Source organism: Lissotriton helveticus, chromosome 4_1 (assembly GCF_964261635.1).
Source record: "Lissotriton helveticus chromosome 4_1, aLisHel1.1, whole genome shotgun sequence".
NCBI classification, from domain to species: domain Eukaryota; kingdom Metazoa; phylum Chordata; class Amphibia; order Caudata; family Salamandridae; genus Lissotriton; species Lissotriton helveticus.
Genome location: NC_136063.1, coordinates 882,470,358 through 882,758,715, shown reverse-complemented (window position 1 = coordinate 882,758,715; position 288,358 = coordinate 882,470,358).

Below are 288,358 nucleotides of genomic sequence, written 5' to 3'. Positions count from 1 at the left end.
ACAAATATGTCTTTAATTTTCTTTGGTCTAAGACCTGCGTGCGTGACATAAGTCTTCTTTATGTTTATTGTAAGATCCAGACTATTCATAAAACTGCAATATTTATTTAGAACCTTCTGGAGCTGGAGGGGAGTTCTTGCAAGAATCACTGCGTCATCAATGTATAATAACGCAGGAATTGGGTGACAACAGATTGTTGGTAAATCTTGGCTTCCTTCCAACATTGATACTTCAAGCCCATTGGTATAAAGTGTGAATAACAAGGGGGCCAGAACACACCCTTGTCTGAACCCCCTCTCTAGCCGAAAAGATTCGGTAAGTTCTCCTCCGAGGCCATACCTGACTCTTGCTGTTGCTCCCATATAAAGCTCACGTAAAAAATTCACCAATGGTAAATCTACTCCCATTTCTGCAATAATTGACCACAGTTTTGAATGACTAACGCAGTCAAAAGCTGCGGTCAAATCAACATATACCATATGCAGGTAGCCCCCTTTAGCTTGAACATACATTCCGATAAGGAGTGTTAAATTCAGGCCCTGATCTACTGTGCCCAATCCCTCCTGAAACCCATATTACAGGTCTGAGATTATTTTATGGTCAGCTGTCCACTCCTGGAGTCGCTCTAGAAGGATGCAACCAGCAACCTTTCCGAGTGAGTCCAGGAGTGTGATGGGCCGATAACATGTTGGGATATTTCAGTCGCCCTTTTTAAAAATTGGGACTAAAATTGAAGTGGACCAAGATTCAATTAGTCCAACATTTTCTACAGCTTCGAGCACTCTTGTAAGGATGGGGGACCATAGATCCATTTTATATTTAAAAAGATCCTCTGGGACCCCATCAGGCCTGGTGCTTTCCCTAATTTTGAGGCTTTTAGGGCATTTATTACCTCCTTGTGGGTAAAATCTAATTGTATTGGATATTCCGTTTGTTTCGGGAATAATTCCTTGCCCTCATCATTGGAATGCTCTGTATGTGTATCTGGTTCTTGGCTAAATATTTTAGAGAAGTGGTTCACCCATGTTTTAGCGTCTATAACAACGTCTAGCTTTGGTATGTCACTTGATTCAGTAAGGAAGGGAGATTAATTATTCTCCAAAAGGTAGAACAGTCTTTTATGGAGCAGCTCTTATGGAGCTCGCTCCATAAGCCATTTCTTATTTCTATTTTCCGATTTTTTAAGGCTACAGCATATGCCTTTCTAAGTCTGGTAATCTCTACCTTATCCCGACTATCATTACCTAGGGCGTTTTTTAATTTCGAATAGGCTTTTGTGCATTCTGAATTAAACCAACCCTTTTTAGTATTTCTGTTTATTCATTGTTTTTGGGATAGCTCTTCTTTTATGATTTTAGTGATGACATTATAACTCGACAGTATTTGTTTAGAAGTAGCGGTGGGATCGAGACAAATTTCAATAGAAGACAAGGCATGTTTGACTACTTTAGCAGTTATCAGTTCTTGATCTATATTTCCCCATCTAAATGTAAAGCCATTGAGTCTATCTAGTTTCAGATGCTGCTGATCCAGTAGGCTCAAGTGATTTAGTTCTTCTATATGAGTAGATACACAAATTATGAGGCTGATAGGGAAATGATTGCTTACTGCATTGTTAATTGTCTCAAACTTTTGAATGGTCAAAGCTGTGGTGTATGAAGCAAGAATGAAGTCTATTGTACTTTTTAATCCTCTCCCTTTAAATGTTGGGGAGAAAGCGACAGACGGGGTAACCAACTTGTTTGCGTTGCCTAACTCCATACCAAACATAATCTCGTTCATTCGATTGCCCGCATTCGTATGCATAAAGTGCGTTAGATTGTTTTCTCCCTCGTCCTGAATACCGCAATTATTGGTACCACTCTTGGTACACAGAGCTACATTAAAATCACCGCCCCAAATTAATGCAAACGATTTATTTATATACTTTGTTCGTAGTTCTTGTATTAAAAAGGAAACCTTATTTAAAACATCAATTAAATCAATTGAATTAAAATGATCATAAAAATTCACTAAGAAGTAAATAGACGTCTTATTTACATTAAACATCAACATCTGTTAGTTGCTTTCCATCCTCGATGGGACTACTTCCTCAAAATCCAGAGTATTTGATATATACGTTAATAATCCCCCCTTACGTCTTCCCAAGTTAGATGGTATCGCCTCAGAGAAGTAGGTGTTATATTCCACTAAATGGATTGGGGAGCTAAGCCAAGTCTCTTGGAGACAGACTATATTGTGTTTCCTTACTTGTTCCAACCAAATTTCATTATTACATTTTGAAAGTAGTCCTGCTATGTTCCAAAAAACAATATGAAGATGCAGATCTTTTAATTCAGGCTGTGGACCCGAGGGCTGAGAGGGTAACTACATTTATTTTATTCACTATCTGGTCCATTTTCAGCGCTTCCTCATTCAAGTAACGACCCACCGTTTCTGTTTTTGATGTGGAATCTAAACTAGGAGAGCTACGAATGAGGGAGTTTGGGATTCATTAAAGTTCCCTGTCGCCAATATTGCAGTATGGTTACAGTCCATGCTGTTACTCTCTGATAATAGGTCCCCTTTTATGGTGTCATCCAGGTCCAGTCATTCATTGTCATCTAGCCCTGAAAGAGCATTACATCTATTGTAAATTGGTATGTGTTGTGACTGCCATTGAGGGATAGGGGTCTTTCCCCATTGTATCGGGGTATAGTTATTTCTTCTATGTGGATAGAAGAATCCCAGTGGTAGTATATTTATCCCTATGGCATCAACTGTATGATTTGCTCCTTTTCGCAAGATTTCATTTACCAGTAATGGTGAGCCAAATGTCAATACTACACAGTCTCCTGACAAAACCCTCTCCCGCGATCCCACCCACTGCACTGCACTAAATCCTGGAATAGTTGTCTCTGTAAACCTATCCTATTACCCAACCAGTGAAGTGATTTATTCTTAAGAGACAGCGATGTTTCCTCATTAGGAACTTGACTGATAGGCACATTTCCCAAAACAACAATGTAAGGGGTGGCTTCTGGGGGAAGATCTAGATGGGTATCCGAGGCTGGTGTATCGGGTTGTGAACTGATTGCATGGTAGGTTTGTATGTGAAGGTGCAGAGTGAGAGGTGATTGTGCCTGCGGTATACTGCCCTGTGGAGTTTTTAGAATATTCCTCTTCGTATTAGAATGTGATTTTGGTAAGGAGTGGGCCCTTTTATCTACTGCCTTTTTGGGTTGTTGCTCAGTCTGTGTAGTAAGTCCTACAGCGGATACTGTCCTATTAGGGGAGCTACCTGTTGTGATTAAAGGATATGTTTTTACTGAATGAATAACTGGCAATATGTTAGGGTTATTGTTACTTTTAGGAATTAAATCTAATGCTTTAAGCTTATTGGTTAAAAGATCTTCTATATTTTCCATTCTTGTTGATAGTTGGTCCAGCCTAACCCTAACATATAGATCCAATCTCTCCACCAACGACATCAAATTCTGTAGCTCTGGCTGGCGGTCAGATTGAGATGTAGCTTTCGTTGTTGTTCTAACATTTTGTTTTGGTAGGTTTTTGTGTAGATCTGCATGTTTCTTCCCCTGGGATGTGCATTTCACAGGTTTTTTTTGTTTTAGGTGAAGAATGCACTATGACCGGTGTAATATCTTTCTGGGGATCTTGTTTACCGCCAGATCTTGGCTTTTTCAGCTTCTTTTGAGGAGGTTGTGTGGGGGAATCGTTGCTGATCATTAAGAGCTCGTCAGATTCAGGTTGAATACAACCATTTGATGGATTATCATTGTTTTCCCCAGAATTTGATTGTGTGTTATCTACATAATAGGGCGCCTCCTGACTAAGCCTCGAGGAAGTCCTTTCAATAGATTCCTCCACTGATGAAATCTGCTTATCTAGGGCACCTACCGCACCTGTTAGATAGCTTAATAGAGTTTGCTGGGTATCAGTATTCGGCCTTATGCCACCAGGGCTCAGTAGTTTCCTTTTACCCATTATTAGAGTAAAATAAACTAAATTTCAAGGAGGAAATCAAAAACCATACAAAAAAGGAATCACTAAGGGCTCAATGACAATCAGTAATGAAATTTACCCGATCAAACAAAACCAAGGGACCGGCCCAAGCCCAGCCTTTTCCGGACTGTGACGGGCTAGGACGAGCCCGCGCGCGGCCCACGCCGCAGTAGCCCCACTCGGATTATGTACGATGGTAGGCTCCGCCCCTCCACTACTTTGTCGGGACCGCACTGCCTTCTGGATGTTGTGATACAGAAAAGGGGGTGGTGATGAACAGAGTGTCTGAATTAAGCAGACCACTCTTACCCAGTCCAAAGATCAGGGCTTGATCCATCACCGTTATTTATCTCACTGCCCCATCCCAGCTCAGAACCTGGCTATATGCAAATTAGACTGTCCCTGGCCCAGTGCATCATGGGAACAGGGCAGACCAAACTACCAAGCCAATTCTTCACCAGAAAGGAGACAAGCTACCGGGGACCGGTTTCTGGCATTTCAGCCTCTTCGGCCCGGCTTGCTTGAATCCTGATGGAGCAGTGAGAAAGGGACTCATGTCTGAGTATACCCTGCCACACCTATAGTGGCCAAAAACGATACAGAAAAGGGGGTGGTGATGAACAGAGTGTCTGAATTAAGCAGACCACTCTTACCCAGTCCAAAGATCAGGGCTTGATCCATCACCGTTATTTATCTCACTGCCCCATCCCAGCTCAGAACCTGGCTATATGCAAATTAGACTGTCCCTGGCCCAGTGCATCATGGGAACAGGGCAGACCAAACTACCAAGCCAATTCTTCACCAGAAAGGAGACAAGCTACCGGGGACCGGTTTCTGGCATTTCAGCCTCTTCGGCCCGGCTTGCTTGAATCCTGATGGAGCAGTGAGAAAGGGACTCATGTCTGAGTATACCCTGCCACACCTATAGTGGCCAAAAACGATACAGAAAAGGGGGTGGTGATGAACAGAGTGTCTGAATTAAGCAGACCACTCTTACCCAGTCCAAAGATCAGGGCTTGATCCATCACCGTTATTTATCTCACTGCCCCATCCCAGCTCAGAACCTGGCTATATGCAAATTAGACTGTCCCTGGCCCAGTGCATCATGGGAACAGGGCAGACCAAACTACCAAGCCAATTCTTCACCAGAAAGGTGTTGGATCTAGCCCTGATCTCTTGACTGGGTGAGAGTACTCTGCTTGATTCAGAGACTCTGTCCATCACCACCCCTTGTTGTAAATAATTTTGTCCACCCTAAGCGTGGAAGGGTATACTCAGATGTGAGTCCCTTGCTCATTGCACCATCAGGATTCAAGCAAGCCGGGCCGAAGACGCCTGAAATGGCAGAAACCGGTCCCCGGAAGCTTGTTTCCTTCCCAGTGTAAGAATTGGCTTTTGTAGTCTGGTCTGCCCTGTTCCCATGATGCACTGGGCCAGGGACAGACTAATTTGCATACAGCCAGGTTCTGAAACTGGGATGGTGCAATGAGCTAAAAAACGGTGTTGGATCTAGCCCTGATCTCTTGACTGGGTGAGAGTACTCTGCTTGATTCAGAGACTCTGTCCATCACCACCCCTTGTTGTAAATAATTTTGTCCACCCTAAGCGTGGAAGGGTATACTCAGATGTGAGTCCCTTGCTCATTGCACCATCAGGATTCAAGCAAGCCGGGCCGAAGACGCCTGAAATGGCAGAAACCGGTCCCCGGAAGCTTGTTTCCTTCCCAGTGTAAGAATTGGCTTTTGTAGTCTGGTCTGCCCTGTTCCCATGATGCACTGGGCCAGGGACAGACTAACTTGCATACAGCCAGGTTCTGAAACTGGGATGGTGCAATGAGCTAAAAAACGGTGTTGGATCTAGCCCTGATCTCTTGACTGGGTGAGAGTACTCTGCTTGATTCAGAGACTCTGTCCATCACCACCCCTTGTTGTAAATAATTTTGTCCACCCTAAGCGTGGAAGGGTATACTCAGATGTGAGTCCCTTGCTCATTGCACCATCAGGATTCAAGCAAGCCGGGCCGAAGACGCCTGAAATGGCAGAAACCGGTCCCCGGAAGCTTGTTTCCTTCCCAGTGTAAGAATTGGCTTTTGTAGTCTGGTCTGCCCTGTTCCCATGATGCACTGGGCCAGGGACAGACTAATTTGCATACAGCCAGGTTCTGAAACTGGGATGGTGCAATGAGCTAAAAAACGGTGTTGGATCTAGCCCTGATCTCTTGACTGGGTGAGAGTACTCTGCTTGATTCAGAGACTCTGTCCATCACCACCCCTTGTTGTAAATAATTTTGTCCACCCTAAGCGTGGAAGGGTATACTCAGATGTGAGTCCCTTGCTCATTGCACCATCAGGATTCAAGCAAGCCGGGCCGAAGACGCCTGAAATGGCAGAAACCGGTCCCCGGAAGCTTGTTTCCTTCCCAGTGTAAGAATTGGCTTTTGTAGTCTGGTCTGCCCTGTTCCCATGATGCACTGGGCCAGGGACAGACTAATTTGCATACAGCCAGGTTCTGAAACTGGGATGGTGCAATGAGCTAAAAAACGGTGTTGGATCTAGCCCTGATCTCTTGACTGGGTGAGAGTACTCTGCTTGATTCAGAGACTCTGTCCATCACCACCCCTTGTTGTAAATAATTTTGTCCACCCTAAGCGTGGAAGGGTATACTCAGATGTGAGTCCCTTGCTCATTGCACCATCAGGATTCAAGCAAGCCGGGCCGAAGACGCCTGAAATGGCAGAAACCGGTCCCCGGAAGCTTGTTTCCTTCCCAGTGTAAGAATTGGCTTTTGTAGTCTGGTCTGCCCTGTTCCCATGATGCACTGGGCCAGGGACAGACTAATTTGCATACAGCCAGGTTCTGAAACTGGGATGGTGCAATGAGCTAAAAAACGGTGTTGGATCTAGCCCTGATCTCTTGACTGGGTGAGAGTACTCTGCTTGATTCAGAGACTCTGTCCATCACCACCCCTTGTTGTAAATAATTTTGTCCACCCTAAGCGTGGAAGGGTATACTCAGATGTGAGTCCCTTGCTCATTGCACCATCAGGATTCAAGCAAGCCGGGCCGAAGACGCCTGAAATGGCAGAAACCGGTCCCCGGAAGCTTGTTTCCTTCCCAGTGTAAGAATTGGCTTTTGTAGTCTGGTCTGCCCTGTTCCCATGATGCACTGGGCCAGGGACAGACTAATTTGCATACAGCCAGGTTCTGAAACTGGGATGGTGCAATGAGCTAAAAAACGGTGTTGGATCTAGCCCTGATCTCTTGACTGGGTGAGAGTACTCTGCTTGATTCAGAGACTCTGTCCATCACCACCCCTTGTTGTAAATAATTTTGTCCACCCTAAGCGTGGAAGGGTATACTCAGATGTGAGTCCCTTGCTCATTGCACCATCAGGATTCAAGCAAGCCGGGCCGAAGACGCCTGAAATGGCAGAAACCGGTCCCCGGAAGCTTGTTTCCTTCCCAGTGTAAGAATTGGCTTTTGTAGTCTGGTCTGCCCTGTTCCCATGATGCACTGGGCCAGGGACAGACTAATTTGCATACAGCCAGGTTCTGAAACTGGGATGGTGCAATGAGCTAAAAAACGGTGTTGGATCTAGCCCTGATCTCTTGACTGGGTGAGAGTACTCTGCTTGATTCAGAGACTCTGTCCATCACCACCCCTTGTTGTAAATAATTTTGTCCACCCTAAGCGTGGAAGGGTATACTCAGATGTGAGTCCCTTGCTCATTGCACCATCAGGATTCAAGCAAGCCGGGCCGAAGACGCCTGAAATGGCAGAAACCGGTCCCCGGAAGCTTGTTTCCTTCCCAGTGTAAGAATTGGCTTTTGTAGTCTGGTCCGCCCTGTTCCCATGATGCACTGGGCCAGGGACAGACTAATTTGCATACAGCCAGGTTCTGAAACTGGGATGGTGCAATGAGCTAAAAAACGGTGTTGGATCTAGCCCTGATCTCTTGACTGGGTGAGAGTACTCTGCTTGATTCAGAGACTCTGTCCATCACCACCCCTTGTTGTAAATAATTTTGTCCACCCTAAGCGTGGAAGGGTATACTCAGATGTGAGTCCCTTGCTCATTGCACCATCAGGATTCAAGCAAGCCGGGCCGAAGACGCCTGAAATGGCAGAAACCGGTCCCCGGAAGCTTGTTTCCTTCCCAGTGTAAGAATTGGCTTTTGTAGTCTGGTCTGCCCTGTTCCTATGATGCACTGGGCCAGGGACAGACTAATTTGCATACAGCCAGGTTCTGAAACTGGGATGGTGCAATGAGCTAAAAAACGGTGTTGGATCTAGCCCTGATCTCTTGACTGGGTGAGAGTACTCTGCTTGATTCAGAGACTCTGTCCATCACCACCCCTTGTTGTAAATAATTTTGTCCACCCTAAGCGTGGAAGGGTATACTCAGATGTGAGTCCCTTGCTCATTGCACCATCAGGATTCAAGCAAGCCGGGCCGAAGACGCCTGAAATGGCAGAAACCGGTCCCCGGAAGCTTGTTTCCTTCCCAGTGTAAGAATTGGCTTTTGTAGTCTGGTCTGCCCTGTTCCCATGATGCACTGGGCCAGGGACAGACTAATTTGCATACAGCCAGGTTCTGAAACTGGGATGGTGCAATGAGCTAAAAAACGGTGTTGGATCTAGCCCTGATCTCTTGACTGGGTGAGAGTACTCTGCTTGATTCAGAGACTCTGTCCATCACCACCCCTTGTTGTAAATAATTTTGTCCACCCTAAGCGTGGAAGGGTATACTCAGATGTGAGTCCCTTGCTCATTGCACCATCAGGATTCAAGCAAGCCGGGCCGAAGACGCCTGAAATGGCAGAAACCGGTCCCCGGAAGCTTGTTTCCTTCCCAGTGTAAGAATTGGCTTTTGTAGTCTGGTCTGCCCTGTTCCCATGATGCACTGGGCCAGGGACAGACTAATTTGCATACAGCCAGGTTCTGAAACTGGGATGGTGCAATGAGCTAAAAAACGGTGTTGGATCTAGCCCTGATCTCTTGACTGGGTGAGAGTACTCTGCTTGATTCAGAGACTCTGTCCATCACCACCCCTTGTTGTAAATAATTTTGTCCACCCTAAGCGTGGAAGGGTATACTCAGATGTGAGTCCCTTGCTCATTGCACCATCAGGATTCAAGCAAGCCGGGCCGAAGACGCCTGAAATGGCAGAAACCGGTCCCCGGAAGCTTGTTTCCTTCCCAGTGTAAGAATTGGCTTTTGTAGTCTGGTCTGCCCTGTTCCCATGATGCACTGGGCCAGGGACAGACTAATTTGCATACAGCCAGGTTCTGAAACTGGGATGGTGCAATGAGCTAAAAAACGGTGTTGGATCTAGCCCTGATCTCTTGACTGGGTGAGAGTACTCTGCTTGATTCAGAGACTCTGTCCATCACCACCCCTTGTTGTAAATAATTTTGTCCACCCTAAGCGTGGAAGGGTATACTCAGATGTGAGTCCCTTGCTCATTGCACCATCAGGATTCAAGCAAGCCGGGCCGAAGACGCCTGAAATGGCAGAAACCGGTCCCCGGAAGCTTGTTTCCTTCCCAGTGTAAGAATTGGCTTTTGTAGTCTGGTCTGCCCTGTTCCCATGATGCACTGGGCCAGGGACAGACTAATTTGCATACAGCCAGGTTCTGAAACTGGGATGGTGCAATGAGCTAAAAAACGGTGTTGGATCTAGCCCTGATCTCTTGACTGGGTGAGAGTACTCTGCTTGATTCAGAGACTCTGTCCATCACCACCCCTTGTTGTAAATAATTTTGTCCACCCTAAGCGTGGAAGGGTATACTCAGATGTGAGTCCCTTGCTCATTGCACCATCAGGATTCAAGCAAGCCGGGCCGAAGACGCCTGAAATGGCAGAAACCGGTCCCCGGAAGCTTGTTTCCTTCCCAGTGTAAGAATTGGCTTTTGTAGTCTGATCTGCCCTGTTCCCATGATGCACTGGGCCAGGGACAGACTAATTTGCATACAGCCAGGTTCTGAAACTGGGATGGTGCAATGAGCTAAAAAACGGTGTTGGATCTAGCCCTGATCTCTTGACTGGGTGAGAGTACTCTGCTTGATTCAGAGACTCTGTCCATCACCACCCCTTGTTGTAAATAATTTTGTCCACCCTAAGCGTGGAAGGGTATACTCAGATGTGAGTCCCTTGCTCATTGCACCATCAGGATTCAAGCAAGCCGGGCCGAAGACGCCTGAAATGGCAGAAACCGGTCCCCGGAAGCTTGTTTCCTTCCCAGTGTAAGAATTGGCTTTTGTAGTCTGGTCTGCCCTGTTCCCATGATGCACTGGGCCAGGGACAGACTAATTTGCATACAGCCAGGTTCTGAAACTGGGATGGTGCAATGAGCTAAAAAACGGTGTTGGATCTAGCCCTGATCTCTTGACTGGGTGAGAGTACTCTGCTTGATTCAGAGACTCTGTCCATCACCACCCCTTGTTGTAAATAATTCTGGATGTTGTGGGCGGCAGTACACGGTCAGCGACTTTGGGGAGGAGGGCTGGAGCAGCTGAGGTCCTTTGGCGAGGGCAGCTATTTCCGCGGGTCTGGCAGGGAAAAAACAAAGTCTCCTCCTGATGTGGGCTTCCTGGATAACAGCGATAGTGAGCAGGTATTATGCAAAGTTATTTTTACGGCGTCTCAGTCAAATGTCTGTGACGGCTGTCACAGAGATCCCGGTAATCGTCTGTTTCTCATTTGTAAACCATTAGGACGAGAACAAGTCCCCCCCAGCACAAGCAGTGATATGCCCAATTTGGAGTGCAAAGAAAACCAGTCCCTTCCACCATGATCCACCCTGATCGTATGGAGAAGGGCGTTTTGATTTATGGGAGGCAAAAGGACTTACAGATAATGGGCCCCGCTACATGAGCGTCACCAGGAGCGGGGCTCGCTACCAGCTGAATGTCCCGCCAGTTCACTTCCCGAAGGGTACTTTCAATCAGCCCTGCAGCAGTTTGCACCGTATCGGTTTTGGGCTCGAAAACAAAGGAGGATTACAGTTTCCCCTCCTGCCAAAGTGCATGTTGTGCCCTGAGAGTGGCACTAGGACCCTGAGGCACAGGGTGGGGACAAGGGGACACCGGACACCACATCCGGTCAGGGGAGGGGACCAGGGGTCAGTTGGTAGCAGTACCTTGGAGCGAGAGGTCAGGGGCACTGAGCATGTACCACAAGTCGGAATAAAAGAATACATGAAAAGCCCTACCGTCTCCTGTGTTTCCTGAGGTAAGAAGACACGACATATGGCGACGAAGTGACGAGCCCATCTGCGTGCCCATCGGAAAAAGAGCGATTTTACACCAGGAGCCCACCCTGGATCGCATTGCGAAGAAGACGACTGCCACAAGCGCCGAGAAAGAAGAAAAGCGACGTGGGAGCCCACCCCAACCGTCGCAAGAGAAGACTGATCGCCCGGTAAGCGCCGTGCAGAGCAGCGCGAAGTTTAAAAGAACTGGCCCGAGCTCACGCGAGAGTCTCGGCGGCCATTTTGAGGTCAGGCGCGAGGGCCAATCAGAGAGCAGCATCGCGCGGGCGGCCATCTTGAGGCCAGGCAACACCGCGATTGGCTGCGAAGTCTTGCGAGACTCTCGGCGGCCATCTTGTAGTCAGGCACGGGAGCCAATAGGAAAGCAGGAAACTCGAGCGGCCATTTTAAGGTCAGGAAAGGCCCGAAAAGAGTAAAAAACGCCAATTTTCAAAGGAAAAGGAAAAGAAAAGCACGGGCAAAGACAAGAAATAAGAGAAATAAAGGAAATAAAGCAGCAAGAAGACAGAACCAAAGGGGAAACAACAGAAATTACTGGGAAAGTTGAAGAACGAGAAAACAGACAAGAAAGACAAGTCTTAAATGAAGAATAAAGAAGACATGGCAGACCCAAAGCCAAGTGCGCAATACAGAAGACCACTACCATTCAGCCTTGCTGAACCACAAACAGGAATTAGATGGGAAAAATGGATAAGACGATTTGAAAACTATGCGGAAGCGACGGATGTGACGAAAGCAAAGATGAGAGGGCTATTTGTAAACTTAGTAGGAGATGAAGTGGAGGACCTCATGGTCACTCTGCCGAAAGAAGAGATTGCCACCTATGATCAGCTGAAGATGTGCCTGACGGACAAATTTGATCCGCAGCGAAACGTTGATTTTGAACGATACACCTTCATGATCGCATTCCAACAAGCAGAAGAGTACCTGGATGACTTTGCGACCAGGTTGCGGAAGCTAGTGGCGCACTGCACTTCTGACAAATTTGACAATGAACAGGCAATAAGATTGCGCATCATCGAAGGCTGTCGTGACATTGCATTTCGCACAAGGATCCTAAAGGAACCAATCTCACTAGAAAACATTCTGGCACTAGGAAGGGCCAAAGCGAGGGCGACCGCACATGCCAATGAAATGGAACGAGGCAAAGGACGAGGCACAAAACAGATTCAGCGGATGACGAACAACCGCTCAGGAGGCTGGAGAAAAGACAAAAATGACCTGACGGCGAAAAAGCAGACAGAAGGAACCTGCTACAGGTGCGGACTAGAGTTCCCGCACAGAGGACCATGCCCGGCAGTCCACTATCAGATGAGGCAGTCCCCACACTTCAAAAGAGCAAGCCCCTCACCTAAGGCACGTTAGCGATCCTACCCGGCCCACAACCCGCTCCCTCGCAGCAACCGGACATGCGAAGGGTTACCTGTGGCAGGGATTGTAGGCGTGGGTGAGAGGCTCCTCTGACTCCGGGGCACTTGATCCACGCTGCGTGTGTATGGGGCGAGGCAGCCCCACCCGCCCTCGAGTGCGGCTCTTCCTGCAGCGGCTCTTCCTGCAGCGGCGGCTCCTCGCGGGAGAAGCCAGCAGTTGCTGGACAACACCTACCGGACAACACCTATATCACCAATATTCAATCTCATTCAATCTTAATTCTTACAATCCCAAATTTCACATACAGCATACAGGAGAAAAAAGTTTCGGCCCTGTGGAGGGTCCCAAGAGAGTTGTGGGTAACCAAGTTAAATTGGTTCCAAAAACCACCCAGCTCGTTGGATTTGGCTCCCAGGGACCACTTCTCCAAAAACTGTTATGGTCCATGTGCATTTCAGTGGTATGACCACCTTCCTCAGGACCAAGATGTATAAAACCCAATAAAGAGACATGGGATGTCTGATAAATGAAAACAAATTTGTATCTGTAAGAGTGTTTTATTTTGGGATGTCTAATGTTTTGAAATGCATAAAATGTCTGATGCTCAAAATAAAATGCTATGAAATATGTACAGATAGCTGACATATATTGAGGGTGGCATGGCAGCATAGAACCTTTGTGGTTGTTTGTTAAGTTAAATAGGTCGGCATAGGTGCTTCTTTCCTATTTAAAACAGACATATAACATACAATATTATACCATACCGTGTTTTACTGTACCATACTTTTCCATATCATACTGCGACGTAACAACATAACATAAAATAACATGCATATCATAACATTTTGTTTTTTATTTAATCTATTTTTAAAATCCCCAGATGAATTGGTGGATTAATCAGCACAATCTGAATTAAGAGCAGTGAACCTGGAAGATACTGGTTTCTGCAGCAGGTAGACTGAATTATGTCAGGAGAAAGAGGGACACAGTTGTAACCCCCAATAAGTGGATGTAATTAAATGTGTTTTGAAAAAATACTAAGGTGAGAGAGGGACACACAAGGTGGACAAAGGAGCATTCAGAGAACAATGTGATTGTCCTCGTAATGAGATTGTGGTACATAGAGCATGTCAGTGTAGACACAATCTATGACACTCTTAAGGCAATGTCAACATTGGAATCGTGGTGCATGGTATATGTTTGACTAGAGATATATTTGAAGCTGTATCTATTGGCTGATGCTGGTATACAAGTGCATTCTGCAAATCAGGACAGGAGTGTGTAAGACGTGAGAAGAAGTCTCTGTAACAGAGAGTTACGGTAAGAGATCTCCAGCTGAGTATTGTCGCAGTGGAGAATGAAGTTAGTTGTAATAGATGTGCATTGAAAAAGAGGTGTTCGAACATTATAGCATTAGGATAGTTGTGCATGGTATAGGTAGAAAATGGGGTGCATTCTAGAAAATCTGCCTAGATGAAAGCACCGGGGCATTGATAAATATGGAAAATCATAAGCTATGTGAGAGCTCCATGCAACTCTTTCTATTGGGGTGCAAGTGCATACTGCAGTTCAAGATAGTTGTGCATAGTGAAAGTTCTTGGAATATTTTAGTATTGGGATGCCAGTGCCTGAGAGGACAAGTAGGTAGTGCACTGTGAGATCTCTACACAATACAAATGCATACTGCAGGTCGGTATAGAGCTGCAGGGCAGGATTTAGCACTCTGGCACCTGGTGTGACAATGTTTTTGGCAACCTCCCATTCATGGTGGAGGAGGTGACCACCTCCACCGTGGATGCCCTCACCACCACCTTTTAACAGTGCCCCTCAAGTCTCCATAACCACTCTCTTTCAGATACATTTAATTAGTTATATAGTGCCACTCATACCAGTGTAGGGTGTTGGAGCACTTTACATCACAAACACCTTACACAAGGCAATCATTCATATGTGTGTAAATTGGCAAATAGGAAATGTTACATAAGCCAGAGGACTTCAAGGTATAGGAATGGCATATCACTGGCAGGCCGGATAGTTTGAGTGCTTGGTCTGGAGAAGCACAAATTCAGAACTAAAAATCGAACACCATAGTTTAGTGTTCTCTTTAATAATAAGAATTGATTTCTCTCCAAATAAACCATTTTTGCAACATTAATCTATGCTCTTTGCAGTGTGCATGCAATTCTTTGATGACAGTTAATAATTCATTGTTCTAGATTAGGATTTTAAATTATAAATGCAAGTAACAATAGGATGTCTTTTAGAAACGCAGTAACGCCAGACCTATGTACATTATATGCACTTTGTGATCTGCATGGTACACGTTCTTTGCAGCTGGCATATTTCCCTCTGCACTGCCCTACGATGAGTCAAAACGTCCACTAGACACAACTCGGATCTCTCTCCAGGAAGAACAGTAATCACTGGAGTTATCTTGACATGTTTATTGTTGGCTGGAAATTGCTTGACTCAAGAAACGCGGAAGCAGGTGGTTTAAAAACAAAACAAACTTGCAAACACGGCGCCCCCTGAAGTCAGCACCTGCTGGGGTGACACCGGTCACACCGCCCTAGAACCAGACCTGTAGAGCTGCATTGTGAGAGCTTGAATCATATTTCACTACTTGGAATTCATTTTTATGATGTACATCAGAATGGAGGTGCATTGTGAAAACTCTTTTGATGTCTCATTAATTGGATAATGTCCCATGGCAGTCCAGGCGGGTGGTCCACTTATCACATGCCAGTAGAAACGTGCATCGGAAGAGCTATTCTGTTGCTTGTTATTGGAAGAGAAAGGTATACTGCATTTCGGGATAGTTCTCTATTGTGAGAGCACTGTGAATGCCTGCTTTCTGAGCTAATGGCTCAGGGCAGGTCAAGCAACCGGTGCATTATGGGAGGTTGTTAGATTTCTTTGAGCTCTAATACTATATCTTGTTGAAGGTGAGAAAAGCATCATTGTAAAACTTCTAACATGAGATCGATTGTCAGTGAAAGGCAGTGAGAATGTAGAAATTATTTTTTCCCTACACACAATGTTGCTTTCTCTGAAAAAGGCCACTTGTTCTTTTGCATACTTTCTTAGATTACTGAGGCCTTTTTGGAATACTTGTCTTTCAAAATGCGCACTAATACATAACAAAATGTATTTGTTTGTTTTAGACCTCTATTGTGCCATTACACTCAATCACTGTAAACTCAGTAAATCAGATTGCAATTAACTGTCTGTGCAGCACCTGCAATTGTGTGCATTTACTTAATTTTGCAAAGTGAAAAGTAACTCTGCCTGCTTCTCCTTCCAGTTACAAATGTGAACTGCTTTAACAATGAGGAGGTATGATGCCTATCCGCACAGTATAGAAAATGTGTCTATATATCCTAGTAAATCACTTTTGAAGCTAGAAGTGGAATTGTAGTATATTTTCCTAAGAGGAAAGTCTGAATTACTCTAAGGGTCTGATGTACTATAATTACCTCAAATAGCGGTTGTAAATTGCTTACTGACTTTTGCAAATATAATCTGGTTTTGTGAATGAACTTATGTACTATTTCACAAAATTACCATTTGCGAGAGATCTCAGATCTATGGCCCATATGTACTAACACATTTCCCCATAGGAATGGAATGGGAAAAACCATATGATACATCAGGCCCTATGTCCCTAGTTAATATTCATTAGGCAGGCTGGACTTTGCGACCCACAGTGATTTTCTGTAAACACAGGGATGGTGGACTGCAGGGCACAGTAGGCCAACCACCATCACCATGTCTACATTCCAAAACAGCAGCCAGAGTTTCTTATAGGAAGTGGCATAGCTTTTTTGAAACAAGTGTATCATTTGAGAAAGCTTCGGGAGGGCCAGGTATTTAAAGCTTCCAATGGATCAGGTATTCTCTCTGAAGCTGCTAACCCAATTTCCAATCAAAAAGAGTTCCCAGGGTTGAAAAGGGATCATAGGGGTACAACCTCTTTTTCAGAAACTCCTGCCTAGGATTGCTTGAATCTGATTTCTTGAGCAGGTAGGTTGGGGGATAATGGAAATGATTCTGGATATGATTACTTGAAGTAGCTTAGGAAACTGAATATGCTGCATTCCTAGTTACTTCTAAGGCCGGGTCAGCAGGGGCACACTTGACAGGTTTTGACTGAACTTTTGATGAAATTAATTGGGGTCCGCAGCAAGAAAAGGCAGGCTTGAGGCTATCACAGACGACTGGTGGCCTAGTAAAACTATATAGGAGCTTAACCTCTAGACAACCGGGCTCATTGATAGAGATCTATAAAGTTCAAATCAGGAGCGCCATAATGTATGGGGCGGAACTCTAGGGACACCGCCCTGTAGGTGCACTGGTTAGCTCAGAGAACAACTTTACGAGACAGCTCTTGGGCCTATCACCAAGTACCCCTCTCATCCCCCTATGAATCGATCTTGGGCTTAGACCTATAAATGAGAAAATTTGGCCACGACCCTTGACTTTTTGGCGCAGATTATGGGAGACCACAGAACTAGCAGCTCATCAGTTGGAAGTAAAGGCGATTCTTGGGCTCCCTGGGGTGGGAAAACTATCCTGGTTTGCACATATAAAAGACCTGTGCTTTAGACTAGGATGGACAAACTTATGGACCCATCCCGAAGAAGCATCCCTGACAATCTCACGCCTTGACCTAGTCAATTCCTACAGATCTTTTAGACTGGCTGAACTCCAAGTGGGAATAACATTTGGCAGTCTAACATCTGACTTTCTTAATCTCAAAGATCAGTTTCTATTTGAGGCTTTTCTTGATATGGTCTCCCCACACATGGCAAGGAAACTTTATGCCCAGTTCAGGTGGGGCTGTATGCCAGTACATTCATTTACAAATAAATGGTCCAAAGCCCCCCCAATGGGCTGTCCTGTTTGCGAGAGCCAGGAAGAAACACTTATGCATGTCTTTTTCTTCTGCCCAGGATACAATGCTCCCAGGAGGTACTGGCTTTTACCACTATGCAGGAACATGGAGTTTAGAGAGCTAGAGTTATGCGAACTGCAATGCACCCTCTGTAGGACTTGGCCCTTTTCCCAGAAATTTTTTGTTTTTTATTCCTTTAATTTAGGATGTCCCCCATTGTAACAAAAGTGTATAGACCTTGTGTAGTGGAGATGCCCTGTGTAATGTTAAATTAATGTTATGGTGCAGGTGCCCTCTTCCCCTAACATGGCTGCCACTGACCCCTGCTACTGCAGTGCGGTCTTTGTGGGCGTATTCTAGTGGCCAGGAGCTGGCTAGAACCCTCCAAACAATGTATCAATACTAGCCTGCCAGCCTGCCCATAGCCAGAATTGTGGAACCTCCTAGAACCTCCTGGAACCTTCTGGAACAGGTGAGGTGACACCAACTGCCACGGCCAACTGTCAACTGGGACTAAATAAGGAAAGGGAGGAAAACTTTCCTGTCAGACTGAGGGAGCACAGACCTGGGGGAGAACCTACGCAGGAGCTTTAGGCGGTGGGGGCCTAGACGGGGACCTATGACACTGGTAGAGACAGGGCCTAGGTGCTGCTTATCAAGTGTTGAGGTATCCTGAATTTGCCCCCACTGACCTGGCCCGGCGGAAGGGGAACCCCAGGTCTGCTTGAAGGGAACTGGCTGAGGAGACTTGATATCAACCATCAACTTCAACATTCCCCCCTTCAAGGAACCCAGAGACTGCAATTTACAAGGGCGCAAGAAATATAAAACGCCAAGAAGAAACCAAATCACCACAGGACTTTTGAGAAATCAACCAGGTATTGGCGCTGTAACACTCCCTGCGCTCCCTGACGCCACCTGGGATTCCTTTTTCTGGATTGCCAATGTTGTGTGAACTGTCCTGTGGAACCTGCTGATCTGACTCCAACTAATATAAACTGTCTGCTGGCTAAGCGCTCTTATTCCCTGGCGCTAGCACCCTGCACTACCTGTCCTGAGGAAAGTGCTCCACCTAAGTGAATGCTAAGTGCTATCTCTGCGTAGCACTAGCCTCCTGAACTGCTAGCCTAACTGAATTGCCTGAGGCTCAAGCACTGTAACTGCCTGCAGAAGCGCTAGAACCCTGAAGCGCTATATCTGCCTGAATTGCTAGCCTGCACTGTCTGAACTGTACTGATGCAAATAATCTACCTGTGAAGCGCTATTGCTGAAACTACCAAGCGCTAGCACCCTAGACTACCTGTCCTGCTGGCACTACCTGAACTTCCTTATTTATGGGAATGGCCCAAGAGAAGCGCTGTGCCTGCGATGCGCTGGGGCTGTAACTAACCCTGAGTGCCCAGCGCTGTCATTTGAGGATCTGTGGCTGCCAGGAGCGCTATTGTGGAAACTGCCCAAGCGCTACTACTGTCTGAGCGCTAGCTCCCAGAACTGCTGTGTCCCCTGCGAAGCGCTGTACCAGAGAAGCGCTATCTCCAGGACTGCCATATTCCCTTCCCCTTCAAATGACACCAGAAAGCCATTACCAGCGCTGTTACTGCAAAGCGTTGTGAACCTGAGAGCTCGGCTGCTGCCTGGGGACCCTTGAGGTACTGTGAAGCGCTGTACATCCAGCATCTGTCATTAACTTCAAGAGTTGCATCAGCGAGGCGCTGTGTGCCCAGAACCTGAATTTGCTGCCTGGCGCTGTGTCAGAAGGCTCCCTGAACTGGGGAATAGCCCCATTGGCCCTTCAAGGTCTGGAACTGGGCCAGGCCCCCCCGAAAGACAGCGTGGGGGCCTCAGCTATTAAAAGTTAACCCCTGCCTGGGGTAAAATTGCATGCCAGTTAGTGTAGCCCTATGCATGTTTATGGCTGAGTAATGCAGCGTTTATTCTCTCATGAAATGTTGAGCCTTTTTATGGGGTACTTACCTAATGGAAAGTTTTATACTCCTGCCCCAGTGTTCTAACTTCTACCTACCAACAGGGATACTCTTGAATACTGAAATGTTTTATACCTGCGTCAAGAACTGCAGAGCAAGGAATTGGTTAATTGTGCCTGTCTAATGAAAGGTTTTGTTCCAACCTGAGAATTCCTGCTCATGTGCCATTGTCTTACTGGTTCTTAGGCACAGGGTTTAGATATAATTAATGGAAGGTTGATCCCAGCTTGAGGAGAATGTTATCCTGGGTAAATGAAATGTTTAGTCCTACATAAGGGGCTGTTATTTTTAAGCTGCAGGAGCTAGCAAAACCTTATTACAGGCCCTGCCGATTCGAGGAGCTTGCTGCGCAACATTGCTAATGGGGCCTGGGTTCTAATGACCTGTTTATTCCTGATTAAGGAAATGGTTGCTTCTGCCAATTGAATGGTTTACCCTCAATCGAGGCATTGTTTATTCCTGCGGTTTTGGAAATGTTAATGCTGAGAAATGCAGTGTTAGTGCTCCTAATGAAATGCATAAGGAGTTAAGGCTGTAGTAACTTTGGAATTGCCTTAAGGAAATGCACATATTACAATAGGCCTATTTATTATTGCTTTGAGGGAATGCTCTGCATAGGCCCAATTAAATGTGCAGGTCTGAGTCATGAAATGGTTGATCTATTATTAAATGTTTACTTCTGCTCAGAGAAAGGCTACCCTGATTGAAGGAAATGTTTGTCTTACTTGATGAGATATGTAATTCTGGCCTAATGAAATGTTTTACACTGGCTTCATAGGAAGTTCTACATCTGCTCAATGAGAATGTTCTTTCTGGCCTACAGAAATGTATTGTAGCTTATGAAATATGTAGCCCTAATCTAGGAAACGCTTATTCATACTAGGAGTGATTCCTAAAATGGTTATTCCTGATTAAGGAGTGGGTTATACCTGCACAAGGGGATGTTTATTCCCACAAGGGGATGTAATCCCACTTAGTGCTGCATTTACTGGAAGCCTACAGTTACCTATTCACATGTTTACTGCTGTATAGCAGAACGTTCTTTCTTTCCTGATTGGAACACTGAAATGTACTATTGAAATGTTGGTTCTTGTCAAAATGAGCCGCTCACTCTTGGCTAAGTGCCTGGTTATTTTTCCTGAAATGGTTTAAGGAAATGTTCACCCTTGCTTGGTGAGAAGTGGGTAGAATGCCTGCAGAACCAATGAGATGTAATGTCATTTGGTTGTCTTCTAAATGTTTTCTTACAGGTGCTGGCAAGAAACAAAGCTAAGGTCAGGCCTGTGGTTATCGACACTTAATGTTATCTAATATTCAATATTTATCTGATATTTAATATTTATTCATCTGACTATTTATTACAAAATGTTGTAACACATGTATTTTAAGGGAAAAGCTAATAAGCTAACAATATTGCAATTCTTGATTACCCTGATCCTGCTCTACATAAAAGTTATTTGCTTTTTATACAAGTTCACTGGAGTGGCGTCACTTATTGCGCGCCCATTTTTCTGTCTCAGTGGTTGCGTGTGCTGTATGGTCGCTTTACAGAAAAGCTTTCGGATGCCTACCCGCTCGTGCCATGCTACCCACGGGGAGCTGGTGACCCCAGTTCCAACACCCTCCCATTGTTTTCACTGTGTCCTGCTTCCTAAACTCCATGTTGCTTAGGCATCGCAAGTTTCTAAATCCACCAATGTTAAATGTTCAGTCCGTCATCCATTGCTTTGTTCTTTTTAACAACGAATTCTATGTTTTAAATGTTTTTAAACTTTATCATTAAAAAAAAATTTTCATGAACTTGTATAACCAATTATTAATGGTAATATTTTGCAATGTTTAAAATTATGTGATGTTTGTATTTTATGTCTGCTTTTATGGTCTTTTATAATCGAAATAAAGCTTGGAAATGGAAAATGGAATGGAAATTAATTGAATCTCATTCTGACCTCTGATAACAGAAACCATGGTTCATTATCTTGGTTGAACTGCAGTGAGCACTTCCCCACTCACGCCTTGGCCGATCTATGTTTGGGATGCCGTGTCATGTGCTAGGTGAATTCAGAGGCGTCAGAATGACAGTTGGGCAGTGGCAAATGCAGTGGTCTGTATACCCAACTTTATACCCTTATAAGGTCAGTTAGTATGACAGTTACATTCCACTTCAGAGATATTAAAAAAAAGCCTCACTGGTTCCCTAACTAAACTAGACACCCAATTGTGCTTCAGTCCCTTTTCCCTTCCTCATGCCTCCATTAAAAAGAGCACATAATTCATCAGAATTAAACTCACCCTCCAACTGCTACTCAACCTTGAATAAATCTATCAGACCATCTGGGTTCATGCAGTAGCGCATGTTCTCAGTCTTTCACTCCTGAACACATGGGGTTATCAGTTCTACATCCCAGGTCACATCACAGAGGAGCAACTGTTACTGAAGCATCATCCCCAAAACTCACAGCTCTCGAGATTGCATGGAACCCCGGAGTTGCCTTGCAACTCTAATCTGATGGAGACTTGACATCAGTACTGACCAGAAGCATGTGCAGCACTCAAAGTCCTGAAAATTCACTGCAGTGGAATTAGTACATACACCATGTTTTATCAGGACTGAATCAGCTTTATGGTCAACAGTCATAAAACTCCAATGACTGACTTATTGTGCAGTGGTAATCTAGCAGCCAAAGCATTGCTTGTAAACAGGCAGGAGAGAGGTCGGTCGCTCTGTCGTCCATCCTCTCTAGCTTAGAAGCACACACATCAAGTATCATGTGCAGGAAGAAGATCTACATTTGTTCTTGAAGTAATCTGATTTTTAGGCAAAACTTAGGATGGTCCCTTTATGGGGAATCCACTTTTAGGCTATAGGTACGCCCCTACCCAAGTTGCGTGCTTCATCATTGGGTCATGCTCCTTGTTGGGTGGGGAGTGCAAAACCCAATTTGGTTCCTTGTGGAGCACTTTATTGAGATCTTTGAGCCTATGTTCAGCAGCTGAATAGCTTTTTGAATGTCCCCTTTCTGAAAATATCTTTGTATCCAGAGGGTTTTGTCCAAAGTGAGTCTAGACTAGGCCAAAGATATAAACATTATTTGTTGATCTCCCAAGTCTTTAAGATTTATTAGCAGTATTTGGTGGAATCCATGAAAGGTTAAAAGCAGTAATTGACCTGCGGGCCAGAATAATCGTATAGTTGCTGGAGTGAGTCAACATGTTTTTTTACTTGATGGCAATAAAGGGCTCATGGCATTCATCAGGACAAGTGGGTGTCCCTCATCTAAGAAAAGAATATACCTAAATTATGTAGTGCCAATTCATAACATGTTTTGGTGTTCGTCCTGTAAAACATTGTTTGTCAAGGAACTCACATAAAATTTTGTATGTGGCATAGCCCTAACAGAAGCTTGACAGGGTTCCATGGGGTACGCGGCCTACTCAAGTCTTCATGAAAACATTTTCCAGTTTCTTACAGACCAGTATTTTCGACCTGCATGTTGCTGTCCTCAGCATCCCCGGATTGACACACTTTTGAGGCACTTTTCTTGAATTGCAGTATTTCCTTTACCATGGCTTGACTGGCTGTCAATTAGCATAAGACAGTGAAAGGAATCCATTTTGTTCCCTAGCTGTCCTCTTCCTGTCTTCAAACACTATTAAACTTGTCATCTATGATGACAAATTAGTTTAGGCATGTGTGTATGTATGTATCTATGTATGTATATATGCAATGATATTTGAACAGCGCAAACAAAGTTTTGTAGCACTGCACTTCTGAACAACAGGTGACAGCCCAAGAGTATGACTAAGATCATTTACAATACAGGAGGTAAATTGTAAATACTTCTAGGGAGAGGTAATGCACCTTTAGGAGATGGGTATTTTGCTTCTTTCTGAATGGTAGATGAGTTAGATCCAATCTGATGATGATGGAGATATTGTTCCAGATCCTCCCACATAGATGGAGTAGGCCTGCCTACATTTTTATTCTTTTGCCTCTTTATCTCCGATCCATTGTAAATGTAAATGTAAATGTCATGGTACTTATAGAGCGCACTGTCACCAGATGGTCACCTTGCGGTATTGCCTATGTGGTTTCCTGGCGCTGATACTCATACCGCTGTGGAACCCCTCCTGGCTTTCTCTGTGAAGTGTCCACTCCTGGGCACCCCCAGGGTGAAGCCAGGCATCCTTAGCGCTGTTGGGGCCGGTGTGGAGGCTAAGCAAGCTATTGCCCAGAGTTGCAGCTTGGGGCCCGTGATTAGAATAGGCACCGAGGCGAGAATTAACAGGTCCAAGGAAATTGAGCCCGAGACCCCGCCGAGGCGGGAATCGAACCCTGGTCCCTGGCCAGAACTCTGCATCAGGGTCTGCCGCTCTAACCATTGAGCCACACTCCACCACACTGAGGTCCAGGCTCCTGATGTGATGTTGTTTACATAGAGTGGTTAGGCCCCCAGCCAGGTATGTTGGATTACTGTATATGACATTCTTGTAGATAATGAAACTGGTCCTAGAAGTGATACATATCTGGATAGGATGACTGAAGTTTGTTTGTGTGATGTGGTCGAATCTCTTCAAGCCCTTGATAAGGCATGCCACAGTGTGCATTATTTAGTTCTAGCTTGCCAAAGTGGTGTATGGCAGACCGTCAACAAAGCTTTGTCTCTGTGCAGGTGAGAGAGAACCAGGGCTTATACGTTTGCTCAGAATTTGGTGTGTGAAAGAAGGAGTTTCACAGTCCTGAAAAGGAATAGACTGTGCCAAACTGTCTTTTGCTTCCAGAAATTGTGGTCTTTGAATGTGATAGTTGTGTCAAATATAACTTTAGGTACTTTTGCACTGTCTGTTAGCTGGTTGGTGAAGCAATCAAAGTTCATGTTGGAGAGGCAGCGTTGAGTCTGTAATAGTTTCGGGATGTTGGTAAACAATAGGAATTCAGTCTTAAATATTTTAAATTTTGGGTAGGTATTTAGCATCGAGCTCTTGATTTGCCCTAGGTAAGAAGTGAGTCACTGAATGTCCGTTTTGGTGAAAGTTTGAGGTTGGGGATTGGAATATGTTCTTTAAAAGTATCTAACCCCACTCCTGCTATCAGATTTGGGACAATCCCAACATAAACTCTGAAGCTGAGGCATTAACCCTTCTCATCTGCTCCAGATGGTTCTCCTTCTCCTTCCCCATGGTGTAGTGGAGCTTATCACATGTTAACATTTTCTACTGATCCTTATTCACATATGAAGAATTGTTAGACACTAGGAGCCATAGCCGTACTTTTGGACACTCTCTCTGTAACTTACCAACCAGTAGTTTTGTTAACCCCTGTGTACCAACAACTTTGTGCCAGTTTAATGCAATTACACCACCTGTTCTCACTTGCAGTCATAGTTGGTAAATTTCAATCCTCCCCCTAACTAGTAAATAGATTTAGTGCTGTAGAACTCAACTTTTCTATTTTTCACATGCATGTACAGGCTTTAAAGCTACAATGCCACCAGTTCCCTCAACCACTACTAATGCTGTTAATCGGAATGAGGCACAGTACATGTCTTGGACAAGAGGCGATTTCAATGCAACTGTGCCCAATACTAAGAAGTTAAACCCAGCCCGGGAACAACAGCTAGGGCTGAATTTATGGGCACCAAGTTATTGGGACGATGTGCAATTTCTTAATTCTGGCTCATCACAAGAAACTATGCCAAACACTGCGGGGAAGTTTTTAGCGTGTATTTACTATAACAAAAAAGACTAATTACATATTTTATTGGGAGTAGACGGAAATAAATAACAGTAAAAGTACCCATCAAACATTTGAATTGTATTGTGTCACTTTGTATTGGTGCAGGGAGACCCCCACAGTGGACACTCCAATGCTTTACCCTGATCAGTACCAGGGAAGAGCAATTCTAAGATCACTGTGGTCCAAGTCTATATCTAATTTCAAAATATATAAAAAGCTGTAGAATATTATTTTGATAACCTTGTAGCCCATAGCTGTACTATTCTATATATCACATGTCTATGCTGGCTGGTGGTTTGGCCAATTTAATATAGCCTTATAGCTCGCCGTAGCGGGCTATACCAGCTATTAAAGGCCCGCTTCCGCGTTAAAGGCCCCAGCCAAAGGCGAGAGACTTTAACAAGAGAGCGGGACTTTAATAGCCGGCATAGCCCAACTACAAAGGGCTATATGGCTATCAGAACATTCTGACACTAGAGGACCGAGTGTTCTAACAAATTAAACAAAGGCTTCAGGGAGCCCGAGGGGATTGAAATCCCCTCAGGCTCCGTCAAGCCTTTGTTTACAGCCACAGCTGTGAACAAAGACAATCATTGGAATGTTGGAGTTCGGGGCTTAAACCAGCCATTATAAACCTGTAGCTACTCCATTGTTTTCAACGGAGCCCCCGACATTCCAATGTTCTAATAATTCATATTTTCTTACGCTTTCAATAAGACTGGACCACGAGCTTGTTACCAAGCCTGTTTCCCAGCAAAAATAGTATGCATACCACATGAACATGCATCTGGTTTGATTGTGGTCCATGAAGATTCAGTATTGAGTAAACACGTGAAGGCTATGGTTATGAAACTAGAATAGTTTGCTTGCTCCTGGCAATCTTATGGTATATTCTTTTTAGTTTATTAAATGTCACAATAGCAAAATGCACAGTAAGCCTTAGTCTTGCTTCGATCTATCGGCGGCATTCGACACGGTGGACCATAACATCTTAATCCACCGTGTCGAGTCCGCCGGAGTCTGTGGGGTTGCTCTGTCCTGGATCAAATCCTTTTTAGAGGAGAGATCCCAGGCAGTCAGCATGGGCCCCTTCCGTGCCACTAGCGTCTCATCATCCTGTGGGGTCCCTCAAGGCTCTTCCCTGTCCCCCCTCCTTTTTAATTTGTATCTCCACCCCCTCCTTCACTCTTTAGGCAAGTGGGATATCACCGTGTTTAACTACGCGGATGATCTACAGATTATTTTTCCCCTCACTACTCCCGACGCCGTCAAAAATTTTCAGACAGTTTTAACACACATCCAGCATTGGATGAACCAAAACCAACTTAAGCTCAATCCGAGCAAGACTGAGCTTCTCCTTCCCGGGAGAAGTGCCCCTTTTTGGGGCCCTCAGTACTGGCCTGCTGAGCTCGGAACACCTCCTTCTCCTGCTGGATGTGTAAAAAGCCTTGGGGTCCTGATTGACTCCGGACTCTCTCTCAAGGCACAAGTGAGCGCAGTAACATCCTCCTGTATGTTCCAGCTCTACAGGATACGGAAAATCGCTCACTTCCTGTCGCCTGAAGCCTTGTTGCAAGTTTTAATTGCCCTGGTGATGTCCCGGCTGGACTTCTCCAACTCAATCCTTCAGTTCAGAAAAAAAAACTTAAAACGTGGTTATTTAATCAGTAAACCAGGCTTCTGAACAAACCAATCAGGGAGAGACATCATTGCATATTAGCGCCGAGACGCCTACGGGTAATTGTACGCGCTCTACAAGTGTCATTAAATAAATAAATAAATAAATAAATCTATTACGGTCTCCCTAAATCTCAGCTGGCCAGGTTACAGATTGTGCAAAACCAGGCAGCTCGGCTTGCTTTCAAGATCCCTAAATGGCAGTCGGCTCAACCACTGCTACGTCATCTCCACTGGCTACCAGTCAGTGAAAGAATCACTTTCAAGGTTCACTGCCTGGTCTTCAAAGCCCTCACTGGCCCCTCCCCTGCTTTCCTTAAGTCCCTAATCACCCCCTACTGTCCTTCTCGCACTCTTAGGTCTACCCATCTCCAACTCCTAGTCGTTCCTCGCTTCAATCTTTCTAGATCGGGTGGTCGCAGCTTCTCTTGTCTAGCCCCTAAGCTGTGGAACTCCCTCCCACTTCCACTTAAGTCTTCTTGCTCCCTTCTCTCCTTTAGGAAATCACTAAAAACACTACTCTTCCCTCCCCTTCACTAACTTCTTTCCTCTTTCCCCTTTTTTTTGTTTCCCCTCTTCCTTCTCTAAGTCCGATTAGCGCCAGGAAACTCACGGTGACAGTGCGCTCAATAAATTCATCATAACATAACATAACATAACACTGAGGAATCGGGCAAAAATAGCTTCTTAATATGGTATTAACCCTTTGATTCTCTACTCACAAAGTACATCAAGAGTATGATCCTGAAAATAAGCTACGCTGTGCTACTCTTAAGCACCTAGGGGTTCATTTATGAGCCCCTGCGTCACTTTTGCACCACTGGTACGTCAATTTTTGTGACGCACCAGTGGCGTAAAACATGTGCCATGCTGCCCCTTAATTAGGAAGTGACGCATCTAGGTAGATGCGTCACTTCGTAAACCCCTGCGCTACATTATACCTGCGCCAGGTATAATATATGCAGGGTGGATGTACCCCCGCAAGAAAGGGTCGTAGGAGTGGCGCAGCAAAATCTAAGAGATTATGCTGCGCCACTTCTAGGACGCTAAGGCGTCAAAACCTTACGCCTGCCTCAAGGCAGGTGTATGGGTGACACAGGCCCTTTCACATGGGGTTTGCCCCATGTAAAAGGAACATTTCTGGAGTTGCGTCAGTTATACTGACGTATCTGTTCTTCCTTGCGACATGATGCATCATATTGTAAATATGACGGATCATTGGTGTCGCAAGGAAGGTGCCCTGAGAAGTGGCGCATCACTGCTTTCACGCAGCGATGCACCTCTTCTCGTAAATGAGGCCCCTAGTATCTCTGCTTGTAAGTGTTGTCCAAGCTTTTAGTTATTAAGGTTTGCGTCGGGCTGCTTCATTTTTGTGGCTCTAATCAGACCAAAAATCAGTTTAGCGGTTTACTAATCCACGCAGCGCCACTGGTTTAGTAAATACAAAGTAATGCATCGCAGACCACAGTGCTGCCTTGCATTACTTTATGTCAGGGAGGGGTAGAATGGGTGAAGCATGGATGTCCTTATTCATCCACCCAGGAATTTTGACACAATGCCAGATTTACTAAAATGAGTAAACCTTGGATTGTACAAAAATGCTATGCCTCCCTTAACCATGCGTAACAGATGAAATGTCTTTATTTTTCAGTGTTACTTCCTTTTTTTATGTGTGCTGCATTTTGCAGCACACATAGAAGGAGGACAATGCCTTAAAGAATTGTTTCTTTTAGGAAGGTATTGTGTAGGCACTAGGCAGCAGACAGTGCACCAGTGCTAGGAGGCGGCAGAAATCTTAGTAGATATGGTGCATTTCTGTTGTTTCCCTTTGAAGCAAAGCAGCAACGTTACTTGTTACCCTGCATTGTGTGAAACATTAGTAAACATCCCCCCTAAGTGTCAACAAGCAAAAGTCTACTACAGTGCAACACGTATCTATCTCTCTATCTATCTATCTATCTATCTATCTATCTATCTATCTATCTATCTATCTATCTATCTATCTATCTATCTATCTATCTATCTATCTATCTATCTATCTATCTATGTCTGTCTATCTGTCTGCCTGTCTGTCTGTCTGTCTGTCTATCTACACTCTTTAAAATGTATCTAAAGTATAGTTCCTATTTCCTTTTACTTTTTTAAACAGAAGCTTATTGGTATTTTAAGTAATACAAACATATCACAAATGATTTTGCCAGGATATATATGTAAGAACAAGTAATCACATCTGCATTCAGTAACAATGAATTGCTGTATATCAAAGAAAAAACCCTACTAAGATTAAACAGTAGCTCCTCCCTCTCCTCCCCTATCCCATTATTAATACCCCTGGCTCCTTACCCTATTAATTCAAAAATCACAGAGCTCGGGGCATAGAAAAGAATGATATGACACGCAGTCAGTGCACCTCCCATCTCTGAGGTACTTACGTTAAAAAAATGTTGTTATGTGCTTCCCTCACCAGATATATAATTCATGCCATGTTCTCTAAAACAGTTCAGTAAATGGTCCAAAGCTTAAGCTCTCTCCATTGTCCATTGTTCTGAGCAACACTGTGCTCTTCTGCACCACCCCCTGGTTCAATTCTTCCCTCCATTTCTCATAACTATGGGCCCTAGTGGCTTTCCAGTGCGTGGTAATCTCACGCTTAGCTAAAGCCAGAGCCAGATCTATGAACTCTGTAGTAGTGTTGCATTTTTCAGGTCTGGGGAATCCCCCCGAGAGGCATGCCAGGGGTGCACAGTCAATCAATCTCTGGGTCACCTCATTAACACAAGCCAATACTTCCCACCAGAAATCCTCCAATAGAGAGCAGGACCACAACATATGAAGCATCTCCATTCCTTGCTCTCCGCATCGAGGGCAGGCCATGTTGACAACATGAAAGATCCAAGAAATGTTGCCCAAGGGTTAGATACGCTCTGTGCAGTTAATAAAAGTGAATCAGCTTAAATCTAGCATTTCTAGATTCTAGAAACAGTGTAGGTGCAAACAAGTATCTTATCCCAATCTGCTTTTGCAATTGGAAGTTCTAAGTCTTCTTCTTATTTTTCATGAAGCCCCTCTTAGGGAGTAATAATATCATGCTGTAACGCTTCATAAAGGTACATCACTACCCTAAAGTGGCCCGAAAAGAAATATAGCACCAGGTAAGCACTGTTTTGTAGGGTCTCCCTTATGCCATAACCAAATGAAGATGCACCATCGCAACTACCGCTCAATGTAGTAGAAACTGATCCCTCAGGATTTTCGAAAGTGGTTGAAACATCTTCCAACATTAATAGTTCCCCTTCTGTATAAAGGTCCCTGATTCAGTGTATCCCATAGGCATAACATTCCACAAGGCCCCTCCATCCTTCACTCCTTTTTGTGGTCCACCCTACAAGGGATTGTAGCTGTTGCTTGACTAGGGCTCACAACCCAGCCAATCTTCAACCCAATTTCTCCCAGGCTTATTGCATTCATATATGCATGCCAATTTTCGAGCAGAATGAACAAACCATGCCAAGGTTATCAGAAAATAATACTTTCTTTGCCCCCTTTTTAACTTGTTTTCATCCAACCTATCATTATTCTACTTGACATACCAGCAGAAAACTAAAGATGTAAAAGTCTGCAGAGTTTTCGGAAGATTTTTCAAAGGTCATCATCACTATTTTGGGCCCTCTCCATCCTAAAAACTTCAACTATAGCTTGTCAGAGCTGCAGGAAATCTGGGATCCATAAACTGGGCTTAGCTCAAAAAACAACTTAACATGTACCTCTGCGGAATTTTCGGTGGATTTGCCAAAAGCACGAGCAAATGAACACTCTGTTGCTCCCTTTTAGCCGATTTACTACATAAGGTCCTGAAAGGTATATATTCAAGCAGATGTAAGAGCAGATATTCCAGAGACCTAAAGCAGGCAAGCAAGGATTCAGCTTAGAAAAGTAAGCAGTGGAAGATCCCTCTCTCTTATATTCCAACATATTTCTAATGGGCCAGAGGGCCAAAGATTGGATTTTGTAAAATGATAAGAATTAAATAATTAACAGTTAATCCTATTCCTGAGGTATCATTTACTGGTAAATTCACCAAATTTTCTTTCCAATGAGCCCTGTCCAATTTACCTAATTCTAGCATATTGTTCATAGCAGAGCAATCAAGCAAACTGACTAAGCTCTTCTCAGGAAAGGAGCCATTTGATGAGTGGGCCACTCATAGCAAGTCAATAAGACAAAATCTATAGGTCAGCTTTTTCCTTGTTTTATTGACATTTTGGTAACGATTTATAACGCCTTGGTGTTGTCCTTGCATTGTGCAAGGTAAGGCAAGTACAGCAAAAAGGTTTTAGTAATATTTACAAAGAAACACAAGGGGTGATTTGCGCCACCTTTTGTGGCTTTGTAAAGAAATATAACACAATGTAGTGGTCTGTGCTGCAGTACATCATATTTCAAGATCAGGGGCATTTTGTGGGTGGAGAATGAGTGTTCCCGCTCATCCACGCATGGATTTTGGTCCATTCTGAGATTTTCTAAAGCTAGTAAACCTGGAAATACTAGTAAACCTACTAATGCATGTGTTGTTTGTTGTGCCTAAGCCTCCTTGCTTACTGTTGTTGTTTGACCATGTGTACGGGGGCCATTTTGTGTAAAACACACAAGATGATGGATGGAATGTTGCACAATGGCAAAACATTCACCCCCAGTCACAGATCTGGTTTAATCCATCGTTATTTTGCTCACCAAGCCACCCCAGTTCAGACATGGCCATTAGTCCTGACCCTGTGCCTCATGGGAACAGTCCAGCCCGAACTGCCAAGCTATGTCTTCCCTGGACCGGAATCAAGCATCCTAGGACTGGTTTCTGGCTATCACCCGTCTTCAGCCAGGATAGCTTGACTCCAGTGCCCTAGTGAGCAAGGGACCCACGTCAGGGCATACCCTTCCTATATAGGGTGAACAGCAAAACATACAAGATGATGGACAGAATGTTGCACAATGGGAAACCATTCACCCCAGTCACAGATCTGGGATTAATCCTTCCTTATTTTGCTCACCAGGCCACCCCGTTTAGACATGGCCATATGCAAATCAGACTTGACCCTGTGCCTCATGGGAACAGTCCAGCCCGAACTGCCAAGCCATGTCTTCCCTGGACCAGAATCAAGCATCCTAGGACCAGTTTCTGGCTATCAGCCGTCTTCAGCCAGGATAGCTTGACTCCAGTGGCCTAGTGAGCAAGGGACCCACGTCTGGGCATAACCTTCCCACAGAGGGTGAACAGCAACACACACAAGATGATGGACGGAATGTTGCACAATGGCAAAACATTCACCCCCAGTCACAGATCTGGGTTTAATCCATCCTTATTTTGCTCACCAAGCCATCCCAGTTCAGACATGGCCATATGCAAATCAGTCTTGACCCTGTGCTCACTACGCCACTGGAGTCAAGCTATCCTTGTTGAAGTCGGCTGATAGCAAGAAACCGATCCTAGGATGCTTGATTCCGATGTATGTTGTTATCCTGATTGAAAATTAAATGTTATGGTGATGTGGTGTGACTTTGGAATGGATACACTATTTTTGTTACTTATTTAAGATAATAAGTAACCACACTAAATTATATTCTGTACTATGAATGATTCAAATAGCAAAAATGCTACATTTCACTATAAAATGTTCTTCCTTATTTGCTTTTAAGTGCACAAGAGTCATCACCCACAGTACTGCCAGATAGAAGGCCTATACAAAGTGACGTGATCACTGACAGGAGCCCTCCAGTCTCTTTTTCTTGTGCAGCTAAGTGCCACTACCAACTGACAGATGCAAGATGGCACAAAATTAGGTGCTGCCAAGTAAGTGGTCAATGGTGATGAGAAGAAGAAGCAGATTGCTTCCGCTAGCGTACCATCCTAAACCTTTTTCAGGAGATGTATGGCTGCCGTACTGTCTACCGGTGAGTGAGCTTGGAGCAGCACTCCACATCAAAAGTACCACCAACAACCAAAGCATAAGGCCATGTCTCCCAGCAAGGCAGCCACAGTAATAAAGTTGATGAACAGTGAGTCTGAATTGTTATTATCTCAGCCGCCACCTAGTACCCAGGAAACTGTTCAAAGTGGACGATAGGACATGCAGACAGCAATAGTAGATCTTCCTGAAGTAGGAGCAGAACAGGAGGTTGAGCTTCCTGCTGAGCAAGATGTATCAGTTGTTGAACCATTGGCTTCCAGATCTCCAACAAAAAAAGAAAGGGTACTCCATCATCTTTTCCAAGCCCCCCCCTTTTGTTGATCTGGACATGGATTGGACCCTGGCTGAGTTCGAGATATGCCAGGCGAGACAAGGGGAAATGAACATTCTGGAAATTCCTACAAATATGAAAGGGGATGAGGATAACGAGACAGTCACTGTCATGGAAGCTGGTTCAGAGGACACTCACATTACCCATCCTATTCAACCTACTCCAGGGGGTGTCACACTGGTACCACCACCACTGCCAATTTCCATATTTGTAAAACCTTGCTGGGAACTGCATCCGCCACTACCTCAGTTGAAGTACATGATGCAGAGATGCATTTGGCGACACATCCACATACCTCCAGTTCTTTGTCAGGTATTGGCAGTGGCACACTGAGAAAGTTCTCCCCATTTTGGGACCTCTTTACGATTAGGCAGCTTGAGGATAACGTTGCAATATGCTTAATCTGCCACACAAATTTTTGTCCAGGTAATCCTAGTTAACACTAAGGTAGTGGAGGCCAAAAAACCTATATGAAAAAAAATCATGCAATTCGGTAAGAGGTGCACCTTCAAAAGTGCTCCAAGTGGTAACAAGAGAAGTGAATCAGCTCCAATCATAGTGGGGGTGAAGTGATGAGGAAGAGGAGGATCAAAGCTTTTACGCAAATCAGCCCTGACCCCAGCAGTGTGCCAATATCACCCATTTCAGCATCCTCTAAATGGCACATGAGTCAGATGGAGACACTACCAAATACAGTGACTGTCCCAAGACGCGCATTGACTCTACCACCTCCTGGCTCTCTCTGGAAGTCACCTGTGTCAGTAGCACCACAAAAGGAAAAAAAATCCAAGCTACTATTACAGGCATGTTTAGGCAGGAGGAGCTCTACAAACACCATATTCAGTGGCACGTTTGTACAACGGGAAGCTGGCTAAAATGTTAGTACTGGATCCTCCCTTTTACTTTTGTGGAAGGAGTGGGATTTTTAGAATTTGTGGAGGCCAACTGCCCGAAACGGATGCTTCTCAGCCGGACCTACTTTGCCAGAGTTACTGTTCCAGCAATCCATCACAATGTGCTGCAATTGGTTGGACAGGCTTTGCAGTAGAGTGCTGTTCACACTATGCACCAGTTGAATATTTTAGCATGTGTTATTTATGTATATGTCATAGCACTAGACAATGCTATTACAGTATTATTTTATAATACTATTCTCACTGTACGCATTATACTTTGCATTCTGTCTAACAATTGTAGCAGTTCACCTCTCTTGCATGAGAAAGAACACTGTTCAATAAACCCCTTTTAATGAAATGCCAGTCTCTCTATTTTCTCTGCAACTCTGTAGAAATGAAGCATGCACGATTGACTGAGTAAAATAGTTATCTATTGTTTCCACAACTCTGAAGATATTTGTTCCAGTCCTAGGGAAACACAGTTGTCATGTTTATGTGGTTGTCAGAAACTAATCCCTTCTTGTGTATTCGAGAAAGTTTCTAGTGACCTCTGAGCTAGCTGGCACTCACAATTAAATTTAGTATATTCGATGAAGACATACTGACCTATATTATTTCAATGCGCAGAGCCTATTGGGAATATAGGAACTACACTTCAACATAATGGTGACTGTAAGAGGCCTACTCTGCTCCGTGGACTGGAGAGAGATGCATTGATTTGGGAAATGCTGGTGAGTGTTTGTGCTTGTTCAAAGGTGAAACTCCTCTATCATGTGGTTGTGGTAGTTGAGGCCTGTTGTAACTGGAGGCAGATATTAGATGTCACATGATCATCACCCTCACATGTGGCATGCACTCAGCTAAAGTTATGATGACGGTTGTGAAATGGTCACACCGCTACATGTAGCTACTTTTCAGTGATTGGTTGTAAATTGCTCTCCCTTCTCAGTTAATAGCACATGAGTCATACAATGAATGATTGCAGCAGCCTATGCTCTTGCTCTGTCTCTGTGTCTTGGTACACTGCACATAAAGATGACCTTCTTTCTTTCTCCTTGACTATACAATATTGTTTCTGTTTTGCAATCTACAGACCTTTTCTTCTCCTGCGCAGAATGTGAGATCTCAGTAACACTTGCTTACCTTACCGCACCAGTTCAGCCAGGCACCCTAGACAAACATTGCAAGAAAAATGCAGATGCACCACCCAATTTGGCATTTACAGTATAATTTTTCTATTAGCAATCATCATTTTCAGAACTGTGTGGGTTCACATCTCCTGTATTTTTTAGACATAGATGTCTGAACCTTTAGCTATAAAATAACTTTGGTCTCTGGGGCTAAAAGACTGTTTGCAATACATGTAATTGAACTGCTATTCATGCACTTCCTTCCACAACAGATTTTTTGATGAGGATGTGCTGGTCATCACTCTGATAAATGTTGTTGTTTTGTAGTGTTTGTCTTTTCACACATTTTTCCCAACTCCCCTACCCCATCGATTCATCAAACCCCTAACCACCTTCCCCCTGGCAGTGTGATTTATTGAGGTGCAACTCAATTTACACCATATATGGATAGCACACTTGGTGATGCCGATGTGGTGTAAGTGACCCCCTGCTCACTGCAGGATCTTCTATCACCTGAGTAATAGTCCACACCAGCCCCACTTAGCCACCCGTGCAAAAAAGAAATGCATTATTTAGATATATCATCATGCTCATTATCATTTTTCCAATTTTTTCACATATGGCAAAGTGTCATTCATAGAGCAATCTCTACTTAATGCTCACTTTAGAAAAGATTATGTTTTTATGTTGTCCTTTTCTTCTCATCTAATTGAATCGATGTCATTAGTTGCAACAAATCAAAGTTTGTTCAGTGACAGTATTAGGTATGTACATTTGTATGCTGAACATAAGCTGTATATGAGAAAAATTTACTCGGCACTGTTAATATGATGACTAATGCTAAACATACTTCTTAGTCGTGTAAATGACTTGGATTGATTATTTTCACATGTCTCCTCTCTGCTTGGTTATGTTGAATTGCTGGTACATATCATGTATAGGTACTTAACAGTGGTTCACATTCAGGCCATCTTACCTGTTTATGTGAAACTGTTATGCATGAAATTTAAACTGTTTGTGTAACTAATTACAATACTACACAAATGTATAATCATGATATTGATTTCCTTTTCCCTTTTAGGTTGCTACATTTTTGGCTTACAACTCATTGTATGTAGTAATCCACACTTTTACAATGTATCCATATTTTTACATTCATAATGTATCCAGTGCACTTGGCCCACCATTTGCCATTGAGGAAACCTCCACTCCAGCCCAGGATCAAGCCTCCAGAGATGACTACACTCCTGACAGTCTGCATGAAGAAGAGTGGCCTGATCCATCTGGTCCGCATGCGCAGACGGCTCTAGTGAGTCTCACTTGGCGCACACCTACACCTACACCTACCACCCCAGCTTTTACAACACCTCAGCTCACGGATACCTCCACTTCCTCTGTCGAAAGCAACAACACATCAAGCTTGTGTCCCCCAGTCCTGGTTGCTGTTGAGAAATCACCACCTAAAGTTTAGTCAGGAATCAGTTGGATGGGACACACTATGTCAAGGCCACTGATTAGTGGTGGTAGGGGTTGAAAGATGGAGACTATGGGCCAGTATAGTGAGGCTACCTGGTTGACTTTCACCCAGGCTACCCTCAACCAAGTCTTGGGATCTTTAAATCAGTACCAAAACATGATGGGCCAGATCTTCACAGAGCTCCAGGACATGATGCAGTTGCAGTTTGATTTGCTCTGCATTCTGGCTATCATTTTTGTGTCTTTTGCAGTTGCAGAGGGAGCACAATGTACGTATAGAGAATCTGAACTCCAATTTAGGCTCCCTGACTGGGGTGCTGCAGGACATTAACACCCATATACGCAGGGCTTTTCAAGCACCATCTTTCCCTTTCTGTGACCCAACAATATATGGGCCAACTACATCTGCCTCAACCACAGAAAGGGAGGCCCTGCAACAACAGGAAACGCCAGCACCCACCTCAGTCCCTGCAACCGGGATCCACCAGCCACCCGCAGGAGCACACATTCATTCGGACCACCAGGAGAAGATTGCAAGATGGGCTAAATCAGAACTGCTCAAAGTAGTAAAGGAGGGGGTGGGAGGAGAACGCCTGAAATATAGCAGGCAAGTCTATAAAAGACTTCTGGATCAGGCTAAAATAGAATGGGAAGAAAACCAGTGGGAAGAACTCACAAAGGCCCTAGCACTCCAAAATCAACGGTTGTTTTGGAGGATAGTGAATGGGGGGTCAGGAAATTTACAATCGGCACTGGAGCCAAATATAGCACCTGGGGTTTGGAAGGCCCATTTTCAATCGCTCTATAGCTCTGAACCAGGTGAAGTCCCTGAACCTACAGAGGTGGAGGGGCCGGGCCACCAATGGGAGGCAATAACGTTGGGGGAGGTCACTGCCGCTATTTCGGGCCTGGCTTCTGCAAAGGCGCCAGGTCTGGATAACTTACCGGGGGACCTGTTTAAACAGGAGCCCATGGTCTGGGCACCCTATCTCACGGCCCTTTTTAACAGTGTTCTCGGTGGGATGGAGATCCCTGGTACTTGGCTGGGGGCAGAGGTGGTCCCTATCTTTAAAAAGGGCTCCCCTCTTCTCCCAGCCAACTACAGGCCAATCAGCCTGATTGCTGTACCGCAGAAGCTGTTCGGCAGGGTCTTGCTGAATAGGCTCCAGGACTGGATAGAGGAGGTGGATGCCCTTAGTCCCTACCAGGCGGGGTTTAGGAAGGGGGTATCCACAGTGGACCAGGTTTTTAGACTAAATCTGATATACTGGAAGACAGCAAAGTTCGACGGCGGCAGTTTGTACACAATTTTTGTGGACTTACGGGCCGCTTTCGACCTGGTCCCCAGGGGGAAATTATGGAGCGTCCTGGCTGAGATGGGCGTCCCCCCGGACATCCTGTCAATCTTACAGAGGCTGCATCATGGGAATTATGCCCGAGTGAGGTGCGGGAGGTCTGGGGAGCTTACTGATAGGTTCCCCGTTGACCGAGGGGTAAGACAGGGCTGTGTGCTGGCGCCGACCCTGTTTTGCCTCTTTGTCAACGGGGTAATCGCCCATCTCAACGCCACTGATCATACCGACGCCCCTAAACTAAACGGCCGCAGGATGCCCGCAATCATGTTTGCGGATGACACCCTGCTGCTTTCAAAAACCCCTATGGGTATTCAAAGGATACTTGATTCCTTTTCTGCATTCTGCCTGGATAGAGGGTTAGAAATTAACGCCACTAAAACCAAATATATGGTTTTAAACCCAAGTCACAAATTGCGCCAGAGTCCGTTACTGGGAACCGCGCGGCTTGAGAGAGTGGCCACCTTCGAATACCTGGGTGTAACCCTCAATGAAACTATGACTTGGGGATCCCACCAGAGTAGGGCAAATCTCAAACTCGTGCAAACTACTGGGGGCATTGCACGAATTATGACCGGCTCGACATACCGGCCGTTGGGCGCCTTAGTTCAGATATATAAGGCCCAGGCGAGAGGAGCAATCATGTATGGGGCTGAACTGTGGGGGCACATGCCTTGTCATAGCCTTTCTGTAACAGAAAACAAGTTTATAAGAAGGGTGGCTGCTCTCCCCCCGAGCACTCCGCTTCTTCCACTGAGGCTTGATTTAGGATTACGACCACTAGTTGATGAGATAGGCCTGAGACCCATAGCCTTCTGGCGCAGGCTATGGAGTAGCAACGATCTTACGGATTATCGGGCAGAATTGGCCGAAATACTGAAACACCCCAAGGTGCTTAGTGTCCCCTGGGTTAAAAATATCCAAGCCATCTGCATGGATTTGGGGCTTCCTGATCTATGGACAGACCCGGCTACGGCAGCACCCAATATTTCTAAGAAGTCTCTGTCGAATTTATACTACGAACATAAATTGGCAGGGGCCATAGCTACCCAGCCAGACGGGTCTTTGTCAGCCATGTTCCTGCAAAGCAAGGATACTTTTAAGTTTGAAAAGGTTTTGGACCCTATCTTTCCCTTGCTGGCAAGAAGACTGTATCTCCAGTGGCGGTATGGCACATTACCCCTCCGGTCTTTTACTAGTCGATGGTCGCCGGCTGCCCCCAGCAAGTATTGCCCTGTGTGTGAGGATAGGGAGGAGAACGACCTGCATGTGGTTTTTTTTTGCCCAGCCTATAGGGCAGCTAGGAAGTATTGGCTGCTGCCGTTGATAAAAAACATGGGTGGCAGGGAATATGCACCAATGTACAGGGTTTTAAAAACTGATGTTACTGGCCCAACTGTTTTTGCACTTTCTAAGTTTTTTACTAATGTGTGGTTTACACAGAACCGTCTTTTAAAGAATGTTGGGTAGTGACTGAACTTTTTTTTTTAAATTCACTATAAAGTTGTTTATCCCTGTACTGAACCTATTTTACGTATTCATATTTTAAATGTAACGATGTGTGAATATGTGTTTTTCCTTCTTTGTATTGTGTATCTTTTATGACCAAATGGTCGAAATAAAGATTGGAAATTGAAAAATTGAAATTGATTGCAAGATAACCACCACCAAGTAACACAGAGCCTAATTTCCTCCAGTGTGTGACTAACATTCACTACATGAACTATTTTCTGGAAACGTTTACCTTTTTGATACCAGTTGTATTTTGGACATTGGGCTTCAGACAATTTTGACTCGTCAATAATGATTTCATTCACCATGATTGACTTATCCTTTTTTGGTTTGCGTTTTGGTTTACATCCTGGTTTGGTTTATTTGGTTTTGTTTAGTAAGAGTAAGACTGACAAAGTCAACAGCTGGTGTTGTACTCCTTTTCTGTATTTATTAATTTTTGTCCTGCGATCATACATTATAAAATGTAAACAACCAACTGATTGTTTTTTATGAATGAATTGGAAGTAGGTAATGTTTTGCACATATTTCTACCATGAAAACAAAATACAAAGATCAACAACTCATCAACTAGTAGTTTATTTAATTTGAAAAACATTGGTCTATCTATTTTTTCTTTAACATAAAAAAACAACCATAACACATAACGTCCAGTTCCACAGCTTGCCACCATGGTAGAAGGTGATATACTCAAAACAATCAGATTCAAAATGTAAAATATTATTGAATTATGTTATCAGCTGGAGCCAGATATTCTACCTCACAACAGGAATTGCACAACAATAACACCAGTAGTCATAAATCCTGGCAGTGCTCAATTTGGAGGCCACTGATTCCAATAGGCTGTTACAGTGTCCAGGAGAGCGTCCCAACCTTCTTCAAGTGGTGCGGTAAAAAAAGTTAATTCTACAATGTTGAGCACATCAACATCTTCATACACTTAACACAAAATTGACATTTTGCCAATGTGAAGGGAGATTAGCAAACTTTGGGTTGACTACCACATATTGTTATAGCAAATCAAGCAGCACATATTGGATTGGTGCAAACATTCAACAGAAAACAAGTCTAATGCAATATTACATACTTCCACTCAATCACTGTGCAAGTTATCTCAGTACACTCTATGTATACCTAAAGTCTTTGTGTGTCTTTCACAGAATCAACCCATGTTCCCTTTCTACTTTGTAACTGCAGCGTATAACTACAAATGTCACAACTTTGAAATGCCCAAATGAAGATGACATGGTGAAGAGTCCTAAAACCGAGAAAACAAGAAGGTTCATCAAATTTCAATACAAAATAGACACCTTATTAATGACTATATTTGAGGACACATTTTCTAAGTACAATCAAAGATGAACAATACAATCGAACACAGTAGTCAATGTGTCAAAACATTTATTGACAACCATCTTTGTCCTGGAAGTCACTTTACTTGGCCTTTTAAACAAAAGTCCAGCACCGAGTTTTATCCTTATTACATTAAATGTTGGTTTAACATTTCATAAAATAAAATGCAATGATATACTTACACTCATGTGAAGAAGCGGTCAATGAGAACTTGATTTGCATCAATTCCTTCCTCTTCACCACTATCATCTTAATTTGGCAATTCAACATCCTGATCCAGTGACTCCTCGTGGTCTTCTTCATCTGCAATGTATGGTATGTTCCGTTGCAGGGCAATGTTGTGTAATATGCAGTATGTCATAGCGATTTTGCACACCTTATCCGGTGAATAGAGAATGGCTCCACCAGTCTTGTCTAGATATGAAAATCTGGCATTTTAAACTCCAGAAGCCTGCTCCACTGGTTTTTCCATGAGCTTCATTGAAGTAGACTACCCCTGGAGGTTTGGATTCTTCAGCAGTGTTTAACAACTATGGTTGGTTAGGATAAGCTGAGTTTCTTATATGGGATAAAATTAAAATGTACTTACCAACAAGCCAGGCCCTCTCTAGTCCAAGTTGTGACATTTGCAGGGGTATGCTGTTGTTCTGTAGTACAAAACAATCATGTGTTGAGCCAGGAAAACGTGCACAGATGCTTTTGATGTACAACTCTGGCAAGCAGACAACTTGCACATTGATTGAAAGGAAGTTCTTTTAATTGTGGTACACCTGCTCTCTGGCATGTGGTCGCACTAAGGCAATATGTGTGCTCCAACCACATGTTGTGGGCCGCGGAAGGCATAAAAATCCCTCTTGACTTTGGCAAAATCCTGGTTTGTAGGAAACTGAATGAATGTTGATGAGTCTCTTCATTGAAGAAAGAACTTCTTGTGGCACTCCGCTGAGAGTTGGTTGTGACATTCCACTAGATACTGCCACAGTGCATTGGAAGGATCCTCAGGCCACAAAATGGAGTACTGTAATTATTTCGACTGTTGGTTCATTTTATGGTGGGATTCATATTGTGAGGTAGAAGGTCTGGCTGCAGCTGATGACGTAAATCAAGAATTGTTTGCCTATTCAATCTGAGGTTTTTGATAATATCTCTTTCTTCCATTGTGGCAACGTATGGAAATGGTCGGAGCACTTGAGGCTTTTAACTCTCCCTGGGTTCATCTGTCAGCATAGAAGAAAAAAAAATTGTTGTAAATGTTTGCTGACACATTTTCATTTTAAACTAGGGGTGGCCGAAGATATCTGGTCCAAAGGCGGAGTCCGCAGAGTTTTGACCACTCTGTGTTGAGTTCCAAAAAACTCAGTGAAGTTATGCTGAGTGGAGTTTTTTTCTCACAAGCGGCTTGCCAACATTAACATATTGCTAAGTACTCCAGAGAAAAAATTGTTCACTAAACCTCTCCCGGCAAGATTTCTCAATGCGAGTGACCGCAGCAGGTTGCGGCCGCTCGCATTGAGAAATCTGCCACTCGGGTTGAGGAAGCTGCCGCTTGAGTAGAAGGTCTACTCGACCAGCTGAAAGCAGCATCGCCCTCTGGAGCGAGTGTAGTGCCATTCACACTAATTTTACAGAACAGCAAAGTCCTGGCTCTAAAAATCAGGACAAGCAACGTACCTTAACTGATTCCAGAACTGGCGGAACTCCACAGAGCAGGGGGAGTATCGCCAAATAAAACTCCGCAAACTTCGCCCAGCCTAATTTAAACTACACCTTATATCTAATTTTCAATACATATAAATTTTACAGACATATTTTACGGAACCTTTTTGTGATTAGTATATATACATATATATATATATATATGATGTCAAGTGGAAAGAGAACTATATATTCTTGACACTAGATGTCCAAGCCCTATATACCAGCATTAGGCATAAGGACGGTCTGAATGCCATAAAACATTTCTTGGGAAAAAGACCTATCAACCAATATGAACATACCAAAATGCTGCTGGAGATGGCTGAGTGGTGCCTTACAAATAACACATTCATATTTGATAAACTGTTTTATAAACAAATCCAAGGTTCGGCGATGGGCACTTGCTTCTCCCCCAGCTATGCGAATCGGCATATGGGCTGGTGGGAGGAGCAGGTGCTTATGACACTACATGGAGAAACAATGAACCAAAATGTTGTTATTTATAAGCGCTTTATTGATGACATCTTTATTTTGTGGGAGGGCAGTGAGGAGAGTGCGAAAAGTTTTACTGAACAGCTAAATGAAAATTCGCTGAATCTCAAATTTACATGCAATGCAAACAGGGAGAGTATACAATTTTTGGATGTAGAACTATTTGTAGAGAATGACACCATACAAACACGCACCTACAGGAAGCCTACTGCGGGCAACGCAATCCTCCACGCCAATAGTTTCCACCCGACACCACTCAAAGAGTCTATCCCATACGCAGAATGCCTCAGGATGACACGCAATTGCAGCACCAAAGAAGGGCTATCTGAAGCAAAAACTAATCTCTTTACGAGATTAAAGCACAGGGGATACACTGACAAAACATGTAGAACTGCGGAAGTAAAATGTAGCGCCAGAAACAGACAGGAGTTACTATTCCCTGATATGACAAAATCTGGAACCCGAGCACAGGAAAGGCAACCCCCGAGGTTAATCACGGGCTTCAATCGCCACCAGGCAAACCTTCGAACAATACTCAGAAGGCACTGGCCATTAGTCCGCAATGACGCAATCATAGGCAATAGAATGGGTGATAAACCACTGATATCTTTCAGGAAAGCCCGATCAATGCGTCAACAATTGGTTAACAATGCTCCAGCGATACAAAAACAGAAAAGTTGGTTTCAGTCACAAAAAGGCTTCAAAAAATGTACAAAATGTAAAGCCTGTACTCATGGGAAAAATACAACAAGCGCTATTGTACCCTTTCGCAAGCAGCCCTATTCCATCAGGGAACACTACACATGCAAAACGGAATACGCCGTTTATGTGCTTGTGTGTGTATGTGGCAAACAATATGTAGGGTCGACTATCCACCCAGTGCATGTAAGAATTTTACAACACCTGAGGGCTATCACAAACAAGGACCCAGCCTACCCAGTAGCAAGACATATCCATGAGACACATGGAGGAGACGCCAAAGGTCTGACATATTTTGTCATAGACAGCATCCCAAGAAATGCATGGGGCGGTAACCGCAAGCTTGCGTTACGCCGCCTGGAATCCAGATACATTATCTTACTGAATTCCAAGATTCCCTCAGGGCTGAACGCAGACGAAGCCCTAAGTGTGCACATCTAGAGAAGCCTACCTCTACTTTACCCAAGTACCTTTTAACAACGACCCAGATTGCGCCATCACTGTAAATATTAATTCACGAGCAGTCACATGGAGTCTATACCAGAAAACTACACCAATCACTACATCATTATTCAGTCCCCGTATATTGTTATAAATGATTTACCCACATCACAGGAAGGTTTACTTTAAAAACACAAAGAGAGTTGTTGCGCACTGGCGCGGTATGTAAACTTTCACATGTGTTGGAAAACGGGGTTGTGTGTCTTAAAAAAATAGGAATGTGAACGCTGACAAACACACGCTTCACTTACCAGGTACACGAGGAGGAACTGTGAACACAGTAACATGTTCTGACTCTGCCACTAGGCCAGCAAACCGATTATCGGTGAAACCGAGCCGTTTTGTAGAATTCCATTCTGTAAACCAATCCCGGCCTTGATAGTGACACACCCTCTTCACAAGATACGCCCAAACAGCAATGACGTAACCAGAGTAACATTATGTAGGGTGTAAGGGCTAATAATGTGATATGTGGGTGATGCAATTAATAAAACACGGGACTTATCGACGCAAGCAAAACGAAATAACATAATGATGGCATTTAAGTATTAGGATGTGTTCAAAACCGGAACAGTTCTAAAACATGATGGTAATGATTATTTAACGTAGAAAGTAATATGAATTTTAGTAATTGAAACTTTCGCTAAAGAATGCTGTATTCATGTGATTGGTCACGTATATATGTGGGTGTAACCCAAATCACCATGGTAACAAACCAATGCCAATTAGTGATGTTAATTATGACTCATGTGATTATGTAACATGTGTGTATATATAGCGCTAAATGCAAGGGTCAGATGTTAGTGAGCAAGGCGGGAAGAGCCGCCGAAACGCGTCTGAGCAGAAGCTGATGTAAGAAATAAAAACCCTTGAATTGAGATACACGGAGTCAGCGCCTTCTTTGATGGTGAAGTTTGGTTGGTGTCAATACAAAGGGCTTGAGTCCTGGAAGCCCAACGCTGACCCTCCTCGTTCTGGCAGCACTGTGTCGTAAAGGACAATTCTGTGGTGAAACCTTTGGAGAAGAAAGACACACAGTGCCCCCCTAAGGATCGAAATGCGAAGAGTCCCGAGGAACCTGTGAAAACATCTGAGACTGGCAACCTGGAGATCGACGATCGCTGGAGAGCAGTCGGGGATTTCTGGTAAGCCGTGACTCGATGTGATTAACGGGAACGGGCGCAAGGCAGGGATCTGATGGGAGAGTGAGCCCAAGTGTGGAAGAAACTCAAAACCACACGGGCTGTGTATCTGTACAAGCGTTATAAATTTATTGCAAATCGATCAGCATGGCTGCTGAATGGGAAAAGGGAAGAGAGGAGGCTGCAAAAGACATATTTACTGATACAGACACGGGGAAAGGCGATAAGACCAAACAAAGTGCTCAAACCCAACCCAAAGAAAAAGATGAAACCAAAATACTTTTAAATGAGTTGGAGAAACTACGCAAAAAAGAAGTCGCAAAGTGGTGGGAAGTAAAATCATTATCCAGGTATCTGGATGTAAATAGAATCCCCAGAGGTCTAAGAGTACTAGTAGCACCCACTTATGAAGACCCCGACCCGGAAATGCTGCAAATGTGGGCAGAAAACAGTGCAAAATCGTCAGAAAACATGTTGAAAATACTGATCCAATTTGCAGCAAGCGACAGAGTGAAATTGATCACACGGATTGAGGAGATATTAAAAGAACTAGACTTGAAAGAGAATAAGGAAGAAATTGCAGAGAAAATGAAAGAAATCCAAACAAGACTAGATAAACATGAAGCGGAAATCAAGGAAAGAAAAGCCATCAAATTTCAGAGGGACAGAAATGATTATTTAAACGGAAGGATCTATACCTTCGCGAGAAAGTTCGACCAGATAAGAAAACAACCCCTACAAAAAACACAGAGTAATCAACCCGGGGCTACTGAACAGAGTGAAAATGAGGTGAGCTCTGAGTATGAGACAGATAATGAAAGTAACCAAGGGGCAGAAATGCTTGGACCAGCACCAACTCCGGCACAGGAATTTGCTTTTTTACGCCTACAGCGCCTCAGAACATTGCGTCCAAGAAGTACGTTAAATCAAGGAGAAGGGCCAGGCAAGAGCAATCAGACCCAAAAACAAAAACAACAAGCAGGAGGAGAAAAGACAGGAGGTGGGGGACAACAAGCACAAAAGGAAGAAAAACAAAAGAAAAAACAACAATACAGATACAACAGACGCCGATGATGGATACACACAAAGATAACACAGTCATAAATCTAACAAACATGGAGTTATCTAAAGGGGAACTAGAAATGTTATCATTAGGTTTAACTTTCTGCAGTAACACGAACTTTGATTACACCCAAACAAGGATTGATTTGTTTTTATATGTGAGAAAACTAAAACTGCAAAAATATTTCTACAACGTGAAAATGAGCACCACGGACCCAATGGCCAACAATGACACAACCGAAATGCTAAATGTAGAACACATGGAAGCACTACAAGACCTCATAGACCTAGAAATGGAAAATGAAAATGTAAACGAAGAAATCACACCGAGTGGGGCTGCCCTAAGCTCAGACATTAATATTTGGCAAACAGTGAAAACAGGTTTCAAACCTAAATCAATATTTGTGCCAGTGATGCCGAAAGATGGACTGGATTTGTTCGCAGAGTATGTGATAAAAGACTTAAAAGAACTTTCCATTATGAGCACAAAACAACGCTACAAACAGAATCAAGACCACACAAGAAAATATAATGCACTAATGGAGAAAATAAAAGCCAGGTCGGACATCGTTGTGAGATGGTCCGACAAAGGGGGAAATATAGTTCTCTGGCCGCTTGAAATGTATAACACCGAGGCACTGAGTCAACTACAAGACAGGGAGTGTTATACGAGAATCAGTCCCACTTACCTGGTAGGCATTCAAGAAAGATACCATAACGAACTGTATAAATGGAGAGGAAGAGGCCTACTTAGCAAAAGTGAATTGGAATTTCTAAAAACTGATTATCCTGTTACAGCGCAATTGTATCTGATCCCCAAGATACACAAAAACGACAAAGTGCCACCTGGAAGACCAATAATCTCGGAAATAGGGAGCCTATTCGAAAATACAAGTGTGTTCATCGATCATTTTCTTCAACCTGAGGTCAAAAAATTACCAGCATATATAAAGGACACAGGAGACTTCCTGAGAAAGATATATGATGTCAAGTGGAAAGAGAACTATATATTCTTGACACTAGATGTCCAAGCCCTATATACCAGCATTAGGCATAAGGACGGTCTGAATGCCATAAAACATTTCTTGGGAAAAAGACCTATCAACCAATATGAACATACCAAAATGCTGCTGGAGATGGCTGAGTGGTGCCTTACAAATAACACATTCATATTTGATAAACTGTTTTATAAACAAATCCAAGGTTCGGCGATGGGCACTTGCTTCTCCCCCAGCTATGCGAATCTGCATATCGGCTGGTGGGAGGAGCAGGTGCTTATGACACTACATGGAGAAACAATGAACCAAAATGTTGTTATTTATAAGCGCTTTATTGATGACATCTTTATTTTGTGGGAGGGCAGTGAGGAGAGTGCGAAAAGTTTTACTGAACAGCTAAATGAAAATTCGCTGAATCTCAAATTTACATGCAATGCAAACAGGGAGAGTATACAATTTTTGGATGTAGAACTATTTGTAGAGAATGACACCATACAAACACGCACCTACAGGAAGCCTACTGCGGGCAACGCAATCCTCCACGCCAATAGTTTCCACCCGACACCACTCAAAGAGTCTATCCCATACGCAGAATGCCTCAGGATGACACGCAATTGCAGCACCAAAAAAGGGCTATCTGAAGCAAAAAATAATCTCTTTACGAGATTAAAGCACAGGGGATACACTGACAAAACATGTAGAACTGCGGAAGTAAAATGTAGCGCCAGAAACAGACAGGAGTTACTATTCCCTGATATGACAAAATCTGGAACCCGAGCACAGGAAAGGCAACCCCCGAGGTTAATCACGGGCTTCAATCGCCACCAGGCAAACCTTCGAACAATACTCAGAAGGCACTGGCCATTAGTCCGCAATGACGCAATCATAGGCAATAGAATGGGTGATAAACCACTGATATCTTTCAGGAAAGCCCGATCAATGCGTCAACAATTGGTTAACAATGCTCCAGCGATACAAAAACAGAAAAGTTGGTTTCAGTCACAAAAAGGCTTCAAAAAATGTACAAAATGTAAAGCCTGTACTCATGGGAAAAATACAACAAGCGCTATTGTACCCTTTCGCAAGCAGCCCTATTCCATCAGGGAACACTACACATGCAAAACGGAATACGCCGTTTATGTGCTTGTGTGTGTATGTGGCAAACAATATGTAGGGTCGACTATCCACCCAGTGCATGTAAGAATTTTACAACACCTGAGGGCTATCACAAACAAGGACCCAGCCTACCCAGTAGCAAGACATATCCATGAGACACATGGAGGAGACGCCAAAGGTCTGACATATTTTGTCATAGACAGCATCCCAAGAAATGCAAGGGGCAGTAACCGCAAGCTTGCGTTACGCCGCCTGGAATCCAGATACATTATCTTACTGAATTCCAATATCCCCTCAGGGCTGAACGCAGACGAAGCCCTAAGTGTGCACATCTAGAGAAGCCTACCTCTACTTTACCCAAGTACCTTTTAACAACGACCCAGATTGCGCCATCACTGTAAATATTAATTCACGAGCAGTCACATGGAGTCTATACCAGAAAACTACACCAATCACTACATCATTATTCAGTCCCCGTATATTGTTATAAATGATTTACCCACATCACAGGAAGGTTTACTTTAAAAACACAAAGAGAGTTGTTGCGCACTGGCGCGGTATGTAAACTTTCACATGTGTTGGAAAACGGGGTTGTGTGTCTTAAAAAAATAGGAATGTGAACGCTGACAAACACACGCTTCACTTACCAGGTACACGAGGAGGAACTGTGAACACAGTAACATGTTCTGACTCTGCCACTAGGCCAGCAAACCGATTATCGGTGAAACCGAGCCGTTTTGTAGAATTCCATTCTGTAAACCAATCCCGGCCTTGATAGTGACACACCCTCTTCACAAGATACGCCCAAACAGCAATGACGTAACCAGAGTAACATTATGTAGGGTGTAAGGGCTAATAATGTGATATGTGGGTGATGCAATTAATAAAACACGGGACTTATCGACGCAAGCAAAACGAAATAACATAATGATGGCATTTAAGTATTAGGATGTGTTCAAAACCGGAACAGTTCTAAAACATGATGGTAATGATTATTTAACGTAGAAAGTAATATGAATTTTAGTAATTGATACTTTCGCTAAAGAATGCTGTATTCATGTGATTGGTCACGTATATATGTGGGTGTAACCCAAATCACCATGGTAACAAACCAATGCCAATTAGTGATGTTAATTATGACTCATGTGATTATGTAACATGTGTGTATATATAGCGCTAAATGCAAGGGTCAGATGTTAGTGAGCAAGGCGGGAAGAGCCGCCGAAACGCGTCTGAGCAGAAGCTGATGTAAGAAATAAAAACCCTTGAATTGAGATACACGGAGTCAGCGCCTTCTTTGATGGTGAAGTTTGGTTGGTGTCAATACAAAGGGCTTGAGTCCTGGAAGCCCAACGCTGACCCTCCTCGTTCTGGCAGCACTGTGTCGTAAAGGACAATTCTGTGGTGAAACTTTTGGAGAAGAAAGACACACAGTGCCCCCCTAAGGATCGAAATGCGAAGAGTCCCGAGGAACCTGTGAAAACATCTGAGACTGGCAACCTGGAGATCGACGATCGCTGGAGAGCAGTCGGGGATTTCTGGTAAGCCGTGACTCGATGTGATTAACGGGAACGGGCGCAAGGCAGGGATCTGATGGGAGAGTGAGCCCAAGTGTGGAAGAAACTCAAAACCACACGGGCTGTGTATCTGTACAAGCGTTATAAATTTATTGCAAATCGATCAGCATGGCTGCTGAATGGGAAAAGGGAAGAGAGGAGGCTGCAAAAGACATATTTACTGATACAGACACGGGGAAAGGCGATAAGACCAAACAAAGTGCTCAAACCCAACCCAAAGAAAAAGATGAAACCAAAATACTTTTAAATGAGTTGGAGAAACTACGCAAAAAAGAAGTCGCAAAGTGGTGGGAAGTAAAATCATTATCCAGGTATCTGGATGTAAATAGAATCCCCAGAGGTCTAAGAGTACTAGTAGCACCCACTTATGAAGACCCCGACCCGGAAATGCTGCAAATGTGGGCAGAAAACAGTGCAAAATCGTCAGAAAACATGTTGAAAATACTGATCCAATTTGCAGCAAGCGACAGAGTGAAATTGATCACACGGATTGAGGAGATATTAAAAGAACTAGACTTGAAAGAGAATAAGGAAGAAATTGCAGAGAAAATGAAAGAAATCCAAACAAGACTAGATAAACATGAGGCGGAAATCAAGGAAAGAAAAGCCATCAAATTTCAGAGGGACAGAAATGATTATTTAAACGGAAGGATCTATACCTTCGCGAGAAAGTTCGACCAGATAAGAAAACAACCCCTACAAAAAACACAGAGTAATCAACCCGGGGCTACTGAACAGAGTGAAAATGAGGTGAGCTCTGAGTATGAGACAGATAATGAAAGTAACCAAGGGGCAGAAATGCTTGGACCAGCACCAACTCCGGCACAGGAATTTGCTTTTTTACGCCTACAGCGCCTCAGAACATTGCGTCCAAGAAGTACGTTAAATCAAGGAGAAGGGCCAGGCAAGAGCAATCAGACCCAAAAACAAAAACAACAAGCAGGAGGAGAAAAGACAGGAGGTGGGGGACAACAAGCACAAAAGGAAGAAAAACAAAAGAAAAAACAACAATACAGATACAACAGACGTCGATGATGGATACACACAAAGATAACACAGTCATAAATCTAACAAACATGGAGTTATCTAAAGGGGAACTAGAAATTTTATCATTAGGTTTAACTTTCTGCAGTAACACGAACTTTGATTACACCCAAACAAGGATTGATTTGTTTTTATATGTGAGAAAACTAAAACTGCAAAAATATTTCTACAACGTGAAAATGAACACCACGGACCCAATGGCCAACAATGACACAACCGAAATGCTAAATGTAGAACACATGGAAGCACTACAAGACCTCATAGACCTAGAAATGGAAAATGAAAATGTAAACGAAGAAATCACACCGAGTGGGGCTGCCCTAAGCTCAGACATTAATATTTGGCAAACAGTGAAAACAGGTTTCAAACCTAAATCAATATTTGTGCCAGTGATGCCGAAAGATGGACTGGATTTGTTCGCAGAGTATGTGATAAAAGACTTAAAAGAACTTTCCATTATGAGCACAAAACAACGCTACAAACAGAATCAAGACCACACAAGAAAATATAATGCACTAATGGAGAAAATAAAAGCCAGGTCGGACATCGTTGTGAGATGGTCCGACAAAGGGGGAAATATAGTTCTCTGGCCGCTTGAAATGTATAACACCGAGGCACTGAGTCAACTACAAGACAGGGAGTGTTATACGAGAATCAGTCCCACTTACCTGGTAGGCATTCAAGAAAGATACCATAACGAACTGTATAAATGGAGAGGAAGAGGCCTACTTAGCAAAAGTGAATTGGAATTTCTAAAAACTGATTATCCTGTTACAGCGCAATTGTATCTGATCCCCAAGATACACAAAAACGACAAAGTGCCACCTGGAAGACCAATAATCTCGGAAATAGGGAGCCTATTCGAAAATACAAGTGTGTTCATCGATCATTTTCTTCAACCTGAGGTCAAAAAATTACCAGCATATATAAAGGACACAGGAGACTTCCTGAGAAAGATATATGATGTCAAGTGGAAAGAGAACTATATATTCTTGACACTAGATGTCCAAGCCCTATATACCAGCATTAGGCATAAGGACGGTCTGAATGCCATAAAACATTTCTTGGGAAAAAGACCTATCAACCAATATGAACATACCAAAATGCTGCTGGAGATGGCTGAGTGGTGCCTTACAAATAACACATTCATATTTGATAAACTGTTTTATAAACAAATCCAAGGTTCGGCGATGGGCACTTGCTTCTCCCCCAGCTATGCGAATCTGCATATCGGCTGGTGGGAGGAGCAGGTGCTTATGACACTACATGGAGAAACAATGAACCAAAATGTTGTTATTTATAAGCGCTTTATTGATGACATCTTTATTTTGTGGGAGGGCAGTGAGGAGAGTGCGAAAAGTTTTACTGAACAGCTAAATGAAAATTCGCTGAATCTCAAATTTACATGCAATGCAAACAGGGAGAGTATACAATTTTTGGATGTAGAACTATTTGTAGAGAATGACACCATACAAACACGCACCTACAGGAAGCCTACTGCGGGCAACGCAATCCTCCACGCCAATAGTTTCCACCCGACACTACTCAAAGAGTCTATCCCATACGCAGAATGCCTCAGGATGACACGCAATTGCAGCACCAAAAAAGGGCTATCTGAAGCAAAAAATAATCTCTTTACGAGATTAAAGCACAGGGGATACACTGACAAAACATGTAGAACTGCGGAAGTAAAATGTAGCGCCAGAAACAGACAGGAGTTACTATTCCCTGATATGACAAAATCTGGAACCCGAGCACAGGAAAGGCAACCCCCGAGGTTAATCACGGGCTTCAATCGCCACCAGGCAAACCTTCGAACAATACTCAGAAGGCACTGGCCATTAGTCCGCAATGACGCAATCATAGGCAATAGAATGGGTGATAAACCACTGATATCTTTCAGGAAAGCCCGATCAATGCGTCAACAATTGGTTAACAATGCTCCAGCGATACAAAAACAGAAAAGTTGGTTTCAGTCACAAAAAGGCTTCAAAAAATGTACAAAATGTAAAGCCTGTACTCATGGGAAAAATACAACAAGCGCTATTGTACCCTTTCGCAAGCAGCCCTATTCCATCAGGGAACACTACACATGCAAAACGGAATACGCCGTTTATGTGCTTGTGTGTGTATGTGGCAAACAATATGTAGGGTCGACTATCCACCCAGTGCATGTAAGAATTTTACAACACCTGAGGGCTATCACAAACAAGGACCCAGCCTACCCAGTAGCAAGACATATCCATGAGACACATGGAGGAGACGCCAAAGGTCTGACATATTTTGTCATAGACAGCATCCCAAGAAATGCAAGGGGCGGTAACCGCAAGCTTGCGTTACGCCGCCTGGAATCCAGATACATTATCTTACTGAATTCCAAGATCCCCTCAGGGCTGAACGCAGACGAAGCCCTAAGTGTGCACATCTAGAGAAGCCTACCTCTACTTTACCCAAGTACCTTTTAACAACGACCCAGATTGCGCCATCACTGTAAATATTATTTCACGAGCAGTCACATGGAGTCTATACCAGAAAACTACACCAATCACTACATCATTATTCAGTCCCCGTATATTGTTATAAATGATTTACCCACATCACAGGAAGGTTTACTTTAAAAACACAAAGAGAGTTGTTGCGCACTGGCGCGGTATGTAAACTTTCACATGTTATGGAAAACGGGGTTGTGTGTCTTAAAAAAATAGGAATGTGAACGCTGACAAACACACGCTTCACTTACCAGGTACACGAGGAGGAACTGTGAACACAGTAACATGTTCTGACTCTGCCACTAGGCCAGCAAACCGATTATCGGTGAAACCGAGCCGTTTTGTAGAATTCCATTCTGTAAACCAATCCCGGCCTTGATAGTGACACACCCTCTTCACAAGATACGCCCAAACAGCAATGACGTAACCAGAGTAACATTATGTAGGGTGTAAGGGCTAATAATGTGATATGTGGGTGATGCAATTAATAAAACACGGGACTTATCGACGCAAGCAAAACGAAATAACATAATGATGGCATTTAAGTATTAGGATGTGTTCAAAACCGGAACAGTTCTAAAACATGATGGTAATGATTATTTAACGTAGAAAGTAATATGAATTTTAGTAATTGATACTTTCGCTAAAGAATGCTGTATTCATGTGATTGGTCACGTATATATGTGGGTGTAACCCAAATCACCATGGTAACAAACCAATGCCAATTAGTGATGTTAATTATGACTCATGTGATTATGTAACATGTGTGTATATATAGCGCTAAATGCAAGGGTCAGATGTTAGTGAGCAAGGCGGGAAGAGCCGCCGAAACGCGTCTGAGCAGAAGCTGATGTAAGAAATAAAAACCCTTGAATTGAGATACACGGAGTCAGCGCCTTCTTTGATGGTGAAGTTTGGTTGGTGTCAATACAAAGGGCTTGAGTCCTGGAAGCCCAACGCTGACCCTCCTCGTTCTGGCAGCACTGTGTCGTAAAGGACAATTCTGTGGTGAAACTTTTGGAGAAGAAAGACACACAGTGCCCCCCTAAGGATCGAAATGCGAAGAGTCCCGAGGAACCTGTGAAAACATCTGAGACTGGCAACCTGGAGATCGACGATCGCTGGAGAGCAGTCGGGGATTTCTGGTAAGTCGTGACTCGATGTGATTAACGGGAACGGGCGCAAGGCAGGGATCTGATGGGAGAGTGAGCCCAAGTGTGGAAGAAACTCAAAACCACACGGGCTGTGTATCTATACAAGCGTTATAAATTTATTGCAAATCGATCAGCATGGCTGCTGAATGGGAAAAGGGAAGAGAGGAGGCTGCAAAAGACATATTTACGGATACAGACACGGGGAAAGGCGATAAGACCAAACAAAGTGCTCAAACCCAACCCAAAGAAAAAGATGAAACCAAAATACTTTTAAATGAGTTGGAGAAACTACGCAAAAAAGAAGTCGCAAAGTGGTGGGAAGTAAAATCATTATCCAGGTATCTGGATGTAAATAGAATCCCCAGAGGTCTAAGAGTACTAGTAGCACCCACTTATGAAGACCCCGACCCGGAAATGCTGCAAATGTGGGCAGAAAACAGTGCAAAATCGTCAGAAAACATGTTGAAAATACTGATCCAATTTGCAGCAAGCGACAGAGTGAAATTGATCACACGGATTGAGGAGATATTAAAAGAACTAGACTTGAAAGAGAATAAGGAAGAAATTGCAGAGAAAATGAAAGAAATCCAAACAAGACTAGATAAACATGAGGCGGAAATCAAGGAAAGAAAAGCCATCAAATTTCAGAGGGACAGAAATGATTATTTAAACGGAAGGATCTATACCTTCGCGAGAAAGTTCGACCAGATAAGAAAACAACCCCTACAAAAAACACAGAGTAATCAACCCGGGGCTACTGAACAGAGTGAAAATGAGGTGAGCTCTGAGTATGAGACAGATAATGAAAGTAACCAAGGGGCAGAAATGCTTGGACCAGCACCAACTCCGGCACAGGAATTTGCTTTTTTACGCCTACAGCGCCTCAGAACATTGCGTCCAAGAAGTACGTTAAATCAAGGAGAAGGGCCAGGCAAGAGCAATCAGACCCAAAAACAAAAACAACAAGCAGGAGGAGAAAAGACAGGAGGTGGGGGACAACAAGCACAAAAGGAAGAAAAACAAAAGAAAAAACAACAATACAGATACAACAGACGCCGATGATGGATACACACAAAGATAACACAGTCATAAATCTAACAAACATGGAGTTATCTAAAGGGGAACTAGAAATGTTATCATTAGGTTTAACTTTCTGCAGTAACACGAACTTTGATTACACCCAAACAAGGATTGATTTGTTTTTATATGTGAGAAAACTAAAACTGCAAAAATATTTCTACAACGTGAAAATGAGCACCACGGACCCAATGGCCAACAATGACACAACCGAAATGCTAAATGTAGAACACATGGAAGCACTACAAGACCTCATAGACCTAGAAATGGAAAATGAAAATGTAAACGAAGAAATCACACCGAGTGGGGCTGCCCTAAGCTCAGACATTAATATTTGGCAAACAGTGAAAACAGGTTTCAAACCTAAATCAATATTTGTGCCAGTGATGCCGAAAGATGGACTGGATTTGTTCGCAGAGTATGTGATAAAAGACTTAAAAGAACTTTCCATTATGAGCACAAAACAACGCTACAAACAGAATCAAGACCACACAAGAAAATATAATGCACTAATGGAGAAAATAAAAGCCAGGTCGGACATCGTTGTGAGATGGTCCGACAAAGGGGGAAATATAGTTCTCTGGCCGCTTGAAATGTATAACACCGAGGCACTGAGTCAACTACAAGACAGGGAGTGTTATACGAGAATCAGTCCCACTTACCTGGTAGGCATTCAAGAAAGATACCATAACGAACTGTATAAATGGAGAGGAAGAGGCCTACTTAGCAAAAGTGAATTGGAATTTCTAAAAACTTTCACATGTGTTGGAAAACGGGGTTGTGTGTCTTAAAAAAATAGGAATGTGAACGCTGACAAACACACGCTTCACTTACCAGGTACACGAGGAGGAACTGTGAACACAGTAACATGTTCTGACTCTGCCACTAGGCCAGCAAACCGATTATCGGTGAAACCGAGCCGTTTTGTAGAATTCCATTCTGTAAACCAATCCCGGCCTTGATAGTGACACACCCTCTTCACAAGATACGCCCAAACAGCAATGACGTAACCAGAGTAACATTATGTAGGGTGTAAGGGCTAATAATGTGATATGTGGGTGATGCAATTAATAAAACACGGGACTTATCGACGCAAGCAAAACAAAATAACATAATGATGGCATTTAAGTATTAGGATGTGTTCAAAACCGGAACAGTTCTAAAACATGATGGTAATGATTATTTAACGTAGAAAGTAATATGAATTTTAGTAATTGATACTTTCGCTAAAGAATGCTGTATTCATGTGATTGGTCACGTATATATGTGGGTGTAACCCAAATCACCATGGTAACAAACCAATGCCAATTAGTGATGTTAATTATGACTCATGTGATTATGTAACATGTGTGTATATATAGCGCTAAATGCAAGGGTCAGATGTTAGTGAGCAAGGCGGGAAGAGCCGCCGAAACGCGTCTGAGCAGAAGCTGATGTAAGAAATAAAAACCCTTGAATTGAGATACACGGAGTCAGCGCCTTCTTTGATGGTGAAGTTTGGTTGGTGTCAATATATATATATATATATATATATGAAACAAACAACCACCTCCCACAGAAACTCTATGGAAGAAGGCACGGACTCGAGGTGATTCCAGATCCGGCATCTTTTTATTTATATAGGTCGCCTTCAATCCCAAGCACAAGGAGAGATGCGTTTCAGCCTTTAAGAGGCCTTTGTCAATCTCTATATATATATTTTTGTCCACATTTATTACACGTGTAAATTATCAATGTTTTAAATTAATCAATAATACATTGTTAATGTATTTCTTATATATTCTTAATTTTTTATTTAAAATTTTAATGTAAAAATACCATCAACTGCGGTATAAATACCACCGCATGAATCTTGCTTCAAACCACATTAAGGCAGTACATTACACTTTTGTATAAAAACAAATGAAGAACATTAGCATTTTTGTCATGTAAACAAAATAGCCAATATTTTGAGTGGTGGTGATGCACTTAACCATCACAAACACACTATTCCACAATATAAAATGGCGCCTACCTGACCTTGCCATCAGGACATTTGGAATTAGTAGACCACAGCAGAAGTTAACTGAGTGGAGGGTGCGAAACACCACAATAGAACAAGTCATAGGCTACTGTGTGTGAAAGCAATGTAGGACAACCAATGGAGGTATCCATTGACAATCGCGTAGGGCATGTACATATATGCAGCATGTCAAATAAAGCTCACTTACCTCCTAAAACTGCAGCCAACAAGCCCTCCTCCACTTTTGCTGCTGTTTCTTCCCTCTGGGATCCACAATGCCAGGAAGAATAGATGACAGGGCACCAGCCTTCTCGCCAGAGGAGCTGGAGCTTCTTGCAACTGAGGTTCTTTCCCTATACAGCCAGCTCTATGGCTCACTAGAGGAACAGGTACATGGTTAAAATGTATATGTAAATCTGTCCAACAGTTTTTTGTTTAATACACAGGCTAGAATGTCCCTCTGAGTTCCTGAGTAAAGTGTAGTGATTGAAGAGAAGTGTCATGTATGTTTTACAATACATAAAGCAATGATGGTATGAGTTTTTAAGTACATTATGATTAGAAAACACTACATTAGTATGTGCTGTGTGTTTGGAGCCCTACATTTTATTTGCTGTGTATTATGAGAAATATCTATGTATAGGTATGATTTACATGTGAAATGAAGAAATTTCACATCATGTAAAATACAAAAACCCATTTTATACTACGGTACATCAATATAATCTTTTACGTACACAACTAAAATGATGTTTGCTATGTGTATTATCCTACATATCACTCAGCCTAGATCAGGTGACTCCAACCAGTCATTTAGGAGTTACCAGTCACTCCCAGACTCCTTCAGAGTAGCTCACAGCCTTGAGTCAGTTTTTCAAATGAGCACAAGGTTATATTATCATTTCAAAGTTAAGGAAGCCTGTATTCATGTGATATCATGATCATCAAGCTGCAGATATCAGTGCCGGACATTGAGCAGTGCTCAGTTAGATTTGTGTGCCAGGGTTGGGCTGTGTCACAGAGATGAACAACTGAAGCACTGAGGTATAGAACTATCAAAACAAAATCCTTTCCAACTCAAAATTGGAGTTGTTAACAAAATGATGCTTTTGAATGTTTCTTAATAGAATACTAATAAAATGGAGAGTTATTAATTACATATTTTAAATTTCATAGACTCTCATCATCTGTACACATATATCCCCTTCATACGCACACATGTGCATACATCCACAAAGACCACACTCTCACTGACACACAGGGCAGCCCTTTCATAGTGTATACTTCAAACCATAGTATCTGGCTCTATGGACATTAGGATTCATGTCAATGTAGCTGGATGTGTGAGTGTCTTGTTACAATGCACAAGTTATGTAGCCTTCAGTATGTCACAATGAGAATCACACATGAGAAGTAGCTCTCATTACATTAAAGGTTGGCACCCCCTGGCCTAGTATATATCACTAGCCTGTATTTTTCAATTTAGGAAATTACATGGGCTAACGGTAGTCAACAGGCTACCACAAAAGTCTTCATTATCATTTTACTTTGGCAGATGGTAGAATAAAAAGTAATATGTGGGAACTTTTGAGTAATCCTTGTGTTGAATGTAGTAAAATTGTGTTACATCAATACCGACAAACAACAAGTCACAAAACATTTTTTCCTTTTCTTTCTTATATTCATACAGGTCAGTGCCCAAAGACAAAGAGATATTTAAGGCATCAACAAGAAGGTGCGGTCAATGGGGGTCTACAAGCAGTGCAGCGCCCATTGGCACAAGAGTTTGGAGGACCTTCGATGTTGAATCAAGAAGTCATCAGAATTCCATCTCAGCAAGCAGGCGTAGCACCCTGACACCAATATTGGCCAGCAACTTGCGGTGGCCTATCCGGTCCTTGATGGGCAGTTGAGAGCCCAACAGCAACATCATGGGGGGTAAGTAGTTGTATTGCTTCGCCTTTCAGATAAAACAGAATCTCCCACAAAATCCACTTGCACACAGTGGCTCAAACATGGCAGAGCAGGTAACTTAAAACACAACAATACCTAGAAATGGGTTTTAATTAACAAAATGCAAAGACTCTCTTTTTAGTATAAGGCTTGGTGTTTTATTTATGCAATGCTCTCTAACAGAAAGGCTTTCCCAGATGCCAAATGAACCACATTCAAAGGTATAAAGATATATATACTTTTATGCAAGCAATAATAATACACTTGGTAAATGCAACAGTTAAATGCATTTATATGAAATACAAGCAGCAAATAATATGAGATAACACTTAAGAAAATATACTGGATGTCCTGCAACAGAGATATACACTAATTACAACAAATGATTACTTTGGACGTGCACTCTGACTCATTCTCACATCACAAAGAAAACACCTCAAATGATCAAAGCCACTGGCCACACATCACAATGGCAATAATCAAAACTCAACACTTCACCTGGTGAAAACACTGCATCTTAGCTCACTCCTGACCGGGGGATTAAACAGCGAGGGATAAGAGCCTCAGCAACCAGGGTTCTGCTGTACCGAAATTGACGCGTTCGCCCCCATTTGGATTCCAAAATCCTGGTTTCTAAGTCAACAACCCTCAGCTTTATAATCTTAAAAACACACTAGAAGGTTTGATAGTCTTTACCTCTGCACCAAGGAAACTTACTGGAACGGGCCAGTTTTCAGTAAAGCATTCCACAACAGGAAAAAGTTCTTACGTTCCCTCTACATTCTCGCATGTTCCAGCCTTTATATTATCGAAACTTATGAAAGCCTTCCAGGGTACATTAAACAATCTCTCGCAAAACAATCCTTGAACATAATTAACCCAAACAACTTGCAAGCCGGTCTGTGCACGCAGAAAAAGCTCAAGCAAGGCAGAGCCAGAATTCAGGATGACATGAGGCCATGTCAAAGCCAATAGTAAGAACTTCATATTTCTTCCCAATGTACAACATAGGGCTCATTTGTGCACCACTGCATATAGCATCATATACTTACTCTCTCAATGTACAACATAGTGCACATTTGTGCACCCCTGCTCATAACACTGTACTTCAAAACCAAAAAGTGAATTCCTCACCTCTCTCTCTTGCTTTTAAATGCACATCCCACACGTTCTTTTCTTGGAAAGGATGTTCTACTGTGACAGCTACCACTGTAAGACTGAAAGATTACAAGAAAGAAACCTTTAAGAGAAACAAGGCACATGCAGGATGTCATATATTCAGGCTAGGATAAAATAACACACCAAAGTCAATCAAAATGATGGTAGTCAAAGGTCATAACACGGTGTCAGACCACAAGAGTGCCTCAAGCACTACAGTAGTAGTGTGAGCTCTACATGTTTCATATATAATCTTTTGTTACAGCAACTAATTTAGCCATTACCATAGGATTGACACTTGTCCAATGCAGAAGAAGAATTCTTAAAGGTGTGAGTTGTGCAGAAGGTGTATAATGATGTGCTTTGCATATGAATTTGTGCAAAAAGGATTCCACTTGATTTCTGTTAACTTAAAGGACTGTTCTGAGCAGACACGTGGCTGCCTAAACTACAAATATACATCAGTCTAGTTTTTATTGTGTCAAGTGCGATACTCCTTCACTTTTGTGGACGATGTACTGTTAGCCCTAATACATGTGAAATAGCATAATATGCAATTACAGTAGATGTTCCAATGTCACATTGGTAGTTTGGAATTCTACACAAACAAGATTGAGCATGTGAGCCAAATTACTAGTCACACCAGAATGAATGGCTACAGTTCTGATTCAAAAATATTCCAAATGTATTGAAAATCCCAAATACTGTTATATTATTTATATGTAAAAAGTGACAGATCTGCATGATGTCTTCCTCCATCGCAAATGTGTATGTAAGCCATTCTGTTTTTGGACAAATAATTGTAATAGGCAATTTGTGTAGAAACACAGACAGGAATGTGTAGACATTGGTGACAGAGTAACACATACGCAACACCATTGTCAATGTCCTTTCCTATGTCCAAGTTAAAAATCAATAATGGAGAAAAATTGGATGCTTAAAGGGACATCTGCCGATGGAATATTCCATCCCATATCTGCTGGAACCATATCTGCTGGAACATACCATCTGGAAAACTCATGACTCATTAGGCAAATGTAGGAATGCATCATGGTGTAATGGTGCATGTTGTGTATTATATTTGAATATTTGGTGTAAAAGCTATATGTGAATCAGTGTATGTATTATTTACTATGATGTTGTAACAATTATTGGCTAAAGTGAAAGCCAGCATACTTGTACTTTTTATTGTATATCTTTTATGTTGCAACAGCAACGAAATAAAGATTATTGAATTGAATTGAAAGCCAGCATATTTTGTTAAACAATTTCTCAATGGTAAAATCAAGTCCAAATAACTACAGATTTTTAGGAGTCAAGTGTGTAAAGGTTTTAACTCTGTACTGAAGTGTAATTAGAAATGCATCACAGCCTAAATATTTACTTATGCTGTAAATCTACCTAACAATATTTTTCTTAATTTCTTTAACAGCATAGGTATTTACGTAGTGTGTGATTCAAAGATAAGCTATTTCAGTACAGAATCCCTAAATATTTTTACACTTGAAATATATTTTAGTTACTTGAAGTAAGTGTTACCATTGTGAAATGGTCAAACAAAGGAAATTGTCTTTCAGTTATACAAATATTGCTACCACATTGCAGTATTGGTTGACACACATTGACTCATGTTTTACTCTTTGTGAATGAAAATAATGCAGATTTATGGGCCTTATAAACACACTGTCCAAAGGTATTTTTGGTTTATATTCTTTTTGGTGACATAAGTTCACTATTCTAAAAAACAAAGCCCAACCATTCAGAGGTGTTAAACTGTTCCTGGAAAGAAATAAAAATGGATAATAGACAAGGTCATACATGATATAGGGGCTATAATGGGGAATTGCAAAACTGTCACCAAATGGTATCTAAAAATGTTGCCTACTTGCATGAGCTTATGGTAATGTAGAACCAAAGTGTGTGAGCCTTGACTCAGGTGAAATAGGAAAACTTGGAAACTGTTTTGTGGTCAAAGTTCATGATCAGTTCTGTTTAACAGATTTAATAAAACTATTTTGTATGTCATTTCAGCAATATCAGTAGCAGGTGGAGGAGACATTCACCACATAGGCGGGGTAGCAGCTGGTCACTCTGGTTCAGGTGTTGAGACCATCAGCACCGAGGAACCCAGTGGCATTGAGGGTGAGGGGAGTGCAAAGTAGGCCGCCAGTTCCACAACATCATCTTTGGAGGCCTCCACAAGTAAGCACTCCCTAGTGGTGGCAGACCCAATAGGAACTCTACCAACGGCATCCTTGTACGCTACCCGGAGAACCGTCTCCACTTTCCCTCTTGCAACCCCCCAGTTTGCCTAACCCGCTCCCCTAAAAGGGGTGGCATCTCCTTTGCTGCAGGCACCTCACCTCCTGCCCCAGTTCCCCCCAGCTTCGCTGAATGAGTAGATTATTGACCTCCCACAGAACTCTCTGTAAGCCAGACTGTACTACTGAATGCCATCTTGGGGCTCAGTTGCCATATTCAACAAATGGTAGCATACCTGAAAGGCCTTCACAGGGCTATGTCTGGCATACAGAGGTCTTTTCAAAGTCTTTCTTCCGCACTGACTGTAGCCTCCCATCCATCCCAATCTTATGCCCCACCTACTGCTCCTTCCCCATCCCAATTCCCTATTCCCAGATGTGTACCAAGCACACTCACACCTTTGAATATAGCCACTTCAACAGACACAAGCAGCACACCCACACATAAACACAAACACCCCGAAAAACACAGAAACACACCCAATCCACATGCTCAAACCACACCCACACCCACCAACACTGCCACCACTGGCACACTGACACCGACCACCACACCGACACCCACTACTCCCACAACCAACCACACCACCACACCCACATGCAAAAGCATACCCACAGATACCACACCCACATGTAACACCACATCCACAAGCACGACAACCACACCCAACACCTTAACAGCACACTCATCCACACACACACGCATACATTCGAAGCAACACCCACAAAACACAAATGCCCACACTCACCTGAATAACATACACACAGGATGAAATGCACACCCAAAACAGACACACACACATCACCCACTCCCACTCACTCTACCTCCTAATCCTAACTCCATTCTAACCATCCTACTTGTTTTCCCTGTGAAGATGTCTTATTTGCCCTTGCCATGACCCCTTCCACAGCCCAAACCTACCCCTCCCAAACACCAAGGCACCTCTTCCAAACCTCAAGCCACCTTTTGCCTATTCAGGACCTTCCCACCGAAAGCCAAGCCACCCATCCCAAAGTCAAAACAACCCCTCTCAAACCCTACTTCCAAGAAAAATCATTGAGGTGCCTGCTCTGTCCCCACTAGATGCCCCTTCCTGAGGAGGTTTACCTTGGCAGTGATTTAGGAGCCTATCTTAGTGCCACAGCATAACAGTGCACTGGACATTTTTTATGATTCCTAGAAATGTATCTGACTAAAATGTGAGGTATATATTTTTATTTATCATTATGACAGGAAATACATTTGTATTAATGTCTACTTTGGTAAGTGCATGCACTGGTTAAAATAGTATGTGATGGTCATTTGAATTTAGGTGCCGGCATACATCATGATAATGGACACTTGCACCTAGAAAGAAATGATTACATGTATTTTTTGAAGTATTGCTACAGGTGTGTTTGTTTCACTTTGATTACTGATAAGAATGAACACATATGCATTACACCTTATAAAATAATGGGACAAATCAAAATGGGATACAATACAGGACTTGCACTAGACAAGGGGAAATGGTACATGGATGAATATGTTGAATGATTCAAATTTGGGACTGACACTGATTTTACAGTTAATCAATAAGGTAAAGGTTACACTTTGTCTAGTGCAATCATGTTGCATTGCACATATCCTAATGATGTGTAATGCATATGTTTTTAATTTACAATTTTTTAAATGTATTTAAACACACCAGTATGGTGAATTTCAGTTATTTTGGTTGTTATCTTTTTCTGTGCAAGTGTCCAATTTTTGAAGGCAGCTTGCACCAAATGTATACATACAGTGTGTGCATACAGGTGTGTTTCTTTAAATTTCTTAAATGTCAACATTACACACTTATGCATTGCACATTAGTATGTTATTGCTTGTAAGAGGGATTTAGACATTCATGATTCCAGTGCAAATGTTCATAGACAAGTCAAAAGATAACAGGTAAAAGTATCATCGATTTGGTCCACGACGGTGTTGATTTTGTTCGTCATCAAGCAGCAGAAGCAGGACTTGAAAGATCGGGTCCATGGAGGAAAAGGAAGTGTGAAAGTGAGAAAAGGTGCTTTTCTGCTTTATATCCCTTCCAATCCGCCAAGTCACGTGTGGAGGTTTTAGAACCACAGTCACGTTCGTGGAAAGGCACATCGTGACTGGCCCAGGGAACAAACTTGCTGGCCTTCCTCCGATGGCCGCATTTGCCTATTGCACCGTCAACATAGGTGAACATTCCTGGCAGAGTCTGCGGAACACACATCACATATAAAGCACAGTTGTGCTTTCTGTGGTAAGTAGACAGTGGTGAAAATGATGTACTGCAAAACAGGGAAAGTAGCAGGATATCGATTTTATTTGGCATGTTCATAACAGAGTATCTCATCTGCCAAACTCGAAATCAGGCACTTAACCCCACTTTATTCTCTGGCCTAGCCTTCCACCACAAATTAATTTCAACAAATATCTTCACTTGGCGGTAAGGAAACTTAACTTACTTTACTGCAGGGTAAGTTAAAGGTATTAGGCTGGCTAGGTAGAGGTTTTGCTATAGAATAGTGGGGGTTCACTGATCATCATGTGCTAAGGTGTGACTTAGTCGGTCACTGTATTTGACAAATGTCAAAAGGGAAACATTTGAACAGGCTCTGTTAGGGAAGCCATGAAATATATGTACATAAAACACTTAGCCAGATAAACGTAGCACAAGGCAAGAAGGATTTTTCTATGTTTTTGGTAGGCTGGGACAAAACTTAGGATAGAATTAAGGAGTGAAGTGCTAGTGGGTGACTGTGTGGGCACTGGGAAACGCGCCTTGTTTTTAGTTTGCAAAGCATTGAAATCTTCATAAATGCTGCATTAACTGTAGCAGACGCACATTGCACTGACAACACTACAATGCCAAATTGAATAATGAAGCAGTTAGGTCATGGATAGCAAAATTCCGTGGGCAGGGAGGTGATGAATCATGATGGGTGGGATACATATCTGCCTTGCTTAACATATAAAGTGAGTATACCAATTGGTCAATAAGCAAGCAATGTGACTTCCCACCAACCATCCCTGCCACTGCTGGGACTCCCCCTCCAACAGCCTCCACTGCTGCTTCTGACGCATTGTCGCTGCCCATGATCCCAGCACTGGCAGTCTGTTATTGCAGATTTACACTTACTGGAGCAAATCACAGTAATTGTTTGATTTTCCTTATTAAAGGATGCTATCACCTCTGAGGTTCAAATTAAGACTTAATTATTATTTATCCTTATGAGAAATTGATCATGCAACATGGCTGAAAGAGTCAGTGTGGCTTGTAACCTGTTAACATAATTTATGCTGCAGAATAATCCATGGCCTGGAACGTGGGGCTGGGTTGTTCGTCTTGGAGAAGGATGTATCTTATTTACATATTGCTGGTCCATGTGCTGTGGCATTGTCAACAAAAACCCAGTGGATTTAAGTTGGTCCTCAAGTAATCACTGGTGGTGGAGATTAGTTAACCAGCCCAGCCATCACTGTTTTGCTTTTTTTTAAAGAAAGACAGCCTAAGCACAACAGGTAAATCAAGAATTAGGGGCCCTGTTAATTTTGCCATGAGACACAAGCTTCACCTACAGATGTTAGACAACCTGGCTGAAATTGCTCTGAAACTGCACATATTCCTCTTGAGAATATATCTATTATGATAGTTTGGGTTAGATTGTTTCTATTAGAGCAAAGCCACATATGAATTCCATATCGATAGTCCCTGTCTGGCATGTCATAGGGGGCAAAAGAAGAATGGCTAGCCGGGCCAAACAATCACTTTTCTTTCAAATCCAGAGCTGAATATGTAGGTTGGAGTGAGATTTGGAAATGAAGTGAGAACATGAATATATATCTTGTTTCAGAATTGACTTGGCTTAGTCTGTTTCAGAACCCCAGCTCCACATCAGCAGGCGAAATCCCAGAGGTGGGAAGACATTTAGGTTTGTGCAATTTCCTGTGCATAATCAATGTTATTACGCATGACCTAATTAGAATATTTCAAGGTCTCAAATAGAAAGTATTGGTTTTATAGGCATTCAACTCAATGCAATGCACTGTGTCATCAGCAACCTTAAACCAGGAGGGAACAGGTGACAAATATAGAACTGCTTAATGTAAAGATAGCAATTATTTCTAACTTGAATGTCAGACTTACACTAAATGCCCAATTAAACCTTATTGTGCTTATTTTTTTGTATAAGGACTGCAATTCAATCTTAGGGCAAGTCTTACAGTATTGTTTACTGAGTACCCTGTCCACTGAACTCTCAGTCCACCCTCCTCATTTAGCGGAGAGCAGGCAATAAGGTTTCTGTCAATTAAGTCCTCATTGGCTCCATCAAAAGAAAGCGTCCTCCAACAACCTCCTGGAGTAAGGGATGTCACAGGAGGGAATTACACTACCCACACTTTTTTAGTGTGTACATAGTTATGGCTTTTCTTTCTGTCCATCATCATCAGGTAAAACCTGGTGGTAAGGCACAGTAAAAAATGCAAACATTAACGCTCACACCCTAGTAGGAAACTCCCAGGATGTGGGGTCATTTGTTGAAAATAGTTTAAAAGTTTGGTGAATGGCTGTCAAAACCGACAGCAGTCATCCACCAAATTTTTTGTACCTTGAAACGAACCGTCATTATGCTGACTCCTTTCAAGGTATAGAGACGAATGCTCACAGTCATCTCTAAATTGGATGGATGATAGTCCTCCAGGTTCAGGAGGGACTGTCTTCCACCACTCTGATGGGATGTATGTCATTACCACGCATGCTTTTACAATGCATGCCTTTACCACGCAACTTTTACAATGGCTTGCGTTGGGGGGTGCTGGATAGTGAATAGTTTAATTTACTATTCCAACTCCAGTCCCCGTGGATAGCAGGGAAGGTTTTGGATAGTAAATTAACTATTCCCTATCCTAGAGCGCCCCCCAGCGCAAGTCGTTGTAACGACTTTCGTTGTAAAAGTTACGTGGTAAAGGTACTGCGTTGTAAAAGTTGCGTTGTAAATGCTGTTTACCCTCTGATGGACATAGCACTGTTCGCCAGAGACGACATGATGAACTTAGGGGTATATTAACAAGAACGTGTGATAACTACAGCAAGAGTAGCGTAACTCAACTTTCAACATCGCAGCCTATTGCGGGAAAATAACCCCATGTCAACATGGAATTCACAACAAGGTGGAAGCATGCAAGTGTCACCAGATAACGCGTCAAATGTCTGCGTGAAAATCAACACCACGCTGCAAAAATGCGAAACGCAAATGCCAAAAAACATGCGGTGAGGCCAATCGCTGTACAAAAAACAGAGAAAAGCAGCCACAGGCCTGCAAATCCCACACGTCTAACGGGAAACAGCACTATAAAAGAAAAAAAAAGAAAAAAAGCAATTCAAACTGCGCTGCAACATGGATGCACCCTGAACGAGTGCAGAGGACAAGTCGAACCCCACAAGCTCCACGGAGGTACTGCCAGGAACCCCGTGTTCGGGAAAGAGCAAGGACAAGAGAAAGAGAAAGACGGGGAACAGTCCACTGGAAGACTGGATCATCGTCACAGAGGTGACAGAGCACCATCAACAACTGTTCGGCACCTCCACTGCGGCACTGGCAACCCAAACGGAAATATGGCAGGCCATCGTCACCAACGTCAATGTAGTCGGAGTGTTGAGTAAGTCACTGGAGGAGGTCAAGAGGCGCTAGCATGAAGTGCACAGCCAAACCAAGGAGAAGCTCTCCGCCAACAGGAAGGCAGAAGGGGCGACTGGAGGTGGGAGTCCTGCGACTATGGAGGATATTATTGAGCTGGAGGAAATGGTGGCCACAATCAGAAGTGTTGAGATGCTGGCAGGGATAGGGGGCCTGGGCACAGCACGATATGCCCCGACCTAACAGAAACAGGGTGAGTAATGACCAGGGATGGGCAACGGGGGGAGATGGGCACAATGACACACATGCACAATTATGTGTAGCACACAGCACTCCCCCAATGATCGTGGAACATGTCACCGATAGCCTTGGCACACTGCAGCACACATAGAAATGCCAAGTAGGCCCCCATCCATAATGTGCACAAAGGGGCCCCCTCCATATCACCAATATCACAACCAACCCATGCCCATGTGCTGAATCCAGTAAAGCAGCGGGGTCAGTGAACCACAATGACTATGCACGTAACACTGCATGCCCAATAGCATGCAGCAGCCCAAAAACATGAGATAGCCTATGAATTGGCATGGAGGTAGCCTAGTGCATATCACATCTGTAAAGGAGCAGGTCACACTCTGACATGTCCAGGTGCACACACAACCCATGCCGTACCACACATGCAGCAGACGAACAATGCACAAGGCCACAAAATCTGTCTGAGAGCACATATGACCCAAGTAAAAAAAAATCAGGCCCCAAAAAGCACACAACTCAAAGCCACTCCGCAACAAAGGGAGAAGGCTACATGAAATCAAAGCTTCAGGGGTAACTCCCACACAATGCAGCACACACACAGCAATCACAGAACATCAGCAATGACGACAATGAGGTACAAAGTGCAATGCCAACACCATAGGACACGGCTCACAACAGTTCCCGCACGTGCAGAGTAACTGTCCACTCACATCTGGCATTGTCTGACACTGTGTGATGATAATGAATGGGTACTGCCACACATCCATCATGTGGTTATAACACACATTGACTGCCATCAAATAGCCAGCTCCACCAAAACAGTGACAATGTACATTGGCATGCAGTCTGAATGTAAACAACTGCAAATCTTCAACATACATGTGTAACTCTGTTGACCTGCTTCTCCCCTTTCACAGTGCAGAGGGACGAACAACACCTCCTGCAGGACACACTACACTTCACATCATTGATGATGAAGAGGACAACATGCACATATGTCAAGACATCCTCCATTGCATAATGGGCAGCCTCCGCACACCCTCCCCAGGAGCAGGACAGGCCAGCAGCCCTGAGGTGAGCCCACCACCTGCACCGACCACACAGCAGGAAACACAAACCACCATGGCTGTCTCCCAGCAACCCCAACCAATACATGGAGTTCCTACAAAGTGTGTGGGGTTGCCAGATGGAGTTGGCTGAACAAGTGCGGGTGGGTTTCAAACTTGTGGCAGCCAAACTAGATGCCATACGTGGGTGTCTGAGTCCCATTAGGGACCACGTACAGTCCCTATAGGGCACCTCCTGTATGTACCAGACAGGCACCAGCGATTACCGCACAGAGTAGGCACAGATGCGAAGGTCAATGGAGACTATGGAGCAGATGCATCCTGGAACTATGTATTCCACGGCTGGACACCAGTGAGTTGCATCTGGGAACCTCAATGCCATGCAGTATTTCATCCTGCCATTTCTGCCACTGAGCCACTCCCAGATGACTGCAGCGGGAACATCGACACACAGAGCTCGGACCCCCGATGTGTCCGTGGCACACAGTGATGCTGCCCTATCACCTTTGCAGTCTGTTGTGCCAGTGGCACACAGTGATGCAGCCATCACCCCGCCACACACACTGGACACACCGTACACAGAACCCGTATCAGGGGAGTAAGAAGGGAATGGGAATAACTTTGTGAGGAAGGAGGCAAGTTAAATCATCACCGCCATATGCCCTGTCCCTGCCTAGTTATGACCTATGCATCATGCCCTGGGAAATACCTCCTACTCACCCCCAGAACACTCTGCGACATTCACCCGGACCCCAACACAAATTCCCATTTCATCACTGCTGGCCAATCACACAGCAATGTAGCTGTGGACTGCACTCTCCCACCTAATCACTTTTAAATCCCCAAAGGACTCTGGTTGGCCCACCACTGGACTTTCATGTGATGTGGGCTTGGATGGCCAAGTACAGCTCCTCCTGCGTCAATCACCTGAAAGTGAATAAAACATTCTAAATCACACAGATGTGTCATTACTATGTTCACTCACGTATGGAAGTATGGCTGGATGTAAGGACAATGATTGCACCTGAAGGTATACCCTGGTAGCTGACATATATGCACATGTGTATCCCTGAGACACATGGCAAATTGGATGACTGGGAAGGTGAGTACTAGCTGTGTCCCCATTGACAATCAACAACAATCTCACGTCCTCCAAGTAGGAACATGTCCATGTGTTAAATAGGGCTGTGTGTAGGTGTGACCAAATCGGTAGCAGGAATGGAGTGGTGTCCTACATCACATGTGTCAACAGAACTTCACAATGCATGCATACTTACACACATCTGTGTGGACACATTCTCTAATGATATGACATTGTTCCACATGGTCAGAGGTTGGACACCATACTCACATTGCTGAAGTCACATAAGTGCGCATGTCAGCCAGCACCTATCCAAAAACAATGTCTGGCTCACAGAGGTTGAGCTTGCAAAAGGGGCACACCCCCATTGCACATGTGTCAGTCAGTTCCTCCCTGTGAAGGGAGGATGCTCATTGTGGCATGCAAGTGGACAATCTAATGAACGCACCTCACAGTTAAACACCAGTGGGGTGGCATAGACTTTATTGGCATGTGCGTGTCAATATGGACGAGGCGACGGACACAGCAGGCAGGGACATGCTGAAGACACTTACACGCAGCATGGGTACATGTCGAGGTTCAGAAGATGTTGCGAAAATGGTAAACAATCATCATGCATGGCAACGCCCCACCCCACCTTGCCTTGCTGGATGAGTCATGCATCTGCCCATTGCCCCGTGTGAGTGGGCACGAATCACTGCCTGTGGTATCTGCCTAGTGCTCTGCCACCGGAGTGCGCCGATTGTCTGCTCCGCTGACAGTGATCAGGTGAAAGGGTCTGACATGTTCACATGTTGTGCTAGGTTGCCATGTGTGTGCTCTCCCCCATCAGTGTGTCCCAATTGGCAACATTGCAAAACGGCGATGTATTGCTCCGACCATGGACCTGCATCACCTTGCACAGGTATGTGTACACACCCCTTGTTCCATGCACATGCATCCAGAGTCCGGACGATATCAGACGTGCCACTGTTGTGGAGTGCTATGTGAGCAATTGCCACGATGCAATAAGTTGTTGTGACCTGTGCTGTGTGTAACAATTGGAAGTGGCTGCAGGAACGTAGTTACTCGTCCATGGATGTGAGCGCAGCTTCATGTGTCATGTGTTCCAATAGTACGTAGTTGTGTTCAAGCAACACCAGGGTGAGTCAATCCATCAACAGGTCCAGGCAGGTGTGCTCAGCCCACGCCGTTTCACCAATCCGCCACACAGTCCAATAGTGCCTTGATGTGGTCACTGCACTCGAGGAATTGTGCAATCTCTCATGAACAACTGCCAAAACATACGCACTATATAAGGGTATCCCATGCACCGCTGTCTCTGTTACACTCCTGTTCGTGATCCAACAGGGGGGGGCAGACACAAGTTATAGTCCAATTCATGTACGGTTGTGTTGGATAGTCAGAATTCCATGGGAAACTCGAATGTGCATGTTCTGCAGTGGAACCAGGGCTGGACGCAGGTGACGTAGGCAATGTGGAAGCTGAGCCGGTAACTGATCCGCAGCACTGCCAGTGTCACTGTGCCCAGAAATGCAATATACGTGCATGGTAGTGTGCCACGTGACGGGGGTTGTGCATGTCCCCGATATGGCCTGCCATGGCCTTGGTGTGTCTCCTGGAACCAGCACTCTTCTGAACTGCGGCAATTGTGTGGCGGATATGCCACAAATCTTGAGAATGATTTGAATGTGTGTGCAACGTTGGGCTGAATGGGTTTCTGTTTCCATGAGTGTCAAGGGCATCCCATGCAGGGGTCTCTCAGGCAGGGGCTTCTGTGTGTGGATTGTGGATGAGTTGGATAGTACATTTGCGCAATGCGTGGTGTGGGAGTCATCCACATTTGCCATGGCATCTCTCTTAGGGTGTTACAGGCGCGTTCTGGACCAAGGTCTGAGGAGCACGTGTCCTCCCACCTTCTGCATTGGGGAATGGAGCTTTTATCCCTGTTGTTTCTCTGACTGCTACTTGCGTTTTTGGAATGTGATGTGGCTTTGGCGCTGAGATTGGGACATGGCCTTGGGCTCATGAGGTACGGATGGCGATACACACAATTGTTGGCATGTGGAGGCAGGTGCCCTGTAAGGCCTTGCGCTGCTTGTGCAATCTCACTCCGTTTCTCTCCCTCGCTTTCTCCCTCTCATTCCTTTGTTGGGCTCATGGCACACCTTCTTCTGTGGATTTAGTCTTCCAGGCTGTGTCTTACGGATTGCCCTGTGAGGACCCACTAAGACTCAACCGAATGGCCAATCATGTATGTTGATTTTTCTGCTTGTGCAGCATCAGGCAAAATATTTGATTTGGGATTCGTGGTGTTGGTGTGCAGTTTCTTGGTCTGGGGTTGGGGGTACGCCCAGGGGGGTTGTTGCGGGCCTGGGTGTGGTGTCGGTGGGTGTTGTGGCCCTCTCGGGTGTCTCTGCTGCATGTTCAGTTGCTCTATGGCATCTGTTGCCCTTCAGGTGTGGCTGTGGGCTGGGCTCCCTTTTGTGGTGCATGCTGTGGTCCGACTTTACACCAGGTCATAGAAGGTGTTCATTTCCTGCTGCTAACACTCCTTATCGCGTGTTTTGTGTTTTTATCACTGATCTGGCTGGTCGTTGTGAATGTTGAGGTGTGCTGTTGTCGCAGCTTTTTGCACGGGAAAGCCTACTCTGCATCTCACCAGCGATAGTTGCGGGGGTCCTCTGTGGCGAATTGTTTTGCGGCTGCTATCGCAGGAAAACTGGTGTTGTGGGCTGGTTGCACCAGCTTGTGAATGGGGGGGTACATTCATCACAACTTTGGCTGTGATGAAGTGCTGTTGATTCGGAGATAGCTCCTTTTGAATATGCCCCTTAGTTCTCACTTTTTATCCCACTGATTTGCTCTTGTTTTCATTTGATTGTTCGGCGTTTTGGTGCATTTCTTTTCAAAGACTTACTTTCTACATGCCATTTGATATTAGTTATTTTTACTTACATTACAATCTTTCTCTCTGTTTACTTACAAACTTTAAAACTTTTTTCAAAATAGTTTTGTTACAATAAGATTGCTGTTTTTAAACCGTTTTCTTGGACATACTTTTCATTGTTTACTTTTCAGAGTTTCCAATAAAGTGTGTAATGGGCAAGTTGTTACACGTCTTTAATGAAATTATCTTTAACAGTGTGAAAATATATAAAGCATGTATTTATTAAATAAAAGTTGTTTTCTCATTAATTATTATTTGATTGCGATGTTATTGCCAACGTTACCCCATCACCCATGTGGAGAAAGTTTGCTACAACGGAGAGATTATGCATGCTTTTTATTAGCATTTCAAATACATTTCCTCAAAAACAGTGTGTTATTTGACACCCTCTTCTTAGCCACACATGTAGTGTGCTAATGAGGCAGTGATCTTCCAAGCTCTGCATAGATTACCATTACAAATTACTTGCAGATTTGGTTTTATTTATATATTCATCTATTTGGCTCCTGCCACTGATCAGGCTTGTATTAAGGGGTTATTACTGCACGTTCTGGTACTTGTAATTCAAACAACATTCCGACCACGGGATGGCTTTAGGTTATCAGGAAGGTGGTTAGAGCTGAAAGGTTTTTGCAGTAATGCTCGCTCTGCAATCTTATTCTAAGTAGCAATTTTCCTTTGCATAATCTGTAAATATGTCACCTGAACAATAAGGTGTAGCGCAAAAGGGGTTATGGAGTTGATTAATGTGCAAGTTAAAAGTTTAAGGGTATGTGTTTGGGAGCAGGGCTCGGATTGAATTTTAATGTGTGTTTTAGTTAGTCATACATTTAGGTGACCAATTACTCTTTCCAGTGCAAGACTGCCTCAACCCACATTTTGCAACTACTCGTTTGCAGTGCACACAGCATGCGGTATCAATGATTTTGCAATGCCAATGAACTATCCCTGTGTAAAGTTGTGTGGATGTAAGATAGGCAGCATGATTATACCCCTACTCCCCATTCATAATGCAGAGGTACCACTACACCTCAAGAGATGCACAGGAATATGGTGCAAGAGATTCACAGGGATATACAGGGCGAATCAGTTCTGTAGAGTTAAATTAAATGAGCAGTACAGAGCCAGGCAGCACAATGGGGAAATAGTATAAGGGTTCTTGAGTGGTGCTGCTGCTATTTCATTTAAAGAATTTGTGTAGCATTTGCCTACCCAGAAAAGCATTTGAATGCTTCATGTATCAAAGTAAAAGTTATCCAGGTAGAATATTGATAGGGGTGAGAGAGAAGGGTGGTAAGTGACGCAGTAAGTCAATAAGGTCATGTGTGCGTGGGGGTGTGGCGGACCGGAATACCAAGCGCGGAGGCCGAATATAGTGGGCAATGTTTGATTTATTTCCGTATGGTTGCTCAAAACAGGGTGATTAGCAAGAGTCAATGATCCAGAAATGAAAGGCACAGCTCCACGGGAGGGATCCAGGTCCGGTATCGATGTCAGCGGGCTCTCCGGGTCTTCTACTCTTGGGGATGTCCTCGGAGGTACCGGGAGAAAACAAAGAAAAGAAAGGAGCCGTTAGTCCTGCCGGACTTCTCTCGTCAAATCCCTGTTACCGGCACCGGGAAGTGTGAGGGGTAAGAAGACGATAGTGAGGAGGGGTCGGAAGGGTCAGGATAGGGACGGACACAAGCAGGGTATCGAGAAGCAGTAGGGGTGTAGGGTGGTGGGACGTGAGGATTAAAGGGTTTATTTACAAAGTGGGGGAGTGCTTTACAAATTTTACACAGTGCTCCGAGTGACGACGTGAGCCTAAAGGGTAGTTCAAATATACAGAAAGGAATTATTTACACTGCACCTAATGTGCTATCAGAGGGGTTCCGTGTCACTCACCCGCTCCGCCGCAACTCTCCAAGTTGAGTTGCGGCCGCTCCCCAGCAACCTCCGGTGGACTCCACCAATCTTCGGACCAGTCTTCTTCCTCTTCGGTCGCCGTCTCCTTCGCCTCTCCGGTCGGGGTCTCCTGCCACAAGCTCAATCCGACGTCGGACTGTTTCCTGGTTCCGGCATTTCTAGTGTCCCGGTCACGTGAGGGGGAGGTACTTCCGGGGTCACGTGGTAGTGCTTCCGTGTTTCTGCCGTTCCGGATTGGGTCCTGGAACAGAGGACAGAGGGTTGGACATTTGGTGGGTTGGGTTGCTACTATGGACGCTCTGGCCGGGTTCTCTGTCGTACGGGAAGGACTGCAATATCGTGGTGTGTGACGGGTAGGTGGGGCCGCCGTATCACAGGTCAATTCTGAATTAGCCTGTTAGATCTGTTATCCTTGGAACGGAAATCCCCCAAATGTTTGCCTTCATCCCTCTTGTTTGCTGATTAGTTTTTGTACTCTTCAGGAGTCTGCACAATGTATTACTGCTATCCAGTGCTAAAGTGCATGTCCTCTCTCCCTAACACATGGTAGAAATGACTTACACCTAATTGGCACTTTTAATTTACTTGTCAGTCCATAGTAAATGTAACTACATGCGCCTGAGGTCGGTAAATTAAATGCTACTAGTGGGGCTGCAGCACTCATGTGCCACCAACTATAGTAAACCTTTACAACATCTCTCAGGTCTGCCAATGCAACCTGTAGCTCAGTTTTTAACTGCCAATTCGACCTGGCCAAATAAACCCTTTGCCAGGATTAAACCTTCCTTTTTAGAACATCTGTAACACTTAAGGTAGGCCCAAAAGGACCATAGGGCAGGTTGCATTGAATTTAAAAAGTGGAACATGTGTGTTTAAGTTTTACATGTCCTGGCAGCAGAAAAATCCTAAATTCATTGTTCACTATTGTAAGGCCTACCTTTTCCATTGGATAACATTGGGTAATTTTATTGCATTTAATAAATGTTACATTTTGATTGGGAGCAGGTAAATATGTCATGTTTAGACTAAAATGAATAAAAAGTTAAAATCCTTTTTAATGGTAAAGCTGGCTATTACGTCACAATTCTGGAACTGCCACTTTTGGAAAGTTGGTATTCACGTGTCCTAACCATTTGTGCCTTCTCTCAGTATGGTCAGTTAGCTGATCTCCTATTCTGAGCTACAGTGACACAAGAAGCTTCAGAGGGCTCCCTGCTAATGCCCAGCTGACCTGCTGCAATTCATTCTGCAGATAGGCCTGTCTGAGCCCTGATAACCTCTGCAAGAGTTAATCCCTGATCTTCAAGAGGTACCTTCCCAGGTCCTAGAGCCTTGGGTGGCATCAGAGTTCACTCCCCTTCAAGAAAAGGAGAAATCCTGACATTTTGGGTTACTCATGATGATGGAGTGGCCCACTCACACCGAGTCTCTGCACCCGCAATGACCACTACCACAAAATTCTGGTGAACCAGACTCTTCATGCTACAACGAATGTGCGTGACGACCTGCCAAGCAATATCTGCACTTTACGGTAGAGTAACAACAGTCCGTAGTGACCACTAACACGAAGCTCCAGCCACAACCATCTATGCCATCCAACTGGAACTCTGTGCTACAGCGAAAACCTTCTGGAATGTTTTCCCTTCTACTTGCTGTCTCCTCTACCTCTTCAGCAAAACTAACCTCCTTCCTGTATTGGACATGCACTCCATTACAATCACCCTGAACTTGTGACATTTTACCGGTGTAGCACAACCAGATGACAGCAAGTAGTCCTTTTTTTCTTTAAGGAACTATACTTACCTAAAACTTTTACATTGCATATCTCCGGTTCTACTGATTTGATGTTTTTTCTAGTATCATTTAATTCATAAAAATTTCCTCTGTTTTTCTAAATTGGTTTCGTATTTTTCTTCTGTTTTAATTACAATTTATTGCTGATTGTGTGCCTCAAAAATACTTTATGCTTGGCCTATAAGTGAAGCCTGACTGCTTTGTGACTTTTGTGGTTCACCCTGAGAAGGATTGTGTTTTTTGCTGGAGTGGGGCTTTCATCTACCCTCAACCAAGAAACAGATTGCTTTAAAGGTGCCATTCAGAAGGATTCCATATTAGGGTTGAGCTTTAGGAGCTTATGATAAAAAGAAATGGTGAATCGCAAACCGCTAAAACTGTGCCTTAATATGTAGTAATCAAGAACACAAAAAAGTGATGGATAGAATGATTGAATTAATGTCAGCCACTGATAATTACTCAATGCCTCATCCCAGTCTATAATTGTTTTTCCCACCATTCTAACGGGGATTGGACCTTGCCATATTCAAATTGACATTGGTCCTGCTCAAATAGAAACAGTCCTACCCAAACTGCCAAGCCAGGTTATCTCCGCACCGGAACGCAGGCAACCAAAAATAGATCTTAGCCTATTTGGACCTCTTCAGTTGGGTGCAGCTTAGTTCTAGTCGCACTGTGGAAACCATAGGAAAGAGTGTTCCACTCCTGTCTGGATTCCTTGAAATTCTAAAAAAGGAATTTTTTTTCCAGGAAATGTACCAAGCATAATCACTTGTAAGTATCTTCACACATACATTTACAAAAAAGAATTCATGAAATGAAAGCATGCTTTCATCAAAAATGCTGTTCTGTTGGAATATTAGGGGGCAAATGTATAAGGAAATGGTGCAGTGAAGCGTTGCGGTAGATTTTGCAGCACTGCATCATTCCCAAAAACATTGGGGTGCATCATATTTACAAGAATACGGTGCACCCCAGTATTTTGTCTAGCTCTGGCACTAAAAATAGCTGCCTAATGCCAACAGAGACACCCTCAAACCCTAGTACAAGGGTGCCCGCATTGCAGGGATGATTGTTTAAGAGCAGGAAGGTGTCCCTTCCTGTACATGAACAATCAATAATGGTGATTTGCTACTTCTATATGTGCTGCATTCTGCAGCCCCATAGAAGTTTCAAATCACCATTATTTAATTACTGTTTTTGTGTAGGAAAACACCTTCCTGCACAAAGCAATCACTAGTGTCGTTTTGCTCTTTCAAACAAACAACGTGGACAAGTCCTTGGTAGGTTTTTTGGTCGTAGTTCATGGCCTGTACCTTCTTTGGGGCACAAACAACAAATGGTTGTTTTAAGAAACCCCTCACCCATCTACCGAGTAGGTGGCATGCTTCATCATCGGGCACCACTGGATTACCGAGTGCAATCCAGCTGTGCTTCAACGTCTGAACTACAGCGGAGCGGGTTGTTGTGTGAAGAGTGAAAAAGTGCTATGCGAAGTGAAATGTCTCTAAGAGATGCCCTTGTAAATGTTTTATTGGAAGGGTCCTAGGGCATAGGTAAAAACATTGTCGGGATATGTATGAGGTTTTAAAATGTACCTCTAAATCCCTGTGAAAGTGTAAGACTACTAGTTTAAGCCTTCAGGTGTGCTCAAGAGGCTTTCTTCAGAACCGAATCTAAGTGTGTGGCCAAAAAACGAAATATGAGGCCACTTTAGTGTAGGTATCAGCACACACCCTAAAGTGCGCTGTGAGTGTCCCCAAAGCTATTGTCCCCATAATTAAGCGAGCCCATACTGGAGGCCGCTCTTTTCGTTATCTGGCCTCTTGCCGTTGCAACGAGCTCCCAATTGCTTTGCGATCGTTGTCCAATTTGCTCGCCTTTCGAAAAGATCTGAAGACGTGGCTTTTCACCCAGTAATATTTTTGCCTCCTGCGTAGAGCACTGTGTTATGTACTGACTTTGTCTCTTTGCCAAAGCGCCGGGACACTCTTGTGAGTAGCCGTGCGCTATAGAAGAGCTTTTATAACAGAGTGGTGGGATCTTGTTACTTACAGATCCTGTACGGGGAGTAGCTGTAAAAGAAAAATACACTGCGACATTTCCATTTATATAGACATATCATGCGTGTCTTACTTAAATAGCGCTCCTCCATGCGAAGAGTAGTGGCAAATTGCTAGGAAAACTGTAAAGATGGCATCATGCATGTGACATGGTGAGTGCATGCATGATGGCTATATGAAAAATAACCAAGCGTGGCTACAATGTGCCCGGGTGGTGCATATTTAAATGCAAATCAGCGATAAAGGCACCTCAAGTCTGTTATTATATTATGCGTGTTAAGCAATGGTGGGATATTTGTAAGGTTCAAATGTTTCGCGTTATGGAACATTGGTGAGGATTAAAATTATGTATCTAGTGGTTGCGCGTGATTTTGATCCAGAGAACACATTCAACACAGGAAGACGGACGGGACGCACTGACTCACAACTTGAAAAGCAGCCTCACTTTGACTCTGTTTAAAAAAACCCACATGGATCCCATCGTACAATGCCATACCCAATTCGGTCCCTGAAAAGGAGTGGAAAGCCGAGACCACTGTTGTGGTAATGAAATTCCTCGCATCGCGGTTCCTGTGTATTGAAACTAAACTACAAAAATCCTACACCTTGACAAGGAAAAATATGGAATATCAGAAGACACACCAACTGTAATTCGTGCAATGTGGTTTATCCAATCACATCCCATGTCAATTCAGATACGTGGGCATGGCCAGCCGGAAGATAAATACCAGGATATGCGAAGATAGGCGCAACATCCGATGCAAGCAGAATACCACAAAACTGACCAATCATTTCCTAACTGCAGGACACACGACCAATGACATGACCTGGGTGGTCATTGAACAACTAGACGCACAAACTGGAAACCAGCAAGACCTACTTTTGGAAGAAGAGCAACATCGGTTTTATAGTCTCCTAATTTACACTAAATGCCTCAATGACCATGTTCCATGGAGCACAATACTGAGAAAATAATCACTTTTCAGGTTATACCAGTGATATAGGTGCTAGGTGCTAGTCGATAGGCCTACTTAGATGACAGACTTATCTAAAAGATCCGATATACAAATCATGCCATATTACTCTGCAAGATTTAATCTCCTAATGATACGTCATTAGGAGATTATGATAAGAATTCACAATAATCTTTCTCTAATCACCACTATTTCCTATGGTTGGGATTATGCCTAAAGATTTTTACTAGGGACCTAATGGTATGACAATCACTGCACAGGGGACGTTGGGGCTACAGATCACGTGAGGACGTGAGGACGTGACCACTCCCCCCGTCCTCCTACTATTAACAGTCAGTCAGACAATCCACACAACATGCAAAAAAGCACATTCCTATGAAAACAATAGAGCGATATGCACAACAACGACACTTGGGTATTTCATCAGAGCCAGATATGTCAAAGTTAAAAAAAGTTCCATTAAAATATTATCATTAAAATGTATTCATTGGTTAACATGGGGTGTCTTTTTTTCTGAGCCTTGCAGCAGCAACAAGGAAACAAGCAATATTAAAAATATCCCGGGGATTAATCAGCATTTGCAAATAAAGTAACGCATGTCTGACCTGCAAAAAACCCATTCCTTTCAATATAGGGACTAAAAACTTCATGCGAATATCAATATAAAAATCATAGAACATCATAAAATGTAAAGTATCCTGTGGTGAATATTTATCACATTGACATGGTTCTGCGTCCTCAGGTTTGCACCACCCCGGGAGATCACCCAACGAGAAGTGAATCAAATTAAAACAGAACCTGGTTAAGAGCCAGCGGAGGAATGGCTTGGTCACAATTTTCAAATAAGGTTCAATTAAAATAGTAGTTTTTATCAAAGAGTGTGCCCTAACTAAGGGTTTCTGTAGCTCCTGTTCTTCCCGTTCCATCATCAATAAATTCATATAATTCATTTTGATCCACTTCACGTCTTCCTTCCTGATCCTTTCTGGGACTTCAAAAAATTCTGGCCGCCCTATTTTAGATAACATATGCTTAACATAGGACAGCCACTTAATATTACTAGATTTATTGAGTTTAACACAGTCCCGTAAGATCTGTTTGTTCAGGTTTAATTCTGGGTTGAGCCAGTTTTTTAAGCCAACAAAGCTACGGAGCTGTGCTCAGGATATCAGAGACATAACCCAACCCCAATTCCTGATGTATAGCAAAAGTTAGGGTGGATTAAGGTACAGACAGGAGACTACGTATGTATTTATTTTCAGCTATCTGTACCCCAGCCTGCTGTTTAAATCCCCATATAGATGAACCATAGGCTGCAATAGCCAGACACTTCGATCTATATTTCTTAAGAATGGCCTCTACAGGTCTAGCCCCCAAACGCTGATCAAACCCCAATAGGGCTGAAGTAGATCTAATAACTACATTTTTTTTGAAAATGTGTTGGGGTGTCCAAGAAGATCTTTGTTCAAATAGTACCCCTAAGTATGTAAAAGAGGACACTGTATACACTTCCAACCCATTACAATAAAAAGATTGAGTTTTTCTAACTCTATAACCCGTTGTCATGATATGTGACTTCCCAATGTTCACTACCAGGTCCAAAGACTGTATGTAGGCCCCAAAAGCATCCAAAAGCCGCTGGAGGCCAACCACAGTACTTGCTAAAAGAACAGCATCCTCAGCGTATAGGAGGACCGGAATTGGACAATCTCCTACACGCGGAATATCCAGGCTCGCCCTCACTAAAGACTTGTCCAAGGCATTAATATAAGCCATTCATACCTGCGATCTGATTTGGAAACACTCTACACCAACAGCTGCCGGTCCCCTGCAGGGAGGTAGTGCTGCCGCCATAGACTCTGGGCACTCCCGCGGCCCGTGAAGTATACCGAGGGCGAGGACTGGGGAAGGACTCCATTGCCCAGCGTGCAGAGCGGTGTGCCTGCCATAAATGTCATCGCAAGCTCCAGGAGGTGCATAAGTGCGTGAAAGGGCTCCTGCAGCACAGGAGCTTTTTCTCATTCATACCTGCTATCAGATTTGGAAACACTCACACCAACAGCTGCCGGTCCCCTGCTGGGAGGTAGTGCTGCCGCCATAGCCTCTGGGCACTCCCGTCGCCCGTAAAGTATACCGAGGGCGAGGACCAGGGAAGGACTCCATTGCACAGCGTGACGAGTGGCGCACCTGCCATCAACGTCACCACACGCGCCAGGAGGTGCATAAGTGCCAGCAAGGGATCCCGTAGCATGGGAGCTTTTTCTCATTCATACCTGCCATCAGATTTGGAAACACTCTGCACCAACAGCTGCCCGTCCCCTGCTAGGAGGTAGTGCTACTGCCCTAGCCTCTGGGCACTCCCGCCGCCCGTGAAGTATACCGAGGGCGAGGACTGGGGAAGGACTCCACTGCCAATGTGCCGAGCGGCGCGCAGACATCAACGTCATCGCAAGCACAAGGAGGCGCATAAGTGCCGGCAAGGGCTCCTGCAGCTCCCGGGCTAAGGACGAGCCCATCTGCGCCCGTTGGCGACAGGAGGAGACTGGGCTGGGCCACCCCCTTTGGCTGTGACAAAGGATCTTTGGTAACACATTGGTACATTGGTAAGGAGTACTATCGATTGTATTGATATATATATATATTCACTGAAAAAACCATAGGTTATAGACCATATATAGTTAGGAATTAGCATTTAAAAAACCTTATTTTACTCACACAAAACCATTGAAATTCCATATATAGTTAGTTGTACTAACTATATATCGCGCACCCGCAATCCACTGCTGATCATGTCACATATTACATCATTCATGACATGGTCAGTGACATCACTGATGACATCACTGATGACATCTCAAATGACATCACTGATGACATCACTGATGACATCTCAAATGACATCACTGATGACATCTCAAATGACATCACTGATGACATCTCATTTGACTTTACTGATCACATCACTGATGACATCATTCATGTGATAATACGATGAACCTCTTCAGACTCTAATATAACCTTAGATACAATCAGTGTAAACAGACACTCATAGACTGTCACTCATCCATGGAGTTACTCAGACACTTAGTCAGTCATACAAAGAATCAATCACACCTCCATTTCCTCAACTATACAGTTATACACACCTTACTTATTCAAACATATACTAAAACATATTTACTCACTTATACAATCCTGGATACAAGTTCACAATGATCCATACAGCCACTCACACATTCACTGGCTCTTATGCACAGTTATTTATATATGTCAACTCTCACATGTACTGTATTTTACATATGTACTTACTTTAACATGTAGCACTGAGATATCCATTCACTCACCAATACACTCATGCACACAGTCAACTGCCCATACAGCTGTTTCCACATGCACTTTTGAACCCATACATCTAGTCAATCAACTGCTCACACATCTATGCAGAGAGTCATACACCTCCCAGCCACCCACACACACACTCAGTCTCCCATACAAATGCTTGGGCAACCAATCAATAACTCATATAGTTAATCATATAGCTACTGATCAACACATGCAGCAGTTTACAGAACAACAGACATAATGATGCACAAATTAAGACAGTTTAGTCACTAACCCATGCACTCAGTGAGACACATTTAATCAGTCACTCATACAGTCAGTCATGCCCCTACTAAATCCTTCATCCAGACACTTATACATCCACTCAAGACATATTTTAACTTTACAGAAAAATACAGTCACTGGATGTTGTCATCAGTGATGTCATCAGTGATGTCATTTGAGATGTCATCAGTGATGTCATCAGTGATGTCATTTGAGATGTCATCAGTGATGTCATCAGTGATGTCATTTGAGATGTCATCAGTGATGTCATCAGTGATGTCACTGACCATGTCATGAATGATGTAATATGTGACATGATCAGCAGTGGATTGTGGGTGCGCGATATATAGTTAGTACAACTAACTATATATGGAATTTCAATGGTTTTGTGTGAGTAAAATAAGGTTTTTTAAATGCTAATTCCTAACTATATATGGTCTATAACCTATGGTTTTTTCAGTGAATTTTCAAGGTTTTGTAAATGCTAATTCCTAACTATATATGGTCTATAACCTATGGTTTTTTCAGTGAATTTTCAAGGTTTTGTAAATGCTAATTCCTAACTATATGTGGTCTATAACCTATGGTTTTTTCAGTGAATTTCATTGGTTTTTTAAAAGCTAATATCTATAGCTGTAAAATGTATTCTTCTTTAAATCCAAAAATATATTTTATATGTTTATTAATAAATTTTTTTTAAATATTTTTTTTGTTTCGCTCCCGGTTCGCGAACCGGGAAGCTTCCCGTTAGCTCATCTTGATGCCGCGACCCAGTCCGCGAACCGGTAAACGTTCCGTTAGCGCAACTGCCGCGTTAGAAATCAACATCGTGACGCGTCGCGGAAGCGCGACGTATCACGTTGTTGCGTAATGCGTCTTATGACGCGCTGCGTTAGCGCACCCGGAAGTGCTCCGGTACGCGAACCGAGGCGCGAAGCGCAGCGACCCGGAAGCGATCCGGGGCGCGTTCCGCAGCGCGTAACATAAGCGTGAGAGGTCATGTGACTTGTTAATAAAACTTTTCATTGGTTCATTTAACTTTTGGTTTCATAATCATGTAAGGCTAGGTCAGGTGACCTAAAAATAACACTTTTCATTGGTTTAGAACTATTGTTTTTCCCAAATGATGAAAACCCCTCCTTCTTTCCTCACTCTGACTTTCATCTTTGTGAGAGGAAGACCTTATTTCATACTAGAGCAATGGCTTCAATGGTAGCTTCAGCTGGTGGACCCCCACCACCACCACCACCTCCTCATGGGAAGAGAGGACCACCTCCCCAGGTCATCACCAACACAGAGGAGGAAGAGGAAGAAATAGAGGAAGAGGAGAGAGAAGGACCACAGTTCTTGGAAGAGGTGCCCTGGGTTTCCCATAGGAAAGCCAGTTTCATTTGGCAGTTTTTTTCAATGCCTCCAGGCCAGAAGAAAGTGAATGCGAGGTATGTCACCTGCCTCATTTGCAAAGAAAAATTATCAAGAGGGACTGATAAAAAGTATAGTTATGGGAACTATACTATGCATAGGCACATGAGCAGGTGGCATCCACTCAATTACAGCCGGGCGGAAATACGAGACATGGAACAGAACCCAACAGCAACTCCTGTGGCCAGGTCAACTTCGTTGATTTCTTTGACAGCAGCAGAGGCACGGGAAACCGTGCCAAACATCCAGGATAATTTTGGGCATATGAAGTTTACTTGTCTGCACTGCGGTGCATTGATATCATGTGGCAACATGAGTATCAATTCAATAAACCTAGCTTACAACAATCATAATTGCCCTAACCGCCCCACACAGTAATTTTTTTTTTGCTCCTGTTGAGCCCTTTTCAATGCCTGTTTTTTGTTGTTTCCCCCCCCAAAAAAACCAAAAAAAATATAAAATTGTTCAAAAAACTACAAAAAAAACAAAAAATGTTCAAAAAAATAAAACAAATATATAAAACAACAAAAACATTAAAAAAAAGTTCTTTTCAGAACTACCTCCCCTTTCAAAAAAATTTGCTAGAATATTTAGCACTCTAGCAAGCTCTATTTCTTTTAGTTCGCTCCCATTTCGCTTCCCGGTTCGCGAACCGGGAGCGAACCAAAAAAAGAAAAAAAAAAAAAAAAAAAAGAAGAGTAAGTATAAGGAAAGTAAACAGAGAGTGATGTTAAAAGAAAGACAGCTATAGGGAGTAAACCAGAGATACTGTTCAATAGATATATTTACCGAAGAAAAGACGGAAGAGGGTATAATTGTGGAAAACAAAATAGATAAGGAAGTGAAAGAAAAAAAAGAGAGTAGAACAATAACAAAGAAGAGTTTCTTGGAGAATGTGAGTGAATGTTCAAAATAAGATTAAAACATGGGGAATAACAGAGAGAAAAAATAGAAAACAGAAAACAAAAAATAACAGAAAAAGATTAATTGAAACAGCAAAGAAATGTAAATAACATAGAGCCATATCATCAACATAGGCAATAAAAGTTTTGCAGCTTTTATCGGCAGAAATATGTCACCAAAGCCGCTTTTGCGGCAGAAAACTGCCGCTAAAACCACTTTTGCACCAGTTTTCTGCCAATAAAAACAGCAATAATTTTATTGGCTGTGTTCATAATATGCCCCTTAGTGTGCTTCAACTACACAGAGAAAGCATTATGAACAAGTAGTGAAAAAGTGATCAGTCAAAGACACTAAGAGTAATAGAGACGGAGTGAGTGAACAAGAGTGAGGAACTATGAGAAGAGAGGGACTGAGAAAAGGAGTGGAAGGAGTTGAGTAAGTAGGTAAAAGAGAAAAGAATGAGGAAAGTAGCAAAGGCAGGAAACTGAGGGTTAAAGAAATAAAGCTGTGGAACTAATAGTAGGTGAATGTGATAGAAATGTAACGAAAAGAATACAAAACATTTACCTTATAATTGTCGTTAAATTACTCACTTTTTGTTTTTATACTTTCAATCTGTGAAAGAGAGAACAGACATTTGAAAAATATTAAAACATGTATTTAAAAATTACAAAAGACAAGGGGAAAGATTGAAGGACAAACAGTTTTTCAACAACTTTGACACTGACAGAAGCTTCTGCTTCTCCAGGCCCCCTACACAGTCCTAAAGATATACATTTTAAACTAACAGTATCTTGATGCAGATGAAGTGAGGCCTATCTTAAAACATGGTGCATCTTTTGCACTGCTGTTGTCTCAGAAAAGTGTCGCAAGACACTAACATTTTAAATGATTGCTTCAGGATGCCAATAAGATGTGTCCTATCCAGAGGTTTGTTTGAGGTGAGACCTACTCAGGGTTCCAAATGAAATTTCGAGTTGTTTGAAGAGAACAGAGGACAAAATACATGTGGAGGCCTACCAACGAAGTGATTAATGTCCACTGCACTCTTGAACAAATGTCAGACCTCCTCTGTCTCCAGGAACAGGCCTAAACCTCATCTACACAATGTGGTGTGTAATGTTAGGAAACACAGGTAATATAATTGAAAAACATGGACATTTTTTTGCTCATTCCACAATCATATGACCTGTGTTTCCTTTGCTTAGGTATCTCATTGTGGAAATGTAGTCTATCATATGAAAGACTACGTAGAATATGAGCACTGTATGCAAGAACTTTGACACTTACAGAAGCCTCTCCTTCTCCATCCCTCCTACACAGTTCTAAATGTACATCATAAATGGAAACAGTACAGAATTAATTATACATGTTAAATGGTTTATTTTTGCTGTTCTCAGAATGTATCAAATTTCACTAAAAACAGTGACTTGAAGGTATTCATCATATAACAGCGGGGAAAAAAAAACACAATCAAAATGATTGTGTTTAAAAAACCTATACAACATAACAAATCAGAATTCAGAACTCCTTAAAGTTAACTTACTTTCCATGACGTCAAAGGATGTCCTATGAACAGCTTACACTCTGTTGTGCTGTTATTACTTTCAGCCCGCCACTTTCTGAAAGAAAACCTCCATCGTTTTGAAAAACATGTTACATACAATAAATGACTTCTTGCTCTCTACCACAAGTTTCCACAAGGCCAAATCTTGTCAGAGCCATTTATAACTCTTGGATTTCTTGTAAGCCAATCCCGTCATTTGGCATTTCCGCAACTTTCAGAATTAAAATGTTGAAGATCATTTTCACAATCCTGGACTAGTAATATCTTCCCCTTCTTCCTCAGTCATGTTCTACATTTCCTATGACACTGATACTGCTTACTATGAAGCAGACTTACACTACCTCTATGACTACTACAATTATTTAATTCTCTACATCACTTTTAATCACAAAGCAATGTAAAACAGTAGACAGCATTGCAGACTTACATTCCCTCTACTCTATGTTTTGATTGGCTGCTTCAATTAGCTTATAAAAAGAAATAGTTTTTCTGAACTCATTCAAAGTGCACTTATTTCTCCATGACGTCCAGTCTTATGGTTAGAAGTTATGTCTCTGAACTACACTTATCCTCAAGGCCAAATCGTGTAGGAGCCATTAGAACTTCTTGAAATTCCTCAGAGCACATCCCGAGATTCTTTCCCTAAAATTTTGGTTTTAAAAACACCAGGTAAGAGTTTTTAAGGTCATACGGCAATTTTTTTTTGAAAATTAAAACAGAATCATTGCAGAATGACCAGCCATTTCTAGACTTTAAATAAGCTGTGTAATGTCCTGATGTTATTGAAGGACCGTCATGATATATAATTGCTGCAGTTACAAAAGTCCTTCCTGATATTGACAACTGCGAAGCCACAACATTTTTAATTAAAGTTGTCAATTTTGTTCCATCAGGCCTACATCGTTGGAACATTAAAATGACATACTGGCCATATGTTTGTATAAATAATGTGGACATCATTTCAGATTTACATTGGCTACACTCCATGTTGTGATCAGCTGCTTTTACTAGCTTATTAAAGGAGACTGATTTACTGTCTGGCAAAGTTAAATATATAAATCTTTCTGAGTCTACACTAGTAGTACTTGATACCATACAGTTCTCGCAGTCATGCTGCCATTGATAAGAAAGCCCAAACAGCTGATCTACATCTACACCTTCAGCATGCAATACATCAAGGATATACATTAAAAACTCCTGACAATCTTGCTGAATATTTTGAGAGAATTGTGTTTGGCCTGAACATCTGTCTAACAGATTTCGAATTTCAGACACACTTTCTATGTTTGTTCTATCAGTGCTACATTTTTCTAAGACAGAATTTAACAAACTGCAAAATCTTTGATCAGAATTGACCACAATCTCTTCTTTTACATTTTCTAGAGAAAACAAAACATTAACCACTACATTAGCATAGCAGTTGACACCAGAACTGTTTTCAAATTGAAAACCAACAACATCTTCAACAGAATCCTTTTTGTTTCTGCTTATAATTTCAGGTTCATCGACTTTTCGTCTTTTTGCTACAACCTCCCTAGTATTGGTCACATTTCTTCGTTTCCGGCCTACCACACGTTTCTCAAACAAAGGATATTGAGGCAAATGTGGCGCATACTCTCTTCTTAACCTATTGTATTCCTTAACACAATCTAGATCCGCACAAATGTTTGTGACATCACACTCAATCAAGTACAATCCCGATAAAGTTCTAACTCGTGACAATGCCACATATGCCATACCCTCCTTGAACACAGAACTGCCAATATTCACCAATGCACTGTCTACACTTAAACCTTGCGATTTATGGATTGTCACCGCATATGCCAAGCAAACAGGAAACTGCTTACGGCGAACATATAAGTCTTTTACAAGCAAAAATCTAGCAGAACAACGACCAATTAGCTGTACTTCCTCAATGCCATCAAATTTAATTTTTAAAAATTCAATTCCATCTCTATTTCTGTATTTCACAAAATCAACAACATTACCCATTGATCCATTTACCAGACCTCTTTCAACATGTAAATTCCTTCTTAAAATTATACGGCAGTTCAAGCACACATTCAGAGTCTTTTCAAAACCTGCAGTTTTAGATATACTCTTCTCTAATGAATCCAATTTTGTTTTCAGATTCTCAGACAAAATAATTGTTGATCCCATATGCTCTACTCTGTCAATAGCTTCCAGTTTCACAATCTCTTGCTTTTCTAAATGCAACATTTTGTTGTTGAATTTGGCACATTCTGCAAGAGTTGGCATCAAACATATTCCAGATTTCTTCTCAGTAATTTTCTGAAAAATATTCTCAGGCACAACATCTTGTTCTGGATATAAATTTGACAGTAATCGTGCATGTAAAGCTTCTTTCCCATGCTCGGTCACTTTTCCAATTCTAACATCTTGTAGAATAGTCTTGTAAACTTCATCCTTCGCCTGACGCATATTTTCATGCAGTTCAGCATAATTGAAGTTTAACCATATATTGATGTTGCCAATGCTGCCTAGGCACTTCCTGGTATCTTCATGCGTGAGCATTTTGAACACAGGTTGCCCTTTCACTGGTGTCAGCTGCAGAAGATCTCCGAAAACAATGATGTGTTTGCCACCAAATAACACATCATACTCTGTTTTGAGAACTTCTTGCATTCTCAAATGCACAAAGGCAAGCATGACATTGGAAACCATGCTTACTTCGTCAATGATAAGAAGTTTCATTTTCCTCAAGATTCTTGAAACTTCAAAACAAGCATCTCCAGATAGCTTGTGATATTGTAATTTGTTGTCATGCTCCACTGGCAGCATCAGTAAACGATGTAAAGTAATCCCTTTAATGTTATGTGCTGCCAGTCCAGTTGGAGCGGTGACAACACAAGACAGCGATGACTCTGTCCTTTCCTGCAAATAACATGAAATTACTTTAATAAGGAAACTTTTTCCAGTTCCCGCTTCTCCACTCACGTACAGTCGGACAGGCTTCAACGACGTACATGAGCACTCTTTCTTGTCATGACTTAATCCATGATCAATTTGCATGGTAACTTCGTCATATATTTTCCTCTGCTCAACGTTGAGTTGTCTTTCCAACTCTTCTAAGTTAACCGCATCCTCCTGAGCATGTGCCATGGCTCTTTCCACTTCATTCATAGCAGTGGCAGCTTCATTTTCGATAACAGGTCCTCCTAGTGGATCCTGACTCAATGAAGCAGAACTCTGACTGTCCTGAGAACTGTCTCTGGCAATCTCGGCTGCAATCATTGCTTCCTGCTCAATTTCCGCATTCAACATTTCTAGATATTTGGGAAAAGCAGGACATTCTATGGTCTCCTTGGCGGCATTGAAAGAGTCTTCGTAACAGAGAAAATCTCCAAGCAGTTCCTCTTCTGCACGCCAAGGCTTGAAAAGTTGCAAAAGTGCTAAATAGAAAAACTCCTTTTTTTCAGGAGATTCGCCACTCAATTTTCGATGGTTTACCAAGTGGCATTTTCTTTGCTTGACCAGACATCCCTCACTTCCTATTACAGCATACACTCCTTTCTCAGTATCTTCTTTGATGTTCCTCTTGAATATGTAATTTTGAAGAACCTCATATAAACAAACATTCTCGAGGTGAATGCTTCGATTTGGATAATATGTATCCAACATGTTGGTCTTCAAAATGTCGGTACTGTTTGGCTCCTTTTCCGCCAAATACTCAATTTCCCGCAAAGGTTTGAGAACTCGATTACGCGTTGCAGCAAGACCAAGACTCGCCCAAATGATACTCCTGGACTTGGCATAGAGACTTGCTGAAGACAACCGGTCAGAACATTCGTACGCTCCAATTTCTCGATGCGACGACATCTTCAGACTGAAACTGTACAACTTCTTGCTGAGGCTCTTTTCATGGGAAATGTCCTCCCACATATCCTTCAATTCTGTCTTCTCTTTTTTGGTGATGTAAGACGTCACATACCGAGCCACAGCCATACAGTTATCAGCCACAAACTGTATATCCATGTTAGCATTCCACATGGACAAAATCACCGGGTTGTAGTCGTTGATGTACTTGGACTCTTCGTTCCTCTTCAAATTGTATGTGTTTTTAGGTGATTTCTTCATCACATTATGTCGCAGCGAAGACATCAAACTGTTTACTCTTCCTTTAGAAATCACCGGTCGTGGAAAGCCGAAACGACATTTGGTGTAGAACTTGTCCTTGTTTCGGAATTTACGACGACAGTACTTTCCACATCGATGGCTTTGGAAACGCAGAACTTTTTCTCTTAGGCTTTTCTTCTCCTTTGCGTTTGGAACAGCACACGTAGAATACTCTTGTATAAAACTCATCACTGAGTCTTCTGGATCCGTTCCAAATTTATGTGCATCCTTGATCCACAGCAACATATGTATGTGAGGAGCACCTCTTGCTTGGTACTCCTTTCTCCAGAAGAAATCCAACACCTCTCCAAGAGGTGGATTCTTCTTATTCATGATGAAAGACATCATAGCTTCAAATCTATGATTGAAGTACCTACATACATTGACTGGATCCAAAGAGCACAGTTCTCCGGGTGTCTTGAATTCGATGTTTTCTACGTTAGCATTTGCCTCTCGTAGAAATTCAAGTAAGTCTTCCCAGCCATACTCGGCACAGCTCAGAGTGAGGAACCATGTGGGAGTTCCTAAGTTCCTCAGCATACATTTTAAATCACCATGACGACGGTACCAGTACTCATTAGTACCACGCTGACACGCCATGAGATTAATCAGGTGAGAATCCAAAATACTGTCTTGGACATTGACTTTATCCATAAAGTCACTTGCCGAGATGTTTTGCATGTGTATACCACTTTTCAAGATGTGGTTCACTGCATATGACAGTCCAGACAGATCGCTTTCAAACAGGAGATGAAACAAATAGGGAATGCATTGTCGAAACCTAGCATCTCCTGCATACAATCGCAAAGTCCGGTATTCAGAAGCAGGAATTTGATGAGGTCGCTCATCATATCTTCCTCCCTGACCTGTTGGAAAAAGCTGTGGGAAACACCGAGCTTCCAAACTTTCCTCCCAAACACTAATGGGACTCCCTTTGGCTTGTTTCATTTGAAACAACTCAATAGCATTCCCCATGACTTCCTTGGAATGCAAAGGATGAACACTATAATGTTCATATATTTCTTCACTAGTAGAGGGTTCTACTTTCTCAATTTGACCAGCACACAAATCGCTATCCTCTTCCTCACTTACTTCCTCTTCTGCAACATATACATTCTTATAGTATTTATTATTTTTTTTCAAATACAATGTTGCCTTTTTAACTTTCCTAACATCCACTAAATCTTGCCATATTTTCTTATTCTTTGTCGGAACCCCATTAACTAAGATAACCAGAGGTTCCTCTTCCACTTTTTCTACTCCAATTGTGTTAATGTTTTTCTTCAAATCTAGAGGCAAATAAACAACTCTTCCCTTTAATCCTCTCTGTAAATCTGATGGAGGCAATTTCCCTGTCTTTGGCTCCATTCTTACAATAGCCTGAAAGGGATGGATACTTTGAATCAAAATAGATTCATAAGTATTTAAATCCTTCAATTCAGAAGGAATCTCAACCAATTCCAGATTATTATGAACTGCTCTAGCAGGCATCTGGTTTTGATTTAATTTGCAACAACAATAAGTACACACACGTTGATCCAATCCCAAATCAAAACAATTTTCTGCCATCAAGTATGTTGCGAAATCCTTCCATTCACTATTATTTTCCCTTTCACTTTTTGCATATAAATCCACTAACTTAGTCTGATTCTTATAATAAGTGCGTCGACAACACACACAAGTGAAATTTGGCCTCTCACTTGATTTGACCTGAAATGTCGCAATTTCCCTCTGGAAATTATCTGTACTGGAAACCTGTACACTATCTTCCACATTACCCGCTTCTTCTTGGTCAATTTCAACATTCTCCTCTTTACTTCCAAAGTAACAAAACTCAATTTCTTCACATATATTCTTCACATCTATTTCAGAACCATGCAAAAGAGCAGCGCATAATTGTTTAAGCATAATTGCTGGACTCTTAGCATAATACAACATTCTAACTAATTTCCTCACTTTATTATGATGCACTGCTAGCATCCTGAAATGATGAAAAACACTCTGGCATACTCTCCTGGAAAGACAAGCCAGTGAATGACCATGCAAACCTGTCACTTCTCTCACTCTGCAAGGATCTAATTCTTGCAACAACCTCATTTTCTGCTTCAAACTTTTCTTATTAAATGACCGTACAAAATCACAAAGCAAATTGATGGAATCCTGTCGCACACTGCAAATACTACTACACTTCCAGGTGTACACAGGACCCTTAGCACGTCTTCCTAAAACCTCATTACCTAACACCTCTTCTGCCTCTGTTGTCACAAGTTTTTCTTTTTCAACTGGACAACCATCTTTCACTTCATAAGCACGACCACTGGTGTCAACTGCATGCACCAAATCATTATCCTGGAAATAACTCTCCTCATTAAAAAATGCCTCACAGCTTGAACTATGCATCCATTCTCTAGAAAATACTTCACAAACATTACTACGATTAACTATTCTCTTCCATCTACTATTTCTTTTGAAATCATAAATTGCCTTGTTTAGCTTCCTAATTCTATTGATTATCAAAATAAATAACTTACGTTTAATTTCAAATGCCTGATCAATAACTTTCTCAACTTTTTTTTTTCTCTTATAAAAAAGCACTTTCTGTTGACCTTTCTTAATATTTTTTAACAAATTGCCAATTATCCTGTTGCGGAACATTCGTTTATGAATGTCCCTAAACTGTTGTTTCCTTCTACTATCATGCACAGAGTTATCTCTTGCTCTAGCAGTAACATTTTTGATTGGCCTTTCCTTTCCGTTTGAATTGCTTCTCTTTTTCTGGACTGAAACATTTTCTGTAGTAATATTTTTTTTACTACAAATATTTCTTATGAATGTTTTTGTACTCTTACCCGGTGCTTTCTTGGTGACTTGACGATTTTTTTTTGTAGAGGACTGCTGCTGTAAATGATGGACCTGCTGTCTTTGACGTTTTGTAGCCTTTCTCATTCTCTCCTTAGTTGGCATTCTCAAAATTTGAAATTATCTGCAGTTGAATCTGTGGTAAAATATAATAAAAAATGTTATTAACCACTATTACCAAACAGTAAATCAATAACAGTCAACAAAAACTTAACACACTACTTAACATTTTTACATATAATATTTTTTAGTGCTTTGGCAAATTTAGAATACAGAAATAGCAGAAAAGAAATGGAATTCTTCTTCATTTACCTGTCCTGTTTTATATGTGAATCTGATCTAATTTTATGAGCATATTTTAATATTTTATTGAAGACACTACACATAACCTGTTTTTGAAGGTGTGTTTAATTTAAAATTAAACAGTTTACATTTTTACTTTTCATTTATTGTAAATTTTAAAAATAAATGTTTATAGTTCCATAGGCTCAAGCAGGTCAGCTTCCCACCCTATGTCATATAATTCGGACAAATCTGCATCCTCATCACGTTCTTCTTCATCCTCAGGATTTAAATCATCCAAGGGATCAACATCCACTGATGTTTCAATTACGAGTTCAATGATGAGGTCGAAATCAACTGATTGCTGATTGTCGCTCATGTTGATGTTGTCTTTATCTTCAAAGAAAGATAACAACAATGAGATGTTGCAGAGTAAGAGACAAATCTCAGAGATTATAATAGTAAAATTGTTTAACAAGAGTAACATTTTGCAGCTATTATTTAGCCATGTCCAGCGATGCTGAGCAGGTGAAGCCTATGTCTAATTTTTCAGTGAACAGGACTCATCTCTTCTTAACCTTGGATAAGCCTCACCGACTCTGTGTCCCCTGCACATACTTAAATGTAAAGGGGCAGATTTATGTTAAATGGCACATCCCCAGGCATGCACCAGTTAACGTGCACCACTGCTCTGCCACCCATGGTGTGCCGCATTTACAATCAGATAGGAAAAAGCTGCGTCAAAACCCTGCGCCTGCTTTAAGCAGGCATAGTTCTTGACACAACATTGTGGAGATGGGGCACCCCTGAGCCTTGCTGGAGCTGCATCGCACTTGCGATACAACTCCAGCAATGCGCCACCTTTACGGCACAGATGCGTCACGCATCTGTGCCATTTTTGCCCCATGCTGCGCCGCATTGTAAATGCAGCACACCATGGGTGGCGGAACAGTGGCGCAGGATGACTGGCACATCCCTGGTGATGCGCCAGTCATCATAAATCTATCCCTAAGCTTCTTATCTTGTTAGAGATGAACCGCCATATGTATCATCAAACTATTTTGCATTTCCTAAATAGCGAATTTTAAGGGATAAATAGCGATTCTTTACCATTCCTAATTTGCGATGAGCAAATTGCTAATTGGAAATTACCCATTCATTTCCATGGGCCAGGAGGCCCATAGGAATGAAGGTGCAATTTGTGATTAGCAATTAGCTCATCACAAATTAGGAATTTTTCCAAAGGTGCAGGGGTGTCTCAAGAACACCCTGCTGCACCCCTGAAAAAGAAATTTGGGGGCATATGGCGCACATACATGCCCTAAGGGCATGTATGGGCGTCATATGGCACCTTTTGTTTTTTGGAAAAAAAGCTTTTTGAAAAGAATTAGCAAATTACCACCAACTAGAAGTTGGTGGTAGTTTGCAAATCCTTAATGGCATTTTTTGCATATTTTTTGTTTGATACATTGCATTTAAGGAATCGCAAAATTTGCAAATCCTTCAGTGCATTCGCAAAATAAGTAATAGCAAATTTTGCTATTCCTTATTTTGCATCAAACTTGTTGGATACATACCATTTGTCTAATTAGCATTCGCAAAGGCCGAAATTCGCAGAATTTTGACCTTTCCGAATGGTAATTAGCTTGATACATATGGCCCCAAGTGAGGCCTGTCTTGCAACATGGTGCATCTTTTGCATCACTGCTGCATCGGTTTCATGTGGCACGTTTTTTTTACACCATGACACATCTGCCTAAATGCATCAATTTGTAATTTTGTCGCCTCATAGCAAATCTTTTGCACCACCGCTGCATCACAAAAGTGACGCACAGTGGCGCAAAAGAGGCATACACCTATCATAAATCTGTCCCTAGCATTTTAAATGATTAATTCAGGATGACGATAAGGTGTGGCCTATCCAGAGGTTTGTTTAAGGTGAGGCCTACTCAGGATTGCAGATTAAAGTTACGCTTGATGAAGAATACAGAGGAGATAATACATGTAAAGGCCTACCAATGAAGTAAGTAATGTCCACTTCATTGCGCCAGTCATCATAAATGTATCCCTAAGCTTCTTATCTTGTTACAGATGAACCGCCATATGTATCATCAAACTATTTTGCATTTCCTAAATAGCGAATTTTAAGGAATAAATAGCGATTCTTTACCATTCCTAATTTGCAATGAGCAAATTGCTAATTGCAAATTACACATTCATTTGCATGGGCCAGGAGGCCCATAGGAATGAAGGTGCAATTTGCGATTAGCAATTAGCTCATTGCAAATTAGGAATTTTTCCAAGGGTGCAGGGGTGTCTCAAGAACACCCTGCTGCACCCCTGAAAAAGAAATTTGGGGGCATATGGCGCACATACATGCCCTAAGGGCATGTATGGCCGTCATATGTCACCTTTTGTTTTTTGGAAAAAAAGCTTTTTGAAAAGAATTCGCAAATTACCACCAACTAGAAGTTGGTGGTAATTTGCAAATCCTTAATGGCATTTTTTGTATATTTTTTGTTTGATACATTGCATTTAAGGAATCGCAAAATTTGCAAATCCTTCAATGCAATCGCAAAATAAGGAATAGCAAATTTTGAATTAATGACATTTTAAGTCATTTCCCCATGTACAGTGTTTTCAAATTATGATTTGAAAATCGTTTTTGGGGAAAAGGAATGGTTTGTAAATTTATGACAAGGACATAATGGTGTATGCTTCTTTATAAGGCATTTCAGTGTCTCTGATGTCATTTTTCCCATATTACATTAAAAGACCTTTCCCCGTGGAGCACATTCCTTGTAAATATGCTCCCACCTGTGCATGGTAAATTTAGATTTTGACTGTTTGAGTTACATAGCCATGTTAAAAGTGACCCAAAAAAGTTGCAAAGGCTTAAAAAAAACACTTTCATGTGTCTTAAGGACATTTTAAGTCATTTCCCCGTGAGCAGTGTTTTGTAAGTGGCGCAAAAGAGGCATACACCTATCATAAATCTATCCCTAGCATTTTAAATGATTAATTCAGGATGACGATAAGGTGTGGCCTATCCAGAGGTTTGTTTAAGGTGAGGCCTACTCAGGATTGCAGATTAAAGTTACGCTTGATGAAGAATACAGAGGAGATAATACATGTAAAGGCCTACCAATGAAGTAAGTAATGTCCACTTCATTGCGCCAGTCATCATAAATGTATCCCTAAGCTTCTTATCTTGTTACAGATGAACCGCCATATGTATCATCAAACTATTTTGCATTTCCTAAATAGCGAATTTTAAGGAATAAATAGCGATTCTTTACCATTCCTAATTTGCAATGAGCAAATTGCTAATTGCAAATTACCCATTCATTTCCATGGGCCAGGAGGCCCATAGGAATGAAGGTGCAATTTGCGATTAGCAATTAGCTCATCGCAAATTAGGAATTTTTCCAAGGGTGCAGGGGTGTCTCAAGAACACCCTGCTGCACCCCTCAAATAGAAATTTGGGGGCATATGGCGCACATACATGCCCTAAGGGCATGTATGGGCGTCATATGGCACCTTTTGTTTTTTGGAAAAAAAGCTTTTTGAAAAGAATTCGCAAATTACCACCAACTAGAAGTTGGTGGTAATTTGCAAATCCTTAATGGCATTTTTTGCATATTTTTTGTTTGATACATTGCATTTAAGAAATCACAAAATTTGCAAATCCTTCAGTGCAATCGCAAAATAAAGAATAGCAAATTTTGCTATTCCTTATTTTGCATCAAACTTGTTTGATACATACCATTTGTCTAATTAGCATTCGCAAAGGCCAAAATTCACAGAACTTCGACCTTTGCAAATGCTAATTAGCTTCATACATATGGCCCCAAGTGAGGCCTGTCTTGCAACATGGTGCATCTTTTGCATCACTGCTGCATCAGTTTCATGTGGCACGGTGTTTTTTACACCATGACACATCTGCCTAAATGCATCAATTTGTAATTTTGTCGCCTCATAGCAAATCTTTTGCACCGCCGCTGCATCACAAAAGTGACGCACAGTGGCGCAAAAGAGGCATACACCTATCATAAATCTGTCCCTTGCATTTTAAATGATTAATTCAGGATGACGATAAGGTGTGCCCTATCCAGAGGTTTGTTTAAGGTGAGGCCTACTCAGGATTGCAGATGAAAGTTACGCTTGAAGAAGAATACAGAGGAGATAATACATGTAAAGCTCTACCAATGAAGTAAGTGATGTCCACTTCATTGCGCCAGTCATCATAAATGTATCCCTAAGCTTCTTATCTTGTTAGAGATGAACCGCCATATGTATCATCAAACTATTTTGCATTTCCAAAATAGCGAATTTTAAGGAATAAATAGCGATTCTTTACCATTCCTAATTTGCAATGAGCAAATTGCTAATTGCAAATTACCCATTCATTTCCATGGGCCAGGAGGCCCATAGGAATGAAGGTGCAATTTGCGATTAGCAATTAGCTCATCGCAAATTAGGAATTTTTCCAAAGGTGCAGGGGTGTCTCAAGAACACCCTGCTGCACCCCTGAAAAAGAAATTTGGGGGCATATGGCGCACATAAATTTTAACAACATTCCTTTACGTCAAAAACGATTTTCAAGTCATAATTTGAAAACACTGCACCCGGGGGGAAATGACTTAAAATGTCCTTAAGACACATGAAAGTGTTTTTTTAAAGCCTTTGCAAGTTTTTGGGTCACTTTTAACATGGCTATGTAACTCAAACAGTCAAAATCTAAATTTACCATGCACAGGTGGGACCATATTTACAAGGAATGTGCCCCACGGGGAAAAGTCTTTTAATGTAATATGGGAAAAATGACATCAGAGACACTGAAATGCCTTATAAAGAAGCATACACCATTATATCCTTGTCATAAATTTACAAACCATTCCTTTTCCCCAAAAACGATTTTCAAATCATAATTTGAAAACACTGCACATAGGGAAATGACTTAAAATGTCCTTAAGACACATGAAAGCGTTTTTTGATTGCCTTTCCAGCATGGTTGGGTCACTTTTAACATAGCTATGTAACACAAACATTCAAAATCTAAATTTGCCATGCACAGGTGGGAGCATATTTACAAGGAATGTGCCCCACGGGGAAAGGTCTTTTAATGTAATATGGGAAAAATGACATCAGAGACACTGAAATGCCTTATAAAGAAGCATACACCATTATATCCTTGTCAAAAATTTACAAACCATTCCTTTTCCCCAAAAACGATTTTCAAATCATAATTTGAAAACACTGCACATAGGGAAATGACTTAAAATGTCCTTAAGACACATAAAAGCGTTTTTGATTGCCTTTGCAGCATGGTTGGGTCACTTTTAACATAGCTATGTAACACAATCATTCAAAATCTAAATTTGCCATGCACAGGTGGGAGCATATTTACAAGCAATATGCTCCACAGAGAAAGGTCTTACATTAAAATGGGAAAAATAACATCAGAGACACTCAATTGCCTTATAATGAAGCATACACCATTATGTCCTTGTCATAAATATTATAACCATTCATTTTCCTCAAAAACGATTTTCAAATCATAATTTGAAAAGACTCCACAGCTCCTATGCACAATAACACCCTGTCAGTACTAATACTTCACATTTTCTCCAATTACATTTTCTCAAAGAAACAAAATCTATTTGTAAAACACTTGAGACAAAGCAACATTTGAAGAACACAACTTTCTTCATAATTTTCTCCTTAAAGCACACTATTCTCTATCTAAATTAAAGAAATCTTTTCTCACCTTAGCAAATACTTTGAGTTTCAAAACAGTCTCAGAAACACACCAATTTGTCTTCAGCAGAGCAAAAGGTATGCACTCCAGAGTCTGCAGCTATCAAAAGCACAGAAATGCTGTAATTCTTCACACATATCTCTCATGTCACCCAATCAAAACTCTTCCCTCACTTTTTTTCAAATGAAAACCCTTCCCCCCTCTGCCATTTCATGCCTTTTCTGCATGGCAACCACCTCTTGGAAGACTTCTGGTGTTTGCAAGTTCACACAACAATGTTGCAATTGAACTCTGAACTCTCAGTGCACCTCATATCCAGTGCATTCTTTCATTTAATGATTTTTTCTTGACCACTCAAAATACATCTTTCAAACAACTCATCCATGCACCCTAACTTTCTGTTTTCAGCAATCAAAATCCACCAATCACTGTTACTGCTTCGTTAACACAGAAACTCCACAGTTTTTTTCATTTTAAACTCTTATTTTTTCAACTGCCATTTCATTGCCACACTTCATCTGACTGCAGGAGAACCTTCTCTCACCATGTTTTCTGTCTGGATTGTTGGACATAGTTACATCTATTGGGCTCAGAGGTATGCTGAGAACAGGAATTTACCTAACCTCAATTTACAAGATGTGGAAATTAAGTGGTTTGGCCACAGAGGATTAAAATGTCACCAATTGATACCATTGGTGAAAACCTTTATGCATTTGCCAAAACCTGACCTGTTAATTGTGCACTGTGGAGGTAATGATTTGGGCACTTTGACTGGGGTAGGTCTGGAAATGCTTTTAAAGGACACCTTTGAGCAATTGATGGCACTTTTTCCTCAGACTGCCTTGGTATATTCAAATATATGCCAAAGACAGAAATGGAGGTGGTCAAACCAATTTTGTCCACAAATTGAGAAGTCGAGGAAGCATGTAAACAAATCTGTTTCAGCTTACATGAGAGACCATGGAATGGGCTCCCTGTACAACAATAACTTGCGTTACTACATGCAAGATATCTACAGAGGAGATGGAGTTCACTTCTCAGATGAGGGCAACAGAATTTTCATTCTGAATTTAAGACTGTGCATTGGTACCTACTTATAAGTACCTAAATGTACCATAAACCCAAAAGCTCTTCTCAGAGCTACCCTACATCTGATCACTCACAATTATTATTTTACTCTAACTTTTTTCACTAATTTTCAACAAAGTACGCTCCCTGGGGCGCTTCCCAGTACGCGAACCGGGAGCTAACCTCGCTAAATTTTTAAAAAAATGTTTTTTTTTCCGCACATATGGGCCTCCTCAGCCACCCTCAGAAAACCTAGGGGGTCAAGATAAGTCTACCGTGCCCCCTTCTACCCATTCTGAACATTATTTGCCCTCCATCTTGTATCTTAATTCGACCGAAACACAAAATGGTGGACTCCCGTAACGCTTAAGGTTCGCGAACCGGGGCGCTCACCAGTTCGCGTACCGGGTCGCTCCCTGGGAAGCGCACCATCAAAAAAGGTGGGAAAGTAGTTTACAGAAAAGCGACTGGAGACAATTTCACCAAATATAGATTAGCTCATACTACATACCAATGCCTACCATTTTCACAAATTTGATTGAAATTCCATTTAACCATTTAGCCTGTAGACCTCTCTAAATACCCTGAGGTAAATTACTTCACAAAACACATCTGAAGTGTTGGAATTGACAACCAATTAAAATGTTACTTTCATTTTCTACTTTTTTTACCTGACATTTGATTGGCTATGTACCTGAATATATATAAAGGAAGAGAGAGAAACACAGCCATTTTGACTACTACTTCCTGAACTACATTGCAAGATCATTTTCACTCACAACTTAAACTTCTTTTTAGAAGGTGAGATATTATTTTATAAATTTGAAAACATTTTCAGATAGTTATATACTATCCCTCTGTAAGAGTTAGACATTGAGAAAGGCTTTTTTATTATAATTATGGATTGATTTAGGTTTCTGTGGTATAATTATGAATTTACTTAGGCTTCTTCACAGGCACTTTTTAATAGTACTACTTCACGCCTGAAACCATACAGTGCCCATAGATTACTTCTCTGTTATAAACTCACAAGTACCTGTCTGAACTTAAACCCAACAGTGCCCTATCTCTACTGATATATTTATTTTTTATGCAAATTACAGCAATAAAATGGAAGGTGAGCAGAATGTTTCCTTCGAAATTGTTCTGGAGAACAACACAGAAAAAGATATTGAGGACAATGATGACTCAGATTTCATGGATGAATCACGGGACCATGAATTAGTTCAATGTGTAGAATCTGTGGATCATTTACTTCATTATGATGACGGTCAAATGTGGGAACTTATGTTCACTCAACAAGAGGACATATCGGACAGTCAAATGCTAGACGTTCTATTAAATTTTGAAAAACAATCCGAAAAATAAAATTGTATGTAATATTAAAAAATTGTTTGAGTCTTTAATCATTTTTATATGTAATTCATAAACTAGTTAAATGTTAGAAATGTTATTACATTTTGAAACACAATCACAAAATAAATAATTGCTTAAAAAATAAAAAAATTAAAAAATAATCAACAAAACCAACAATCAATTAACATACAGTATTTGAAAAGTCTATCATTCTTTTTTCCTTATAGTACACTGCCCAGAACGCTTCCCGGTTCGCGAACCGGGCGCTACCCACGCAAAAAAAACCAAAAAAAATATTATTTTTTTTTGCCCCGCGGGGCCCTTTTAAAGCCTCCACATTAAACCTAGGGGGTCAGGGAGGATCTACTATGCCCCCTTATGGTCATTTCCCCCTTTGTTTTGGCCTCCTCTTGTCTCTCGATCCTACCGAGAGACAAGATGGCGGCCGCTCCGGACTGTTTAGAATGTTGACAGACACCGGAGAGCCAATCAGCTTCGCTTCGCGAAGTTCCGTTACGCGTAAAGTCCGCGAACCGGAGTGCTGCCCAGAGCGCGCTTACAGATATATATCTTTTTTTAAACGTTAATTTCTCAAAATCCACTGAAGCACATATATTGAGACCTAGCAAAGGCACATCGGGCTACCAGTCCCTACAATTTTGCCAAGTTTCGTGGAAATCCAATGAGCCGTTCGGGCTAAAAGTGAGGCCAACCGCCCTATGGAAAATTGCATGGGAAAAACACGTTTTGGGACCCCCCTTTTTTCTCGGCCCCCCCTTGACGAACCCCCCCCAAATTTCCAGGGGCTGCTCAGAAACAAAATGTTCCATTTTCCAGAAAATTTCAGCCAATTCCGTCCACAAACGCCAAAGTTATTAGACATAGAATTTTCAAAAATCCCATACAGAAAAAATCCTAACTATATATACCTACTGGCGACCGCCAGTAGGTAATATATATATATATATATATATATATATATATATATATATATATATATATATGATCTTTCCATATAAGTAAGATGGGCAAGAGGAAACAACTACAATCCAAGGGAAAGATTCAACCTGTTAATACACCTATAACCAAATACTAAAAAACAGCAGTGAGAATGATTGATAGTGAAATTGTCCTGGTGAAAGAACAGTTGGCGGCAATGAAAACCGCATTAGATGCCGCTCTAAGGGTACCGGATCTTGAAGTAACTGGGAATGTATAGGAGCTGGAGATAGCACCATAGAGTAACAATGTAAATGAGGTGTTGGTGCCATGTAGAAGGGACAATCCATGTGTTTTAACAGCGTCACTGGAGATATCAGAGTCAACAGATAGTTCAACGCTAATCTCACCACCAGAAAAAAAAGTTAAGCAACTGCCTAGAATGAAGAACAGTATTGATGAAGATATCACGACAAAACCAAGTGCAAAACAGAAAGGTAATGAAAGGGGGAAAATTAGTAGGAACATCAAAAAGAGATACCGCTGCCACTTATAGTCAACATGGGATGTTTAACCTTGAGACATTATTTTAAAAAGTGCATTCAAAATTGGACTGTATTGGACTGTATAGAACGTCGTCTTATGTCAGAAATAAAGCTAGTTCAAAGGGAGGTAACCTCATTAGCTGATTTGGTATCAGGCCTCCTTGTATCCGAAAACTCGAGCAAATCAAGTATAGCGGAGAACTTACAAACTAGGTTAACGAATGGTGGTGGATGTAGAGTCATACAAGAGATTAAACAAGGAAAGTATCCCACTAAGCCTGTTTTAGGGTGCCGTATATCACGTACACAAAGCCAAAAGTCAGCTATAGAAAATAAAACAACGGTGAGTGTAACACAAATAAAATAGGGACAATAAATAGATTTAAGAATTCTGAGAACATCATTGAGAAAACTATAGACAAGCCCCTACATCTTCCACCTCAGGTGACACCCTATGTTATTGTGCTTAAAAATGTCCCTAGGGTACAAAATAAGTTCTTCGAACCATATGGGAAACTAAAGAACCAGGTAATCCACTGGTTAAATGTAAACACGAACATTGACACTACTGTTTAAAGATAATAGAACACCAAAAATTGTAATCGCGGTCCCTCTGCAGGACTGGATTACACACTTTAAGTCAATTTTTAATCCAGGTGCTTGTAAAGTTTCTTTAAACCAAAATGTCTTCCAATCTAATTTGTGTGAAGTTTTTTACACACTCAGGGGCATATGTACAAGCCCCTACCGCCACGGGGACATCACAAAAAGTGACGTTCCTGTGGCGATAGAGGCCTTGCCATATGTACAAGGCAGCGTTAAGCCACTTAATGTGGCTTAGCTTAACGCTGCCTTGTACATAAGGCACCCTTTCACGCTAACTTAGTGTGAAAGGGGCATGCAGTGGGTGTTGTGGTGGGTATTCCACTACAACACCCATTGAATTTGACGCTGCCCCCTTTGTACAAGGATGGCATATATAGGAGGCAGCGCCAAAATCCTGGTCTTAAGTTGGCCAAATGAGGAGAAATTAATTATTTCTCCTTGATTTTGCCTTTTCAATGTGTGCTGCCTTGTGCAGCACACATGGAAAAAGCAAAATGCCACGGTTTGTTTATGTACAGGAAGGCGTCCCTTCTTGTAAATTAACAAACCTTTAAAAAATGCCATTTTGTAACTTTCATGTGTGCTGCACGAAGCACGATTGTTTATGAGCAGGAAGGGACACCTTCCTACACATAACCAATCCTCCCCTGCACACAGACACCCTTGCACTCTGGTACAAGGGTGCCTGCGTTGACGCTTAGGGGGTCATTAGGATGACGGGCGGACTTTGTCCGCCTGCCATCCTGTCGGTATTCGGGACCGGCTGCCATAAGGGCGGGGGTCCCGTGGGGGGTATTAGGATGTGTCCGCCACAGTGGCTGGCACATCCTGTATTTTTAGCATTGTGGCAGGCGGGCCTCTCTGCACCGCCAGCCACAATGCTAAAAATGCATTTCAGCATTTGCATTTTCAAAGCAGCAAGCATGGCGCGGTGCCTTCCGCTTTGTAAATGCAAATGAAGAGGGGTACCAGAGGTACCCCCCTGTGCACCCCCCACCTCTCCTTCACTCTAGGGGCCCGCAGGGGACCCCCATAGTGAAGACCGCATGCCTTTCCGTGGCGGCATCGCCACTGCGGAAAGGCACCTTTAAACAACCATCATAATATGGCTGGCGGTGTCTGATAGACACTGCCACCATATTATTCCTTTTCTGCCCCGGCCGCAAGGTGACTGGGGCGGAAAAGCGGAGGACGGTCTTTCCGTCCGCCGAGGTCCCCCCGCCATACTAATATGGCGGCGGGGAAAACGAGTGTGGATGTCGGGCAGATTGCCCCCGCCAGGCTGGCGGGGGCAATCCCCCTGACATCCTAATGGGCCCCTAAGTTGTTAAACCTAGCGCCATCGCAGGGGGAAAAGCAAGGCTGCACCACATTCTTGTAAATATGGTGCAGCCTTGCGTTTCCGAAGTGGCGGAGCGTGTCATTAAGCCAAGGAGGCTAACGACACACTCTGTCACTTCATTGTACATATCACCCTCAGTTTCCCCTTTTTTCTTTTTAATGAAAATATTACTCGATCTGTTTTAGTTTCTTTTTAAGTTCAATTTACTGTTGTTTACGGTTTAATATAGAACTTTCCTAAAGGAATCTAGGTTATCCAAATTTGTAGTTTCCAAAATAAAAGCCTTTTTCAAAATATGGGGCCTCATTAGGATGACGGGCGGACTTTGTCCGCCCGCCACCCTATCGGTATTCGGGACCGCCTGCCATAAGGGTGGAAGTCCCGTTGGGGGAATTAGGATGTGCCCGCCACAGTGGCGGGCACATCCTTCATTTTTAGCATTGTGGCGGGCGGTGCACTCTGCCCCGCCCGCAACAATGCTAAAAATGCATTTACGCATTTGCATTTGCATATACAAAGCGGCAGGCACCGCGCGGTGCCTGCCGCTTTTTACATGCAAATGAAGGTGGGTACCATAGGTACCCCACCTGTGCACCCCCACCTCGGCCTTCACCTGGAGTCCCACAGGGGCCCCCCAAAGCAAAGACCGCCTGCCTTTCCGCGGAAAGGCACCTATTTGCACGCATCATGATATGGCTGGCGGTGTCCATTGGACACCGCCACCATATTATGCCCTTTCCGCCACGGTCGCAAGGCGACCGGGGCGGAAAAGTGGCGGACGGTCTTTCCGTCCGCTGCGGTCCCGTCTGCCATACTAATATGGCGGGGGGGAATTAAGGAAGCAGTGTCGGGCGGATTGCCTCCGCCAGGCAGGCGGTGGCTACCGCCAGCCTGGCGGAGGTAATCCGCCCACAAAGTAGGAAATGGGGCGACCTCTCACCCCATTACCGGGCGCACAGCGAAAATATGCCATTGTGACAGCAAGTTAATCCAAGTTTATTCAAAGTTTATTGAGTTCATCCAAAGTTTCACACTTTCCAAAGTACATCCGTCGTCACATGAGAAACATCTTACACAAGTCACTATAACCTTAAATGCTGCGAAAATGCCAACGGGCCTTAGTCGGTAGCTGGTAGTGTGCGTAAGTAATCCTCATACGTGTATCCTTGTAACCCAATGCATTTCGGGCCTTAACCTGGCCCTTCATCAGGGGTATTCTACAATTTAAAAAACAATATTTTAGATGCAAAACATCCGCCCGACATTGTAATGGGCCCCTTGGTATCTGAATTCAAGGGTAGACAAAACTCCAAATAGTGGTTCCAATTTTATGGGCGTTAACCCACCATTACATACCATGCAAAAAAATACAGTAACATACCATATAATAGCACACCAAACCATAGTTTACCGTTTCACAAATACATCACACCTATACCATCACTACACACAACTCTACAGCACACCCATACCATATCACACCCAATCACACAATTCAGCTCTGGATCACACAATACTGCACTCAGTTTAGAACGAACGGTGACCTCAATAACAGATGATTTGAAGATGAAGTAGGACAATAGTGATTCTGGCCTGGTAGTTAATAGACTTGCCACTCTCCTTCATCTCATGTATCATCACATTTTGGTTAAAAATGTACAAGAGATTAGACGGAGGGTCCTGGCTTTAAAACTGACGCCTGTTCTTTCTCATTGATGGCTTCCAGGTAATACAACTAGGAACGGATAGGTCAGAACTAACAAGGCTTGATTTAGGGGGGTGTCGCAGGGTTCCTCTCAGTCCCCTGCCCTTTTTAAGCTCTACCTCAGACCGTTAATGGTGATGATGGAAGAGCTGCAGAAAACCACATACATGTATGCAGATGACACACTGCTACTGGTCAGTCTGAAATCCAACTAGACCGCCGCCGGGCTGCAGGAGGACCAGGGCTCTAGAGTCAGTCTGGGGTGGGATGGGCAGGAATTTTCTGAAAAGGAACCCTTCAAAATGAGAGATGTTATTGCTGCGAGCAAAATGTACCCTCTGGGAACCCACTCTCTGGCCTTCTGACCTATATATTTCCCCATGACATTAATGACTGAACTTCGATTCACATAATGTCTCAGAAACTAAAGGTTGCTTCTTTAGTGCATTCTGCAGCTCATGTTTCCCTTCCTTTCTTATCCTCGAAGAATTACTGTGGCAGCTAGATGTGTTCACTTCAGTTTATCATGGCTGCCTAGTAAGGACATGATGTGTTTCCTCTTTCAAAAATAATTTACACTGACTCCTAGTTTATAAACGGATCATATTCAAGGCAGCATTAATGGCATGACAGATTTACAAAAAATGTGGGGCCAGCCTTTCTGAGTAAGAAATGTATAATGTTCTTGTCATTACCCTTAGAATTCAAAATCAGTATCGTTTGCCGACCCTAAAAATTAAAATATGGGTCTAGTGTGCCGAATAGAATAACAGCATTCCTCTTGGTATCCTTCCGTAGTCTGCTATTTTGAAGTTTAGGAAAACACTGAAAACATGCTCTTTCTCTCAGAAGTGCAGGAACATACTGTTGTACTAAATAAATCAAATATGATACCATATGGCAGAACGCCTAGCTGTATAACAGCACATTAAGCTGTCCAACGACATAATATAGCATACTGCATTAGTAAATCTAACACCATATTACTCCATATCTAACTATACCATAATTCATTATCACACCTTGATAAATATCATATAACACCTTAGCATACCTCGTCATACTATCCCGCTAACTATATCATGCCACATAATAGCACACCACACGAAGTCACACCTGTTTATATGGAAGAGCAGGTAAATAGGCGGATAATGCACTCAAACATAATACCCTTCCTGATAGGTAAGAAAGTACCGCAAAACGTGACAACAATATACTGATACCGCTTCTGGAAAACCACCATTCCTACATATCAAAACCCAAGGCTTTCTAATAGAATAAACTGCACTAGCTGCACCAAAGCCACAATCTCGTTCTGCTTGTCACCCCTGAGGGGCTTATTTACAAGCCACTTGCGCCGCCGCTGCATCACTTTTAATATGAGAAAAAGTGACATAGCGCAGAGCAAGGGGCTTGTAAATAAGCCACAGAATCTCAGTATTCAATGCTGTGTCCAGCGTTACAGAAAACTATAAAATGATCACACCAGTGGCATAACTCTACATCCAACCCATTTAATACCACTAAATTCATTACACACACTAATGCCACCCTCTTATGAAAAAATCGCAGTACCATGTCCCATAGGTATGGCTAAAAATTGCTCTTCAATGGCAATTATGAAATGCAATAAAGCCCCATGAAATACATTGCTCCTGTTTTAATGAAATCAACACAGTACCAAAGGCCCTACATATGGCAATATGTTACTTGTTATCTGGCAAAGAACACATTCCACACAGCCTTTTGCGTGGTCTAAATCTAAACTGCCAGGCACACAATAGAGCACCAAGAGCGATTCACTCTCCATTGGCAAAAGGTAATCTCACTAGAACAAAGCCACACACCAGAATCATATTTTCATGCACACAATGCAAAACCAAGCGTCACACAAATGAAATTTCCCACTCCTCAACCCACAAAGAACGTCAAGAACACCAATTCATCCATTCCATTTGTCTGGAATAGGTTTGACAGCCTACCACAGACAATGGTTTGGTTCCCTTTATTATCCAAACCAAGTAATATTTCGCAATGGATGCTAACACAAAAAAATCAATCTCTGATAACTTAGCAATGCAAGCTAACTTCTCCAGGACACAAATTCCATCCAAGCAGGCCATAAAAACGTGGTGACTCACTTGGTGTTCAGCTTAGATAAACGTCCATCTGCAACACCGACAGATGAACCTTCGACAATGATGTTCCTGACAATTATATTGTAACATTTTGTTTATTTATTCTCAAAATGTTGAAAAAAAATGGACCTGTACAAAAATGCTTCGCACCTTTAAACGAATCTGTTTAGTCTACTCGAATTCCCATGGGAAAATGTAGGATTATTAAAATGTTCAAGGGCGACCTGAGTTTTTATTTCAGCTGTGAACTCGCACAGAACATAAACAATATAATTCCTAGCAAGTAAACCGGTTTCTGTGAGGAAAACTCGACTTGGCCTTTGTAGCTCGGCACAAGTAGCAATACCTTTGTCAGAGAAAATTGCACATGGTACATTAACAGCATCAACCAAACAATATTTCAGTTAAGAAATAATAAGCACGTTCAGATTCGCAATGGTACAAAAATAAAGAATACATGATGTAGGAATCATGAGTTATGAAAAAACAAACTAGGATGCTTTTTAATCAAAGGTATTTTTTAAAAGTGTATTTAAAGGCACTAGGCAGAGTCCTTCTGTGTGACTTGGGCCTTCTGTCATTGTGGGTTAACATAAAGCTAGCCTTCTAACACAGGAAAGAAGCTTTTCAGTTCTAGAAATGGAAGGAAGGGTTGGAGACACACTTCCAAAGTTTACCAGCCAGATAGAAATTATTCCAACAAACGGCATCGTCCTTTCCTCTTCTCAGTTCTTTTCAGCTCGACCGCTTAAGAATTGTGTGGAGCGTTTTCTAAAGGTTAAATAAAAATTAAGTTACGCTTAGCGGGAAGAGTCCCGAAAGAAATACAGAAAAATACAGAAAAAGTTAACTGCACAAGAATTCCACATTTTCTTTGCATTCCTTTACTGCACTGTGGACCGGTTCCTGACCCACTACAGTCTTTTACTGTAGGAACACAGCACACTGCCTTGAGCTTCAGGGGCCTCATTTATGAGGCCTTGCGCGATTTTTGCGCTTCCGATGCGTCACTTTTTGTGACGCATCGGCGGCGTAAAACATGCCTCCTGATGCACACTATTTACAAAGTGACGCATCTAAGCAGATGCGTCACTTTGTAAACCCCTGCGCTACATTATACCTGCGTCAGGTATAATGTATGCAGAGGGGGCGTTCACCCGCAAAAAGCCTCGTAATAGTGACGCAGTGAAATCTATGAGATTTCACTGCGTCACTTTTAGGATGCTGTTGCGTCAAAATCTTGCGCCTGCCTCACAGCAGGCGTACCCTTTCACATGGGGCTTTCCCCATGTGAAAGGAAGCATTGCTGGAGTTGCGTCACTTTTGTGACACATTCCAGCAATGCATCACTTTTGCGCTTACAGATACGTCAGAAATACTGACGTATCTGTAACTCCTTGCAACATGATGCGTCATATTATAAATATGACGCACCAATCATGTCGCAGGGAGAGCGCAGTGAAAAGTGACGCATCGCTGTTTTCACGCAGCGATGCGTCACTTTTCATAAATGAGGCCCCAGAGTTTTCTAGACAACAGCTCTGAACCTTGCTTACAAATCTCCATCTCTCCTCCCCAACTCCTTGTGTAGCTGCCGACTCTTGAACCCAGAGGATCAATGAACACTGTGCGGAAGACATAAACTCAAACCATCTGACAATACGTTTTTATAAAGGCCTGAAAGGTACTTCTTCTTACTGAAAAGGAGCATTATAACATAATTTAACTAGCTGATGTGACCTGAAAAGGGGCTACCGTGAAAGGGCAGTCTTTTGTTCAGAAGAAAGTTTGAAGGTACTCAGTTGGCCTGGTCTCTCTAGGGAAAGTCAGGGGCTGTATTACAGAAAGTGCCCCGTGGGTGCAACGGGCAATTTGAATCTGCTTTTAATACCTTGGCAAAGGCTGGGGCCCATTGGTGTGTTGAGCATCTTGTTTTCTGAAGCCGTGGGGGCCCGCTTCATCAGGAAGTGCCACTAATGAGACCGCTTTGAGGGTGCTGACTCATGCGAGTTCTGAAGACATTTGCGAGCTGCTCCCTTCTACGGGGAGCAAAGTATCGACTGGCTTCTGGGGAGATCGATTTAGTGATCGCTGCCTTTCTGCGCATGGTGGCAGGAGCGGGCTGCCGCGTGAGGGCTGTGCCCTTACTATTTTGTGCGAGAGTATGATCACAGGAGAGTGACTCCACGATCATGTTCACTAATGCATATGATTATAAAAACAAAGGGCCTCATTTATGAAAAGTGACCCATCGCTGCGTGAAAACAGCGATGCGTCACTTTTCATTGTGCCCTCCTTGCGACACCAATGATGCGTCATATTTACAGTATGACGCATAATGTCGCAAGGAGTTACAGATATGTCAGTATTTCTGACGTATCTGTAAGCGCAAAAGTGACGCATTGCTGGAGTGTGTCACAAAAGTGACGCAACTCCAGCAATGCGTCCTTTCACATGGGGAAAGCCCCATGTGAAAGGGCTTGCGTCAGTCTTACGCCTGCTGTGAGGCAGGCGCAAGATTTTGACGCTGCGTCACTATTACAAGGCTTTTTGCAGTGGAACGCCCCCTCTACATACATTATACCTGACACAGGTATAATGTAGCGCGGGGGTTTACAAAGTGACGCATCTGCTTAGATGGGTCACTTTGTAAATGTGGTGCAACTAAGCCCATTTTTTACTCCACTGGTGCGTCACTAAAAGTGACGCACCAGCGGCGTAAAAGTGACGCAAGGGCTCATAAATGAGGCCCAGAGAGTGGACCAGTAGGTGTCCTACAATTTTGCCATGCAGGTTGCTTGGTAAAGAGCGTGTAAAGGAACCACATTATCATAGCAGCCAGGGACTCAGGCATTTTTTTTTTCCTCGTTTTGAGTTTCAAAGGCTTTAGTGACCCTTTTCCTAATCGAAGAGCATACAGCAGCTCATGGGCTGCTTTGGTTCTATATATATATATATATACCTCAACGATCCTATATATATTACCTACTGGCGGTTGCCAGTAGGTAGTTATAGTTAGGACCAAGTTTTCATTTGAAGAGCATTTTGTGATTTGCTTATAACTTTGGCGTAGTTTGATGAATCTTTATGAAATTTCCCAAACTAAGGGGTCGATTACGATGGCGGACAGATGGATGACCTGGAGTAGGTGGAAAATGCCTTTTTTCAGTCCGCCTGCCGCGGGCACTCCGTCCGCCATATTAGGACTGTCAAATGTCCGTACGCGGCGGAAAAGCACGCACCGCCGCGGAAGTACACCCGACCCCGCGGCGGACGGAACCAATCCAGAGACTCCGCCATACGGAATGATGTCTTCGACCGTCCTCCAAATCACGATGGCGGAAAACACACATCAAATCGCTGCGGAAAAACAACCTGCCTGAACACGGCGGAAATCACCACAGCGGAGATACAACACATTGCAGAGATACCCACCACAAGCAGATCGCCGTCATGGACCCAGCACTACACGCATTTCCGATACTCTTCATGCTCTACCACCAGCAAGTCATGGCCCATCGCCGACGACGACGCAGGTACGCCAATACACCAATTGCTGTCGGAAGGGGAATACCTGCCAGGGCTGTGACATAGGGAGGGGGAGTGTCATGTTTGAGAAACTGCATTTACGATCGCACCAATATATCAATAATTCAAGTACACAACCAGGAATGACAACGACAAACCACGACACATGATTGACTTGCTTTATTAAACATAATAGGGGTATAATCGTACACTACCGTAGAGCATGGGCACTGGGTAGAACAGGGCAGGTACATCTGAAGCAGCACATGAGGGCACAAAGCAGTATCATAACAGCAACAGGGCAGTGTTTACAACATAGCAGGTACATCAGAGGCAGAACGTGAGAGGGCACAATGCAGTATCATAACAGCAACAGGGCAGTGTGTACAACAGAGCAGGTACATCAGAGGCAGCACATGAGAGGGCACAATGCAGTATCAGAACAGCAACAGGGCAGTGTTTACAACATAGCAGGTACATCAGAGGCAGCACGTGAGAGGGCACAGTGCAGTATCATAACAGCAACAGGGCAGTGTTTACAACAGAGCAGGTACATCAGAGGCAGCACCTGAGAGGGCACAATGCAGTATCAGAATAGCAACAGGGCAGTGTTTACAACAGAGCAGGTACATCAGAGGCAGCAAGTGAGAGGGGCTAAGTGCATCAACAGTCAATGGCAAGGCACTGGTACATCAGAGGCAGCACGTGAGAGGGGCTAAGTGCATCAACAGTCCATGGCAAAGACCATAGCAGGTACATCAGAAGCAGCACATGAGAGGGGCTAAGTGCATCAACAGTCCATGGCAAGGCACAGGTAGATCAGAGGCATCACATGAGAGGGGCTAAGTGCATCAACAGTCCATGGCAAGGCACTGGTACATCAGAGGCAGCACATGAGAGGGGCTAAGTGCATCAACAGTCCATGGCAGAGAACATAGCACGTACATCAGAGGCAGCACATGAGAGGGACTAAGTGCATCAACAGTCCATGGCAAGGCACTGGTACATAAGAGGCAGCACGTGAGAGGGGCTAAGTGCATCAACAGTCCATGGCAAGGCACTGGTACATCAGAGGCAGCACGTGAGAGGGGCCAAGTGCATCAACAGTCCATGGCAAGGCACTGGTACATCAGAGGCAGCACATGAGAGGGCAAAATGCAGTATCAGAACAGCAACAGGGCAGTGTTTACAACAGAGCAGGTACATCTGAGGCAGCACGCGAGAGGGCACAATGCAGTATCAGAACAGCAACAGGGCAGTGTTTACAACAGAGCAGGTACATCAGAGGCAGCACGTGAGAGGGGCTAAGTGCATCAACAGTCCATGGCAAGGCACAGGTACATCAGAGGCAACACATGAGAGGGGCTAAGGGCATCAACAGTCCATGGCAAGGCACTGGTACATCAGAGGCAGCACATGAGAGGGCTAAGTGCATCAACAGTCCATGGCAAGGCACTGGTACATCAGAGGCAGCACATGAGAGGGGCTAAGTGCATCAACAGTCCATGGCAAGGCACAGGTACATCAGAGGCAGCACGTAAGAGGGCCTCAGTGCATCAACAGTCCATGGCAAGGCACTGGTACATCAGAGGCAGCACGTGAGAGGGACTAAGTGCATCAACAGTCCATGGCAAGGCACTGGTACATCAGAGGCAGCACGTGAGAGGGGCTAAGTGCATCAACAGTCCATGGCAGAGAACATAGCAGGTACATCAGAGGCAGCACATGAGAGGGGCTAAGTGCATCAACAGTCCATGGCAAGGCACTGGTACATCTGAGGCAGTACATGAGAGGGGCAAAGTGCATCCACAGTCCATGGCAGAGAACATAGCAGGTACATCAGAGGTAGCACATGAGAGGGGCTAAGTGCATCAACAGTCCATGGCAAGGCACTGGTACATCAGAGGCAGCACATGAGAGGGGCTAAGTGCATCAACAGTCCATGGCAAGGCACAGGTACATCAGAGGCAGCACGTGAGAGGAGCTCAGTGCATCAACAGCCCATGGCTAGGCACTGGTACATCAGAGGCAGCACGTGAGAGGGGCTAAGTGCATCAACAGTCCTTGGCAGAGAACATAGCAGGTACATCAGAGGCAGCACATGAGAGGGGCTAAGTGCATCAACAGTCCATGGCAAGGCACTGGTAAATCACAGGCAGCACATGAGAGGGGCTAAGTGTATCAACAGTCCATGGCAGAGAACATAGCAGGTACATCAGAGGCAGCACATGAGAGGGGCTAAGTGCATCAAGAGTCCATGGCAAGGCAGTGGTACATCAGAGACAGCACTTGAGAGGGGCTAAGTGCATCAACAGTCCATGGCAAGGCACTGGTACATCAGAGGCGGCACGTGAGAGGGGCCAAGTGCATCAACAGTCCATGGCAAGGCACAGGTACATCAGAGGCAGCACATGAGAGGGCACAATGCAGTATCAGAACAGCAACAGGGCAGTGTTTACAACAGAGCAGGTACGTCAGAGGCAGCATGTGAGAGGGGCTAAGTGCATCAACAGTCCATGGCAAGGCACTGGTACATCAGAGGTAGCAAATGAGAGGAGCTAAGTGCATCAACAGTCCATGGCAAGGCACTGGTACATCAGAGGCAGCACATGAGAGGGGCTAAGTGCATCAACAGTCCATGGCAAGGCACTGGTACATCAGAGGCAGCACGTGAGAGGGGCTAAGTGCATCAACAGTCCATGGCAAGGCACTGGTGCATCAGAGGCAACACAAGTACATGGGTCAAGCGCCCCAGCCCAATGACAGTAACAATGCAAGGGTGGTTACAATGGACAATCGAGACACAAAGTTAAATTACATGTGAGTGATGGGAGCTACACCTCACATCACAGAATCTGGTGGACTGCTTTAACTAGTCGCCTCGGACACACTGCCAGCACCAGATACAGGAGTGTGAGACACAGCCACAGCTTCAGTGACTGACACATGAGCCATAGACCCAGACACACTGCCAACACCAGACACAGGAGTGTGAGACACAGCCACAGCTCTAGTGACTGACACATGAGTCATAGACCCAGACACACTGCCAGCACCAGAAACAGGAGTGTGAGACACAGCCACAGATGTAGTGACTGACACATGAGCCACAGACCCAGACATACTGCCAGCACCAGAAACAGGAGTGTGAGACACAGCCACAGCTCTAGTGACTGATACATGAGCCATAGACCCAGACACACTGCCAGCACCAGAAACAGGAGTGTGAGACACAGCCACAGCTCTAGTGACTGACACATGAGCCATAGACCCAGACACATTGCCAGCACCAGAAACAGGAGTGTGAGACACAGCCACAGCTCTAGTGACTGACACATGAGCCATAGACCCAGACACATTGCCAGCACCAGAAACAGGAGTGTGAGACACAGCCACAGCTCTAGTGACTGACACATGAGCCATAGACCCAGACACACTGCCAGGACATGTCCGATGATGAGCCACAGGGCTGTATGGGCCAGGAGGCAGGGTGGCTCTGGGAGCTGGGAACAGCTGTACTGGAGCGACATTGGGGTGGTCAGGTCTCACTGGTGTGTGTCTCTGTATCTTTTTGAAATGTAGGGGCACCCTGGACATGACTGGACTGGTAAGTGTTGTGGCCTCATCAGACATCAAAGAAGGATCATGTGCTTGTGGTGGTCTGCTCTCTGGGGACGTACTGGACCCTGCTTGACATTTGCTGTGGCCCTGCCTTCTGCCCTCTGCATAATGTGTAATGGGGGATGCAACAACAGTGTACTCCTTATTCTGCTTCTGCGGGGTGTGGATGGGAGTTGAGGTATGTGGGGCCTCCACCGCTGACACATGTGTTTTACGTTCCTTCAACAACATCAGCCTCAGGGCAGCCAGGGGTGATGTATGCCTGTCCTTGATGGAGCTCGTGCCCATGGGAGAACCCTTGGCCCTGGGATGTGCCTTAGACGTAGGAGGTGTCCTGTCTCTGGAATGTCCCTGATCCCAGGGCGGTGCCCTGTCCCTGGGAGCAGACTTGTCCATTGTAGTGTACCTGTCCTTTGAAGTGCCCTTGTCCTTGGGAGTGTCCCTGCTCTTGGGAGGTGCCCTTTACTTTGAAGTTGCCTTGTCCTTAGGAGTGTCCCTGCTCTTGGGAGGTGCCCTTTCCTTTGTAGTGTCCTTGTCCTTGGGAGTGTCCCTGCTCTTGGGAGTTGCCCTTTCCTTTGAAGCCTCCTTGTACTTGGGAGTGTCCCTGCTCCTGGGAGGTGCCCTTTCCTTTGAAGCATCCTTGTCCTTGGGAGTGTCCCTGCTCTTGGGAGGTGCCCTTTCCTTTGTAGTGTCTTTGTCCTTGGGAGTGTCCCTGCTCTTGGGAGTTGCCCTTTCCTTTGAAGCGTCCTTGTCCTTGGGAGTCTCCCTGCTCCTGGGATGTGCCCTTTCCTGTGTAGTGTCCTTGTCCTTGGGAGTGTCCCTGCTCTTGGGAGGTGCCCTTTCCTGTGTAGAGTCCTTATCCTTGGGAGTGTCCCTGGCCTTGGGAAGTGTCCTTGTCCTTGGGAGTGTCCCTGGACTTGGGTGGTGCCCTTGCCTTGGGAGTACCTTTTGAGGGGGATGCGTCTGTTACATGTGAATCACTTTACCCCAACACCCCTTGAGGATCCTGTGTGTCAACTCCAGTGTAGCTCATGTTGTGATCGGTGAAAGATTTCCCTGTCCTAGGGGATGGTGGTTGTGCCCTCCGTGCCCTGCCTTGCTGCCTGTGGCTACTTCTAGTACAATACCCCGAAAATGACGCCGGGTCTGAAATTTCACTCTCCCCTGAGACATCTAGTGGTGTGGATGGGGGAACAGAAGCAGCACCCTGTCCATGCGACTGAAGAATGGCTGAAGACACAGAGTTTGCTAATGACTGAACTGTTCTGTGGAGACCAGCAACATCGCCATGCATCCCCTCCATGAATGCTACCACCTGCCCCAACTTCCTATCGTGGTCTTGGAATGCATTGATCATGTTGGTCTGCCCTACACACAGCTGTCGCAGCAGATCAACAGCCTCAGCACAAAGTGTACTTTGTGGCCTAGGGGCAGGGGCAGTGGTGCCTGCGCCGAAGGCAACTCTGCTCCCCCTACTCTGGCGAGCACAAGCAGTACTTGTTGTAGTTGGTGGCAGTGTGGGCCCTGTGTGCTGTGTACCGACTGAAGGTGTTGATTGCCCACTCCCTGTCTGTGACAACAGTGCTGACTCACCACCACTGTCTGAGGATGAGGGCGATGGTGTCTCCACATGTGAGTCCTCAGGGACGGTTCTGTCCCCCTCTCCGGGGCTGCCCCCTTCAGTGTCAGTCTGCATGTGTGTCATCTCGGATCCGGATGCATTGCCACCACTCATCTCCTTCGTCTGTGTGTCAGTGCCCTCGGCCAAAGATGGAAGAGAGGAAAGAGATGTTAACCTAAGTGCCATACTCACGTACTGAAGGTTACAAATTCACACCTTTCCTTACAGTCAATTGACATGTAGCACCCATCCTGCACACGAACCACCCCTACCAGACATCCTCATATCAAAGAACCGGGGGTGCCTGTGAAACATGTACATCTTACAAACAGGGCAAGTGCATGCAGACCACCACACATGTCATGCCATGGGACCACAGACCTCAACGGCATGTCCTGGAACCCTCAACTACAAATCAACTGGTATGTCCACCTAGCGGACATGGGTGCTAACGCTCACTCCGCTAATGGCACCAACATGCAATTGCTGCAAAACATACGCACCACGGATGTCACTACTGTGTCTGAGCACCAATACATGCATGCACTCACAAGTTACAGACACATACAGTCTGCTTACCGCTAGTTTGCTGTTGATCCCCTCTCAGCCGGGCGGACAGGTCAGGATGCGTCACAGCAATTATATGGTGCATTAGAGGGGTCATGGTGCGTCGGGCAAGGCGGCTTGATCTTGGAATAATACCCATTGTCATCTCCGCAACATTCTTGCTGAGCCTGGATATGTCGTCCCAGCGCTTGTGGCAGTGTGTGTGTCGTCTATTGCACACCCCCACTGCCCGTACATCACGTGCTATGGTCCGCCACACGGCCTTGCGAAGGTGCAGCTTGACCTACCATGATGGGAGACAAGAGGGGAACGTCAGTGGACAGTTTGACATTCACAAACATCGTAGAAACATGTATCTTCATGCAGCCATGCTCAGTACAACACATGTGAAGGTCCCACAGCACAATGCCAAGCTTGCAGAATCCAGGAGTCAGTGACCACCTCATGCCCACCAACATGTTACCCACTGCACTTACCACCTCTCCGGGGGCACCGTAGAGCTGTTCATAGTGGCTGAGCACACCGTCCACAAGGACATCCAGCTCCGCTGCGGTGAAGGGACGAGACCGGATCTCTCGCACTCTCTGCATGGCAAGGTCCAGGACTGTGGCACAACAGCAGCAGTTGTGGGATAGCTCAGGAGCAGCAGGTCGAGGTGACGGTCGCAGGCAGCAGTTGTTGGATAGCTCAGGAGCAGCAGGTCGAGGTGACGGTCACAGGCAGCAGTTGTTGGATAGCTCAGGAGCAGCAGGTCGAGGTGACGGTCGCAGGCACTAGTGGCTTGAAGCAGTGAATGTGTGCAGAGGAATTTCACACATATATAGGGCCCTGAGCTCATATCTGTGGCACACGTCTGCAGCAATTGGTTTTCCCTGGATGCATCATTCAAAATGAGCCAATGACTCGCCCTGGTGAGGCGATGCAAGGCTTCCGCTATTTTTGAATGCGCTTACGCGCCCCGCGTAACCTGTTTCTATTGGCTACATGTGCACGGACCGTCATGGTCACACACCGGCAACCGCATGTGCACGCTACCGCGACGGTGCATCATTTGAAAATAATCAGTAACTGGCATCGCTATGGCAATGCACACACTCCGCGGGGGCGTTGCAGGCTAACACATATATTTGAATATGCAATTTGATATTGATGATTACAGGCCTCAGCAAGGCCTGCGAGTGCGAAGGGTTCGCCCTTCTGTGCACGAAGTCCTCAGACTACACAAAGAAATTGGCACGGAAACTGAAAATACAAAGACAAAGTTTAATAAACCTTTAAAGGTGGTACTACAACCCACACAACACTCTACAGCATTGTACAAGGTAGCACAAAGAACATGAATGCATGGTCCCCTTTTATACAGAAAAAGAGAGGGGTTAATAAGTAGGAGGGTTCAACTTAGGACATGATTTACGACCATATAAGGACATCTTCTGAACATAATCGATACAGAGGCGGAGTTAACGGTTCTCTGAGCCCATGGAGATGCACATTCCTGACTAAGCTGATCAAACACAGATGTGGCTTTCACTAAGCATGCGCTAGATGCACAAAGGACTATTTATAGCTTGTTGCTGGGCAAACTCCAAGGGTATCTAGCACAGAGGTAGGACTCGCCTCATGGTGAGCACATGGCAATACGTAGCAAACAAAATGGAGGACAGAGTCTGGCCAAGATAGAGACTTTAGCGGGAAAACGCCGCAAGTAAACCTCAATATCATGTCTTTAGCTAATGCTTAACACTCATTGCTGTTTTATTTACAACAGACGACCCTTTCAGCATTAGCTGAAGACATTCGGTTTTCTAGGGTAATCTAAATACTCATCGTTGATATCGATGCTCATCATGTCTGCTACCTCTTTGGTTATACTTTTCTGGCGGACAGCTTCAATCCGTTTATTAGGGATGCAAGAAGAAATGCAAAGGGAACATATCATTGGACTACATTGAATACATACACAACATGTAAAAATAATTGCAATAATTATACATAAACCCGTAAGTATTTTCCAACCCCATGTGGAGATTAGAGTCCAAAACCAGGATGAGAAGGTCCAAGTTCCGTTCTCAACATGTATATCAGCTGCAATCTTATGTAGTTTATTTATTGCTTTATATACAGAAGGAGTATGATCAGGGATAAACACGCAACAACTACTTCCGATAATCCTACAAGCACCACCTCTATCTGCTAACATAACGTCCAGAACCATTCGGTTCTGCAACGCAACAATTCTGGTAATTTGTAGCTCTTCAGTGAGGTTGCCAAGGGCTGCAGCAGTTTGATTCGTCACAGCTTCTACTACTCTTGTTAATCACCATATCTTCCTACTATTGAGAGCAGCTCCAACAAAGAAAAACAATCCCAAATTAAAATCTATATACTGTTGCAGACTAGTATCTGTCTGGTCCACTTCATCAATGGACAATGTCCGCTTGTATCTATTTACAGTCACATTATTCAGTTGTTTCAAGTCTTTATGATACGAAGCAGGTGCCAAAAAGACAGGTGGCAACAGAAATGCTACATAACACACCCCAGACCATCCAGCTGGTAAACGATAATAACCCCTATTACCACATACAAAGTAGGTATTATGAGAGGCAAGGAATGTGCTATTATTCAAACCATCAATATTCAGTATAACAATACAATCACTAACTCCTACAGGAACATAACCTACACTTTGTACACATAAGTCTGCTTGTGCTTGGGCCACTGAAATCACAAATTTCTCGTTGCCAACAATGTCTCTAGTGTTCGTAAAGATGTAGGGTGTTGATTCATTGTCCGGTCGATATTCTTCCCATTCATATATAGTTTCAATTAGCTTGTGGATAACCTTCCTTATTCTGGTGGCATTCTTTATTCAGTCTAAAAAGCAATCTACCCACTGTAGGTTTTCTTGTAGCAAAAAGCAAAGTGTACCAGGCTCGACAAGAACCATTGTGAGAGAAAGGAAGAGGTATAAACGGTGTTCCTCCCTTCTTCTGATGTGCCGGCATCATCCCACATATCCAACAGTTTGTGGCATTTGTAGCTACGTGGGTATGATGCAGCATCTGGATAAAAGTGTTATTCAAATATGACTGCTTCAACTCTTGATATGGAAGCGTATAAAAGAAATGCTCTTCTGGAGTAGGAGTAGAAACAACATAAAACTCACGGGCAGGAATTTCATCCTCCACAAACCACGTGATTGTAGCAACAACTGCTACAGCAGCAATGAACCCTACAGCACAGAAAATCTTCTTCTTCTCCATTCGAACAAATGCACACAGTATCTTCCTGAAACTAAAGTGTTGTCAGAACTCTTACCCCTAGGTAGCCGCTGTTTTCTTCACCAACGGGCCAAGACGGGTGTCACTACTCTAATGCATGGCTGATCCACCCCCCTTGCCTCATCGGCTCTCCGTTTCACTAACCTAGAGACCGTTCTGACAACTTCACACAACCGCAGGCTCTTTCCTTGGTCGCAAATTATATCTTCTCGTTCCAGAAACTGTCGGGTCCGGGAAGAACTCCTCAATGTCGTCAGGTTCCACAGCACGGCCTTTCTCTGCAGTCAAGAGGTCTCGATGGTCCGTCAGCACAGCAGGCTCCACGAGTCCGGGTTGCACCTTCCGGCAGTGAATGGAATGAATCCAGTTCTTACGATTGGTGACTCGGACAGCCGTTCTCGTGGCAAGTAGAACATGCTCAGGACCACACCACCTCGGCTCCAGACTGCTCGACCTCTCAAATGATTTCACGAGAACAAAGTCCCCAGGCCAAAGATTATGGCCTTCACCTGTGGACCGATCTGGGAGCGCTTCTCGAACCTGTTGGTGAATAGAAACCAAACTGTCAGTTAATTGTGCCAAATAATCATTCATTAAAACACAAGGTACATCATACACTGAGCTTGGTTTGGGCACTCCCCATATGTTCATGGGACACCCAAAAACTATCTCGTATGGGGTAAGACCCGTCCGAGAATGTGGTACTGATCTGATAGACAATAATGCCAAAGGCAAAGCATCTGGCCACGTCAAAGCAGTGGAAGCCTGTATCTTTGCGAGTTTCAGCTTCAAAGTTCCATTGTACTTTTCCACCAGTCCTGCTGACTGCGGGTGGAACACTGCATGAAACTTTTGCTTAATCCCTACTCCTTTTAGGACATACTTGACAACGTCCGCTATAAAATGAGGTCCGTTGTCACTCCACAACAATCTGCAAACACCGTATCAAGGAAAGAATTCCTTCAATAACACATTCGCCGTAGTAAGTGCAGTATTGTCCTTTGTAGGGTATGCTTCAATCCACTTACTGAATGCACAAACCACAACTAGAACATATTTCAGATTATTACAGCGTTCCAGCTGAATATAATCCATCTGCAATACTTCAAAAGGTGCAGTAGGTGTTGCAAATCCTCCTGTTGGAGTTCGTGTCCCTTTTCCTGGATTGTACCTCAAACAGATCATACAGGTCTGTACCACTCTCTTAGCTGTGCTAGCAATCTCTGGATGCTCCCAAACTTGTGCAAGCAATTTCACAATTGCTGAAGCTCCAACATGTGCTAGCCCATGTGCCATCTGAACCATAGGTTGTACAAAGGCTGTGGGTAACTTCCACTTATCCATCTGTTTACTCCTCCAACATCCTTCATCATCCAACTCTCCATCCTTGGACCATTGCTCCCGCTCTTTATCAGAAGCGGTCCTCTGTATTTCTAATACCTCTTTCCTAACATCGTGCCACCTCTCAGCTTGTGACTTCACAACATACATCAAAGTGGCATCAGGCTGCATCGCAGTTTCACGTGCCACTCGATCTGCAAAAGCATTTCCTTCTCCCACTTTGTCTGTCACTTTCTTATGTGCACTACATTTCACTATAGCTATCTTCTTTGGATAGGTCAATGCAGTCAAAAGACTATGTACTAATTCTCCATACATTATCTGTGCTCCATGCGATGTCAAAAAGCCCCTTTCCTTCCAGAGTAGGCCAAAATTGTGCGCTACTCCGAAGGCATAGCGGCTGTCTGTATAAACATTCACGCATAATCCTGCACTAAGCTCACATGCTCGTATCAATGCTATTAGTTCTGCTGCTTGAGCTGATTTCTGCGGTATGCGTGCTGTCTCCACTATTGTACTTAATGTAGTAATTGCATATGCTGCTGAAGTAGTCCCATCTGGTAGCTTCAGGCAAGATCCATCCACCCACAGCTCTCCATCTACGTCTGTAAAGGGCGTATCTCGCAAATCAATACGACCCTTTGTCTGTTCCTCAGTCACAAAGACACAGTCATGTGTCACACGCGCCTCAGGTTGAGTCGCCGGAAATGGCAACAACGTGGCTGGGTTTAATGTTGCACATCTCTTCAGTGTAATATGAGGAGCCAACGTCAGCTCATATCCTGTTAGACGAGCACTGGTTAAATGCTGCGTCTTTGTCTGATTCAAAAGGGCATCAACAGCATGTGGGACCAACACCAATAGCTTATGAGATAACACAATCCCCTCACTCTGGCGTATTGACACAGCTGTTGCTGCAACTGAGCGAAAACATCCAGGCAGCGCTCGCGCAACAGGGTCGAGCACCGCCAAGAAGTATGCACAAGGTAATTGTTTATCACCGTGCATCTGTACTAACACTGATAATGCGCATCCATCTCTCTCATGCACGTACAATGTGAAAAATTTCATGTAATCAGGGGTACCTAACACTGGTGCTGACCAAAGGGCCTGTCGTAATTGCTGAAAAGCATTCTCACACTCATTTGTCCAGGGAAGAGGGACTGGGGTATCCTTTGTCAAAAGCGCTAACAATGGTTTAACTATGTGTGAAAAACCCAAAATCCACTGTCTGCAAAAGGAAGTGAGACCCAAAAATGCTCGAACATCTTTCTGTGTAGAGGGTAGTGGAGTGTCTAAAATTGCTTGAATATGATCTGGCGTGAGTGCACGTCCCTCCTTAGACAAAAGGTGTCCTAAGTAGGTCACCTTTGGTCTACAATATTGCAATTTCTTTTTCGATACTTTGTGATTCTGTGATGCCAAGAAGGCAAGTAGAGACAATGTACCCGTCTCACACTGCTCAGGAGTGTCGGTCGCCAACAAGATGTCATCGACATATTGTATCAGCGCCACACCTTCAGGTAGAGTAAAAGAATCCAATTGTCGTTTCAGCGCTTGGCTATAAATGCTAGGACTCTCAGTATAGCCTTGAGGAACTCTACAAAATCTATACGATCGATTATTCAAAGTGAAGCCAAAAAGATATCGGCTATCAGGATGAATAGGGATCGAAAAGAAAGCGTTCTTCAAGTCTATAACAGAGAACGTAGTTGCAGTTGGTGGAACCAAGGTAAGAAGTGTCGTAATATCAGAAACCACCGGGTATTGAGGGATCACAATTTTATTCACTTCCCGAAGGTCAATGATAAAACGATAGATCCGAGTATCTGTGTCTTTTTTTCAAAATCGGTAAGATAGGGCTGTTACATACATTGTAAGGAACTTCCTCCACTACCCCCACTTTAATGAGATCCTGCACAATCCGGATAAGTGCCTCCTCCCCCTCCTGTGAAATGCGATATTGAGGGAGGCGTGGCAACACGGCTCCCTCCTTTATACTGATATGCACAGGGGGAATGACCATCCGTCATACAGCTGTATCTGAAGTAGCCCATAAAGTAGGAGGTAGGGAGGCCAGCGCAGTATCCTCCTTAACCGTACACACTCTCTCCATTGATGGATAGTTATCATTCAAAATAACACGCACTCCTTCAGGGGAGCAGCGTATTGTCGCTCTAAAATGCTTGCGCATATCTAGACCCACGATGTTATCAGGCGTTTTCGGGGAAAGTAAAAATGGACATGGTGCAACAAACTTATCTACATGAAGTGCAAGAGGTTGTGATAATGGGCTAAGAGAAGGCGTTCCAACGAACCCTATGGATGTAATTGTTAAGCCAGACAGGGGAGCCCTTGGAACCAATTGTTCAGACAAAGCGCTACGAGTAGCTCCTGTATAAACCAAAAACCGATCAGTAGTACCCATTACATGTGCTGTAACATAAGGACCCCTCTGATCTACTCGCACTTCAACTGATTCCTTCCCCCATCCTACGCAATCCTATGCATACTGTGAATCGTGATATTCAGAGCGGTCATGATCAGATATTTGGCATTGATTCCGTTGATCAAAAACATTAGACCCATCTCGTGGTCGTACATTAGACTCAAACCTAGCACGATTGTTTGTATTGCCCAGGGGACCTGAAGAACCCCCTCGGTTTCTGGATGGGCCTTGACCACGCCCTTGCCGCTGCGCACGCATCAAAGGGCAATCTCTAGCCCAATGGCCAAACTGTTTACAATACGCACATTGGTCCTTAGCCACATCCGAACGCACAAAAGAAGACCCATAAGATCCTCGACCGCCCCTATCAGAACCCCTATAGGATGGACCATATACTTGCGCTATCATAACCTTTGTTTTCAAATCTTTGGTTTTCTTCTCTTCATTATCTTTCGCTTCTAATTCCTGACGCTCGTAATACTGAGCCATCGTCAGGAGGGATGCCGGAGTCGAAGTCGTCCAAGAGCTTTCGCTCGCTTTCAAACGAGCTGCCACTCCTGGAAATAAATTGGAAACATATTTGTCAACAAAAAGGTGTCGGCCTGTGTCGTCCGTAAGCGACTGGCCACTAAAATCATGGAAAGTTTCCTCGAATCGCGTAAAGAAATCCGAGACCGATTCATCCACTTTCTGTTTACACGATGCTAACATAGTCCAATCAATCTTTCTAGGGGGAATAATTGTTTTTAATTTAGTCAAAATAGCAGCTGGAAGGTCTAGAATCGTTTGTGGCGGTTTCTGTGCAGGTTTCCTTTCTCTATCCTCATCTTCAATATCCGACCATTTAGCCTTAAAAGTGACAATATCATCTACCCTGCGTACTGACCTCCACATATCAGGGGGTAATATAAGGCCAAAAAATAAATCAATATCAGCTAGCGTCATGGTACAAGAGTTCAGAGCCCCCTCTACTTCTTCATAGAAAGCAGCAGGATTCGTACGAGGATCAGGTAAAGCAGCTTTTAATGCCATAACATCCGCTCTATTCCAAGGAGTATAAACCCAATTATAAATAAAATACCCTTGAGCATCAGGGGAAGATTTGTCTGGACTGGTACCCGCTCCTTTAGGAGGAACATATAAAGGCGCTGCCTCTCGCATGGGTTTAACATGAACTATCTTGCTCTTATCTGAATGAAGAGCAGATGCCCGTTTCCCGCCAGAATCCGAGTGCGCTTGCTCCTCCTCCCTTTTTCTCTGCGCTTCCTCCCGTAATCGAAACACATCCTCCAGCAACGCAAACAATCGTCGGACGGCAACTGGCACCTGAGAAGGAAGGAAAAGACCTTTACGCAATTCTTTAGAATCATGGATCACATCATCAGGTTCAAGAACATCGGAATATTTCCGAAAAAGGGAAATCACGTCGCTAGAAAGAGTCTCAGTGAAATATAATTTCTCCCTATCATGCCATTCTTCAAGAAACTGCATTACATCAGAAAGAGAAACAGTAGCTTTAAGAACTCGATAAACAATCTTTCGAAGGTCAGCCATACGATCGGTTGATAACATGGACCGCGTATCCACCTTGTCAGGGGGCGATCCGGAATCCTCACCTCCCTTCGGGGCGGACGGTCCAGCGTACGGAGGTGGAGAGCGATCTAATAACGAAAAATCATCATCAGGTTTATTAAGGACAGGACAGAGAGGCTGCCGAATAGCATACTGGCCAGATATTTGTAATCTACGATCCTTTTCCTGTTTTCCTCGAATCCTTTGGCTTCACGTTTTTTCAATTCTTGCGCTTTATCACGATCGCTCTTTCGTTGCTCTTTCTCAATCAGCGCTTTCTCACGTTTCTCGCGCTCACGCACTTCTTTCACCCACATACGAGCACACTCGAACATATCTTGTCTCACACGACGCTTACACATACACTGTTCCACATACTCAATGTTCCGCAAATCAAACGATCCATACAATGGCCAACGCAACTCAGGATCCTTCTTGGTATATATTCTCCACAACTTGCTGTACATTATAGGAGAAAGACCAAATTTCACATACATTTCCCTATTCGGCGTCCCCTCCGGGGGAGCCGGCTGCGATTCCTCACGTCTTAACCGGTCACTTCCAAAGCAGCAGCACCACTTACCGAGTGCGCTAAAAACAGGCATGTCGATAATAATTTAAATAAAAAGGCACAGAAAACGTTGCCGCTCAAATTCAAAAGTCAGGAGAAATCTCTCCACATTGCCTGCCTATATGTGTTGCAACACATATATATCACTTCACATTCAAATTCAAATTCAAAAGACTAGTCCTCACATAATCAAATAGTCACAGCAAGCGTATCTTAAAACTGCCTTGCCAAGCCAGACTTCAAAAGCTCGCAGCAAGTACCGTATAACTGTTCTTACCAGTCAAGAGCGGTCAGATTCCAACTGCCAAGTTCCAAATTTGCCCAAACGGCCACTACGCGGCAAACCGACAGAAGAGATCTCAGTCAAAGACCGGCGCCACCCAGATGGTCAGATCAGAAGGGAAGGAAGAAAACCTCAGGATGCCAGGACTAAGACGCCACTGGCAGTGATCACGTCCCTGGCAGAGTTCCAATCCTTCGTCACGACCGATCCTTTGAGCATCCGAGTCGTCGATGAGCCCCATGTGGGGCGCCAATTGATGATTACAGGCCTCGCAAGGCCTGCGAGTGCGAAGGGTTCGCCCTTCTGTGCACGAAGTCCTCAGACTACACAAAGAAATTGGCACGGAAACTGAAAATACAAAGACAAAGTTTAATAAACCTTTAAAGGTGGTACTACAACCCACACAACACTCTACAGCATTGTACAAGGTAGCACAAAGAACATGAACGCATGGTCCCCTTTTATACAGAAAAAGAGAGGGGCTCATAAGTAGGAGGGTTCAACTTAGGACATGATTTACGACCATATAAGGACATCTTCTGAACATAATCAATACAGAGGCGGAGTTAACGGTTCTCGGAGCCCATGAAGATGCACATTCCTGACTAAGCTGATCAAACACAGATGTGGCTTTCACTAAGCATGCACTAGATACACAAAGGACTATTTATAGCCTGTTGCTGGGCAAACTCCAAGGGTAACTAGCACAGAGGTAGGACTCGCCTCATGGCGAGCACATGGCAATACGTAGCAAACAAAATGGAGGACAGAGTCTGGCCAAGATAGAGATTTTAGCGGGAAAACGCCGCAAGTAAACCTCAATATCATGTCTTTAGCTAATGCTTAACACTCATCGCTGTTTTATTTACAACAAAATGGCAGTTGAAACCCCCCCTTACAGTCACATTCATCACCCACCGCCGGTCCTGGCCAGTCACCCACCGCCCATCCTGGCCGGTCACCCACCGCCGGTCGTGGCCGGTCACCCACCGCCAGTCCTGGCCGCTCACCCACTGCCAGTCCTGGCCGGTCACCCACCGCCAGTCCTGGCCGGTCACCCAACACCGGGTGCTGGCGGTGGGTGAGCGGCCTGTGCATTGAGGTCACCATGGCATGGGTGGCCCTGGCCGGTCACCCACTGCCAGTCCTGGCCGGTCACCCACCGCCAGTCCTGGCAGGTCACCCACCGCCAGTCATGGACAGTCACCCACCGCCAGTCATGGACAGTCACCCACCGCCAGTCCTGGCCAGTCCTGGCCAGCACCCGCCGGTCGTGGCGGTCACCCACTGCCAGTCCTGGCCGGTCACCCACCGCCGGGTGCTGGCAGTGGGTGACCGTCCAGGGCCACCCATGCCATGGTGACCTCAATGCACAGGCTGCTCACCCACCACCAGCACCCGACGGTGGGTGACCGGCCAGGACTGGCGGTGGGTGACCAGCCAGGACCGGCGGGCTGCGGTGAGTGCTGCAATGTTACTGTAAGGGGGGGTATCAAATGTCATTTCGAATTGCATTTTCAAATGTATGTGTTTACCTGCACCGCCCCCGCGGAATGCATGCACCGCCATAGCAACGCCAGTGAGTGATTAGTTTCAAATGATGCACCGCCGCAGTAGTGCGCACATGCGTTTTGCGGGGTGTGACCGGGATGGTCTTTGACCACACAGCATATGTCATGCTTAATTGCTGTGTCAACGATCATCTTCTGTGTTGGTGGAAGGCGTCCCCAGATGGCGTATGTACACACACTGCATGTCTCCACACACATGTAATGTTCATAGTTGTACATGTGTGTCAGGACATGTCCGGAATGCTACAAGAATAATGATGTCAAGTCAATGACCTGTGTCCACGTGTGACATTCATGTCCATTTGTTGCATGTGTGCTCATACTGTTGACCTTGCCAGTGGTTGGTTAACAAAGGCTAGTGATGTGCACCCAAGTTGCGTCAGTTGTGCATGGCGACGTGTTGACGTCTTAGTTTTGCGGACACACGTTTCCATTTGTACACATCTACACAGTACATCAAGGGTGTGTACCCACATTTAGAAGCTGTTGTGAGTGTGTGGTTTGTGTGTGCAAGTAACAATGATGGGGGTGTACATGCATTCTGTGTATGCGTGTCTGTTGTTGTGTGCCTATGCATGTCATGTGAGGATGCCCAGTATTGTAGGTGGGGTCATGGGTGCATGAAGACAAGGAGGGTGTGTTCCATGTTCATGTTGTGTGTGCACGTACATGTGTGTCTGTGTGGACGCTTGTCCACATTTGGGCCCTCAGTCATGTGTTGTTGCCAGATATTTCAACATGTGTGCACGTTACATTGGACATGTTTGCACACAGGATGTTGTTTGTGGTTGAACATTGTGTGTGTAGTTAGCTGTATTGCCTTATATATTAGTCACGTCACACATATAATCACTGTCTGCAACATGTATTATTTGCATTGTGTTGGTCAAGATGTGATAGTGTGGCACAGCTATGCGTAGTTGGTCAATTGACATCTTCTACCACCTACTCCCACACAGGAGGGCTCCAAATGTGCATCGACTATACACTGTGCTGGAGGACATGGTTAACGAGGAGGTGATCCACAAATTCCGGCTTGATCAACGTAGATTGCAGGAGATTGTAGCACAATTGTCATCTCATCTGCAGCCACGCAGGACATATCCAGGAGCTATTACACCCACAGCAAAGGTGATGGCGGCACTTCACTTCTTTGCAACTGGCACTTTCCAGTACACAATTGGTCATGCCGGGGGGATGTCCCAATACATGTTCAGCATGGTACTGCGGGATGTTCTGAATGCCATGATGCATTACAAGGATGATTACATCCATTTCCCACGTCCGGCAGAGTTGGCAGCAGTCAAAGGGGACTTCTATGCCATGGCCCAGATACCACACGTAGTGAGTTCCATTGATGGCACACATATTGGTCTCATTCCACCCCAGGCATGTGAACCTGTATATAGGAATCAAAAGCACTACCATTCGATCAACGTGCAAGTGGTGTGCCTGGCTGACAACATCATCTCACATGTGTGTGCCAGATTTCCCGGCTCCGCCCATGACTCACACATCCTGCGGAGCAGCATTATCCCCCAACTGATGGCTAATCTGCATCCAGAACAGGCGTGGCTTGTAGGTGAGTGTGCTGTGAGGATAATTGTGTTGTCAGTGTGCTGTGAGGACAATTTTGTTGTATGTGTGGCATGGTGTTCCCACCAATCCTGGTAATGATATTTGTGTCTGTCATCCCCCCACCTAGGTGACTCTGCGTACCCAAATCGGTCGTAGCTGCTGAGCCCCATACGGAATCCTACTACCACTGGTGAAATGCGTTATAATGAGGCCCATGGGAGGACACGTCGAGTGATAGAACGTACTTTTGGACTGCTGAAGTCTAGGTTTCGCTGCCTTGATAAAACCGGAGGGGCCTTGGCATACTCACCAGGCAAAGTATGCCAAATCGTGATTGCCTGCTGCATGCTCCACAACCTGGCCTTGCGCAACAACATTGAACTGATCATGGACCCTAAAGACCAATAGGTTGCTCCGCCTCCCATCCCACCCATGTCCACTGATGAGGATAGTGGGGAGGAAGAAGGTGTGGACCAGAGGCGTCAGCTCATTGATCGATATTTTCCTTGAATGTGAGTAGCTACCTCTTGTGCAGCTAGACAATGCGTGATGGATGTTTGCTGGTGATATGTGGGTGTGGTGTGTCTATGCTGCCTGTTCTGGTATGTTCTGTTTGCAGATGTGTGTGTGAGATGTTGTACATGCAATGCTCCCTGATGTGTGTCCTGTGATCCACTTAATTGGTGATGAGTGTGGTTTGTGGGATGTTGCAGTACAGTGTGTTGCGATGGGTGTGAATCACTTTCCTGACCTGTGCTTGTTGTTCTCTCATTATCCCTAGGTCACTCCCACAGAGGCATGATTCTCAAGAACATTGATCCCTGCACCTGGTAATGACAATTTATTAGACAAACATGTGATTAAAACATGGAGGTCATACAGCATAGAGTGTTAACGTGGGGTTTATTTACAGGTTGTAGATTGATGTTGGTGCACATTTACAAGTAGGTGTTGGGGGAAGTGAGAGTTGAAGGTCATGGCAGATGAAAACACCATGGGGACACTACATTGTGTGATGTCCACCTAGTCCAACAGAAATGTGCCAATGCTTGGCATTGTGGGGCAGGATAGTTGACAGGGTGAATGGCAGGCTCAAGGAAGGGTGAAGTCAGTGGCGGCCCCTCTTTGAGTGGGTAGATGGTGCACTTACACTGCTCTCAGCTGCATCCAGCCTCGGACGGCCCTTCCGTCTTGGAACCGGAGCGGAGACAGCTGTGGAGGCAGGTTGGTCAGGGTCCACCTCCCTGTCCGTGGCCTCAGGTGATGGTGGCGGTGGTGTTGGTGACCTGTCCCTCTGAGCCCTTGGGTGAGGGGGTGGTGGTGTGGCGCGGGACAACCACTCTCTCCACAGAGCAGTTTGCTGGCCCATGAGGTCCACAATTTGGCCAATGCGAGAGTCGATGGACCGCAACAGCTGGCTGCTCTCTTGCGAGTCTTGGTGGGCCCGATCGGACTGTGCCTGCGACCGCTCATAGGAGGCATTGACTCTGGCAATGGCTTCCAGGGTCTCTGCCCCAGGATGGGGTGGGTCTCCTTCCCGACCTCGCCTAGCAACTACATTCCTGGTTGTGAGCTGTGGCCTCACCTGTGTCCTCTCCTGCCCACTCTCCCTGCTAGCCTGGGATGTCTATGGCCCATCATCGGGCGATGGGTCAGGCAGGGTGGCACAGGCAGGAGTGGTGGTGGTGGTGGTAGCTGCACAGCTCACAATGGCAGGTGTTGGTGTAGTGACACAGGCCAAGGTGGTGGAGGCCGGGATGTCCTGGGAGCCTGATGGCCCTGGGAGTCTGCTTGGGCCAGCATCGTCCTCTGCACCCGAGCTGTCAATGGGATCGTCCCTGGATAGTCCGGCTGTGAGGGGGCGACTGGTGCTGGCTGTTGCTGCTTTCGCCGGTTAAGTTGCGATCACCTGAGGGACAAGATTTTCAAAATTAATGCCGTGGACATGACATGTTTTTGGTAGTAACATTACAAATCACTATGGAATCAGGACATCGTTGTTGTTGTCATCATGTTGTTGTGGTTGACAGTACAGGGCAATATGGTGGCGTGGAGTTGGGACGGCAATACTTGGATATGTGTGGTCCTGTCCTGCTATTGGATGTTCCCCCTGAAAAGATGTCTATCTACCTGTCAGTTTGCTGGAGGAGATGCACTGGTCACCAAATGGTGGGCGGACTCAATCTTTCTCGGGGTGAGACATGGGTGCTGGTCTCTAACACCCCCCACCCACCTCTCTCACACACACCGCCCACCTCTCTAACACCCACCACCCACCACCACCCTCCCTGTAGACATGGGGGCCTGTTGGGAGTTGTAGTGCTGGTCTCTCACACACCCCACCCACCTCTCTCACACACTCCACCCACCTCTCTAACACCCACCACCCTCCCTGTAGACATGGAGGCCTGTTGGGAGTTGTAGTGCGGGTCTCTCACACACCCCAACCACCTCTCTCACACACCACCTACCTCTCTATCACCCACCACCCACCACCACCCTCCCTGTAGACATGGGGGCCTGTTGGGAGTTGTAGTGCTTGTCTTTAACACCCCCCACCCACCACCACCCTCCCTGTAGATATGGGGGCCTGTTGGGATTGTAGTGCTGGTCTTTAACACCCCCCACCCACCACCATCCTCCCTGTAGACATGGGGGCCTCTTGGGAGTTGTGGTGCTGGCTGCTTTGACAACATGCAAGGCTGGGAACATAGGAGGCAATATTTGTGTTTTGTCATGGTGGGTGCATTTGAGCCCAGGACTGCCCATTTGGGTGACTATGTGGCACACATGCATGGATTGGAGCCAGGGAGATGTGTGTTGGCAGTTGTGCAAGGCAGACCATGGCAGTGTGATAGTGGTCATTGGTTTGTACTTACCAGCCTCTAGTCCCTCCTCGATTCCTTCCAGGCTCTCAGGGTGCAATATGCCCAGCACCTTCTCCTCCCATTCTGCAAATGGTATAGGCTCCGGGGGAGTGCCGCCGCCAGTGTGGTGTGCCCGCAGGTGGTTCTTTGCCCTGATGCCTTTCACCCTTGCCTTGAGGTTGTGCCACCGCCTCTGGATCTCGTGTTTGGTGGGTGGCACGTGCCTGATGCATTCACTCTGGTCACTATCCTGTCCCACATGTTGTTTTTGGTTGCCAAGATGGTCTGCTGGACTAGGGTGCCGAAAAGATTTGGTTCGACACGGATGATTTTATCCATCATGACCTTCAACTCACTGTCTGTGAACTTGGGATTTTTCTTTGGTGCCATGGTGTGTGATGTGCAAGGTGTTGGTGGGGTGGGGTGTGGTGTGCAGGTATGTGGTGTGTAGTATTGGTGTTGTGGGGGTTTGTGTGGTGGGTGTGTTTGTGTGCAGGTTGTATGTGTGTTTGTGTGTGCCTGCTGTTATTGGTTTTGTGGCTCTTGGTTGCAGCTATGCTGTGATGCAAAGGACTGTGGTAGTGGGAGGGATTCATTTTATACTCTGTGTGGTGGTGGTGTCCCAATGGTTGTTGGCAATCAGGTGTTCTGTGTGTGTGGTGATTTTGGTGCATTTTTCTGCACTTGGGGTTTGTAGTTGCTGGGGGTGGGTGTTTCAGGTGGTTGGGTGTCCTGTTTAGTGTGTTTTCTATTTACTTCCATCTGCCATTTTGTAAACGGTTTGACGACAGGGATGGTGTTTGTGTGGTCCTTCCGCAGTCATGGTCCGTTTGGCGATGCATTGTTTCCCGGGGCGGTCGAGGACGATGGTGAGTTCCGTTGGAATGGTGGCGTTATCCTAATTGCGCGGCTGGACCCTCCGCAGGTATGGCGGCGGTTGGGCCTGTTCCCGCGGTCTTGTTCGTCTGCGGCGGAGGGTGTTTCTTTGAACCCGTCATCTTACGGCGGTCTTTGGTGTGCTCCGTCCGCCGCGGACGGTGTTTATTATGATCCATCCGCCGCGGTCGGAGTTTCTTGACATAAATATCCTAATCGCAACCGCGGATTCTCCGTGGTGCGGTCGGGAGTGATTTTGCCGCGACCCTGGCTGACGGAACACATTTCCTTCCGTCTTCCTAATAGGCCCCTAATTCTTTGCTCATATCAGCTCCTATGTTAAAAGTTTGCGGGTGATTTGTCAAGGGGGGTCAGAGAAAAAGGGGGTCCCAAACGGGTTTTCTCCATGCAATTTCTATAAGAAACTTTAGACAAGGCTACAGGTCGGACGGGTGAACGGAATTACCCCAAATTTGGCAGGGAGAAGGGTCTTAGTCTAAAAATCACTCTTTTGTTTATTTGCTGTAAATCCATTCAGTAGTTTTTGAGAAATATCGAAATGTACAGATATGGATATTTCGGAAATCTGCCATCCGATTGGCTGAGGCGTTATGAGCACAAGCTTGCTGCTTATTGGATGCGAGCGGTGCAAGTGGTCGCAACTAGGAAGTGTTGGGAGCCATTTTGTGATTCCGGTGAAGGGAGTAAGGGGAAAAAAAGGCAAAAAAAGAAAGAAAGAGGAGGGTAGGAGCACTGTAACCTCTGTGGGGTGTTTAGCGTGTGCTTTACAGGGGGTGCGAAGTGAACTACTCATACATACTGGTCTGAAAGTGCTGGCCTACGGAAATTATGTGAGGTAGTGCCTAAAGTCTGATGCTGCTAAGGTGAGCTGCTGCGGGACTCGGGGATTAAAGCGTGAGCCCAAACTGTGTCTCTTATGCTGTGAAGTCATGTTCCCTGGCTGCTGCACCACACCTGTGGAAGTAGTGTCAGCAGGTGTTTATAGCTACTAGGATGAACTAGTGATCCCTACTGGTCGGAAAGTCCTGGGGTATGGAAAATAAGTGAGGTATTGTCTAGAGTCTCATGCTGCTAAGCTAAGCTGCTGCCGGACTCGGGGATGAAAGTGTGAGTCCAAACTGTGTGTCATATTCTGTGAAGTCCTGTGCTCTGGCCGCTGTGCCACATCTGTCCAAGTAGTGTCAGCATGTAGTTATACCTACTCGGAGGAACTTTTGTTTTGAAATTGTAACTTGTGTTTGGTACTTAGGGGGGTGTTATACTGGGAGCTTGAAGGTAAATTCGCGAGTATCAAATCAATACAGTATTTGTAAAGAGCAAACTACTCACCCCTATGGGTCTGAAGGCCCTCAAGGCCGTCGTGAACATTATGTGAGCTATTAAGTGAGCAATTGCCCAGAGTCACATGGTGCTGAGCTGAGGTGCTGCCGGAGCAGGGGATTAAATTGTGAGCCCTGTGCTCTGAACTCATGTTTTCTGGCTGCTGCAGCACGCCAGTCCAAGAAGTGTCAGCATGTGTGCATACGTAGTAGGAGGAACTTTTGTTTTAAACAGTGTGACGTCTGTAGGGTGATTGGGGGATGCTGCAGAGAGAGTGTGAAGTTCCATTCTGCCGCTTCTAATCAATCCGGTATTTGTAAGGTGCAAACTACTCACTCGTATGGGTCTGCAGGCGCTGGGGGCCGGCATGGAAATTAAGTGAGCTATTGCTCAGAGTTACATGGTGGTATCCTGAGCTGTCGCTAAAGCCGGTGATCAAAGCGATAGGTCTGTGCAGCAAAGTCAGATTGTCTGGCCGCTGCGTCACAGCTGTCTGGAGTTACGGTTACCTGGCCCTAAAATAGAGCCCTTGTGTTCATTAGTTGGAGCTACATGTAGGTGCGGATGCACAACTTCAGGTTATTCAGAAAAACTCTGTTTCCTTGATCTGTGAAGTGTACTCCACCACTTCTTTAGATATCAGCCATATCAAAACGTATGTTGTTGTTATAGATCAACCCCATTCTACGGTCCCTGAGGTATGCAGACACAGCTTTGTTGACATTCTTCCTAGATTTTTCAATCTGAGGACAAAATTGTTTTGACCATTTCCACTTCTGTCTTAGGCATATATTGTAATATACGAAGGCAGTTTGAGGCTAAAGTAACATCAATTGTCCAAAGGTGTCCTTCATAAGCATTTCCAAACCAACTCCAGTCAATGGGCCTAGGTCATTTCCACCACAATGCACAATCATAAGATCAGGGTGTGGAAGATGCAAAGAGGTTTTAATCAAAGGTAGCAATTGGTGCCACTTCAATCCTCACTGTGCAAACCATTTAATGTCCACATTTTGTGAACCTAGGTCTTAGTCAATACATCTGTGTTCTGCATATCTCTTGCACCAGAAAATATAGCTATGTCCTACGATCCACAGTAGCATTTTGAAGGTATGGCTGGAAGGTATGGAAGGATGTCTGAAGCTCATGCACTTCCTTCATAGAATAAGAGATATATTTAAAGATGGGAAACTACTTTTTTTTGCCATAAAAAACAATACCTGATTGGGAGATGAAAAGCATTGTTTTTTAAAAGTATGGTGCACATCCGTTTTGTGGAAAAGCATCTTTGTGATTGGTTAAGAAAAAGCAGTTTCAACGTGGATTACATATCATAGGATAAAATGTGTTCAACTCAACCACACCTGCAACTTGCATTTGGAAGGCACTGTTCGAACTTAAAACTATCGTGAACTTTTAACCTGCACGTGCCGTAAAATGTTCGAGAAAATGTTGCAAAAAAATATTGTTAGGTTTAAAAAAATGGATGAACTTTTAACCTGCACGTGTTGTGGAATGTCCTGGAAAGTGTGTTGATAGAATACATTGCACTTCTGACTTCTATGTGTTGTTGAATATGAAAAAAACAGTTTATATGGAAAATTAAAAAGAAACTAATAGAGAGAAGTTTTGAAACCTAAAAGAATCAAGGCAATATTCTAATTTGTTCTTTTCATGTATTTATGTGTGGAGCAACAAAATTATAGACACAACAGCACCAGGAAGAGGAAGAATGAGGGAGTGTGTGGACAGGGGAGATGGGCACATTGGCACACATGTACAATTAAGTAAAGCACAAGTATAGACAAACAATGGCCAAAATGAAACACACCAACAAGGCGCACAAGTCACACAACCCGCCAACATCACTGCACTGAACGAGCATAAAAGTGAAAACCATGCTGCGTTCATACAGGATGTGTACAAAGGTCGATCGTGGGTGTTGTGGGATGTCTGCGACCATGGTCATCATGGATGAGATGCCCAGCACGTGGCACCTGGGCGGGTTAACTGTGTACTACGTTGCCAAACAGCTGCTCCTCCCTTCCACGAGCCCCCACACTTTTGTACAATGTGCTGTTGTATCCAGGGCACTCATACGGCACACCTTTATAATGCCTATTCGCGCATGTCCTGCTGCATTCCAACCACACCATGGCAGTGTCGTTTGGAGGTGGTGCATGCCACTTTACAACATCAACTGCTGCAACCCTTGTGGCAGGCCACACCAGAGCACAGAGACACACTTACCGCACTTCCTGTACATGGACATGTCCGAGACACCCCGTTCCCCTTGCCGGATAGGCACACCCCTGTGCTGACCTGTGTACGCCGGACCATCACACGCCGGTTGTGCATGCAGGAGGATGCATGCGTAGCTACATGTCCAGGGTCACTGCCAACGCTGAGGCGACAGCACACTGTGATGTTGCGGGGCCCTGTCTATCATGCTAACACAATGACCTTAGGGACACCCTTGCTCAGATGTGGGTTTGGGGGCGTTGGCAGTCCTGGGGTTGTTGCGATGAGTCTTGTGGCCCTCATTGGTATCCCTGTATCATGCTCATTGACTCTATGGCACTTGTGGGTGTTCTGGTGTGGCTCTTGTCTTTGTTCCCTTTCATGCTGAAGGTAGTCGTCCTGCTTAACACCAGCAGAAAGCAGGTGTAAAATTCCTGGTGCTAACGTGGCTTATTGCCCAAAATAATTTCGCACTGCGAACTGGGCAGTGTATCCCGTCAAGATCCAGCACCTGACGCACTATTCCCAATCAATATAAATACAATGAGATTTCTTCATTGATTATGTGTGTACACTGTAAGTGCAGCTACTACCTCAGTGTAATTACCTACAAGATTTTAGTATTTAGAATAAATCGCAAAGGTACACCTTGTGTCTTTTTGCACAGGAACGGCTAGTCTGCATTCCATTATCAACACCATAATGCAAGTAAGTTGAGATAAATCTAACACACTATTCAGAGGTTGGTGCAAACTGCAGACATCACCAGTATTCCAGCGTTAAGTGCCCCAAAATTTAATACCATGGTGGACACCATCAAATAACAGTAATAAGAACAAGAAAGAGTTGCACAGCAGTTAAGAAAACAACCAAAAAGTGAATATTATTTTTTTTCAAACTTTATTTTTTATAAACATATATATATATATAAACAATAAACTATTTTCAAACTTTATTTTTTTATTAACATATATATATATGAACGATAAACGAATAAATAAAATTCAATAAAAATAATACAAAACAACAAGGCGGAACACTCCTGTGGGGACCATGGATATCGACAATAGAGCATGGAAAATAAAGCACAAAATAAGGACGTGTGTAATGCGCATATCAAAGGAGTGAGGCACAGAGAAACAGAGAGGGAAGGAAAGAAAGGGAGTGAGAAAGGGAGAAGGAAGAGAGAGATAGAAGGAAAGGAATGAAGAGAGAGAGATAGAGAGTGAAGAGAGAGAGAGAGAGAGAGAGAGAGAGAGAGAGAGAGAGACACTGCCGCCCCTGTGAATCCATCAGCTAATACTTACCTGGTGCCACCGGAATGTGCAGCAGTGGGCACTCCCGTGCCCGTCTAAACTCTGCGGATCTCAGAGATGTCACTGAGTCCTGAGTCATGAATGGCGGAGACCACATCAGCTTCCCCGCGGATCTCACAGATGTTGCTGAGTGCTGAGTCATGAATGGCAGAGACCACATTATCTTCTCCATGGCCGGGCAGATCTCACACATGTCATTGAGTCCTGAGTCTTCAATGGCGGAGACCACAACAGCTTCTCCGCGGCCCGGCAGATCTCACACATGTTGCTGAGCCATGAGTCATCAATGATGGAGACCACATCAGCTTTTGGTGCAGCTAAGCCTGTGGAACTGAAGTCCGTGCCACGTGGTGGTAGGCCCCTGATGGCCACATGAGCTTCGGGTGGCACTAATCCTGTGCATCTGAAGTTCGCACCAAGGGGATGGTAGGCCCCTGATGGCCATACAGATCAGGGTGCGACTAAACTTCTGCGCAACTTTCCAAGGACTCCTTATTATTGAGACCCTTGGAGCGTCCACCATCCAGTTAGCACCGGCAATAAAGGATGTGACGTTGTCAATCTATTATATTTGCGTGGTCACGTGGCCTGTGATGCATGTGCCGGATGGGTATGGTGTGTGTGCAAACCTGCCCTCAGGGAGTGGCCATGAGATGTTGAGAACTAGACCACTGACCTGCACACCAACAGCGAGTACGCCTGCGACAGGTAGCCTTGTGGGGCCAACGTCGGAACGTAATCGGAGTGGTGTGGCGTATGATGGAACAGGGCAAGGATAACTACAATGACGCTTACGGCTCGTAGTGCTGCGTCTGTGTGTCGAGCGGATGGGCGGTAGCTGTCCCTCTACGAGCTTGGGTGTGAACTGTTCATAACTCACACTACATAAGTATTGAAGAATCATTTTGTGATTCAGTCTGTCAGCTGGCATCTGTCCAAGGAATTTGTGATAACATATCAAAGTTCTTTCTGTGATAGATACCGCTTTGACGCTTCCTCACCCCACATCAGTAGGTAACGTACCCTCTTCCCACATTACCAACATACCTACAACAACCTTCCTGGGCCCAGACGTGTCCCTGTGTGGTTAGACAAAGAAGAATCTTAGTCATGTGAGAAAAAGATACAGTATTTACAGGATCAATTTTTTGCAAAACGAAGCCGGCAATCAATATTTGACTCTTTAAATATGTGGCAGAAAGAAACAAAGCACAGGCGAATTAGGGAGGAGAAGCTATGCAAATTGAAGGGAGGTCAGACCATCACACAGATAGCTATAGCATATGATAAAGAACAGACTGAGAAAAGCATTGACTGTACGAATAGGCAATTTAGGTTACAGGTGGATAAGAGCTATGCAACTCGAACAGAACCTGAGGATGAGATAGAGGATTTATTGGATGTGCGCCCCAGCCTCCTTATGCTCCTCAGCGCATATACCCCGTGGTTCCTCTAACTACAGCCTCAGCCCCAGCTGCCTCGGCACCGGTCGCGTCTACTTTCCCCTCCCCTTTGGGAACTCCTGACGTTTCATCATCTTCGGCACCTGGAATGGATACTATAATAACTGATGCATTTCCATCTCCCGCCATGTCCCCGGTGGTGCTGGATTCCCCAACTCCGGCTTGGCCATCGCTGTCTACAAGTTCTACCCCTACCGTAGCTGGTTCAACCCCTTCTCATGTCCCGGGAACTCTTAGTGCGTGATGATTGTATACTCGAACAGCGGTGGGGTACGATGAAAGACGGCTAGTAGTGGATCAAGTATCTCAGTGGATACAAAACTCCATTCACACTATCAAAGATGTATGGAGTACTCTTAGAGATTATGAGCCAGTTATGCAGCAGTACGCTTTGGAAAGTATGGCCAACCGTTTGATTTCCCTATGGGAACAGTGTTTCTCGGACGGGAGAGCCCCTCAGGTTTTGTATGACATTCTGGATCGAGCACATAAGTTTGAGGTAGGACAGGAAGATGTGTACAGAAATGTTGAGATTCTAATGAGATATAGGGAACGTTTGCATTTGCAATGCCCAAATTGGGACTCTCAGCATCCTATGCGAGAAGTCCATCCTATTTATCATCCTGAGATACTGGAGTTAAGAGATGCCAATGATCAAGTAACTACAGCATGTGTGGAGGTACGATTTCAGGAGCAATGGGTTTATACTCCTTGGAAAAGAAGTGAGGTCCTTTCTCTGAAATCACAACTTCCTTATCCCCGAAATAATCCCACTGCCTATTACAAAGAGCTCACTGAGGCTGCTTTTTCGGCTGTAATGACTCTGGCTGATATAGAGTTATTTTTCGGTTTACTGGTTCCTGTTGATGTGTGGCGCCAGGTGCATGACCAGAATCATGCCACCGAATTAGGGGGGACTTGGGAGGAATTTAAGGATTGGGATCGGGACCGGAAACCTGGCAATAAACCGAAACCGGAGATTCTGGCATTACCAGGTCGGATCATTGGGTACATGCATTCTTTGATCCCGCCCTGAAAGGCACACTGGGATAAATTAGCCGCTTGCAAACAGAAGAAGGACAAGTGTGTTTCCGACTTCTTTACTCGGTTCAAAGGGGTGTTCATCGATTTTAGTGGACAAGACCTGTCAGTGGAAGGTGATATACGACTGTTTGTTAATCATTTTGTGGCTAATCTGTTACCCGAAATTTCTGCAGGGCTGCAAGCTGCAGAGAGTATGTGGACCACTTCTACCCCTTCGGTCATACTAAGCATGGCTCAGTATTATGAGCACAGGGAAAACGAGAGTAAGGACAAGTCAGAAAGGAAAGCAAAGGATCTCAAGACTCGAGTGTTGTTGCAGCAACTAATTAGGGGACGAGGCAGAGATGGAGGCAGCAGGGGGTTCGTCCTGAGGGGGGCGGAAGCAGGACGAGGCGGAGGTCCAGCTGTTGCTTTGGGAGTGAACCAATGTGCTTATTGTAAACAGGAAGGGCATTGGCGAGCTCAGTGTCCTTTGTTACTAGCGCAGAATGGAGCAGTGAGGGGAAGAGGAAGAGGTCGAGGTGGAGTGGATCGGAGTGATATGAGAAGAGAAGAGAATGCACACGGTGAGTCAGGAAGAAATTGCTTTGATAATCAGAGAGGAAGGCAGTATTATAATGAAGACTGCGTGACCGACAGGACAGATGAGTATGTTTATACATAGGAAACCACGGACAGAGTGGGGGCCAGGTGTCCGTACCCGTTGATCAGTGAGGGCCTTATGTCAGGGGGCAATTAATGGGGACTTCTGAACACTTTCTAGTGGACACAGGTACAATGAATAGCTCTATTGCTCGTTCACTGGTCCCAGGGGCTGCTCTGTCCGGGAATAATAACCTTTCAGTAGAATTCTCTGGAATCCCAGACGAGCCCCTCGTTTTGTTCCTTTGTCCGACACCCAGGAGGTTGGAGAAGGGCAAGGAGAAGGAGCATTGGGCACGGAAGGGCCTTTGTAATCAGCACCAGTAATTTCCCAGGATTCTGTTGCCCCTACAGTTGCACGAGAGGTTCATGATTCTCCAATTGCTGCAAATGTATCCCCTTCTGTTTTGTTTACTGATCAGGAAATACCTGGCCATGATCGATACAACCTGCGGCCCAGAAAAAACATGGTACCCCAGGTGAACATGGTAGGAGGCAGGGAGAGAATTGAGCAATAGGGTTTGCTAGAATCTATCAGGGGTACTGAGCGAGACACTAGACTGAACACGTTGAGAGCCTGGAACATTGGATTGCTCTGTTCAGAAAGAAAGACTAAAACGTAAAAAGAAAAGGGGCCCAGGTTGTGGTTTTCTTCCAGAATTGTGTGGAATATAACTCCGGCGTGAGGATTTATTTATTTATTTATTTATTTTATTTATTTTATGCGATTTTTAGAGCGCGCAAATACCCGTGAGGGTGTCTCGGCGCTAGTGATACTGAACTCACTCTTGAACTATGGACAGGGTTAAGATGAAAACAACCAGGTTTTAAGATTCTTTCTGAAATATAGTAGCGAAGGGGCAGTTTTAATATGGAGTGGTAGTGTGTTCCACAGTTTAGCAGTTCCTGTGGTAAAACATCTGTCTCCCCAGTTGGTCCTTCTTGTCCGTGGAACCATCAGTAAGTGGGCTGAAGATGATCGTAAGGTTCTGGCATGTACCAGGGGACGGAGAGCTGTTTTTAAGAACTGTGGGCCAGGGCTATTGATAGCTTTATAGGCTATGCATAGAGCCTTGAATTTGATCCGACTCCGTACGGGGAGCCAGTGTAGCTCTCTGATGTAGGAGGAAGTGGGAGTACATTTGGGGATGGCCAAAAGGATTCTGGCTGCGGCATTTTGTACTGTCTGTAATTTGCTGAGGACCTTTTCTTGGGCATTCAGAAAAAGGTCGTTACAATAATCTGTTCTTGAGAACACCAAGGAGCTGACTAGGGTTTTGCCCGCAGACGGCGGTAGGTATGGCAATAGTTTTTTAATCCTTTTTAGTATATAGAAGGAAGAGGATACCACAGCGTTGGCGTGTTGAGAAAAAGTCATCTTGGTGTCAAAGATTACTCCCAGATTGCGTACCTTGGCTACTGGTTGGGGGGGATTTCCCAGCTGGGATGGCCACCACTGAGGGGACCAGATGGGCTGCAAGTTCCCGAATGTCATCACCTCCGTCTTGTCGGAGTTTAGTTTAAGACAATTTGATGACATCCAGGAACTTATTGCCTTCATTCCCTCCTGGAAGTTGGCTGCGACTAGAATACCATCGTTGTGTACTGATAACACTAGTTGGGTGTCATCTGCATAGGTTGTAAGGGCGATTCCATAAGATTTTATTACCCTCGCTAAGTCCGATACATAGATGTTAAAAAGCATCGGACTTAGCGAGGAGCCCTGTGGTACTCCGCAAGGTAGAGAAAAGGTCTGGGAGGTGTAGTTGCCCATCTTAACTGTCTGGGGGCGGTTGGCCAGGAATGAGGCAAGAAGATCTTTGGCTTTGCCTCTTATTCCTAAAGCCGAGACACGGTCGATCAAGGTGACATGATCGACCGTGTCAAAGGCAGCGGAAAGATCCAAAAGTATAAGAACTGCGGAACCTCCCTTGTCCATCGTAGCTCTTATTTCGTCTGCTGCCTTAAGTAGTGCTGTCTCCGTTCCGTGACCTTGTCGGAAACCGAACTGGATGTCGTCAAGGAGGTTGTTGTCATTAATGAATTTTGAGAGTTGAGTGTTCATTGTTCTCTCGAAAATCTTGGCTGGGAAGGGGAGACAAGCGATAGGCCTGTAGCTGGCCGGAAGGAGAGGATCCAATGTTGGCTTTTTTAAAAGAGGCTTAATAATGGCCTTCTTCCAAACAGATGGATAGATGCCTGTTAAAAACATTGCATTGCAGATTGTTGATAGGGCAGGAGAGATTGCTTCCGAGATGTGATTAAGGATAGCAGGAGGGCAAGGATCGAGGGGGGATCCTGATTTAGTGCGGGACACGAGCTGTTGAATTTGCTGCTGCGTGGTTAATTTGAAACATGAAAAACTCGGGGAGTTGTTGTTGATGGGAGATGCCATAGGGGTTGGGGAGCTGGTGGAGTGGCAAAAGGTCAGAAAAATTGAACTAACCTTATCCTCGAAAAATTTGGCCAAAGAATCAGAAAGAGCTTGTGATCCTTCTAGGCGTGGGGCAGGGGGGTTGGATAGGTGAGTAACTACCTGAAATCGTTGCCCTACCGAGTTTTTTGCCTGGTGGATTTGGGAGGAGTAATAGTGACTTTTTGCTGATATTATGAGTTTTTTGTAAATGGAGAGAGCATTTTTATAAGTCAATTTGTCAGCAGGCCTGTAGCGTCGACGCCACTGCCTTTCCCGATTCCTACAGTACTGTCTCTGAATTCGCACGGGCTCCGTAAACCACTGTGCTGAAGGAATTTTCCTGCTACGGTGAGAAGTTTTAATAGGGGCTAGTTTGTTACAAGCTTTGTTAAGGTTAGTTAGATAATTTAAGGATGCTGAGGTAGGGTCCTGTTCATCCGGAATATGGCTATCTTGCATTATCTCCGCTAAGAGATCCAGGTTGATATGTTTCCAATCTCTGTAGGAGACTAGAGACGACGATGTGGAAGTAGGTTTACTGGGAATGGTTTCAATAGAAAAACAGATGGCTGCGTGGTCCGTCCAGATCAAGGGGGTTACCTGGGTAACAACAATATATGGATTGTTGGTGAACAGACCATCTAAAGTGTGGCCCGCTTGGTGAGTGGGTTCTTTCACCAATTGCAGCAGGCCGACAGCCGCTAAATCGGTCGTTAGCTGTGCTGTATCAGGGTCGTTGATGGATTCCAAGTGAAAATTAAAATCTCCTAATAAGGTAAAGTGTGGGGATCCTGCAGAAACTTCGATCATATTGCCTATGTTGGCAAGAAACTTGGCACGCGACCCGGGAGGGCGGTAGATTAGCATACCCTTAAATGATGCTTTGGCCGAGAGGCCTATAGTGAAGAGAAAAGCCTCATACTCAGGATTTGCCTTGTGTCTCTTTTTGATGAACGATAGGAGCCTGCCTGTAAGGCTCTAGACAGATACAGGAAAGAAGCACCCTCTGGCAGGCTGGACTGCTTCACCCTAGTTTAGTTTTGGACTTTTAGTTAGCATGTACCCTTTTGGTCGTTTTGTTCCTGAAGAGGAACTCCGCCTTGCACCCCGTTATTTGCCTTTATATGTCCCTGTGTTTTCTTCTTGGACCTTGCGTGTAAAAGTAGCTTTCGTAGTCACAGTGGCAATATTATTGATTATATTAATGTGTGTATTTGTGTATTCAGAATTTCGTCATCCTATGCACATCGTATTGGGAACAACTACCTCGCCTCCTGAACACTTCTTTTTTACCCTAGCCCCGCACAAAGAAAGGAATTGTCAGACATTTGCTAAAAATGTATGAAATGCTGCACCAGATGCATAGTGCTACTAACGCAGCAAATTGTTGGGTTTGTGGTCTTCTTCCTTCCGTGATGCACAGGCATGATCTATTCATTTCATTACCTTTATCATATTTGGGAAGTTGTAAGGCCTGATTTAAGTTGTTATCGATGATGTATATGCATTATACAGTAGACACTGCTCGTTATTCTGAGAGAGATTACGAGATGATTTTGGCCTATATAGAAGTATATCAACATTTTGACCCGCAGAGGAATGATGGGAAGGGGGCATTGGATCCAAATGCCTGTATGAACCAATATACTGAACATGAGAATGTCACTTGGCTGCGAAATGAAACACTTGATTTTGTAGAGTTTAATTATTTTCAGCAATTTCAAGACAGTGATGTTACTGATGACAAAGCCATCCCAGTGCCCATTTTGAATAGTACTTCAGCATTTTGTGTCCAGGGAGCAGGACAAATTTCAGTAGGAGACAGTCGGTGTAATTATACTTATCGGCTGTGCAACTTTAGCAGTCCACCATTGTGAACACCTCCAAATGTATATTTTGTTTGTGGCGAAAATGCATACACCTGGCTCCCTCGGGGTTTCTACAGGCCGCTGTTATTTGTCTTTTCTGTATCCACCAGTAAGCATGGGCGTAAAATCCGTTCCGCTCGCAGATTTTGAGGATTTTTGGCAAATTCGCAATCCGCGAACTCTCGCGAACTTACCGAAAATTCGTAAATCCGTGCGAAGCGGATTTTTTGCTTGGTCGCACTTGCCAACTAGAATACTATACAATTTCGCGGGAGTAAACACTTGCGAACACGTAGATGCGGCGGGCAGCGACAATCTCGCAATTGCGAGATTGCAAAATTTGCAATTTCGCACAAGAAATCCACCAGCAGGCAGCATAAACCTTGAAAATTATGATTTTTATCAGAATAACTCCTCAGGTTGACATTTGTCTGCACTTTATTTTGCAAGGAGTCCATTTTGGGGGGAGGGTGGGAGGAAGGAAGTGCTCCACAGTCTCCAACTTCCTGTTCCTGTCCAGCAGGCTCCTCCCAGTGCTTTCTTTGCTGGTCACTTTGATTTGGATCTTGACCTGGAAGGATTACTTTTTGTGGATGTTGCTGGATATTTGGATTTTTGCAAAACTGAAAGCACTCAGCAGATGCAAAAGTTCAATCTTATCATTAGTAACCATTCCCTGTAGTGCCTGGAAGGATTACTTTTTGTGGATGCTGCTGGATATTTGGATTTTTGCAAAACTGAAAGCACTCAGCAGGTGCAAAAGTTCAATCTTATCATTAGTAACCATTCCCTGTAGTGCTTCCTGAGGGGCCCCTTCAGAGTTCAGTTGCCTACTTGCAACTATTCTTTGACCCTGCTCTGACCCTCACAGCAGGCTCAGAGAATAGCTACAAGTATACAACAAAGGTCCTGTTAAAAAAATCACACTGCAACAGAAAGCAATTACAGATAAGGAAGCACCTGCCAGCCTGGAAGTTCAAATTCAGTGACACATTAATCAGCCCCTAATTCATTCATGTCAGTTGAGGCAGGGCAGGTGTGCTTTTTCCCCCATAATCTACGGTGATGAACTAGAGGGTGGAATGGGTGAGCTAGAGGGTGGCATGGGTGAGCCAGAGGGTGGCAGTGGTGAAACAGAGGGTAGCAGTGGTGAAACAGAGGGTGCTGTGATGGACCAGACGTAGAAACAACATGGTCGCGACCGTTGCTACCCGACAAGTAAGTTCGCGTTTGCGAACTGGTAAAAAACCCTCGCGAAATGGCAGAAACACTTGCGAACACAAAAAAAAGGAATCCGCAAAATTCGCGAGAGTTCGCGGATTTTGCGGATTGCAAATCCGTAAATACGCAATTTCGCGGATTGCCAATTCGCAAAATCCGCCCATGCTTATCCACCAGTCTATATAGCCCCCTCTAACTATCATAAGGATCATCAATTAGATGAGCAGGGTCTGTCAGCAGTTCCAAACAAAAGAGAGATCGACACTGCTGAAATAGATCAAACCAATATCCCTGAAAAGCACTTTATTGATAACGCAAAGGGAATATTTCCTATCTGGGGCCCCATCATAACTAGCAAAGAAGTAAGACGTCTGTCTAGGGTAGTCGAGAGGGTAATAAATACCACTGCAGGAATATTGACCAACTTAACTGTGGAGCTTCAAGCTACGAGGCTCGTTTCGCTCCAGAACAGGATGGTTTTAGATGTTATTTTGGCAGATCGAGGAGGAGCATGCCGCGTGATCGACAGTTCCTGCTGGGTATATATCCCTGATTGCGCCCCGTCTGTTCATTTAGCCATCCAAAAGTTACATTGTTTGGCTTCTGAAGTACATGCAGATACTGGTACTTGGTTCTTATCTGGGTGGTTCTGGGGTCTGTTGTCCACTTGGGGATGGAAGATTTTAATGATACTAGCAGGCATATTAGGTGTCATCTTTGCCTGCTGCCTTTGTATGCATTGCGGGCCTGCTTGCTGTGTTGCAAAAATGACATCCTCTGTAACAAGTTCTCTTCCCACTATAGCAAAGGCCCAAATGGTCCAGCAGGAAATAAGGAATATTATGCAAATTGATAAGGGCCTCTTCGAGGACTAGCCTCTTTTAGTTAGCTACATCATGCTAACAGGGTGGTTCTGAGAGATAAAATTAAATTTGTCTATAGTTATAGAGGAATAAGGTATCTTTTCTTAGCATGGTGTATCTATATAAATGTTTATCGACTCTGTCTGTTATGATTCTAAAGGGTTAAGTTAGCTTAGTAACGGCTTTCATTTCTCTCCTACCCTACCATTATGAAACGAGCCGAAAACTGCACAGACGCCATCTTTGCTTTGTCCGCGTCAGGCCTGAGCGGTGGTCACGTGTTATCCTCCAGTAGTCAGTAGGCCTGTTTGTTGAGTTATAGAGAGCAGCTGAATGCACACTATTCTTTCGCTGTCCTGAGACTCAAGGTGGCATCTGGCTTCAGAGGTGATAAGCGCATTCCTGAAGGTGCTGTGCCTGTGCTCTCAGGCACCAGGACAAAAGGGAGTCACCCCTCCTGACCTTCCCCAATAATAGCAGAAGCAGCATTTCGAACTAATCCTGTGTACCATATATGGTCTTTCCATAGAGCCTTAGAGCCAAGCAGTACTTTTCCATGTACGGTGACTTCACATGTGGATCTGAAGGTATATATGCAATGTATTGACTGTAAGCTGGCAGTCTTCTCCGCGTACCTGATGGGTGGGGATGAGAGAGGCTCCTCTATAGAGTATTTTGTATAATAAACGATTGACTTTTCTTCACTGTCGACTGACTGATTATTTGGTAATTTGGTATTGGGGCTATTGGTAGGTATAGCCTTTTATGATATTTTTATGGTACGTCACATGTATATATTTACATTTAAAGAAAAGAACAACAAATAAGACTGAAGGGAGTCTGGTGCTGTGGTCACTGCCACGAAGTTGGGGTCACTGCCATTCAGGACTCAGGACACAGTTATAGATGTGGGATTGGCTTGTGTTAAAGAGGGTTAGTGGGACTTTGTGTCGCTGGCCTTGCATGTGGAAATATACCTCACTGATCGAAGGGAGTGTGGTGCTGTGGTCAGTGCCATGGACTTGGGGTCACTGCCATTCAGGACTCAGGACACAGTTACACATGTAGGATGGGCTTGTTTTGAACAGGGTTAGTGGGAGTACTTGTCAACGGCCTTGCATATGGAAATGTGTCTCAAAATCGTAGGGAGTATGGTGCTCTGGTTGTTGTCATGCACTTGGGGTGACTGCCGTTCATGACTCAGGGCGCAGTTACACATGTGGGATCAGCTTATGTTGAAGAGGGTTAGTGAGACTACGTGTCGCCGGCCTTGCATATGGAAATATGCCTCACTGATTGAAGGGAGGCAGGTGCTGTGGATGCTGCCACGGACTTGGGGTCACTGCCATTCAGGACTCAGGACACAGTTACAGATGTGGGATTGTCTTGTGTTAAATAGGGTTAGTGGCACCAGACGCATTGAGACTGTATGAGCCTGTGATGATGTGTGGAAGGCTGCACTGGGAGAAATGTGTCTTGCCTGCTGGACTGCGTCATGGGGAATCAGGACTCTATCTGAATTGTGAGAGGCGTGCTGACCATAGTGTAGGCCAGATGTAGCGATGAGCAAGGGCCCACAGCCACGTGCATACGTTGTTGGCCCTACAGGCCTGCGTAGTGCAGGTTCAGCGGCATCAAGTGTCGCCGGCCTTCCATATGCAAATATCCCTCACTACTCGACGAGAGTGTGGTGCTGTGATCGCTGTCATGAAGTTCGGGTCACTGTCATTCAGGACTCAGGACACAGTTACACATGTGGGATTGGCTTGTGTTAAAGAGGGTTAGTGAGACTAAGTGTCACCAGCCTTGCATATCGAAATATGCCTTACTGATTGAAGGGAGTGTGGTGCTGTGGTTGGTGCCACGGACTTGGGGTCAGTGCCATTCAGGACTCAGGACACAGTTACACATGTGGGATCGGCTTGTGTTAAAGAGAGTTATTGGCACCACGTGTCGCTGCCATTGCATATGGAAATATGCCTCACTGATCAGAGGGAGTCTGGTGCTGTAGTCGCTGCCACAGACTTGGGGTCACTGCCATTCAGGACACAGTTACACATGTGGGATCGGCTTGTGTTGAACAGAGTTAGTGGCAGCACGTGTCGCCAGCCTTCCATATGGAAACGTGCCTCACTGATCAAAGGGAGTCTGCTGCTGTGGTTGTCTCATGGAATTGGAGTTACTACAATTCAATACTCAGGACACAGTTCACATGTGGGATTGGCTTGTGTTGAAGACGGTTAGTGGCACCATGTGTCGCTGGTCTTCCACAGTGTAGGCCAGAGGCAGCGGTGAGCAAGGGCCCTTAGCCACATGCATGCATAGGTGACCCCACTGGCCTTCGTAGTTCAGGTTCAGTGGCACCACGTGTCGCTGGCCTTCCATATGCAAATATTCCTCACTGATTGAAGGGAGTCTGGTGCTATGGTCGCTGCCACGAAGTTGGGGTCGCTGCCATTCAGGACTCAGGACACATTTACACATGTGGAAACGGCTTGTGTTGAACATGGTTAGTTGGCACCACGTGTTGCCAGTCTTCCAGTGTAGGCCGGAGGCAGCGGTCAGCAAAGGCCCACAGGCACGTGGCATTGACTTGAGCTGCACAGATTGGGAGCATTTGGTCTTCTTAACCCAGTATAGTCTCTTACACAATTTGCGTCACTACTAATCTTGAATTGTAAACCGTGTAACCCCAGAGTAGGATGGAGGCAGCGGTCAGGATGGGTGCACATTCACGTGGCGTTGAGTTGAGCTGCACAGTTAGTGGTACCTGGCGTACTCAGCGTGTGCGCACCCTGTGATGACACGTGGTCCTGGCGGGCCACACTGGAAGCAATGTCTTTTGTCTAATTAATTCTGCCTTGATAAGGCCACATGGAGATGACTTATGGTGCAGTGAGTTAGTAGCACCTGAAGCACACAGCGTGTGTGCAGCCTGCGATGATGCGTGGTCCAGATGGGTCGCACTGAGAGCAATGGCTTTTGTCTAATGAATTCTGCGTTGATAAGGCCACGTGGCGATGACTTACGGTGCAGTGAGTTCGTAGCACCTGAAGCACACAGCGTGTGTGCAGCCTGCGATGATGTGTAGTCCAGACGGGTTGCACTGGGAGCACTGTCATTTGTCTAATTAATTCTGCCTTGATAAGGCCACATGGCGATGACTTATGGTGCAGTGAGTTAGTAGCACCTGAAGCACATAGCATGTGCGCACCCTGCAATGATGCGTGGTCCGGGCGGGTCGCACTGGGAGCAACGTGTCTTGCAAATTGGACTGCATCATATGCAATCGCCACTGCATCTGAATTGTGAGCCCTGCTGTCCGCAGTGTAGATCGAAGGCAGTAGTCGGTACAGACATAAGTCTGCGGTGCTGTGCCGCTGGGTTTGCAGACGGCCTGTGTCGAGGAGGCTGTGGTCAGGGTGGCAGCCACATGGCCGGGTGAGAGCCGCCGCTCTGGCAGTGTCATTGGTCTTCCCACAATAAACCACGGCCAGGGCCTGGCCTATTTATTCATACTAATATGCTGGAGTGGCGTACGTTGGACCAGCCCACTCTGCTTCCACACAAGTTATAGTTAGCTCAACTAACTATAACTGGGGAATTTCTATGGTTTTCTATGAGTGAAATGTCCAAGTAACTATAACATCCCTGAAACCTATGTTTTTTTCAGTGAATTTCCAAGTTTTTTCAAATGCTAATTTTGAACTATAACGTGCCTGAACCTATGTTTTTTTCAGTGAATATATATATACATATATATCCTACTGGCAGTCGCCAGTAGGTAGTTATAGTTAGGAACATGTTTCCACAGGAAAAGGATTTTTTTACTAGGCAATAACGTTGGCATGGCTTTACCACTCTTCATGTAATTTTCCACAAAAAATGTAAAGGTATGTTCTGTGTGTCATGGAATGTTTGGGGCTAATCCATGCAGTGAGGACTGAGAAATTGGGGTGCAAAATAAGGGTGCTTTTGTAATGTTAATACTCATAGGAAGCTTTAGCCACACCTACAGGCAGAACTGCTGAACAGGCTTACACCAAATTTGGCAGGGAGATAGATGCTGGTACATGGAAGTGCATTTTGTTACTTGGTGTAAATGTGTTCAGTAGTTGTTAAAAAATTTAAATTGATAATTATAGTGATGTCTCTGGTCGCAAGATGTTCGCAAAAAAGACGAGCTTGTGCAGGGAAATGCACCACTTTCATTGGCTGCCAACACTTCAATCAGGAAGTGTTGGCAACCATCTTGTGACTCGGTTTCACTGTGTCCCAAAACACAAAAAAGTGAAAATAAAGAAAAGGGGGCAGGGTAGGCATACCCTAACAACTAAGCCATTGTCTTGGGGTTTCCCTGGGATGCTGCATTGCATAAAGGCATCAAAAAAAATTCTGAAATATCATGATATTAGTGAATTAGCGGCAACATTTTGAAAAAAAACTAGTGTGGCTCCCGGGGTCATATAATATATGTAAGAAGGAGAAGGCCAGGGCCCCCTAAATGTCCCAGGGACCACCATCTTCCTGTAGTAACATTAATATATGTGGGGGAGATTCATGGCTCCCTCACAGCCCTGGACCAACACCTCACTGGGGCAAAAATGTAATATAAAAGAATGTGGAGGTGGCTCTATGCCCTTCCCCACAGTCTCGGGACTGTCACCTTTTTGTGGCAGTAATTACTTATATGTGGGGAGGCCGCATGGCTCCCCTGCTTCCCGGAGAACACCACCTCCCTGGGGCACATGCATTCATTATTTTTAATAAAAACAATGTGGTGGGCGCCCCACCTACCCGGGGCTAAAATAAATATGAATGTGTGCCCGCACGCAGCCCTGGGGACCGCCACCCCCCAGGGCCAGTTCCAGCAATGTCCCAGGGTGCCCACCCCCACCGGGGTATTGCTGTTTGCTATGGTATGGCAGGTGCAATGCTTCCGCCATGCCATAGCAAATTCTTTGCTTTCAGCAAGTGGGAAAAAATGCTCTCACCTGCTAAAAGCAGAACAGTTTTTTTTTTTAAAGCAATGCAGCTCCCACAGGAGGAGGGAAGCCAGCAGGGACCACTGGGCTTACAGGCTCCCCCCACGGTCCCCAACATTGGCAGTGGGTGCCCTGGGATGGGACCTGAGCACCCAGCCCCTTCCCTTTTTTTAAATAAAAATAAGTTTATGGGGCAGGCCCTGGGGGTGGGGTCACAGGGAAGGAGGTCACATGGTCCCCTTCCTAAAACACAAAGAAAAAAATTAAGTAAAAAAGCTGGCAACTCGCTGGAGGCCCTGCCCCCTTTCGCCACCACTCTTCAAACATGCCTCTTGGCATGCTGCTGGTTGGGGGATGAAGTCCCCTTGGCTGCTGAGGGTGCTTAGGGGCCAACAAGACCTCCTGTTTCCTGCAGTAGGCCCTACACAGTGGGATTGCTGAGAGGTAATCAAGGCTCGCCCCCTTTCTCCACCACTCTGCAAACACACCTCTCTGCGCAATGCTAGTGGGTAGATGAGGTCCCCTTGCTTCCTGAGGGCCTCAGGACTAAAGTAAACTTCATTGGTCATATGGAGATAACAGGAGGACTAGTTGAACACAAAGGACCCTCAATTGAAAAGGGGACCTCATCTCCCTACCAGTAGTAAGCCAGGAGGAGCATTTGCAAAGTGGTGGAGAAAGGGGGCATGGCCTGCAAACAGATCTCACCAATCTTGCTGTGTTGGACTTACTAGAGGTAACAGGAGGGGTAGCATTCCCCATTTTTTCTCAGCCCCCACTTGATGGATCACCCCGAAAATGTTTGATGCACAACATACCTCACTATGCCACCTTTTGGAGAATTTTGTGAAGATTTGTCAAACGATGGCAACGATATAGGCGAGTCAATGAATGCTTTACTACCTACTGGTGCCCACCAGTAGGTAATCTATATATTTTTGCTTCTTTTTTTTCTGACTATTACAATACTCTATGATTTAAGAGAGTACAATGGATGTGACCCGCCCCCACACTCACCCAGCAGCTGAACTTATTGGGGACTCTATTAAGGAATTCTTGGAAGAGGAGTTGAGATCATCTGTTAAAGAGGCAGGTGAGGCCACACTTGCTAAGAGGAAGAGGGACCCCTCTTTGTAGGTACATTTTTTTCCCTTATCCGAAGAGGTCCACCCTTCTACCTCTAACACCCACAAAAAGGTGCAAAGTTTCCAAGCAGAAGAGACCTCTTGAGAAAGCTGAGACTACTCTTATAATGGTGGTAGCCTAAGCTCTACAATAGATGATGGTGCTTGCAGCAGCACTAGAGGAAAGCGCCACCTTGGCTCGGCACTGGGAAAGGTTATCCATAGAGGCATGATGAGAAAGAGTGACTTAGATCGTTCAAACGAGTTACATGATGGGCAAAAATCATCAATGAAGTTGTTGAATATAAGGATTCAGAGTGGGATGGGTATGTTTTCGATCCTCAGGCAGGCTCAGACTTCTTTGAAAGCCTTCGTGATGGCTTGGATTAGGCATCAACATCTGAGGATGCAAAGGACCACTTTGGGGGTGATATGTTTGCCCCTAATATGATTAAACACCCGCGAAGTGTGAAGTGGTAACCCATGGATCATGTGGCTCAATTTGTAAAATTATGGGACAGGAAACCTGTTGATAAGGATACTCACAATTTATTGAGGGCTGAATGCCCCAGGCCATCCACTGGAGATAAGACCTGTACTACACCCAATCTAGACCCAGAACTCGTTACCTTTTTATTCAAGTTTGGAAAGGACCCCAGGAAGTGGATGGAGAAATACCTGAAGCAATGTCAGGACAAGGTCCTTGATCTGCAGGGACCCTTGGCTCTCATACTATAAATGGCTGAGGAAGCCAGAAGCAAGACTACAGGGTCAACATGGACCTCATGAGAGGCTGGGCAGAGAGTGCTATTTGTATGTTAGGAAATGAAAATGCAGGCCTGATTATGGAGAGGAGAAAATCAGTGCTCATGAGAATGAACCCTAAATTGGCTGACTTGTCCAACATAGAGGACATGGGTGTTCCAAAGGGGCTTCTCTTTGGGTCAGTTTTGTTCAATCCCTGGGGAAAAATGTCTCCAGTTTCACCACCTTTAGTAAGGCTAAGAGCAACATAAGGCGCGTATTTAGCGCAAGGGGTGTTTTTTGAAATGGCTGAAGAGAGTGGACTGGCTGTCAGCTGTAGATCCCCTAGCTTCCAGTGCTACTCCCAATAGCCCAGAAACTATGGGAACTATGGTAGAAACTACCACTCCAACTCAAGTTTCCATTCTCAGAGGGGTAGAAATTAAAGGTTTCTTAGAGAAAGGTCAAAACCTCAAGGTGCAGGATCTCAAGGTCAGCCTAAACTCCACAGTTGATTCTTTCCTTTAAAAAGTTGGAGGAAAAGATCAGGAGACGGGTGGGTGTTGGAGACCATAGCCGGTTTGAGAATAGAGTTCTGAGGAACACCTGTACAAAACAAACAGTCAAGATGGCCTTCAATGCGGAAAAGATGGAACTGATAGATGCAGAGTTTTCCCAGATGTTAGAGAAAGGGGCATTGGTACAGTAGTTGGGTTGGAAGAAGTTGAAGGTCTTCTAGTACAATTTTTCTAGTAAAAAAGAACATAGGTTGGTGTACTGTAATAAATAAGTGTAAGTTAAACACGTTCCTCCTATCCAGACATTTAAAGATGGAAGGAATCCATCTGTTGTGAGACATCTTGCAGGCAAAAGATTGGTTGGTGAAATTGGATTTAAAGGATGCATATGTCATGTTACCCATGGCAAAGGACAGTCAGAAGTATTTACAGTTAAGGGGTAGAAGTGTCTTATTCAAGTTTCATTGTCACCCCTTTGGGCTATTCTCAGTTCTGTGGTGTTTCACCAAAGCGATGTGCCCAGTGGTGGCCCTAATGAGAGAGAGAGTCATCCGATTAATAATCTATTTGGACAACATTTTGCTAATGTCCCAGTACAAGTTAGAATTGCTGAAACATCTTGCTTGGGGTTTATAATAAACGTGGAAGAGTCTGTGATGGTCGCTGCATGGAACATAGAATTCCTAGGTTTTCAGGTGGATACTCTCTTATCCCAACTGATTCTCCTACAGAAGAAGATGGCAAAGATAAGGAAGCTGATAAGGATTGTTGTGGCAAGGGATGTGATCACCTTGAGGAACCCAGCGAGAATCTTAGGACTACTGTTGTTTTCCATTCAGGCCACTTTTTCAGGATATTACATTATGGAGCTCTTCAGAGGTTGAAGACCTTTTGTCTGAGGAAAGGTTTATGGTATGGAGACCCAATTTCCTTGTCAGTAGATGCTCAGGAGGATCTGGAATGGTGGTTGAAAAATTTAGAGACTTTAAATTGTAAAGCCATCTTTGGGAATCTTCTTGAATTGGTTGTAGAGATGGATGCCAGCATCAGTGCAAGGGAGTGCATTTGTACAATTTGGAGACAGGAAGCAGATTGCCCAAGAAGGAACAATCATTACACAAACAGATTGTTTGGAGATGTTAGTGGTTTTGAACACATTAATGAGCTTCTAAGATTTGTTGGCAAAGAGTGTGACTCTGATTCACTTAGACAACTTTACAGTCATTTCATATATAAACCATTTGGGCGGCTTGAGATCGAAAAATTTGGCAGTTTAGCGAAACAAATATGGTTTCTATTAGAATCACAAGACCATTTTGAGAGCTGAATATATTCCAAGTCAGGAAAATGTAAGGGCATGATGCAGCGAAAAAGGTGATCATTCTTTACACGACATATAAACTGCTTCTGACAATGAAACTAGAATGTGCACTTTGCACACGTCTGTTTGGATTTGTAGAAATAGCAGAATTAATAGAATAATACATTTAACATGATAATTAACTGATTACCTTATATTTTAACAAAGTCATTATGAAAGATTGATAAAAAAGGTTTCTATGATGCAGTTGGGGTTTCACTGGTTTACCACCTGAACTGTCTCTACCTAGTTTCTTCATAGGATTTTTCAATTATTCTGGCTAATTCCTGATGTTGCTCAGTTACATCAAATTCTCTTAACTTTCGGTTGATCACCACAGATGCTGCTTCACCTATAATATTAGTTTATATTATTGTTGAGACTTGTTTGAAATCCTTCAGTAATTTCATACCTAGATTTAAAGCAGGCGCTGCCCCGTATTCATTTTGAATCTGTTTCAGGACGTCTGGTATTACCACCAGACAATCTATACCAAAACACAAGGAACACCTTGTATTTTGGTATAGATTGCAGCAAAGACTGTACCCCAAGTGTCGCAGACCCCCAAATGTGGTGCGATACCCATAGGTAAACAGATTGTTAGACTTCTGTGTTTCTCATGAGGGTTAGTATCAGGAAATACTTCCTCGATTTGAGTAATTTTTTGAGCTATCCAGAATGGAATTTGTTCCCGTTTTGCAGGTAATTTACCAATGACCGATTGTATAGTCTGTGGTGTGATTTTGTTTGTGTTCCCATAGTAAGGGGTGTGTTGCAGAATCCTAATTGCCGGTTGGGTTGTAAGAGTCCGCATGACATATTGGACCAATTGTCCATGAATTTTAATTAGCTCCTTTAGTTGAACTAATAGTTCTTCATCTGTCATTTCTTCAATGGCAGGATGTGGTATATAGCTGGTAAATACCTGCCCTGTTGCTCCTGGTCTACCTAGTGGACTGAGCCTGGTTTTGTGATTTATATGATTTAGGGCACCTTTAAACCAGAGCGCATGCTCTTGATATGTTAGCGGAATTTCAACAACCTCGAAAAGAATGTATTCCATTGGAGTTTCATCTTCTTTGTAGAAGTGAAACAATTTAGTTATTGGATTTGCTTCAGGGAAGACTACCCATGAATAGAATACCTCAGCCTGATGATATTCATGTGCCTCTATCACAAAAACTACCCTATCACCTCTTGCCAATAGGCCATTTCTTATAAGGTTTATAGTGATGGCTCTCCTTAGATTTTCTGGAATGCCTATAGCATCATCGTCGGCTTCATTAAAGCCTGTTGCAGCAAGCGCCTGTCCAGCGTTTTCACCTGTAGATCCACCGGCCCCGGGAAGTACTTTGTCGGCCATTTTGTTTAATGAAAGTTTGTAGAGCAAGTTTCAAGAAAACAAAGATACGGTGCACAATATTTTGGAACACTGTATCCTTCAACGTTGAAAAACAAAAAACTAATACATAGGATTTTCATCCTACTCAGCTATGGCGGATATGTTATCCATTTACCCACTCCAGACGTCTATTGGAGTATTTTACCGGAAAAGGAGTCTCTGAAAAAAGCACGACTGAGTTACTTTAGTATCTAGCGTTAAATTAGTGCCTTACTAAATGTTGGGCGCCATGTAGTGTAGTTCCTATATTCCCAATAGGCTCTGCGCATTGGAATAGTATATCCTATAGATTAGACGTACTACTGAGGTCGACTTAGTCTCTATCGAATATAGTAAACTTAATAGTGAGTGCCAGCTAGCTCAGAGGTCACTAGAAACTTTCCCGAATTCACAAGAAGGGATTCGTTTTTGACAACCGCATAAACATGACAACTTTGTTTCCCAAGAATAAGAAATATATCTCTCAGAGTCGTAGAAAGAATATATAAGTATTTCACTCAGTCAATTGTGCATGCTTCGTTTCAACAGAGTTGTAGAGAAATGGATAGACTGGTATTTTCAATAAAAGGTTTATTGAACAGTCTTATTTCTCATAGAAGAAAAGTGAACTGCTACAATCGTTATGCAGACTGCAAAGTATAATGCGTACAACAAGAATAGTATTATAAAATAATACTGTAAAAGCATTGTATGGTTTCCAAGCCATATAAAAATACATACATAAATATACACAATAAAGTACTCAACTGGTGCTTCTAAAATACGCCTACCCCAATGTACCAATCCTATGCCTAGTACGCGGGAAGGAGTAAGTATTGTGTAGCATAGGTTTCGTTTTTCTTTGCAAGAATCTACCAAAGGTTTCTCTAGGTTCTAATCAGCTCCATACCTTAGTTAGAATGAAGGAGGTCTGGTAGCTCAGTCTCGGGACTCGATTTCCCAACACCCTTCAAGGGGAGCTTGTAAACACTGGAGCTGGATTCTTGGCAGGAGAAGGGCAGCCTCTTGATCAGTGCGTCAGCTGGAGAGTCGACTATCTTCTGCACTTGCTGTAGCGAGCTGCGTCGGGCAATTAGATAGTCGAACTGCTCCGAACCACCGTAGTTTGTGATAGCAAGTGAAGGCATAATTATACCTTTAAGGTGTTTAGGAATGCCATAGCTTGACGCAAAGTCGGGCATATGAAAGTCAGGATAGAACCCCTAGGGAATAGTTGTTCTTTGCAAAGTACACGAGTTCTAGGACAAATCAATATTCAAGCAAGGGGAAGTTCCCTAACTGCTTAAGCCGATTTTCCAAGAAATCGTTGTGACGATTGGTACGGGTTAAAGTAGCCATGCCTGTATTTGGGTAGTATGGGCCATGCCTAAATAAGGGATTGATTTCTATGCCTATGTAAGGGCAATGTGAATTGTACCTATAAAGGGCATGAATTGGGAAAATTCACTTGGAGCTCTAAATGCCACAGAACAAGATTGGTCTACACCAGTATGGCATATTTAATTAACCTGTCAGCCCTATGTAAAGTGGTATCTCAGATACCCGGGCCGGTGAAATAAATGCTAAGGGTGGCCTTGCAGCGCTGATTGCGCCACCCACCAAAGTAGTCTTTCAAACCTGTCTCAGGCCTTTGCCATTGCAGGGCCTGTGCGTGCAGTGTTACTGCCGCTGTGACGTGACACCTAAAGTGTGTGCCACGTCTGTGACCCCCCCTTTACTGCATGTCAGTCACCCCTAAGGTGGTCTATAGCTAGCCCAATGGGCATGGTGCATTGTAGGTATTAGGTAGGACATGTACCTTAAGTGCATGCATGTCCTGGTAGTGACAAACAGCCATTTTTGTTTCCCAATGCTGTGAAGCTGCCCTCTCATAGGGATGTATTGGGGATTCCCTGATAAGTGTTTCAGTGTAATTCCTGATATGAGAGGAGCAGCATGGTCAAGTTTGGTATGTTTGGAATAGTAATAATAAATGCTGCACAATGGTGTGTGCAGATTTATTATCACTATTTTAGAAATGCCACTTTTAGAAGTTGGCATTTCTGTGCGCTATGTGTCTGCCTGCCTGATGTGTATTGCATGTCTGGCTCTGGAGTGACAGAGGCTGGTGAGGTATGTGTGGTTCCAGGTAGGGCAGGGCGAGTCAGTGCTAGGCAGAATAGGGGATCTGCATTTGGAGTAGTGGGAATAGTAGTCCGCTGACCCTGAATAGGTTTGTGCCTGCCTGGGTAAATGCTGGCGCTGCCCCCCTGTGGTGGTCTGATGACCGAGCCCCCACCTGACAATGGGAAAGAGGAGCCCTGTAAACAAATTGCTCCAAAAAACCCAGAACCAGTTCAGACTGGTTCCTCCAGCCCTGTGCCAAGGGCAGAACAAAGGAAAATGGGGTATATATGCAGGGGATGTGACCTCATGAAAATGTACTGCTTTGGGGTGCTTGCTGGTACCTGTGTCAGTGCGAAGGACTGCTGGGCAACAGGCGGAACCACCATGGGACCCAGCTGCTGTTTCCTGGGGGTCCTTATGTTCTGGCCTGCCTGTGCCCAGCTCTGCCCCTGAGGATTTTGACTTAAACGTCCTGAGAAGAGAACTCCAAAAGGCGTAAGAAGAGCCCCAGAGATCATGAGGCTAGCAGCGCTGTGGTAGATCAGCATTTGTAGGGAAACCCGGAGTAGGGGATTCCCACCCCTGTGCTGCAAGGACCGGAGATGGAGCCCACCCAGCATTTGTGTATTGTTAAATGGCCGCAGCACCACGAGCGGCGTACCGGAAGGTAGGCAAGCTGCCTGACTGTGAGCAGGGATGGGGAGTTCAGACGTAGCAAAACATGACATGAGGAAGGCGGAACGGGAGCCCACCCCGCTATTGGTGCCTTCGTGAGTGAAGAGGGAGCCCACCCAACATGTGTGGTCCTCTGGAACCAATAGCCTACCCTGCATTGTGCCCCTTTTGGTAGCGGGAGCCTACTCTGCACTTCTGGGAGGGGAGCACCAAAAAAGGAAGTCAGGCAACTGTTGCCTTACTGTGGGCGGGGCTCCCTACGAGGAGGAGAGCCCTGCATGGCGCCTGAGGCTGATTTCCGGGAAGACCACCTCTGGGGTACCAGGCAACTGGAGGCTTCACTCTGGATTAAGCCCCCGCCTCAGAGAGAGGCGAGCCTCACCTGCATCCAGGCCTTGAAGAGAGCGCTGATCAGCCTCCCTTCAGGTGAGAGGCTGTGTGAGAGGAGGGGGTAGTGTGGCTCCATTCCCCCGCAGTAGCAGCCGCCCGAGTGGTAGTGGGCAGCTGACTTGACTAATACATGCCCCGGACCAGATGTGAGGTCCTCCTGCCATTGGGAGCGCTAAGCTGCCGGTTGGTAGCAGTGCCGGCCCCCCCTGCGCATTACGGGCCTGATTTTTGCTGCACCTGCAACATGCGGGCTTTGCATTTTTGTGGAGTCCCACCTGGTCGGCTGGTGGTCATTTGGCCTTTTTGGGGGCATCAAAGTACCGGAGGCCAATTTCCCTAGCTGCCCCGCCGGACAACGAGCAGCTGCAACGTGGGGGACAAGTTTGTTGTAGGAGCCCCAGAGTGAGGCTCTCCAGGCACAGTGGTGCCAAAACCAATTTCCTACAGATGCCCCGCCGGACAGAGGGCAGCTGCAACTAAGGGGGCATTTTACCTTTCCTGATGAGGAAGGGGTGAGTTACACTTCCCCGCCCCCAGCGCACTGCACACCTTGATTGCCCTGACATTTGGGACGAATGTCCTTTGGGCCCCAGTGAAAGGCCAGTTGGCCTGGGGTCATTTTTATGGTGAGGCCTAATGAGATGGTATAATGTGTTTATGCCTAATATGATGATTGCGTAATGTGTTTTTGCTAATATGATGCCTATGAAGTTTAGGGTAATCAATGGAGAGAGCGAGGGTTATGAGGGGCGAGTCCCGTCCCCAGTTATGTAATCAAGAAAACAATGTGGACTGGCCCACTATGTGGAAGTAGTGGAATATTAGTTAATATTCCAGGTCACTTGTGAGTATAGCTTATCAGCTGGGCACAATAAGTTTTGTTTATAAACCCCTCACACACCAACCTGGTTGGTGTCATGCTTCATCATCGGGGTCCAACCAGGCAGCCGAATGCCGCCTGATTATGCTTCAACGCCTGACTACAGCGGAGCAGTTGTGGTGCAATAGTGTGATGTGGATGAAGGTGAGTAGTAAAATGCACCTCTGGGGGTCCTTGCCCAATATTTTATTCATGGCGGCCCAGGGTGTAAGATAAAAGTATGTGATGCAACTACAAGTAGAAAAATTATGACTACTTAGTTGGCTAGGGGTTGGCGGTCTACATGTTTCAGTCCCAGAAGAAAAGTAGGTGGGACTTTCATCAGGACCAGGTAGTAGTGAGTGGCAAAAAGTAGTGCCACGTGTGAAAGATATCCTACACATGCGCTAAGGTGTGTGGAAAAGGGGTAAAAAGATGCAGTTGTTTAACTTACATACACTGTAGGTAAGCGAGAAAAATCTTTGCTAAGGTTTCACCAGCCGGGACGCCGTGGGCACCATACTAGGTTTGCCACAGAGGACTCCTAACTACCAAATCATATACGTGAGAGCCTCTCCCCGCGCCCCGATCTTCTGGACAAGAACCCTTAGCGAAGATTTTTCTTGCTTACCTGCAGTGTATGTAAGTTAAACAACTGCATCTTTTTACCTCTTTTCCACACACCTTAGCGCGTGTGTAGGATATCTTTCACACGTGGCACTACTTTTTGCCACTCACTACTACCTGGTCCTGACGAAAGTCCCGCCTACTTTTCTTCTGGGACTGAAACATGTAGACCGCCAACACCTAGCCAACTAAGTAGTCATAATTTTTCTACTTGTAGTTGCATCACATACTTTTATCTTTCACCCCGGGCGCCACAAATAAAATATTGGGCAAGGACCCCCAGAGGTGCATTTTACTACTCACCTTCATCCACATCACACTATTGCACCACACCTGCTCCGCTGTAGTCAGGCGTTGAAGCACAACCAGGCGGCATTCGGCTGCCTATGAAGTTTATGCATAATGTGTTTATGCTTCTGATGTTTATGCAGAATGTGTTTTATGCCTAAGGTTATATAATGCTGAGGTCATTATTGTACCAGTAGTTACAGGTTGCATTATTTACTACTTGTGACGTGTGTGATTCTGATGCTTCTGATAGTGGCCCGATTGTCCCTGTCATGTGTATATAATCCCCTGTGAATTTTGCCAAGTGCCAGTGGGCACAGAGCATATGTGTGATTATGATTCCTCTTTGGTTTGGAAAATAGAACGGCTAATTTTTATATAACCTTGTGTTGAGTTTCTTTCGTAGTGTGCCTAGTGTGTTGCTGCTGTGTGTGTGTGTGTGTGTTGCGTAAAGGCTTTACACATTGCTTCTGGGATAAGCTTGACTGCTCGTGCCAAGCTACCAAGAGGGTGAGCAGGGGTTATCTTCCACGTGCTCCCTTGCCCTGATTAGAGTGGTGGTTTCTGCCTGGCTTAGGTACAAGCCCTAGCCAACCATAAATCCCATTACTAACAATAATATAATAACTGAATGGGTTTTAAAGGCAGTTCTAAACACATTGTCATACATGGGAGTAGACAGACATGATGCACACAAAGTTGTGGTCCCACTGTCAGTCAGCACTGAGCTAACTTCATCCGTCTCCAGCAGGAGAGACCTTACTGAAACAGAGACCAGAACAGAAAGACATGGCAAGGATAGGCTGTTGGGGGAACAAGGGCACAGCTCAACAAGTGAGTGCGGCAATATACCTAAAGCTAGATGTAGGTAGGCATTTACCGGTCGGTAACGGCCGAATTCGGTCGTTACCGACCGGTAAATGCAATTTGAGATGTAGGGCCCTGTATTTTACAGAATCGGTAAATTTACCGATCGGTAAATTTACAGATTCTGTAAAATACCGAATCGGTATTTTTACCGATTCGGTAAAATTGATATGTAGGTGGGACTCTTCTGAGTCCCACAAGCATTACAGAATCGGTATTTTACCATCAAATTCTATTTGATGGTAAAATACTGATTCCGGTGTGCATGCACATGTGTGCATGCACACCTGTGCCATATGACAGGCAGACCTGCCCTTAGGGCAGGTATGCCTGCCACATGGCACCCGAACCTGTTTTGGGGGTGCTAGAGGGTGTCAAAGTGACACCCCTGCACCCTTGTGAAATTCGGTATTTACCGATTCGGTAAATACCGAATCGGTAATGCCCATTCATTCCTATGGGCTTCAAAGCCCATAGGAATGAATGGGCATTACCGGTCGGTATTTACCAAATCGGTAAATACCGACTTTTACAGATTCGGTAAATCCACATCTGGATTTACCTACATCTCGGTACTTCTATTTTACCGATTCATAAATACCGAATCGGTGAAATTCGGTATTTATGAGTCGGTAAAATAGAATTACCTACATCTGGCCCCAGGTTCCCCTAGTCAATAGCAGCTAGAACCAGCCAAGCTGATAATTGGGCCAGTGCTTTATTTGTATGAATGTTTCGAGGTGCTGGCCACCTGAGCTATTTTTTGGGGCCACAGACCTATTTTTCATTATTAGGCTTTGACTCAGACCAAAAGACAGGAAGGGATGCTGATGGTGAAGGAAAAATATAGGAAAACAGTTACAAAATGGTTTAGCATGGAGGAAAGTGCTGTAAACTGTAAATGTGCATTCTGGGAGTGTGCAGGGCTTGGGAATTGTTTTATATGGATGGTGATAGACTGCTTTATTGTCTCAACAATATAACTTAGGGGTACATTAGGATGTCAGGTGGTGGTGGGGCAGAAAAACGCCTTTTTCTGCCTGCGAGCTGCGGGAAACATGTCAGCCATATTAGTATAGCAAGACATAGGTCAAATCCCGTCCACCGTGGAGCGAAGCGCACCGCCATCAAAGTGCACCCACCACCGCGGCGGTGGGAGCCAATGGAGACTCACCACCATGCGGAATGACATCCGGACGCTCCACAAATTCGGATGGCGCAAACAAGCAGACGCACCGCAGCGGAGACACCGCCCAATCAGAGACGGCGGAAACTCTACAGCGGAGCGCAAGAGCAGAGACCCGGTTCACACCATCCGGTCACGACCGGCATGGACCCAGCTCTACATGTGTATCCGGTGCTGTGCCTGCCACAGCACTATCATCAAATAGGCCTCCGTGGATGCTGCTGCACAAATACAACACACAACACACGGGCTGACACAGGGTACAATTCCACAACAGAGACCCTGCTGGGGGCAACAACACATCCACAAGGGCACCCACACATGACCCATATGCCACCAAGTCACGCCACTGCATCCTGGACACACATCGACCGCGAACTTGCAGAAACGTCCGGGTCCCGGTCATGTCACCACAGCGGTCAACACATGCGCACAATGCAGAAGGCAGGGCCAGTCCAATGCATGGGCAGGGCGCAAACACCCCAGCGACACACCTCCCTCACCACACATTACCACACCCCATGAAGGCACAGGCCAGGTGACTATCCTGTGCACCCCCATGCACAGCAACAAGCACAGCAGCAAGCAAGCACAATCCACACCCTGCACCACACAACAAACAACCAGGAAGACAGCCACTGCAGGAGTGGCTGCACAGGAACACACAACACACAACACCAGTGCCACACACACTGAAAGCTGCAAGTACTTGCTAGTACATACACACACAAACAAAGACACACCCTGGGTGAAGCCACTAACATAACACACAAACAGGGATGCCTGAACAGATGCCTGGACAAAAGCAACACACAAACACTACAGAAACACACACAGAACCCCATCAGAAACAGACATACCCTGTCAGCCAAACTATGGAAAGGCAATGGGAGCACAGACACAACTGGAGTGCACAACCCCATCACTCAGGAATAAAACACACACAACATACCACAAATCACACAAGAAGTGCACCATCTCAGAACTACACTGCCACATGAAACCAACCACAGATGCACATGAAATAAAAATGAACAAACTCTGCGGGACGTCAGGGGATGCACATCAGGCAATGCCAAGGTCACATACACACAGCACTGTATGCACAACAAGCAGTGTGTGCACACCAAGCAGAACAGTCACACACAGACATGACTGACACAACATCAATACACACAACACAAATCAGAACAGCACAAACACAACAGCACACCCAGGAAGAGAAACAATACCACAGCCAACACACATGCATCCAACACAACACAACAGATGCACCACTCTGGGACACAAGAGCAGAACCATCTTAACCAGAGCACTGAGCAGCACACACTGCTGAAGTACACATGAGCTATCCTCACTGATTAATAGTACAAGAACACTACACATAAACCATTGGGGCAATGTCCAGAGTTGAACATTTGTCCTGGCCCAAGAACTGAACCACAAAGCACAGTGTCACAAATGAAGTGATGGGGAGGCAAACACACATGTAAACCAAGGGGACAGCTGATATCAAAGTCAACTCACTTGCATGTCAGTAGTAGACATGGAAGGGGTGTGCCATACACAAATAGAGAGAGTACAGACCCACAATGGGGAGGCATAAGTGGCACACATAGTGGATTGCATTACACCACACACACCATGCCATACAGGAGGACAATAGGCACCATGTGCCTGCAATGCATGAGAAACACAACCAAAATGGCAGTGCGGAGCAGCAGGGCTACACAGTCTACACAACACACTAAAGACACATGGATGATCAAACAAACACAACACTGATGTGCAAGTCACACACTTTGCACACACATAAGTGACTAAAACAACAAGGAAGAGTCAGACAGAACAGCATGGACACACCAACACACTACACAGTGTGCAACAGACAACTCACACATGTGCATACAATCATATCCACAGGGCAGAAAAATCCAAACAACAGGCACACAACTCCTGGGTCACACATGTGTGTCTTTCACAATCCAGGGGCACACACACATCCACACCCCCTGCAAAGTCACACCCTTCACACAGCACACCTCTTGACTACCCAAGAGCACGCATCTCATGTAGGCCATGGGACCAGGACTAAGGGCTAACACAAGATGACTAACAACATACATAGATGGGCACACAAAAATGAATAACACACATAAATCAGGACATTGCCCAACCTGCATGCAAACCTCTGCACAGCATCACACCCTGTTCTGGCAGTGTCCCCCAACCTGACGTGTGAACAATGTAGCCAACAATAGCAAACCACTAAAAGAGAACTGCTTGACAGGTAAAATAGCCATCACAGATAACACTAGTATCAGTGTCTGAATGGACTGAAGACCCTGTCACGCCTGTTTAAAAAAGTGATGCGGTCAAAGAGCTTGGCAATGTTTAAGTGACACATAGAGCATGGGGCACAGGCAACCAAATGCACACATTATTTATCAAAGGGGAGGGAGGTAGAAGTTGAGATCCATTCAGCTTCCAAGCTTAGTATTCAAAAATCATTTGAGGGGAATGGATTACTTGAAACTACGTAGCCAGGGTTTTTCTGGTGCTCGATGACTCTCATAAAAAACCCTCATACACGCAGGTAGATGGCCAGGCTCTATATCTTGGTTCTCCCCCAATATACGTTGCGTTCATGCATCATCATAGGGTCTTTTTTGTCATATGCTATCCTCCACCCGGAGGTAACCATTGATTACGTAGTATTGACCAGATAAATGAAGTGCTCAAAAAAGGGGGATTACAATTCTTTGAATCATCTCAAAGGGAGATTTATTAGAAACAGATGATTCAAGAAAGTTAAAATTCTGTTTTGTAGATGAGGATCTAGTTACTGGATCCACTATACAAATCAGTCGCCATGTTTCAGCCCCACTGTGCCCAGCCGGGTATATGGGGCTTTCTTCAGGACCAAGAAAGAAAGGCAAAACAGTACTTGCATAACTTGTGTAGCACATGGAGGTGGTATTGTGCTGAACTCTCTTATACCTGAGGCCAATAGTACCTGTAAATGGATAAAAATATCGACACAAAAATATATATATAGATATTGAATATCTAACAACCCTTCATGAAGCTATAACATAAATCATGTCTAGAGTCTGCTATTTGAGCTCTTAAATACATGCATCCTAATACGGTGGAGATTTTTGTAATGATAACACTGAGTGTGTAAGTTCTGGTAAATGTCTGTGTATTATGAACATCCCTTTCACTTGTAATGCGGTGTTAATTGCAATATCTAACTATCCACAATGGAAAATCAAGAGTACTTGATACCTAAGTGCATTAGTTTAATTCATGTTCTTTTCTTACCGTGTAGAGGCATTCATGAAAATGCAAAGGTACTAGATTATAGCGCGCATTTGCTTCTTTCACACTTTGGTATTTATAAGTATATAGCGTGCACTTGGTTTTGACTCTTAGTACGCTCTTTGTATGTTCTGTAGAGAGGCTGATTCAAAGAAGATTTCGAATGGTGTCGAAACGCGTAGACGAAAACCATCTGCTCCGTGACATCTCTAAGAATAATTGATGTTCAAATATATTTTTTGAATTTCATGTATTAATCAGAAAGAAAAACTATTTTTAAACATTTATTTTAACATTTTAAGAAAATGTGTTAATGAATATGTTCATGCCAACTTTTAATGACTCAAATTAAATTACTCATGCTATCGTAGTACTTTGTGGTTTTTCTCTTTAATGTATTTGTGCTAGACATTATATTTTGCCTGGGTTTTTATTTTCATTTTAAATTGCTAGAATTATTCTATTCCTTTGGGGAACCAGAGAAAGTTTATCGGTATCCTATGATGAAAAAGAGGAGACCAGGTTAATTACTTATCTTCGTTCTCCTGACGTGCATGGCGTCGTCGTCAATCCTCTCTTACCAGCAGCTCAGAAATTCCTTGCTTGTGCTTGGTCTGCCCCCGGAAGTCAGGGGAGAGTTAGCACCTATCCCTTTTCTATTTTTAGTGTCAGATGACACTAAAGAAAGACTACACCATTCTTAATGTGTCTGTGTGGATCGTCATGTGTTGATATTTTAAAACATAAACGTGAAGGTCTCCATTAGAGAACGTGAAATATAAAAATATGGAGGATATGTAATCACTTACTGTTGGGACATATCAAATCAAAGTTTATTGTTCAGTTAGTTAAAACCATAACAATTTAAAACCAGAATTTCAAAAACAAACAAAGAAACATTGGGAAGGTAAAAAACAAGTCATTGTGGTATAAGAAAAATAACCATACTTCATTTCATCTCTTCTAGTTATTCTAAAATCCATTATTAAAAGAAAAAAAGGAGAGAGAAAGAGAAAAAAAATAAAAATAAAATAAAATAAACGAACAAATTAGAAAGATGTAATAAAAAAATAAATAAAAAAAGAGGGAAAATATAGTACATTAAGTCCAGCCTCCATTAGAGAACGTGAAATATAAAAATATGGAGGATATGTAATCACTTACTGTTGGGACATATTATAAGTGATCTCCGTGAAAAGTGAATTTATATTTTTAGAATTTTTAGAGATGGTGATTTACGTGAAAAAATGAAATCCCTGGCATCTTATTCAAGAGGACTATATTTCCAAATATTGGTTCCGCAATTCATTCTCGTGCATCCTGCATTTTTAAGTGTAATTTGGGAAGGTGTAAAATTTCACATGGTGTGTAGGAAGATGCTCATTTCGATGTTCTATCCACTTCTGGATTTGGTTCATTAATAATTATTACTAGTACTGATTTTACCATGTTTTCACTAGTTGTTTGTTGTCGTTCGAGGTTGGATTCTTGGATTGAAACTCATAAGGACATCTCCATAGCTCTTGTATTCATTTTCTGTTTTTTCATTCTAGAGAATTAGTCCTTTTAAAATATATTGTCTATATCAGTAGAGTTGGTGCCAGGGTACATCATCATTTAATCCTTCACTGCTGGTTTTTAGACGGTCTACCCATCTTTGTTCTATTTCAAACAAAATCCGATCAGCTGTATGGTTCCAAATGCGCACACCAAAAGAACTTTAATCAGCAAGGACACTGACAAAACAGACAACAGGAGTAACTGTCTTTATTCACATATTGCATAGATGTGACAGTAGAACAACAGTAGACAAGAGAAAGGCACAACATGCTGATCATATGCAAGATAATCTGCATAGGCAAACTCAAAACAGGAAGGCCAGTGTCCATGGCACAGGTGAGAGTACAACACAGCTGAGCAAAAGGGCCAGTGTCCAGGGCACAGGTGAGAGTACAACACAGCAGAGCAACAGGGCCAGTGTCCAGGGCACAGGTGAGAGTACAACTCAGCAGAGCACCAGGGCCAGTGTCCATGGCACAGGTGAGAGTACAACACAGCAGAGCAACAGGGCCAGTGTCCAGGGCACAGGAGAGAGTACAACACAGCAGAGCAACAGGGCCAGTGTCCATGGCAAAGGTGAGAGTACAATACAGCAGAGCAACAGGGCCAGTGAGCAGGGCACAGTTGAGAGTACACCACAGCAGGTCAACAGGGCCAGTGTCCAGGGCACAGGTGAGAGTACAACACAGCAGAGCAACAGGGCCAGTGTCCATGGCGTAGGTGAGAGTACAATACAGCAGAGCAACAGGGCCAGAGTCCAGGGCACAGGTGAGAGTGCTACACAGCGGAGCAACAGGGCCAGTGTCCATGGCACAGGTGAGAGTACAACACAGCAGAGCAACAGGGCCAGTATCCATGCCAGGTGGCACAGCAAGTACATGAGAGGCTGCACAGGGGAGACTCCAACACAGCAGAGCAACAGTGCCAGTGTCCAGGGCACAGGTGAGAGTACAACACAGCAGATCAGCAGGGCCAGTTGGCCGGGCAAAGTGCAGAGTCAGGACATGAGAAGCTGCACAGGCAAGGCCAGAACAGCAGTGAATGACAAGGCCAGTGGGCATGGCAAAGTGCAGAGTCTGGACATGAGAAACTGCACAGGCAAGGCCAGAACAGCAGTGAATGACAATGCCAGTGGGCATGGCAAAGTGCAAAGTCAGGACATGAGAAGCCTCACAGGCAAGGCCCGAACATGAAGCTCAGTGGGCATGGCAAAGTGCAGAGTCAGGACACGAGAAGCTGCACAGTGAGTGTGTTTGACTGTATCATACCATGGCCAGCAACACACCCAGGTGGTAAACAATGGGCAGGACTAGCACACCTGTATGAGAGACAGGTGTATGAGGGGGACTACCACTCACTCTTGGCTGTTAGGTGGACTTGGAGCTGACTGTGTGTTGGGGACAGCAGGACCACTTGACTGGGGAGACAGAGGCCCAGGTGATGTAGGGCTATCAGTGGCTTGGCAAGCTGGAAGGCTGTTTGAACCAGTTGGTATAGTGGCACGTGGAGGCGGAGTCATGCAGACCTGTGACACAGTGTGGGTGGGAGAGGTTTGAGGGGTGCCTTTCCACTTCTTGGGAATTCGAAATGGCTTTCCTGTACTGGGGTTATTGGGAACTGGTGTGGGCACAACAGGCATACACATCAACAGAGCCGCTTCAGGTGCAGACACTGGCACTCCCTGAGGGCAGCAGGGGGACAGGTGCAGGCTCAGCGGTGCCAGGTGTGAATCTAACTCATCCCTTCTTACTGACACGGACACGGGCAGCACCAGAGGAAATGGATGGGAGGGTGGGCACTGGCCGCTGTGTGGTAGTAGATGATGCAGAGTCCCCATTCCCTGTGCCAACATGGATGCATCCCCGCTGGCATTAGATGATATTGTACTCTGTGTCTCAGGCAGGGATTCCTCCTGCATACTACGGTCCCCCTCAGATGCACTGGTGAGCTCTGTGTCACTGGGCTCCGGTGCAGCTGGAGTGCTACTCTCGCCACCACTGGTTTCCGGCTCCTGTTCCTCCGTGTCCACTGGCGATTCTGCATGAGAGAGAGATGCAGGGTTGTGTTAGTATCATCAGCAGGACAAAGCAATTCAATCAATGCAGTACATGAGATTACCAAATCAACATGGGGACCAACACACCCTGCAATCACATTGCAGCAACACACTACATAGACGACAACAGTGCCTGTAACCCTGAATATCTGCCATGACTGAGCCATATTAAGGCTGCACAGCACAACACCCTGCCCGTGGATGAAGTCTACCAGACACACAACTTGCTCTGTCCACACCTAGGGACATGATGTGGGGACACTACTTATTATCACTGACAGACCATGAGGGAACAGGAGGGGACAACACACACACCTATTAGGACCTGACAGTCCACAATGGCAAGAAGCCCATAACAAACACCATGTGGTACTCTGGGGCACATAGTTGTCAGATGTGTGGGCCTGAACGTTCATGGTGCATGCAAAGTAGGCATACATGAAGTCACACTCATATAGTGGACACCTCTGTTCACCCCCTAATAGAGTGCCCACACTATCCCAATGCTGAATGACCATGTAGATATTAACACATCTGGCTATGGGAATGAACAGCAGGTAGGATCAGCTTTGTAAGGCCAGTTTGGGCCAATGCATGACACTCGCACCCATCCCAGCAGCCACTCACATGACACAGCACTGCTCCACTCCACGAACATCACATGGGACACTGCAGCCACAGGCCCTGTACACATGCATCTGCTCCCAGCCAAAGTCACCCTCCCCAAATACTCACCCCTGCCTTGCTGCCGATGCTCCTTCAGACATGCATCCAGCTCAGGATGACTCACAGCCAAGATACGGCCCATCAGTGGTGTCATGCTGCGCCGTGCCAAACACCCAGTGCGTGGTAGCAGCCCCAAGGTAATCTCTGCCACGTTCTTTGCCAGCCAGCTGATGTCGACCCACGTCTTGTGGCAGTGGGTGCGTCATCAGTTAGATACCCCCAGGGCTCGCACCTTAGCTGCAATGGCCCTTCACACAGCCTTACGCTGGTGTACCTTGAGCTGCAGGCATGGGAGAAAAGAAGGGGCAATGAATAGTGACACAGTGTCATGTACCAACATCTATCAGTACAGTTGAAGACACAGGTTAATTACCAAATGTAATCTCCATCCACCCCAAACTGGGGTACATCTCACAAGGGCGCTCTGCAAGGGCCAAGCAGATGTGATTGCTTGCATTTATGAGGGCGTACAGGGTCCCTGATAATCTCACACACGTGCAGGATGACTGGACTGAACCCCCTCTGTGGCTTGCACACATCTCCAGTCCTATGCATGTCTGGCCACTACATACATCACATCACATCACATATCGAGCTGTGTCTGTACGTAGAATGACAAAAGCATCCAATGACCGCCTCCGCAGTGGCGGAGCACGCCTTCTGCGATTTTCAAAACTGCATCAAGCCACCACAATCATCGCTCCCATTTGCTGTAGGCAATGCTCTATGGCGGTGATGCACCGCCGGGGCCAGGCGGTAGCTACCGCTAGTAGGGTGGGAGAGCATGCCCACAGCCATCTTCCCATGTCTCCATGCCAATGACCACCGCAGTTGTGTATGGGGTGGTGCTGGTGACACACCGCCGGGGCCAGGCATTAGCTACCGCGAATAGGGTGGTGGAGCATACCCACCGCCATCTTCCCATGTCTCCATGCCTCCATGCCAATGACCACTGCAGATGTGTAAGGGGTGGTGCTGGTGACACACCGCTGGGGCCAGTTGGTAACTACCGCGGATAGGGTGGCATCCAATGGGAATGTCCATCAGGAACTGTTGAAAACGTATACAGTGGCAACATGGTGAAGGGCACATCATCGTCCACACAATGCCATATTGCTATTGATTTCACGGGTGCACACACTTGCCATGGTTGGGTGTGTGTGATGTACATTGGTCTGTAGTCCCTGCCATTTCAATTTTGCATTTGATGGTTGATGGTGCATGACAGTGTTGAAGTGGACTCAACAGTGTGTGCACTAATCAATGTGTTGTGGGTCAGTGATGACCATGACAAGGCTTGTCTCACTGTATGATGTGCTTTTATATCTGCTCATACACACAATTGATAGTTTGCAGACTACTGCGATCATTGTGTTGTGGATGTGTGCCAAGTTTACATGATGCATTGAGGTGTGACAGGTACAGCAGATGAGTATGAGACAGTCGTGTTCATTTTACTACACACATTGGCTGGATGGTACGCTGCAAGGTGTGCATATGTGAAATGTGGTATGTGTGCATTCACATTGACCTATGTGTTGTTTGAGGCACTTGTGTATGGTAAATGGAGAGGTGTGCCCTCTGTGTGGCTCAAACATCCACCCATGTAACCTGGTGTGTCACATATTTCTCAGGGCAGTGTTTGTTTTTCTGTGACATTCTTAACGGGATGTGCTGTGGCCATCTCATGATGGTTGTCATTGACGTGTCCATTTTCATCTCAACTAGGAAGAGGCCTAATCACTTATGTCACTTGACACTGCTGGAGGACATTGAGGATGTTGCAATCATTCACAAATTCCGCCTCGACAGACCCACCCTGAAGACCCTTTGTGATCTGTTGGAGCCCCACCTGCAGCCTCGTCGCCACTACCCAACAGCTTTAACATCAACATACAAAGTGATGGCAGCCCTCCATTTTTTTGCAACTGGTTCCTTCCAGGAAACCGTGGCCGGCGCTGCAGGGATGTCTCAACCTATGTTCAGCCTGGTGCTGAGGGATGTACTTGCAGCCATGATGATCTATAAGGACAGATACATACATTTCCCCAGGGGAGCAGAATTGGCCATTGTGAAGGGAGACTTCTATCCGTTTGGAAACATCCCCCATGTTGTTGGTGCCATTGATTGCATACATGTTGGTGTGGTGCCACCACAGGCGAGTGAGCACATTTTTTGCAATTGAAAATATTATCACTCGATCAATGTGCAGGTAGTGTGCCTGGCAGACATGACCATTTAGAATTTTTGTGCCAGATTCCCTGGCTCGGCCCATGACTCGTACATCCTGAGCAACAGTATTGCCCCCCGTACGATGTCTAATCTGCTTCCAGAGCGTGCTTGGATTGTGGGTGAGTATGCCTAGTAATATGGCATGCTGTGTGTGTGACCTGCTGCCCTCTGCCTGTGCAACATTGCAATGTGTGTTTGTCATTCCTAGGTGACTCTGCATATCCCAGCCGTCCATGGCTGCTGAGCCCACTACTTAATCCCAGGACCCTGGCTGATATGAGGTACAATGAGGCCCATGGCAGGACCCGTCATGTCATTGAGCAGACTTTTGGCCTGCTCAAGTCAAGATTCCGCTGCCTTGACAGGACTGGAGGTGCACTGTCATACTCGCCTGGGAAGGTCTGTAAGCTCATTGTGGCATGCTGCATGCTCCACAACATGAGCAAACACAGTTGATTAGGACCAGGGGAAATTTATAAGACCAAGCTCCGATAGGTTCCCTACAAGCATTAAACAACAAATAAAGCATGGGCGGATTTTGCGGATCCACGATTCGCGGATTTAGCGGATCCACGGATCGTGGATCCGCAAAATCCGCGGATTTAGCGGATTTGCGGATTGGGGGGCGGGGCTTCATCGAGTGTGTGGGCGGGGCCAAACGGACGGGGCTTCCACGCGAGCGCACATGCCTCTTGTGTGTCTAAAAGGTCAGAGACCGATCAGAGCAGCATCACAGCGGATTTTCGATGGTATATTTGGGAAGAAGGCACATCTGCCCAGCCTCCCAACGCTCACGATTTTTTTTGGGCTGATGAATGAGTCACTGCATTTGCGCTTCAACTAGTTCCAGCGGCCAAGTGTGTGTTACTATGCAATCGCGCCGAAGTGCGCAGGGGTCCCTTGAGTGAAATGTCCATCATAGTGGGTAAATGGCGGGAAGACGGTGCACACCTCGAGTGTGTGGGCGGGGCCAAACGGACGGGGCGTCCATGCGAGCATGCCTCTTGTGTGTATAAAAGGGCAGAGACCGATCAGAGCAGCAGATTAATTTTTGGGCTGATGAATGAGTCACTGCATTTGCGCTTCAACTAGTTCCAGCGGCCAAGTGTGTGTTACTATGCAATCGCGCCGAAGTGCGCAGGGGTCCCTTGAGTGAAATGTCCATCATAGTGGGTAAATGGCGGGAAGACGGTGCACACCTCGAGTGTGTGGGCGGGGCCAAACGGACGGGGCGTCCATGCGAGCATGCCACTTGTGTGTATAAAAGGGCAGAGACCGATCAGAGCAGCAGATTAATTTTTGGGCTGATGAATGAGTCACTGAATTTAAGCTTCAACTAGGGCACATGCTTTATTGATATCTGCAAGTGTTTTCTGTTGAGGTTTATTTTTTTGTGCCAGGACCGTCGTGCCCGAATGAACCCTGCCCTTCATATTTATTCAAAAGACACCACCGTTGAAATAATTTACGATGGCGCCGGCAAGCTGCCAGCGCCATCCTGCAATAGTTACCTAATTAGCTTCAACAGGAAGCTCCAACTGTTAAAATAAAGCAGGCGCTCGAGCCCCTGCTGTATCTTATCTATTAGAGCTTCCTGTTGAAGCTAATTAAGTAACTATTGCAGGATGGCGCTGGCAGCTTGCCGGCGCCATCGTTAATTAGGCTCGCTTGAACTTTTGACCGCAAAATCCGCTCCGATCGCGGATTGCGGATTTTCGGCAAATTCGCGAGAGTTCGCGGATCGCGGATTTGCCGAAAATCCGCAAAATCCGCGATCGGAGCGGATTTTGCGCTCATGCTTAATCAGAGGGTCTAGTGACAGAACTGAAGTGTACGCATGATGTGACCTAACAAGGCAACAAAGATAACCTAAACATATGTGTATCTATCTAGGGTCATCCCCACAGTGGTCAGGAAAGGTTGCCCATCAGTCACCACACGGAACCGCCCTTCATCATTTGGGATTCCATCAAGACCACCACTAGGAGAGCCACTAAACTTTCACGGTCGAGGGTCCAGATGTAGAAAGAGGACTCCTCCACCGATCAGATAGGTCGTACTGTGGTCTTGCTACTCAATTTAAGGATCTTAGCACACATAACAAGAGGGGGACTGACGCTGCAGTGCGCAAAAGGTGTGAAAATAATAATAAGATAAGTGTTGCTAAAATTGGATGGGGGGTACTAACAATTTTATTCGGATGCTACCCACTCTTCCAATATTAAAAAGTAGTCAGTGACAGTCACTATAGTATGGACTGCCCAGATGTTTCATAAGGTCGACATGTTTCAGCAATTGGTGACAAGTTTGTCATTGCTTTCTTCAGGACCGTATCTACTGATAGCTACTGCAGAAATAGTGATAATGAAAACAAGAAAGTGCTCAAAATCAAAAACATATACCGAGATCACCTGACATCACTAGGTGTTCATATCGTTTTCTTCACTCTTTCCAAGTTATGTGAATGTACTAAAAAGAGGAATGAAAATATGAAGGTCAACAAAGGTACCCCTTAGGAGAAAACAGCGTGCAATATTCAGTTCGTAATTTATACTATCGTGAGGTATCAATAATGTATTCCAAAAGCACTCAAACACTAAGTGCACGTGTCTTAACATTGGGTCTAATTTAGCAAATACCAATATAGCATATTAAAAATTTCTGACCGTGTGGCTTTTAAAACTTTGTGCCTTATGTTCAAAATCCGTCAGGGTTCCGCTCCCACATACTTGCACAATCTTGTTCGGCCATACCAGCCTAATAGTCCCCTCAGGTCATCAAATCAAGCCAATTTTGTAATTCCTAGAATTCGCTTGACAAAAATGGGAGGCCGCTCTTTTGCCCACTTGGGGCCGAAGATGTGGAATGCTCTTCCGTTGACGCTCAAAACAGAGACCAATCTTCTTGCTTTTCGCAAAAAACTAAAAACTTTTCTGTTTTAGTTGGTCAATGTTTTTTTTTGCTTTTCCTGTTTCAGCAACAACCTATCTTTCTTCTTCAGTCTGTCCCTGGCGCCGGGAAACCCTTTGGGGTAGCTGAGCGCAATACAAATTCAATAAAATAAATAAATAAAATAGCAAAACAAAGAACCATCTTACAATACTTGTAAGAGGTATGGACCTCACCCCACCTGGCCATGGCTCAGGGAATAGGGAAAGCACCGCTCTACAATAGAAAGAGATAAGTACACAGGACTCTGTTAACCTCACTCTATCTATCGATTGTTCGAAAATATCCATTCAGCGCATGTATAACCAAACATTCACTCACTGTCACTCATAAGAATAAACATAGTCATAACTTTCAATGGCAGAAGTCGTACGCTTTTACCAAGTATCAAGTAAGTTAGAAGCTACTTGCCGCGCATGTGACTTAAAGACAAGCGTGTCACTCAAAACCCAAGCATACCGCTGATGAGCAGGTGGTCACATCAGGCCAATTAAGCCCGACAAATTCTTCGCTTACTTGTCCGTCGGTACTCCTAGAATCGGCGTCCGAGCCGATCGGGGAGGTACCGAGGGACGGAAGAACTCGGGATTATAACGCCATGCGTGATTGGTCGAAAACCGGTCACATGGTGCGTTTGTTTTACTGAAGACAGAACCGGGCTACTTCACTTTAAGGTGGGTGACGAGGTACATACCATGTATGGTGTGATTGCTGTGGTCGTGAAGGGCTATATGCGGATGGGACAGACAGGCACATGTAAAGTCACCTGTGTGTGGAAATGTGGTAGTGACATGTCATCTGTGAACATATACGGGACTCTGTTTGTTGACACTTGTTGCACATTGTGTTATCTGCCTGTTGACTCATGTAGATGGTTGGTGTAGTGTACTGTCTGTGATGCCACACTCACACCAGTGACTGTTGTTCTGTTGTGTCTCACTAGGTGCCTTGAAATTATCCATGCCTACATACTGTAAATTTTTTGGATACATTATGGACCTTTTGAACACTTTAAATATTGAACTAAAGACAAAGCTGTGCCAATTGAAGTGTATAAGGTATTTTATTTACATAGTTGACATGTGAGGTGTGTGGGCAGATTTACATGAAGGTGGTGATATAGTAGTGAGTTGACAGTCATGGTAAATGAGATGTAAGAGTAGACACCACATCGATGTGGTGACCCAGTCCAACAGACAGGTGCCATTCACAAGGCAGTATGGGGAAGGATAGTCCAAACAGTCAATGCAGTGGGGAAGAGGGTTGCCATCAGGGCTGGCTCCATGCCTGGTGTTTGGCTGATGCTCTACCTCCAGAGACTCCCAGGCTCTTCTTTGGATGCTCCCTTGATCGCTTGGGCGGTGGGGCCCTGCTGCATGACCAGTGGCATCTGAGGACTCACCCCTCTCTGTGGCCACAGGGGAAGATGGTGCACTGTCATCCTGCAGCACAACAGAGGGGGGTGGAGGTGTTGTTTGGGATGCAGGCCTGTCCCTCAGTAACGCCACTTGCTTGCCCATGAGGTCCACCATTTGTCCCATGCATGTATCAATGGACCTCATCAGCAGGATGAGCTCTCGTAATAGTTCTTCAGACTGGCCACTTTGTCCCTGGACCTGTCCGTAGGCACTGATGACTCTGGTGAAGTAGTCCAGGGATGGTGTACCAACCTCCTGAGGTCTGGGGGTGACCCTGGCCCTCCCAACTGCCCTGCTGCCACGGACCTGTTGCCTCACCACTATGGGTCCACGCACACTCTCCCTGTCATCCACAGTTGTTGGTGTGGGCTGGTCATCCCCTGGGACAGGGAGGGTGCTGCAGGTGGCACTGGTGGTGGTGGTGGTGGCGGTGGTGGCGGTGGTGGCGGCAGTGGAGGCTCAGGCTGTAATTGCAGGGGTCTGCTATGCAGTTGTTGTTGCAGCAGATGTGGTGGTGAGGAGGATGGGGGCCTGGGACCTGGTGCTCCTTGGCACGCCAGATGGGCCGGCCTAAAAATCCTGGAAGTCTACATCCGAGAGTCCATGTACCGGGGGTGGAGACTGGCTCTGCTGGTCGTTGTTGTCATCCTCAGCAGTGAGTTCTTGGTCATCACCTGTGGATTAGATGGGGGATGGTCAGTGTTGTGCACTGTGCAAGAAATCTGTTAGCTGTGTGTCATCCACTGTCAGTACAATACACAATTGACAGTTCATCACAATTTTTTGTAAGTGCAATACTGTGCCTCATTACATGATGCAGAGATACATAAATTACTCGTACATCTCAGGTATCAATGCATTGAATGCAATTGGTGGTGTGTATAGCGATGCAGGCCTCCCTCCCACATACAGGCCTCCCAGAGGTGATGGCTACCTACCTGTTAGTTTGTTTGGTGAACAATTCAATGGCTTCCATGTGCCCCTGGGTGGTGTAGGGCTTCATCTTGCTGGGATGTGGGACAGGGGGCATGCTGGGAGTAGTAGTGCAGGCCTCCCTCCCTCATGCAGGCCCCCCAAGCAAGATTGCTACCTACCTGTAAAGTGAGGGTGAAGAATGCAATGGCTTCCATGTGCTCCTGGGTGATGTGGGGGGAGGGCTTCATCTTGCTGGGGGGTGGGACAGGGGGCATGGTGGGAGTAGTAGTGCAGGCTGACTATACTCATGCTCCCATGGTTATATTGCTGGCTTCATTTAGGGTACATGAGAGTGGGTGTCTGTTGGATCTGTGAGACAGGTTTTTGTGGGTGTGTGGTGCAGATGGATGTGATTTTTCTGGTGTGGTGTGTGTTTTTGGATGTGCAAAACAGTATACATCAGTGTGGTGGTTGACATTTGTTTGTACTTACCAACCTCCACTCCCCCGGATACTCCTGTGAGACTCTCAGGATGCAGTATGGCAAGCACCTTCTCCTCCCATGGTGTGAATGTTTTCTGTGGGATGGGAGGGCCACTGCCAGTCCGGTTAACCTGCTCCCAGTTCTTGCTCCTCCTCTCTTTGACCACCCTCTTGAGATCATGCTACCGCTTCCTGATCTCATTCTTGGATCGCGGGGTGGATCCTACTGCATTGACCCTTTGTACTATACTTTCCCACATTTGAGTCCTTGTGGCTAATAGTGTCTGTTGGACCAGGCTACCAAACAGTTGTGGTTCCGCTCTGACTATCTCATTCACCATGACTGTCAACTCACTCTCTGTGAATTTGGGCATTTTCTGTGATGACATGGTGTGTGGTGTTTGAAGTGTTTGTGGGTACAGGGGTGCGGGTGGTGGGTGTGGTGTTTTTGTGTGAGGTGTGTTATGTGCTGGGGGATTGTTGGTGCTGGCGTGATGGTGGTGGTAGTGGTGTATGTGTTTTGTTCTGTTGCCTCTCCTGTCAGATCTGGTGTATGCCCTTCTCTTCTGGAGTGTTGCAAAGGATTGTGGTCAGTGAAGGGGCTGGTTTTATACACAGCTGTGTGGGTGTGTGCCCATGGGATTGTGCTGTCAGGTGTGTTGTGGGGGTTGTCCTGGGAATTGTATGTTTTCTGTTTGTCATTTTTCCTTCTCATTTGTTTGTGTTTTGTGTATTTGGGGGGCATGGCTACTTTGGTTTGTGCAAGTTTTGGCATTGCGGCAGTGTTTTTGCTTTGGACCGCCATGTTTTTTATGTATCATCCACTGTGGTAGTTATGCTGTGGCTCTTCCGCTGTCTCTCACCTTCACTCCTGTATGCGACCGCGGCGGTCGGAAACAGAGGATTGTACCGCGGAACCATCGGGGATATACTAATTTTCCGTGCGGTGTCTCTGCTATGCTTGCGGTGGGTTGTAGCTTTTCGGCTGCATTTCCGACCACCGAGGTCGGTTTTTGGACGTCACCACCCGCGTCGGGCGGTTTTGGTTAGCCCGCTACCACCCCAGTCGGTCTTTTTTTGGCGTTTGTTCCTAATTTGTCTGCCAGTTTCTCCACGGTTCCGGCGGGCGGTTGTTTCCCACCTCAATGGCAGTTGGGGTGGTTTTCCGCCCGTCACATCCTAATTGGGCCCTTAGTGTGAGGAGAGTGGTTTATTATATGGTGTGGTTGTGCGGCCTCACCATGTAATAAAATCACCAACCGATCTTGGGGTCGCATCAGGCTTGTTTGAAAAACCTTTGCTAAACCCTGAGTAGCTGTGACTTTAAGCATTCAGGCTTTGTCAAAGGCACAAGTGCAAAGATTTTTAAAAAACTAACACAGTCAGAATTCCAACAGCAACTTATACAAATAGGTCTAATTTAAAACAATTGTTTGCCACCACAATGAGAAAAATCCAACTGAGGGTTCAGGAGATATAAATGAATAAACAAATAATAAATCACTGCTTTTCATTCAAATAGTACACACGCATTTGCAGATACCACATTTAGCTGTTACTAAACTTGTGCAGAGTTGTAGACTGATACTCCAGCCTGCTTTGGGCAACTAACTCTAGAAGCGAGCGCATCACAGGGATCAATGAGGCTTAGGTAGGCAGTTATCTTGCAGTCCTTAATCCAGTTTCAGGTTCTCTGGATGCTATAGACTCCAGTGGAGTTGCCCTGATGCAAAAGATACTGTGTGCTGACGGATGATGAGTGTGCTGATCTGGTGACAGCGATCTTCCTTGTGCTAATCCCCTGTCCAAGGTGACAGTGGGGTAGCATTGGTCATAGGGGTCCCTCAAAGTTTAGTTGATGGCCAGCAAAAAAACAGTTGCCACTGGTCTCCAAATGCAGCAAAACCAGAGGTTCCCTTTACCTGGTAATAACTCCCAACTTAGGTGACCATACTGCACTTGATAGCTTGGGTCCAACTTTTGAGGGTTGGGACTCAGTCTCTCAGGCTATACTTCATCCATCATGCAATATTTACTACTGACTCACCAAGACAGGCTTCTTTACATTTTGAGGCCCTGTAGTTGTAACAGTAAGTCAGCCATCTGACTCTCGGAATCACTCCTTCTGTCTGATGCCTGAGACAACTTTTTGTTGAGCAGGACACTACAGGCACATACCTCTCTTTGCTAGCCCAAGTAGCAATAGGTATGGTCCAGGCTCGGTCCTGCGAACATCAGGGCAGTCTTTCTCCAGTCCACTCTTCAGTACATATCTGAGCTTCAAGTCTTGGAGCCAAGGGTGGCACATTTGTTTGCTCAGATTTGCCATTTTGCCATCAAGGGATGCTGTGACTACTAGACAATGGGCAATGGGCTACCAGGTCCCCTCTCGCCTGATGACAGCTTCCTGAAAAGTTTGGCACCTAGCTATGCAACATTGTGCCCTCTCCTAAGCTAGCAGGGCCCCGGTATAGGTGTTTGGAGCTTGGTACCCTAACCTGCTAAAAATTGTTTTCCACCAGTTTTCCTAGTTAGGTTTTATCCAAGGTCTGAGCTGGGATGGCGAAGTGAACTAAAGAATAATGATGGATTCAACCAGATATGTGACCGGGTTGTGAGTGTCTGAAAAGATTCGACACTCCTTCCATCATCTCTTTGTGTTTGCTTTCTTCGCCCTAAGTTGGCAGGGTATGCCCAAGCGTAGGTCCCTTGCTCTCTTTGCCACTGGATTCAAGCTAGCCTGGCTGATGAGAGGTGTTACTAAAAAACCGGTCCCAAGATACTTGTTTCTGGTCCATAGAAGACCCGGCTTGGCAGTTCGGGCTGGACTGTTCCTATGAGGCATGGTGTCAAGACTGATTTGCATATAGCTGGTTCTGAACTTGGGTGGTGAAGTGAGCTAAAGAATGATCATGGATTCAACCCAGATCTGTGACTGGGGGTGAGTGTCTGAAAAGTTTAGGCGCCCCGTCCATCATCTCATTGTGTTTGCTTTGTTCACCCTAAGTTGGCATGACATGCCCAGACATGGGTCCCTTGATTACTATACCACTGATTTAAGCTAGCCTGGCTGATGATGGGTGTTACCCGAAAACCGGTCCCAGGATGCATGTTTCCGTTCCAGGGAAGACCTAGCTTTGCAATTTGGGCTGGACTGTTCCCTTGAGGCACAGTGTCAAAACTGATTTGCATATAGCTGGACCTGTACTGGGGTGGTGAAATGGGCTAAAGAATGATGATGGATTCAACCAGATCGGTGTCTGGGGGAGTGTCTAAAAAGATTCAACGCTCCATTCATCATCTCTTTGTGCTTGATTTGTTGTCCCTAAGATGGCATGGTTTGAATATTTCCGGTCCAGGGAAGACCTAGCTTTGTAATTTGGGCTGGACTGTTCCCTTGAGGGACAGTGTCAAGACTGATTTGCATATAGCTGGACCTGTACTGGGGTGGTGAAAAGGGCTAAAGAATGATGATGGATTCAACCAGATCGGTGTCTGGGGGTGAGTGTCTGAAAAGATTCAACGCTCCGTTCATTATCTCTTTGTGCTTGCTTTGTTGTCCTTAAGATAGCAGTGTTTGCCCAGACTTGGGTCAGTTGCTCACTTTGCCACTGGATTCAAGCTAGCCTGGCTGATGAGGAGTGTTACCCTGAAACCTCTTCCAGGATGTTTGTTTCCAGTCCAGGGAAGACCTGGTTTGGCAGTTCCGGCTGGACTGTTCCCATGAGGCACTGGGTCAAGACTGATTTGCATATAGCTGGATCTGAACTGGTATGAAGTAGTGAGCCAAAGAATGATGATGGATTCACCCCAGATCTGTGACTGGGGGTGAGTGTCTGAAAGGTTTTGATGCTCCGTCCATTATCTCTTTGTGTTTGTTTTCTGTATCCAATACCAACCAGTCTACGAGAACAAAAGAGCAGCCCCTCTAGTATTACAACAATTTGCCCTTCAAAAGCAGCTTCCCCTTTGAAGCTCGCCATTTGGGCTTACACCCTATTTGGTTGTCATACAGGGAGAAGTAACACCTCTTCCAATGGCAGGTAATTCACACTCCCCCTGCCAGCAATCGTAAACGATCACTGGAAAAAGTTTGGCACCAGATGGCAATTTTCAGTTGTCATTTCTTAAGAGTTGCATTAAATTTGATGGATCACTGACATAATATCGACCTCACAAAAATCGAGATACAAAAATATCGAGTCAAAAATATCGAGAGACAAAATATCGACTCCCTATCTTCAAACAGGTAAGTACCAAAATATCGACTCCAAAATATCGACTTACAAAAATATAGACAGTCAAAATATCGATTTTTTTAAATGTTTTAAAATTAAGTTAAAACTAATATAGTAATAAATATATTTAATATAAACTTAGAAATAATTATTAAATAAATGTAGTATTAATAAATAATTAAAAAAATTATATCACCAAAAAGAAAACATATATATATATATATATATATATATATAAAAACATATTATTAAATAAACATATAGAACATTTTTAGCGTATACCTTTACAACGCATACCATTACAACGTAAGTATTGGTAAGTATATAATAATTTTTTTAATATAAATTAATGAAAATTATTATAATATAATTTAATTTTATTTAATTTTATTTAATTAATTTAATTTAAATGTAATTTTACTTTATTTTTACAAAGTACCCCTGTACCCCAAAAACCCAAAACTGACCCTGAACCCTAAAAATACCCCTTTACCCAAAAACTGAAAACTGACCCTGAACCCTACAAATACCCCTTTACCCAAAAACTGAAAACTGACCCTGAACCCTAAAAATACCCCTTTACCCAAAAACTGAAAACTGACCCTGAACCCTAAAAATACCCCTTTACTCAAAAACTGAAAACTGACCCTGAACCCTAAAAATACCCCTTTACTCCAAAAACTGAAAACTGACCCTGAACCCTAAAAATACCCCTTTACCCAAAAACTGAAAACTGACCCTGAACCCTAAAAATACCCCTTTACCCAAAAACTGAAAACTGACCCTGAACCCTAAAAATACCCCTTTACCCAAAAACTGAAAACTGACCCTGAACCCTAAAAATACCCCTTTACTCAAAAACTGAAAACTGACCCTGAACCCTAAATATACCCCTTTACCCCAAAAACTGAAAACTGACCCTGAACCCTAAAAATACCCCTTTACCCCAAAAACTGAAAACTGACCCTGAACCCTAAAAATACCCCTTTACCCAAAAACCCAAAACTGACCCTGAACCCTAAAAATACCCCTTTACCCAAAAACCCAAAACTTAAATTTAATTTCCAAAACCAATTACTTTTATTTACAAAGTAAATTTTATTTAATGGTCAATTATTAATCAATTAACAAATTTAATTAATTAACATATTTAATTAGTATTATTAAATTACTCCCCACCCTATCCCCCTATAAAATTAATTTACTAATTATTATTTATTTATTCTTTAAATATTTATAATTACAAATTATATTTTAAATATTTACCAAATAATAATTAATTAACAATTATTATTAATTTACATATTTAATTAATTACATTTAAATTACTTCCCACCCTATTCCCCTATAAACCCACAACCCGCTACAGAAAATATTTTACGAAAATGTAAATATTGATCAATTAATCAATTATTATTAATTACCAATTATATTTTAATTAATTAACAATTAATAATTAATTAACAATTACTATTATATTACAGATTTAATTAATTATATTTAAATTACTTCCCACCCTATTCCCCTATAAACCCACAACCCGCTACAGAAAATATTTTACGAAAATGTAATTATTGATCAATTAATCAATTATTATTAATTACCAATTATATTTTAATTAATTAACAATTAATAATTAAATAACAATTACTATTATATTACAGATTTAATTAATTATATTTAAATTACTTCCCACCCTATTCCCCTATAAACCCACAACCCGCTACAGATTTATATTACACAATTATTACAAATTATAAAACACTTACCTTATTTTCGATATTTTTGTTGTCTATATTCTATCTAGTCGATATTATGTCTAGTCTATATTTTTGATTCGATATTTTGGCTATTAATATCGATAGTAATCGATATTTTTGTAGTCTATATTATGTCTGGTCGATATTTTGTCTAGTCTATATTTTTACCTCGATATTATGTCCAGTCGATATTTTTGAGGTCGATATTATGTCTGTTCACCAAATTTGACTTGTGCATCAGGTCATTTTAATGCAGCAATTCTTTTGATATCACAATATATCAACTTACACAGTCCCAATCAGAATTTAGCACATGTGGTTACTAACCCTTCTGCAATAAAAACAGCAATTTGGCTTTTTTACCATATGAACACACATAACACATGTGTCACTTTATAATATATACCACTCCACGGTGACAAATCGAGGCGCATACTGTAGAAATACATTTTAAAGTTTTATTTGCCACACGACTAGTACAGGGACAGACGTGTTTCTGCTGCACGCCTTCCTCAATCTAAAATATATATATATTCACTGAAAAAACCATAGGTTATAGACCATATATAGTTAGGAATTAGCATTTAAAAAACCTTATTTTACTCACACAAAACCATTGAAATTCCATATATAGTTAGTTGCACTAACTATATATCGCGCACCTGCAATCCACTGCTGATGATGTCACATATTACATCATTCATGACATGGTCAGTGACATCACTGATGACATCACTGATGACATCTCAAATGACATCACTGATGACATCACTGATGACATCTCATTTGACATCAATGACCACATCACTGATGATATCATTCATGTGACAATACAATGCATCTCCTCACATTTTAATATAACCTCTGTTTCACCCAGTGTTAAATACAGAATATAATTTTGAAACCATTGACACACCAATACTAGTTACTACATACGCACTCACTGATTCCTACGTCTACACACACCTTCACTCATTCACCCATACTATCATTCATACATACAATCACTCATCTTTACAACACTATCATATGCACTCATACACCTATACAGACACTCACAGTCTGCCACTCATCCATGGAGTTACTCACACACCTAGTCAGTCCTGTAAAGAATCAATGACACTTCCATTTTCTTGTCTATACAGTTAAACATAGAGCACCTTACATTTTCAAACATATACTAACACATACTTACCTTGTTATACAATCATTGATACAAGTACACATTGATCTGCACAGAGTCACACACCTCCCAGCCAGCCACACACACACTCAGTCTCCCATACAAATACTTGGACAATCAATCAGTAACCCATATAGTTAATCATATAGCTACTGATCAAAACATGCAGCAGTTTACAGAACAACAGACATAATGATGCACAAATTAAGACACTTTAGTCACTAACCCATGCACTCAGTGAGACACATTTAATCACTCACTCATGCATTCAGTCATGCACCTACTAAATCCTTTGTCCAGACACTTATACTTCCACTCATTCTTCAATATGTAAGACACATTTTAACTTTACAGAAACATACAGTCACTGGATGTTGTCATCAGTGATGTCATCAGTGATGTCATTTGAGATGTCATCAGTGATGTCATCAGTGATGTCACTGACCATGTCATGAATGATGTAATATGTGACATCATCAGCAGTGGATTGCAGGTGCGCGATATATAGTTAGTGCAACTAACTATATATGGAATTTCAATGGTTTTGTGTGAGTAAAATAAGGTTTTTTAAATGCTAATTCCTAACTATATATGGTCTATAACCTATGGTTTTTTCAGTGAATTTTCAAGGTTTTGTAAATGCTAATTCCTAACTATATATGGTCTATAACCTATGGTTTTTTCAGTGAATTTCAATGGTTTTTTAATAGCAAATATCATAAGCTGTCGAATGTCAAGTACGTGGTAAGTGAAAACATTTTCGTGTTTATGCACACTGATCTGCTTTGAATGGTGCCCCCCCCCCCTCATTTCTATTAGGAGTACTCTCTCTTTGCAGATAGTGAAAGGTAGTTAACGCAGGTCTTTGCCCCCATTGTAATCCGTCGTGCCTGCTTCTCTCTCCATTTGATTCATTGTTATCCAAGTATTTACTGTTTTAGAATTAGTTCTCTTTGGTTCATTCTCTATTTACAAACAAACACAGAGTCGCAATTCTCTGTTTAGTCTTTGCAGATAACGAAAAATCGTGTAAAAAAAAAGAAAAGGAATCGAGCAAAATCAGTAGGCCACTAATGGGATCTCTTTTTGACCTCGCTAAAATAGAAACATTAGGAACAACCCCTCATGACAAATACAAAACTAGTGAGATGAACTGAACTCCACACAATGATGGCTGCAAAACAGCTCGGCTCCGCCACCCACCCCGCCCAAAATAACGATAAAGAACGGCTGCCATGATTGGTTGCGGAATGACCACGACGGAGCTACGAAATGGTGCTGCTCTCATGCTAACCCCAGCTTCAGTCTGAAACATCCAGAAACACTGTAGACTACCAATTCGATCAGTTCCGGTAGCGCCCCAATGTAACCCGGTAGAGAAGAACTAGCCCTCCCCTCTTTGACTGATGGTTCTTGTTGCCTGTCCCTTCTGTTGTCATTTAACAGAACTATTTAGCCTGCTGAAAGGGGTTGTGTTCCGACCGCTGGTTGGTGGAGACATTTTGACTATATTCTGTACCTGCGTTGTCGCGTAATGCGTCATATGACGCGCCGCGTTAGCGCATCCGGAAGTCATCCGGGGCGCGCAGCGCGTAACGTAAGCATAACAAGTCATGTGACTTGTTAATAAAACTTTTCATTGGTTCATTTTACTTTTCTTATTGTAATGATGAAAGGCTTGGTCATATGACCTAAAAATTACGCTTTTCATTACTTCCGAACATTATTTTTTCTTAAATATATGTTATAATGTTCCAGGCTAATGTACTTTCCCGGAAATTTTACAACTGTCCTGCAAGTAAAATATATTCTTTTTTCGAGAAAAAGAGCGTTTCTTCGTCCCATGACGGAGCCGTTGAGCAAAAGAGGGTCGACCTGCTGTCTTAGTCGCCGATACGCCTGAATATGAGATTCTTATCGATCACTTTATGTTGCAGGAATAGAAAACACAACAGCCCTTGACCATTTATCTTTACTGCGTTCCTTCGTATTATACCTTTTACCCTTCATGTAATTGGTCTGCTTTATTTCACTTGCCTTTTAATGATTCTAAAACAGTGACTATTATTAAAAACTTTACCAATGTATATACTACTACCATGTTTTCTTTTAAAAACCTTTATTGTGAAAATTTCATTATACAAATACGAGCCTATAACCACGTGGGCCGGCCACGGAGCAAACTGTAATCGTATATGATGAATAGACATTTACACTGTAGAGGAACGTAACGGGCGGGCCATTACGTTGCAAGAACTAAGGTGTCTAACAGTTACGGAATCGGTGGACGTACATTTTATAATTAAAATACGACAGGGCCAGTTACAATAAAATTATCTAGATATACATTTGCGGGCAAGTACCATGGGTGACGTTAATTCGAACTTTCAACAGTACAGTAATCAATAACACATCAGAACTTAATATCAATAGGGATGTCGAAATATTCAATCAATTCTCGTCCCCGCCCGCCATTTGCTTCAAAACTGCATACGTATCTCGTGATTTCAAGGTTCTGCAACCAGTACACAACAAGGAGTTACGAGTCCCATTTATTCTGGCGCCATTTTGGGCGAGGACGGGCAGGTCCAGGATATAGTCAAAATGTCTCTACCAACCATCGACTATGATGATGTTCATATGCTGTATTTATTAGAGTAACACTCATCTGTCCACATGAAATTAATTTGCCACAATCTAAACATGTCATTTTAATCTTTCCAAAGTTCTTCTAAATATTTGGGACCGTTTCCCTTGCCTCTGAAGCTCTCAGTGCCACTTCTTTGATGAATGTACTAGCAGGTCAGGGGTTCTCCTCCAAATCTCTCTTTTATGCAGCACTATAATTAATTGGTGCCACCTCTCCATATGACGATGCATGGTATAGTTACCACAACTATATTTTTTTTCGGTTCCTCTGGAGAGTTCATCGTGGCAGATGAAGCGTGTAACGTACCGGGCATTTACCTTTTTTTGCATGTACAGGAAAGGAAAAAAAAATCGAGCGTCCGAGTTCTAAGGTGTCCCAGGGCCATTTTAGTGGACCAGGCCCAAATCCAAAGAACAGGCCGCCATTTTGAGAGTCCTGTTGCAGCCGCCTGTCGCTGTAGCATCAAGAGCAGCCGAAACTCAGCTGAATGGCAACTGAAACGGTAAAGGGGCGCCCCACTACAGCAGACGAGCCAGGCCCAAATCCAAAGAACAGCTATCTCACAGGCTAATGGGGCGACCCACGCCGAGTTTCAGCATTGTAGGATGACCACACAAGTACAGCAACTTGCTAGACATCACCTCGGTGCCATCCGGATCTCGGCGCCCCACTGCAGATGAAGTGCCTCTCAACTATGAAACCACCACGGTGACATCCGGATCTTGGCGCGTTGTGCTGCCTTCGGCCTATTCGCACATCGGTCCGCTACTGACGCCATCTCACAGGCTAATGGGGCGACCCACGCCGAGTTTCAGCATTGTAGGATGACCACACAAGTACAGCAACTTGCTAGACATCACCTCGGTGCCATCCGGATCTCGGCGCCCCACTGCAGATGAAGTGCCTCTCAACTATGAAACCACCACGGTGACATCCGGATCTTGGCGCGTTGTGCTGCCTTCGGCCTATTCGCACATCGGTCCGCTACTGACGCCATCTCACAGGCTAATGGGGCGACCCACGCCGAGTTTCAGCATTGTAGGATGACCACACCAGTACAGCAACTTGCTAGACATCACCTCGGTGCCATCCGGATCTCGGCGCCCCACTGCAGATGAAGTGCCTCTCAACTATGAAACCACCACGGTGACATCCGGATCTTGGCGCGTTGTGCTGCCTTCGGCCTATTCGCACATCGGTCCGCTACTGACGCCATCTCACAGGCTAATGGGGCGACCCACGCCGAGTTTCAGCATTGTAGGATGACCACACCAGTACAGCAACTTGCTAGACATCACCTCGGTGCCATCCGGATCTCGGCGCCCCACTGCAGATGAAGTGCCTCTCAACTATGAAACCACCACGGTGACATCCGGATCTTGGCGCGTTGTGCTGCCTTCGGCCTATTCGCACATCGGTCCGCTACTGACGCCATCTCACAGGCTAATGGGGTGACCCACGCCGAGTTTCAGCATTGTAGGATGACCACACCAACTTGCTAGACATCACCTCAGTGCCATCCGAATCTTGGCATCTCAACGCCTAGTGGTATCTTCCATACAAAAAATATTGTTACGCTGCCTTTGGCCCCATTCGCACATCAGTCCGCAACTTAGACATCACCTCGGTGCCATCCGGATCTTGGCATCTCAGCGCCTTGTGGTGTCAGTCAGAAAATATTGTTGTGCTGCCTTCGGCCTATTCGCACATCGGTCCGCTACTGACGCCATCTCACAGGCCAACGGGGCGCCCCACGCCGACTTTCAGCATTGTAGGATGGCCACACCAGTGCGGCAACTTGCTACACACCACCTCGGTGCCATCCGGATCTTGGCATCTCAGCGCCTTGTGGTCTCTTCTACACCGGAAATATAGTAGAAAATATTGTTGCGCTGCCTTTGGCCCCATTCACACATCAGTCCGCTACTGACACCATCTCACAGGCCAACGGGGCGCCCCACGCCGACTTTCAACATTGTAGGATGGCCACAGAAGTGCGACAACTTACTAGACACCACCTCGGTGCCATCCGGATCTTGGCGCGTTGTGCTGCCTTCGGCCTATTCGCACATCGGTCCGCTACTGACGCAAACTCACAGGCCAACGGGGCGCCCCACGCCGACTTTCAGCATTGTAGGATGGCCACACCAGTGCGGCAACTTCCTACACACCACCTCGGTGCCATCCGGATCTTGGCGCGTAGTGAAGCTGCAGCAGCTGCAAATAAGCTTCAGACAGTGTTACAACCGCTGCTCAGAACTCTCAACTATGACACCACCTCGATGCCATCCGGATCTTGGCGCGTTGTGTTGCCTTCGGCCTATTCGCACATCGGTCCGCTACTGACGCCGCCTCACGTGCCAACGTATTTTCTCCGCATTTTATACCCTATGCCGCATAACAGGTCATGTGACTTGTTTATAAAACTTTTCATTGGTTCATTTTACTTTTGGTTTCCTAATGATGGAAGGCTTGATCATATGACCTAAAAACAACACTTTTCATTGGATGAAAACTTTTTTTTTCCCCCAAACGATGAAAGCCCCACCTTGTTTCTGGATGTTTCAGACTGAAGCTGGCGTCACCATGAGAGCACCACCATCTCGTAGCTCCGTCGTGGTCATTCCGCGAGCAATCATGGCAGCCGCTCCCCACCAGAAGCCTGCAGGAGTCGGGGCCCCCAAAACTTTTGATGAATTCTCAAGGCGGAGGGGACGCTTTCGAGAATGGGGTCCAAGACCTAGCAGACAAGCGTCCGATTTCCAAGGTGTCCCAGGGCCATTTCAGTGGACCAGGCCCAAAAAGGAAACAGCCTGCCGCCATTTTGAGAGTCCTGTGACAGCCGCCTATCGCTGCACCGCAAGAGTGGGCGCAACTCAGCTGAATGGCGGATTTTGACACAGTGGACCAAAAGCGGACGGAATGGCAACTGAAACGGTAAAGGGGCGCCCCACTACAACAGACGAGACTCCACCTGGAGAGGCCCGTTCACGCCGCCTCCCCCGGGGCGCTCCACGCCGTTATTCGGAGCAGCATTGTAGGATACCAAAACCAGTGCGGCAACTTACTGGACATCACCTTGGTGCCATCGTTCTGCTGCCTTGGAACTATTCGCACAACAGTTTGCTACTGATGACCCACCCCCCGCGACGCCCCACGCCGTTATTTGCTGGGTGGCAACTTACTAGACATCACTTTTGTGTCATCTAGATTTCGGCGCGTTCTGCTGCCTTGGAACTATTCGCACAACAGTTTGCTACTGATCACCCACCCCCCGCGACGCCCCACGCCGGAAATCTGGACGTTGTGCTGCGTTGGGACTATTCGCACAGCCGACCGCTACTTCGTTGTTTTTCTCTAAAAATGTTTATATGTTATTACTATTTTTGTTTTCTTGTATATATTTATAAATTATTAAAGTTTTATAATCTTACTACTTTGTCGGAGTGCTATATATTTTTAATGTGACACATAATTGTAAAAACTTTGATGTACAAAGAGTCATCCCTGGAATCTTCCGCTTCACGCTCGGTCCCCTCCCCAATCACAATACAGGATGGTTTTCAGATAATAGCAACGCTTCTGCTGTGACGGATCTCATCGAGTGTGGGCCTTGATCTACTATAACTCCTTTGAAGACGGGTGATTCTTTACAGCTGTGGCTATAAACTACATCTGCAGGGCTAGCTGATAGCCTAGGACCGGCCTGGACAATCGGACACAGAGGAAAAGGAGTGTCAGAGGGTGCGGTAGTGAATAGGGCGAAAGGGAGGTGTCGGGCGGGCACAGGGTGTGATTCTCAGGGAAGAACAGCGCAGATGGGGGGAGGTTTATTACCCATGCATAAAACAGAGAGCGGGGGTGACCACTGCCTGGGGGAGATGCTTGCGAGGGTGGGGAGCCATGCTAAGGATCGACAGCGTGCACAGAGTGGATCTGGTCAAGGCATCTAAAATGGCTGCCGTGCACGACAAAAGTGTGGCATTTGAAAAAAGACAAGATGGCGCACACAATGTTTTTCAACAATTCCTGATTTCCTTCGAATCGAACGTTAACAGACGTTGGGGCATATTACCAAAGTTAAGCGATATTTATCCCTAACGATGCATTGCAAAGATTTTTTTACCGTCAGAAATTATCGCAGATAAACCTTGCTATTATCAAGGTTTATCGCAAATACGATAAAAAACGAGCGCAATGCATTAATATCGCTGAAAACTCCGCGATATTCATGCATTACCGAGCTAATGCTCTTAGCCATGTTATCCACCTCCCATTGGATAACATGGCTAAGAACTGCTCAGGGCAGCTGTTACTTTTTGGAGATATTCGCGCTTATCTCGAATATTTCCAAAAGTTGATAATAGGAGATAGCGATGTTAGCGACTGTTTCCAGTCGCTAACATCTTGGCATGCCCACTTTGCATGTCATTAGTGATAAATATCACTCACATGCAAAGTGGGGCCCAAGATGGTCGCTATCTCCTACTAGCCGTCGCTAACTGGTGCTAGCAACAGCTACGTAATACAGATATAATTTTATCTCCGCGAAGCGGAGCGCTGTTACAGATATATATCTTGTTTTTGAACGTTAATTTCTCAAAATGCACTGAAGCACATATATTGAGACCTAGCAAAGGCACATCGGGCTACCAGTCCCTAATATTTTACCAAGTTTCGTGCAAATCCATTCAGCCGTTCGATTATTATTATTATTTATTTTTTTTGCCCCGCGGGGCCCTTTTAAAACCTCCACATCAAACCTAGGGGATCAGCGAGGATCTACTATGCCCCCTTATGGTCATTTGCCCCTTCGCTTGAGAAGTTGTGTGGTAACCAAGTTAAATTGGTTCCAAAAACCACCCAGCTCGTTGGATTTGGCTCCCAGGGACCACTTCTCCAAAAACTGTTATGGTCCATGTGCATTTCAGTGGTATGACCACCTTCCTCAGGACCAAGATGTATAAAACCCAATAAAGAGACATGGGATGTCTGATAAATGAAAACAAATTTGTATCTGTAAGAGTGTTTTAATTTGGGATGTCTAATGTTTTGAAATGCATAAAATGTCTGATGCTCAAAATAAAATGCTATGAAATATGTACAGATAGCTGACATATATTGAGGGTGGCATGGCAGCATAGAACCTTTGTGGTTGTTTGTTAAGTTAAATAGGTCGGCATAGGTGCTTCTTTCCTATTTAAAACAGACATATAACATACAATATTATACCATACCGTGTTTTACTGTACCATACTTTTCCATATCATACTGCGACGTAACAACATAACATAAAATAACATGCATATCATAACATTTTGTTTTTTATTTAATCTATTTTTAAAATCCCCAGATGAATTGGTGGATTAATCAGCACAATCTGAATTAAGAGCAGTGAACCTGGAAGATACTGGTTTCTGCAGCAGGTAGACTGAATTATGTCAGGAGAAAGAGGGACACAGTTGTAACCCCCAATAAGTGGATGTAATTAAATGTGTTTTGAAAAAATACTAAGGTGAGAGAGGGACACACAAGGTGGACAAAGGAGCATTCAGAGAACAATGTGATTGTCCTCGTAATGAGATTGTGGTACATAGAGCATGTCAGTGTAGACACAATCTATGACACTCTTAAGGCAATGTCAACATTGGAATCGTGGTGCATGGTATATGTTTGACTAGAGATATATTTGAAGCTGTATCTATTGGCTGATGCTGGTATACAAGTGCATTCTGCAAATCAGGACAGGAGTGTGTAAGACGTGAGAAGAAGTCTCTGTAACAGAGAGTTACGGTAAGAGATCTCCAGCTGAGTATTGTCGCAGTGGAGAATGAAGTTAGTTGTAATAGATGTGCATTGAAAAAGAGGTGTTCGAACATTATAGCATTAGGATAGTTGTGCATGGTATAGGTAGAAAATGGGGTGCATTCTAGAAAATCTGCCTAGATGAAAGCACCGGGGCATTGATAAATATGGAAAATCATAAGCTATGTGAGAGCTCCATGCAACTCTTTCTATTGGGGTGCAAGTGCATACTGCAGTTCAAGATAGTTGTGCATAGTGAAAGTTCTTGGAATATTTTAGTATTGGGATGCCAGTGCCTGAGAGGACAAGTAGGTAGTGCACTGTGAGATCTCTACACAATACAAATGCATACTGCAGGTCGGTATAGAGCTGCAGGGCAGGATTTAGCACTCTGGCACCTGGTGTGACAATGTTTTTGGCAACCTCCCATTCATGGTGGAGGAGGTGACCACCTCCACCGTGGATGCCCTCACCACCACCTTTTAACAGTGCCCCTCAAGTCTCCATAACCACTCTCTTTCAGATACATTTAATTAGTTATATAGTGCCACTCATACCAGTGTAGGGTGTTGGAGCACTTTACATCACAAACACCTTACACAAGGCAATCATTCATATGTGTGTAAATTGGCAAATAGGAAATGTTACATAAGCCAGAGGACTTCAAGGTATAGGAATGGCATATCACTGGCAGGCCGGATAGTTTGAGTGCTTGGTCTGGAGAAGCACAAATTCAGAACTAAAAATCGAACACCATAGTTTAGTGTTCTCTTTAATAATAAGAATTGATTTCTCTCCAAATAAACCATTTTTGCAACATTAATCTATGCTCTTTGCAGTGTGCATGCAATTCTTTGATGACAGTTAATAATTCATTGTTCTAGATTAGGATTTTAAATTATAAATGCAAGTAACAATAGGATGTCTTTTAGAAACGCAGTAACGCCAGACCTATGTACATTATATGCACTTTGTGATCTGCATGGTACACGTTCTTTGCAGCTGGCATATTTCCCTCTGCACTGCCCTACGATGAGTCAAAACGTCCACTAGACACAACTCGGATCTCTCTCCAGGAAGAACAGTAATCACTGGAGTTATCTTGACATGTTTATTGTTGGCTGGAAATTGCTTGACTCAAGAAACGCGGAAGCAGGTGGTTTAAAAACAAAACAAACTTGCAAACACGGCGCCCCCTGAAGTCAGCACCTGCTGGGGTGACACCGGTCACACCGCCCTAGAACCAGACCTGTAGAGCTGCATTGTGAGAGCTTGAATCATATTTCACTACTTGGAATTCATTTTTATGATGTACATCAGAATGGAGGTGCATTGTGAAAACTCTTTTGATGTCTCATTAATTGGATAATGTCCCATGGCAGTCCAGGCGGGTGGTCCACTTATCACATGCCAGTAGAAACGTGCATCGGAAGAGCTATTCTGTTGCTTGTTATTGGAAGAGAAAGGTATACTGCATTTCGGGATAGTTCTCTATTGTGAGAGCACTGTGAATGCCTGCTTTCTGAGCTAATGGCTCAGGGCAGGTCAAGCAACCGGTGCATTATGGGAGGTTGTTAGATTTCTTTGAGCTCTAATACTATATCTTGTTGAAGGTGAGAAAAGCATCATTGTAAAACTTCTAACATGAGATCGATTGTCAGTGAAAGGCAGTGAGAATGTAGAAATTATTTTTTCCCTACACACAATGTTGCTTTCTCTGAAAAAGGCCACTTGTTCTTTTGCATACTTTCTTAGATTACTGAGGCCTTTTTGGAATACTTGTCTTTCAAAATGCGCACTAATACATAACAAAATGTATTTGTTTGTTTTAGACCTCTATTGTGCCATTACACTCAATCACTGTAAACTCAGTAAATCAGATTGCAATTAACTGTCTGTGCAGCACCTGCAATTGTGTGCATTTACTTAATTTTGCAAAGTGAAAAGTAACTCTGCCTGCTTCTCCTTCCAGTTACAAATGTGAACTGCTTTAACAATGAGGAGGTATGATGCCTATCCGCACAGTATAGAAAATGTGTCTATATATCCTAGTAAATCACTTTTGAAGCTAGAAGTGGAATTGTAGTATATTTTCCTAAGAGGAAAGTCTGAATTACTCTAAGGGTCTGATGTACTATAATTACCTCAAATAGCGGTTGTAAATTGCTTACTGACTTTTGCAAATATAATCTGGTTTTGTGAATGAACTTATGTACTATTTCACAAAATTACCATTTGCGAGAGATCTCAGATCTATGGCCCATATGTACTAACACATTTCCCCATAGGAATGGAATGGGAAAAACCATATGATACATCAGGCCCTATGTCCCTAGTTAATATTCATTAGGCAGGCTGGACTTTGCGACCCACAGTGATTTTCTGTAAACACAGGGATGGTGGACTGCAGGGCACAGTAGGCCAACCACCATCACCATGTCTACATTCCAAAACAGCAGCCAGAGTTTCTTATAGGAAGTGGCATAGCTTTTTTGAAACAAGTGTATCATTTGAGAAAGCTTCGGGAGGGCCAGGTATTTAAAGCTTCCAATGGATCAGGTATTCTCTCTGAAGCTGCTAACCCAATTTCCAATCAAAAAGAGTTCCCAGGGTTGAAAAGGGATCATAGGGGTACAACCTCTTTTTCAGAAACTCCTGCCTAGGATTGCTTGAATCTGATTTCTTGAGCAGGTAGGTTGGGGGATAATGGAAATGATTCTGGATATGATTACTTGAAGTAGCTTAGGAAACTGAATATGCTGCATTCCTAGTTACTTCTAAGGCCGGGTCAGCAGGGGCACACTTGACAGGTTTTGACTGAACTTTTGATGAAATTAATTGGGGTCCGCAGCAAGAAAAGGCAGGCTTGAGGCTATCACAGACGACTGGTGGCCTAGTAAAACTATATAGGAGCTTAACCTCTAGACAACCGGGCTCATTGATAGAGATCTATAAAGTTCAAATCAGGAGCGCCATAATGTATGGGGCGGAACTCTAGGGACACCGCCCTGTAGGTGCACTGGTTAGCTCAGAGAACAACTTTACGAGACAGCTCTTGGGCCTATCACCAAGTACCCCTCTCATCCCCCTATGAATCGATCTTGGGCTTAGACCTATAAATGAGAAAATTTGGCCACGACCCTTGACTTTTTGGCGCAGATTATGGGAGACCACAGAACTAGCAGCTCATCAGTTGGAAGTAAAGGCGATTCTTGGGCTCCCTGGGGTGGGAAAACTATCCTGGTTTGCACATATAAAAGACCTGTGCTTTAGACTAGGATGGACAAACTTATGGACCCATCCCGAAGAAGCATCCCTGACAATCTCACGCCTTGACCTAGTCAATTCCTACAGATCTTTTAGACTGGCTGAACTCCAAGTGGGAATAACATTTGGCAGTCTAACATCTGACTTTCTTAATCTCAAAGATCAGTTTCTATTTGAGGCTTTTCTTGATATGGTCTCCCCACACATGGCAAGGAAACTTTATGCCCAGTTCAGGTGGGGCTGTATGCCAGTACATTCATTTACAAATAAATGGTCCAAAGCCCCCCCAATGGGCTGTCCTGTTTGCGAGAGCCAGGAAGAAACACTTATGCATGTCTTTTTCTTCTGCCCAGGATACAATGCTCCCAGGAGGTACTGGCTTTTACCACTATGCAGGAACATGGAGTTTAGAGAGCTAGAGTTATGCGAACTGCAATGCACCCTCTGTAGGACTTGGCCCTTTTCCCAGAAATTTTTTGTTTTTTATTCCTTTAATTTAGGATGTCCCCCATTGTAACAAAAGTGTATAGACCTTGTGTAGTGGAGATGCCCTGTGTAATGTTAAATTAATGTTATGGTGCAGGTGCCCTCTTCCCCTAACATGGCTGCCACTGACCCCTGCTACTGCAGTGCGGTCTTTGTGGGCGTATTCTAGTGGCCAGGAGCTGGCTAGAACCCTCCAAACAATGTATCAATACTAGCCTACCGAGAGACAAGATGGCGGCCGCTACGGACTGTTTGGAATGTTTACAGACACCGGAGAGCCAATCAGCTTCGCTTCGCAAAGCTCCGTAACGCGAAAAGTACGCGAAGCGGTCCGCTGTTACAGATATATATCTTTTTTTGAACGTTAATTTCTCAAAATCCACTGAAGCACATATATTGAGACCTAGCAAAGGCACATCGGGCTACCAGTCCCTACAATTTTGCCAAGTTTCGTGCAAATCCATTCAGCCGTAAGATTATTATTATAATTTTTTTTTTTTGCCCCGCGGGGCCCTTTTAAAACCTCCACATCAAACCTAGGGGGTCAGCGAGGATCTACTATTCCCCCTTATGGTCATTTGCCCCTTCGCTTTGGCCTCCTCTTGTCTCTCGATCCTACCGAGAGACAAGATGGCGGCCGCTACGGACTTTTTGGAATGTTGACAGACGCCAGAGAACCAATCAGCTTCGCTTCACAAAGCTCCGTTGCGCGAAAAGTCCGCGAACCAGTGCGCTAACTGGTCCGCTGTTACAGATATATATCTTTTTTTAAACGTTAATTTCTCAAAATCCACTGGAGCACATATATTGAGACCTACAAAAGGCACATCGGGCTACCAGTCCCTACAATTTTGCCAAGTTTCGTGCAAATCCATTCAGCCGTTCGGGCTAAAAGTGAGGCCAACCGCCCTATGGAAAACTCAATGTTAAAAACACGTTTTGGGACCCCCCTTTTTTCTCGGCCCCCACTGGACGAACCCCCCCCAAATTTTCAAGGGCTGCTCAGAAACAAAATGTGCCATTTTCCTGAAAATTTCAGCCAATTCCGTCCACAAACGCCAAAGTTATTAGACATAGAATTTTCAAAAAACCCATAGAGAAAAAATCCTAACTATATATACCTACTGGCGACCGCCAGTAGGTAATATATATATATATATTCACTGAAAAAAACATAGGTTTCATGGATATGATAGTTAGTGGGACATTTCACTTGTACAACACCAGAGAAATTTGGCTGTTATAGTTAGTAGAGCTAACTGTAACTCGCGCCCGCAATGCACTGATGATGATGCCACATATTACATCACTCATCACATGGTCAGTAACATCACTGATAACATTTGTGATGACATCTCAAATGACATCACTGGTGACATCACTGATGATATCATCCAGTGATTGTGTGTTTCTATAAAGTTTAAATATGTTTTATATATATGCCAAGGTGTATTGAAGAATGAGTGGGTGTATAAGTGTGTAGGTGGAGGATGTAATAGGTGTGTGACTGACTTTATAAGTGAGTGATTCATTGTGTCCTACTAAATGCATGGGTTAGTGACTAAACTGTGAATGTCTGTATCAGTCTGTCTGTTGTTGTGTACGCTGCTGCATGGGTTGGTGAGTAGCTACATGAGTGTCTATATGGGTTATTTATTGGTTCTGTGAGTATCTGTATGGGTGGCTGAGTGTTTGTGTGTGTAAGTGGGGGGGGTGTGTCTTTCTGCATAGATGTGCGAGTGGGTGATTCACTGGGTGTATGTGTTCAAGAGTGCATGTGGAAATAGTTGTATGGGTGGGTGAATGTGTGTATGGGTTTGTTGGTGAGTGAATGGTTGTCTCAGTGGTATATGTGTGAGTAACCACATATGTGAAAAGCAGTATATGTGAGTGTTAGAGTATATAAATGACTATATGTGATAGTGAGTGAATGTGAGAGTGGCTGTATGAATGAGTATGTACTTGTGTCAGTAATTGTATAAGAGAGTAAGTATATTCTAGTATCTGTATGAATAGGTGTGGTAGTGAACGTTTAGCTGTATAGGTGAGTAAATGGCAGTGTTATTCATTCTTTACATGACTGGCTAGGTGTGTGAATAACTCTATGCATGAGTGGCATTGTGTGTGTCTGTATAGGTGTATGAGTGCATATGATAGTGCTGTATTGATGAGTGACTGCATGTATGAGGGACTGTATGGGTGAATGCATGGATGTGTGTGTATACCTGAGAATCAGTCAGTGGGTGTGTAGTAACTGCTATTTGTTCGTCTATGGTTTCAAAAATGGTAGTCTGTACTTTAGAGTGGGTGTACCAAAGCTTATATTAGGGTTTGAGGAGGTGCATAAAATTATCACATGGATGATGTCATCAGTGATGTCATTTCAGATGTCATCAGTGATGTCACTGACCATGTCATGAGTGATGTAATATGTGATGTCATCAGCAGTGCATTGCGGGGGCGTGACTTATAGTTAGCTCTACTAACTATAATGGCCACATTTGTTTGGTTTCATATGAGTGAAATGTCCAACTAACTATAAGGTCCCTGAAACCTATGTTTTTTCAGTGAATACGTTTTTTTAAATGCTAATTTCTAACTATAAGGTCTCTGAAAATTATGTTTTTTTCAGTGAATTTCTAAGTGTTTTTAAATGCTAATTTTGAACTATAACATCCCTGAAACCTTTGGTTTTTTCACTGAATTTTCAAGGTTTTTTCAATACTAGTTTCTAACTATAATGTCCCTTAAACCTATGGTTTTTTATGAATTTCAAAGGTTTTTTAAATGCTAATTTATAATTATATTGTTCATTAAACCTTTGGTTTTGTTCAGTAATTTTGATTTTTTTTGGGTTATATTTTGTAACTTTAACATCCTAAAAATGGTTTTGTAGTTTTTTTATGTTTGTTATTAAAAGTATATAATGTCTTCTTTTTTATTAAATACTAAAATATGTATCTTTTTTAGAAAAAAGTGGATGGTGTGAAGCAGCCTTGGTGCGCAGGGGCGGGCAGACACCTCTGGGCAGAGAGAGTGGATGATGTGCAGCAGCCTGGTACCCCAAAGCCGGTCCTAGGATGCTTGTTTCCAGTCCAGGGAGGACCTGGCTTGGCAGTTTGGGCTGGACTGTTCCCATGAGGCACATGGTCAAGACTGATTTGCATATGGCTGGGTTCAAACTGGAATGGCATGGTGAGCAAAAAAACTATGGATTTAGGCCCAGATTTCTGTACTGGGGTGAATGTATGACATTGATCTGCATTCTGTCCATCAACTGTTGTTTTTGCATGGGTGCGCAGGGGCTGACAGTCACCTCTGGTCATGGGAGTGGATAGTGTGCAGCAGCCTGGGTGTGCAGGGGTGGGCAGACACCTCTGGGTGGTGAAAGTGGATGGTGTGCAGCAGCCTGTGTGCGCAGGGGCAGGCAGACACCTCTGGGCAGTGGAAGTGGACGGGGTGCAGCAGTCTGGGTGTGCAGGGGCAGGCAGACACCTCTGGGCAGCAGGAGTGGATGGGGTGCAGCAGCCTGGGTGCGCAGGGGAGGTACAGCGATGAAGACATGTGCAGTTGTATTTACACTGCCATTACTGATTCTATACTATGTTTATGATGAGTGAGCTTGAGGGCTGCAGTATGTCCTGGCACGTGGTTGGAGACACACCGGTTACGGAAAGGTGAGCTGTGAGGGTTTTGTCTGCAGTGTCGGCACTCACTCTCCCTCTCTTCCTTTCAATCTCTCACACTCTTTCTCTCTTTCTCTCTCTCTTCCTCTCTCTCTCACTCTCTCTCTTTCTCTCTCTCTTCTTCTCTCTCACACTCTTTCTCTCTCTCTTCCTCTCTCTCTGACTCTTTCTCTCTTTCACTCTCTCTTCCTCTCTCTCTCACTCTTTCTCTCTCACTCTTTCTCTCTGTCTTCCTCTCTCTCGCCTTTCTCTCTTTCTCTCTCTCTTCCTCCCTCTCTCACTGATCCTCGCTTTCTCTCTCTCGCTCTCCTTTGATGGGCGCATGACGCACAGTCTTATCTTGCAGGATGTGATTCACAGATTGTCGAGGGATGACATGCCATGGCTATACCTACTTTTAATTTGTTGTTTTTATATAAAAAAAAAGTTTTATATGTAAAACCATAGATGAATGTGATTCTCATTTGTCCAACCTCACATGCATCTTGATTGTTATAATTGTGCAATATCAGCCTTCTTGTTACGTTCCAGATTTCGGAAGGTTTGTTTGCCGGGGGGTCAGGGGGGATGGCAGACAAGGGGGTGGTGGCAGGGGTGGCGGGGCACTGTTTGGTGTCTGAGCTGCATGATTGTTGGCTCCATGGCATTTGTTGTCGTTCAGGTGTGGCTGTGGGCTGGGCTCCCTTTCATGTTGCAGGTTGTAGTCTGACTTTACACCAGGTCAGAGCAGGTGTAAATTTCGCCTGTTTTGTGTTCTCTTGGCCCATCCTGCTGGTGTGCTCACTGCTTTTTGCACAGGAACGCCTACTCTGCATCACATTAGCGATATTTGCCGGGGTCAACCATGACAATGTTTTTTGAGGCTGATATCGCTGGTAAACTGGTAATATGGGCTATTTGCACCGGTAAACACCCAAAATATAGAAGAAAAAATATCAAGAGGACATAATATCGAGTAAAAAATATCGAGAGGACAGAATATAGAATGGACATAATATAGTTTGAAATAATGTCGAAATATAGGTAAGTAATATTGAGTGTCATTATATCGAATGTCAATATATAGTATGTTATAATATAGAATGCCATAATATAGTATTTTATATCAACATTTTTAAAATTATATTATTTGTTAGCATATGTGTTAAAGGTATATAATACTTTTTTAATGTGTGTTACAATTTTTTTAAGATAATTAATTTTATATTAATGAATTTTTGCATATATTAGTTCAGTAGCGGGTTGTGGGTTTACAGGGAAATAGGGTGGGAAGTAATTTATTTTAAAAGAATTTTTTTTTTTATTAATCAATAATTTTATGGTTAATAATTAATATTGGTAATTAATTTTTGCGTATATTAGTTGGCCAGCCTGCCCATAGCCAGAATTGTGGAACCTCCTAGAACCTCCTGGAACCTTCTGGAACAGGTGAGGTGACACCAACTGCCACGGCCAACTGTCAACTGGGACTAAATAAGGAAAGGGAGGAAAACTTTCCTGTCAGACTGAGGGAGCACAGACCTGGGGGAGAACCTACGCAGGAGCTTTAGGCGGTGGGGGCCTAGACGGGGACCTATGACACTGGTAGAGACAGGGCCTAGGTGCTGCTTATCAAGTGTTGAGGTATCCTGAATTTGCCCCCACTGACCTGGCCCGGCGGAAGGGGAACCCCAGGTCTGCTTGAAGGGAACTGGCTGAGGAGACTTGATATCAACCATCAACTTCAACATTCCCCCCTTCAAGGAACCCAGAGACTGCAATTTACAAGGGCGCAAGAAATATAAAACGCCAAGAAGAAACCAAATCACCACAGGACTTTTGAGAAATCAACCAGGTATTGGCGCTGTAACACTCCCTGCGCTCCCTGACGCCACCTGGGATTCCTTTTTCTGGATTGCCAATGTTGTGTGAACTGTCCTGTGGAACCTGCTGATCTGACTCCAACTAATATAAACTGTCTGCTGGCTAAGCGCTCTTATTCCCTGGCGCTAGCACCCTGCACTACCTGTCCTGAGGAAAGTGCTCCACCTAAGTGAATGCTAAGTGCTATCTCTGCGTAGCACTAGCCTCCTGAACTGCTAGCCTAACTGAATTGCCTGAGGCTCAAGCACTGTAACTGCCTGCAGAAGCGCTAGAACCCTGAAGCGCTATATCTGCCTGAATTGCTAGCCTGCACTGTCTGAACTGTACTGATGCAAATAATCTACCTGTGAAGCGCTATTGCTGAAACTACCAAGCGCTAGCACCCTAGACTACCTGTCCTGCTGGCACTACCTGAACTTCCTTATTTATGGGAATGGCCCAAGAGAAGCGCTGTGCCTGCGATGCGCTGGGGCTGTAACTAACCCTGAGTGCCCAGCGCTGTCATTTGAGGATCTGTGGCTGCCAGGAGCGCTATTGTGGAAACTGCCCAAGCGCTACTACTGTCTGAGCGCTAGCTCCCAGAACTGCTGTGTCCCCTGCGAAGCGCTGTACCAGAGAAGCGCTATCTCCAGGACTGCCATATTCCCTTCCCCTTCAAATGACACCAGAAAGCCATTACCAGCGCTGTTACTGCAAAGCGTTGTGAACCTGAGAGCTCGGCTGCTGCCTGGGGACCCTTGAGGTACTGTGAAGCGCTGTACATCCAGCATCTGTCATTAACTTCAAGAGTTGCATCAGCGAGGCGCTGTGTGCCCAGAACCTGAATTTGCTGCCTGGCGCTGTGTCAGAAGGCTCCCTGAACTGGGGAATAGCCCCATTGGCCCTTCAAGGTCTGGAACTGGGCCAGGCCCCCCCGAAAGACAGCGTGGGGGCCTCAGCTATTAAAAGTTAACCCCTGCCTGGGGTAAAATTGCATGCCAGTTAGTGTAGCCCTATGCATGTTTATGGCTGAGTAATGCAGCGTTTATTCTCTCATGAAATGTTGAGCCTTTTTATGGGGTACTTACCTAATGGAAAGTTTTATACTCCTGCCCCAGTGTTCTAACTTCTACCTACCAACAGGGATACTCTTGAATACTGAAATGTTTTATCCCTGCGTCAAGAACTGCAGAGCAAGGAATTGGTTAATTGTGCCTGTCTAATGAAAGGTTTTGTTCCAACCTGAGAATTCCTGCTCATGTGCCATTGTCTTACTGGTTCTTAGGCACAGGGTTTAGATATAATTAATGGAAGGTTGATCCCAGCTTGAGGAGAATGTTATCCTGGGTAAATGAAATGTTTAGTCCTACATAAGGGGCTGTTATTTTTAAGCTGCAGGAGCTAGCAAAACCTTATTACAGGCCCTGCCGATTCGAGGAGCTTGCTGCGCAACATTGCTAATGGGGCCTGGGTTCTAATGACCTGTTTATTCCTGATTAAGGAAATGGTTGCTTCTGCCAATTGAATGGTTTACCCTCAATCGAGGCATTGTTTATTCCTGCGGTTTTGGAAATGTTAATGCTGAGAAATGCAGTGTTAGTGCTCCTAATGAAATGCATAAGGAGTTAAGGCTGTAGTAACTTTGGAATTGCCTTAAGGAAATGCACATATTACAATAGGCCTATTTATTATTGCTTTGAGGGAATGCTCTGCATAGGCCCAATTAAATGTGCAGGTCTGAGTCATGAAATGGTTGATCTATTATTAAATGTTTACTTCTGCTCAGAGAAAGGCTACCCTGATTGAAGGAAATGTTTGTCTTACTTGATGAGATATGTAATTCTGGCCTAATGAAATGTTTTACACTGGCTTCATAGGAAGTTCTACATCTGCTCAATGAGAATGTTCTTTCTGGCCTACAGAAATGTATTGTAGCTTATGAAATATGTAGCCCTAATCTAGGAAACGCTTATTCATACTAGGAGTGATTCCTAAAATGGTTATTCCTGATTAAGGAGTGGGTTATACCTGCACAAGGGGATGTTTATTCCCACAAGGGGATGTAATCCCACTTAGTGCTGCATTTACTGGAAGCCTACAGTTACCTATTCACATGTTTACTGCTGTATAGCAGAACGTTCTTTCTTTCCTGATTGGAACACTGAAATGTACTATTGAAATGTTGGTTCTTGTCAAAATGAGCCGCTCACTCTTGGCTAAGTGCCTGGTTATTTTTCCTGAAATGGTTTAAGGAAATGTTCACCCTTGCTTGGTGAGAAGTGGGTAGAATGCCTGCAGAACCAATGAGATGTAATGTCATTTGGTTGTCTTCTAAATGTTTTCTTACAGGTGCTGGCAAGAAACAAAGCTAAGGTCAGGCCTGTGGTTATCGACACTTAATGTTATCTAATATTCAATATTTATCTGATATTTAATATTTATTCATCTGACTATTTATTACAAAATGTTGTAACACATGTATTTTAAGGGAAAAGCTAATAAGCTAACAATATTGCAATTCTTGATTACCCTGATCCTGCTCTACATAAAAGTTATTTGCTTTTTATACAAGTTCACTGGAGTGGCGTCACTTATTGCGCGCCCATTTTTCTGTCTCAGTGGTTGCGTGTGCTGTATGGTCGCTTTACAGAAAAGCTTTCGGATGCCTACCCGCTCGTGCCATGCTACCCACGGGGAGCTGGTGACCCCAGTTCCAACACCCTCCCATTGTTTTCACTGTGTCCTGCTTCCTAAACTCCATGTTGCTTAGGCATCGCAAGTTTCTAAATCCACCAATGTTAAATGTTCAGTCCGTCATCCATTGCTTTGTTCTTTTTAACAACGAATTCTATGTTTTAAATGTTTTTAAACTTTATCATTAAAAAAAAAATTTCATGAACTTGTATAACCAATTATTAATGGTAATATTTTGCAATGTTTAAAATTATGTGATGTTTGTATTTTATGTCTGCTTTTATGGTCTTTTATAATCGAAATAAAGCTTGGAAATGGAAAATGGAATGGAAATTAATTGAATCTCATTCTGACCTCTGATAACAGAAACCATGGTTCATTATCTTGGTTGAACTGCAGTGAGCACTTCCCCACTCACGCCTTGGCCGATCTATGTTTGGGATGCCGTGTCATGTGCTAGGTGAATTCAGAGGCGTCAGAATGACAGTTGGGCAGTGGCAAATGCAGTGGTCTGTATACCCAACTTTATACCCTTATAAGGTCAGTTAGTATGACAGTTACATTCCACTTCAGAGATATTAAAAAAAAGCCTCACTGGTTCCCTAACTAAACTAGACACCCAATTGTGCTTCAGTCCCTTTTCCCTTCCTCATGCCTCCATTAAAAAGAGCACATAATTCATCAGAATTAAACTCACCCTCCAACTGCTACTCAACCTTGAATAAATCTATCAGACCATCTGGGTTCATGCAGTAGCGCATGTTCTCAGTCTTTCACTCCTGAACACATGGGGTTATCAGTTCTACATCCCAGGTCACATCACAGAGGAGCAACTGTTACTGAAGCATCATCCCCAAAACTCACAGCTCTCGAGATTGCATGGAACCCCGGAGTTGCCTTGCAACTCTAATCTGATGGAGACTTGACATCAGTACTGACCAGAAGCATGTGCAGCACTCAAAGTCCTGAAAATTCACTGCAGTGGAATTAGTACATACACCATGTTTTATCAGGACTGAATCAGCTTTATGGTCAACAGTCATAAAACTCCAATGACTGACTTATTGTGCAGTGGTAATCTAGCAGCCAAAGCATTGCTTGTAAACAGGCAGGAGAGAGGTCGGTCGCTCTGTCGTCCATCCTCTCTAGCTTAGAAGCACACACATCAAGTATCATGTGCAGGAAGAAGATCTACATTTGTTCTTGAAGTAATCTGATTTTTAGGCAAAACTTAGGATGGTCCCTTTATGGGGAATCCACTTTTAGGCTATAGGTACGCCCCTACCCAAGTTGCGTGCTTCATCATTGGGTCATGCTCCTTGTTGGGTGGGGAGTGCAAAACCCAATTTGGTTCCTTGTGGAGCACTTTATTGAGATCTTTGAGCCTATGTTCAGCAGCTGAATAGCTTTTTGAATGTCCCCTTTCTGAAAATATCTTTGTATCCAGAGGGTTTTGTCCAAAGTGAGTCTAGACTAGGCCAAAGATATAAACATTATTTGTTGATCTCCCAAGTCTTTAAGATTTATTAGCAGTATTTGGTGGAATCCATGAAAGGTTAAAAGCAGTAATTGACCTGCAGGCCAGAATAATCGTATAGTTGCTGGAGTGAGTCAACATGTTTTTTTACTTGATGGCAATAAAGGGCTCATGGCATTCATCAGGACAAGTGGGTGTCCCTCATCTAAGAAAAGAATATACCTAAATTATGTAGTGCCAATTCATAACATGTTTTGGTGTTCGTCCTGTAAAACATTGTTTGTCAAGGAACTCACATAAAATTTTGTATGTGGCATAGCCCTAACAGAAGCTTGACAGGGTTCCATGGGGTACGCGGCCTACTCAAGTCTTCATGAAAACATTTTCCAGTTTCTTACAGACCAGTATTTTCGACCTGCATGTTGCTGTCCTCAGCATCCCCGGATTGACACACTTTTGAGGCACTTTTCTTGAATTGCAGTATTTCCTTTACCATGGCTTGACTGGCTGTCAATTAGCATAAGACAGTGAAAGGAATCCATTTTGTTCCCTAGCTGTCCTCTTCCTGTCTTCAAACACTATTAAACTTGTCATCTATGATGACAAATTAGTTTAGGCATGTGTGTATGTATGTATCTATGTATGTATATATGCAATGATATTTGAACAGCGCAAACAAAGTTTTGTAGCACTGCACTTCTGAACAACAGGTGACAGCCCAAGAGTATGACTAAGATCATTTACAATACAGGAGGTAAATTGTAAATACTTCTAGGGAGAGGTAATGCACCTTTAGGAGATGGGTATTTTGCTTCTTTCTGAATGGTAGATGAGTTAGATCCAATCTGATGATGATGGAGATATTGTTCCAGATCCTCCCACATAGATGGAGTAGGCCTGCCTACATTTTTATTCTTTTGCCTCTTTATCTCCGATCCATTGTAAATGTAAATGTAAATGTCATGGTACTTATAGAGCGCACTGTCACCAGATGGTCACCTTGCGGTATTGCCTATGTGGTTTCCTGGCGCTGATACTCATACCGCTGTGGAACCCCTCCTGGCTTTCTCTGTGAAGTGTCCACTCCTGGGCACCCCCAGGGTGAAGCCAGGCATCCTTAGCGCTGTTGGGGCCGGTGTGGAGGCTAAGCAAGCTATTGCCCAGAGTTGCAGCTTGGGGCCCGTGATTAGAATAGGCACCGAGGCGAGAATTAACAGGTCCAAGGAAATTGAGCCCGAGACCCCGCCGAGGCGGGAATCGAACCCTGGTCCCTGGCCAGAACTCTGCATCAGGGTCTGCCGCTCTAACCATTGAGCCACACTCCACCACACTGAGGTCCAGGCTCCTGATGTGATGTTGTTTACATAGAGTGGTTAGGCCCCCAGCCAGGTATGTTGGATTACTGTATATGACATTCTTGTAGATAATGAAACTGGTCCTAGAAGTGATACATATCTGGATAGGATGACTGAAGTTTGTTTGTGTGATGTGGTCGAATCTCTTCAAGCCCTTGATAAGGCATGCCACAGTGTGCATTATTTAGTTCTAGCTTGCCAAAGTGGTGTATGGCAGACCGTCAACAAAGCTTTGTCTCTGTGCAGGTGAGAGAGAACCAGGGCTTATACGTTTGCTCAGAATTTGGTGTGTGAAAGAAGGAGTTTCACAGTCCTGAAAAGGAATAGACTGTGCCAAACTGTCTTTTGCTTCCAGAAATTGTGGTCTTTGAATGTGATAGTTGTGTCAAATATAACTTTAGGTACTTTTGCACTGTCTGTTAGCTGGTTGGTGAAGCAATCAAAGTTCATGTTGGAGAGGCAGCGTTGAGTCTGTAATAGTTTCGGGATGTTGGTAAACAATAGGAATTCAGTCTTAAATATTTTAAATTTTGGGTAGGTATTTAGCATCGAGCTCTTGATTTGCCCTAGGTAAGAAGTGAGTCACTGAATGTCCGTTTTGGTGAAAGTTTGAGGTTGGGGATTGGAATATGTTCTTTAAAAGTATCTAACCCCACTCCTGCTATCAGATTTGGGACAATCCCAACATAAACTCTGAAGCTGAGGCATTAACCCTTCTCATCTGCTCCAGATGGTTCTCCTTCTCCTTCCCCATGGTGTAGTGGAGCTTATCACATGTTAACATTTTCTACTGATCCTTATTCACATATGAAGAATTGTTAGACACTAGGAGCCATAGCCGTACTTTTGGACACTCTCTCTGTAACTTACCAACCAGTAGTTTTGTTAACCCCTGTGTACCAACAACTTTGTGCCAGTTTAATGCAATTACACCACCTGTTCTCACTTGCAGTCATAGTTGGTAAATTTCAATCCTCCCCCTAACTAGTAAATAGATTTAGTGCTGTAGAACTCAACTTTTCTATTTTTCACATGCATGTACAGGCTTTAAAGCTACAATGCCACCAGTTCCCTCAACCACTACTAATGCTGTTAATCGGAATGAGGCACAGTACATGTCTTGGACAAGAGGCGATTTCAATGCAACTGTGCCCAATACTAAGAAGTTAAACCCAGCCCGGGAACAACAGCTAGGGCTGAATTTATGGGCACCAAGTTATTGGGACGATGTGCAATTTCTTAATTCTGGCTCATCACAAGAAACTATGCCAAACACTGCGGGGAAGTTTTTAGCGTGTATTTACTATAACAAAAAAGACTAATTACATATTTTATTGGGAGTAGACGGAAATAAATAACAGTAAAAGTACCCATCAAACATTTGAATTGTATTGTGTCACTTTGTATTGGTGCAGGGAGACCCCCACAGTGGACACTCCAATGCTTTACCCTGATCAGTACCAGGGAAGAGCAATTCTAAGATCACTGTGGTCCAAGTCTATATCTAATTTCAAAATATATAAAAAGCTGTAGAATATTATTTTGATAACCTTGTAGCCCATAGCTGTACTATTCTATATATCACATGTCTATGCTGGCTGGTGGTTTGGCCAATTTAATATAGCCTTATAGCTCGCCGTAGCGGGCTATACCAGCTATTAAAGGCCCGCTTCCGTGTTAAAGGCCCCAGCCAAAGGCGAGAGACTTTAACAAGAGAGCGGGACTTTAATAGCCGGCATAGCCCAACTACAAAGGGCTATATGGCTATCAGAACATTCTGACACTAGAGGACCGAGTGTTCTAACAAATTAAACAAAGGCTTCAGGGAGCCCGAGGGGATTGAAATCCCCTCAGGCTCCGTCAAGCCTTTGTTTACAGCCACAGCTGTGAACAAAGACAATCATTGGAATGTTGGAGTTCGGGGCTTAAACCAGCCATTATAAACCTGTAGCTACTCCATTGTTTTCAACGGAGCCCCCGACATTCCAATGTTCTAATAATTCATATTTTCTTACGCTTTCAATAAGACTGGACCACGAGCTTGTTACCAAGCCTGTTTCCCAGCAAAAATAGTATGCATACCACATGAACATGCATCTGGTTTGATTGTGGTCCATGAAGATTCAGTATTGAGTAAACACGTGAAGGCTATGGTTATGAAACTAGAATAGTTTGCTTGCTCCTGGCAATCTTATGGTATATTCTTTTTAGTTTATTAAATGTCACAATAGCAAAATGCACAGTAAGCCTTAGTCTTGCTTCGATCTATCGGCGGCATTCGACACGGTGGACCATAACATCTTAATCCACCGTGTCGAGTCCGCCGGAGTCTGTGGGGTTGCTCTGTCCTGGATCAAATCCTTTTTAGAGGAGAGATCCCAGGCAGTCAGCATGGGCCCCTTCCGTGCCACTAGCGTCTCATCATCCTGTGGGGTCCCTCAAGGCTCTTCCCTGTCCCCCCTCCTTTTTAATTTGTATCTCCACCCCCTCCTTCACTCTTTAGGCAAGTGGGATATCACCGTGTTTAACTACGCGGATGATCTACAGATTATTTTTCCCCTCACTACTCCCGACGCCGTCAAAAATTTTCAGACAGTTTTAACACACATCCAGCATTGGATGAACCAAAACCAACTTAAGCTCAATCCGAGCAAGACTGAGCTTCTCCTTCCCGGGAGAAGTGCCCCTTTTTGGGGCCCTCAGTACTGGCCTGCTGAGCTCGGAACACCTCCTTCTCCTGCTGGATGTGTAAAAAGCCTTGGGGTCCTGATTGACTCCGGACTCTCTCTCAAGGCACAAGTGAGCGCAGTAACATCCTCCTGTATGTTCCAGCTCTACAGGATACGGAAAATCGCTCACTTCCTGTCGCCTGAAGCCTTGTTGCAAGTTTTAATTGCCCTGGTGATGTCCCGGCTGGACTTCTCCAACTCAATCCTTCAGTTCAGAAAAAAAAACTGAAAACGTGGTTATTTAATCAGTAAACCAGGCTTCTGAACAAACCAATCAGGGAGAGACATCATTGCATATTAGCGCCGAGACGCCTACGGGTAATTGTACGCGCTCTACAAGTGTCATTAAATAAATAAATAAATAAATAAATCTATTACGGTCTCCCTAAATCTCAGCTGGCCAGGTTACAGATTGTGCAAAACCAGGCAGCTCGGCTTGCTTTCAAGATCCCTAAATGGCAGTCGGCTCAACCACTGCTACGTCATCTCCACTGGCTACCAGTCAGTGAAAGAATCACTTTCAAGGTTCACTGCCTGGTCTTCAAAGCCCTCACTGGCCCCTCCCCTGCTTTCCTTAAGTCCCTAATCACCCCCTACTGTCCTTCTCGCACTCTTAGGTCTACCCATCTCCAACTCCTAGTCGTTCCTCGCTTCAATCTTTCTAGATCGGGTGGTCGCAGCTTCTCTTGTCTAGCCCCTAAGCTGTGGAACTCCCTCCCACTTCCACTTAAGTCTTCTTGCTCCCTTCTCTCCTTTAGGAAATCACTAAAAACACTACTCTTCCCTCCCCTTCACTAACTTCTTTCCTCTTTCCCCTTTTTTTTGTTTCCCCTCTTCCTTCTCTAAGTCCGATTAGCGCCAGGAAACTCACGGTGACAGTGCGCTCAATAAATTCATCATAACATAACATAACATAACACTGAGGAATCGGGCAAAAATAGCTTCTTAATATGGTATTAACCCTTTGATTCTCTACTCACAAAGTACATCAAGAGTATGATCCTGAAAATAAGCTACGCTGTGCTACTCTTAAGCACCTAGGGGTTCATTTATGAGCCCCTGCGTCACTTTTGCACCACTGGTACGTCAATTTTTGTGACGCACCAGTGGCGTAAAACATGTGCCATGCTGCCCCTTAATTAGGAAGTGACGCATCTAGGTAGATGCGTCACTTCGTAAACCCCTGCGCTACATTATACCTGCGCCAGGTATAATATATGCAGGGTGGATGTACCCCCGCAAGAAAGGGTCGTAGGAGTGGCGCAGCAAAATCTAAGAGATTATGCTGCGCCACTTCTAGGACGCTAAGGCGTCAAAACCTTACGCCTGCCTCAAGGCAGGTGTATGGGTGACACAGGCCCTTTCACATGGGGTTTGCCCCATGTAAAAGGAACATTTCTGGAGTTGCGTCAGTTATACTGACGTATCTGTTCTTCCTTGCGACATGATGCATCATATTGTAAATATGACGGATCATTGGTGTCGCAAGGAAGGTGCCCTGAGAAGTGGCGCATCACTGCTTTCACGCAGCGATGCACCTCTTCTCGTAAATGAGGCCCCTAGTATCTCTGCTTGTAAGTGTTGTCCAAGCTTTTAGTTATTAAGGTTTGCGTCGGGCTGCTTCATTTTTGTGGCTCTAATCAGACCAAAAATCAGTTTAGCGGTTTACTAATCCACGCAGCGCCACTGGTTTAGTAAATACAAAGTAATGCATCGCAGACCACAGTGCTGCCTTGCATTACTTTATGTCAGGGAGGGGTAGAATGGGTGAAGCATGGATGTCCTTATTCATCCACCCAGGAATTTTGACACAATGCCAGATTTACTAAAATGAGTAAACCTTGGATTGTACAAAAATGCTATGCCTCCCTTAACCATGCGTAACAGATGAAATGTCTTTATTTTTCAGTGTTACTTCCTTTTTTTATGTGTGCTGCATTTTGCAGCACACATAGAAGGAGGACAATGCCTTAAAGAATTGTTTCTTTTAGGAAGGTATTGTGTAGGCACTAGGCAGCAGACAGTGCACCAGTGCTAGGAGGCGGCAGAAATCTTAGTAGATATGGTGCATTTCTGTTGTTTCCCTTTGAAGCAAAGCAGCAACGTTACTTGTTACCCTGCATTGTGTGAAACATTAGTAAACATCCCCCCTAAGTGTCAACAAGCAAAAGTCTACTACAGTGCAACACGTATCTATCTCTCTATCTATCTATCTATCTATCTATCTATCTATCTATCTATCTATCTATCTATCTATCTATCTATCTATCTATCTATCTATCTATCTATCTATCTATCTATCTATCTATGTCTGTCTATCTGTCTGCCTGTCTGTCTGTCTGTCTGTCTATCTACACTCTTTAAAATGTATCTAAAGTATAGTTCCTATTTCCTTTTACTTTTTTAAACAGAAGCTTATTGGTATTTTAAGTAATACAAACATATCACAAATGATTTTGCCAGGATATATATGTAAGAACAAGTAATCACATCTGCATTCAGTAACAATGAATTGCTGTATATCAAAGAAAAAACCCTACTAAGATTAAACAGTAGCTCCTCCCTCTCCTCCCCTATCCCATTATTAATACCCCTGGCTCCTTACCCTATTAATTCAAAAATCACAGAGCTCGGGGCATAGAAAAGAATGATATGACACGCAGTCAGTGCACCTCCCATCTCTGAGGTACTTACGTTAAAAAAATGTTGTTATGTGCTTCCCTCACCAGATATATAATTCATGCCATGTTCTCTAAAACAGTTCAGTAAATGGTCCAAAGCTTAAGCTCTCTCCATTGTCCATTGTTCTGAGCAACACTGTGCTCTTCTGCACCACCCCCTGGTTCAATTCTTCCCTCCATTTCTCATAACTATGGGCCCTAGTGGCTTTCCAGTGCGTGGTAATCTCACGCTTAGCTAAAGCCAGAGCCAGATCTATGAACTCTGTAGTAGTGTTGCATTTTTCAGGTCTGGGGAATCCCCCCGAGAGGCATGCCAGGGGTGCACAGTCAATCAATCTCTGGGTCACCTCATTAACACAAGCCAATACTTCCCACCAGAAATCCTCCAATAGAGAGCAGGACCACAACATATGAAGCATCTCCATTCCTTGCTCTCCGCATCGAGGGCAGGCCATGTTGACAACATGAAAGATCCAAGAAATGTTGCCCAAGGGTTAGATACGCTCTGTGCAGTTAATAAAAGTGAATCAGCTTAAATCTAGCATTTCTAGATTCTAGAAACAGTGTAGGTGCAAACAAGTATCTTATCCCAATCTGCTTTTGCAATTGGAAGTTCTAAGTCTTCTTCTTATTTTTCATGAAGCCCCTCTTAGGGAGTAATAATATCATGCTGTAACGCTTCATAAAGGTACATCACTACCCTAAAGTGGCCCGAAAAGAAATATAGCACCAGGTAAGCACTGTTTTGTAGGGTCTCCCTTATGCCATAACCAAATGAAGATGCACCATCGCAACTACCGCTCAATGTAGTAGAAACTGATCCCTCAGGATTTTCGAAAGTGGTTGAAACATCTTCCAACATTAATAGTTCCCCTTCTGTATAAAGGTCCCTGATTCAGTGTATCCCATAGGCATAACATTCCACAAGGCCCCTCCATCCTTCACTCCTTTTTGTGGTCCACCCTACAAGGGATTGTAGCTGTTGCTTGACTAGGGCTCACAACCCAGCCAATCTTCAACCCAATTTCTCCCAGGCTTATTGCATTCATATATGCATGCCAATTTTCGAGCAGAATGAACAAACCATGCCAAGGTTATCAGAAAATAATACTTTCTTTGCCCCCTTTTTAACTTGTTTTCATCCAACCTATCATTATTCTACTTGACATACCAGCAGAAAACTAAAGATGTAAAAGTCTGCAGAGTTTTCGGAAGATTTTTCAAAGGTCATCATCACTATTTTGGGCCCTCTCCATCCTAAAAACTTCAACTATAGCTTGTCAGAGCTGCAGGAAATCTGGGATCCATAAACTGGGCTTAGCTCAAAAAACAACTTAACATGTACCTCTGCGGAATTTTCGGTGGATTTGCCAAAAGCACGAGCAAATGAACACTCTGTTGCTCCCTTTTAGCCGATTTACTACATAAGGTCCTGAAAGGTATATATTCAAGCAGATGTAAGAGCAGATATTCCAGAGACCTAAAGCAGGCAAGCAAGGATTCAGCTTAGAAAAGTAAGCAGTGGAAGATCCCTCTCTCTTATATTCCAACATATTTCTAATGGGCCAGAGGGCCAAAGATTGGATTTTGTAAAATGATAAGAATTAAATAATTAACAGTTAATCCTATTCCTGAGGTATCATTTACTGGTAAATTCACCAAATTTTCTTTCCAATGAGCCCTGTCCAATTTACCTAATTCTAGCATATTGTTCATAGCAGAGCAATCAAGCAAACTGACTAAGCTCTTCTCAGGAAAGGAGCCATTTGATGAGTGGGCCACTCATAGCAAGTCAATAAGACAAAATCTATAGGTCAGCTTTTTCCTTGTTTTATTGACATTTTGGTAACGATTTATAACGCCTTGGTGTTGTCCTTGCATTGTGCAAGGTAAGGCAAGTACAGCAAAAAGGTTTTAGTAATATTTACAAAGAAACACAAGGGGTGATTTGCGCCACCTTTTGTGGCTTTGTAAAGAAATATAACACAATGTAGTGGTCTGTGCTGCAGTACATCATATTTCAAGATCAGGGGCATTTTGTGGGTGGAGAATGAGTGTTCCCGCTCATCCACGCATGGATTTTGGTCCATTCTGAGATTTTCTAAAGCTAGTAAACCTGGAAATACTAGTAAACCTACTAATGCATGTGTTGTTTGTTGTGCCTAAGCCTCCTTGCTTACTGTTGTTGTTTGACCATGTGTACGGGGGCCATTTTGTGTAAAACACACAAGATGATGGATGGAATGTTGCACAATGGCAAAACATTCACCCCCAGTCACAGATCTGGTTTAATCCATCGTTATTTTGCTCACCAAGCCACCCCAGTTCAGACATGGCCATTAGTCCTGACCCTGTGCCTCATGGGAACAGTCCAGCCCGAACTGCCAAGCTATGTCTTCCCTGGACCGGAATCAAGCATCCTAGGACTGGTTTCTGGCTATCACCCGTCTTCAGCCAGGATAGCTTGACTCCAGTGCCCTAGTGAGCAAGGGACCCACGTCAGGGCATACCCTTCCTATATAGGGTGAACAGCAAAACATACAAGATGATGGACAGAATGTTGCACAATGGGAAACCATTCACCCCAGTCACAGATCTGGGATTAATCCTTCCTTATTTTGCTCACCAGGCCACCCCGTTTAGACATGGCCATATGCAAATCAGACTTGACCCTGTGCCTCATGGGAACAGTCCAGCCCGAACTGCCAAGCCATGTCTTCCCTGGACCAGAATCAAGCATCCTAGGACCAGTTTCTGGCTATCAGCCGTCTTCAGCCAGGATAGCTTGACTCCAGTGGCCTAGTGAGCAAGGGACCCACGTCTGGGCATAACCTTCCCACAGAGGGTGAACAGCAACACACACAAGATGATGGACGGAATGTTGCACAATGGCAAAACATTCACCCCCAGTCACAGATCTGGGTTTAATCCATCCTTATTTTGCTCACCAAGCCATCCCAGTTCAGACATGGCCATATGCAAATCAGTCTTGACCCTGTGCTCACTACGCCACTGGAGTCAAGCTATCCTTGTTGAAGTCGGCTGATAGCAAGAAACCGATCCTAGGATGCTTGATTCCGATGTATGTTGTTATCCTGATTGAAAATTAAATGTTATGGTGATGTGGTGTGACTTTGGAATGGATACACTATTTTTGTTACTTATTTAAGATAATAAGTAACCACACTAAATTATATTCTGTACTATGAATGATTCAAATAGCAAAAATGCTACATTTCACTATAAAATGTTCTTCCTTATTTGCTTTTAAGTGCACAAGAGTCATCACCCACAGTACTGCCAGATAGAAGGCCTATACAAAGTGACGTGATCACTGACAGGAGCCCTCCAGTCTCTTTTTCTTGTGCAGCTAAGTGCCACTACCAACTGACAGATGCAAGATGGCACAAAATTAGGTGCTGCCAAGTAAGTGGTCAATGGTGATGAGAAGAAGAAGCAGATTGCTTCCGCTAGCGTACCATCCTAAACCTTTTTCAGGAGATGTATGGCTGCCGTACTGTCTACCGGTGAGTGAGCTTGGAGCAGCACTCCACATCAAAAGTACCACCAACAACCAAAGCATAAGGCCATGTCTCCCAGCAAGGCAGCCACAGTAATAAAGTTGATGAACAGTGAGTCTGAATTGTTATTATCTCAGCCGCCACCTAGTACCCAGGAAACTGTTCAAAGTGGACGATAGGACATGCAGACAGCAATAGTAGATCTTCCTGAAGTAGGAGCAGAACAGGAGGTTGAGCTTCCTGCTGAGCAAGATGTATCAGTTGTTGAACCATTGGCTTCCAGATCTCCAACAAAAAAAGAAAGGGTACTCCATCATCTTTTCCAAGCCCCCCCCTTTTGTTGATCTGGACATGGATTGGACCCTGGCTGAGTTCGAGATATGCCAGGCGAGACAAGGGGAAATGAACATTCTGGAAATTCCTACAAATATGAAAGGGGATGAGGATAACGAGACAGTCACTGTCATGGAAGCTGGTTCAGAGGACACTCACATTACCCATCCTATTCAACCTACTCCAGGGGGTGTCACACTGGTACCACCACCACTGCCAATTTCCATATTTGTAAAACCTTGCTGGGAACTGCATCCGCCACTACCTCAGTTGAAGTACATGATGCAGAGATGCATTTGGCGACACATCCACATACCTCCAGTTCTTTGTCAGGTATTGGCAGTGGCACACTGAGAAAGTTCTCCCCATTTTGGGACCTCTTTACGATTAGGCAGCTTGAGGATAACGTTGCAATATGCTTAATCTGCCACACAAATTTTTGTCCAGGTAATCCTAGTTAACACTAAGGTAGTGGAGGCCAAAAAACCTATATGAAAAAAAATCATGCAATTCGGTAAGAGGTGCACCTTCAAAAGTGCTCCAAGTGGTAACAAGAGAAGTGAATCAGCTCCAATCATAGTGGGGGTGAAGTGATGAGGAAGAGGAGGATCAAAGCTTTTACGCAAATCAGCCCTGACCCCAGCAGTGTGCCAATATCACCCATTTCAGCATCCTCTAAATGGCACATGAGTCAGATGGAGACACTACCAAATACAGTGACTGTCCCAAGACGCGCATTGACTCTACCACCTCCTGGCTCTCTCTGGAAGTCACCTGTGTCAGTAGCACCACAAAAGGAAAAAAAATCCAAGCTACTATTACAGGCATGTTTAGGCAGGAGGAGCTCTACAAACACCATATTCAGTGGCACGTTTGTACAACGGGAAGCTGGCTAAAATGTTAGTACTGGATCCTCCCTTTTACTTTTGTGGAAGGAGTGGGATTTTTAGAATTTGTGGAGGCCAACTGCCCGAAACGGATGCTTCTCAGCCGGACCTACTTTGCCAGAGTTACTGTTCCAGCAATCCATCACAATGTGCTGCAATTGGTTGGACAGGCTTTGCAGTAGAGTGCTGTTCACACTATGCACCAGTTGAATATTTTAGCATGTGTTATTTATGTATATGTCATAGCACTAGACAATGCTATTACAGTATTATTTTATAATACTATTCTCACTGTACGCATTATACTTTGCATTCTGTCTAACAATTGTAGCAGTTCACCTCTCTTGCATGAGAAAGAACACTGTTCAATAAACCCCTTTTAATGAAATGCCAGTCTCTCTATTTTCTCTGCAACTCTGTAGAAATGAAGCATGCACGATTGACTGAGTAAAATAGTTATCTATTGTTTCCACAACTCTGAAGATATTTGTTCCAGTCCTAGGGAAACACAGTTGTCATGTTTATGTGGTTGTCAGAAACTAATCCCTTCTTGTGTATTCGAGAAAGTTTCTAGTGACCTCTGAGCTAGCTGGCACTCACAATTAAATTTAGTATATTCGATGAAGACATACTGACCTATATTATTTCAATGCGCAGAGCCTATTGGGAATATAGGAACTACACTTCAACATAATGGTGACTGTAAGAGGCCTACTCTGCTCCGTGGACTGGAGAGAGATGCATTGATTTGGGAAATGCTGGTGAGTGTTTGTGCTTGTTCAAAGGTGAAACTCCTCTATCATGTGGTTGTGGTAGTTGAGGCCTGTTGTAACTGGAGGCAGATATTAGATGTCACATGATCATCACCCTCACATGTGGCATGCACTCAGCTAAAGTTATGATGACGGTTGTGAAATGGTCACACCGCTACATGTAGCTACTTTTCAGTGATTGGTTGTAAATTGCTCTCCCTTCTCAGTTAATAGCACATGAGTCATACAATGAATGATTGCAGCAGCCTATGCTCTTGCTCTGTCTCTGTGTCTTGGTACACTGCACATAAAGATGACCTTCTTTCTTTCTCCTTGACTATACAATATTGTTTCTGTTTTGCAATCTACAGACCTTTTCTTCTCCTGCGCAGAATGTGAGATCTCAGTAACACTTGCTTACCTTACCGCACCAGTTCAGCCAGGCACCCTAGACAAACATTGCAAGAAAAATGCAGATGCACCACCCAATTTGGCATTTACAGTATAATTTTTCTATTAGCAATCATCATTTTCAGAACTGTGTGGGTTCACATCTCCTGTATTTTTTAGACATAGATGTCTGAACCTTTAGCTATAAAATAACTTTGGTCTCTGGGGCTAAAAGACTGTTTGCAATACATGTAATTGAACTGCTATTCATGCACTTCCTTCCACAACAGATTTTTTGATGAGGATGTGCTGGTCATCACTCTGATAAATGTTGTTGTTTTGTAGTGTTTGTCTTTTCACACATTTTTCCCAACTCCCCTACCCCATCGATTCATCAAACCCCTAACCACCTTCCCCCTGGCAGTGTGATTTATTGAGGTGCAACTCAATTTACACCATATATGGATAGCACACTTGGTGATGCCGATGTGGTGTAAGTGACCCCCTGCTCACTGCAGGATCTTCTATCACCTGAGTAATAGTCCACACCAGCCCCACTTAGCCACCCGTGCAAAAAAGAAATGCATTATTTAGATATATCATCATGCTCATTATCATTTTTCCAATTTTTTCACATATGGCAAAGTGTCATTCATAGAGCAATCTCTACTTAATGCTCACTTTAGAAAAGATTATGTTTTTATGTTGTCCTTTTCTTCTCATCTAATTGAATCGATGTCATTAGTTGCAACAAATCAAAGTTTGTTCAGTGACAGTATTAGGTATGTACATTTGTATGCTGAACATAAGCTGTATATGAGAAAAATTTACTCGGCACTGTTAATATGATGACTAATGCTAAACATACTTCTTAGTCGTGTAAATGACTTGGATTGATTATTTTCACATGTCTCCTCTCTGCTTGGTTATGTTGAATTGCTGGTACATATCATGTATAGGTACTTAACAGTGGTTCACATTCAGGCCATCTTACCTGTTTATGTGAAACTGTTATGCATGAAATTTAAACTGTTTGTGTAACTAATTACAATACTACACAAATGTATAATCATGATATTGATTTCCTTTTCCCTTTTAGGTTGCTACATTTTTGGCTTACAACTCATTGTATGTAGTAATCCACACTTTTACAATGTATCCATATTTTTACATTCATAATGTATCCAGTGCACTTGGCCCACCATTTGCCATTGAGGAAACCTCCACTCCAGCCCAGGATCAAGCCTCCAGAGATGACTACACTCCTGACAGTCTGCATGAAGAAGAGTGGCCTGATCCATCTGGTCCGCATGCGCAGACGGCTCTAGTGAGTCTCACTTGGCGCACACCTACACCTACACCTACCACCCCAGCTTTTACAACACCTCAGCTCACGGATACCTCCACTTCCTCTGTCGAAAGCAACAACACATCAAGCTTGTGTCCCCCAGTCCTGGTTGCTGTTGAGAAATCACCACCTAAAGTTTAGTCAGGAATCAGTTGGATGGGACACACTATGTCAAGGCCACTGATTAGTGGTGGTAGGGGTTGAAAGATGGAGACTATGGGCCAGTATAGTGAGGCTACCTGGTTGACTTTCACCCAGGCTACCCTCAACCAAGTCTTGGGATCTTTAAATCAGTACCAAAACATGATGGGCCAGATCTTCACAGAGCTCCAGGACATGATGCAGTTGCAGTTTGATTTGCTCTGCATTCTGGCTATCATTTTTGTGTCTTTTGCAGTTGCAGAGGGAGCACAATGTACGTATAGAGAATCTGAACTCCAATTTAGGCTCCCTGACTGGGGTGCTGCAGGACATTAACACCCATATACGCAGGGCTTTTCAAGCACCATCTTTCCCTTTCTGTGATCCAACAATATATGGGCCAACTACATCTGCCTCAACCACAGAAAGGGAGGCCCTGCAACAACAGGAAACGCCAGCACCCACCTCAGTCCCTGCAACCGGGATCCACCAGCCACCCGCAGGAGCACACATTCATTCGGACCACCAGGAGAAGATTGCAAGATGGGCTAAATCAGAACTGCTCAAAGTAGTAAAGGAGGGGGTGGGAGGAGAACGCCTGAAATATAGCAGGCAAGTCTATAAAAGACTTCTGGATCAGGCTAAAATAGAATGGGAAGAAAACCAGTGGGAAGAACTCACAAAGGCCCTAGCACTCCAAAATCAACGGTTGTTTTGGAGGATAGTGAATGGGGGGTCAGGAAATTTACAATCGGCACTGGAGCCAAATATAGCACCTGGGGTTTGGAAGGCCCATTTTCAATCGCTCTATAGCTCTGAACCAGGTGAAGTCCCTGAACCTACAGAGGTGGAGGGGCCGGGCCACCAATGGGAGGCAATAACGTTGGGGGAGGTCACTGCCGCTATTTCGGGCCTGGCTTCTGCAAAGGCGCCAGGTCTGGATAACTTACCGGGGGACCTGTTTAAACAGGAGCCCATGGTCTGGGCACCCTATCTCACGGCCCTTTTTAACAGTGTTCTCGGTGGGATGGAGATCCCTGGTACTTGGCTGGGGGCAGAGGTGGTCCCTATCTTTAAAAAGGGCTCCCCTCTTCTCCCAGCCAACTACAGGCCAATCAGCCTGATTGCTGTACCGCAGAAGCTGTTCGGCAGGGTCTTGCTGAATAGGCTCCAGGACTGGATAGAGGAGGTGGATGCCCTTAGTCCCTACCAGGCGGGGTTTAGGAAGGGGGTATCCACAGTGGACCAGGTTTTTAGACTAAATCTGATATACTGGAAGACAGCAAAGTTCGACGGCGGCAGTTTGTACACAATTTTTGTGGACTTACGGGCCGCTTTCGACCTGGTCCCCAGGGGGAAATTATGGAGCGTCCTGGCTGAGATGGGCGTCCCCCCGGACATCCTGTCAATCTTACAGAGGCTGCATCATGGGAATTATGCCCGAGTGAGGTGCGGGAGGTCTGGGGAGCTTACTGATAGGTTCCCCGTTGACCGAGGGGTAAGACAGGGCTGTGTGCTGGCGCCGACCCTGTTTTGCCTCTTTGTCAACGGGGTAATCGCCCATCTCAACGCCACTGATCATACCGACGCCCCTAAACTAAACGGCCGCAGGATGCCCGCAATCATGTTTGCGGATGACACCCTGCTGCTTTCAAAAACCCCTATGGGTATTCAAAGGATACTTGATTCCTTTTCTGCATTCTGCCTGGATAGAGGGTTAGAAATTAACGCCACTAAAACCAAATATATGGTTTTAAACCCAAGTCACAAATTGCGCCAGAGTCCGTTACTGGGAACCGCGCGGCTTGAGAGAGTGGCCACCTTCGAATACCTGGGTGTAACCCTCAATGAAACTATGACTTGGGGATCCCACCAGAGTAGGGCAAATCTCAAACTCGTGCAAACTACTGGGGGCATTGCACGAATTATGACCGGCTCGACATACCGGCCGTTGGGCGCCTTAGTTCAGATATATAAGGCCCAGGCGAGAGGAGCAATCATGTATGGGGCTGAACTGTGGGGGCACATGCCTTGTCATAGCCTTTCTGTAACAGAAAACAAGTTTATAAGAAGGGTGGCTGCTCTCCCCCCGAGCACTCCGCTTCTTCCACTGAGGCTTGATTTAGGATTACGACCACTAGTTGATGAGATAGGCCTGAGACCCATAGCCTTCTGGCGCAGGCTATGGAGTAGCAACGATCTTACGGATTATCGGGCAGAATTGGCCGAAATACTGAAACACCCCAAGGTGCTTAGTGTCCCCTGGGTTAAAAATATCCAAGCCATCTGCATGGATTTGGGGCTTCCTGATCTATGGACAGACCCGGCTACGGCAGCACCCAATATTTCTAAGAAGTCTCTGTCGAATTTATACTACGAACATAAATTGGCAGGGGCCATAGCTACCCAGCCAGACGGGTCTTTGTCAGCCATGTTCCTGCAAAGCAAGGATACTTTTAAGTTTGAAAAGGTTTTGGACCCTATCTTTCCCTTGCTGGCAAGAAGACTGTATCTCCAGTGGCGGTATGGCACATTACCCCTCCGGTCTTTTACTAGTCGATGGTCGCCGGCTGCCCCCAGCAAGTATTGCCCTGTGTGTGAGGATAGGGAGGAGAACGACCTGCATGTGGTTTTTTTTTGCCCAGCCTATAGGGCAGCTAGGAAGTATTGGCTGCTGCCGTTGATAAAAAACATGGGTGGCAGGGAATATGCACCAATGTACAGGGTTTTAAAAACTGATGTTACTGGCCCAACTGTTTTTGCACTTTCTAAGTTTTTTACTAATGTGTGGTTTACACAGAACCGTCTTTTAAAGAATGTTGGGTAGTGACTGAACTTTTTTTTTTAAATTCACTATAAAGTTGTTTATCCCTGTACTGAACCTATTTTACGTATTCATATTTTAAATGTAACGATGTGTGAATATGTGTTTTTCCTTCTTTGTATTGTGTATCTTTTATGACCAAATGGTCGAAATAAAGATTGGAAATTGAAAAATTGAAATTGATTGCAAGATAACCACCACCAAGTAACACAGAGCCTAATTTCCTCCAGTGTGTGACTAACATTCACTACATGAACTATTTTCTGGAAACGTTTACCTTTTTGATACCAGTTGTATTTTGGACATTGGGCTTCAGACAATTTTGACTCGTCAATAATGATTTCATTCACCATGATTGACTTATCCTTTTTTGGTTTGCGTTTTGGTTTACATCCTGGTTTGGTTTATTTGGTTTTGTTTAGTAAGAGTAAGACTGACAAAGTCAACAGCTGGTGTTGTACTCCTTTTCTGTATTTATTAATTTTTGTCCTGCGATCATACATTATAAAATGTAAACAACCAACTGATTGTTTTTTATGAATGAATTGGAAGTAGGTAATGTTTTGCACATATTTCTACCATGAAAACAAAATACAAAGATCAACAACTCATCAACTAGTAGTTTATTTAATTTGAAAAACATTGGTCTATCTATTTTTTCTTTAACATAAAAAAACAACCATAACACATAACGTCCAGTTCCACAGCTTGCCACCATGGTAGAAGGTGATATACTCAAAACAATCAGATTCAAAATGTAAAATATTATTGAATTATGTTATCAGCTGGAGCCAGATATTCTACCTCACAACAGGAATTGCACAACAATAACACCAGTAGTCATAAATCCTGGCAGTGCTCAATTTGGAGGCCACTGATTCCAATAGGCTGTTACAGTGTCCAGGAGAGCGTCCCAACCTTCTTCAAGTGGTGCGGTAAAAAAAGTTAATTCTACAATGTTGAGCACATCAACATCTTCATACACTTAACACAAAATTGACATTTTGCCAATGTGAAGGGAGATTAGCAAACTTTGGGTTGACTACCACATATTGTTATAGCAAATCAAGCAGCACATATTGGATTGGTGCAAACATTCAACAGAAAACAAGTCTAATGCAATATTACATACTTCCACTCAATCACTGTGCAAGTTATCTCAGTACACTCTATGTATACCTAAAGTCTTTGTGTGTCTTTCACAGAATCAACCCATGTTCCCTTTCTACTTTGTAACTGCAGCGTATAACTACAAATGTCACAACTTTGAAATGCCCAAATGAAGATGACATGGTGAAGAGTCCTAAAACCGAGAAAACAAGAAGGTTCATCAAATTTCAATACAAAATAGACACCTTATTAATGACTATATTTGAGGACACATTTTCTAAGTACAATCAAAGATGAACAATACAATCGAACACAGTAGTCAATGTGTCAAAACATTTATTGACAACCATCTTTGTCCTGGAAGTCACTTTACTTGGCCTTTTAAACAAAAGTCCAGCACCGAGTTTTATCCTTATTACATTAAATGTTGGTTTAACATTTCATAAAATAAAATGCAATGATATACTTACACTCATGTGAAGAAGCGGTCAATGAGAACTTGATTTGCATCAATTCCTTCCTCTTCACCACTATCATCTTAATTTGGCAATTCAACATCCTGATCCAGTGACTCCTCGTGGTCTTCTTCATCTGCAATGTATGGTATGTTCCGTTGCAGGGCAATGTTGTGTAATATGCAGTATGTCATAGCGATTTTGCACACCTTATCCGGTGAATAGAGAATGGCTCCACCAGTCTTGTCTAGATATGAAAATCTGGCATTTTAAACTCCAGAAGCCTGCTCCACTGGTTTTTCCATGAGCTTCATTGAAGTAGACTACCCCTGGAGGTTTGGATTCTTCAGCAGTGTTTAACAACTATGGTTGGTTAGGATAAGCTGAGTTTCTTATATGGGATAAAATTAAAATGTACTTACCAACAAGCCAGGCCCTCTCTAGTCCAAGTTGTGACATTTGCAGGGGTATGCTGTTGTTCTGTAGTACAAAACAATCATGTGTTGAGCCAGGAAAACGTGCACAGATGCTTTTGATGTACAACTCTGGCAAGCAGACAACTTGCACATTGATTGAAAGGAAGTTCTTTTAATTGTGGTACACCTGCTCTCTGGCATGTGGTCGCACTAAGGCAATATGTGTGCTCCAACCACATGTTGTGGGCCGCGGAAGGCATAAAAATCCCTCTTGACTTTGGCAAAATCCTGGTTTGTAGGAAACTGAATGAATGTTGATGAGTCTCTTCATTGAAGAAAGAACTTCTTGTGGCACTCCGCTGAGAGTTGGTTGTGACATTCCACTAGATACTGCCACAGTGCATTGGAAGGATCCTCAGGCCACAAAATGGAGTACTGTAATTATTTCGACTGTTGGTTCATTTTATGGTGGGATTCATATTGTGAGGTAGAAGGTCTGGCTGCAGCTGATGACGTAAATCAAGAATTGTTTGCCTATTCAATCTGAGGTTTTTGATAATATCTCTTTCTTCCATTGTGGCAACGTATGGAAATGGTCGGAGCACTTGAGGCTTTTAACTCTCCCTGGGTTCATCTGTCAGCATAGAAGAAAAAAAAATTGTTGTAAATGTTTGCTGACACATTTTCATTTTAAACTAGGGGTGGCCGAAGATATCTGGTCCAAAGGCGGAGTCCGCAGAGTTTTGACCACTCTGTGTTGAGTTCCAAAAAACTCAGTGAAGTTATGCTGAGTGGAGTTTTTTTCTCACAAGCGGCTTGCCAACATTAACATATTGCTAAGTACTCCAGAGAAAAAATTGTTCACTAAACCTCTCCCGGCAAGATTTCTCAATGCGAGTGACCGCAGCAGGTTGCGGCCGCTCGCATTGAGAAATCTGCCACTCGGGTTGAGGAAGCTGCCGCTTGAGTAGAAGGTCTACTCGACCAGCTGAAAGCAGCATCGCCCTCTGGAGCGAGTGTAGTGCCATTCACACTAATTTTACAGAACAGCAAAGTCCTGGCTCTAAAAATCAGGACAAGCAACGTACCTTAACTGATTCCAGAACTGGCGGAACTCCACAGAGCAGGGGGAGTATCGCCAAATAAAACTCCGCAAACTTCGCCCAGCCTAATTTAAACTACACCTTATATCTAATTTTCAATACATATAAATTTTACAGACATATTTTACGGAACCTTTTTGTGATTAGTATATATACATATATATATATATATATGATGTCAAGTGGAAAGAGAACTATATATTCTTGACACTAGATGTCCAAGCCCTATATACCAGCATTAGGCATAAGGACGGTCTGAATGCAATAAAACATTTCTTGGGAAAAAGACCTATCAACCAATATGAACATACCAAAATGCTGCTGGAGATGGCTGAGTGGTGCCTTACAAATAACACATTCATATTTGATAAACTGTTTTATAAACAAATCCAAGGTTCGGCGATGGGCACTTGCTTCTCCCCCAGCTATGCGAATCGGCATATGGGCTGGTGGGAGGAGCAGGTGCTTATGACACTACATGGAGAAACAATGAACCAAAATGTTGTTATTTATAAGCGCTTTATTGATGACATCTTTATTTTGTGGGAGGGCAGTGAGGAGAGTGCGAAAAGTTTTACTGAACAGCTAAATGAAAATTCGCTGAATCTCAAATTTACATGCAATGCAAACAGGGAGAGTATACAATTTTTGGATGTAGAACTATTTGTAGAGAATGACACCATACAAACACGCACCTACAGGAAGCCTACTGCGGGCAACGCAATCCTCCACGCCAATAGTTTCCACCCGACACCACTCAAAGAGTCTATCCCATACGCAGAATGCCTCAGGATGACACGCAATTGCAGCACCAAAGAAGGGCTATCTGAAGCAAAAACTAATCTCTTTACGAGATTAAAGCACAGGGGATACACTGACAAAACATGTAGAACTGCGGAAGTAAAATGTAGCGCCAGAAACAGACAGGAGTTACTATTCCCTGATATGACAAAATCTGGAACCCGAGCACAGGAAAGGCAACCCCCGAGGTTAATCACGGGCTTCAATCGCCACCAGGCAAACCTTCGAACAATACTCAGAAGGCACTGGCCATTAGTCCGCAATGACGCAATCATAGGCAATAGAATGGGTGATAAACCACTGATATCTTTCAGGAAAGCCCGATCAATGCGTCAACAATTGGTTAACAATGCTCCAGCGATACAAAAACAGAAAAGTTGGTTTCAGTCACAAAAAGGCTTCAAAAAATGTACAAAATGTAAAGCCTGTACTCATGGGAAAAATACAACAAGCGCTATTGTACCCTTTCGCAAGCAGCCCTATTCCATCAGGGAACACTACACATGCAAAACGGAATACGCCGTTTATGTGCTTGTGTGTGTATGTGGCAAACAATATGTAGGGTCGACTATCCACCCAGTGCATGTAAGAATTTTACAACACCTGAGGGCTATCACAAACAAGGACCCAGCCTACCCAGTAGCAAGACATATCCATGAGACACATGGAGGAGACGCCAAAGGTCTGACATATTTTGTCATAGACAGCATCCCAAGAAATGCATGGGGCGGTAACCGCAAGCTTGCGTTACGCCGCCTGGAATCCAGATACATTATCTTACTGAATTCCAAGATTCCCTCAGGGCTGAACGCAGACGAAGCCCTAAGTGTGCACATCTAGAGAAGCCTACCTCTACTTTACCCAAGTACCTTTTAACAACGACCCAGATTGCGCCATCACTGTAAATATTAATTCACGAGCAGTCACATGGAGTCTATACCAGAAAACTACACCAATCACTACATCATTATTCAGTCCCCGTATATTGTTATAAATGATTTACCCACATCACAGGAAGGTTTACTTTAAAAACACAAAGAGAGTTGTTGCGCACTGGCGCGGTATGTAAACTTTCACATGTGTTGGAAAACGGGGTTGTGTGTCTTAAAAAAATAGGAATGTGAACGCTGACAAACACACGCTTCACTTACCAGGTACACGAGGAGGAACTGTGAACACAGTAACATGTTCTGACTCTGCCACTAGGCCAGCAAACCGATTATCGGTGAAACCGAGCCGTTTTGTAGAATTCCATTCTGTAAACCAATCCCGGCCTTGATAGTGACACACCCTCTTCACAAGATACGCCCAAACAGCAATGACGTAACCAGAGTAACATTATGTAGGGTGTAAGGGCTAATAATGTGATATGTGGGTGATGCAATTAATAAAACACGGGACTTATCGACGCAAGCAAAACGAAATAACATAATGATGGCATTTAAGTATTAGGATGTGTTCAAAACCGGAACAGTTCTAAAACATGATGGTAATGATTATTTAACGTAGAAAGTAATATGAATTTTAGTAATTGAAACTTTCGCTAAAGAATGCTGTATTCATGTGATTGGTCACGTATATATGTGGGTGTAACCCAAATCACCATGGTAACAAACCAATGCCAATTAGTGATGTTAATTATGACTCATGTGATTATGTAACATGTGTGTATATATAGCGCTAAATGCAAGGGTCAGATGTTAGTGAGCAAGGCGGGAAGAGCCGCCGAAACGCGTCTGAGCAGAAGCTGATGTAAGAAATAAAAACCCTTGAATTGAGATACACGGAGTCAGCGCCTTCTTTGATGGTGAAGTTTGGTTGGTGTCAATACAAAGGGCTTGAGTCCTGGAAGCCCAACGCTGACCCTCCTCGTTCTGGCAGCACTGTGTCGTAAAGGACAATTCTGTGGTGAAACCTTTGGAGAAGAAAGACACACAGTGCCCCCCTAAGGATCGAAATGCGAAGAGTCCCGAGGAACCTGTGAAAACATCTGAGACTGGCAACCTGGAGATCGACGATCGCTGGAGAGCAGTCGGGGATTTCTGGTAAGCCGTGACTCGATGTGATTAACGGGAACGGGCGCAAGGCAGGGATCTGATGGGAGAGTGAGCCCAAGTGTGGAAGAAACTCAAAACCACACGGGCTGTGTATCTGTACAAGCGTTATAAATTTATTGCAAATCGATCAGCATGGCTGCTGAATGGGAAAAGGGAAGAGAGGAGGCTGCAAAAGACATATTTACTGATACAGACACGGGGAAAGGCGATAAGACCAAACAAAGTGCTCAAACCCAACCCAAAGAAAAAGATGAAACCAAAATACTTTTAAATGAGTTGGAGAAACTACGCAAAAAAGAAGTCGCAAAGTGGTGGGAAGTAAAATCATTATCCAGGTATCTGGATGTAAATAGAATCCCCAGAGGTCTAAGAGTACTAGTAGCACCCACTTATGAAGACCCCGACCCGGAAATGCTGCAAATGTGGGCAGAAAACAGTGCAAAATCGTCAGAAAACATGTTGAAAATACTGATCCAATTTGCAGCAAGCGACAGAGTGAAATTGATCACACGGATTGAGGAGATATTAAAAGAACTAGACTTGAAAGAGAATAAGGAAGAAATTGCAGAGAAAATGAAAGAAATCCAAACAAGACTAGATAAACATGAAGCGGAAATCAAGGAAAGAAAAGCCATCAAATTTCAGAGGGACAGAAATGATTATTTAAACGGAAGGATCTATACCTTCGCGAGAAAGTTCGACCAGATAAGAAAACAACCCCTACAAAAAACACAGAGTAATCAACCCGGGGCTACTGAACAGAGTGAAAATGAGGTGAGCTCTGAGTATGAGACAGATAATGAAAGTAACCAAGGGGCAGAAATGCTTGGACCAGCACCAACTCCGGCACAGGAATTTGCTTTTTTACGCCTACAGCGCCTCAGAACATTGCGTCCAAGAAGTACGTTAAATCAAGGAGAAGGGCCAGGCAAGAGCAATCAGACCCAAAAACAAAAACAACAAGCAGGAGGAGAAAAGACAGGAGGTGGGGGACAACAAGCACAAAAGGAAGAAAAACAAAAGAAAAAACAACAATACAGATACAACAGACGCCGATGATGGATACACACAAAGATAACACAGTCATAAATCTAACAAACATGGAGTTATCTAAAGGGGAACTAGAAATGTTATCATTAGGTTTAACTTTCTGCAGTAACACGAACTTTGATTACACCCAAACAAGGATTGATTTGTTTTTATATGTGAGAAAACTAAAACTGCAAAAATATTTCTACAACGTGAAAATGAGCACCACGGACCCAATGGCCAACAATGACACAACCGAAATGCTAAATGTAGAACACATGGAAGCACTACAAGACCTCATAGACCTAGAAATGGAAAATGAAAATGTAAACGAAGAAATCACACCGAGTGGGGCTGCCCTAAGCTCAGACATTAATATTTGGCAAACAGTGAAAACAGGTTTCAAACCTAAATCAATATTTGTGCCAGTGATGCCGAAAGATGGACTGGATTTGTTCGCAGAGTATGTGATAAAAGACTTAAAAGAACTTTCCATTATGAGCACAAAACAACGCTACAAACAGAATCAAGACCACACAAGAAAATATAATGCACTAATGGAGAAAATAAAAGCCAGGTCGGACATCGTTGTGAGATGGTCCGACAAAGGGGGAAATATAGTTCTCTGGCCGCTTGAAATGTATAACACCGAGGCACTGAGTCAACTACAAGACAGGGAGTGTTATACGAGAATCAGTCCCACTTACCTGGTAGGCATTCAAGAAAGATACCATAACGAACTGTATAAATGGAGAGGAAGAGGCCTACTTAGCAAAAGTGAATTGGAATTTCTAAAAACTGATTATCCTGTTACAGCGCAATTGTATCTGATCCCCAAGATACACAAAAACGACAAAGTGCCACCTGGAAGACCAATAATCTCGGAAATAGGGAGCCTATTCGAAAATACAAGTGTGTTCATCGATCATTTTCTTCAACCTGAGGTCAAAAAATTACCAGCATATATAAAGGACACAGGAGACTTCCTGAGAAAGATATATGATGTCAAGTGGAAAGAGAACTATATATTCTTGACACTAGATGTCCAAGCCCTATATACCAGCATTAGGCATAAGGACGGTCTGAATGCCATAAAACATTTCTTGGGAAAAAGACCTATCAACCAATATGAACATACCAAAATGCTGCTGGAGATGGCTGAGTGGTGCCTTACAAATAACACATTCATATTTGATAAACTGTTTTATAAACAAATCCAAGGTTCGGCGATGGGCACTTGCTTCTCCCCCAGCTATGCGAATCTGCATATCGGCTGGTGGGAGGAGCAGGTGCTTATGACACTACATGGAGAAACAATGAACCAAAATGTTGTTATTTATAAGCGCTTTATTGATGACATCTTTATTTTGTGGGAGGGCAGTGAGGAGAGTGCGAAAAGTTTTACTGAACAGCTAAATGAAAATTCGCTGAATCTCAAATTTACATGCAATGCAAACAGGGAGAGTATACAATTTTTGGATGTAGAACTATTTGTAGAGAATGACACCATACAAACACGCACCTACAGGAAGCCTACTGCGGGCAACGCAATCCTCCACGCCAATAGTTTCCACCCGACACCACTCAAAGAGTCTATCCCATACGCAGAATGCCTCAGGATGACACGCAATTGCAGCACCAAAAAAGGGCTATCTGAAGCAAAAAATAATCTCTTTACGAGATTAAAGCACAGGGGATACACTGACAAAACATGTAGAACTGCGGAAGTAAAATGTAGCGCCAGAAACAGACAGGAGTTACTATTCCCTGATATGACAAAATCTGGAACCCGAGCACAGGAAAGGCAACCCCCGAGGTTAATCACGGGCTTCAATCGCCACCAGGCAAACCTTCGAACAATACTCAGAAGGCACTGGCCATTAGTCCGCAATGACGCAATCATAGGCAATAGAATGGGTGATAAACCACTGATATCTTTCAGGAAAGCCCGATCAATGCGTCAACAATTGGTTAACAATGCTCCAGCGATACAAAAACAGAAAAGTTGGTTTCAGTCACAAAAAGGCTTCAAAAAATGTACAAAATGTAAAGCCTGTACTCATGGGAAAAATACAACAAGCGCTATTGTACCCTTTCGCAAGCAGCCCTATTCCATCAGGGAACACTACACATGCAAAACGGAATACGCCGTTTATGTGCTTGTGTGTGTATGTGGCAAACAATATGTAGGGTCGACTATCCACCCAGTGCATGTAAGAATTTTACAACACCTGAGGGCTATCACAAACAAGGACCCAGCCTACCCAGTAGCAAGACATATCCATGAGACACATGGAGGAGACGCCAAAGGTCTGACATATTTTGTCATAGACAGCATCCCAAGAAATGCAAGGGGCAGTAACCGCAAGCTTGCGTTACGCCGCCTGGAATCCAGATACATTATCTTACTGAATTCCAATATCCCCTCAGGGCTGAACGCAGACGAAGCCCTAAGTGTGCACATCTAGAGAAGCCTACCTCTACTTTACCCAAGTACCTTTTAACAACGACCCAGATTGCGCCATCACTGTAAATATTAATTCACGAGCAGTCACATGGAGTCTATACCAGAAAACTACACCAATCACTACATCATTATTCAGTCCCCGTATATTGTTATAAATGATTTACCCACATCACAGGAAGGTTTACTTTAAAAACACAAAGAGAGTTGTTGCGCACTGGCGCGGTATGTAAACTTTCACATGTGTTGGAAAACGGGGTTGTGTGTCTTAAAAAAATAGGAATGTGAACGCTGACAAACACACGCTTCACTTACCAGGTACACGAGGAGGAACTGTGAACACAGTAACATGTTCTGACTCTGCCACTAGGCCAGCAAACCGATTATCGGTGAAACCGAGCCGTTTTGTAGAATTCCATTCTGTAAACCAATCCCGGCCTTGATAGTGACACACCCTCTTCACAAGATACGCCCAAACAGCAATGACGTAACCAGAGTAACATTATGTAGGGTGTAAGGGCTAATAATGTGATATGTGGGTGATGCAATTAATAAAACACGGGACTTATCGACGCAAGCAAAACGAAATAACATAATGATGGCATTTAAGTATTAGGATGTGTTCAAAACCGGAACAGTTCTAAAACATGATGGTAATGATTATTTAACGTAGAAAGTAATATGAATTTTAGTAATTGATACTTTCGCTAAAGAATGCTGTATTCATGTGATTGGTCACGTATATATGTGGGTGTAACCCAAATCACCATGGTAACAAACCAATGCCAATTAGTGATGTTAATTATGACTCATGTGATTATGTAACATGTGTGTATATATAGCGCTAAATGCAAGGGTCAGATGTTAGTGAGCAAGGCGGGAAGAGCCGCCGAAACGCGTCTGAGCAGAAGCTGATGTAAGAAATAAAAACCCTTGAATTGAGATACACGGAGTCAGCGCCTTCTTTGATGGTGAAGTTTGGTTGGTGTCAATACAAAGGGCTTGAGTCCTGGAAGCCCAACGCTGACCCTCCTCGTTCTGGCAGCACTGTGTCGTAAAGGACAATTCTGTGGTGAAACTTTTGGAGAAGAAAGACACACAGTGCCCCCCTAAGGATCGAAATGCGAAGAGTCCCGAGGAACCTGTGAAAACATCTGAGACTGGCAACCTGGAGATCGACGATCGCTGGAGAGCAGTCGGGGATTTCTGGTAAGCCGTGACTCGATGTGATTAACGGGAACGGGCGCAAGGCAGGGATCTGATGGGAGAGTGAGCCCAAGTGTGGAAGAAACTCAAAACCACACGGGCTGTGTATCTGTACAAGCGTTATAAATTTATTGCAAATCGATCAGCATGGCTGCTGAATGGGAAAAGGGAAGAGAGGAGGCTGCAAAAGACATATTTACTGATACAGACACGGGGAAAGGCGATAAGACCAAACAAAGTGCTCAAACCCAACCCAAAGAAAAAGATGAAACCAAAATACTTTTAAATGAGTTGGAGAAACTACGCAAAAAAGAAGTCGCAAAGTGGTGGGAAGTAAAATCATTATCCAGGTATCTGGATGTAAATAGAATCCCCAGAGGTCTAAGAGTACTAGTAGCACCCACTTATGAAGACCCCGACCCGGAAATGCTGCAAATGTGGGCAGAAAACAGTGCAAAATCGTCAGAAAACATGTTGAAAATACTGATCCAATTTGCAGCAAGCGACAGAGTGAAATTGATCACACGGATTGAGGAGATATTAAAAGAACTAGACTTGAAAGAGAATAAGGAAGAAATTGCAGAGAAAATGAAAGAAATCCAAACAAGACTAGATAAACATGAGGCGGAAATCAAGGAAAGAAAAGCCATCAAATTTCAGAGGGACAGAAATGATTATTTAAACGGAAGGATCTATACCTTCGCGAGAAAGTTCGACCAGATAAGAAAACAACCCCTACAAAAAACACAGAGTAATCAACCCGGGGCTACTGAACAGAGTGAAAATGAGGTGAGCTCTGAGTATGAGACAGATAATGAAAGTAACCAAGGGGCAGAAATGCTTGGACCAGCACCAACTCCGGCACAGGAATTTGCTTTTTTACGCCTACAGCGCCTCAGAACATTGCGTCCAAGAAGTACGTTAAATCAAGGAGAAGGGCCAGGCAAGAGCAATCAGACCCAAAAACAAAAACAACAAGCAGGAGGAGAAAAGACAGGAGGTGGGGGACAACAAGCACAAAAGGAAGAAAAACAAAAGAAAAAACAACAATACAGATACAACAGACGTCGATGATGGATACACACAAAGATAACACAGTCATAAATCTAACAAACATGGAGTTATCTAAAGGGGAACTAGAAATTTTATCATTAGGTTTAACTTTCTGCAGTAACACGAACTTTGATTACACCCAAACAAGGATTGATTTGTTTTTATATGTGAGAAAACTAAAACTGCAAAAATATTTCTACAACGTGAAAATGAACACCACGGACCCAATGGCCAACAATGACACAACCGAAATGCTAAATGTAGAACACATGGAAGCACTACAAGACCTCATAGACCTAGAAATGGAAAATGAAAATGTAAACGAAGAAATCACACCGAGTGGGGCTGCCCTAAGCTCAGACATTAATATTTGGCAAACAGTGAAAACAGGTTTCAAACCTAAATCAATATTTGTGCCAGTGATGCCGAAAGATGGACTGGATTTGTTCACAGAGTATGTGATAAAAGACTTAAAAGAACTTTCCATTATGAGCACAAAACAACGCTACAAACAGAATCAAGACCACACAAGAAAATATAATGCACTAATGGAGAAAATAAAAGCCAGGTCGGACATCGTTGTGAGATGGTCCGACAAAGGGGGAAATATAGTTCTCTGGCCGCTTGAAATGTATAACACCGAGGCACTGAGTCAACTACAAGACAGGGAGTGTTATACGAGAATCAGTCCCACTTACCTGGTAGGCATTCAAGAAAGATACCATAACGAACTGTATAAATGGAGAGGAAGAGGCCTACTTAGCAAAAGTGAATTGGAATTTCTAAAAACTGATTATCCTGTTACAGCGCAATTGTATCTGATCCCCAAGATACACAAAAACGACAAAGTGCCACCTGGAAGACCAATAATCTCGGAAATAGGGAGCCTATTCGAAAATACAAGTGTGTTCATCGATCATTTTCTTCAACCTGAGGTCAAAAAATTACCAGCATATATAAAGGACACAGGAGACTTCCTGAGAAAGATATATGATGTCAAGTGGAAAGAGAACTATATATTCTTGACACTAGATGTCCAAGCCCTATATACCAGCATTAGGCATAAGGACGGTCTGAATGCCATAAAACATTTCTTGGGAAAAAGACCTATCAACCAATATGAACATACCAAAATGCTGCTGGAGATGGCTGAGTGGTGCCTTACAAATAACACATTCATATTTGATAAACTGTTTTATAAACAAATCCAAGGTTCGGCGATGGGCACTTGCTTCTCCCCCAGCTATGCGAATCTGCATATCGGCTGGTGGGAGGAGCAGGTGCTTATGACACTACATGGAGAAACAATGAACCAAAATGTTGTTATTTATAAGCGCTTTATTGATGACATCTTTATTTTGTGGGAGGGCAGTGAGGAGAGTGCGAAAAGTTTTACTGAACAGCTAAATGAAAATTCGCTGAATCTCAAATTTACATGCAATGCAAACAGGGAGAGTATACAATTTTTGGATGTAGAACTATTTGTAGAGAATGACACCATACAAACACGCACCTACAGGAAGCCTACTGCGGGCAACGCAATCCTCCACGCCAATAGTTTCCACCCGACACTACTCAAAGAGTCTATCCCATACGCAGAATGCCTCAGGATGACACGCAATTGCAGCACCAAAAAAGGGCTATCTGAAGCAAAAAATAATCTCTTTACGAGATTAAAGCACAGGGGATACACTGACAAAACATGTAGAACTGCGGAAGTAAAATGTAGCGCCAGAAACAGACAGGAGTTACTATTCCCTGATATGACAAAATCTGGAACCCGAGCACAGGAAAGGCAACCCCCGAGGTTAATCACGGGCTTCAATCGCCACCAGGCAAACCTTCGAACAATACTCAGAAGGCACTGGCCATTAGTCCGCAATGACGCAATCATAGGCAATAGAATGGGTGATAAACCACTGATATCTTTCAGGAAAGCCCGATCAATGCGTCAACAATTGGTTAACAATGCTCCAGCGATACAAAAACAGAAAAGTTGGTTTCAGTCACAAAAAGGCTTCAAAAAATGTACAAAATGTAAAGCCTGTACTCATGGGAAAAATACAACAAGCGCTATTGTACCCTTTCGCAAGCAGCCCTATTCCATCAGGGAACACTACACATGCAAAACGGAATACGCCGTTTATGTGCTTGTGTGTGTATGTGGCAAACAATATGTAGGGTCGACTATCCACCCAGTGCATGTAAGAATTTTACAACACCTGAGGGCTATCACAAACAAGGACCCAGCCTACCCAGTAGCAAGACATATCCATGAGACACATGGAGGAGACGCCAAAGGTCTGACATATTTTGTCATAGACAGCATCCCAAGAAATGCAAGGGGCGGTAACCGCAAGCTTGCGTTACGCCGCCTGGAATCCAGATACATTATCTTACTGAATTCCAAGATCCCCTCAGGGCTGAACGCAGACGAAGCCCTAAGTGTGCACATCTAGAGAAGCCTACCTCTACTTTACCCAAGTACCTTTTAACAACGACCCAGATTGCGCCATCACTGTAAATATTATTTCACGAGCAGTCACATGGAGTCTATACCAGAAAACTACACCAATCACTACATCATTATTCAGTCCCCGTATATTGTTATAAATGATTTACCCACATCACAGGAAGGTTTACTTTAAAAACACAAAGAGAGTTGTTGCGCACTGGCGCGGTATGTAAACTTTCACATGTGTTGGAAAACGGGGTTGTGTGTCTTAAAAAAATAGGAATGTGAACGCTGACAAACACACGCTTCACTTACCAGGTACACGAGGAGGAACTGTGAACACAGTAACATGTTCTGACTCTGCCACTAGGCCAGCAAACCGATTATCGGTGAAACCGAGCCGTTTTGTAGAATTCCATTCTGTAAACCAATCCCGGCCTTGATAGTGACACACCCTCTTCACAAGATACGCCCAAACAGCAATGACGTAACCAGAGTAACATTATGTAGGGTGTAAGGGCTAATAATGTGATATGTGGGTGATGCAATTAATAAAACACGGGACTTATCGACGCAAGCAAAACGAAATAACATAATGATGGCATTTAAGTATTAGGATGTGTTCAAAACCGGAACAGTTCTAAAACATGATGGTAATGATTATTTAACGTAGAAAGTAATATGAATTTTAGTAATTGATACTTTCGCTAAAGAATGCTGTATTCATGTGATTGGTCACGTATATATGTGGGTGTAACCCAAATCACCATGGTAACAAACCAATGCCAATTAGTGATGTTAATTATGACTCATGTGATTATGTAACATGTGTGTATATATAGCGCTAAATGCAAGGGTCAGATGTTAGTGAGCAAGGCGGGAAGAGCCGCCGAAACGCGTCTGAGCAGAAGCTGATGTAAGAAATAAAAACCCTTGAATTGAGATACACGGAGTCAGCGCCTTCTTTGATGGTGAAGTTTGGTTGGTGTCAATACAAAGGGCTTGAGTCCTGGAAGCCCAACGCTGACCCTCCTCGTTCTGGCAGCACTGTGTCGTAAAGGACAATTCTGTGGTGAAACTTTTGGAGAAGAAAGACACACAGTGCCCCCCTAAGGATCGAAATGCGAAGAGTCCCGAGGAACCTGTGAAAACATCTGAGACTGGCAACCTGGAGATCGACGATCGCTGGAGAGCAGTCGGGGATTTCTGGTAAGTCGTGACTCGATGTGATTAACGGGAACGGGCGCAAGGCAGGGATCTGATGGGAGAGTGAGCCCAAGTGTGGAAGAAACTCAAAACCACACGGGCTGTGTATCTATACAAGCGTTATAAATTTATTGCAAATCGATCAGCATGGCTGCTGAATGGGAAAAGGGAAGAGAGGAGGCTGCAAAAGACATATTTACGGATACAGACACGGGGAAAGGCGATAAGACCAAACAAAGTGCTCAAACCCAACCCAAAGAAAAAGATGAAACCAAAATACTTTTAAATGAGTTGGAGAAACTACGCAAAAAAGAAGTCGCAAAGTGGTGGGAAGTAAAATCATTATCCAGGTATCTGGATGTAAATAGAATCCCCAGAGGTCTAAGAGTACTAGTAGCACCCACTTATGAAGACCCCGACCCGGAAATGCTGCAAATGTGGGCAGAAAACAGTGCAAAATCGTCAGAAAACATGTTGAAAATACTGATCCAATTTGCAGCAAGCGACAGAGTGAAATTGATCACACGGATTGAGGAGATATTAAAAGAACTAGACTTGAAAGAGAATAAGGAAGAAATTGCAGAGAAAATGAAAGAAATCCAAACAAGACTAGATAAACATGAGGCGGAAATCAAGGAAAGAAAAGCCATCAAATTTCAGAGGGACAGAAATGATTATTTAAACGGAAGGATCTATACCTTCGCGAGAAAGTTCGACCAGATAAGAAAACAACCCCTACAAAAAACACAGAGTAATCAACCCGGGGCTACTGAACAGAGTGAAAATGAGGTGAGCTCTGAGTATGAGACAGATAATGAAAGTAACCAAGGGGCAGAAATGCTTGGACCAGCACCAACTCCGGCACAGGAATTTGCTTTTTTACGCCTACAGCGCCTCAGAACATTGCGTCCAAGAAGTACGTTAAATCAAGGAGAAGGGCCAGGCAAGAGCAATCAGACCCAAAAACAAAAACAACAAGCAGGAGGAGAAAAGACAGGAGGTGGGGGACAACAAGCACAAAAGGAAGAAAAACAAAAGAAAAAACAACAATACAGATACAACAGACGCCGATGATGGATACACACAAAGATAACACAGTCATAAATCTAACAAACATGGAGTTATCTAAAGGGGAACTAGAAATGTTATCATTAGGTTTAACTTTCTGCAGTAACACGAACTTTGATTACACCCAAACAAGGATTGATTTGTTTTTATATGTGAGAAAACTAAAACTGCAAAAATATTTCTACAACGTGAAAATGAGCACCACGGACCCAATGGCCAACAATGACACAACCGAAATGCTAAATGTAGAACACATGGAAGCACTACAAGACCTCATAGACCTAGAAATGGAAAATGAAAATGTAAACGAAGAAATCACACCGAGTGGGGCTGCCCTAAGCTCAGACATTAATATTTGGCAAACAGTGAAAACAGGTTTCAAACCTAAATCAATATTTGTGCCAGTGATGCCGAAAGATGGACTGGATTTGTTCGCAGAGTATGTGATAAAAGACTTAAAAGAACTTTCCATTATGAGCACAAAACAACGCTACAAACAGAATCAAGACCACACAAGAAAATATAATGCACTAATGGAGAAAATAAAAGCCAGGTCGGACATCGTTGTGAGATGGTCCGACAAAGGGGGAAATATAGTTCTCTGGCCGCTTGAAATGTATAACACCGAGGCACTGAGTCAACTACAAGACAGGGAGTGTTATACGAGAATCAGTCCCACTTACCTGGTAGGCATTCAAGAAAGATACCATAACGAACTGTATAAATGGAGAGGAAGAGGCCTACTTAGCAAAAGTGAATTGGAATTTCTAAAAACTTTCACATGTGTTGGAAAACGGGGTTGTGTGTCTTAAAAAAATAGGAATGTGAACGCTGACAAACACACGCTTCACTTACCAGGTACACGAGGAGGAACTGTGAACACAGTAACATGTTCTGACTCTGCCACTAGGCCAGCAAACCGATTATCGGTGAAACCGAGCCGTTTTGTAGAATTCCATTCTGTAAACCAATCCCGGCCTTGATAGTGACACACCCTCTTCACAAGATACGCCCAAACAGCAATGACGTAACCAGAGTAACATTATGTAGGGTGTAAGGGCTAATAATGTGATATGTGGGTGATGCAATTAATAAAACACGGGACTTATCGACGCAAGCAAAACAAAATAACATAATGATGGCATTTAAGTATTAGGATGTGTTCAAAACCGGAACAGTTCTAAAACATGATGGTAATGATTATTTAACGTAGAAAGTAATATGAATTTTAGTAATTGATACTTTCGCTAAAGAATGCTGTATTCATGTGATTGGTCACGTATATATGTGGGTGTAACCCAAATCACCATGGTAACAAACCAATGCCAATTAGTGATGTTAATTATGACTCATGTGATTATGTAACATGTGTGTATATATAGCGCTAAATGCAAGGGTCAGATGTTAGTGAGCAAGGCGGGAAGAGCCGCCGAAACGCGTCTGAGCAGAAGCTGATGTAAGAAATAAAAACCCTTGAATTGAGATACACGGAGTCAGCGCCTTCTTTGATGGTGAAGTTTGGTTGGTGTCAATATATATATATATATATATATATGAAACAAACAACCACCTCCCACAGAAACTCTATGGAAGAAGGCACGGACTCGAGGTGATTCCAGATCCGGCATCTTTTTATTTATATAGGTCGCCTTCAATCCCAAGCACAAGGAGAGATGCGTTTCAGCCTTTAAGAGGCCTTTGTCAATCTCTATATATATATTTTTGTCCACATTTATTACACGTGTAAATTATCAATGTTTTAAATTAATCAATAATACATTGTTAATGTATTTCTTATATATTCTTAATTTTTTATTTAAAATTTTAATGTAAAAATACCATCAACTGCGGTATAAATACCACCGCATGAATCTTGCTTCAAACCACATTAAGGCAGTACATTACACTTTTGTATAAAAACAAATGAAGAACATTAGCATTTTTGTCATGTAAACAAAATAGCCAATATTTTGAGTGGTGGTGATGCACTTAACCATCACAAACACACTATTCCACAATATAAAATGGCGCCTACCTGACCTTGCCATCAGGACATTTGGAATTAGTAGACCACAGCAGAAGTTAACTGAGTGGAGGGTGCGAAACACCACAATAGAACAAGTCATAGGCTACTGTGTGTGAAAGCAATGTAGGACAACCAATGGAGGTATCCATTGACAATCGCGTAGGGCATGTACATATATGCAGCATGTCAAATAAAGCTCACTTACCTCCTAAAACTGCAGCCAACAAGCCCTCCTCCACTTTTGCTGCTGTTTCTTCCCTCTGGGATCCACAATGCCAGGAAGAATAGATGACAGGGCACCAGCCTTCTCGCCAGAGGAGCTGGAGCTTCTTGCAACTGAGGTTCTTTCCCTATACAGCCAGCTCTATGGCTCACTAGAGGAACAGGTACATGGTTAAAATGTATATGTAAATCTGTCCAACAGTTTTTTGTTTAATACACAGGCTAGAATGTCCCTCTGAGTTCCTGAGTAAAGTGTAGTGATTGAAGAGAAGTGTCATGTATGTTTTACAATACATAAAGCAATGATGGTATGAGTTTTTAAGTACATTATGATTAGAAAACACTACATTAGTATGTGCTGTGTGTTTGGAGCCCTACATTTTATTTGCTGTGTATTATGAGAAATATCTATGTATAGGTATGATTTACATGTGAAATGAAGAAATTTCACATCATGTAAAATACAAAAACCCATTTTATACTACGGTACATCAATATAATCTTTTACGTACACAACTAAAATGATGTTTGCTATGTGTATTATCCTACATATCACTCAGCCTAGATCAGGTGACTCCAACCAGTCATTTAGGAGTTACCAGTCACTCCCAGACTCCTTCAGAGTAGCTCACAGCCTTGAGTCAGTTTTTCAAATGAGCACAAGGTTATATTATCATTTCAAAGTTAAGGAAGCCTGTATTCATGTGATATCATGATCATCAAGCTGCAGATATCAGTGCCGGACATTGAGCAGTGCTCAGTTAGATTTGTGTGCCAGGGTTGGGCTGTGTCACAGAGATGAACAACTGAAGCACTGAGGTATAGAACTATCAAAACAAAATCCTTTCCAACTCAAAATTGGAGTTGTTAACAAAATGATGCTTTTGAATGTTTCTTAATAGAATACTAATAAAATGGAGAGTTATTAATTACATATTTTAAATTTCATAGACTCTCATCATCTGTACACATATATCCCCTTCATACGCACACATGTGCATACATCCACAAAGACCACACTCTCACTGACACACATGGCAGCCCTTTCATAGTGTATACTTCAAACCATAGTATCTGGCTCTATGGACATTAGGATTCATGTCAATGTAGCTGGATGTGTGAGTGTCTTGTTACAATGCACAAGTTATGTAGCCTTCAGTATGTCACAATGAGAATCACACATGAGAAGTAGCTCTCATTACATTAAAGGTTGGCACCCCCTGGCCTAGTATATATCACTAGCCTGTATTTTTCAATTTAGGAAATTACATGGGCTAACGGTAGTCAACAGGCTACCACAAAAGTCTTCATTATCATTTTACTTTGGCAGATGGTAGAATAAAAAGTAATATGTGGGAACTTTTGAGTAATCCTTGTGTTGAATGTAGTAAAATTGTGTTACATCAATACCGACAAACAACAAGTCACAAAACATTTTTTCCTTTTCTTTCTTATATTCATACAGGTCAGTGCCCAAAGACAAAGAGATATTTAAGGCATCAACAAGAAGGTGCGGTCAATGGGGGTCTACAAGCAGTGCAGCGCCCATTGGCACAAGAGTTTGGAGGACCTTCGATGTTGAATCAAGAAGTCATCAGAATTCCATCTCAGCAAGCAGGCGTAGCACCCTGACACCAATATTGGCCAGCAACTTGCGGTGGCCTATCCGGTCCTTGATGGGCAGTTGAGAGCCCAACAGCAACATCATGGGGGGTAAGTAGTTGTATTGCTTCGCCTTTCAGATAAAACAGAATCTCCCACAAAATCCACTTGCACACAGTGGCTCAAACATGGCAGAGCAGGTAACTTAAAACACAACAATACCTAGAAATGGGTTTTAATTAACAAAATGCAAAGACTCTCTTTTTAGTATAAGGCTTGGTGTTTTATTTATGCAATGCTCTCTAACAGAAAGGCTTTCCCAGATGCCAAATGAACCACATTCAAAGGTATAAAGATATATATACTTTTATGCAAGCAATAATAATACACTTGGTAAATGCAACAGTTAAATGCATTTATATGAAATACAAGCAGCAAATAATATGAGATAACACTTAAGAAAATATACTGGATGTCCTGCAACAGAGATATACACTAATTACAACAAATGATTACTTTGGACGTGCACTCTGACTCATTCTCACATCACAAAGAAAACACCTCAAATGATCAAAGCCACTGGCCACACATCACAATGGCAATAATCAAAACTCAACACTTCACCTGGTGAAAACACTGCATCTTAGCTCACTCCTGACCGGGGGATTAAACAGCGAGGGATAAGAGCCTCAGCAACCAGGGTTCTGCTGTACCGAAATTGACGCGTTCGCCCCCATTTGGATTCCAAAATCCTGGTTTCTAAGTCAACAACCCTCAGCTTTATAATCTTAAAAACACACTAGAAGGTTTGATAGTCTTTACCTCTGCACCAAGGAAACTTACTGGAACGGGCCAGTTTTCAGTAAAGCATTCCACAACAGGAAAAAGTTCTTACGTTCCCTCTACATTCTCGCATGTTCCAGCCTTTATATTATCGAAACTTATGAAAGCCTTCCAGGGTACATTAAACAATCTCTCGCAAAACAATCCTTGAACATAATTAACCCAAACAACTTGCAAGCCGGTCTGTGCACGCAGAAAAAGCTCAAGCAAGGCAGAGCCAGAATTCAGGATGACATGAGGCCATGTCAAAGCCAATAGTAAGAACTTCATATTTCTTCCCAATGTACAACATAGGGCTCATTTGTGCACCACTGCATATAGCATCATATACTTACTCTCTCAATGTACAACATAGTGCACATTTGTGCACCCCTGCTCATAACACTGTACTTCAAAACCAAAAAGTGAATTCCTCACCTCTCTCTCTTGCTTTTAAATGCACATCCCACACGTTCTTTTCTTGGAAAGGATGTTCTACTGTGACAGCTACCACTGTAAGACTGAAAGATTACAAGAAAGAAACCTTTAAGAGAAACAAGGCACATGCAGGATGTCATATATTCAGGCTAGGATAAAATAACACACCAAAGTCAATCAAAATGATGGTAGTCAAAGGTCATAACACGGTGTCAGACCACAAGAGTGCCTCAAGCACTACAGTAGTAGTGTGAGCTCTACATGTTTCATATATAATCTTTTGTTACAGCAACTAATTTAGCCATTACCATAGGATTGACACTTGTCCAATGCAGAAGAAGAATTCTTAAAGGTGTGAGTTGTGCAGAAGGTGTATAATGATGTGCTTTGCATATGAATTTGTGCAAAAAGGATTCCACTTGATTTCTGTTAACTTAAAGGACTGTTCTGAGCAGACACGTGGCTGCCTAAACTACAAATATACATCAGTCTAGTTTTTATTGTGTCAAGTGCGATACTCCTTCACTTTTGTGGACGATGTACTGTTAGCCCTAATACATGTGAAATAGCATAATATGCAATTACAGTAGATGTTCCAATGTCACATTGGTAGTTTGGAATTCTACACAAACAAGATTGAGCATGTGAGCCAAATTACTAGTCACACCAGAATGAATGGCTACAGTTCTGATTCAAAAATATTCCAAATGTATTGAAAATCCCAAATACTGTTATATTATTTATATGTAAAAAGTGACAGATCTGCATGATGTCTTCCTCCATCGCAAATGTGTATGTAAGCCATTCTGTTTTTGGACAAATAATTGTAATAGGCAATTTGTGTAGAAACACAGACAGGAATGTGTAGACATTGGTGACAGAGTAACACATACGCAACACCATTGTCAATGTCCTTTCCTATGTCCAAGTTAAAAATCAATAATGGAGAAAAATTGGATGCTTAAAGGGACATCTGCCGATGGAATATTCCATCCCATATCTGCTGGAACCATATCTGCTGGAACATACCATCTGGAAAACTCATGACTCATTAGGCAAATGTAGGAATGCATCATGGTGTAATGGTGCATGTTGTGTATTATATTTGAATATTTGGTGTAAAAGCTATATGTGAATCAGTGTATGTATTATTTACTATGATGTTGTAACAATTATTGGCTAAAGTGAAAGCCAGCATACTTGTACTTTTTATTGTATATCTTTTATGTTGCAACAGCAACGAAATAAAGATTATTGAATTGAATTGAAAGCCAGCATATTTTGTTAAACAATTTCTCAATGGTAAAATCAAGTCCAAATAACTACAGATTTTTAGGAGTCAAGTGTGTAAAGGTTTTAACTCTGTACTGAAGTGTAATTAGAAATGCATCACAGCCTAAATATTTACTTATGCTGTAAATCTACCTAACAATATTTTTCTTAATTTCTTTAACAGCATAGGTATTTACGTAGTGTGTGATTCAAAGATAAGCTATTTCAGTACAGAATCCCTAAATATTTTTACACTTGAAATATATTTTAGTTACTTGAAGTAAGTGTTACCATTGTGAAATGGTCAAACAAAGGAAATTGTCTTTCAGTTATACAAATATTGCTACCACATTGCAGTATTGGTTGACACACATTGACTCATGTTTTACTCTTTGTGAATGAAAATAATGCAGATTTATGGGCCTTATAAACACACTGTCCAAAGGTATTTTTGGTTTATATTCTTTTTGGTGACATAAGTTCACTATTCTAAAAAACAAAGCCCAACCATTCAGAGGTGTTAAACTGTTCCTGGAAAGAAATAAAAATGGATAATAGACAAGGTCATACATGATATAGGGGCTATAATGGGGAATTGCAAAACTGTCACCAAATGGTATCTAAAAATGTTGCCTACTTGCATGAGCTTATGGTAATGTAGAACCAAAGTGTGTGAGCCTTGACTCAGGTGAAATAGGAAAACTTGGAAACTGTTTTGTGGTCAAAGTTCATGATCAGTTCTGTTTAACAGATTTAATAAAACTATTTTGTATGTCATTTCAGCAATATCAGTAGCAGGTGGAGGAGACATTCACCACATAGGCGGGGTAGCAGCTGGTCACTCTGGTTCAGGTGTTGAGACCATCAGCACCGAGGAACCCAGTGGCATTGAGGGTGAGGGGAGTGCAAAGTAGGCCGCCAGTTCCACAACATCATCTTTGGAGGCCTCCACAAGTAAGCACTCCCTAGTGGTGGCAGACCCAATAGGAACTCTACCAACGGCATCCTTGTACGCTACCCGGAGAACCGTCTCCACTTTCCCTCTTGCAACCCCCCAGTTTGCCTAACCCGCTCCCCTAAAAGGGGTGGCATCTCCTTTGCTGCAGGCACCTCACCTCCTGCCCCAGTTCCCCCCAGCTTCGCTGAATGAGTAGATTATTGACCTCCCACAGAACTCTCTGTAAGCCAGACTGTACTACTGAATGCCATCTTGGGGCTCAGTTGCCATATTCAACAAATGGTAGCATACCTGAAAGGCCTTCACAGGGCTATGTCTGGCATACAGAGGTCTTTTCAAAGTCTTTCTTCCGCACTGACTGTAGCCTCCCATCCATCCCAATCTTATGCCCCACCTACTGCTCCTTCCCCATCCCAATTCCCTATTCCCAGATGTGTACCAAGCACACTCACACCTTTGAATATAGCCACTTCAACAGACACAAGCAGCACACCCACACATAAACACAAACACCCCGAAAAACACAGAAACACACCCAATCCACATGCTCAAACCACACCCACACCCACCAACACTGCCACCACTGGCACACTGACACCGACCACCACACCGACACCCACTACTCCCACAACCAACCACACCACCACACCCACATGCAAAAGCATACCCACAGATACCACACCCACATGTAACACCACATCCACAAGCACGACAACCACACCCAACACCTTAACAGCACACTCATCCACACACACACGCATACATTCGAAGCAACACCCACAAAACACAAATGCCCACACTCACCTGAATAACATACACACAGGATGAAATGCACACCCAAAACAGACACACACACATCACCCACTCCCACTCACTCTACCTCCTAATCCTAACTCCATTCTAACCATCCTACTTGTTTTCCCTGTGAAGATGTCTTATTTGCCCTTGCCATGACCCCTTCCACAGCCCAAACCTACCCCTCCCAAACACCAAGGCACCTCTTCCAAACCTCAAGCCACCTTTTGCCTATTCAGGACCTTCCCACCGAAAGCCAAGCCACCCATCCCAAAGTCAAAACAACCCCTCTCAAACCCTACTTCCAAGAAAAATCATTGAGGTGCCTGCTCTGTCCCCACTAGATGCCCCTTCCTGAGGAGGTTTACCTTGGCAGTGATTTAGGAGCCTATCTTAGTGCCACAGCATAACAGTGCACTGGACATTTTTTATGATTCCTAGAAATGTATCTGACTAAAATGTGAGGTATATATTTTTATTTATCATTATGACAGGAAATACATTTGTATTAATGTCTACTTTGGTAAGTGCATGCACTGGTTAAAATAGTATGTGATGGTCATTTGAATTTAGGTGCCGGCATACATCATGATAATGGACACTTGCACCTAGAAAGAAATGATTACATGTATTTTTTGAAGTATTGCTACAGGTGTGTTTGTTTCACTTTGATTACTGATAAGAATGAACACATATGCATTACACCTTATAAAATAATGGGACAAATCAAAATGGGATACAATACAGGACTTGCACTAGACAAGGGGAAATGGTACATGGATGAATATGTTGAATGATTCAAATTTGGGACTGACACTGATTTTACAGTTAATCAATAAGGTAAAGGTTACACTTTGTCTAGTGCAATCATGTTGCATTGCACATATCCTAATGATGTGTAATGCATATGTTTTTAATTTACAATTTTTTAAATGTATTTAAACACACCAGTATGGTGAATTTCAGTTATTTTGGTTGTTATCTTTTTCTGTGCAAGTGTCCAATTTTTGAAGGCAGCTTGCACCAAATGTATACATACAGTGTGTGCATACAGGTGTGTTTCTTTAAATTTCTTAAATGTCAACATTACACACTTATGCATTGCACATTAGTATGTTATTGCTTGTAAGAGGGATTTAGACATTCATGATTCCAGTGCAAATGTTCATAGACAAGTCAAAAGATAACAGGTAAAAGTATCATCGATTTGGTCCACGACGGTGTTGATTTTGTTCGTCATCAAGCAGCAGAAGCAGGACTTGAAAGATCGGGTCCATGGAGGAAAAGGAAGTGTGAAAGTGAGAAAAGGTGCTTTTCTGCTTTATATCCCTTCCAATCCGCCAAGTCACGTGTGGAGGTTTTAGAACCACAGTCACGTTCGTGGAAAGGCACATCGTGACTGGCCCAGGGAACAAACTTGCTGGCCTTCCTCCGATGGCCGCATTTGCCTATTGCACCGTCAACATAGGTGAACATTCCTGGCAGAGTCTGCGGAACACACATCACATATAAAGCACAGTTGTGCTTTCTGTGGTAAGTAGACAGTGGTGAAAATGATGTACTGCAAAACAGGGAAAGTAGCAGGATATCGATTTTATTTGGCATGTTCATAACAGAGTATCTCATCTGCCAAACTCGAAATCAGGCACTTAACCCCACTTTATTCTCTGGCCTAGCCTTCCACCACAAATTAATTTCAACAAATATCTTCACTTGGCGGTAAGGAAACTTAACTTACTTTACTGCAGGGTAAGTTAAAGGTATTAGGCTGGCTAGGTAGAGGTTTTGCTATAGAATAGTGGGGGTTCACTGATCATCATGTGCTAAGGTGTGACTTAGTCGGTCACTGTATTTGACAAATGTCAAAAGGGAAACATTTGAACAGGCTCTGTTAGGGAAGCCATGAAATATATGTACATAAAACACTTAGCCAGATAAACGTAGCACAAGGCAAGAAGGATTTTTCTATGTTTTTGGTAGGCTGGGACAAAACTTAGGATAGAATTAAGGAGTGAAGTGCTAGTGGGTGACTGTGTGGGCACTGGGAAACGCGCCTTGTTTTTAGTTTGCAAAGCATTGAAATCTTCATAAATGCTGCATTAACTGTAGCAGACGCACATTGCACTGACAACACTACAATGCCAAATTGAATAATGAAGCAGTTAGGTCATGGATAGCAAAATTCCGTGGGCAGGGAGGTGATGAATCATGATGGGTGGGATACATATCTGCCTTGCTTAACATATAAAGTGAGTATACCAATTGGTCAATAAGCAAGCAATGTGACTTCCCACCAACCATCCCTGCCACTGCTGGGACTCCCCCTCCAACAGCCTCCACTGCTGCTTCTGACGCATTGTCGCTGCCCATGATCCCAGCACTGGCAGTCTGTTATTGCAGATTTACACTTACTGGAGCAAATCACAGTAATTGTTTGATTTTCCTTATTAAAGGATGCTATCACCTCTGAGGTTCAAATTAAGACTTAATTATTATTTATCCTTATGAGAAATTGATCATGCAACATGGCTGAAAGAGTCAGTGTGGCTTGTAACCTGTTAACATAATTTATGCTGCAGAATAATCCATGGCCTGGAACGTGGGGCTGGGTTGTTCGTCTTGGAGAAGGATGTATCTTATTTACATATTGCTGGTCCATGTGCTGTGGCATTGTCAACAAAAACCCAGTGGATTTAAGTTGGTCCTCAAGTAATCACTGGTGGTGGAGATTAGTTAACCAGCCCAGCCATCACTGTTTTGCTTTTTTTTAAAGAAAGACAGCCTAAGCACAACAGGTAAATCAAGAATTAGGGGCCCTGTTAATTTTGCCATGAGACACAAGCTTCACCTACAGATGTTAGACAACCTGGCTGAAATTGCTCTGAAACTGCACATATTCCTCTTGAGAATATATCTATTATGATAGTTTGGGTTAGATTGTTTCTATTAGAGCAAAGCCACATATGAATTCCATATCGATAGTCCCTGTCTGGCATGTCATAGGGGGCAAAAGAAGAATGGCTAGCCGGGCCAAACAATCACTTTTCTTTCAAATCCAGAGCTGAATATGTAGGTTGGAGTGAGATTTGGAAATGAAGTGAGAACATGAATATATATCTTGTTTCAGAATTGACTTGGCTTAGTCTGTTTCAGAACCCCAGCTCCACATCAGCAGGCGAAATCCCAGAGGTGGGAAGACATTTAGGTTTGTGCAATTTCCTGTGCATAATCAATGTTATTACGCATGACCTAATTAGAATATTTCAAGGTCTCAAATAGAAAGTATTGGTTTTATAGGCATTCAACTCAATGCAATGCACTGTGTCATCAGCAACCTTAAACCAGGAGGGAACAGGTGACAAATATAGAACTGCTTAATGTAAAGATAGCAATTATTTCTAACTTGAATGTCAGACTTACACTAAATGCCCAATTAAACCTTATTGTGCTTATTTTTTTGTATAAGGACTGCAATTCAATCTTAGGGCAAGTCTTACAGTATTGTTTACTGAGTACCCTGTCCACTGAACTCTCAGTCCACCCTCCTCATTTAGCGGAGAGCAGGCAATAAGGTTTCTGTCAATTAAGTCCTCATTGGCTCCATCAAAAGAAAGCGTCCTCCAACAACCTCCTGGAGTAAGGGATGTCACAGGAGGGAATTACACTACCCACACTTTTTTAGTGTGTACATAGTTATGGCTTTTCTTTCTGTCCATCATCATCAGGTAAAACCTGGTGGTAAGGCACAGTAAAAAATGCAAACATTAACGCTCACACCCTAGTAGGAAACTCCCAGGATGTGGGGTCATTTGTTGAAAATAGTTTAAAAGTTTGGTGAATGGCTGTCAAAACCGACAGCAGTCATCCACCAAATTTTTTGTACCTTGAAACGAACCGTCATTATGCTGACTCCTTTCAAGGTATAGAGACGAATGCTCACAGTCATCTCTAAATTGGATGGATGATAGTCCTCCAGGTTCAGGAGGGACTGTCTTCCACCACTCTGATGGGATGTATGTCATTACCACGCATGCTTTTACAATGCATGCCTTTACCACGCAACTTTTACAATGGCTTGCGTTGGGGGGTGCTGGATAGTGAATAGTTTAATTTACTATTCCAACTCCAGTCCCCGTGGATAGCAGGGAAGGTTTTGGATAGTAAATTAACTATTCCCTATCCTAGAGCGCCCCCCAGCGCAAGTCGTTGTAACGACTTTCGTTGTAAAAGTTACGTGGTAAAGGTACTGCGTTGTAAAAGTTGCGTTGTAAATGCTGTTTACCCTCTGATGGACATAGCACTGTTCGCCAGAGACGACATGATGAACTTAGGGGTATATTAACAAGAACGTGTGATAACTACAGCAAGAGTAGCGTAACTCAACTTTCAACATCGCAGCCTATTGCGGGAAAATAACCCCATGTCAACATGGAATTCACAACAAGGTGGAAGCATGCAAGTGTCACCAGATAACGCGTCAAATGTCTGCGTGAAAATCAACACCACGCTGCAAAAATGCGAAACGCAAATGCCAAAAAACATGCGGTGAGGCCAATCGCTGTACAAAAAACAGAGAAAAGCAGCCACAGGCCTGCAAATCCCACACGTCTAACGGGAAACAGCACTATAAAAGAAAAAAAAAGAAAAAAAGCAATTCAAACTGCGCTGCAACATGGATGCACCCTGAACGAGTGCAGAGGACAAGTCGAACCCCACAAGCTCCACGGAGGTACTGCCAGGAACCCCGTGTTCGGGAAAGAGCAAGGACAAGAGAAAGAGAAAGACGGGGAACAGTCCACTGGAAGACTGGATCATCGTCACAGAGGTGACAGAGCACCATCAACAACTGTTCGGCACCTCCACTGCGGCACTGGCAACCCAAACGGAAATATGGCAGGCCATCGTCACCAACGTCAATGTAGTCGGAGTGTTGAGTAAGTCACTGGAGGAGGTCAAGAGGCGCTAGCATGAAGTGCACAGCCAAACCAAGGAGAAGCTCTCCGCCAACAGGAAGGCAGAAGGGGCGACTGGAGGTGGGAGTCCTGCGACTATGGAGGATATTATTGAGCTGGAGGAAATGGTGGCCACAATCAGAAGTGTTGAGATGCTGGCAGGGATAGGGGGCCTGGGCACAGCACGATATGCCCCGACCTAACAGAAACAGGGTGAGTAATGACCAGGGATGGGCAACGGGGGGAGATGGGCACAATGACACACATGCACAATTATGTGTAGCACACAGCACTCCCCCAATGATCGTGGAACATGTCACCGATAGCCTTGGCACACTGCAGCACACATAGAAATGCCAAGTAGGCCCCCATCCATAATGTGCACAAAGGGGCCCCCTCCATATCACCAATATCACAACCAACCCATGCCCATGTGCTGAATCCAGTAAAGCAGCGGGGTCAGTGAACCACAATGACTATGCACGTAACACTGCATGCCCAATAGCATGCAGCAGCCCAAAAACATGAGATAGCCTATGAATTGGCATGGAGGTAGCCTAGTGCATATCACATCTGTAAAGGAGCAGGTCACACTCTGACATGTCCAGGTGCACACACAACCCATGCCGTACCACACATGCAGCAGACGAACAATGCACAAGGCCACAAAATCTGTCTGAGAGCACATATGACCCAAGTAAAAAAAAATCAGGCCCCAAAAAGCACACAACTCAAAGCCACTCCGCAACAAAGGGAGAAGGCTACATGAAATCAAAGCTTCAGGGGTAACTCCCACACAATGCAGCACACACACAGCAATCACAGAACATCAGCAATGACGACAATGAGGTACAAAGTGCAATGCCAACACCATAGGACACGGCTCACAACAGTTCCCGCACGTGCAGAGTAACTGTCCACTCACATCTGGCATTGTCTGACACTGTGTGATGATAATGAATGGGTACTGCCACACATCCATCATGTGGTTATAACACACATTGACTGCCATCAAATAGCCAGCTCCACCAAAACAGTGACAATGTACATTGGCATGCAGTCTGAATGTAAACAACTGCAAATCTTCAACATACATGTGTAACTCTGTTGACCTGCTTCTCCCCTTTCACAGTGCAGAGGGACGAACAACACCTCCTGCAGGACACACTACACTTCACATCATTGATGATGAAGAGGACAACATGCACATATGTCAAGACATCCTCCATTGCATAATGGGCAGCCTCCGCACACCCTCCCCAGGAGCAGGACAGGCCAGCAGCCCTGAGGTGAGCCCACCACCTGCACCGACCACACAGCAGGAAACACAAACCACCATGGCTGTCTCCCAGCAACCCCAACCAATACATGGAGTTCCTACAAAGTGTGTGGGGTTGCCAGATGGAGTTGGCTGAACAAGTGCGGGTGGGTTTCAAACTTGTGGCAGCCAAACTAGATGCCATACGTGGGTGTCTGAGTCCCATTAGGGACCACGTACAGTCCCTATAGGGCACCTCCTGTATGTACCAGACAGGCACCAGCGATTACCGCACAGAGTAGGCACAGATGCGAAGGTCAATGGAGACTATGGAGTAGATGCATCCTGGAACTATGTATTCCACGGCTGGACACCAGTGAGTTGCATCTGGGAACCTCAATGCCATGCAGTATTTCATCCTGCCATTTCTGCCACTGAGCCACTCCCAGATGACTGCAGCGGGAACATCGACACACAGAGCTCGGACCCCCGATGTGTCCGTGGCACACAGTGATGCTGCCCTATCACCTTTGCAGTCTGTTGTGCCAGTGGCACACAGTGATGCAGCCATCACCCCGCCACACACACTGGACACACCGTACACAGAACCCGTATCAGGGGAGTAAGAAGGGAATGGGAATAACTTTGTGAGGAAGGAGGCAAGTTAAATCATCACCGCCATATGCCCTGTCCCTGCCTAGTTATGACCTATGCATCATGCCCTGGGAAATACCTCCTACTCACCCCCAGAACACTCTGCGACATTCACCCGGACCCCAACACAAATTCCCATTTCATCACTGCTGGCCAATCACACAGCAATGTAGCTGTGGACTGCACTCTCCCACCTAATCACTTTTAAATCCCCAAAGGACTCTGGTTGGCCCACCACTGGACTTTCATGTGATGTGGGCTTGGATGGCCAAGTACAGCTCCTCCTGCGTCAATCACCTGAAAGTGAATAAAACATTCTAAATCACACAGATGTGTCATTACTATGTTCACTCACGTATGGAAGTATGGCTGGATGTAAGGACAATGATTGCACCTGAAGGTATACCCTGGTAGCTGACATATATGCACATGTGTATCCCTGAGACACATGGCAAATTGGATGACTGGGAAGGTGAGTACTAGCTGTGTCCCCATTGACAATCAACAACAATCTCACGTCCTCCAAGTAGGAACATGTCCATGTGTTAAATAGGGCTGTGTGTAGGTGTGACCAAATCGGTAGCAGGAATGGAGTGGTGTCCTACATCACATGTGTCAACAGAACTTCACAATGCATGCATACTTACACACATCTGTGTGGACACATTCTCTAATGATATGACATTGTTCCACATGGTCAGAGGTTGGACACCATACTCACATTGCTGAAGTCACATAAGTGCGCATGTCAGCCAGCACCTATCCAAAAACAATGTCTGGCTCACAGAGGTTGAGCTTGCAAAAGGGGCACACCCCCATTGCACATGTGTCAGTCAGTTCCTCCCTGTGAAGGGAGGATGCTCATTGTGGCATGCAAGTGGACAATCTAATGAACGCACCTCACAGTTAAACACCAGTGGGGTGGCATAGACTTTATTGGCATGTGCGTGTCAATATGGACGAGGCGACGGACACAGCAGGCAGGGACATGCTGAAGACACTTACACGCAGCATGGGTACATGTCGAGGTTCAGAAGATGTTGCGAAAATGGTAAACAATCATCATGCATGGCAACGCCCCACCCCACCTTGCCTTGCTGGATGAGTCATGCATCTGCCCATTGCCCCGTGTGAGTGGGCACGAATCACTGCCTGTGGTATCTGCCTAGTGCTCTGCCACCGGAGTGCGCCGATTGTCTGCTCCGCTGACAGTGATCAGGTGAAAGGGTCTGACATGTTCACATGTTGTGCTAGGTTGCCATGTGTGTGCTCTCCCCCATCAGTGTGTCCCAATTGGCAACATTGCAAAACGGCGATGTATTGCTCCGACCATGGACCTGCATCACCTTGCACAGGTATGTGTACACACCCCTTGTTCCATGCACATGCATCCAGAGTCCGGACGATATCAGACGTGCCACTGTTGTGGAGTGCTATGTGAGCAATTGCCACGATGCAATAAGTTGTTGTGACCTGTGCTGTGTGTAACAATTGGAAGTGGCTGCAGGAACGTAGTTACTCGTCCATGGATGTGAGCGCAGCTTCATGTGTCATGTGTTCCAATAGTACGTAGTTGTGTTCAAGCAACACCAGGGTGAGTCAATCCATCAACAGGTCCAGGCAGGTGTGCTCAGCCCACGCCGTTTCACCAATCCGCCACACAGTCCAATAGTGCCTTGATGTGGTCACTGCACTCGAGGAATTGTGCAATCTCTCATGAACAACTGCCAATACATACGCACTATATAAGGGTATCCCATGCACCGCTGTCTCTGTTACACTCCTGTTCGTGATCCAACAGGGGGGGGCAGACACAAGTTATAGTCCAATTCATGTACGGTTGTGTTGGATAGTCAGAATTCCATGGGAAACTCGAATGTGCATGTTCTGCAGTGGAACCAGGGCTGGACGCAGGTGACGTAGGCAATGTGGAAGCTGAGCCGGTAACTGATCCGCAGCACTGCCAGTGTCACTGTGCCCAGAAATGCAATATACGTGCATGGTAGTGTGCCACGTGACGGGGGTTGTGCATGTCCCCGATATGGCCTGCCATGGCCTTGGTGTGTCTCCTGGAACCAGCACTCTTCTGAACTGCGGCAATTGTGTGGCGGATATGCCACAAATCTTGAGAATGATTTGAATGTGTGTGCAACGTTGGGCTGAATGGGTTTCTGTTTCCATGAGTGTCAAGGGCATCCCATGCAGGGGTCTCTCAGGCAGGGGCTTCTGTGTGTGGATTGTGGATGAGTTGGATAGTACATTTGCGCAATGCGTGGTGTGGGAGTCATCCACATTTGCCATGGCATCTCTCTTAGGGTGTTACAGGCGCGTTCTGGACCAAGGTCTGAGGAGCACGTGTCCTCCCACCTTCTGCATTGGGGAATGGAGCTTTTATCCCTGTTGTTTCTCTGACTGCTACTTGCGTTTTTGGAATGTGATGTGGCTTTGGCGCTGAGATTGGGACATGGCCTTGGGCTCATGAGGTACGGATGGCGATACACACAATTGTTGGCATGTGGAGGCAGGTGCCCTGTAAGGCCTTGCGCTGCTTGTGCAATCTCACTCCGTTTCTCTCCCTCGCTTTCTCCCTCTCATTCCTTTGTTGGGCTCATGGCACACCTTCTTCTGTGGATTTAGTCTTCCAGGCTGTGTCTTACGGATTGCCCTGTGAGGACCCACTAAGACTCAACCGAATGGCCAATCATGTATGTTGATTTTTCTGCTTGTGCAGCATCAGGCAAAATATTTGATTTGGGATTCGTGGTGTTGGTGTGCAGTTTCTTGGTCTGGGGTTGGGGGTACGCCCAGGGGGGTTGTTGCGGGCCTGGGTGTGGTGTCGGTGGGTGTTGTGGCCCTCTCGGGTGTCTCTGCTGCATGTTCAGTTGCTCTATGGCATCTGTTGCCCTTCAGGTGTGGCTGTGGGCTGGGCTCCCTTTTGTGGTGCATGCTGTGGTCCGACTTTACACCAGGTCATAGAAGGTGTTCATTTCCTGCTGCTAACACTCCTTATCGCGTGTTTTGTGTTTTTATCACTGATCTGGCTGGTCGTTGTGAATGTTGAGGTGTGCTGTTGTCGCAGCTTTTTGCACGGGAAAGCCTACTCTGCATCTCACCAGCGATAGTTGCGGGGGTCCTCTGTGGCGAATTGTTTTGCGGCTGCTATCGCAGGAAAACTGGTGTTGTGGGCTGGTTGCACCAGCTTGTGAATGGGGGGGTACATTCATCACAACTTTGGCTGTGATGAAGTGCTGTTGATTCGGAGATAGCTCCTTTTGAATATGCCCCTTAGTTCTCACTTTTTATCCCACTGATTTGCTCTTGTTTTCATTTGATTGTTCGGCGTTTTGGTGCATTTCTTTTCAAAGACTTACTTTCTACATGCCATTTGATATTAGTTATTTTTACTTACATTACAATCTTTCTCTCTGTTTACTTACAAACTTTAAAACTTTTTTCAAAATAGTTTTGTTACAATAAGATTGCTGTTTTTAAACCGTTTTCTTGGACATACTTTTCATTGTTTACTTTTCAGAGTTTCCAATAAAGTGTGTAATGGGCAAGTTGTTACACGTCTTTAATGAAATTATCTTTAACAGTGTGAAAATATATAAAGCATGTATTTATTAAATAAAAGTTGTTTTCTCATTAATTATTATTTGATTGCGATGTTATTGCCAACGTTACCCCATCACCCATGTGGAGAAAGTTTGCTACAACGGAGAGATTATGCATGCTTTTTATTAGCATTTCAAATACATTTCCTCAAAAACAGTGTGTTATTTGACACCCTCTTCTTAGCCACACATGTAGTGTGCTAATGAGGCAGTGATCTTCCAAGCTCTGCATAGATTACCATTACAAATTACTTGCAGATTTGGTTTTATTTATATATTCATCTATTTGGCTCCTGCCACTGATCAGGCTTGTATTAAGGGGTTATTACTGCACGTTCTGGTACTTGTAATTCAAACAACATTCCGACCACGGGATGGCTTTAGGTTATCAGGAAGGTGGTTAGAGCTGAAAGGTTTTTGCAGTAATGCTCGCTCTGCAATCTTATTCTAAGTAGCAATTTTCCTTTGCATAATCTGTAAATATGTCACCTGAACAATAAGGTGTAGCGCAAAAGGGGTTATGGAGTTGATTAATGTGCAAGTTAAAAGTTTAAGGGTATGTGTTTGGGAGCAGGGCTCGGATTGAATTTTAATGTGTGTTTTAGTTAGTCATACATTTAGGTGACCAATTACTCTTTCCAGTGCAAGACTGCCTCAACCCACATTTTGCAACTACTCGTTTGCAGTGCACACAGCATGCGGTATCAATGATTTTGCAATGCCAATGAACTATCCCTGTGTAAAGTTGTGTGGATGTAAGATAGGCAGCATGATTATACCCCTACTCCCCATTCATAATGCAGAGGTACCACTACACCTCAAGAGATGCACAGGAATATGGTGCAAGAGATTCACAGGGATATACAGGGCGAATCAGTTCTGTAGAGTTAAATTAAATGAGCAGTACAGAGCCAGGCAGCACAATGGGGAAATAGTATAAGGGTTCTTGAGTGGTGCTGCTGCTATTTCATTTAAAGAATTTGTGTAGCATTTGCCTACCCAGAAAAGCATTTGAATGCTTCATGTATCAAAGTAAAAGTTATCCAGGTAGAATATTGATAGGGGTGAGAGAGAAGGGTGGTAAGTGACGCAGTAAGTCAATAAGGTCAATTCTGAATTAGCCTGTTAGATCTGTTATCCTTGGAACGGAAATCCCCCAAATGTTTGCCTTCATCCCTCTTGTTTGCTGATTAGTTTTTGTACTCTTCAGGAGTCTGCACAATGTATTACTGCTATCCAGTGCTAAAGTGCATGTCCTCTCTCCCTAACACATGGTAGAAATGACTTACACCTAATTGGCACTTTTAATTTACTTGTCAGTCCATAGTAAATGTAACTACATGCGCCTGAGGTCGGTAAATTAAATGCTACTAGTGGGGCTGCAGCACTCATGTGCCACCAACTATAGTAAACCTTTACAACATCTCTCAGGTCTGCCAATGCAACCTGTAGCTCAGTTTTTAACTGCCAATTCGACCTGGCCAAATAAACCCTTTGCCAGGATTAAACCTTCCTTTTTAGAACATCTGTAACACTTAAGGTAGGCCCAAAAGGACCATAGGGCAGGTTGCATTGAATTTAAAAAGTGGAACATGTGTGTTTAAGTTTTACATGTCCTGGCAGCAGAAAAATCCTAAATTCATTGTTCACTATTGTAAGGCCTACCTTTTCCATTGGATAACATTGGGTAATTTTATTGCATTTAATAAATGTTACATTTTGATTGGGAGCAGGTAAATATGTCATGTTTAGACTAAAATGAATAAAAAGTTAAAATCCTTTTTAATGGTAAAGCTGGCTATTACGTCACAATTCTGGAACTGCCACTTTTGGAAAGTTGGTATTCACGTGTCCTAACCATTTGTGCCTTCTCTCAGTATGGTCAGTTAGCTGATCTCCTATTCTGAGCTACAGTGACACAAGAAGCTTCAGAGGGCTCCCTGCTAATGCCCAGCTGACCTGCTGCAATTCATTCTGCAGATAGGCCTGTCTGAGCCCTGATAACCTCTGCAAGAGTTAATCCCTGATCTTCAAGAGGTACCTTCCCAGGTCCTAGAGCCTTGGGTGGCATCAGAGTTCACTCCCCTTCAAGAAAAGGAGAAATCCTGACATTTTGGGTTACTCATGATGATGGAGTGGCCCACTCACACCGAGTCTCTGCACCCGCAATGACCACTACCACAAAATTCTGGTGAACCAGACTCTTCATGCTACAACGAATGTGCGTGACGACCTGCCAAGCAATATCTGCACTTTACGGTAGAGTAACAACAGTCCGTAGTGACCACTAACACGAAGCTCCAGCCACAACCATCTATGCCATCCAACTGGAACTCTGTGCTACAGCGAAAACCTTCTGGAATGTTTTCCCTTCTACTTGCTGTCTCCTCTACCTCTTCAGCAAAACTAACCTCCTTCCTGTATTGGACATGCACTCCATTACAATCACCCTGAACTTGTGACATTTTACCGGTGTAGCACAACCAGATGACAGCAAGTAGTCCTTTTTTTCTTTAAGGAACTATACTTACCTAAAACTTTTACATTGCATATCTCCGGTTCTACTGATTTGATGTTTTTTCTAGTATCATTTAATTCATAAAAATTTCCTCTGTTTTTCTAAATTGGTTTCGTATTTTTCTTCTGTTTTAATTACAATTTATTGCTGATTGTGTGCCTCAAAAATACTTTATGCTTGGCCTATAAGTGAAGCCTGACTGCTTTGTGACTTTTGTGGTTCACCCTGAGAAGGATTGTGTTTTTTGCTGGAGTGGGGCTTTCATCTACCCTCAACCAAGAAACAGATTGCTTTAAAGGTGCCATTCAGAAGGATTCCATATTAGGGTTGAGCTTTAGGAGCTTATGATAAAAAGAAATGGTGAATCGCAAACCGCTAAAACTGTGCCTTAATATGTAGTAATCAAGAACACAAAAAAGTGATGGATAGAATGATTGAATTAATGTCAGCCACTGATAATTACTCAATGCCTCATCCCAGTCTATAATTGTTTTTCCCACCATTCTAACGGGGATTGGACCTTGCCATATTCAAATTGACATTGGTCCTGCTCAAATAGAAACAGTCCTACCCAAACTGCCAAGCCAGGTTATCTCCGCACCGGAACGCAGGCAACCAAAAATAGATCTTAGCCTATTTGGACCTCTTCAGTTGGGTGCAGCTTAGTTCTAGTCGCACTGTGGAAACCATAGGAAAGAGTGTTCCACTCCTGTCTGGATTCCTTGAAATTCTAAAAAAGGAATTTTTTTTCCAGGAAATGTACCAAGCATAATCACTTGTAAGTATCTTCACACATACATTTACAAAAAAGAATTCATGAAATGAAAGCATGCTTTCATCAAAAATGCTGTTCTGTTGGAATATTAGGGGGCAAATGTATAAGGAAATGGTGCAGTGAAGCGTTGCGGTAGATTTTGCAGCACTGCATCATTCCCAAAAACATTGGGGTGCATCATATTTACAAGAATACGGTGCACCCCAGTATTTTGTCTAGCTCTGGCACTAAAAATAGCTGCCTAATGCCAACAGAGACACCCTCAAACCCTAGTACAAGGGTGCCCGCATTGCAGGGATGATTGTTTAAGAGCAGGAAGGTGTCCCTTCCTGTACATGAACAATCAATAATGGTGATTTGCTACTTCTATATGTGCTGCATTCTGCAGCCCCATAGAAGTTTCAAATCACCATTATTTAATTACTGTTTTTGTGTAGGAAAACACCTTCCTGCACAAAGCAATCACTAGTGTCGTTTTGCTCTTTCAAACAAACAACGTGGACAAGTCCTTGGTAGGTTTTTTGGTCGTAGTTCATGGCCTGTACCTTCTTTGGGGCACAAACAACAAATGGTTGTTTTAAGAAACCCCTCACCCATCTACCGAGTAGGTGGCATGCTTCATCATCGGGCACCACTGGATTACCGAGTGCAATCCAGCTGTGCTTCAACGTCTGAACTACAGCGGAGCGGGTTGTTGTGTGAAGAGTGAAAAAGTGCTATGCGAAGTGAAATGTCTCTAAGAGATGCCCTTGTAAATGTTTTATTGGAAGGGTCCTAGGGCATAGGTAAAAACATTGTCGGGATATGTATGAGGTTTTAAAATGTACCTCTAAATCCCTGTGAAAGTGTAAGACTACTAGTTTAAGCCTTCAGGTGTGCTCAAGAGGCTTTCTTCAGAACCGAATCTAAGTGTGTGGCCAAAAAACGAAATATGAGGCCACTTTAGTGTAGGTATCAGCACACACCCTAAAGTGCGCTGTGAGTGTCCCCAAAGCTATTGTCCCCATAATTAAGCGAGCCCATACTGGAGGCCGCTCTTTTCGTTATCTGGCCTCTTGCCGTTGCAACGAGCTCCCAATTGCTTTGCGATCGTTGTCCAATTTGCTCGCCTTTCGAAAAGATCTGAAGACGTGGCTTTTCACCCAGTAATATTTTTGCCTCCTGCGTAGAGCACTGTGTTATGTACTGACTTTGTCTCTTTGCCAAAGCGCCGGGACACTCTTGTGAGTAGCCGTGCGCTATAGAAGAGCTTTTATAACAGAGTGGTGGGATCTTGTTACTTACAGATCCTGTACGGGGAGTAGCTGTAAAAGAAAAATACACTGCGACATTTCCATTTATATAGACATATCATGCGTGTCTTACTTAAATAGCGCTCCTCCATGCGAAGAGTAGTGGCAAATTGCTAGGAAAACTGTAAAGATGGCATCATGCATGTGACATGGTGAGTGCATGCATGATGGCTATATGAAAAATAACCAAGCGTGGCTACAATGTGCCCGGGTGGTGCATATTTAAATGCAAATCAGCGATAAAGGCACCTCAAGTCTGTTATTATATTATGCGTGTTAAGCAATGGTGGGATATTTGTAAGGTTCAAATGTTTCGCGTTATGGAACATTGGTGAGGATTAAAATTATGTATCTAGTGGTTGCGCGTGATTTTGATCCAGAGAACACATTCAACACAGGAAGACGGACGGGACGCACTGACTCACAACTTGAAAAGCAGCCTCACTTTGACTCTGTTTAAAAAAACCCACATGGATCCCATCGTACAATGCCATACCCAATTCGGTCCCTGAAAAGGAGTGGAAAGCCGAGACCACTGTTGTGGTAATGAAATTCCTCGCATCGCGGTTCCTGTGTATTGAAACTAAACTACAAAAATCCTACACCTTGACAAGGAAAAATATGGAATATCAGAAGACACACCAACTGTAATTCGTGCAATGTGGTTTATCCAATCACATCCCATGTCAATTCAGATACGTGGGCATGGCCAGCCGGAAGATAAATACCAGGATATGCGAAGATAGGCGCAACATCCGATGCAAGCAGAATACCACAAAACTGACCAATCATTTCCTAACTGCAGGACACACGACCAATGACATGACCTGGGTGGTCATTGAACAACTAGACGCACAAACTGGAAACCAGCAAGACCTACTTTTGGAAGAAGAGCAACATCGGTTTTATAGTCTCCTAATTTACACTAAATGCCTCAATGACCATGTTCCATGGAGCACAATACTGAGAAAATAATCACTTTTCAGGTTATACCAGTGATATAGGTGCTAGGTGCTAGTCGATAGGCCTACTTAGATGACAGACCTATCTAAAAGATCCGATATACAAATCATGCCATATTACTCTGCAAGATTTAATCTCCTAATGATACGTCATTAGGAGATTATGATAAGAATTCACAATAATCTTTCTCTTATCACCACTATTTCCTATGGTTGGGATTATGCCTAAAGATTTTTACTAGGGACCTAATGGTATGACAATCACTGCACAGGGGACGTTGGGGCTACAGATCACGTGAGGACGTGAGGACGTGACCACTCCCCCCGTCCTCCTACTATTAACAGTCAGTCAGACAATCCACACAACATGCAAAAAAGCACATTCCTATGAAAACAATAGAGCGATATGCACAACAACGACACTTGGGTATTTCATCAGAGCCAGATATGTCAAAGTTAAAAAAAGTTCCATTAAAATATTATCATTAAAATGTATTCATTGGTTAACATGGGGTGTCTTTTTTTCTGAGCCTTGCAGCAGCAACAAGGAAACAAGCAATATTAAAAATATCCCGGGGATTAATCAGCATTTGCAAATAAAGTAACGCATGTCTGACCTGCAAAAAACCCATTCCTTTCAATATAGGGACTAAAAACTTCATGCGAATATCAATATAAAAATCATAGAACATCATAAAATGTAAAGTATCCTGTGGTGAATATTTATCACATTGACATGGTTCTGCGTCCTCAGGTTTGCACCACCCCGGGAGATCACCCAACGAGAAGTGAATCAAATTAAAACAGAACCTGGTTAAGAGCCAGCGGAGGAATGGCTTGGTCACAATTTTCAAATAAGGTTCAATTAAAATAGTAGTTTTTATCAAAGAGTGTGCCCTAACTAAGGGTTTCTGTAGCTCCTGTTCTTCCCGTTCCATCATCAATAAATTCATATAATTCATTTTGATCCACTTCACGTCTTCCTTCCTGATCCTTTCTGGGACTTCAAAAAATTCTGGCCGCCCTATTTTAGATAACATATGCTTAACATAGGACAGCCACTTAATATTACTAGATTTATTGAGTTTAACACAGTCCCGTAAGATCTGTTTGTTCAGGTTTAATTCTGGGTTGAGCCAGTTTTTTAAGCCAACAAAGCTACGGAGCTGTGCTCAGGATATCAGAGACATAACCCAACCCCAATTCCTGATGTATAGCAAAAGTTAGGGTGGATTAAGGTACAGACAGGAGACTACGTATGTATTTATTTTCAGCTATCTGTACCCCAGCCTGCTGTTTAAATCCCCATATAGATGAACCATAGGCTGCAATAGCCAGACACTTCGATCTATATTTCTTAAGAATGGCCTCTACAGGTCTAGCCCCCAAACGCTGATCAAACCCCAATAGGGCTGAAGTAGATCTAATAACTACATTTTTTTTGAAAATGTGTTGGGGTGTCCAAGAAGATCTTTGTTCAAATAGTACCCCTAAGTATGTAAAAGAGGACACTGTATACACTTCCAACCCATTACAATAAAAAGATTGAGTTTTTCTAACTCTATAACCCGTTGTCATGATATGTGACTTCCCAATGTTCACTACCAGGTCCAAAGACTGTATGTAGGCCCCAAAAGCATCCAAAAGCCGCTGGAGGCCAACCACAGTACTTGCTAAAAGAACAGCATCCTCAGCGTATAGGAGGACCGGAATTGGACAATCTCCTACACGCGGAATATCCAGGCTCGCCCTCACTAAAGACTTGTCCAAGGCATTAATATAAGCCATTCATACCTGCGATCTGATTTGGAAACACTCTACACCAACAGCTGCCGGTCCCCTGCAGGGAGGTAGTGCTGCCGCCATAGACTCTGGGCACTCCCGCGGCCCGTGAAGTATACCGAGGGCGAGGACTGGGGAAGGACTCCATTGCCCAGCGTGCAGAGCGGTGTGCCTGCCATAAATGTCATCGCAAGCTCCAGGAGGTGCATAAGTGCGTGAAAGGGCTCCTGCAGCACAGGAGCTTTTTCTCATTCATACCTGCTATCAGATTTGGAAACACTCACACCAACAGCTGCCGGTCCCCTGCTGGGAGGTAGTGCTGCCGCCATAGCCTCTGGGCACTCCCGTCGCCCGTAAAGTATACCGAGGGCGAGGACCAGGGAAGGACTCCATTGCACAGCGTGACGAGTGGCGCACCTGCCATCAACGTCACCACACGCGCCAGGAGGTGCATAAGTGCCAGCAAGGGATCCCGTAGCATGGGAGCTTTTTCTCATTCATACCTGCCATCAGATTTGGAAACACTCTGCACCAACAGCTGCCCGTCCCCTGCTAGGAGGTAGTGCTACTGCCCTAGCCTCTGGGCACTCCCGCCGCCCGTGAAGTATACCGAGGGCGAGGACTGGGGAAGGACTCCACTGCCAATGTGCCGAGCGGCGCGCAGACATCAACGTCATCGCAAGCACAAGGAGGCGCATAAGTGCCGGCAAGGGCTCCTGCAGCTCCCGGGCTAAGGACGAGCCCATCTGCGCCCGTTGGCGACAGGAGGAGACTGGGCTGGGCCACCCCCTTTGGCTGTGACAAAGGATCTTTGGTAACACATTGGTACATTGGTAAGGAGTACTATCGATTGTATTGATATATATATATATTCACTGAAAAAACCATAGGTTATAGACCATATATAGTTAGGAATTAGCATTTAAAAAACCTTATTTTACTCACACAAAACCATTGAAATTCCATATATAGTTAGTTGTACTAACTATATATCGCGCACCCGCAATCCACTGCTGATCATGTCACATATTACATCATTCATGACATGGTCAGTGACATCACTGATGACATCACTGATGACATCTCAAATGACATCACTGATGACATCACTGATGACATCTCAAATGACATCACTGATGACATCTCAAATGACATCACTGATGACATCTCATTTGACTTTACTGATCACATCACTGATGACATCATTCATGTGATAATACGATGAACCTCTTCAGACTCTAATATAACCTTAGATACAATCAGTGTAAACAGACACTCATAGACTGTCACTCATCCATGGAGTTACTCAGACACTTAGTCAGTCATACAAAGAATCAATCACACCTCCATTTCCTCAACTATACAGTTATACACACCTTACTTATTCAAACATATACTAAAACATATTTACTCACTTATACAATCCTGGATACAAGTTCACAATGATCCATACAGCCACTCACACATTCACTGGCTCTTATGCACAGTTATTTATATATGTCAACTCTCACATGTACTGTATTTTACATATGTACTTACTTTAACATGTAGTACTGAGATATCCATTCACTCACCAATACACTCATGCACACAGTCAACTGCCCATACAGCTGTTTCCACATGCACTTTTGAACCCATACATCTAGTCAATCAACTGCTCACACATCTATGCAGAGAGTCATACACCTCCCAGCCACCCACACACACACTCAGTCTCCCATACAAATGCTTGGGCAACCAATCAATAACTCATATAGTTAATCATATAGCTACTGATCAACACATGCAGCAGTTTACAGAACAACAGACATAATGATGCACAAATTAAGACAGTTTAGTCACTAACCCATGCACTCAGTGAGACACATTTAATCAGTCACTCATACAGTCAGTCATGCCCCTACTAAATCCTTCATCCAGACACTTATACATCCACTCAAGACATATTTTAACTTTACAGAAAAATACAGTCACTGGATGTTGTCATCAGTGATGTCATCAGTGATGTCATTTGAGATGTCATCAGTGATGTCATCAGTGATGTCATTTGAGATGTCATCAGTGATGTCATCAGTGATGTCATTTGAGATGTCATCAGTGATGTCATCAGTGATGTCACTGACCATGTCATGAATGATGTAATATGTGACATGATCAGCAGTGGATTGTGGGTGCGCGATATATAGTTAGTACAACTAACTATATATGGAATTTCAATGGTTTTGTGTGAGTAAAATAAGGTTTTTTAAATGCTAATTCCTAACTATATATGGTCTATAACCTATGGTTTTTTCAGTGAATTTTCAAGGTTTTGTAAATGCTAATTCCTAACTATATATGGTCTATAACCTATGGTTTTTTCAGTGAATTTTCAAGGTTTTGTAAATGCTAATTCCTAACTATATGTGGTCTATAACCTATGGTTTTTTCAGTGAATTTCATTGGTTTTTTAAAAGCTAATATCTATAGCTGTAAAATGTATTCTTCTTTAAATCCAAAAATATATTTTATATGTTTATTAATAAATTTTTTTTAAATATTTTTTTTGTTTCGCTCCCGGTTCGCGAACCGGGAAGCTTCCCGTTAGCTCATCTTGATGCCGCGACCCAGTCCGCGAACCGGTAAACGTTCCGTTAGCGCAACTGCCGCGTTAGAAATCAACATCGTGACGCGTCGCGGAAGCGCGACGTATCACGTTGTTGCGTAATGCGTCTTATGACGCGCTGCGTTAGCGCACCCGGAAGTGCTCCGGTACGCGAACCGAGGCGCGAAGCGCAGCGACCCGGAAGCGATCCGGGGCGCGTTCCGCAGCGCGTAACATAAGCGTGAGAGGTCATGTGACTTGTTAATAAAACTTTTCATTGGTTCATTTAACTTTTGGTTTCATAATCATGTAAGGCTAGGTCAGGTGACCTAAAAATAACACTTTTCATTGGTTTAGAACTATTGTTTTTCCCAAATGATGAAAACCCCTCCTTCTTTCCTCACTCTGACTTTCATCTTTGTGAGAGGAAGACCTTATTTCATACTAGAGCAATGGCTTCAATGGTAGCTTCAGCTGGTGGACCCCCACCACCACCACCACCTCCTCATGGGAAGAGAGGACCACCTCCCCAGGTCATCACCAACACAGAGGAGGAAGAGGAAGAAATAGAGGAAGAGGAGAGAGAAGGACCACAGTTCTTGGAAGAGGTGCCCTGGGTTTCCCATAGGAAAGCCAGTTTCATTTGGCAGTTTTTTTCAATGCCTCCAGGCCAGAAGAAAGTGAATGCGAGGTATGTCACCTGCCTCATTTGCAAAGAAAAATTATCAAGAGGGACTGATAAAAAGTATAGTTATGGGAACTATACTATGCATAGGCACATGAGCAGGTGGCATCCACTCAATTACAGCCGGGCGGAAATACGAGACATGGAACAGAACCCAACAGCAACTCCTGTGGCCAGGTCAACTTCGTTGATTTCTTTGACAGCAGCAGAGGCACGGGAAACCGTGCCAAACATCCAGGATAATTTTGGGCATATGAAGTTTACTTGTCTGCACTGCGGTGCATTGATATCATGTGGCAACATGAGTATCAATTCAATAAACCTAGCTTACAACAATCATAATTGCCCTAACCGCCCCACACAGTAATTTTTTTTTTGCTCCTGTTGAGCCCTTTTCAATGCCTGTTTTTTGTTGTTTCCCCCCCCAAAAAAACCAAAAAAAATATAAAATTGTTCAAAAAACTACAAAAAAAACAAAAAATGTTCAAAAAAATAAAACAAATATATAAAACAACAAAAACATTAAAAAAAAGTTCTTTTCAGAACTACCTCCCCTTTCAAAAAAATTTGCTAGAATATTTAGCACTCTAGCAAGCTCTATTTCTTTTAGTTCGCTCCCATTTCGCTTCCCGGTTCGCGAACCGGGAGCGAACCAAAAAAAAAAAAAAAAAAAAAAAAGAAGAGTAAGTATAAGGAAAGTAAACAGAGAGTGATGTTAAAAGAAAGACAGCTATAGGGAGTAAACCAGAGATACTGTTCAATAGATATATTTACCGAAGAAAAGACGGAAGAGGGTATAATTGTGGAAAACAAAATAGATAAGGAAGTGAAAGAAAAAAAAGAGAGTAGAACAATAACAAAGAAGAGTTTCTTGGAGAATGTGAGTGAATGTTCAAAATAAGATTAAAACATGGGGAATAACAGAGAGAAAAAATAGAAAACAGAAAACAAAAAATAACAGAAAAAGATTAATTGAAACAGCAAAGAAATGTAAATAACATAGAGCCATATCATCAACATAGGCAATAAAAGTTTTGCAGCTTTTATCGGCAGAAATATGTCACCAAAGCCGCTTTTGCGGCAGAAAACTGCCGCTAAAACCACTTTTGCACCAGTTTTCTGCCAATAAAAACAGCAATAATTTTATTGGCTGTGTTCATAATATGCCCCTTAGTGTGCTTCAACTACACAGAGAAAGCATTATGAACAAGTAGTGAAAAAGTGATCAGTCAAAGACACTAAGAGTAATAGAGACGGAGTGAGTGAACAAGAGTGAGGAACTATGAGAAGAGAGGGACTGAGAAAAGGAGTGGAAGGAGTTGAGTAAGTAGGTAAAAGAGAAAAGAATGAGGAAAGTAGCAAAGGCAGGAAACTGAGGGTTAAAGAAATAAAGCTGTGGAACTAATAGTAGGTGAATGTGATAGAAATGTAACGAAAAGAATACAAAACATTTACCTTATAATTGTCGTTAAATTACTCACTTTTTGTTTTTATACTTTCAATCTGTGAAAGAGAGAACAGACATTTGAAAAATATTAAAACATGTATTTAAAAATTACAAAAGACAAGGGGAAAGATTGAAGGACAAACAGTTTTTCAACAACTTTGACACTGACAGAAGCTTCTGCTTCTCCAGGCCCCCTACACAGTCCTAAAGATATACATTTTAAACTAACAGTATCTTGATGCAGATGAAGTGAGGCCTATCTTAAAACATGGTGCATCTTTTGCACTGCTGTTGTCTCAGAAAAGTGTCGCAAGACACTAACATTTTAAATGATTGCTTCAGGATGCCAATAAGATGTGTCCTATCCAGAGGTTTGTTTGAGGTGAGACCTACTCAGGGTTCCAAATGAAATTTCGAGTTGTTTGAAGAGAACAGAGGACAAAATACATGTGGAGGCCTACCAACGAAGTGATTAATGTCCACTGCACTCTTGAACAAATGTCAGACCTCCTCTGTCTCCAGGAACAGGCCTAAACCTCATCTACACAATGTGGTGTGTAATGTTAGGAAACACAGGTAATATAATTGAAAAACATGGACATTTTTTTGCTCATTCCACAATCATATGACCTGTGTTTCCTTTGCTTAGGTATCTCATTGTGGAAATGTAGTCTATCATATGAAAGACTACGTAGAATATGAGCACTGTATGCAAGAACTTTGACACTTACAGAAGCCTCTCCTTCTCCATCCCTCCTACACAGTTCTAAATGTACATCATAAATGGAAACAGTACAGAATTAATTATACATGTTAAATGGTTTATTTTTGCTGTTCTCAGAATGTATCAAATTTCACTAAAAACAGTGACTTGAAGGTATTCATCATATAACAGCGGGGAAAAAAAACACAATCAAAATGATTGTGTTTAAAAAACCTATACAACATAACAAATCAGAATTCAGAACTCCTTAAAGTTAACTTACTTTCCATGACGTCAAAGGATGTCCTATGAACAGCTTACACTCTGTTGTGCTGTTATTACTTTCAGCCCGCCACTTTCTGAAAGAAAACCTCCATCGTTTTGAAAAACATGTTACATACAATAAATGACTTCTTGCTCTCTACCACAAGTTTCCACAAGGCCAAATCTTGTCAGAGCCATTTATAACTCTTGGATTTCTTGTAAGCCAATCCCGTCATTTGGCATTTCCGCAACTTTCAGAATTAAAATGTTGAAGATCATTTTCACAATCCTGGACTAGTAATATCTTCCGGCTGTTTAGCGGATAGATGCACAGCTATTTAATTGAAAAAGTTGAAATGAGGATCAAAAGTCTCTTGTAGTTTTATAGGTGCTCACCAAGGTGGCGTCGAGGGCCCAACGACGTCAGGCTAGATACTGAAACGTGAGGCCAGAGAATCTCTGGTCTCATCCCTTAGTTGGCACACAAACTGTTGTCCCTCCTTGAAAACAAGAAAGTGACTTCCATTCAATGTTCATTATAGTTCATATTTATTCCATATTAAAGTTCTCTTCTTGTTTTTTTTCAAAACTCATTGATGGTTTTAAACAATCATTTGCAGCGTTAATCTTTTAAGCACTGTCTTTCAAGGCGTGTCCAATGCATTTCGGGCATTTTTGCTATGCCCTTCATCAGGGAATTGACACTAAAAACAACAATATACATATGTATTAGAATCGTAGTAAATGATATGTCAAGCATCATGTAAAATCAAACTTTTTACAAAACATATTGGTAAGTGATTAAAGGAGAAGATAAAGCAAACGAACGATAAACCATCTTATAACATTACGTGTCCAAAAACATTCTAATGGCTACCTATATACATAGAGGTTTGGAAAACGACGTCTCACTTACGTGCTTCTTGTAAGCAGTTATGTGAAAAATCTAAAGGAAAAGTACATGAAACGGTGTTACACTCCGTGGTATGAAAAACCACATTCTACTGGGTGCAGTGTATTGAGATGGTGAAAACTAACCTGAGCGGATACGTCAATGTGCTTAGGTCCGATGTTTGTTTCCTGCAAAACGCCGGCGGGAAACCTTCGTTTGCCGCGCTTCTTAAATTCAAATGGGGGAGTATCACAGGTGTGCTCGCGGTCTCATGAACAGAGTAAACAGACTAAACTTAACAGTTTAAGCTGTTCGTATCGGGGTTTTCGGTTAGAAGCTTCAAACCATTGTGTTTAACATTACCAAAAAAACATGGTAATGTAGTGTATAAAATGCTAACGAAATGTAATGTGAGTTTCAAAAAAAGTTAAAAAAGTAATAAAAGAAATTTGGGCCATGTAAATCTAAACCCAACATGGGATCGAACCCAGGTCTGTGAGGATGTAAGCGCAAACAACTAACCAGATGGCTACGTTAAACGGTGTTAAGATATGCTGTTTTTAGGCAGTGTCAACATGCTAATGAACGGGAATACACACAATAACATCACAAACAGGTATTTAGAGCAATTAAATCATAAGTAACAGGAAAATTCAATTCTTTCGTTGAGACCCATAGGCTTCTGGGTCGATAATTTGTAGATCCAATAGTTCTCTCTCCGGAGCAGAAATTTGTTATTGTCTCTTCCTTCTTGTTTTGTGACTGTCTCAAGAATGATAAACTTGATTTGAGATACATTATGTTGAGCTTCAACGAAATGCGATGATAGAGCTGACTTGTAATTTTTGAGTCTGATATTGGACTTATGTTCCGTGAGTCGAACCTTCATGCGGCGCTCGGTTTTCCCAACGTATAACTTCCCACATGGGCATTTGATTCCGTATATTAAGTTACTGGAGTCACAGGTGGCATTAACATGTAGTTTGATGGAGTTGCCATATCTCGGATGTTGGATTGAATTACCTTTAATAATATTATTGCAATTGCCGCAATTTAAACAGGGTCTAGTTCCATGGAATGAAATGCTCTCTTTAGGTTTAAGTTGTACCATTTCACCTAAATTTCTGGCCCTGGTATAGGCAAATATTGGTGATTGGTTAAAAGAGTTCCCAAAGTCAGGTTCTAAGTTCAGGATTGACCAGTGTTTCATAATACTTTGTTTGAATTTCCTGCTAGAAGTCGAGTATTTAGAGACTACCACCGTCCGTGTTTGTTCAGGTTTGTTGGTTGGTGTTAATAACTTGTCTCTATCAGTCTCCACAATCCTCTTTTTCGTATCTTCTATTAAAGATTTGGGATAACCTCTGTTGGTGAACTTTTTGGACATTTCATTAAGTCTCACTGTCAAGGTAGTTGAATCTGACGAAATTCTTTTAACTCTCGCCATCTGAGAGTACGGTAAGTTCCGTATCAGGTTAGGTTCATGGAAGCTGGAATGTAATAACATATTATTCCTGTCTGTGGGCTTCACGTACAGATCAGTGACGAAGCCTTGTGGAGTTGCACTAACTTTCACATCAAGAAAGTTAACCGAGGTATCTGAGATCTCCCAGGTTAATTGAAGTCGTTGATCAATGGTATTGAATTTGTTAAGTTGCATTCTTAGCGACTCTTCAGTGTCAGTCCAGACGATGAAATAATCATCGATGTATCGAGTTATCATTTTGAGGTGTTTAGTCCAATCACTATTATTGAGAATGTGTTGTGTTTCATACCATTGCATAAAAATATTCGCATACACAGGGGCTGCTGAATTGCCCATTGCCATCCCTGTAAGTTGTTGGTACCATTCATCTTTCACTCTAAAATAGCTGTGGTACAAGGTGAAGTACATCAGTTCCATAAGGAACAGTTGAAAGTCTTGATCTAGATCGGTCTTCAAGAGAGCTGCTTCTATTGCTTCAATCCCCATGTCGTGTGGGATGCTGGTATACAGACTGCAGACGTCTGCCGTACATAATATCAACTTCTCAGTTGGATCCACTGGTAATTTACGTAATTTGAGTAAAAAGTCGGTTGTGTCCTTGATATATGTTTGCATTTTTTGTACTGAGGGTTGTAAGTGTTTATCAATCAGTTGTCCTATGGGTTGATGCAAGCTGCCTATAGTAGAGACTATGGGTCTCATGGGTGGGTTTTTCAAATCCTTGTGTATCTTGGGTAGCATTCTTAAGGATGGACTTTTGGGGTTGACGGTCGTGAGAAAGTTTTTAGTTCTTTCTGTGATTGTACCATGTCGCGATGCTCGTTCAATGATGTTCCTCAAGGTAGTTGAATATTCCATGGTGGGGTTACAAATTAGTTTGCTGTAAGTATTCAGATCGCTGACGTGTTCCATTACTTTGGCATCATACGAGTTTTCTACTTCCGTTATTAATTTAGTCAATTCTGTCACCAGGTGTTTACCCCCGCTTTTTTTGCGTTTTGGGTGCAAATAAGTGTGGACCAGAATTAGTTCCTGCCTGATGGTTCCTGATGTTTATATTTCCAGCTGGACTGCAATTATCCCGTTTTCAATCCCCGAAATATTTTCATTAAGGAGTTCTTTTGCGTGGTTTATTGTTTGTATCTAAGTGTATATGGTTAAGCCACCTTTCTCGTGACCAAATTTTGAAGTTCTCCTTGCTGGGAGATAGAAAGTTTTATAACCCTGAAGATGGAATGGTTCTGCTAACCAGGTTTCCTGTAACAACATTAAGTCATACTGCTGAAAGTATGACAGTAAGTCTTTGTTGAGGGTTTTTGCTCCTAGTCCATTTATGTTCCAGGAACTCAATTTTAGTGTCGACCTTGTGTTTGAGGTGGTACTGTTTCTCTCGTTAAATTGTCATTGGTCGGGCTGTCTGATGTTGACTGTTTTAGGGATCCAGTCCCATTCTTGATGTGGTGTCCTGTTTTTTTGCTGGGGGGATGCACAGGCCTTTCTTTCGGCAGAGGTTCCACGTGCTCTTCTTAGTATAGATTTTTTGAGTGTCCCTGGCTGGGGTTTTCTCATGGCCGATATAACATTTTCTTGAGGATTAGGGAGTAGTGGAACCGGGTAGCCGGGGATGAGGTATGGTTTGATTCGAATCCCCCATTCTTTTAGTTGTTTTTCTTCTTTTAGTAATATCTTCCCCTTCTTCCTCAGTCATGTTCTACATTTCCTATGACACTGATACTGCTTACTATGAAGCAGACTTACACTACCTCTATGACTACTACAATTATTTAATTCTCTACATCACTTTTAATCACAAAGCAATGTAAAACAGTAGACAGCATTGCAGACTTACATTCCCTCTACTCTATGTTTTGATTGGCTGCTTCAATTAGCTTATAAAAAGAAATAGTTTTTCTGAACTCATTCAAAGTGCACTTATTTCTCCATGACGTCCAGTCTTATGGTTAGAAGTTATGTCTCTGAACTACACTTATCCTCAAGGCCAAATCGTGTAGGAGCCATTAGAACTTCTTGAAATTCCTCAGAGCACATCCCGAGATTCTTTCCCTAAAATTTTGGTTTTAAAAACACCAGGTAAGAGTTTTTAAGGTCATACGGCAATTTTTTTTTGAAAATTAAAACAGAATCATTGCAGAATGACCAGCCATTTCTAGACTTTAAATAAGCTGTGTAATGTCCTGATGTTATTGAAGGACCGTCATGATATATAATTGCTGCAGTTACAAAAGTCCTTCCTGATATTGACAACTGCGAAGCCACAACATTTTTAATTAAAGTTGTCAATTTTGTTCCATCAGGCCTACATCGTTGGAACATTAAAATGACATACTGGCCATATGTTTGTATAAATAATGTGGACATCATTTCAGATTTACATTGGCTACACTCCATGTTGTGATCAGCTGCTTTTACTAGCTTATTAAAGGAGACTGATTTACTGTCTGGCAAAGTTAAATATATAAATCTTTCTGAGTCTACACTAGTAGTACTTGATACCATACAGTTCTCGCAGTCATGCTGCCATTGATAAGAAAGCCCAAACAGCTGATCTACATCTACACCTTCAGCATGCAATACATCAAGGATATACATTAAAAACTCCTGACAATCTTGCTGAATATTTTGAGAGAATTGTGTTTGGCCTGAACATCTGTCTAACAGATTTCGAATTTCAGACACACTTTCTATGTTTGTTCTATCAGTGCTACATTTTTCTAAGACAGAATTTAACAAACTGCAAAATCTTTGATCAGAATTGACCACAATCTCTTCTTTTACATTTTCTAGAGAAAACAAAACATTAACCACTACATTAGCATAGCAGTTGACACCAGAACTGTTTTCAAATTGAAAACCAACAACATCTTCAACAGAATCCTTTTTGTTTCTGCTTATAATTTCAGGTTCATCGACTTTTCGTCTTTTTGCTACAACCTCCCTAGTATTGGTCACATTTCTTCGTTTCCGGCCTACCACACGTTTCTCAAACAAAGGATATTGAGGCAAATGTGGCGCATACTCTCTTCTTAACCTATTGTATTCCTTAACACAATCTAGATCCGCACAAATGTTTGTGACATCACACTCAATCAAGTACAATCCCGATAAAGTTCTAACTCGTGACAATGCCACATATGCCATACCCTCCTTGAACACAGAACTGCCAATATTCACCAATGCACTGTCTACACTTAAACCTTGCGATTTATGGATTGTCACCGCATATGCCAAGCAAACAGGAAACTGCTTACGGCGAACATATAAGTCTTTTACAAGCAAAAATCTAGCAGAACAACGACCAATTAGCTGTACTTCCTCAATGCCATCAAATTTAATTTTTAAAAATTCAATTCCATCTCTATTTCTGTATTTCACAAAATCAACAACATTACCCATTGATCCATTTACCAGACCTCTTTCAACATGTAAATTCCTTCTTAAAATTATACGGCAGTTCAAGCACACATTCAGAGTCTTTTCAAAACCTGCAGTTTTAGATATACTCTTCTCTAATGAATCCAATTTTGTTTTCAGATTCTCAGACAAAATAATTGTTGATCCCATATGCTCTACTCTGTCAATAGCTTCCAGTTTCACAATCTCTTGCTTTTCTAAATGCAACATTTTGTTGTTGAATTTGGCACATTCTGCAAGAGTTGGCATCAAACATATTCCAGATTTCTTCTCAGTAATTTTCTGAAAAATATTCTCAGGCACAACATCTTGTTCTGGATATAAATTTGACAGTAATCGTGCATGTAAAGCTTCTTTCCCATGCTCGGTCACTTTTCCAATTCTAACATCTTGTAGAATAGTCTTGTAAACTTCATCCTTCGCCTGACGCATATTTTCATGCAGTTCAGCATAATTGAAGTTTAACCATATATTGATGTTGCCAATGCTGCCTAGGCACTTCCTGGTATCTTCATGCGTGAGCATTTTGAACACAGGTTGCCCTTTCACTGGTGTCAGCTGCAGAAGATCTCCGAAAACAATGATGTGTTTGCCACCAAATAACACATCATACTCTGTTTTGAGAACTTCTTGCATTCTCAAATGCACAAAGGCAAGCATGACATTGGAAACCATGCTTACTTCGTCAATGATAAGAAGTTTCATTTTCCTCAAGATTCTTGAAACTTCAAAACAAGCATCTCCAGATAGCTTGTGATATTGTAATTTGTTGTCATGCTCCACTGGCAGCATCAGTAAACGATGTAAAGTAATCCCTTTAATGTTATGTGCTGCCAGTCCAGTTGGAGCGGTGACAACACAAGACAGCGATGACTCTGTCCTTTCCTGCAAATAACATGAAATTACTTTAATAAGGAAACTTTTTCCAGTTCCCGCTTCTCCACTCACGTACAGTCGGACAGGCTTCAACGACGTACATGAGCACTCTTTCTTGTCATGACTTAATCCATGATCAATTTGCATGGTAACTTCGTCATATATTTTCCTCTGCTCAACGTTGAGTTGTCTTTCCAACTCTTCTAAGTTAACCGCATCCTCCTGAGCATGTGCCATGGCTCTTTCCACTTCATTCATAGCAGTGGCAGCTTCATTTTCGATAACAGGTCCTCCTAGTGGATCCTGACTCAATGAAGCAGAACTCTGACTGTCCTGAGAACTGTCTCTGGCAATCTCGGCTGCAATCATTGCTTCCTGCTCAATTTCCGCATTCAACATTTCTAGATATTTGGGAAAAGCAGGACATTCTATGGTCTCCTTGGCGGCATTGAAAGAGTCTTCGTAACAGAGAAAATCTCCAAGCAGTTCCTCTTCTGCACGCCAAGGCTTGAAAAGTTGCAAAAGTGCTAAATAGAAAAACTCCTTTTTTTCAGGAGATTCGCCACTCAATTTTCGATGGTTTACCAAGTGGCATTTTCTTTGCTTGACCAGACATCCCTCACTTCCTATTACAGCATACACTCCTTTCTCAGTATCTTCTTTGATGTTCCTCTTGAATATGTAATTTTGAAGAACCTCATATAAACAAACATTCTCGAGGTGAATGCTTCGATTTGGATAATATGTATCCAACATGTTGGTCTTCAAAATGTCGGTACTGTTTGGCTCCTTTTCCGCCAAATACTCAATTTCCCGCAAAGGTTTGAGAACTCGATTACGCGTTGCAGCAAGACCAAGACTCGCCCAAATGATACTCCTGGACTTGGCATAGAGACTTGCTGAAGACAACCGGTCAGAACATTCGTACGCTCCAATTTCTCGATGCGACGACATCTTCAGACTGAAACTGTACAACTTCTTGCTGAGGCTCTTTTCATGGGAAATGTCCTCCCACATATCCTTCAATTCTGTCTTCTCTTTTTTGGTGATGTAAGACGTCACATACCGAGCCACAGCCATACAGTTATCAGCCACAAACTGTATATCCATGTTAGCATTCCACATGGACAAAATCACCGGGTTGTAGTCGTTGATGTACTTGGACTCTTCGTTCCTCTTCAAATTGTATGTGTTTTTAGGTGATTTCTTCATCACATTATGTCGCAGCGAAGACATCAAACTGTTTACTCTTCCTTTAGAAATCACCGGTCGTGGAAAGCCGAAACGACATTTGGTGTAGAACTTGTCCTTGTTTCGGAATTTACGACGACAGTACTTTCCACATCGATGGCTTTGGAAACGCAGAACTTTTTCTCTTAGGCTTTTCTTCTCCTTTGCGTTTGGAACAGCACACGTAGAATACTCTTGTATAAAACTCATCACTGAGTCTTCTGGATCCGTTCCAAATTTATGTGCATCCTTGATCCACAGCAACATATGTATGTGAGGAGCACCTCTTGCTTGGTACTCCTTTCTCCAGAAGAAATCCAACACCTCTCCAAGAGGTGGATTCTTCTTATTCATGATGAAAGACATCATAGCTTCAAATCTATGATTGAAGTACCTACATACATTGACTGGATCCAAAGAGCACAGTTCTCCGGGTGTCTTGAATTCGATGTTTTCTACGTTAGCATTTGCCTCTCGTAGAAATTCAAGTAAGTCTTCCCAGCCATACTCGGCACAGCTCAGAGTGAGGAACCATGTGGGAGTTCCTAAGTTCCTCAGCATACATTTTAAATCACCATGACGACGGTACCAGTACTCATTAGTACCACGCTGACACGCCATGAGATTAATCAGGTGAGAATCCAAAATACTGTCTTGGACATTGACTTTATCCATAAAGTCACTTGCCGAGATGTTTTGCATGTGTATACCACTTTTCAAGATGTGGTTCACTGCATATGACAGTCCAGACAGATCGCTTTCAAACAGGAGATGAAACAAATAGGGAATGCATTGTCGAAACCTAGCATCTCCTGCATACAATCGCAAAGTCCGGTATTCAGAAGCAGGAATTTGATGAGGTCGCTCATCATATCTTCCTCCCTGACCTGTTGGAAAAAGCTGTGGGAAACACCGAGCTTCCAAACTTTCCTCCCAAACACTAATGGGACTCCCTTTGGCTTGTTTCATTTGAAACAACTCAATAGCATTCCCCATGACTTCCTTGGAATGCAAAGGATGAACACTATAATGTTCATATATTTCTTCACTAGTAGAGGGTTCTACTTTCTCAATTTGACCAGCACACAAATCGCTATCCTCTTCCTCACTTACTTCCTCTTCTGCAACATATACATTCTTATAGTATTTATTATTTTTTTTCAAATACAATGTTGCCTTTTTAACTTTCCTAACATCCACTAAATCTTGCCATATTTTCTTATTCTTTGTCGGAACCCCATTAACTAAGATAACCAGAGGTTCCTCTTCCACTTTTTCTACTCCAATTGTGTTAATGTTTTTCTTCAAATCTAGAGGCAAATAAACAACTCTTCCCTTTAATCCTCTCTGTAAATCTGATGGAGGCAATTTCCCTGTCTTTGGCTCCATTCTTACAATAGCCTGAAAGGGATGGATACTTTGAATCAAAATAGATTCATAAGTATTTAAATCCTTCAATTCAGAAGGAATCTCAACCAATTCCAGATTATTATGAACTGCTCTAGCAGGCATCTGGTTTTGATTTAATTTGCAACAACAATAAGTACACACACGTTGATCCAATCCCAAATCAAAACAATTTTCTGCCATCAAGTATGTTGCGAAATCCTTCCATTCACTATTATTTTCCCTTTCACTTTTTGCATATAAATCCACTAACTTAGTCTGATTCTTATAATAAGTGCGTCGACAACACACACAAGTGAAATTTGGCCTCTCACTTGATTTGACCTGAAATGTCGCAATTTCCCTCTGGAAATTATCTGTACTGGAAACCTGTACACTATCTTCCACATTACCCGCTTCTTCTTGGTCAATTTCAACATTCTCCTCTTTACTTCCAAAGTAACAAAACTCAATTTCTTCACATATATTCTTCACATCTATTTCAGAACCATGCAAAAGAGCAGCGCATAATTGTTTAAGCATAATTGCTGGACTCTTAGCATAATACAACATTCTAACTAATTTCCTCACTTTATTATGATGCACTGCTAGCATCCTGAAATGATGAAAAACACTCTGGCATACTCTCCTGGAAAGACAAGCCAGTGAATGACCA